A 285,327-nucleotide genomic window follows, 5' to 3' on the forward strand; every position below is an offset into this window, starting at 1 on the left:
CTGGGGGCCGGGGACCAGAATCGGGAACCGACTGTTGAGGGAGAGAAAAGTCATAGGACCCAGGATGGGCAAAGAGATGGGCTTTTGCAAAAGGGAGCAAAAGGGAAGCAGAGGGTAAGGATAAAAAAGGAGCACAAAGTTCAGAGAAGGGGTATCCAAGACCCATTCCCTGCCCAACTCCAGCCCTGAGCTCTCGGTAGGTCTGCTCTCTCTTCTACCAGCCCAGAGCTAGCTAGCTGAGCCCCGTCAACATCATCTTTATTTTATCAATAGAAGTTTCCAATTTGCCAAAGCCATGGAAAAGATGGAGGAGGCTGTACTACAGACAGAATGGCTCTGCCCAAGGCGTTTCATCCACTCTCCTGCCTGTGGGCAAGGCTGTGCCTCCCTCAAACCCATTAAACTGTGGCCTCTCATTCACAAAGGATCCAGGGAGGAAGTGGCCTCTTTTCCTGTTCCCCCATCTGAATTCACCCAGGTACAGAGATTCAATACCAAAGCCCCATAAACACAAATAACTAGTCCTTCACAAGTACCAGCCTCCCTAACTCTCCCCTCTCCACTACCAGCCCCGTCCGCTTTCTGGCCTCATCTTTAGTCACTGACTCTCTGACATCTTCCACTCCCCATCACGTCCCTCATCTCTTTAGCTCTACTCCTCCTTCCCTACAGATCCTGATCTCCTCCCCCCATGGGGAGGCTTTGAACAGCCTGGGTCTCCCCGTCCTGTACTGAGTGACTGGCTGCATCCCACCCTTTAGTTCTCAGACTCAATATCATTTGCTCTAAGAAGCCCTCTTGACTCCATTTAAAGTGGAGCCTTCCAGTTCATTCTCTATCTGATCCCTTTTGTGGTTCCCCTTAGCAGAGGGTAAACATGCCACGGGGGCAGGGACCGTATCTGACTTGTTGAAGCTGGGTTCCTGGCACCTCCGCAGGATCTGGCACATAATGGGCACTCAATAAATATTGAATGGATGGATGATAACTGAGAGAACAAAAACTATGTAGAACCTTCTAATTCTAAATAATCGTTCTATAAATAAAGCTCCATATGGCCAAAATGAAGTCTCTGCAAAGCTTCCATTTCAGCATTATTTGTAAAAATGGAAGATTGGAATCAGCCTAAATATCCACCGATACAAACTATGAAATTACATACAGACATAAAGGGAATACCATGCGGTCAGAAAAAAGAACGAAGACACTCACTGTCTCGATACGAAACAACCTGTAAGGTATGTTAACAGATGGGGGGAGAGCAAAGTGCTGCGAACTTCACCACTTGTATAAAAAGTGGATGCGGAAGACGGCACACAAACACTGCTGGAATGGGGACCAGGGTAAAGATCTGCCACCATATGCCCTTTGGGAACTTTTGAATATGCACCCACATGACTGTTACCCATTCAAAAAAATTGTTTTAAGTAAACTGAGGTGTGGAGATGCAGCTCAAAGGCCCTACCCTTCCTCCCCTTTGCTTGAATGGAGGGGGATGGCAGGGAAGAGACCAGAGGAAGCTGATCCAGGAGCCGCCTCACTGGGGCCCAATTTTCCTGCTTCCCCGATGATCCCTATGTTGAGAAGTCTCGGTTTTTAAAAAATACTTTCTAATCTCTACCATTAGCAATGTCTCTTCCCACCCATCTGCCCTAAGGAGAGGAGAGGACAAGCCAAACTACCCCAACATGAATCCCCTTTCCTCGGTGTGCAACTCCTCCAGCCCTGCATCAGCCCTGCTCCTGCCCCGGAACTGTTCCTTAGCCTGGGAAGCCAGATGCTAATCAATATGGAAAGAAATCCAATTCTTTGTGCCACTCTTTCCCACCTCATGCTGCCTTTGGGTCCTCTCTACCTGCCCAGATGCTATGTAACCATCTTTGGGTCCTCCCAGGCTCCAGCCATTGCCCATGTCAAGAGACTGCTGCCACCAGCTGTCCACCACAGAAACGTCAGTCACTCTTTACACCTCCCCCTTCCTTCACACATCTCCAAGTCCTGCTAGCTTTACCTCCTGAAGAGTTCTTGAATCCATCTACTCTTCTCCATTTCCTCCTCCACACCTACCACTCCTTTCATCTGGGCTCCCCACATCCACTCCAATCTGCAGCCCTAACAAGCTCATCAAAATGCATCTCAGACCGTGTTACTTTCCTGCTTAAAACTCTTCAGGGGCTTCCCTGAAGACACTGAAGAGTTTGCTCCTTAGGGCAAAGACCAATACCTCTGCCCAGAGCCTGGGAGGCTGCGGGAGATCTGTTCCTCACTTGCCTCAGCAGCCTCGTCCACGCTGAGCCCCTGGGTCCGTGCTCCAACCACACTCACCTCTCAGGTCTCCACCTCCGGCACCCACCTCTGCGTGGGGTAATCTTCCCACCGGCCCCACACATCTCGCCTACATATCCTTCGCATCTACCAGCCATCATTTCTTCAGAAAACCCTTCCTGCCAACCCAGCGGACCAGTCATCCATGGACCCTTCCTTTCAGCAATTCTCCATTGGAATTGTACAGTTATTTGTACAATTCTGATTTACTATTACGTGGCACTAAGGAAAACAAATGCTTCCAATTAAATCATGTTACTCCATGGATCTTAAGATGCATATTGACTTCAGAAATATTACATTGTGATCTAGAATCAATGAAACATCTGCCGCCTCCACTAGGCTGAAAACTGCAAGGGGTGAGACTTTGTCTTTGCTCACCCTGATACCCTATCCCCACTGAGCTTGCCTCACCACCTGGAACACACTGCAGGTGCTAACAAACAGTTGTTGACTTAATTCCTAAACAGTCTTGTCAAGTCCCACAACGCAAAGCCATTGGTAAGGCCTGGTAGTTGTTCAGGGAACACAGGATGTCGGAGATGGAGAGGGGATTCTGGCAATCACCCAAGGTAGCCCCCTCTTTTCAGATAAGAAAACTAAAGGGGAATGAGTCCAAGGTCCTACCGCTGCTTAGGGACACAGCCAGGACTGGACCCAATCTGCCTCCCAGCCCTACTCCCTTAAAAGCACAGTCCTTCCTATATGACCCTATTAACCAATGTCACCTCGATAAATAAAAAAAAAAAAAGGCCCTGGCCAGGTAGGTGGGTTGGAATGTCATCCCAATGTGCCAGGGCTGTGGGCCCGATGCCAGGTTGGGGCACATACAGGAATCAACCAGTGAATGCATGATTAAGTGGAACAACAAACTGATGTCTGTCTGCCTCTCCTTTCTTCCCTCTCTAGAATCAATAATTTAAAACCAAAAATAAAGGAAGAAAAAAAGCACAGCCCTGACCAGTGTGGCTCAAGTTGGCTGGGCATTGCTCTGCAAAGTAAAAGGTCACCAGTTTGATTCCCAGTCAGGGCACATGCCTCGCTTTTGGGAGCATGTGCAACAGGCAGCCCATCAATGTTTCTCTCACATCAATGTACCTCACCCTTTCTCCATGCCACCCCCTCTCAGTAAAAATAAATAAAATCTTTAGAAATAAAATTAGTTTTTAAAAAAGCACAGTCCTTGCCACAGGAAGCAGGTCAGTTTTCTTACTTCAGCATATCCCCTGCAATCCATGTACTGGTTAAATCAACACGGACCCAACATTTTCTTGCTTGATCATCAGCGCTGGCTCCCTGTGGCCCCCCCACAGACTCTCTATCTAACACTCAGTCTTTCACCAAGGCCCACGCCCCAACTCTTCTTGGCTTCTTCTGATTTGATGGCATGTTTCTTTTAGTCCACCTCATTTCTCACTTTGTTCGAGATGATCCAATATTCACCTTTCACACAGACACACCTACCTGTGCTACTTTGCACCAAGTGACGTGCTACTCTGTGGAGTTTGTCTGGCGTTTCACGTGGGACTGCCTGCCCCCCTACTTGGGTGGCAAGCCCAAGTACATTCTCTACATTCAGAGAAAAGAGTTTTCTCTTTCTAAGCCTCTCCCGAGTGTCTAGTCAGGGCCCCACACACAAAGTGACATGAGAAAACGCGGACTCATCCTTGACCTTATTACATGTGTGCATACCAGAATATCCTAAAAAAGGGAGGTGTTGTGTGCGTGCATGTGCCCAGTACTTCTGCCTAAATTCTCTGGGTAAAGGCTGTGATAAGACGGACAGGCAGGTTGGCAGAGATCTGTGTGGATGCGGAAAGGAAACTGGATCAAATACTGGCTTGGGAAAACCTCAATAATGAAAACTAAGTGTATATGACCATCTTTAACTTGGAATGGAGACCCCTGGCAAGGATCCAGACACTGGCCTGTTTTTGGACAGAGGACAGGGCAATGGAATGAACATAAGTTTCTATGGAACTTCCAAAGCCCTCCCTTTCCCAAGCCTCCCCTGTGTGATGTGTACTGTCGTCCTTTCCTGAAACACCCCTTCCCCCATCTCAGTTGCTGAAGTGCCCATACAACTTTCTACATCATTACATGTCCAGGTGAGAATCTGAAGAACTCACTCATGCGGGAAAGGGATATAGGAAAGGGGACTGAAAGAGAAGCAGATCCAGTGTCTTTCTTGTAACAAAAACACATTTGTGGGCTGGGGAGAGATGATGAAGTGACAACTGATCGTCTGATTATCATGTGTTCACCTGGACCAGCAGAAACACCCCCCAAGGTGCATGCAATCAATTCTTCTCAGCCTCCACTTCTAAGGGTCATCTCTGAACTAAAGACTCAGAAGAAAGAACAAAAGGAAAAAGGAACAAGAATGGAAAGGAACAAAAGGAACAAGAAAGCAGAATGGAAAGAGGGAATAATAGCTAACAGGTAATATTTATTGAGTGCGTATTTTGAACCAGATACCATGACAAACACTGAACCCTCCCAACCATTTTAGAGGTCATTATCCCCATTTACAGATAAAGAAACTGAGGTTCAAAGAGTTTAAGTGGCAGAGGCAGGTCTGGAATCTAAGCAGTTTGACCCCAGAGCCTGAGCTTTCGACTACTTCACGAAGCTTTCCCCCCAGCAAGGGCAATGGTGTCACAGGTATCTCTTACACTCAAATTCAGTTTTCTTTCCCAATCCTCAAATCCTCAGACAGCTAGGTGATCCCAAGGCTGACCTGGTCTGACTCACTCCCTGAAGAGATCTGTGTTGGTAAATGAAGCCTGAAAGGCACCTCTCTCAGAAAGAGGTAGTCATCACCAAAAAGAAAAGTATCATGGAGGCTGGGAGCCACTGATTATCCTGTGCTCTACGTGCATGCTGCCCCTCTTCAGTCTTCCCGCCCAGTTTCCAAGACCATCCTACATCCTAGTCCCCCCTCTCCTGAACCAGCCTCATTATTCCTCCTGCTTGCAAAGATACTGTTTTACTAGAAAATATCTTCACTGCTTCTCTCCAATCCTGCCATCTTAATCATTCTCCCTCTTAAGAATGCTACTTCTGGTCTTCATCTTTATTGGGTTAGGTCTCAACCTCTTCCTCCTCTACTTCCACCAGGATTCCAGAGGCCAGCCCCAGCCTTGCTGGCTTTGTGCCTACCATCCCTACCCCTACATCCCTAGGGATTTTCTGCAGCCCCAGCTGAAGGCCTACTTCCATCTTCATCCTTTCTTTTGCTTCCCCACATCCTAGAACCCATTATCCAGAAATCTCTTAAGAACCACTCCATTTTGGAGCTGGAAGAGATCTAGGCTATCATTCTTAGGCATTTCTCTATTTTTTTCATCGATGGGAAATCGGAGGCCCAAAGAAAGGTGATGACTTGCCCAAGGTCACACGGTATTTTTATAGTTTGTTGATGGCAGAGCCACGGTTGGGATCAAGGGTCCTCTGCTCTCCTATTTCTTGGACTATCCAGCACTGGGTGGGGGCTGGAAGCCTTCTTTCCTCAGGAGACAGTGCCCCCTCCTCACTTCGGGAAACAAGATGAGGAAATGAAAGAGGAGGTTTCCAAGAGGTCTTAAAGGGGTATACACGGCTTCCAAAGGGAACAAGCACCAAGTCTGGGGGAGGGGCATGGCGCAAACCAAATATCCCAGGAGAAACTGTGGCCCCCAGCTCTCCCCCCTGTCCGGCGGTTGCCACATCTCCTGCTCTCTCTCTTCTTTCTCGATCTTTCTCCACAAGCCCATCCTTCACTTTTCCCCTTTCTCCTCCTCACACAGTCACGCAACTCATTCCCTTCAACACCCCCCTCCCGCCATCCTCCATCATGGCCTCCCCCACCCCTTCTTCCCAAATCCCCGAACCCATCCCCTTTCCCGGGCTCCTCGCCCTAGCCCCTCTGGCCCCTCGCCCTCTCCCGGGGTCCTGTGCACCCCGGCGACCTCCCCGGCCCCAGCCCGGGCCGCGTGGGGCGCAATGGGACCGCCCCGGGCCCCACCACCCCCGCGCGAGGACGTTACCATGCCAGAGCCTCGGAGCAGCTGAGCCGGCTGGGCCCACCCGCCAGTAAAAGCCTCTCTGATTGGCCAGGCCACAGCCGGGAAGGCGGGGCCAGTGGGGGGTCGCACCCCTTGGTGGCCGGGGCTCCGGTCGCTCCCGTGGACTAGCCGGGCCCTACACCGGCCCGGGGCGCCCCAGATCGGCCCCGCCCCCCGGCGCGGAGAGCCAGGCCCCGCCCCCGCGCCGGGTCCAGGGCCCGCCCACCAGGGGCGGGGCGCACCTCCTCCTAGCTGACTGAGCACGGGAGTGCGGACTCCAGGCTGCTCCTAACGGCTGGAGCTTTGGATCCCAAGCCGACTCTGCGCACGCCGGCAATTCTTCCGTCTTCCCGCCCTTCCCACCAGCCACCTCCAGACCTTGGCCAGCCACTTCCCGGCCTTCGCCCCTCGGCCAGCGCGTCCGCTCCGCTTGGCGCTCGCTCAGAGCGACTGGACCCTGCGCGCTCGCTCCCAGGACCAGGGGCTGAACCGAAGTATTTATTCCGAGTATAGGGTATCTTTGCACTTCTCAAAGCGTGTTTTTATTCGGTGCGAAGTTATTTTTAGTACTTCTTAATTAATTTCACTTAACTATTTATTGAATACCTGTTATGTGCCAGGAACTGTTCCTGGCACTGGGCATACAGCAGTTGGAAATAAAGCAGATTTCCCCTGACCCACCCTCCCTCCCACCCCCGAAATCCCTGCGGTCTTGGGGCTTACACGTGCTTCTCACGTGACCCTCAAGTTCTTTTGAGATTTGGAGCAGGGACCCAATCTTTTATAGGAATTAAATATGTGAAATAAATACAACGTTGTGCTGATAAGGGAAATATAACCCAAAGCTATTTAATGAATATGCTGAAGATGTCAGGGCTAGTATAACTGACAGGGCTCAGGCACACTGGTGCCGAAAGGGCTCAAACACCTTCCCTCCAAAGCCTGGGTAAAGTGGCTTCCTTTTTCTTGTATCCATCAATACTTAGCTGAGCCTGCACTCCCCGTTTGGCACTGTGCTAGGTGCTGGAGATACAAAGAACTCTGAGCTGGGTCTCTGCTTGGAAAGAGCTCAGAGTCTAACAGGAGAGGTAGGAAAACAACCAACGCGAAGTAGGCGTCCTAAATTAAAGGCGACAGATGGGAGGGAAGAAAACTTCATTCTTGGGGGCCACTGTAGAGACAAATTCATTGTGGTTTTTCATGAGGAATCTAGTCCAGCGGTTTTAACCTCATTATTGAGACCTCTAGGCATAGCAGAAATGGTTCAGAGGTTCCATAAACTTTTATCAATCAGATTTTATTTTTAAAGGTTCTATTTTTTCTATGAGGTATTTCTTTTTCTTTTTTTTAAAAAAAGACTTTATTTATTTACTTTTAGAGAGAAGGGAAGGGAGGGAGAGAAACATCAGTGTGTGGTTGCCTCTCACATGCTCCCAACTGGGGACCTGGCCCCCAACCCAGGCATGTGCCCTGACTGGGAACCAAACCTGCAACTTTTCAGTTTGCAAGCCAGTGCTCTATGAGGTATTTTCTTAGAATACATAGACACCTGTTTCAGAGACTCGAAAACAATTGCAATAGATTTGTTAACAGAAGAGCCCTCTCTCCATTTTCAGCTATTTTAAGCTGTTTCTTTTTGGCAGTTACCTTCATACCTCTGACCCTCTTCTAGCTGCTTCCGTACCACAGAGAGAGGAGTCGCGGGTGGTGTGCCCATCCAGAGACCACTTTCTCCCTTTTATACCATATTCTGGATACCTAGGACCTTGGAATTCCCTGCTCAGTTTGCTTCATGGGCCTGTACCAGCTTCTTCCTTGGATCCCTCCCCATGGACACCTTGCTGATGGTGTGGGCATCCCTAGGCCCGAAGGGTAGCCAAGAACAGCTTTTTGCAGCAAGAGGTGTGAGTACAGCTGTGGTGTCCACAGGACCTTGTCGAAGCTTCTCTCGATGCAGAACAGAGGGAAAAACAGAAGAGAAGGGGGTCAGGCAAGAGCCTGGGACTGGGGGCTGCTATTTTCTAGTGTAGAACTCCGAGGAGTCCATAAATTCTAATTTAGAACCTGCTCTTCCAGGTCCTTATGAAGGTATATTTGTAAATGAGTTTAAAAGGTATATTATTCAACAACTTGTTACCTTAATTTATAGCATTAAAATATTTAGTATGTGAGTCTCCATTGTAGTATTGCCTTAGCCCCCACAAATAATAGGGGCAGATTTAAGGATTTTTCCCCCTTACTCTTTCACCACCACTTATATCTAATTCCCATCTCCCTGCTTCCAAATTTGGTAATTTTTGCTAGTTCAATTTCTCACACCATTGTGACTACACATGGCATTCAGAGTTGAGTCATGTAGAAAGCTTAGATTACTCTTCCTTTCCTGCACTAATTTTTTATTTTTCCTAGGATGAATAATTATCTTGGGTTTTTTTTCATTTCTTTAGTTGTCTGTGTATTTATCACAAAATCTGCCTTAATATCTTCTCTCAGTTGTGTGAGTCTCTTCTCAGAATATTTAGATACAGCAGATAATTCTGTTAAGTTCACTTTCTTGAAGACATAGCTCTCAGAGCTTCTGAGCCGCTCCAGTCTGAGGGTTTACCCACTGTCCTGGCTGCCCAGCTGGCAGCCTGGCATGTCCTTCTCATCCTCTTGGGCATTTTCTTTCCCTCTCTCCTTTGCTGGATCTTTTCTTTGCCATATTCCATGTCTTTCTCTTTCGTGACTTATTCCCTCTTTTTGGAGGAGACTGTCTTCCAGAAGCTTCCCGAGACCAGGGGTGGTATATTATTAGGAAACTTTGCATATTTGACAGTGCTATTATTCTACTCTGACACTGGATCGATCATTTAGCTGGGAATTGACTTTCTTGGGAATTACGAAGGCTTGGGACTTTACCTTCTGGCTTTCATCGTTGCTCTTGAGAAGCACTTTAATCCTTATCCTTTGTAAGTGACTTTTCCCCCTCTCTGAACCTCTTCTTGTCTCCAGTGCTCTGAAACAGCAGTCATAGGTCTTGGTGAGAGACCATTAGCTGTGCTGGACACTCAGTGCCCCTCACTTCTGGGAAATAATCTTGAATGGTCCCGTCGGTGATTTCTTCTCTTCCATTTTCTCTGTTCTTTCTTTTTGGAACTCCTATAATTCAGATGATCGATCTGCTGGACTGGTCCTTCGAGTTTCTTATTTTTCTCCTCCTTTCCATCTTTTTATTTTGTTTTCTTGGATAGTTCCTCAATTTTATCTTCCACCATTCTTCTTCTGAGAAATCTTCTGAGTTTTTCAATGTGTTAAAGATTTTTACTACTTTCACCTTATTTTTATTCTCTGAATATTCATTTTTATAGCATCTCATTTGGTTTCAGAGTTGCAATAGCTTATGTTATCTCTAAAGCTATTACAGTTTTAAGTTTTCTTCTTTCTACTTCTTTGTTTTCTCTAAAATTTTTAAAATTTTTAAAAATTTATTGATTTTAGAGAGAGAGATCGACTTGTTGTTCCACTTGTTTATGCATTCATTGGTTGATTTTTGTATGTGCCCTGCCCAGGGATCAAACCCGCAACCTTGGCATACTGGGTTGACACTCTAACCAACTGAGCTCCCCAGCCAGGGCATCTAAATTTCTTTTTCTGTTGTTTTGGTCTCTTTTGTGTTAGATTCTTTTCTTGGAGGTCTTATAATCCTTGTTTGTCTGTCCACATTAAAAAAAAACCCTATATTTATTTTTAGAGGGAGGGGAAGGAAAGGAAAGAGGGAAACATCAATGTGTGGTTGCCTCCCACAACCCCCAACTGGGACCTGGCCCAAAATCCAGGCATGTGCCCTAGACTGGGAATTGAACCCGTGACCCTTTGGTTTGCAGGCCCACACTCAATCCACTGAGCTCTACCAGCCAGGGCAGCTGTCTGTCCACATTTAAGGATGGGTTACCTAAAAGCTGATTGAAGTGTTTGTGCTCTGTGGGTTCAGGTACATGATGGGACTTGTTGGTCACAGCTTTACTGCAGGGAACCCCTGTTGCCAGCATCTTTAGGACTTCCCTCTCAGGGTGGTAAGCCATCTGGCACAACCAGTTCCATTTTGCCATGTGGTTGCCCCACTGCTGCCTTAAGATCCATCTTCTCTCGTCTAAGTCAGTAACCACTCACCCACATGCTTTCCAGCTTCTTAAAGGATTTGGTTTTTGTCTCCTGTCCTGTTTCCCTATCCTTGTGGATCTATACCTTAAAAATCCCTTTCCTCCTGGCTGGTGTAGCTCAGTGGGTTGAGCACGGGCTGCAAACCAAAGGGTTGCTGGTTTGACTCCCAGTTAGGGCACATGCCTGGGTTGGGGGCCAGGTCCCCAGTAGGGGGTGCATGAGAGGCAACCACACAATGATGTTTCTCTCCCTCTCTTTCTCCTTTCCCCTCTCTAAAAATAAATAAAAATTTTTTAAAAATCCCTTTGCTGTAGTTTTAGTGTTCTTTTAGTGGATCAAATTTAGATACATGTGCTCAATATACAATTTTTACTCAGAAACTTTAAATATATTTTAACTTTTTAAAACTAGTTTAAAAATAGTTTAAAAATATATACAAAAATGTCCTATATATCAAAATTTTGGGTTTTTTAAAAAAATGCTTATTGATACCCGGCTGGTGTGGCTCAGTGGACTGAGTGCTGGCTTGTGAACTAAAACGTCACCGGTTTGACTCCTAGTCAGGGCACGCGCCTGGGTCGAGGGCCAAGTCCCCAGTTGGGGGTGTGCAAGAGGCAGCCGATCAAAGAAGTATCTCACACATGGGTGTTTCTCTCCCTGTCTTCTTCTCTTCCCCTCTCTCTAAAAATAGATGTATAAAGTTTTTAAAAAAATGTCTTGTTGACATTGAATGATTTTATCACACAGAGATATCATGAAGTTGACCTTATATAAATGCCTTCTAATAAGACATTGCTTTTGTTACAGGTGGGCACAGTAACCAGGTTCTTGGTGATCGCAGACAAACTGTTTGGTTTATAGCAGAAAGAGAGAAAGCAGATTTTTTAAGCGATAGTACATTCCACGAACATGGGAGCAGGCCAACTCTGAGCAGAGATTGATCTCAGGGGCTGGAGGGATTCTGTTCTTATAGGGCGTATGTTTTCTGGATAGTGTTGCGGGCTTTTATTGCGTACATACAAGTAGTTGTATTACTTTAAAGCTACTGCGCATGTGTCTCCCATGATTTTCCTTGATTGGCCACTGGGGAAAGGGGTCGCACAATGTTAATTTATTATAATGCTATTATAGTGGATCAGGGGTCATGTAGCATCTTCTGTGCAGGTACATTCATGAGTCACCATGATTCAGTGCTTTTCCAGAAAGCAGGAACAACAGGTCTTAGAACAGGACCTCTGTCCAGTATCATTGTCCTTTATATTAGCCCTGGGGCTCCTCTGGAGTTTCCTTCTTTCTCACTGTCTCCTGCCTCACTTTTACCTGTTTTAGATAGTAACCATTCTACCAAAGGCTTTTCTTGGAAAAGGAGTTGGCTGCATTTTTAAAAAAATGTTTACAGCCCAGCTGGTGTGGCTCAGTGGACTGGGTGCTGGCCTGCAAACCAAAGGTTGCCACTTCGATTCCAGGTTGGGGCACATGCCTGGGTTGCAGGCCAGGTTCCCAGGTTTCTCTCACATGTTGATGTTTCTCTCCTAGTCTTTCTCCCTTCCTTCCACTCTCTCTGAAGTAAAATCTTTAAAAAACATGTTTACAAACATCTCTCCTGGGCAAGTGACCTCTCCTGGCCCTTGCATTGTGGTGAAGGTGTTGCTGTTGGCCACTAAACTGCATGGGAAAGGAGCTGGGAAGAAGGAGCATCCCAGCCCCAAGGGAAAGGGAGTGAAGTAAAGAAGACTTGCCACGGAGAAAAGAGGAAGGGTTATTTCCCTACACCCTCCAGTGTCCTCCTGACTAACTTCAGCCCCTTGCACTACAGTACTACCTGCCCACAATACTGCCACAGTCTTAGACATTATAAAATACCACATTTTAAAAAAATCAGCTTTATTGAGGTATTATTTACATATAATGAAATTCACCAGTTTTAAGTGTACAATACAGTCAATTTTCACAAATGTATATAGTCATGTAACTGTAATGGGGTACAGGGCAAGGGGCGCCCATGGGAAAATAGAAAACCACCACAAATCTCGGTTGGGGGATGGAGGAGAGCGGATGACAGGATTAAGACACTTTACATTACAATGACAACCTAGTTTAATAGCTAGTTTAATAGCTGTGCTGCTACCTAGGGGCAAGGTGGGTGTGACTTAGAGGGCTTATCCTGACTCCTGAGGAAGCCAGGAGAGGTGGTTCCCCCTGGATCACTGAGTCACTCCTGCCCTGAATGGGGATGGCAGCTGCATGAATGTAAACTATACCAAAAACTGGAAAATGCAGCTCATTGTGGGAGGAGTTGGAGATGAGGTGGTGGAGGGAGTTCCAGGTCAGGATTTAAACTAAAGGTGGGCAGCCATGAGGGACCCAACCATGCAGCTTGGGAGGGAGTAGAAGAGCCATGAGGGAGGAACGATGTAGCAGCTGTGTGGGAGGGAGAAGCAAGCAAGCTCTGTGTGTTTGTAGTCAGGACCCGGCCGTGAGGCCTGGTGTAGTTAGGATGGAGACACGTTGCTGCTCTGAACATGCCTCCTCTAGCTGACTCCGAAGCCTTCCTTGCAAGCTGTACCTACTGTCGTGCAAACCTGGACTTTATTGGGACTCTTGAGACTTACATTCTTCCTGAACTTGACTGTGATCCAGTGCACCACGGCACATGTATTCCTGGACTATTACATGGAGGCTGATGGCAACGCACCCAATATCCTGAAGGAGAGAGCTGCTGCGTGAGGATGGCAACTTTGGTACCTTCCAGAGAGACTGGAGACTGTGCAGCTGACTTCATATAAGAAATGGGGAACTCCTGGGCTTGGTTTTGGCTTATAGCCTTTTGGGGAACAAGGGAAGTACTGGGTCTCATGGGAAAAGAGGGCTCCAACCTTAGGAGTGCTCTGAACCACCCCAAGGTTGGAATATTATAAATAAAGATCTGTTCCTTCCCATGCTGATTGTTGGGTCATGTACCAAGGCGCTACATGAACAGGCCCTCCACCCCCCCCATCTGCCCAGTTACACAGCCACAGCCATAACTATGACATAAAACATTTCCTTCACTCGGAAGCTTCCTTTGTGCTCTGCTGTGGTCTCTTCCTCCTCTGGCTCCTGGCATTTACTGACCTGCTCTCTGCCACTATAGTTTTGCCTTGCCAGAATTTCAGATAAGTGGAGTCATAGAATTTGTAGTAGTGTGTGTCTGGCTTCTTTCACTTAGCATAATGCTTTTGAGATTGTCCACGTTGTTGCGTGTATTAGTTCACTCCTTTTTAATGTGAAGGTGTGTATTTCATTGCATGGACAAACTATAATTTGTTTTACCCGTTTGTCATTTTACGGACATTTAGGTTTGCAGTTTTGTGCTATAGGAAATAGAGCTGCTTATAAACGTTTGTGTGTATGTCTTTGGACATATGTTTTCATGACTCAGGAGTGGCGTTGCTGGTTGTTCAGTGATCTGTATTTAACTTTTTAAAAACCTGCCAAACCGTTTTCCAAAGTGGCTGTACCATTGTGCATTCTCACCAGTAATATACGAGGGTTTCACTTTCCCAACATCCTCCTCAACACTTGGTATTGTTACACTTTTTATTGTCTGGCTCATTCTTGTCAGACTTGGCATTTCATGGTTTTAACTTGCATTTCCCTAACAACTAATGATATTGAGTATCTTTTCATGTGCTTATTTACCATTTGTGTATCTCCTTCAGTGATGTGTCTATTCAAATCTTCTACCCATTTTAAAAACCAGATTATTCTTTTTCTAGTTATTGAGTTGTAATGGTGCTGTATACATTCCGGATACAAGTCCTTTATCAAACATGTTTTGCAAATAATTTTTTCTCAAGTCAGAGGCTTCCATTTCACTTCCTTTTATATCTATGTTTGTGAGGGATACTGGATTTTTTCCTTATAATATTTTTGTCTCCTTTGAGTAGCAAGGTAATGCTAACCTCATAAAATGATCTGAGAAGTGTTCACTACCATTCAGCTTTCTAGAAGGGATTTCCAGTATATAGAGCTATCTGTTTCCCTAAATGCTTGGCACAATTAAGCCATCTGTGGCTGGAGTTTTCTTAGAGGGAAAGGCTTTTAATTACAAATCCAATTTCTTTTCTGGTTTTCTTTTCTTTAGTGAGTTTTGATAGGTGGTGTCTTTCAAGGAATGTGTTCATTTCATCCAGTTTACCAACTTTATTGACCAAGTTCTTCCATGCTACTCCCTATTATTTCCACTGTAGAATCTGTATTTATGTCCCTTCTTTCATCACTGGTGTTGGTATTTTGTGTTTCTCTTTTTTCCCTGGTAAAATCAGGCTAGAATTTATCAATTTCATTAATTTTTCCCAAAGGAACAGTTTTTGATTGCATTGAATTTTTAGTTTTCTCAATTTTTGTTGTTTGCAATTTTATTGATTCCTATCCTTAGCCTTATTATTTCCTTCTGCTTACTTTGAGTTTCTCTGTGCTTCCTTTTCTAGTTTCTCTAAGCACTGCTTCAGCAGCATCTCACCAATTTTGATTTCATTTTCACTCAGTTCAGATTATTTCATAATCTTCCTTATTTCTTCTCTGACTTATGGATTATATAAACATATGTTTAATTTACAAATATTTTGGAACTTTCTAGATATCTCTCAATGATTGATTTATAGTTTAATTCCATTGTGGTCCAAGAACATACTTTGTATGATTCTAATCTTCTTAAGTATATTGATACTTGTTTTATGGCCCAGATTACTGTTTTGTATGTGTTTGGAAATAATATATGTCCTACTATTGTTGGGTGAAGTGTTCCATGAATGTCGGTTGAATTATGTTGGTTGATAATGTTTTTCAAAATCTCTATATCCTTATTCACTTTTTCTATTTCTACCCAATTCCTCTAAGAGAAGTATTAATATCTGTAACTGCAATTGTAGTTTTATCCATTTCTCCTTTGACTTCTGTAAGATTTTTTGCTTCATGTATTTTGAAGCTGTTACTAGGTGCATTCACACATAAGATTATGTCCTCTTTATTAACTGACACCTTTATTGATATGGAAGGTCCCTCCCTTTTGATCTTTGCTAGTATTTCTTGTTCCAAAATCTGATACTAATATAGCTACTCCAGCATTCTTTTTATGACAGTATTAGCATGGTTAGCTCTTTCCATCCTTTTACTTTTAACCTATATGGGCCTTTTTATTTAATGTGTGTTTCTTGTAGACAGCACATAGTTGAATCTTGGGTTTTAATTAAATCTTGCAATCTTTATTTTTTAATTGGATGTTTAGGTCATTTATATGTAATCTAATATCAGTATGTTAGGTTTAAAAGAAAGAAGAAAGGAAGGAAGAGGAGAAGAGGAAAAGGGACAGGACCCTAGATGGGAAGCTAGGAAACCAGGCTGAAGTCCTGACTCTGAACCTCCCAGCTCTGTAACTTCAGATAAATCTCCTAACTCCTCTGACTGAAACTGCCTCACATGTTGTAAGGATGAATAAATTATTTGTAAACTACGACATTCTCTGTAAGGGCTGTAAGGGTTAAAGGACCATCTAGTGCCAGATATATAGACAGGTGTCCATAAACCAGGGTTTGAGCACCTCAGAGACAGATCGCACTGAGTAGGTGAGTGAATGATAGTATGTGGAAGACAGGGGGGTGTCAGATGACAAGTTATTAAGTGGCTATGGCACTTTGAAGAACTGAACCTACTTTAATTCCTTATCTGCTAAATGGGAATACTTTTCAGTAGCACAGAAGAATAATTTGCATATATACGTATTTGTACTTACATATTCATTCACTCAACAAGTGTTTATTAAGTGCCTACTATGTGCCAGGCACAGTCCCGGGTCCTGGACATACGCCATTGTCCATTTTAGCCGTTTGTTTTAAAAAGGCCTCTTGCAGTGACGGTCACCTTCAAGAAGTAAAAGTGCTGATTAAGCCCTGGTCCCCAGTGCAAATGCAAACATGTTCCCATTAGTTATTGATTAGCTGTAATTTTTTTAAAGTTCTCTTTGGGAAAAAGAAGTTTTTCTAATTGTTTTTTTCTATTTTTAGCCATTAACACTTATTTCAGGAGCAAAACATTTATTGATTTTTTTTTAAAGAAGCAGGTCACGGTAATATATATTAGGTATCAGCCAGATAATCAAGCAGACAGACGACAGGGAGACATTCTTCCGATCAAACTGATGATGTCATTGGAGAAAAGGTCAGTTGGAACCTGATGTCTGGCAGTTACCAGGTGCTCTGGCTAGGCATAGGGCTCTCAGGAGCTGCCCCGGAGCCCTTAACTCCAAAGCAGCCAACATCACATGTCCAGGCTTGTATACTAGAGGCCCAGGGCATCTTTGTGACTGACAACGTGATCCAAAATGGAGGAGGATGAGCCCCCACAATTGGTGACCCCTGCATCCGTGAAAGCCATCATCTCGAGGATTGAGGCTGCCCAGCTAACTCGGGCTCAGGAGGTAACCCTGGAGATGAGGGAGTATCTTTTCTGCTGGGGTCTGATGTGGCAGTTGGGGACTGATCACATATTTGGGCAAGATTCAGGTCTGGGCCCTCAGGAGTCCTGGGATCCTTGGCAAGCTAGGTTTGCAGTACAAAATATCTACCTCCTAGACTTGGTCTCTCCAGGGCGGGCTAGAGTCAAGCCACCCCTCTGATGCAGGGCTGGGCCCAGGAAGGGAACAGCCCCTGGAAACTCCAGGATGACCCTGAGACAGAGGGGTGGGTCCTAGCAAGACAAGAGGAGGGGCCTAGAGTTCGTAACTGGAGTCGGTTCTTGGCGACCTCTCAGAATCCCCCAAGGTGAGCCCTAGAAGCTCACAGTGAAATGGCCAAAGGTTGGAATCATCCTGATTGAGAGCCTCTGGTAGTGCATTTTTTATGGAAGCCTCTGATCCTGAGAGTTTCTTTGAGCCTAATTTTTCCAGTCTTTTGCCTCTGGATCCTTGTGAGATGTCCAGACATCCCCAGCAAGTTCTGAAATTCTGGAGAAATGTTAGCTCTGGATTTTTAGTATTTTTTCCCTAACCTGGTCTTTGGTATTTCCCCCTCTCTCTCTTTTTATTTTCTAAATATTTTATTTATTTTTAGAGAGAGGGGAAGGGAGGGAGAGAGAGAGGGAGAGAAACATCAATGTGTGGTTGCCTCCTGTGGGCCCCCTCACTGGGGACCTGGCCTGCATGTGCCCCGACTGGGAATTGAACTGGCAACCTTCCGGTTCACAGGCCAGGGCTCAATCCACTGGGCCAAACCAGCCAGGACTCTCTTTCTTTTTAGATTTATTTTATTTTATTTTATTGATTGACTTGAGAGAGAGAGAGAGATTTGTTGTTCCACTTATTTATATATTCACTGGTTGATTCTTGTATGTGCCCTGACTGGGGATTGAATCTGCAACCTTATGTATGGGGACAACACTCTAATAAACCAAGCCATCTGACAAGGGCCCTGACCTTAATAATCAAAATGACAGTAATAAAAGCTACTTATTTTATGTGCCAGACACTGTCCTAAGTGCTTTACAAGTATTAGTTCATTTAATATTTACAAAAACCCCATGACATAGTTACTTTATTAATCCCTACTTTATAAACAAGAAAGCAGAGGCCCCCAGAGTTTAAATGACGTGTCTGAGGTCACACTACTAGAACACGGTATCTGGCTCCGCAGTTCAGACCTCTAAACGCCACAGTCTTCTGTCTTCCGTGCAGGACATCTCGTCCCAGCTCTCCGACATCTTGCACAATGTCAATTGTGTCATCACTCGCTTCCAGGAGGAACTAGGGTACGATTTAAGAGAAAAAGCAAAATCTTACCAGGTGGAGCAAAAGGGCAACAACAGATTCATCTTGTTGGAGAAAATTGCCTCCTTCTCCAAAGATGCTAAGACTAAAGAGAAGCACTTATATGAGATCCTCTACTGGCTGGGTGACTGGGGTGAGTTTGCAGGCCGGTGCAGCCCCGTGGGCAGTGCGTTCCAGCTTATTCAGTTTCTTCCCTCCGCCACCCTTGGTTAGCATTCTCTGGGAGGGGGTGTGGGGTGGCAGGTGCGGAGGGAGCAAAGATGGATCACAGTGTCCCTCCAGTGAAACGTTCTCCCGCTCACGCCGCAGCACGTTGCCTTCACTCCCCAGAGCGGCAAACGTGTCAGATATTAGCGGCCATATGTGATGAAGCCTAATTCATGGGTCTGTTATGATATCTCATTTTTTAACAAGATGGAAACAAAATTCAAACCCACCCTAGCTATTCTAATTTTTTTACCCATGATGACATTAAAAAAATATTTTATTTATTTATTTTTAGAGAGGGGAGGGGAGGGAGAGAAAGAGAGGGAGAGACCCATCAGTGTGTGGTTGCCTCTCTCGTGCCCCCCCCACCAGGGGGACCTGGCTGGCAACCCAGGCACGCACCCTGACTGGGAATCAAACCAGCGACCCTTTGGTTTGCAGGCTGGCATTCAATCCACTGAGCCACACTAGCCAGGGCCTGGCTATTTTACTTTAAATTTTACACCTTTATTGAGATGTAACTGACAAATAACATTGTGTAAATTTAAAGTGTACAATAGTATACCTCTGTGTTTTGAAATGATTATCACAATAAAGTTACTTAACACATCCATCATCTTACATAGTTACCCTTTTTTTATGTGGTGAGAACATTTAAGATGTACTCTATTAGCAAATTTTAAGTATACAATACAGTATTGTTAACAACAGTCAGCATGTTGTACATTAGGTCCCCAGACTTGATCTTATAAATGAAAGTTTGTGCCCTTGGACTAACATCTTCCCATTTACCCCCACTTCCCAGCCCCTGGAAACCACAAATCTGCTCACCGTTTCTGTGAGTTCAACTTGATAGATTCTATATGTAAGTGAGGTCAGACAGTATTGTCTTTTGCTGTCTGACTTACGTCACTTAGCCTAATGTCCTCAAGGTCCATCCATGTTATGGCAAATGACAGGATTTCTTTCTTTTTATAACTGAATAACATATCATTGCATATACCACATTTAAAATGTTTTTCTAATTTTTCAATTACAGTTGACACTCAATATTATGTTAGTTTCAGGTGCATAGCATAGTGGTTAGAGTTAGACATTTACATAGTTTACGAAATGATTCCCTCGATCAGTCTAGTGCCCACCTGACGCCATACTTAGTCACTACAGTATATTGACTATATTCCCTGTGCTGTACTTTATATCCCTGTGACTGTTTTGTAACTTCAACTTTGTACTTCTTAATCCCTTCAACTTTTCCGCCCAGTCCTCCAACCCTCCTAATATCTGGCAACCATGAGTTTACACTCTGTATCTATGAATTTGTTTCGGTTTTGTTTATTTTGTTTCTTAGACTCCACATGTAAGTGAAATCATCTGGTATTTGTCTTTGTCTGACTTATTTCACTTAGCATAACATCCTCTGGGTCCACCCATGTTGTTGCAAATGGTCAGATTTTGTTCTTTTTTATGGTTGAGTAATATTCCATTATACCACATTTTATTCATTCATTCATTGACTGACTGACACTTAGGTTATTTCCATGTCTTGGCTCTTATAAATAACAATTCAATGAACCTGGATATACAGATATGTCTTGGAGATAGTGATTTTATTTTTTGGGATATATACCCAGATGTGGGATTGCTGGATCATACAGTAGTTCTATTTTTAATTTTTTGAGGAACCTCTATACTATTTTCCAAAATGGTTGTACCAATGTACATTCTCACCAGCGATGCACAAGGGTTCCCTTTTCTCCACATCTCACCCATACTTATTCCTTCTTTTTTTTTTCATAATAGCCATTCTAACAGGTAAGAGGTAATATTTCACGGTGGTTTTGATTTGCATTTCCCTGATGATTAGTGATGTTGACCATATTTTCATGTACTTTTGGCCATTTGTATGTCTTCTTTAGAAAAATGTCTATTCATTTTTAAACTGGATTTTTTGGTTATCAAGTTGTATGAGTTCCTTATATATTTTAGATATTAACCCTTTATCAGACATAGGGTTTGCAAACATTTTTCCCATTCTGTAGATTGCCTTTTCATTTTGTTGATCATTTCTTTTACTGCAGAAACTTTTTAGTTTAATGTAATACCACTTATTTATTTTTTTTTTGTTCTTTGCTTTTGATGTCATATCCAAAAAAATAAAAATCATTGTCAAGACCAATATCAAGAAGCTGTTCCCTTATGTTTTCTTCTAAGAGTTTTATGGTTTCAGATCTTAGAGTTCAGCCTTTAAACCATTTGAAGTTAATATTTGTGACTCGTATAAGAGGAATCTAGGACTTCTGGTCAAGATGGAGGTGTAGGCAGGCATGCTTCCCCTCCTTGCACAACCATAAGAAGGATTACAATTAACCTCAAAACAAAAAACACCCAGAAATGCCAGAAAATCAAACTGTATGGAAGTCCGACAACCAAGGATTTAAAGAAGACATGTTCATCCAGACAGGTAGGAGTGACAGAGACCGTGAGATGGAGCAGAGAGGATGTGGTATGGTAGTGGCAAAGTGGCGGTGACCAGGTAGCGGTGGCAACAGCTGGTGGAATGGGTGGTCCCACCTTAGGGATACTGGGGGAGCAAGCCCCAGGCCAGACTGCACAGCCCAGAGTTCTAGCACCGGGAAAATAAAGTATCACAAATCCTGGCTGTAAAAACCAGTGGGGCTTGGGGCAGCAGAAGAAACTGCAGGTCTCTCAGGAGAGTCCATTGAAAGGACCTGCAGGGTCCTAGAATGTAGGCAAACCCACCCACTCTGGGAATCACCACCGGGTCAACTGATAAAGGGGCACCAGTCACATAAGTGACTGGAAGCAGGACAAGTGCCAAGCAAGCCTCTAGTAATCAGCAGCGACATTGCTCCCTTTCTGACCCCTCCCCAACATACAAAGCCACAAAGCACTGAAGCTGGCTGCCCCACCCTGGCAATTACCTAAGGCTCCATGCCATACAATGGAACAGGTACACTAAGACACGGAGTCAAAGCAGCTCTACCTAATACACAGAAACAAACACAGGGAGGCTGCCAAAATCAGGAGACAGAAATATAGCTCAAATGAAAGAACAGAACAAAACCCCAGTAAAAGAACTAGGCGAAACAGAGATAGCCAACCTATCAGATGCAGAGTTTAAAACACTGAGGGATCATTGAGTATGGCAAAAGCATAAGGGAAGGAATGAAGGCTGCACTAAGTGAAATAAAGAAAACTACACAGGGAAACAACAGTGAATGGAAAGAAGCCAGGGTTCAACTCAACAAACTGGAACACAAGGAAGAAATAAACGGTCAACCAGAACAGAATGAAGAAACAATTATTCAACAAAAATGAGGAGAGAATAAGACGACTCTGGGGCATCTCCAAATGAGCCAACATCCAAATCATAGGGATGCCAAAAGGAGAAGAGGAAGAGCAAGAAATTGAAAACTGATTTGAAAAAATAATGAAACAAAGTTTCCCTAATTTGGCAAAGGAAATAGACAAACAAGTCCAAGAAGCACAGAGTCCCAAATAAGCTGGACCCAAAGAGGACCACACCAAGACACATCATAATTAAAATGCCAAAGGTTAAAGATAAAGAGAAAATCTTAAAAGCAACAAGAGAAAATTAGAGAGTAACCTACAAAGGAGTTCCCATAAGACTATCAGCTGATTTCTCAAAAGAAACTTTGCAGGCAAAAAGGGACTGGAAAGAAGTATTCAAAGTGATGAAAAGCAAGGACCTACAACCTAGATTACTCTATCCAGCAAAGCTATCATTATTGAAGGACAGATAAAGTGCTTCCCAGACAGAGTAAAACTAAAGGAGTTCATCATCACCAAGCCCTTATTACATAAAATGTTAAAAGGACCTACTGAAGAAAAAGAAGATCAAAACTATGAACATTAAAATGATGATAAATTCACAACTATCGACAACTGAATCTAAAAAACAAAAACTAAGAAAACAACTAGAACAGGAACAGAATCATAGATACGGACATCATATGGAGGGTTATTAGCGGGGAGAGGGAAGGAGGAGAATGGGGGGAAACGTACAGGGATTAAGAAGCATAAATGGTAGGTACATAATAGACAGGGGGATGTTAAGAACAGTATATATTTCCTTCTCCAGTAGGAAATGGAGAAGCCAAAGAACTTACATGCATGACCCATGGACATGCACTATGAGGGGATTGCTGATGGAAAGGGGGTGCTGGGAAGAGGGGGGCAAAGGGGAAAAATTGGGACAACTATAATAGCATAATCAATAAAATATACTTTAAAAAAGGGGTCTAATTTCATTCTTTTGCATGTGCATGTCTAGGTTTACCAATACCACTTATTGAAGAGACTGTGTGTATTCTTGGCTCCCTTGTCAAATATTAATTAACTCTATACACATGGGATTATTTCTGGACTCTTGATTCTACTCCATTGCTCAATGTGTCTGTGTTTTATGCCAGCATTGTGCTGTTTCGATTACTGTAGCTTTGTAATATAGTTTGAAATCAGGTAGTGTGATGATTCAGCTTTGGGGGCTTTTATAGTTCTATATAAATTTTAGAATTTTTTTTTTTGTTTCTGCAGAAAGTGCCATTCATGTTGCATTGAATCTGTAGATGGGTTTGGGTAGTATGGGCATTTTAACAATATTAATTTTTCTAATCTGTGAACATGGGGTATCTTTCCATTTATATGTGTCTTCTTCAATTTCTTCCACTAATGTCTTATAGTCTTCAGTGTAGAGATCTTTCACCTCCCTGGTTAAATTTATTCCTAAGTACTTACTGTTTTGACGCCATTGTAAATTGTAGTTTCTAAAATTTCTTTTACAGGTAATTCATTGTCGTGTATAGAAATACAAATGATCTTTGCATGTTGATTTTGTATTCTGCAACTTTACTGGATTTGTTTATTAGTTCTAACAGTTTTTTGGTGGCACACACTAGTTATTTTATACAGGAATGCAAGGGTTTATTCATAGTACTAAAGGATTTTTACTGCATGGATGCTGGGTCAAACAGCACTGATGTCACAGTAAGAAACTAGTATAGCCATTTGGGTGTGGACCAGCTGCATGCAGCCCTGGAGCCAGATGCTACTCCCATTATCAGAGTTATCCCATCACGAGAGTCTGCTGTGAAGTGTGGTGGATGCTGCAGTACTGGAGGAAGGTGGCACAGGGATGTGCCCCACCCCCTCACACTGCCCTGCCCCCAAGGAGCTCTCAGTTCAGTGGTTCTTCAGCTGTCCCCAAGAACTAAGCTGGGCTGTTGAGTTCAGTTAATTCATTTGATTGTCCAGATATTGGACTAGGCAATATGGGGATAGAGCAATAACAAGGCAGACACCTCCTTGGCCTTATAGTACAACAATACTGTGTAATGTCTATTACACATTTACTACATGGCAGGCCTCATGTTGACCATTTTACATGTATTATCTCATTTAATCTCCACCTAATCCGTTCACGGGCAAGGATACTGAAGCTCAGGGGAATAAGGGACTTCCCCAACAACACACAGCTACTAAGAGGTGAAATCAATTTGACCTCAAAACCTGCTATTGTCCCCGCTGTGCAACAGGGCTGCTTGGGGCTCCCTAGAAGACAGAATTAGAGCTGTACCCTCTCACTCCCTCTCTAGGTGACAGCCTGACCTATGAGATCAGGAACAGGAAGAGTGAGGAGGAGGAGGAAAGCCTGGATGAATGGATCGAGGTGATGGAGAAGGTGTTACCTCTCTCTCTCATCACCACCAGAGGAGGCATCGAGTCTCTCATTTCCCTTTGCTCCACTCTCATTGAAGGACAAAAGAAAAGGGTACAAAGTAGGTTCCAGGAGTACCTGGGAGTGGCGCTGGGTGGAGCAGATGCCATCTCAGGGGAGAAGTCACTACCAGGGTCTGTGGGGGTCTTTCTGACTCAGATAAAACAGAAGCTTTATCTGAGATGGATGGGCAGTGGTTGAGGCATTGAACCTGAGCTGAGCACCAAGGAGTTCTGAGCGGTCCCTCAGGGCTGGAGGAAGGGGGATGTGGAGACAGGTTCCTATGGGTGCTCCCTGGAGCTGTGGCCTCACGCGACTCTGGGGAACAAAGCCAGAAAGGGTGGGGTTTGCTGCTAGAGCCTGAGGTACATCCTTTCCTTACTCCGAACCCAGCCGCAGGGCCAGAAGTCTGGTGAAACAAGGCCAAAGGTTCCCAAACCTTCTCAATTGTGGCTGCTCCAGAAGTGGTCCGCCCACAAGGTTCAACCTTAAAATTTCACTCCTGCCAGTGCTAGAAGGCACCTGAGACTATCCTACTCCTACACTTTGTAGGTGAGAACACTGACGCTCAAAGAAGAGGAAGGACCACAAAGAAAGCCTGTGGCAAAACCAGGCCCTACACTTAGGTTTTCTGGCTTCTTAATCTTACTCAAAAGCATGGGCTTCAGTCAGACAGAGCTGAGTGTGAATCCCATCTGCTAATTTTTGGATGTGTGACTGAGCTAGTTACTTCATTTTTCTGAACCTCATCTTCCTCATACACAAAATGAGGAGGACACTGCCCACTTGTGGGTTCCACTTGGTACAGACATCTGGCACTGTACTCAGGAACATGCTCGGGGCTTAATACACAATAGACGACGGAGCGTCTCACCGCTGGCTCGGGGCCAGGGTCCTTGTTGCCACGCAAGGTCCACAGTCAGAGGAGTGAGGGAGGGAAAGGTGGAGGAGACAGAGACAATCTCTTCTACAATCCTCTCCACATTATTTCTCTAAATATAGTTATTTATATACTTATTTCCTTGCTGGATTATAAACTAGAGGGTAAAGGTCGGGTCTTATTCACTTCTTTTTAGGAACTAGTTATTGAGTACTTATGAGGTACTTTGTTCTATGCTTGCCACTAAAGATGATTTAAATTAAGTACTATGAGTTAGATGTTATGATCATCCCCATTTTTCAGAAATGGAGGCCCTGAGAAGTTAAGAAACTTGCCCAAAGCAGGTGGTACGGATGGGATTCAAGCTCAAGTTATCTGATTCCACAATCCAAACCCTGAACCACTAGGCCATTTGGCCTCTCTGACAATATTAGCTTTATGCTAGCTTGACTTCAGTGTCATTTAATTTCCATATTTCCTTTAGCCCCCATCCAGAGTTAGCCAACCTTTTTTTCCAGTGATGTTCCCTGAATGAGCAAATGAATGGACGCTCCCAGATAATCACACACCCGGCAGCCCTACACGCAGCAGATCCAAGGGGACACAACTCGGACTGTGCCCCAGCCCTGAGGGGCTGTGTCTAGGAACAGGTTTAAACACAGAGTGCACAGCCTTTGTTTACATATATTTTGGGGGGAGAGAAGGTCCTCCGCTTTCATCAAAGTATCAAAGGAGTTTGTAACCCTTCAAATGGAAAAAGACATTAGTCATTAAAAAAAAAACCCAAAACACACGAACAGGCATAGGACCATATGATAAATTCTCTATAAACACAGTCCAGTGATAACAAGAAAGGGAAATAAGGTGTCCCAGGTGATCTGGTGTCTAAATGCCAGGTAGGCTTCCAGAGTTCGGAATGGTTGGGAAACACAGGTATTGAGGCTGGGAAGTAGCATGATTAGAAAATAACTTTACTCCAGGGAAATATGGAGGATCAGGAGTACTCTGAATTGAGTTAACTGGATTGAATAGTTCCAGGCTCCTCTGGGCCCTGCAGGTAAGTCCTGGGCAAGCTCTGAGCGGGGCAGAGATCTCTTCTGACAACTTCTCACCTGGTCTCACATGTAGCCCCGGCTCCTTTCTTGCCAAGCTCTAGGGGGAGTTGGATGGAAATTTGGCCAAGCAGCATCTGGAAAAGCAGTTATAATCCTTGGGACCCATGGGAGGTTGTTGCCTTTGTTCTCTTTGCTTCTTCTAGTGTCCAAACACACCTTCTGGCAAGGCTGGCAGGAACAAAGTCTGCAAAAATTTACATCCTACCCTCAGCCACTGAGCCCAGAGCAGATGCTCCAGGATACGAATACTGCCTGCACGAAGGTTTCTGAGGTGAGGTCCATGCTGCAGGAACTCCTGGACTCCACCATGTTCAACCAGGGGGAGGTCAAGGCCATCAGGTACATGTCTGCTGTGGTGGAGAACCTCAACAAGGCCTTGATCCTCCAGCACGATGAGAACAGGAGCCTGGAGACCAAATACAAGCAATTGAAAAAAGAGATGACCAAGGAACTCAGTAGCCAGAGGCTATACTTTCAGCAGTCCCTCCAAGTCCTCAAGAGTAAGAGGGATGCCCTAATAAGGCAGTTCGAAGTTTTAGGGGGAAAGTACCATGATCTTCTCCTGATAAAGCATGCCCTAGAGTTCCAGCTGAAAAAGGCTCAGACTGCTAGAGGTCAAGCAGAAGACCCAGTCAAGATCTTCACTGACTCCCCGGGCCCCCCTGAGAAAGAGACTATTCCAAAGAAAGAATCAGTCATGGAGGAAACCCAACAGGAACCCAGGAAGGAGGAGCAGTTGTTTTCACCATTTTCCCCAGGTCCCATGGCAGCAGCTGGGGACAGTGGTGCTAGGTCTTCAATGTGTCAGCCACTTTCCACCATGACCATGAATTTGAGGATCGCAGATGTATACAGCAGCCGGGACACTGAAAGTCTTCAGCTTGCGTTGCCATCCTCGGTGGATCACAGGTTTTCTCAGAAATGGGAAACACCAGTGGCAGAGAGCCCAGGCCACAGAATCAAAGACCAGGAGGACTTCTTCCAGGAAGCAGCCCAGGAGAAAGGACTCTACATTAAGTCTCACTGTAGGGACCAGCTGTCTTCAGACAGCTCCAGGACTGTGGCCTTGGATAGGGGGGTGGAGTCCTGGGAAGAGGAACTCAGCTGGGAGAGGCGGAGGCAGCAATGGCTGGAGGAGGAGGAGCTGTGGCTGCAGCGGCAGAAGGAGTGGGCCCTGCTGGAGCAGGAGCACCATGAGAAGCTGAGGCAGTGGGAGATGGAGAAGGTGGCAAAGGAGGAGCAGCAGAGATTGGTCCAGTCGGAAGAGGAGGAGGGGGGCCCATGGAGGGAGCTGAAGCAGCCAAAGGAAGACGAGGAGAGGATGATTTTCATGACCACCAGTCGATGGAGAGATTTAGAAAAGGCATCACAGTCACCTGCCCCAAGCCGGACCCAATCGGCTTGCCAAAGCAGAAGGCCACACTTGCCCAGGTCCCCTAATACCCAGAAGACCACCCTAGGAAATCAGAGGACCATGAGTTCAACCGAGTTTACCCAGAAACCACAGACCCACCAGGTTCCCACAAAGCCCAAGAAATCAGTTTCTGTTCCTATGGCAGGGGCATCTATCCGAAAGGTGACCCAGCCCCCTTTGCATATAACCTCAGTGACTCTGAAGAGGGAGGTATACCACCTGGACATGGAGGCCCAGAGGAAGAATCTGCAGCTCCTGAGCGAGGACACTGAGCAGGGACTGCCCCACCACCTGCGCAGCAAAGCACAGGAGCTCACCACCAGCGCCATGGAGCTGACTGTGCTCAGGCTGCAGAGCCTGTGCCATAAGTATATCCTCTACAGGCGCTTCCAGAGCCTCCGGTAGGTCCTTCCTGGCACCCATTCGGTACCCATCCACACCCACTGAGGTGTGTGGGCACAGCCAAAACCCAAGGGGAAAGGAGGATCATGGAGCAAAGGGGTTGGGGAGAATCACCCCAGGCCTGAAAAAGGTGCTCCTGAGGCCTTGGGCAACCCCAAAGGAGTGGGAGGTAGGGTACTTACACATTGTTCTCCCTGTACTGGGTTTTTTCCTCTAGGCTTGTTTCCTTATTTCTTCCTGTCTTCCTACGCCCCCATCCATAACCCACCTAATATGCTCCCTCATTTGCCTTACTTTCTTTCTATTTCCAGCCCAGCTCCAAGGCTCCTCACCTGACACTGCCTCCCACTTCTCTGCTCCCTGTCTTCCCAAGCTCTCACCAACCTCCACTTCTCTTCTTGTTCCCAGGAATTACAAATGCAGAGTCATCTCTGGTTAACAGACTTAGAGGGAAAAGAAGGTCTGTTCACCCACCAAATGACTTCCCTTTCTCTCCAGACAAGAAGTGATGAACCACATACAAGCCATGCGAGAAACTGGGGCTACCTACAAGGCCCAGAGTCTCTACAGCTCCCTGAAGAACATTGACCACCTGCAGGATCTTCGCCTGCAGGCCTGGACGGACAAGCAGAAGGACCTGGAAGAGAAGCGCCAAGTGTGCCTGAGCAGTATGGCAACCATGTTCCCCAAGGTGGGCCTCCTGCCTGGTGACCTTCTCCGGGGTCAGCACAGCCAGTAGGGAGGGGGCCAGGAGTGTGGGGTGTGACTGGGGGCATGCGGGGAGATGGTAAAGAGAACAGCTTAAGGCCTCTGACTAGGAAAAGGTGAAGGCAGGAGGTGCCTAAGTGTAAGGAAGGAAGGGCAGCTTTTCAATCTCCATACATGGGGAGAACAAAAGAGAGGGACTTTCAAAAAGAGCTTCAGAAGAAAGACTCCTCTGGAGGGGGAGTTAGCTGGACCTGCAGTCTCAGCTTTGCAGTGAGGCTCTCCCTCCCCGGTGGGTCTCTGCCCTGCTCCTGTTAGTTTTCCAGGCCTGGTCACAGCTGTCTTCTTCACCCTCATGCTAGGGACTTGCTTTGCTTCTCTTGGGGGTAGCTCTCCTGCTTTCTAGATGCCAGGTCTCCCTTGTTTTCATGGAGCACCTCCTCCAGTCACTTCCTGACAAAGGGTGCCGGGCAGATAAAAGCACTGAGACCCTGGTTGTCTGAAAACACCTTTACATAGTATCTACTCTCACTCTTAATTGATAAGACGGTTTGCATGGAAATGTGAAGTAGAGGTTAGAATTCATTTTCCCTCACAATTTTGAAGACACTGCTCATCTAGGTTTTGGTGTTGCTGAGAGTCCAAAGTCATCCTGAGGCCCAGTCCATTGGGTTTCCCCTATTTTTACTCTTTGAGGGCTGGCTTCAGTTTCTTCTTCTCCTCCCGCCGTCGTTACTGGGGTAGAGAAGCAGTGAGTGCTGATATGGTCCCCAGGGGGTTAGCCCACAGCTTGGAGGGACTGGAGAATCGCACAGCAGTGACTCAAAACCTGCTGGGATCTCCCCAAGGCTTGGGCCCCCAGAGTCCTGAGCAGCAGTGGCCGAGGTGTGGGGGAAGCAGTGTGCTAAGGGACCCTGTGTCAGTGCCAGCAGCAGGCAGTTGGAAGAGCCTTGGCAATGAAGGTATCTCCCTACTCAGTTGCCTAGCACCTTATTCGAGTCCTGATCATCTCCTGAAAATGTCTTGCTCAACTGGTTTTAAGGTTGAGACGGAAATGGACCATATGACTTCTCTGGGTGGCTATGAGGGTTCCCCCAGGTCCTTGCCCAGTACTTGGGTGGGGGCTGATGAAAGACACCCAAAGCAATCCAGGCACAACAGGGCCCCAGGTCACGAATGCTGCAAGTGCCTCAGGAATTCCAGCTGCTCTGGCTTCCTTTGTTTTTTTTCCTTGCTGTTTTATCCATTGTCCAGATTCGCCATAGCAGAGGGGATAACAGGAACTGATCTAGCAAAGAACTCAAGGAATATCTAGCAAATTTGATACCCTGGGGTCCCAGGGGCTTCTAACTGGAGGAATTTCCTGGGTCTTACCCTCTCTGCTCAACCTGAGTTAGGCAATGCCCCCTCCTGCACTAGACAGGGGATAACTTCCTGTCTCCCTGATGCCTCTCTGCTGGTTCCTCTAGCTCCAGCTGGAGTGGAACATTCACCTACACACCCCTGTGCTCACCTCCCCAAAGTCAAGGAAAAGCAAGCCGCCCCCATCCTTACTCCAGCGTGTCCACTCCAGCAGCCCCTTCAGCAAGCAGCCCCCAGAGCATCTTCCATCCAAGAACCGGAAATATGTGCCCCTGCGGATGGCCCGGTAGGTGCAGGGAAGCCAAGGGTACAGTCACATGAATGGATGGAGAGGCAGGGGGCAGGGGTGGCCACATTTGGGAGGCTGGCAGCTCCCGAAGGGCACAGACAGGCAAGGCTCACCCCATGAGTTGCAAGGCACCTGTCTTCTCAGCTGCCCTGCTCAGCTCTGGCCATTGGCTCAGATGGGGGGGTGGGGTGTGCAAGGGAGTGTGGGCTTTAGGGGGCCAGCCTAACCAAGTGTGTTTCAAACTGTGCAATGGAAGGATTCTGAGCACCCACAGTTGAGAACTTACAACCATTTCTACCCTGAACATTGGTCTAGCACCTACCATTGGTTCGTCCATATAAGTACACTTAATCCTTCCTGTTATGTGGCCCTGGGCTCAGAAAGAGGCACTGGGAGCCTCTGGGCAGCCCAAAGGACCCACAGCCACATTCACCCTTGCGTGGCGGGTTCAGGGCTTCAGCCCCAAGACATGTGCCTGGGGGAGGTTCCTCAACCAAAGGAGCCCCCGAGAAGTGAGACTTAGGGTTAACAGGGAGAGAGGTGACAAGGAGGGCAGTGACAACTATTGAGAAGGAAAGAAAACTGTGTCTTGAACCTCGTGGCCCTGGAGAGTTTTTCGCTTCTCAATCTCTTTTTCTCTGCATGTCTAACTCTGTCTCTTTTTCACACTTTCTATCCCTACCTTTCCACCCCCAGCCAACGGAGGAACCTGATGGAGGCTGTTTGGAAGACTGACGTGGCCTCCTCCAGTCACCCAATAGAAAAGAAGACCCCCACCAGCCTGTCTTGGGACCAGCTAGGGGGGTGCCCAGACATTCCCCGGCTGCTGGCATTGGATGTGCATTCCTCCTACTACAAGAGCTTGATGTCCCTCGAGGCCCGGAAAGGTGCACGGCTGGGCGGTTAATCCGGATTCAGGGAGACCTGCCCACCACGGGTGGGGGCCAGAGCACACACTGTCTCTGTCCAGGGACCCAAGAGGTCTCTTTCCAAACACTAATAATGACCTCATTTATTATGTCTCATCAGCCATCAGCTTGGGTCCCCACGCCAATTCCAGTCTAGTTTTCTCAAAGGACTTTCCATGGTATCTCAGAAGATCACTACAGAAGTCTTTCCTTCTCCTTGTTCCCTGGGCTGCCAATGAATTGCTCAGGAGTTGTATCCCGCCCTAGGTCTGGAGGTTGTTTTCAGAGAGCGAAGTGTAGGGTGACCAAGAATTGCATGATAAACCTGAGACATGGGCTTGGGCCTGCCTTTGGCATTGTCATTTCCTTCAGGCCTTCAAGAACTGTCCCTGGGAAGGGCAGCTAAGGGGAGGGAAGGAGGCCTCAGTGGACCAACTATCAGCTTTTCTGGTTAGGAAGGTTCTACTCTCCTCTGCCTCTCCTGGCTTGAAGCTGTCACTACTGAAGACTTAAGGCTCTTTTGAGCAGCCTTTCTAGATTGGTCTTTATAGATGACCAATCCCAGCTGCCTCCTGTGGCCCTGGCCCCGCCCCAATGAGAGATTTTTACAGGGAGAGGGTACTGACGCCTGCCAGTCTAGACCTAACCAGAACCAAGAGCTGTGAGATGCCGGTGCTGCGGCCACCCTTCAGACCGGGACTTCGGTACCCAGGGCAGCATGGCAGCATCCGAGAAGGCTGGTCTTTGGCTAGGCTTCCACTCTGAAGTGGGCCTGAGAGTCCCAGCTGCACATTAGCATTATAGCCTGCCTAGTACATGGATAGTTTCTGGAGAGTTCCCAAGGGGCACGTGCATGTGTATTACTGTTGTTGAGGATTGATTTGGATACAGCATACACAATTAATTGAGAACAACGAAAACACCACTGTGGCAGAATGAAGTGACCCAGGAGTCAAATGGGGCCCCAACCTGCTGAGATTTGGTGAAGCTTGGTCAAAGTGCCCCATGGTGGTATCTCTCCTGAGTTCCTTCTCTTCTCCCTCCAGATCCCTGTCCGTGTCGGGGCTCTTCCTGGCATCTGTTTGAATTGGAGTTTCCCAATCCCTTTGTTCTTCCCACACATGCAAATATGTACACATAAATGCCAAGGGTACATACTGCATTTGGCCCTGAGCACTTTGTGATGTTAGTAACTTTTGGGAAATGTAAGGGGGTAATGCAGAAAGGGATTCACAGTGAACAGCACCAAGCGGCAGCCTCTTTTCTCCCCCTCTCTTTGGTATAACATGCAGAATTCAAAAACTCCTTCCTGTCGCATGCAGAGCTGTTCCACCCACACCCAGGCCTCCCCTGGGATCTCAGCTTCAGGCTTAAGCACTTATCAAAATATTGTTCCCAGCAAAGACAGCTTCCCCCTTCCAGGGGAATTCAGGTGAATACAATTTTCTTTCCCCCTTTCCAATTCTGTGTAAGTTTACTCACTTTATCTCACTGCCAGGTGTAGAGGCAAAGCCCTGCTTCTTCTGTCTTCTTTTTCCATATCCCGGTTGGCAGGCTGGTCCTTAACATTTCAGTGTGGGGGCCCCCTGGGTTGTCTTGGGATCCTGTTATTGTGGCATGAGGACCTGCTGCTCTTTAACAAAAGGTCTCTGCCGCCGCCCAGGCTAGTGCTGTCTCCAGTGGGTAGGGGTGGACATGCTTTCTTTGTGAGTACTCTGAAGACGCACTCTGCTTCCACTCCCAAAAGTGCAGCTTCTCTCCGGCCGCCTGCCCCTGGCCCACCATGAATCCTCAAGTCCACCTGCAGCACGGTCCCAGGTCACTCACCTCTTTATGATCCCGCTGACCTCACCAGCGCCCCTGGCCGTGCTGTCCCGTTCACAGCCCCACCTGGTTTCATACCTAGGACCACCGACCTCACACTGACTGCCCGTTTTCCTGATCTGCCTGGCACTGACAGCCCTTCTCGTCTCAGGCTGGCTGAGGTGCTCTCTCAGCTTGTGGGGAAGGGCTATTCATCTTTCCTCTGTGGTTTGGGACACTGGGAGGACCATGTCCTTCAAAAACCAGCGGATCTCCTCCTTCAAGGTCTTTTTCTGCTTTGCCTCACAAGTGTCTTCCCTGGGCTCTCCATCTGACAGGTGAGATAGCTACGTGTCTGCACGCACCAAACGCTGTCTGCAGTTGGAGAAGGATCTTAACCTTCACTCCAACTGCCCTCTCTTGCTCAGGGCCTATTTCTGCACAGCCAAAGTTCTCAGCGGTTCGCAGGTATGCCCTGAGACGCAGCCAGTGCAAACTCACACAGGTGTGCGGCATGCTGCAAAGGAGAGGGCCTGTAACTTGGTTTCTGTGAAGGAGACTAGATGCCAATGGAGATGGGTAGGAAGAAGCAGGGAACAGTGAGAGGAAGGAAGTGGGAAGTATTCTGTGATGTGAGAAAAGGAGACTCACAAGAACAGAAGCAGAGCCCCCGGGACATGGCAGAGATATGTGCTAAGCAGTTCCATGTTCAGGCCAAGTCTGGGCCCAGCCCTGGACCAGTCTCCCAGAGAAGACCTGGGAAGCTCTTGGGTGGGTTGGGTGGGGGCACTCACATCCAGGGGGGCGTAGTCTCTGCTGCTCCCCCACCTGTAACCACATTAACTCTTTCAGTGTCTCCGCAACTCAAAGAAAGGAATGCCAGGATCCCTCAAGTGAGTCAGCCGAACTCGTTCACAGAAAGTCAAGCGAGCTGCCCCCTGGAACCCTAAAACCCAGGAGGATCAAGAACCACAGTCGCCACTCCATCCCTGAGCCAGTGATTCTCAAACTTTAAGGTGGCAAAAATGACATAGGAGCTTGTTCCAGATTCAGGTTCCCAGCTGGTGTTTTTCAACAAACCCCAGGGGTGTTGCTAAGTAGTCCTAGAACTTTGAGGAACTCTACTTTCCTCCACTCCCCAAACTGTATATTTTTAATTAATTAGAGATATGTTTATTTTTTAATTTTTCTGTCTCACTGCTGAAACCCACAGCCTCCCAGCTGAATTTTGGAACCAGGTCCATGACCACTGACCTCAACACCAATCAGAGAAGACTCCCCAAGTGCTGTCTCTGTCCTTTGGGAGCCAAGAAGCTGAGACAGCCATGAGTACTGCCTGCCACACAGTAGGGTCAGGAACACCTGAATTAATCAAAGGTGGGCACATAAGTAACTGAAATACTGATCATTAGCATGAACGCACAGAGGATAAAAACAAAAGGAAATACCACGTGTAAGTTAGAGCCAATTGTCACTGTGTGGGAGGCAAAGGCAAGTGAGTCAGTCCCCTAGGAGTGACGGCAGAAGTGGCAGGAATGCAGATATGGAGGTTCCAAATCCAGATGGTGTGGGCTAAGGAGGCCATCTCGGGCACCTGTCAGTCGGTTCAGTTAAAACACTACTTCCCTTGGTTCATCCAACTGAAGCGCGCTGTCCTGCCCTCCCTGTTCCTAGCACACAGCCTCCATCTGATCTCTCCCTGGGCCTCACCCTCCCCTTCTTCACTCACCCAGCCAGACCCAGCGGGACCAGACTAATAGGACATTAACTGGGAAATGATCCCGTCCTTAGAGGACCCGCAATCCCGTGATTGTTTCTTAGGAATGGTGCCCATCTTTGCTTCCAGCTTAAGGCTGAGCGTCTGGAAGGAGGAAAAGGATGTGGGATGTGAACAGCTGGCTCTTGGATGATGTCGGAGTAGGATGTGATTTCTGAGCCACAGCTTAACATATTGCAAGGAAAGCCTGGTGGGGGGAGGAAGGGGAGAGGCGTCCTGAGGCAGGTCTCACAGGACAGCTGTGGCAGCAAAGGGCCCTTTCTAGCCTTTCAGGTCCCAGGCTTATTCTTTGTTGGAGGCCTCACACCAATTGCATTCAACATTAAAATACCTTCATACTCAATGTATTGCTTTAAATAATTTGAAATGGTCTTTTTAAAATTACTTTGCTTTGGAAATTAACCAGCTATGAGTCAGTGTTTTTAACGTGTAGTTGACTGGGATTTTTCAGCCATCATCATGCAGGGAGATGAAATTTAACAAGCTTTGTAAATGTAGTGAGACTATTTTGAATATTAAATTTGACAGTGTAATGAAACTGGTAATATTATGTTTTACAAATATTTCATTTTATATACATATTTTTACATTTTTCTGTATTTTGAAACCACTAACATTTTGAAGTGTATCACATATTCTTGGAACTGTGTTTAGGAGCCTAGCGGCTAACCTTGCTCTGGTGATGGAAGATTCTGACTCTCTGCACGTCTTCTAACAATCCCTCTGTCAAGTAAGCGGAGTGTCTGATAGGCCTTCTCCTGCTCTGCCAACAGTTAATCTCTTTAAAGGCAAAGAAGGCCTGGATGGCCCCTGCTGTGAAGCCTAGAGGGTTGGAAACCGAGGAGATACATGGATATACATGATGCTTTTCCAGCAGCGAGGTTCTTTGGTCCTATACGCATGCCTCATTTATTTTTTCAGAGCAAGGCTGACATGTTTGGTCAAATAAGATATTACCTCCACCCTCAAAAAACAAACAAATAAACAACAACAACAAAGCTTCAGGGAGTTCAAGGCATGGAAAGGAATATTTCTTGGCACATTTCTTCAAGCCAGATTTGGGGCTGGCCAAAGCTCTGCTTGTCTGGGAGCCTCCAGGTCGAGGAACGGACACTAATGTGAGGACACGAGGGAAGGGTCTACTCGGCATTCACTGTGTTCTTCGAGGAGGCATTGGTGATGGAAGGAACCGAAACCTTTTGCAAAGCATCCTGCAGAAAGAGCCAGGGGGAGAAAAGCCACGTGGAGTCTGGTGTGCCCCATGTTCCGGGGAGGCCGGCTTGGGCAAAATCGGGAAGGGGTGAGCACGACTCCATGGGGGGGAGTCACCTCGTGAAGAAAACATGAGCATGACTGAGACGTAACTAGCAACGGGGGGCCTTGAGACGGCTGTGTTTAATACGCTAAAGGGCCTAGGCTAGCGGAGAAGGTGCGCAATATGTGAGCTAATGGGGAGTTGGAACGGAGAGTAGGAGATTGTAAAAGCAGAAATGGAAATGCTAAAAGTGAAAACCTTAATGTCAGAGATGAATTCCTTGAACAGCTTTATCAGCAAGCTGGACAAAAGCAGAGGAAAATAATCCATGAACTTTAAGCTAAGTCAACAGAAATCAAACTATAACATAAAGAGTAAAAGCAGACAAAGAATTGGGCAAACCCCAAACTAGGCAAGATGTGTGTGACAATGACAAGTGGTCTACCATACCTGTAACTGAGGTCCCAGAAGAAGGGAGAGAGAATGGGGTGGAAGAAATATCTAGGGATAACCACTGAGAATTTCCCAAATTCATGAAAGAAAACAAACACCAGTCCAAGAAGCTCAGAGAATCCAGAACGGAATAAACACAAGGGAAAACATACCTAAGCATATCGTAGTCAAAGTACTAAAACCAAAGGTAAGAGAACACCTTGAAAGCAGCCAGAAAGAAAAAATAGTTACATAGAAATAAGTAACAAAGCAGTCTTTTCATTGGAAACTGTGCCAGCCAAATGGTTGCTGAGACCCAGCTGTATCCCTGCCTTGTAAGTCCACAAAATAACCAGGAGCACTCCAGGACATCCCCTTGTTCGGGACTGCTATCAGCTTAGACTGGTTTCTCAAAACCTGCAAAGACAACCGGCCAGAACTGAGTGGTGTCCTCCAGGGCATGAGCTCTCTAGTTCCCCACGGTGCCTAGCGCTCCCTCTCAGGTCATACCCAGCACCCCCTCTCTTTACACATACCCAGCCCTGAGCTGGCTGCTGGCTGTGTCACCCTCAAAGGCTATTAATTGGCTGTGATTTGGGAGGAAACAGAGTAGGTGGGGCTAGACACTCTAGTCAACTGGCCTAAATGCTCCTCAGTGTAGGCCCTGGGATCCGACTGTTCTTTCCCCAAAGGTGACCAGCCCAGAACAACCAAAGCCCGAGTCCAGCTGGCACACCTGGCAGGGTCCTACTGAGAGATGGTAATCAGCAGTTGGCAGTAACTCAGTCACCATGGGGTCAAGAAGATTCAGCCGTCCTCTCCCATAGTCCCTGTTCTAACAGCCCCTGTGTAAACAGTCTGAGATAACTTTTTTAAGATTGTGATAAAATACACATCACATAAAATTTACCATCTTAAAAAAAAAGGAGTCCCTGTGTAGGTCTCTGTCACCTCACTGTCTGGAAGAGTTCCTTTACTGCAGGAGCCACATGGGGGCAGCAAAGTGCTCATTTAATGGACTGAGCTGGCCTGGAGAGGGAGGGGCTGAATGAGAAGTACGGGAATGACTGAAAGACGACATTACTGAAGAAGCTGCATCTGAGAAGCGGCTTGGCTGACCGTGGAGAGCAAGTGTGACAACAGGAGGGAAGGAGACATAGGATTCCCTGCCCACCTTTGGACATCTGGGTTTTGCAGGCAATTCTTGGTGGCTAGAGTTTTCTCTCCTTCAGCTTAGGGCCAGGTCCTCCTCACTTGACCACCCCCCCCCCCCCAGCAGGGTCCTCAGCTCTGCAGGTCATAGAGCTGTCCTTGCAAATGATTCTTCAGGCAACTGTTTTTTAGGAGCTCCACCAAGAGACCCTTCCTATAGACATTCTCAAGCATGTGTCATGTCCTCATTCATTCATTCAACAACTATCCTCTGGGCACCTAATACTAGGCACTGTTCTAGGTGTTGGGGATACAGTATTGATAAAATGTACATTCTATTGGGGAGAAAGACAATAAACAAAAAATTAGGAAAATATACAGTATGTCAGAAGGTAAAAGATGCCATGGAGGAACACAACTTTCAGAAGGGTAAGGTACCAGGATGTAGGGGTCACAATTAAAATAGATCATGACAGGCTTCAATGAGGTGACATCTGAGTGAAGACTTAAACGAGGTGAGAACCAAGCAAACCACGGAGGAAGAATACTCCAGACAGAGGGAGTGGCCTGAGGTGGGAGCATGTCTGACACATTCAAGGAACAGCGACCTTTCCAGCGATGCTGCTGCCTGGGGGTGAGCAGAAGAGAAGGAATGATGCAGGAGAACTGAGTGGGGGCGGATCACAGACTGCCCCCACACCCACACTCAGTGAATGGGAGCCCTTTGTACTCTGAATGAAATGGGAACCACTGCGGAGTTTTGAGCAGAGGATGTGACATAACCTGACCTGCACTGCAAGAGCAGGGCTCCGGCTACAGTGATAAGAGACTGAAGGCTAGGAGTAGGACGCAGAGACCAGCTGGAAGATACCACAATTCCCATCCCATTCAGGACAACTTAGTAAGTGGGCTCAGATGCTACCTCCCCCTACCCCAGAGCCTCTCCCAATCCTCCCTAAAACCCAAATTCCCCCGGGAGCGGGAGCGCTCTCCATCCTTAGTTCGTGCATCTCTTCCAGCACTGGTTCAATCTTGCCTTTGTTCTGGGATTACTGATAGATCTAGCCTCAGCCCCACCAGACTTCAAACCCTTTAAGAGCAGATGCCCAGTTATTTCCAGTTACTTGCCCAGCTGTAGCTGCCCCCAGCACAGAGGGCTGTGCACACAGTAGAAACCAAGTCCGATTTTTTCCTAGGGAACAAGTGATCCCATCCCTCTTTAGTTGAGGTGCCTTGCTCTTGCCTCTGAGGCTTCTTACAAGCTGCGTTTCTGCCCAGAGAGTCACACCTCTGAGTCAAACACTTACCCACCATGACAGCCCTAATTTGGTCTGTTTGTCGCACTTCCCAGTCCCTCGGTAGATCTATCTTTACACGACACAGCTTGTCACTGGCCTGCAAAGGCAGCCTGTCAGCGCTGGCAGGCAGCACACACAAAACATTGTTTGCCAAAGCTATCGGCCTCTCTGGAGGCTCCTGAGAGCAAATTAAATGAGTAATTATTTATTAAGTCCTTAAACATTTATAAGCATCTACTGTATTGCTATGCTCTTTACTAGGCAGCGAGGGTATAAAACAGAATAAAACAAACTTCCAAGAAGCTTACTGCCAGCATAGGGTTCAGACCATCCACAAAGCATTAGAGTGGTAACAAAATAATAGACCTAGGTCCTTGTATTCCCAGGACTTAGCATCCACCCACTCATCCACCACTCATTTAGTGGGTACTTACTGAGTGCCCTTTACTAAATACTGGAGTATAAAGGCGACAATTGAGATACAATCCCTTTTCACACTCCAGTGTGGAGATACGCAGTAAACAGTGAGCAGCGGGCATATGCAGCAAACACAGTACGGGGCAAGTGACGTCATACAGGGGCAAAGTAGACTGGAGAGCAGGGGAAGGTGTCCACGGAAGTGAGGGTCTGGAAGAACCTCTGGGGCCAAGTGGGATTTCCACAGAATTCTGAAGAACTACCACAGCTGGCAGGGAATGGGGGAACCTGGGAGAATACAAGGGAATAGAGCACTATAAGCAGAGACCATGTTTATGGACCAGAAAGTGGTCAGTGTGGATCAATGGGTGAGAGCCAGGCGTTATGGGAGCTAAGCTGGGCTTGGATTGGGTTTGGATGAGTTTGAAGGCCAAGTTGAGGATTTTCCTCTGTAGACAGTGGAGAGCCACGGCCAATTTTCAAGGAAAGCAGTGGTAATACCAGATTCGTGCTTTAGAGGCAGCTTTGGCAACGTGGAAGTGCTAGAGGGTGGCTGCAGGGAGACCAACGAGAGGAGCAACAGTGAAGATGTGAACTAAGGTGGCATAAAGAACCAGCCACGACAGGATTCGTGCCCTTCTTTGTTCACAGACACATGAGTACCTATTATGTGCAAGCCTTGTGTTGAATGAGGGCAGGGATGGCACACACAACAAAGAAAAATAAAACCCAGGTTATGTCAAGGATTTTGTAATCAAGTGCGAGACACAGACCACTAAAACGCTCTTCCCACATTCTTCCGTTGACTTCTGCGATACTCCGTACGTTCCCCATGTACTGCTCTGGCTCCTGTAGGAGCCCATTACCTTCTGCCCGGGTACTCTAGGGTCGCTCCAGTGCCTGGATTCCCTCCTCTCCTCTCCTCATGCCACAGAATATCCCAAAATGACTTCATTCTCCCTACTGCTTTGAACAGCAGCTATATGAGGATTCCCTAACTCCAATAGCTCCCTGGAGTCATAGTTATATATCAAAAACACAACTGAACATCCCAACCTGTTGCCCACTGGCGCCTCCAACTCAATTCATCCAAACAAAACTCATCTTTCCTTCTCACCCAAACCAGCTTCTCCACTTGTGCTTCCTATCGTAATGTATTAACCATCACTCTACATGTACAGCCACAGCTGGAAACTAGGGTGTCATCAGTGCCTCATCTCTTGCACCCCGACATCGAATCTATCACCCAGTCCTACCCAGTTTACATCTTGTGTGTCCTCTTTGGTGACTACCCTAATTTAGGCTACTAACTGATCACCCTGTCTCTAGTTTTACTCTTTCAGTCTATACTCCACACTAGGCCAACAAGATCTTCCTAAAATCCTGACCTCGTAACACACTCTGCTTAAGAAGTCTGTAGTGGTTCTTCAGGAGTTTAATTGTGGTCTATAAAGATTTTTGTGACAGTTCTTCAGCCTGGCTGTATGATATCCCATTGTCTGAAGGGGCTGCAATTTATTTAACCAGTCTTTTTTTTTTCTCACCCCTCCCCCTTAACTAGTCTTAATAATAGATGTTCGCATTGTTTGTGTACGTTTGCTACTATAAGCAATGCTACCGCTGATCTTTGTGTACAGTTTATTATGCGTGTGTACAAGTACATTGGATCAGAAATTATATGCATTTGTAATTTTGACAAGTATTGAAGATTTCCAGTTCTACCGGTAATATCTAAGAAAGCCTGTGACCCCACAACCGTGCCTGGAGTCTACTGTCAAACGTTTGGAATGTTTGCCAATCTATATGTGAAGAAACATGGTATCTAAATGTAGTTTCAATTTTTAACAGGCATGCACACATGGAGCAGACTGACAGCTGTCGGGGGGGGGGGAGGAGGGGACTGGATGAAAGAAGGGGAGGGGGCTAATCAAAGAACAAGTATGCATAACTCATACACACAGACAATAGTGTGGTGACGGCCAGAGGGAAGGGGGAGTCAGGGGAAGGGTGGAAGCAGGCAAAAGGAGGGGGGTGGGATAGGGGGACATCTGTATTAGTATCAACAATAAAAGTAAAGGGAAAAAAATAAATGTAGTTTCAATTTTCTTATGAGTGAGGTTGAGTATTTTTTCATATATCTAAGACCCATTTATCTTTCCTTTTATGTTAACCACCCCATTTTCTTATTGGATTTTTGTTCTTTTTTCATATTGATTTGAAGGGATTTTGTATACATGAAGCAAATTAGTCCCTTTGTCTATTATATGAATTGCAAATATTTCCCCCAGTTTGCCATTTGTCTTTGTTTATGGTGTTTTTTGCTTGGCAGAAATTATGGATTTTCATGTTGACAGATGTCTTTTTTTATGCTTTGGGAAATTTTATGCTATTCTGAAAATACTGTCTCCACTATGACCTTATAAATTTATGTTTTTACTCTTTGAAATTTATTTAAACACTATTGATTCATATGGATTTATGTTAGTGTAAGGACTAAAGTAGATACCACATTATTCTTTTTTTTCAGGTAGCTACACAATTGTCTCAATACCACTTATTGTGTAATTCATCTTTTCCCCACTGATAGACAATGCCACCTGTATCATATACCAACATTTTAAATGTCTCAGGTTTACTTCTGGACTCTCTCTTGTTCTCTTGATCACGTTGCCTACGCACGCACCAGTGTCCCCTGAATTTTCCTGTTTTAATTAGTGTAGCTTTTAATGGTTTCATATCTGGTAAAGCTTTCCCCTTTCATTAACCTTCTTTTTTCAGAATGTTCTTAGCTATGCCTGATGCAAAAATTTCTATATGAACTCTACATTCTGGTTCTGTAGTTAGTATGTTTATTAGATTATGTTAACTTTATAGACTAATTTATGGAGAGCTGACTTCTTTATGATAACAAGTCTCTCTACCCCAAATAGAGTTCCTTTCCATTTACTCAGCCTCCTGCTGTGTCCCACGATACCGCATTTTAGTTTTGGGTGCCCAAATCTAGCATATTTATTAAGATTTTCTTAGTTTACTCTGTTGTTGCTATTGTAAATGATACATTTTATTCCTCTATACTTTCTAATTGGCTGTTGTTCATTGGCTTTTTGAATACTAATTTGTGCCCACTTTGCTAAAATGCCTTATTTGTATTATTTTTCTTTCAGTTGATGTCCTTGGATTTTTCAGGTCGGCTCTCATATAAATGGTAATTTTACTTCTTCTTTTCCAGTCTTTGTAGAGCATTCCTTCCTCTTCTGTAATTAAGTAGAACCTCCAAAGCAATGTGAAATAAAAGTAGTCACAGGAGCCGTGCTTGTGCAATACCTAACTTTAATGAGAATAATTTAGGTTTCCACATTGAGTGTGATTCTGGCTTTTGGACTGAGATGTGTAAATTTGATCATGTTAATGAAATTGTGTATTTCATAAAGTCTGTCTGTGATTCTCTAACCTGGGTATTGAGATTTTCGGAGGGTTTCAGTCTGTGTACACAGCTTTCCCTTTGCGAATGATTTCTCCTCCCTTAGAGGAAAGGAACACAGGTATAGGTATCAAATAGGGTATTATGTTCACTTTAAATGCATTGTGAGCCCAAAGATAATTTTGTACTGGTCAACAGCTTTATTCAATTTGACTTCTATAGTTGAGTCAACAGCAGAGAGATTCTGGGTCCTCCGACCTCATGCCCGGAAGATAACAGCCTTAGGTGAGAGGGACTCTGGTCCTGCTCTAGGGGACAGGAGTGGGGAAAGGCCGAGATTCAAAGCCGGGTCCTTGACTCTGACCACTTGGCAGGAGATATTGAGACCCAAGCCCTAAGAACAGTGCCAACAGCTAATATTTTTTTTTTTGAAAACTTGCTATGTATACTACCCACTTGTATAAGCAGTGATTTACTCATTAGAACCATCCTATCAAGTAAATACTACTATTTCCCCACAGATGATGAAACTGAGGCAAAAAAAGGTAACTTACTCAAAGTCACAAGGTGGCAGGTGATATTGCTGAGGTTTAAAGCCAAGCAGTTTACTCCAGAGCCTGTCTTCTTAACCACCACGCTCAAACCCTCCGGAAAGAGCCTGGGGCCCTGAGCGGACAGGCAAAGAACCTGCAGAAACCGTGACCGAGGCCTCTACCATAAGCCACGTCTATCTCAGGCAGACGGTGCCAGACTGTAAAAGACGACTCTGGAACCAGGGACCATTAACTGGAGGCTGACAGCCGGTGCCATTGCTAGCTTTTCTTTTTATCCACAATCTTCCTTGTGTTCCTTTGCTGGTCCCTCTTCTTAGCATGCCCCAGGCATTGGTCTATCTCTGCTCTCTCCCCAGACATCCAGATCTCCGTGATAATGATTCCTTCATCATCTCCAGTCCAGTCCTCTCCCCTGACAGGACCAGGGTGTCCACCCTCTCTACTCAAGATACCTCCACAAGCATCTCAAACTTCACATGTCTACACAAAACTCTGTTTCTGCCCCATACAAACATGCTCCTCCCACAAACTTCTTCTCATAAGTTTACTTAACACACTTACTCAGCAAATATTTATTAAGCGCCTACTATAGCAGTGAATGAAACAGACAAAAACTCTGCCCTCATACAGCTTACATTCTACTGCTAAGGAACATACAATAAACAGGAAAAAAAATAAAATACATCAGACATTAAAGGATAATAGGGGCTAAGGAGAAAAACAAGGCAGGGAAAGGATGAAGACTGCAGGGGAGAGCGACTAAACTTTTAAGAAGGCAAATGAGAAGAGCAGGAGATGAGGCCAAAGAAGTCACAGGGACTAGACCACGAGTTTTTATTCCAAGGAAGATGAAGATTTTGAACAGAGGCTTGACATCAGTGGATTTCCACTTTGACAGGAATATCCTAACTGCTGTGAAGAACTGGACAGTGAAAGCTGGGAGACTGGTTAGGGAGATCTTGCAATAGTCCAGGTGAGAGATGATGGACCTAGGAGACTTGGATCAGCAGATGAGAAGATCGTGAACATACTTTAAAGGTCAGGGGGTGGGGGTAGCATCCACCCAGTTTCTCAGGCCAAAAAATCTAGGTCTCATCCTTCATCCTTCTTTGCTTTCTATCCCACAACCAATTAGTCAGTTCAGCCTCCAAAATATGCACCAGTTACTGTTTCAGTCCATCTTCACTGCTACCACAACTTAGCTAAACCACCTGGGTTTACCTCTCACTTGGACTGCTGCAATAGCTCTGTGCTTCCTCTTTTGACCCATACAATCCAATCTCCACAAGCAGCCAGAGGGCTCATTTTAAAAATTAAATATCACAGGATGGATGCCTTCGCTCACAATCCTTTCAGAGCTTTCCAATGCATTAAGCGTAAAGGCCAAAGTTCATTCTGTGAACTACAAGAGCTAATGTGACCTCCCCCGGATGACCCCTCTGCTCTCATTTCCTTCCCCCTTTTTCTCCATCATGTCGCTCTAGCCACACTGGGCTCCTTCCTGTTCCTCAAACTCTTTTCTGCTTTGGAGCTATGCTTTCCCCTCTGACTAAGTCATCTTATCCCAGCTCTCTGCATGACTGGTTCCTTCTCAACTGCAAAATCTCAGCTCAGTTGTCACCTGCTTAAAGACATCACTGATACCATATAACATAGATACTATACATAAATATTCCACCAGAACTTGTATCAGGAATCACAATCTTTCAGGGGAGGTAAAAATAAGTTAATACTTATTAAGCAAGATTAAAGGACAGTAAATGAAGTGGGGAACTTTTGAAGCAGAGGGCTATCATACACTGTCAGGGCTAGAAGGGCCCGCCCTCCATCTGACACTTGAATCCCCTAACAATGTCCAGGTGACATGTACTTGCAGTCCGCTGCAGGGACTGCCCCAGCTGGATAGCTTTGGAATTGGATCTTCCATTTTCTGAGCCGCAGCATGTTTCCTGAAGCTACTACACTTCTGTGCCCTCCGAGGAAAAAAAACCAGAAATCCTCTTTTGGAGGACAGTCTTTCTGGTTTTCCAGGGTAGCTCCAACGTTTCCTGTTGGCTTCTTTTCCCATGCCAATATTCCCTCCAGGGCACTCCCCTCTGAAGGTGCTTCCATTGGTCTCTCTTCCCTCCCGGGACCCACAATGTCTCCAGCAGTCCGGGTGCATTTGGGCTGACAGGACCAACGGAGCACCGCTCCTTCTCCCAGGGCCTCTACCTTCTAGGAACGCAGCCCATCCGTTCCACAGACATCAACCTCTCCCTGCCCCTTTACGCCACATCTCTCTGGCCACCTCTTCAACATCATCTCCCCGACACGTGCCTAGCAGAGGGCCTGACACTTGAATGCTTTCTCTAGAACCTCTCGTCGAATCTGAGAAACCATCGAAGACTCCTATCCTCCTGCGAATTCCGAAGCCGAAACCTAGTCCGCGGCCCGGTACCACCCCACCCCATCCAAGCAACGCCCCACCTCCCCCCCCCGATTGGTGTCGCCCCAAGTCTCGCCTGTCCCTTTAATCACTCCCCTTAACCGGGTAACCTCTCTGGCGCCTATAATCCCTGAAGTTTCCCTTTTGTGAAAGTCTTTGATTTCACCTGTTAGCAAAATAGTGGCACCTTCGCAACCATGGCCACACCCCCTTCAAACCGCTTCTCCGTGTGACCTGGAAGGGATTGCTCAGTCCCCAGCTCGTAGGCCCGGAAGTAGACGTACCTCAAGGAAGCTGGCTTCGGCCCTGCGGCTGCTGCCGTCGCCGCGGAGAAATTGTTCGAGCTGGCAGCCTAGGAATGGTGAGACCGTGCGGTTCGCCTCTGAGGGTTCTGAGCCGAGCAGGGGGTCAAGTGTAATTTCCCAGAGTGCCTCCAGGGACGACCCCCTCCTCAGGTTTGGGGCCCCGCCCCGGTAGCGCCCCGAAAATCTGCGCATGCGTACGCCAAACCAGGCCGTAAACTGGTCCGAGATGTTACGCATGCGCAAAGGTCGTTTGCCGAAGGTGGGGTGAGAATTGGCCCGCGGAATTGGTACCCTGTTTCCCCGCCACCAGCCCGTGGGGCTTAAGCGAAGGCTGCGAGACCATCGAGGTTCTCTCGATGCTTTGCTTTTGAGTTTCATCACCATTCTTACCCAGACCTGCTAAAACAGACCTGGACGACCCCCCAACTTGGTGTGCACTTCAGGGAGAATTACCCGAGTGCTGGGGAAGGAAGGAGACGCACACCTTTCCTCAGTGGGCCAGTAGAATCGGGGCGCTTCGCCCTCTCCCCAGGTGTCAAGATTCCCAGTCGTATTCTTTGGGGCGGTGCGACGAGCACACCCGGGGACAGGGCCGAAACGCTGCGAGGAGAGCAAGCAGCCCTGGGCAGAAGGAGCAGGATCTGCAAGCGGGGCGACCCGAGTCCCGGGCGCCTGAGTTCTGCGGAGTTGAGGAGCTCCTCACCCCCGGGGGGGGGGGTGGAGGGGGGCGGTTGATATTTGGGCAGTTTCCAAACCGTGTTTTTTAGTTTTACCGAGTTACCATCCACTAAATCTTCCGCTAAACATGCAAATGGGGGGTAGAAAAAGAGGGACTGGCTGGAATTCTGTACTTTTCCCTTCTTTGGCCTGGGAGGGAAAGGTGCTGCTGCTGAGCTGAGTGACCAGCTGATGAAAAGAAAAGAAAAAGTGAGCGAAGAATGCCTAGTTTCCTGCTAGTTTGTATCAAGGCCATTAACCTATGGGCTATGAGTAGAATTAGTGGGGTCCGTGAACCCCCTAATGGTATGTATGTGTACATTTTTCGGGAGTCCATAAGTTTTATCATATTCTCAAAATGTCAGTGGCCTTCAAAAGGCTACTGATTTATCAGGGTTATATTGGTAAAGTAGAGGCTTGTCTCTTCCTTGTGCCTTCCCTAGCTTATGGGACCTGGAGGGACCTGTTGCAGTATAAGGAGATGAGGCTGGCTAGTTGGAATCCTGAGCCTCAGGGAGACTTATTTTTCCTTTACAGAATCTCTCAGCATCTAAGCTTACCTGGTCAGAATCCTTGGATGAGCCTGTGGGACCCTTCTTCCTAGCCCTGTGGTTTGGAACCAGTGGCTTTGAGACTATAAGAGGATGGACAAAGGTAGTATGAGGCCGGGCCAGCTCCCCAAATGTTTGGGTATCTGCTGATTCCATCCTGTGCCCAGCACATGTGTCTTTCAGTCCTGACTGGGCATTGCCACCTCCCCCTGGGCCAGCACTACCCATGTACCTCTCGGCAGAGGCCACAATTGACTGATTTGCTGTTGAGCTGCCGCTCTTTGGCATGGCTGCATTTGGATGGTAGAGGGAACGGTTATGCCCAGAGCCCGGTGTGTCGGCATCAGCAGTCTGACCTGAGCACCATGTGCTGCACGACCTGACACATGGCTCCGGGAGAACCACCCAGCATGGAAGGTCTGGGCTAGGTCTGAGCCCAGATGGGGTCTGGATGGCCAAGGGATTCCCACTTAAAACCTCAAGTGTCAAGGAAGCAGGGGAGGGACTGAGAGGCTGTCAGAGGAAGGGAAGGACTGAGACGGAGACCTATGAGCAGAGGCTCAAGCCTTTGCTAGGCACTTAGGAGGCCTGAGTTCACTGCTTTTCTTTTCTAGATTCTCAGGGGCTGCTAGATTCATCTCTGATGGCATCAGGCACTGCCAGCCGCTCAGAGGATGAGGAGTCACTGGCAGGGCAGAAGCGGGCCTCCTCACAGGCTTTGGGCACCATCCCTAAACGGAGAAGCTCCTCCAGGTAATAAGGGTTTGGAGGGCCAGGAATCCAGCAGGGCACTAGGTGCTGCATGGCTTCTCCCCTGTTGGGAATGACTACCTGAGACCCTGAGGGGCCTAAGGGTTGGCAGAGCCGTGTGCTTTTCATATCCCTACTAAATCCCTGACTGAGGGCAAGGGAGGGAGATCTTACGTTTTTGACTTGGTGTCTTTGTGGTGCAGTACCCTTTTGTCTCGGAGGGGCGGGACATAGCACTTCCACGCCCCATCCACTGAGCTGGAGCTGTTAGCACCCTGCTGGGAACCTCTTCTGTTCTGGAGGCATGGTGTGTGTAAGTGGGTGCTGGAAAGGGGGCAAGGATCGCTCACTGAGACGGCTCTCCACAGGTTTATCAAGAGGAAGAAGTTTGATGATGAGCTGGTGGAGAGCAGCCTGGCTAAGTCCTCTACCCGGGCGAAGGGGGCCAGTGGGGTGGAACCAGGGCGCTGTTCTGGGAGTGAACCCTCCTCTAGTGAGAAGAAGAAGGTGAGGGATTGGGAGAAGGGGTGGGGGAGATGGGGAACAGGACCACTTTTTGTGTTTCCCTACAACCTGTCAGCTAGCGGGAGTTCTTTAGAGGATGCTATGATAGGACCAAACTGCCCCAGCCCCAACCTCAGATGCCTCCCTCCTGGGAGCCCATTTCTCCCTACTCCCTCTTTCTTGCTCCACTCCCCACCCTTCAGTGCATCCTGTATCACATTCTGTGTGGGAGGCATGGAGCATGCATCTATTCTGGGAGCAGACAGCCTGTTCCCAGCATTGCTGGGTGTAAAAATAACCCCCAGGTGGCATTGCTCTGGCCCAAGACACTGTACCAGTGAGAGTGTTTTCCTGGTATCCTCTCCACCCACCCTCCATTCTGGGGTTGGGGTGCCACCAGCAAAGAGAAGACCCCATATGGTCAAAGACTATGTAGAAGTGCTCTGGTGGGGGCAGGCATTAGAAAGCTGAGCCTCCCAGCCTGTGCTCCTTATTGTTGAGTGGGGCTGGAGCTGTCCCATAGTATGTGAAGCTCTGGGCCTGAAGACCCAGGTACCCTGATGCCAGCTTTTAACTCACTGTGTTCCTATCCTCTGTCCAGGTGTCCAAGGCCCCCAGCACTCCTGTGCCACCCAGCCCAGCCCCCACCCCCGGACTCACCAAGCGGGTGAAGAAAAGCAAACAGCCACTTCAGGTGACCAAGGATCTGGGCCGCTGGAAGCCTGCAGATGACCTTCTGCTCATCAATGCTGTGTTGCAGGTAGTACTTTCCACTGCAGCTTTTGTGTCTCATTCTTCCCTCCAGCTTCCAGTTGTCCCTTAGCTAGCTCAGCAGTGTCCTATGGGTGGCAGGGGAAGGGTTCTTTCCTGTGTGAAGGCTGAAGCAAACCCCTCTGGGCTCTTGCAGACCAATGACCTGACATCCGTCCACCTGGGTGTGAAGTTCAGCTGCCGTTTCACTCTTCGGGAGGTCCAGGAGCGCTGGTACGCCCTGCTCTACGATCCTGTCATCTCCAAGTGAGTGGGGCTGGCTCCAGCAGTGGAGAAGTACTGGAGATACAAGAATTTGACCCCTGGAACAATGGGACTTGAATAAGGTCCCAAGGAGGTGGCCTGGGAGGCAGGGCTCTTGGGTCCTTACATCATCTGGTGTAATACCAAGACCTGCCAGGTTTCAGAGGGAAGCTTCTTCGTGATGCCAACCCTGCTAGTTCTGGCTTCATACTAGAAGCAAGGGGATCTGGAAGCTAAGGAAGCAGCATAGGAGAAAAGACCCAGATGAGAGCCAGCAGCCGTAGTTCCACCACTCTGCACATTGTGGTTTGGGGCAAGTCACCTCCCAACCTTTCCAAACAGACTTCCCACAGTTCCTTCCAGCTCCAGCAGCCTGAGTTCTGTATAAACCCGTGCACACATGTACCATACGCTCTTCCTCCTCGGTTACTTCATTTAATGTCGTCCAGATTTGGTTGGATGCTTAACACCTGTCTTCTACTCCACAGCCTCTGGCACTGCTTCAGTTTTAGCCATGGCCCTGATACCCCAGGAAACAGGCAGCTCTCAGCATGGGAAAGAGGGGGATACTGGGAAATGGTTGGTGGATGGCAGCTTTGGCCAAGAAAGATAAAGGTCTTGGGGAGAGAGCCTCAGCTGAACTCAGGATCTCCCTCAGGACTGACCTCTAGGGGGCTGTGCCTTTGAATCTCTCCACGGGATTGAACACAGGGACTTGTTTCCTGAGTTGCCTGTTCATGCTTTGGACAAATCCATGAGGCCATCCATGCTATGCTAAGCCTTGGGCTCTACCTATCAAGGGCTTGGCCTCTCGTTCTGCATCTCAAAGACCTGCAGGCTTTTGGGGAAATAGGAACCTCGGGTTGCTTGACATCCTCCCCTCAACCCTGCCCTGACCTTGTCTCCTCTCTGCCCAGGCTGGCCTGCCAGGCCATGAGGCAGCTACACCCAGAGGCCATCGCCGCCATCCAGAGCAAGGCCCTGTTTAGCAAGGCTGAGGAACAGCTGCTGAGCAAAGTTGGATCGGTAAGGGTGAGGGCTAGTGAGGGTGGTGAAGGGGCTGTGCAGTGTGGGAGCTGGACCGCCTGGAAAACTGATGTGGGAGACCTCTCTGCCCAGAAACGTGCCTGTGCTGTCTGTGCAGATGCACACACCCTGTGGGCAGTACTTGAGAAGAGCCGGCCTGGCTTCCTGGGCAGCCGTAGCTGTCACTTCTCCCAGCTCCTGGTGGGAATGCACGGGGGGTGAGGGTGGGGTTGTTGGTAAGGCAGAGGCGGGAGTGCAGCAGCGTCTTCTTGTCCTCCAGACCAGCCAGCCCACCTTGGAGACCTTCCAGGACCTGCTGCACAGACACCCCGATGCCTTCTACCTGGCCCGTACTGCCAAGGCTCTGCAGGCCCACTGGCAGCTCATGAAGCAGTACTACCTGCTAGAGGACCAGACAGGTAACTGGCCCCAGGGGCTGGTGGCGTGGGTGTATGTGTGTGAGTGTGACATGCTCGGGGCACAGCTGCCCTTAAGCGTCCTGCAGTAAATCCCTGGTGGTTCCCAGTGTCTGCTTCACCTCTCTTTGCAGCAAAAACCACTTCCTTCTAGGGGGAGGGAAAGTAGCTGGAATGGCCTTCAGCTTCATGGTAAGGGTAGCCAAAGTTGCCTGGAATCCTGGGCAAAATGTCTAGATGGCAGAATTATCTATCACTTCTGGGTTTTTAATTTTTTTGACATTTTATATTTATGTAAATAATATGTTAATATGGTTCATGAGTGAAATGTGGACGTCTGCTCACCTTCCCTGTTTCTCTCCCAAGAGATGATGACTCTTCTAAGCCCTCCTGCCCTTCCCTCTCTTCATTCTCCTGTCACGCTGTCCTCTCGCCAGCAGCACTGTCAGGCTGCCTTCAGGCCGTTGAGCACCCACTGGAACTTCACGCCCCGTCCGTTTGTCCTCCTTCCCCAGGGCCCAGGTGCCCCCTGCTTCATCTCTTCCCGCAGCCCACCACACTCACTCTCCCAGCGACGGGTCGGGAAAGCAGTCTGATCAGACTGCGGGAAACGCCTAGTCAGATCTGGGGTTCAGGTCAGACTTTCATGGTGCAACACACGCCGCCCGTCCTAAACGTTGTTGCGCGTTGCCTTCCACGGCGTCGTTCACACTGCTGTGAAAAGGAAGCTCCTGCTGTGCCCTTCACTTTACTCTCCGGGCCCTGCAGCCCTGCCTGCTTAAAGATACTCCCTCAACAGGATTTCAGGAAATCTCTTTCCGGGGGAGGCCCGATCTTTCTTTCCTAAGTTGGCTTTCTGAATTCAGTGCCCGCAGACAGCCCACTGTGTTCCTGCAGCTTTCACCTCTCTGCCGCTTCCTCAGGCTCAACTGTCACTGAATTCCTATAGAATGGACACTGGATAAGGTTTATTTGTGCTGCTGTAGCTAACTCCATTGTCACAATTTGAAAAGTTACTTTGTGTAAACTTACTTGTCAACTTAAAAGTTTAATTTTTTTCTCCAGGAGCCTTCTTATGTGGGTATTTGATTTCTCCTTGCTATTTAGAGCTAGGAGTCCCTGGGAACAGGGGGTGTATGATGCTTAGTGGTTAAGTCCATTGAAAATTAGTTTAGTGGAATTTCAGGCAGCTGTGGTGGGGAGGGGCTTAGTGGGGACGACCACCCCAAACCCATCTTCCCACACAGTTGGACCTAAGGAGGCGGGTGTGGTGGTGGAGGGAACATTTGGCAGGCGGGAGGACATCTCGGTGTTGTCAAACTCCTCAGCCGACAGTTTCACAGCCACTAGCTAGTGGGAGCTGCTACTGAGCAGACATTTGCAATCGTGGGAGCAGCCAGCCTGAAGACAGAAGTTCTCAGATTTTGGAAGCTCCAGTCCCTTTTCCATTTTAACCAATGAAACCATTTTGACCAAAGGAAAACTGAAAAACTTTCATGAAACAATATTTATTCTGAACATATCTGTTGGACTCTGATATTAATTATCCTCTTTCTATCTCATTTTTGGAAAAAATTAAACTAATTTCGTGACCTGTTAACACGTTATTGCCCAGTTTGACAAAGCACTGGTTAAGGTGGGGTAGCCCCTGTTAGCACACCCTTTCTCGGTGGGCATGTGCCTCTTAGCCGCTCTGAGAGCACAGCAGAAAATATTCAGGAGCATGTGACACTTTCGGGTTTGGGATTTGGGATCAGGAAAGCAGGGCTTAAATCGTGGCTCCTGCCCTAAACTAGAGTCACACGGTTGGACCTTCCCTCTGACGCCCATTTCTCGTCGGTAGTAAAATGGAGCTAATAGCAATGCCTTCCCTACTTCATTCAAGGCTGTGTGAGGGCCCTTTGCCCACCAAAAAGTGAACACAAAAGTTCGATCTTAATTCCCTTCCCTTTGTAGAACCACCTCTGTGTGTCCCCCCACCTCGCCCCCTTAACCCCAGGCATGCTTTGTGCCAAATTAGCGCAGCCCAATCTGGCATGCACTCCGTTACCTGTATCGGACTCACTGCTGTTCATTTAGGCACGAAGCTGATCCCACAGGCTCCGTCTTTACTGCGTGTCCCCTTAGTTCAGAGGTCTGCTCAGCAGCTTGAAGTTGAGCGGGAGCATCAGTGCTGACCCTCCCTTTGTCCTTTGTTCAGTGCAGCCACTGCCCAAGGGGGACCAAGTGCTGAACTTCTCCGATGCAGAGGACCTGATTGACGACAGTAAGCTCAAGTGAGTGGTTGGGGCCACAGGTAGGGTGCAGAGAGCTGAGTGTCTCTTGAGGGTGAGGTGCCCAGTGTACTCGGCCCTGCCCCTCTTGCTTCAGACAACAGAGCCCAGCCCAGGTTTCAGCCTTAAATTCCAGTAGTAGCTATCATCTGGTCTTCCTGCTGAACCCCACTCCGCCTACTCCACGCCCCCTGAGTGCCTTACCCCACCCCCTCCCCTGGGAAGGAGGCTAGGCAGAGGCCGGAGAAGCAGCCTTGGGCCACTTGGCTTGGGAGCTGAGGGCAGTCCTGATGGCTGAGGAGCACCTGAGGGTGAGGGCAGGTGAGCTGGAAGTGGAACCTCATTCATCCTTCTCTTCTCCCCTTCCAGGGACATGCGAGATGAGGTCCTGGAACATGGTGAGTGTGTCCCGGTGGGGACAGTGAGGGGGTGGAAGCTCCTGCCAGAACAGAGAGGACCAGCACAAGAATCTGGTGACTTTGGAGTGTCCCTCCTCACCACCCCATCTCACCCCAGAGCTGACAGTGGCCGACCGGCGTCAGAAGCGGGAAATTCGGCAGCTGGAACAGGAACTGCATAAGTGGCAGGTGCTAGTAGATAGCATCACAGGTGAGGAGGCCAGCAGTCCAGGAGGGGCACACTTCAACTCCTCCCCACACCCTGGGCCCCTGGGGTTGCCTGGCTGGGTGCACCCTCCTTTCCCGGCCCCGGCTCCTTTCCCACAGCAGACCTTGCCCTGGCTCCCTGCCTTCCACCTCGTAGCCCTAAAGGGTGGACTCCCTCCCACTGAGCTGCTCCCCCTCAGGCATGAGCTCTCCGGACTTTGACAACCAGACGCTGGCGGTGCTGCGGGGCCGCATGGTGCGGTACCTGATGCGCTCAAGAGAGGTGAGGCAGGCCCAGCCTCGTCCCGTTCCTGTCCCCCTTCCTGCATTTCCCTCCTCCGTCAGTCTTCCCCTCACTGCCCTCTCTGTGTCCAGTCCCCGATTTCTCGTCTTTCCCTGGCCTGTGTGGACCCGTCCCCTAGTCCTCAGGTGCCAGCCCTCACCTGCCCCATTTCCTCAGATCACCCTGGGGAGGGCAACCAAGGATAACCAGATTGACGTGGACCTGTCTCTGGAGGGCCCGGCCTGGAAGATCTCCCGGAAGCAAGGTACCAGCAGGAAGCATGTCCCTCCTGGCTTCCCGCTGCCCTCTCCAGCCCTGGGGCTTGGTCTGTATGGGAACGCTCATGGATGAGCTGGCATTTCAAGATCTCTAACTGGGAGTCCTGGGTGCCTTCTGGCCTATCCCCAGGAAGCAGAGAGGGTACACGGGGATGTTGGGCTCTTGTCTGGCCTCCCCGTACCCCGTCATCCTCTTTTTCGTCTCTATCCCCACAGGGGTCATCAAGCTGAAAAACAACGGTGATTTCTTCATTGCCAACGAGGGTCGGCGGCCCATCTATATTGACGGACGGCCTGTGCTGTGTGGCTCCAAGTGGCGCCTCAGCAACAACTCAGTGGTGGAGGTGAGCTGGGAGGGGTAGGGGGGTTGTGGCAGGGCCTGCCTAGGGTGTGGTGGGCCAGTACGCAGGCGGGCCTGGCTCCCAGTCCCACCCCTGTCCTCAGCCCCACTTCTCTCCTGCCCAGATTGCCAGCCTGCGATTTGTCTTCCTCATCAACCAGGACCTCATTGCCCTTATCCGGGCTGAGGCCGCCAAGGTCACGCCACAGTGAGAGTGGTGGTGGGACCTGTGGGCTCTTTCTGGCTTCAGTTCCCTGCCATTCCACCTCCCTGGGGCTGGAGAGTTGGGCTCCCAGAAAAATCAGTGGGTGGCAGGAGACCCAACTGATGGCCCATTGATCTGAGCCTGTGCAGGGGCGGGGCTGGCCCTCAGGACGGCCCTAGAGGCCGGGGCCCCACGGCTTCCTGACAACCAGAGCCCCTCCCCTTCTCTCTGCAGACCACCATCCCCCTCTCCCCCAGATTCTTACCTTCATCCCTGTGTCTCCAGCTGATTAGCTTCAGACTTTTCCTTTATTATTTTTCTTTTGTAAATAAAAGGCACTGAGTTCCAAAGTAGCTTCTTTTATTATTACTTTTTAATATAAAAAATGTGGGGACAGGTGAGGCAGGGGCACATGCAGGGGATGGCAGAGCCCCTCCTTAGCCACAGGCCTCTGTCCCCCACCCTGCAGAGGGACACAAGATCAGAGAAGCAGGTTGAGGAGGGGACCCACAAAGAGGGACCACAGGATTACTAGCCCGGGGCCAGCCCCTGAGGCTCCAGCCCACCCTCCCTGAGAGCCAGGGTGAGGCCTTCCTTGGCTCTCAGGCTCCCTGCCCTGAGCCAGCAGGCAGCCCGGAGTCCCTGGGGGTGGCTACCACCCTTCCTGTGCCCCAAGGTCAGGCAGAGCAGCAGATGGCAGCGTGTCTGGCAACAGAGTTCCGGCGCTGGCTGTCAGACTCCCGTGCCTTCTTCCTGGGTCCATTGGACTGTTCCAGAGCCATGACAGCCAATAAGCACCATCTCCAGGCTATGGGGTTCCCAGGGCAAGGCCAGGCCCCCCGGCCCCGGTGGGGGCTCTCCAGTGCTGGCTGCCTCAGCCTGGTTCGCAGGCTCCAGGGGCCCAGTTCTGGCCCCTTGCTCAGGAGACGGCGAGCCAGGGGCGCCGGGCTCAGGACAGGGTTCTCCTAAGCCTGGTGGCTCTGAATCGGAGGTGGAGGTCCAGAAAGCTGTTGCCCGAGGCCAGGGGGAGCTCTGAGATGCTGGGGGACCCCAGGGCCAGGGTCCCACGCGGGGAGGGAGCCCTGGACGAGGGTGTGGCCAGGTCCCACTCAAGACAGAACCAACTGGGGGCTGCAGACAGTAGGAAGATGCGCCAGTGTCCACACACAGAGGCTGCAGGAGCCCGGAGGTGCCGGCCGGGCACAGCCCCTCTCCTGATGCCTGGGGACATGAGCCCTCCCCATGGGGCGTCAGGATGAGCTGCACGGCCTGGCGAAGGGACTGAAGTCCCTCCCGCATCTGCAGCACCTGTTCAGACAGCTCCATCACCTTTGGGGAAGGAGGAGGGTGAGGTCAGAGTGGAGTCAGGACCTCACACAACAGCAGGACCCCGCTCCCCGCCCGGCCCCCACTGTGCCCCTCACCCACCGCCTGCCGAAGCTTGTCCAGCACGTCTGTGTTACTCGCCTCACCAGGTCCGAGGGGCACAGTAAGCAGGCTGTTCTCTGTGGACCATGGGATGAGGTTACTGGGCAGGACTGGTGACAGGAGCACGGGGCCAGGCCTCGGCCCCAGTTAGCACAGACTATATTGACCTGGCAGAAAGGGCCACTTCCGGTCTTGCCCAAGTTGCCGAAAATTCTGCCCAAATTGCCAGGGGGCCTCGGGCACACTGCCCCATGCTTTTCCCTCAGGAAGTTGCCTTCTGTGCCTGTCTCCTGTTCTGTCCTCCAGGGACGTGGACACTCCTGGGAGCTCTACACCTGGGCCGTTCCCAGGGCTGCCGGGCCTGGCTGGGGGTCTGCTTCCCCAGTCCTCTGTCCTCCCAGGGAGCCAAACACTGTTCTGAGGGGCTTAGTGACATGATCTTATTTAACATGCACACCAGCTGTTCTACCGACTGGAAGCTGGGGTGAGAACCCAGGTCGCACTGCTGGAGAGCTGACAGCAGAGATGCAAACCCTGTTCCCAGCAACCCTCCAACACCACAGTGCTGGTTTAGCCACCAAACTCCCTGCCTATGCTATGCAGGTGGAGGGTGAGGGCAAGAGGGCTTCCAGGCAACGTATATATCCTGTCGGTTTCTCAGAGGTTCACAGGGCAAAGGGGCCCAAGAGCCTCCCCCCGCCAGGCACTGTGCCCCAGTACCTGGTCCAGGGGAGGGGCTGCTGCTACATTCCGGGACAGACTGCCCCGTGCGAAAAGAGAATTTGGGTTGGTCAGAGCCACAGCCATCCTCGATGCCATCTACTACCCTGTGGACACAGGCACCAGGACAATAAATCAACATGTAGCCACTGGGGTATTTCCTGGAATGAGATGTCCCGGTGTCATACAGAAGCTGCAGCTAGGAGAGGCAGCTTAGGACCGACCCCAAGAGAAAGATGACATGAGAGGCCCCTTCCCCTGGGAGATTGCAGTTCACTGGGGACCCAAGCTTGAGAGATGTGAAACAAAAAGAGTTCTAAGCTCAGTTCCAAATGGTGGGGTGGGGACAGCAGGATGGTAGAGAAGTCAAGGAAGGCTTCCTGGAGGAGGCTGGGAGAGGTCAGGATGAAAGGGTGGGCATCCAGGACAGGGGTGTGACTGGCCGGGACCCCAGCCTTATCATCACCATCTCTGCCAAAGTGTAGTGGCCAAGGGTCTGCTCACCTGGGGCTCAAATCTGGGGGCACATTCCATGGCACAGGGGGCAGCCGCAGCCCCTCTAAGCTCCGAGGGCGGGCAGAGGGGCCGGCCTCAGACTGCGAAGCTCCTGCCCTCCCTGGCCGCCCTTTGCCACCCAGACGGGACCGGGGTGCAGTTCGACGCGGGGACAACAGTTTGGCAGCTGAGGATGAGGAGGTGCAGCCTGGGGACAGCAGGGGGCTGGAGGGTTCATCAGCAGGGGCTGGTGAGGCAGCAGGGCCCTGCTCTCCATCTGTCTCCTTCTCCTCCAGAGTGGACATGAGGGTATTGTCACCGCTCAGGGAGCTGGTGTCCGCCTGGGGACAGTGGAAGACAGGAAACTGGCACAGATAAGCCCTTACTATGCTCCCTTCACCTCCCCCACCCCGGCCTCATCTCCTGAGCAGAGAGGAGCCGTTGTGTTAAGCAGGATGCCCACTATACCCCTCGCTGCTGAGGGAGAGGCTAAGCTGGGGGGAAGGGAAGGCTGCTTTTCTGCTGCTACCACAAGGCCACCAAGCCCTGGAGGCATTTGGTGCCCCTCAAAATCCTAGCCAAGTGAACTAGCCAAAGGAAAACAGTACTGAAAACTGGTTTGGAACTGGTGACAAAAGCCAGGAATATCCAAAAGTCCCTCAGGGCAATTCCTCTCCACTGAGAACAAGCAGGGCAGATACAGGACTTTCTTCAGAGGGGGCCTGGTGGGCTGGGATCTAAGGACAAAGTGTGGGTGTGAGGGGCAGGGAGAGTGCAGACCCCCTACCGTGTGTGTGGGGGGGGGGTTGTTCATCCAGGACATGTGCTCACACAGCACCTCCACCAACCCCAGCCTCTGCCCACCTCACCAGGCTCCCCCCAGCCTCCTCCACCTACATATCCAGCACCCTCACCTCTGCAGGGCCTCCACCAGCACCCAGGTTGTAGCTGAGCTCCCCTCGGAGGCCCCGGCTAAAGCGCGGGGCAAACTCGGGGTACAGTGCCAGGCTTTCGTGCAGCCCAGCCAGCTGCAGACACTGCAGGACGCAGTATGTCAGCCCTTTCACGTCAGCATTGGCCTTGACCACCTGCTCACGCCGGGGCAGTTCACAGCCGATCAGGTCACCCTTCCCTGGGGAGAGAAAGCAGAGGTGAGCGAGCCTGCCCCTCAGCCACCTCGGAGGGGAGTCACGTGGAGGCTGCTGAGCTTTCCTCATGGGCTGAAGGGCTCTCCAGCCGGATCCCAACTGTGGAGCCTGAGGGCCAGGCAGAGGGGCCTGGGCCCTGGCAGAGCACTGTGACTCAGGTGCTCCAGCGTATCGGGGATCAAAGCCACAGAGCTGACATATACCCAAATTGTACCTCTGAGACCACTGAGCAGTCACCAATTCTAGTCACTCCCAGCCTGTCTGAGGATCAGAATCTTCAGGAAAGTTAAACTAATCAGACCCTCAGGCCCCATCCCTACCTACAGAATCAGAGCATCTACAGGAGGCCCATGAGCCAATGGTTTACCAGCCTCACAGGTGATTCGGGTACAGCTCATACAGCAACAGCGTGTGGCACCGGCAGGTTAGTGCCCGTTGGCACAGTGCAAATGTCAGGCAGCCATGAACTTTGAGCCCTGGTGCCCCGTCTCCACAACAGACCCTGTAATGAACTGGGGCTGTGGCGAATTCTTGATCTTACCAGCAGGTGTCAATGAAGGGTTTCCCCACCACCCGGCTGAGACTGCCGCCTGGCTGACAGTAACTGTAAATCTACAAACCAATCTCAGAAATGTCAAATGGGGGGGGCGGGGCGTGTGTCTTAGAATCAATGACACACGGTGTGTCTGCTCAGGGACGTGGTCAGGATTAAGTGAGTTAGTGGTGATAGAGTGCCCGACACCTAGGCCGCCAATCAAAGTTCATTTCCTCCCTTCTGCCGACAAGCGTCCCCTGCAGATCCTTCCCACAGGAATGGGGCGCCGCCAGCGATGGGCAGAGCACTCGCCGCCCTCGCAAGCCAGCCCGATCCGCGGCCAGGCAGTTCACAAGATTTGAAAGCATTCCCTATCCTTAAGGAAGAAGGTGGATCACTGCCGCCCCCACTGTGGGCTGGCTGCCTCATGCTGCCAGCAGAACTCTAAATGTTCATGGACATTTGCTCAAATTTAAGAGTAGAATGCATCACTGTTACATTTCATTTTCTTGGTTTCAGGCCATCCTTCTGCTTCCTTCTGAGAGCTGTTTGGATCTCAGTGTGATCATCTGATGAATGAGCTCCCTTTCCGCGTGTGTGTCATCTGGAAACAGGATAGTGTGTATTGCTTGTCTTCATCCAGGAGGCGAGATAAAAACGAGAAACAGGGCAGGACCAAGGACAGAGTTCTGCGCCACTGGTCTCAGCGACCAGAGACCGCCCTCCCGGCTGGCGTCTCAGCCAGAGCCTCCAGCCCAGCTCATCAAGCCCCATCAAATATGCTCCCGGCACCATCGCCCAGCCCACCTCTCTTCGCCTTGCCTTCTTCCTCCCCCGCACTGAGTGTGCACACGCTTAGCTGTTAGTTCATACACAGAGGGAGGGCCCCGAATCGACACTGCTAGTGCACAGTGAGCCTTAGCTGCCAAGAGCAGGCAGGAGGCACTGGATGTTCAACTAAGGAAGCAGGTGGGAGTTGGAATGAAGGCAAAGCAGAAAACCAGGTCACAGGGAACCAGGCATTCTTGGGGCACCCAGAGCTGCCAAGTCAACAGGGGAGACAGTTCATTCAGAGCATATGGACAGGGACAGGATGGATCACAGGTGACATAAGCCCCAGTGCTGCGGACATTCTTGAGGCAAAGGTGTGCAGGCAGTGGCCATTCTTGAGGTTCCATCTTAATTCTGAACGTGGCTATTCTGGGACCCAGGGCCTGGTGTCTTTGAAGACACTTTCTCGCTGGACTCACGCCAGCTCCCAGCCACACTGCTTCCTCGCTCCAAGCTGAAGCTATCTGTTTAATAATCCACTCGACGATCTTGCTTTGAGGTGACCAGTCTACAATTGTCAAAACTTGCCTTTTCACCCTTCCAAATCTCTCCAGTTCCCCGTAGGTTCCCAAGGGCCAACAGACACACATGAGTGGCCATTAACTCTGTCTGCTCAGAGCCCTGGCGAAAACTGCATCCGTCCAGGAGGCCAAACTCATGAACCACACAAGGTGAAGGGTGCAGCAGCTCTCGCCTCTCTCATTCCAAGATCCCCCGATAGCATTTCCTTCTGTTTCCTGTCAGAACATGCTCCTCCTCAGGGCACAGAGGATGGACACACAGTAGCTGCTGGTCCCCCTGGTCCTCCAGATTGGCGACACACCTCAGTGGCTCCAGGCATCACCTGTCGCCACAGTGAGTCTACAAGTGCTTGGCTGCCTAGGGATTGGCTGTGGCCGCGGTGCTGCCTCCTTTTCGCCCCATCCTGCCCCGTGGGCACGGCCCCTGATTGCCCAAGCCGATCACAGTGCTCCTGCCCCCCACAGCCCAGGTGCCGTGCCACCTTGTGTTTCCTCAGCGCTCAAAGTGCTCACATCTAGGCATCTAAGCCCGTCCTTTGGCGCAGAGTCTCCACGGAGCAGCACGCCTGGGAGCAGCACAGCGTAGGAAGCCCGGGATTTAAAGTTGGGCAGACTGGCTCTAACCGCAGCCTGCCAATTCATTAATCTCTGGGAACTTCCACCTCCTCCTCTGTAGAACGGGAGTGACAGTAGTCCCTTGCCGCTGGGTTTTGAGGTTTGCTTGGGATGAAGGTGCAGGCTGCACAGGGCTGGCTCGCTGTGAGACCCAGAGCCAGAACTGTCACAATGCCAATTCCATACTGCACTCTCTTCTTCCTTGTCTAGGGAACGGATCCTCCATCTTCGCTCCTTTCTTTTGCCAAGAAAGGTATGTACCTGCTGAGCCTAAGCTCTGCTGTCACCCCCTTGAGGCCCTGGGCTTGCTCTGTCATCTTCCCTAGGACAGTAGCATATCCCCTTTTCACGGCCCAGTGGTGGTGGGGAGCCCCGCAAGACCAACGTCTACTCCTCCCTCTTCCAGCCCTGCCTGAACCCTCTCTCCAGCACTTATATCCTCAGCATCTGAAGTTCCTCCTTGACAGGAGTGCTGCTCCCCCGACCCCTCATAGACTAAAGACTGGTCCTCCACTCACTCTGGCCTCCAACATCCTCGAAATCGTTTCCACCTCCATATGTTGCCACCTCACGGTCACTATGTCCGCTCTGAGCTTGGCCCAGGGCTCCAGGGCTAATCCCGGCTCTCTCCTGGCTGTTTCTTTCCAGGTGGTCTTGCCTGGGTCCCCTCCCTGGCTTTTCTGCAGATGGGGCCATCTGCCTCCCACAAGCCCATGCCTTCCCTCCCACCCTCACAAACCTAGGATGGCAAGTACGGTGCCACCCTTGAGCACCTCCATGGAGCCGGAGCAGACAAAGTAGAGGGCCTGGAGAGCATCACCTTGGTGGATGAGGTACTCGCCCGGCGTGCAGAAGGCGGGCCGTAGGGCCAGGGACAGCGACCGCAGGCAGCCTCGGCTGGCCGCCTCGAACAGGGGCAGCTGCAGGACCTCCTTGTGCAGGTGCATGGCAATGTCTGCGCGAAGCTCGTCAGGGAGGCTCTGCAGCAGCTGCAGGTGGGGAGCAGGGGTGGGGGTTGGGTGGCAGGAAGGGAGGCAGCCTCCCAGCCGGCCCTGCAGGGCCTGATCAACAGGGGAATCTCTGCCTCCCTCTTACCCACTTTAGCCCCTCCATGAGCAGCCCAGCTTTCCTCCTCCAGACCTAACAAGGGTGGAGAGGAGCCTCCAACCTTCCTGGCTGTCGTCTGTCCCAGGCTGCAGGCCCCCCAGGAGGGGGCGGAGGCAGGGAGGCCAGAATTCCGTGTTCCTTGCCTCCCCGCCCACTCCTGAGACTTCTAGGCCAAGCGCATACCCCTTGAGGGAGCAAAGGCTGGAAGGGCCAGCCCTGGAGGCCTGCGCACCTCTGTGGTGTCGATACCGTTGTTCACGGCCCAGGTCGCCTGGAAGTACTCGAGCATGCGCTGCTTGAGGGGCTTGGGGATGCGGTGAATGCGGATGTAGTCGCGCAGGTCACGTGTGCGGCTGTGGTACAGAAAGCGGCGGGCGTACATGCGCTGGATGATGGCCGTCACGTTCCCAAACACCACCGCGTGCATCAGGGCTGGGGAGGGTGGCGAGAGGGGGTCATCTCCAGGACTGACCGGCCCAGCCTGACTGACACCATGCTGGACACATCTGTCCTATCCCCCCAACCCCTCCAGCCCCCACACACTCCTAAGGCAAGGCCCAAGCGCTGCTGTGTGGCGTGGAGTCCTGCAGCCAAGTGAGCCCTCCTGGCCCTGGCCTCAAGTTCCTTGGGCCCCTAAAGCAGAAGAACCTCTGGGAAGAACCTTGGGACCATGGGAGAGATGGAGAGGTCTGGGAGCGGCCCCAGAGAGTGGCAGGCCTCACCACCGATGAGCATGGTGCAGATGGAGAAGATCTTCTCCGTGTCCGTGTTGGCGGACACGTTGCCGAAACCCACGCTGGTGAGGCTGCTGAGTGCGAAGTACAGGGAGGTGATATAGGCGCTGCGCAGTGATGGGCCACCCAGAAGCTCCAGACCCGTCCTGTTGGACTCGCTGCTACAGTTGTCACTCTGGCCAGAGCTGTTCCCTGTAGCTGGGCTCTGGCCCACCAGGTAGTAGGGGGTCTCCAGTCGGCGGGCCAGCTCCTGCAGCCAGCCTGGGGAGGGGCAGGTGGGCCTGAGTCAGCAGGACAGCACCGCCAGGCAACCCAGCGGGAGGGGACATGCGGGTACAGATCTACCCCCATGGCTTCCTGCCACCTCCCTCTTCTGCTGGCCTAGTACTCCCCCCTCCATTCCCTCAGCCCTCAGCACGACAAGCACACGAGGGCGCAGCTGAGGCTGCCATCTCCCCAGGTGGTGTCTACTGGTGCTGAGGATGGAGCAAGGAGCACTGTACCCTATTCTCCGCAGCTGGCACTAATTCCAGACAATTGTCCCCAGGGCCAGATGAGTAAGGCCACCTACTCTGCCCTGTCCACCCAGCTCCTCTTGTCTTTTCTTTGAACTCGCCTGCTCCAGAAAGCTGCCTCCCACCCAGCCTCATCCCTCCCCACAGCACACACACCACTCAAACACACGCACACATTCTCAAGCACAGCGACGTGGACATGCACACGCACACCATCAGGGCTACATGCTCCACACAGTCAGGAGGACAAGGACACACACATGTGAGCATGTTCACAGATGTAGGCCATGCCACCCACACAGAAAAGGCCTGTGCACACTTGGAAGCCAGACAAGGCCACACAGATGCTTGCACACTGGTGTCCAGGTTGGGGACACCCTTGTATGGACACAGACACACAGGTGAGGACACTCCAGAGCCACAAGACAGACAGGCACCTCAGTACTTAGCACAATCTTTTGAAAATCCAGCCCATCTCTGCTGGGCTCATGGGAACCTGGGGCAGGAACTCTGTGTCCACACCATGGGCGGTGGATTAGGGGAACCAAGGTGCAGAGGCCACAGAAAGTGCCTCCTACAGACAGAGCTGGGCCGGCAGGGGTCCCACTCTCTCCCATGGACAGCCCGCCAGGGCTGGAAATTGGGAGGTCTGGGTGTGACTCCAACCCAGGTTGGGGGTGGTATCTTTGGAGAAAGAAGGACTTTCTCCAAAGTCCTGACCTGAAGGACTTGGAAACTCCCCAGATATAAACTAGTACCAGCCCTAAGGAGAACAAAAGCACTCTGGAACTAGGGTTCAAGGGAACAAGATTCATGTATCTGCAAAATAATTAGCCTCCCGCCCACACCCCCACGCTCTCCATGTGGGGCCCAGAGCCCTCTGGAAGCCAAAGGTGTTTCTAATGTCAGCTCTGCAGCCCCTGTGAAGTGGCTGGGACAAAGGAGCCACGTGGACTCAAGACCCAGGGTGTATGGGTCCTGTTTTGGGGTGGGGGGCTGACCCAGGAATTTGGGGTCAGGGTTTTGTGTCTGTTCACTGGGTCTGAGCCCAGAGCAGCCTCCACCACAGCCTCCCTCTGGGAAGGGCGGGAACCACGGAGCTGGCCCTGCCTGCAGCATCTGTGTGCTCAGCAACTAGAGCACCTGGGAAACACCCAGGTGAGTCCTCCTGACTGCATACTGGTCTCTGTGGGCTTGGCGAAGAAGAGAGAATTCTCCGGAGCCTCCTCATCCCTGGGAGGTGATCAGAGCGGGTTTCTGAGGCCAATCTGGGTCCCACCAAGGAGTGGACAGTCACGACAGGCCATCTGAGCACCAAGTCTCTTGCCCACCGAATGGAAACAGGTGCTAAAGGCCAGCTACTGGGAAGTTACCAGAGGGCTGGAGGTGGAAGGACACCGGTGTGTTGGGTTTTGGAGCTGCGAGTGTGGAGAGTTAGAAATGGCTGGAACAGAGTGGTTTGGTGTTAGGGAAAGGATGGAAGCTGAGATTCCACATAGTGGCCCTGGTGGAGTTGCAAGGGAGAGCAAGATGAGAGCATGGGAGCGGTCCCAGGAAAGCTCCAAACTGAGAGGGGCTAGAGCAGAGCAGGCCTGGCCCAGGACAGAGGGGCAGAACATTTCGGAAATGGGGCTGGCAGGGTCTAGGGCCGCAGGGACTTCATGGGGATGAGGGCTTGGCCCCAGAAAGTCACTGTGACCTGCTGGGTGACGTTTGGGATGAGAGGTAGAGATGGAAGCCCTCCTGGCAGGAGGTGAGATGTGAGTAGGAGGTAAGTAGAGGGAGGAGATATGACTGTGGAGGTGAAATGAAGGACAGCGAAGACACTGGTGGAATGCAGAAAAAGACCGCATTTTAGGCAGGAGAAGGGATGAGAAGCAGCCAAGAGAGATGTAGCCTGGAGGTGACAAGAGAAGGGAACAAGGCTTAGGAGCTGAGATAGTGGAGGATGAGCTTCAGAGAAGGTGGCAGGAAAGTGCCAGGCATCAGAGGAACCTTGGAGAGCTGGCTCCCTGCACACAGCCTTCTCCAGCTGGGCAGGGGCTTGAAGAATATAATAAAAGTTTCAGCACGACGAGATCATTATGGGTGAATATGACTCCTCCAGGCAGCCTACCAGGCTTTTCCCACAATGCCCAGCTGCTGGAGAATGGCCCTACTGTGAAGTGACAGCTCTGACACACATACACACAGCTTCCACACTCTTCTCAGAAACACAAGTCTACTTGCACACATGTTGCTGCAGCACACACACGCAGACTTGTACACATCTCTGACACCTCACACCCGCTCACAAACATGCCCTGACAGAGACACATGCTCTCACACTTCCCTGACACACGTACACTTAAGTAGGCACAGTCCTGGGCACCTATGCATGCACGCCTGATCGGCCCCCTCCCCACCGCAGCCTCCAGTACCGATCTCGGGCAGCTCAGATGCGCTGCTCTCGATCTCCTGCTGGCCGATGTAGAACCAGACGCAGGCCACCCAGTGAGCGAGCAGGGCGAACACGGCCATGAGCAGGGTCAGCACCACAGCGCTGTACTGTGAGTAGCGATCCAGCCGCGGGAGCAGGCGCAGCAGCCGCAGCAGCCGCACAGTCTTCAGCAAGTGGGCCCCGAAGTACTGGGGGGGGGTGTGGAGGGAGGTCACCCGGGCCAGCCCCCACTGTCCCGCCCCAAAGCCCACCCTGTCCAGCCACACTGACCACGTTGACCTTGAAGGCATGCAGCAGGTCAAAGGGCAGGGCTGCAATGACATCCAGCAGGAACCAGGTGGTCACGTAGTGGAGGCAAATGGACTTGGGGGCAAACACCACCTGGCCCGACTTGGACACAAATGTGGTCCGGAAATTCAGCACGATGTCTGTGGAATGCCCGAGCGGGAGTTGGGTCAGGGTGAAGAGGAGCCGCTGTTTACTGGGCACAGCACCACGGTGACGCTGTCCCAGGCCCCTGACCTGCCATCACTCTGCAAGGGGAGCATTGCTAGGCCTATTTGACGGAGAAAGCAACTGAGGCTTGGAAAGCTGACAACTGGCTCAGGGTCACACAGCCCATTAGTGGCAGAGACACAGTTGGAACCTATGTCTGATTTCAAAGCCCACAGGTCACAAACAGGAAGAGGGCAAGGGGGACACTTGTGGGGCAACAGAGCCATGAAGACTATCCCCGCCGAAGCCCAAGGGGCACCCAGCATGGCGTTGGGTGGGAGGCACCGAGGGCACCTACCAAGAATGAAGAGGACCTCCACTGCCAGGTCGCAGACACTGGGGGGGCTGCGGGCGGCGCTGGGCTCCCAGGCTGTGCTCACGCACACGCTGTAGGGCACGGTGACGGCCACGTAGAGGGTGGCGAGCAGGATGAAGCCATCCCAAGTGGCCCTGAGTGCCCCGCAGTGCAGCAGGATGAATGGTGACTTTCGAATAGCAGCTACTTTGTACTCAGGCAAGTTTGGCTTCTCCCCAAACACCCTCTGAGTGCAGCAGGGCCAGTCCAGACAGGAAGGACAGGAAATTGATACAAGCTGAGCTTGGACAGGGTCCAGGTCAGGGGCCTGCCTTCTTTCTCTCCCTGCATCCTCAAAGCAACCTCTGACACAGGCATTCGACTCCCCAAGTTATAGATCAGAAGACTGAGGATTAGGTGGGGCCCCGTGGTTTCGCTAAGATCACACAGCGGCTTATGGGGGGAGCCAGCACTGAGCCAAAGCCCATCTGACCCAGGGCCAAGACTCTCCTCTACACCTTTGATGGATCTGGCATATGACAGTCCCTCCCTCAGTCACAGCCCCAAAGAACTGGTGGGGCCCATGTGGCCCCTGGACCTTCTCTCTGGTGGGCTCAGTTCCGCCCTCCATCTCCTCAGCCCACCCCTACACTGCCCCGACCCCCAGACACACACCCTAGTGCTCAATCCACCTTATTGAGCTTGTGCTTGCCCTTGGGTTGCTTCTGCAGGTGCCCGGACAGGTGGTACAGCACAGCCCGGCTCCGCCGCCGGTTGGCATTGAAGCCTTTGGCCCCTCCCCGGCCGTATCGGCGCCGGCCACCACCTACAAAAGAAGAGGGGCACATGAGGATGACAGTGGAATGGTCTTGGGTGGAGGGTACTAGTTGCTGGTCCATGGACAGGTCTGGCTCATTGACTACTTAGTCTGTTTAGAGTTGGGGGCTCTGGCATTCCTCCTTTCCTAGGATCACTTGCACCCCCAGCAGTGGACAACCCTATGGGAGCTTACAGATACTACTCCCTGTGTCTGCTTGCAGGAGAGGGACGTTTGGACCAAGGCAAGGCAGGAGAGGACGTCCACAGGGAAAGGCTTGGGAACACAGGGGAGAGGTGGTCCCTAGGGGTTCAGGGAGTGTAGAGCAAGCAGAAGGCCATCAGGCAGAGCTGCAGAAGCTCAGAGAAGGAGCCCAGGGTCCGGGTGCAGGGGCCACCGAGGACTTTCATTGTGGAAAGGCTGACCCAGGGCTGGAGGTAGGGGACTGGGGAATGGAGAGGACCCAACACCCCCAAGTGGCAAAGAGGCCTTGGAGCAGGCTGGGGTGCCAGCTTGGTGAGCTAAGGGCTTTTACTGGCTCTGGGAGGATACAAGAGGGGCAAGACTCCAAGGACTTGAAAGAGGGCTTTGGCCAGGGCTCCCTGGTCAGGTTTGTGTGAGGAAAAGGCACAGGGATGGGGGGCCGTGCTCAGCCTCACTAGCTGGGTCAGGAAATGGGATTTCACAGGCTCTAGTGGAATTTGTTTGCCTTCAGCTTCTCAGTCAAGTTGACTCCAAAACCCCAGCTGTACAACCACCAGTCTATTGGAAACCCGCTTTCCCTACCTGGAGGTGCGGGGAGGAGAGTAGCCCAGGCCTATCTGCCGGCAGAGCAGGAGTCAACAAGTGCACATGGGTGGGCACCCACCAGCCCAGGCCTGACGTCCCCAACACCAGGCCACTGTGCTTAAGCCAATGGCCCCACAAGCACCTACCTGTCTCCTTCCATTTATCCGGGCCCCCTCGGGTCTTGGTGTCACTGATGTCCTTGTGAGAGACCAGGAAGAGGGCCACCTCCCCTTTCTCATTCTTGATGGGTATCACATCCAGCAGACACCAAAATGGGAGCCCTGGGCACAAAGACAGACTCAGCCCAGCTCCACTCTCCATCCTACCCAAGGTGACAGAGGCTCACTGATACCCGTTGATGGGACACACTGCGGCCGAGACACAAGCAGGATCCTGGGAGGGGAGTGGCAGCCCGCTCCACTTAGGACAGGTCTTGATGGAACAGGGCGATGGAATGCAAGGGAGAGCAGGGATGACTGTCAGACAGGTGTGTTCACAGATCTGTCCTACTGACACCGGAACACTTTCCTGCTGAGGTGGGGACCCCAAAATGAGAAACTGAATGGAGGCAAAGGCTGGGGTGGGGTGGAGGAAGAGGAGGTAGCTATGTGGGAAGCTGCGGTGAGATGGGGGGATGGAGAAGATGAGAATGCAAAGGGATGGCTGCCAGGCTTGGGGAAACTGAAGAGGTAAGGCGGGCTGGCCAGGTGGTCCCTCACCACTCTTCCGGTAAAGGATCAGCTCTGCCTTGAACTCCTTGTGCTCATCCAGGGCCTTGCGGATTTGCTGGCGGACGAGCTCACTGGTGTCTGGCCCATAGAGGAAGGAGCAGGCACAGCCCCGCTGCATGACTTCAGCCCGGGAGAAACCCGTGAGGTCACAGAAGCCATCAGAGCAGTAGACCACAGGGAAGAGCCCCGCCACCTGGGCATTGCCCAGCACAAAGTTACTGTCTGCAAGAGAGCATCTCTCAGAGGCAAGCAGGGGATAAAGAAGCCCAGTGTCCACCACCCCTTCTTTCCATCAAAAGTGGGCTTTACAAGACCTAGGAATCCTCTGTGTGTGTGTGTTAGGGGTGTGGACAGGGTTAGGGCAGGAGCTGTTGATAAACAAGAATGAGTGGGTCACCTGTGTCAGTGGCCCACTCCTAGCAGTATGTGTGAGTATTCGAGAAGCACATGGGTGAACACTGAAGTTGGTGAATGCAGCCCTGTGTGGGCACTGTGCCTTCTGGAGTGTGTACTGAGCAGCTTGGGGTAAGGGATGGGTTTGGGGGTGCCCAAAGGAGGACTGCACCACCCCTACCTCTGCCAGGCTCACTCACCAGCTAAGTACCCAACTTGGCTGTATGGCTCCTCCCACTGGGACCCACCTGGACTGAGGAACAATCCAGGCCACTGTCCATTCTGCACTGTTTGAGCCCCAGCTGGGTGGCCTGGCTCAGGAATTTAGTGAGTGTGATCAAGAAAGAGTGTGTAAGAATGGTAGATGAACACCGAGCCAGAAATGTATTGGGGAGTGGGGGGTGCTGAATCAGCAGGCTGCAGGAGCCAAGCACACAGCAGAGCAGATGGAGAAGGCTTGGGGTGGGGGGGTGGTGCTCAGTGATGGGCTCCCACGGGCTTCCTATCAGGAACTGGAGACTGTGGAGGGGGCTAGGCAGAGATGGGAAGCCCCACTGGGGGCATGCGTGAGGGAGGAGGGGGCTTTCGCGACTTTCCCTGTGCTCAGAGCTCTGGGAACCCACAAACCAGAAGCTCTGGTCGCCTTCTCCAAATTTCCCCAGTTTTGGTAGGAGTCCCCAAACCTACCTTTTTGGGACTAGGGGACTCCTTGGGTTTAGGCTGGTGTGTTTAGGCGGTCAGGTGAGCTTGGCCAAACAGTGCGCTCCCGAGTCTCGCCTTCTCTATCTCCGTTTGCAAACCTCTTTTCTAAATCTGTTCTTAAATCCTCCTTGGCTGTCCCTGAGCACTGCACCCCCGCCTCACACCCTACCCCAGCGGTGCCAAGGTTGTCGGTGGGACAGAGTCAGACTTACGGATGGGATGGATAAGATTGACTAGGTTGGGGTTTGTGCCCAAGCAAGAACAGACTGCACCCCAGGCCCCAAACCTGTAGACTTCTAGCCGTTTCTGGCCTGGGGGCGGGGGGGGGGCAGTGTTGACTCTAAACCTTTTGGGGAAATGACATCTGGAAGGACACTGTAGTCTCAGTTAAAAGTGGGTAGTAGGGGGGAAGGAGGAAAGGTGAGGGCAGGAGGGCGGCAGGCCGAGGTGTCGGATGCAGGACCCGCGGGATCCATGGCAAGAGACGGCTCGTTCAGGGGCGAGGGTCAGACTCACGCGTGCCGTCGAAGCGCGTGGCGATGGTGTCCAGAAAGGTGTTCTGCGGCGCCAGGAGTCCCCGCATGGCCGGCATCTTAGGCGGCCTTGGCAGCCCGCCCCATCCCTCCGGGGCGCTGGGACTCAGGGCCTGGGGAGGGCGCCCAGCTCGGCCGCCCCCCGCCGGGCCCCACGCCCCCTAGCGCAGCCGTCGGTCGACAATACCCACCCCGGGCTCGCAGGCCCCGCCGACCGCCCGCGCGAGAGGGGGCGTCCCTGCCGTCGGGGCCCGGAGCATGGCGCACAGCCCCTCGAGCTCTGGCCACCCACGAATCCGGTGCTCCAGGCTCAGCGCTTGCTGCGCTCAGTACCTTCCGTTCACCACAGCGGCGACAGTGGCTCCCGTTTCGGCTGCAGTTCGGCTCCCTACAGGCTCGGCTGGATGCCGGGTCCCCGCAGCTCCCTCCGTCTGTCGGGGAGAAGCGGCAGCCTCCCTCCCTCCCTCGGGCGCCCGCCGCCTGCACCGGGGTAACCATGGAGACCGGGCACACCCAGGCTGGGCGGCCTCCTTAAAGGGACAGGACACCCGCCGAGGCAGCACCCTCCCTTCGGGACCTCGGTGGAGGTAGGGGAGGTCGCTGCCCCACGCCGCAGAGTCGCCTCTCGGAGAACGGCAGGCGAGCCGGGTCTGGCTGGGGCTACTCAACCGCAGGGGAGAAGCGTCGGTCCCCACAGTAGGGACCTGAGGAGAGCGCAGAGCAGGGGGTGGGGGTGCGGTAGATGATGTCTTCCCCGAGGAAAATGTAATTGGAAAGGAAGCCGGCAGGAGGTGAAGGCCGGGTAGTTGGCGGAGGTTGGGGCCCCTAAAGGGGCTCCAGTTGTACAGGAGAAGCCTAAAAGGAGATTTGGGGAGAGGGGGGCCGGTCTGAACACAGCTTCTGGGCATGCAAGCCTTTGTCAGCCTCAACTTGTCTCCCGGAAAATGGATCGCGCCATCTCTAGCAGAAGCCGCTGCAGCCAGGAGCTGTCGGGAAATTGGAGGGTGGGTAGCCCTGGAAGGAAGGTTCAGATGCTCCCTGTGTGTGCCCCGGGAGTGGAAGGGGTCTATGTGTGCGGGGGTGGGGGGAGGCTATACCCTTTGTCTTGTCTCTATATTTCTATTATTTGTCACCTATTGCTCCCACGCTGCGCTAGAGGGTCAGGTTGCAGCCACTGGGGACTAGTAGACATCAGGCGCTGGGAAGAACTTCCCAACCTTTCGCGCGTGGGTCTTGGCAAGCGGGGAGTCAGAAGGACTCAGCCTCCACTCCCCGCCCCCCTACAGTCCTCGAGAACTCGGCTTTGAGCTGGAGGGTGAGCTGGCAGGGGTAGGGTGCAGTGGCTGCAGAGACCCCCCCCCCCCCCCCCGGCCCAGCTAGGGGGTGGGAGGGGCGGGGCTGGCGGAGCGGGGCCAGAGCGGCAGTCCCCGGCTCATCTCCCGCGCTGCGTCGGTGCCCCTAGCTTAGCGCTGCCAGCGCCGCTCCTCCTCCCTCCCACGGTTTGCCAGCGAGCGCGGCTGCCGCCCGCGCCCAGAGGAGCCGCCGGGGCTAAAACAGCAATTTGTTCCCAAACTGTGGGACCGGAATCTCAGCTCTCCCCAGCCCTCTAGGAGATACATTCATAGTCACCAATGTCGGAAAGAAGAGTCCACCGCTCTGCGCACCCCTCATCTGCAGGGAGGGCCAAAGGCCAGGCACCTGTATTAAAATGAATTGGTGCTTTGGGTGGAAAGGAGGGAAGCGTTCTCCTCCCCCAGTCCTCTGAATCCTGGAACCCTGCTCCCAGGAAGAAGGAGCCTAAGAGGAGTGTGCAGATGATGCTCCCCACCTCCACTCACACCTCCACCGGGTCCTGGGCGGGAGTTTGAAAAGTGAACACAACACTGGGAAGGCAGAGAGCACGGACTTCCTCCCCGTAATCTCCCCCTCACCCCAGCTCTTGACTCATTCAGCCACCCTGGGGTGTCACAGGCAGGGGCAGGTTGAGGGGGAGCCCTGTTCAGAGATAGCTGAAAGCCACTGTCAACAAGAAACTCGGGAGGCTGCGTTTTGAAGCTGCCGTGGGAGGCCTGTGGGAGTTATTATCTACAAAAGGAACAAGGAGAGAGAGAAGGGAGGAGCAAAGTAAGTGGGAAAAATATTCAAGACACAAAAGATGGAAAAAGCCCCCAACCCCCAGGCGCGGGTGGAGTCAGTCACCGTGTGCCGCGTGGGTGCAAACAGGTGGCTGTCGAGGAATAGAGCCCAAGGGCCCCTCCCTTCTCCTCCCCTCTTCCTACTCTCGACACCCTCCTTTCTGGAGATCCCAGGTCAGTCTCCCGGCCAGTGTGGCCATCCTCTGCTTCCAAGGCTGTTATGTGGTGGGAAAATCTCAGGCCTTCCAAGTTAGACTAGTCTGGATTCCATTCTAAGTCTACCACTGACCAGTCAGTGGCGTTGAGCAGGGATGGGGCAGGGTGGGTGGTAATCACACAGAGCATCAGTTCCTTCATGTGTGAAATGATCCTTTCTCAGAGGATTGTTGATCTTAAGAAAGCGGTAGCATTGTTAGAAGTTCCCCTGGGCACCTGCTTTGGCCTTGGGTGCTAGGACCACGGGAATGAGCTCAGAATGAAGCCTCACTGGAGGTTCCCCTTCCCCACCAAAATAAACAAGACACTTTGGAATACGTTGAGGCCTCCAGCACTTGGCCACCCTTTGGCTGTCTTATTTTAGGCCATTCCTTTTCTTTCTTGTGTTCAATGATGTTTACTGCAGCATTATTAAATTTCATTTTTCGATTAGTTTATATTCAGTAATATTTTGTATCAGTTCAGGTGTACAACATAGCAGTTAGATAATCACATACTTTACAAAGCCAGTTCTTTTTTTTAGTGGACGATCCTAGCTGGTGTGAGAAAACCACAATAAACTTTCAAACAAGGGAATCCTGGAAGGTACATGGTTTTACTAACAGATAGACTGTTCTCCGTCTCATGGCTAGTAGTAGAGGCACCGTGTCGGAACCCAGACTTGACTAAGTTGACAGTGTATCTCACTGTGCCACTCTGCTGGGGTGCTTTGTCCTGTTTTTTTTGGTAGACAGCCTATTAAAAAGGCGACAGTGTGGTCATTTCAATGTGTGGTCAGATAGTGACGTGTAGTGAGCGCCCACTGTAAACAGCGACCTGGACTTCCGTCTGGGCCTGGACCACAGGCTCTTCCAGCCAGAGGGCAGACTCCACAGTCCTGCCTGGAGCCAGCAAGGGAGTGAGTGAGAAATCTCAATCTCTGTGTTCTAGCAGCACCAGAAAATGGGTTTGTCTGAAATCAAGTTACAGAGAAAGCCTAACTGGGTTACACTGAAGAGTCATAAAAAGGAGACCTGACTTTTCCCTGAGGAATCGGAGTGGGTGGTATTTTGGTATTTGTTCCTGCTGTTTTGACGGCAGTGAAGGGGCGGGTGGGCGGGCTGAAGAACAGTTGTGCTGGTTGTGGGGATGGTGGGTGAATTTCCTCACCCAGAAAAATCTTCTTCAGACACTGTTTCCTCCTTAGTAAGGAGTAGCAACGTAGGTAATAAACCCCCCTCCGCACCTGTATGGAAATAACGTCCCCGTCTCTCCCTGGGAAACCCTGGCCCCTGCTTTACTCCGGCACTCCGCTGCTCTGGTGACTGTGCTGGCCCAGGTCAGTGCCGTCCACACCTGGCCTGCCCGTCCAGACCGCTCAGAGGCTGGGGGCGGGGGTGCGTTTCTCTAACAGCTATGGCAGACAGACAAGAGGGGATATGCACTTGGGGGGAAAAGCTGTGAAAGGAATAGGATGACTGAATTATTTTTTGGTTGATAAGGTCTGCATGGCTGGTGGTAGGGGAAGTCTTTCAACACTTTAAAAAAAGATTTATTTTTTAGAGAGGGGAAGGAAGGGAGAAAGGGATAAACAGTAATTGGTTGCCTCACACACACATGCCCCAACAGGGAACCAAACCTGCAACCTAGGCATGTGCTCTGACCAGGACTCGAACTGGCAACCCTTGGCAATGCAGGACAACGCCCAACCCACTGAGCCATACCAGTCAGGGCTGCCTTTCACTGCTTTCTAACAGGGCAGGAGACACAAAAAGCAGAAGAGTTGTTAAACTCATAGGTTAACTGAGACACCAGGGTCTTGTTCTACGACACCTGGCATAACAACGGAGTAGTGGCTGTCATCTCCTCTTTACAGTTCCCGAAGAGGTTCAGAGATGTTATTCGCCCAAGGTTGGCTGCTCACATGGCACGAAGTTGTGAAGTCAGATTTAAAACCAAGTGTGTGTCTCAAAAGTCCAGGGTCTTTCCACTCCACTCCACTGCCTAGCCAGGAGGCCTATCTTCCAAGAGTTCAAGGAAGAGCTAAGAGTTCTATTTCCTTCACCTGCATAATGGTTGCAGCATTAGTTTAGAACCATTCATCTCAGCTGCAGAACTCAGCACAGCGCCTGCCTAGCACACAGCAGGTGCCTCAGTGTTTGAAGGAAAGAACGTGCTTAGGTGGCTAAAGCAACCAGAAGTCAAGCTTAACTGATTTGACAGGTGTGGTCTGGCTACCAGCATTCTGGTCTGATACTCTGAACCGGTCAAAATAGGGACAAAGCAGCTTCCTTATATCAGCTGGTGACCTCCACATGTGTACTGTTTTGGACACCTGTTTCCTTTTTCTTAAAACACTTTAAAAAGATTTTATTTATTTATTTTTAGAGAAAGGGGAAGGGAGGGAGGAGAGGAACAAAAACACGTGTAAGAGAAACATGGATCGGGTGCCTCCTGCCAGCACCACCGCTGGGGACTGAACCCACAACCCAGGCTTGTGCCTTGGCTGGGGATCGAACCAGTGACATTTTGCTCTGTGGGATTACACCCAACCAACTGAGCCACATCAGTCAGGACCCGGACACCTGTTTCTTCCAGGAAGGGTGCTGCCTTGTGGATATACCCCTTACCAGGTGGGACAAACAGTCCAGAGTGGAATGGAGGCTTATTTTTTATCATGCTTTTGAACTGTTTAAAATTTTTAAACCATTTTTATACATTGATTTTTTGTAAAATGAAACAAAAACTTATTATAAACAGGACAAGTGAAAAAAAGCAAGTTTATAAAAGTATACATAGATTCCCATTTATATAAAAGAAAGAAAAACATATTTGTATGTTTGAATTTAGAAAACTGAATTTAGAAAATTTAGAAGATAAATAAGAAACTTATCAGAAGAAGACAGGGGAGGGCTTTTTACTTTCCATAATGTAGTCTTTTGTACCTTAAAAAAAATAGTCTATTGCTTTTTTAAAAAGTGAATTTTAAGAATGCCATAAGTGGCCTATGAAATATCTGATGTTCATAATGAAGTCATGCTAATTTAAATGTTCTCTCTCAAGTGGCACATAACTGCCAAAGCTAGGGAGCCCGAAGTTTCATGTCCTGTCTCTAAGGGGAAAAGCACAAAACATCAACCTCTAAGAGGAAATGGGAAGGGAAGGGAAAGTGATGATTAGGTAGGACCTCTCTGACCAGCCAGTGGAAGCCGCCCAGGGTTTGGAGACTCCCTTCTCTTGGGAAACCCAGAGCTGTTCTGGGGATCAAGGAATGGGCTGCACGATTCAAACTTAAGACAAGCCTAACTTACCTTCACTGAAGAAAGTCAAATTGGCAAATTTAGGAGAATATCTACAACAGAAGACCCAAAATGAACGATGGCTTAGACATAATTTAAAAAAAGAATCATAGAGCCCTGGCCAGGTGGCTTAGCAGGTTGTGGGTTTGATCCCTGGTCAGGGTACGTATAGGAGGCAACTGATGGATGTTTCTTTCTCACATCAGTGTTTCTCTCTCTCTCCCTTCTTCTCTCTCTAAAATCAGTGAACATATCCTTGTGTGAGGATTTATACATACATACACAACTAAATAAAATAATAAAAGAATTGTAGAACATATAGTATGATCCCTTTTTATAAACACAGAACAAAGAACCTATATATTTATGTGTATATACACACATGTGTGTTGAAAAAGGCCTGTAAGAGTATACACCAAATTATTAATAGTCATTACTAACCTTGAGAAATAGAATGAGAAGATGGAAGCTTTAACTTTATCCTTTTACATTTCTGTATTATTTGATATTTTAAATAGTACTTTTGTAAGTAAAAACAAAAATGTAGAAAAATCTTCATAATTTTCAAACTTTTTATAGTCACAGAAAAAACATCTTCAAATACTTTTCTATAAAGAGATTTTAATTTTGACTTGAAGACAGCTTTGACAAGCAGTGGCTTCCCGTCTGTCTGGGTGGTTAATACAGTTTTGCCTGGATATAGGGATAGATCTCATAATCCTTCAAGGTTGTTTCAATCTCTGGATTTCCTATAAAGTAAGGTTAAGTAATTAATCAGAAAAGCAAGGCTTTCTCCTGACACCCAGCAGGCTCATGGTGTTGTTGGACAAATTCTCCAAAATGAGGTGATCAGCCTTTTAGAAAATGGCTTCCCAGTACTCCTCCACTACTGTTTTCATTACTGAAAGACACACACACACTCTCTCTCTTCCTCTCTAAATCTGTTCAACCAACCTGAACCCTGGCAGCTCAGCTTCATCCAAAGAGCCAGGGGAAGCCCTGAGGCGGCTAAGTTCTGCACCACTGCCACTTACAGTCGGGGCTTCAGACTTGGGAGAACACATGCTGGAGAAATAAATAGCTCGGCTGTTATTAAATCAGAGAAGCTGGGGGTGGGGCAGGGTGGAAGGGTCTGGCACCAATGCCACCTGCTACATGCGGGAGCTCAATTATACTGTTACATTCACTACTCCCGTCAAGGGACAGGCAGGGCGGAGAGGGGTGCTGATACAACCTTTGGTTGCCTGGGAGAGCTGCTGGCAGCTGTGGTTTTGCTCAACTGGTAAGCTCTCCTTTGGAAAGGCACCGTTCCCTATCCTATGAATCTTTCCCACAGGAACAGCTGCATTCGCTCATCCCCGCTTTCACATTTTAATTTGGTTCTGAAGCTAAGCGGTGGACAGACAACTTAGGCATCAGACACCCTCATGTAAGCCCCAAACAAGCTGGCTGAGAGACTTCAACCCCATGAGGCCCAGAGAAAAACAGGTATTGAAATGAAATCGCTTGCTGCTGGGAAACAAACGTGGGACTATTTATGCAGTTGTTTTTATTTACTCAACTATAAAGACTGACTGCGGCAATTTTTTGATGGGTAACACCTTAGATGAACACTAATTACATTGCTATAAATTTGGTTCAGGATAAGGATACAATTCAGGAAAGAGAGAATAACAACAACAAAAATCTTCAAACATTAAAACAAAGAAATTTTTTCCCCTTCTTCTAACTTTAATTAAATGCTACTTTCCCAAAGACTGGCTTGCAGTCTAAGGTAAGAGAAGCAGCAGGTCAAGCTCCTGTGCCAAGCCAGCCACTGAAACCCTGGTCTGAGTGTCAGTCTCAGGCATACTCTGGGAGGACACGAAGATCACTTGGAATACTTCCGGGTGTTCCTTCCTTTTCACCAATTACACCTCCCCTTCTCTGCTGACTCAGTGTGGGGCACAAGCCCCTCAACGCCTCTCCTGGTGAAACCTGTTGCCAGGGGACCTGACAGGCACGTGTGGCTCTGCTCAGACTGGAGAGGCAGCAGGACTGGCTCTGATCCGTCTTCTCCGAGGGCCTGACCAGTAGGGGTTGCCGAGGAAGGCCTCTTCAGGCAACGGAAAGGCCTGGTGCCCTGGGAAGAACCCTGCTTTACCTTGGGAAACCTGGCAACGGTTGCCCATGATTCCTGGTAGAAAGGACCAATCAGAATTAATCCATATCATTGGAAAGGTCAAGGGAAAAAAACAGCTTCCCCTCCGAAAATGGTAAAGAGGAAATCAGGAAAGAAGAAACCAAAAATATTCAGAATGGCATAAAAAGTGATAGGTGAAAATTTCTTTTTGTTATTAAATCTAACTATCAGTTCCCCCAAGTCCAGTTACCAAGTTGAATTGTGTGGGATAGACAAGAGAGGCCAACTGGAGTTTCCCTCAAGAGTTCACAGCTTCAGGATGAGAGGTCCTGGGTTTGCGTTGGGGGGAGCCCCTTCTGAACGAGGCCTTGGGTTGGCTGGGTCCCACACTGGCTCCAGTGCCACTGGCCCCTATGGAGTGAGCCTGGCTGCGTCCACTAGCGTTTCCTGGAGCCCGGGACGGCGCGCTCTGATACCTGGAACCAGATGAATACCATGAGCTATTTCTGTAACGGCCCACACTGTCAGGTTGCCCTTGGTTTGTGGGGTCATGGAACTTTTGGCCTTGTGGCCTGTAGCCTTGTCCTCCTCGTCTGTTCGCCGGCAACACCTAAGGATAAAAGAATACGATGCTCAAAACACTGTGTATTGTGGTACTCCACTTATTCCAGTTTAGTTTACAGGAGTATTCTGATAGCACAATTATAGTGTTCCATGTTTGGGACTCAGTTGCCTATCAAAACTCACAGAATTCTGCCAGCCACTTCAGCCTAGCCACTACATCAGAAATAACAAATCTTTCACTGTTTTCCCCCTGCCTTTTACTCCTAGGCTCTTCCCCACTGAAGAGGAATTCACTTTTCTTTAGCTGGGCAGGAGCTAAAGAAGAACAAAGAACATCCTTTGGGTTGTTACAAGCACTCAGTTGGGCAGGTATCTTATCACATGTCTGAACTTTGCAGATAAAAAGCAATTTGTACAGATGATGAACACTTGTTATACAGTAAAATAAACATCATTATGATCTTCTTTGCTGTATGTCATGAGCCACAGATCCATGTCGTGCTGCTGTGACATGTAGTACATTTTTACATTACAGCCCAGAAAGCGTATGGCAGGGGATTTTATCCTTGCCTTCCAATTCCAATGTAACGCCAGTTCTGAAGAATCACTGCCAGCACTGCCTTGAACTGCGCTTGGGCATCTTTTTCAAATCAAGGAAAAGAAACTACGGATTATGCTCCAGCTTTCTGGTGCTCACTGACCACTGCACCAGGTTCACTCTCTCGCTCCCGGACACTCTCTGTGCTGCGCTTCTGGGGAGCTGCTGTTTCACTCTGCTGAGCCTGCAACCGTGGTACTCATCTTCCTCAAGATGGGTGCAGGACTCCCAGCATGACTGATTACCAGGCGATACTACCTATGACAGCTAGGATCACTGCCAACATCAGAAAGTCAGCAGTCTTGGCAACAGGAAATCTAAACTGGCTGGTGGCTTGGAACATACATACCAAATGCTTCCTCTGGAACTAACAGGGGCTGGAGGGATTCAAAATAGATGTGGAATGGGAATAGAGAGGAAGATAAAGTACTGAGAGCTGTCAGCATTTAAACTGTCACAATCTGGCAGCCTTCTTCCTAACCAGCTCAGTGTAGAGGCCAGGTTACCTCTCGATGAGGCGGACAGGGCCGGCTGCTGGAGTGTGTTATGCCCACAGGAGTCTCTCCTGGTGCTGAGTTTTTCTTGTCCGCACTCGTGAGGCTGTGAGCAGAGGCACAGGTGGAAGACGAAGCAGCAGAGGCATCACACAGACTACTCAAGGACACAGATGTAATTGAGCCACATCGGGACCGGGTCGAATAGCTGTTCTTTGGATGGGACACTGAAACAGAGATATAAGAAATATGTGGTCATCCAAAAGAACCTGTGCACCCCAATGTTCATAGCAGCACAATTTACAATAGCCAAGTACTGGAAGCAACCTAAGTGCCCATCAGCAAACGACTAGATCCAAAAACCATGGTATATTTACACAATGGAATTCTACGCAGCAGAGAGAAAGAAGGAGCTTATACCCTTTGCAATGGCATGGATGGAACTGGAGAGCATTATGTTAAGTGAAATAAGCCAGGCGGTGAGGGACAAATACCATGTGATCTCACCTTTAACTGGAACCTAATCAACAGAAGAAAAAAGCAAACAAAATATAACCAGAGACATTAAAGTTAAGAAGAATCTAACAATAGCTAGAGGGGAGTGGGAAGGGGACAGTGAGAAGAGGGGATTACAGGAACTACTATAAAGGACACATGGACAAAATCAAGGGGAGGGTGGAGGTGGGGGAGGGAGGTGGGTTCAGCTAGGGTGGGGTAGAGGGATGGGGAGAAAAGGCATACAACTGTAATTGAATAACAATAAAAATTAAAAAAAAGAAAGAAATATGTGGTCATATGATGAAAGAGTATGAAGGGTTAGGTTCCCTATTTGCCCATTTCGCAATGAACAATTTAAGATAAAGAACTGTCTGCTTGAGTAATTGTAAAAAAAACCTTATAAAATGGGTAACAAAAAGGAAAATCTCCCCTCTGCCTTCCCCCTCTGCCCCCTCCAAATCCCCAGTGCGCTGTAAAGGAACTCACAGAGATGGGATAGCAGTTTCAGAACAGAGTGGCCCACCCCCCCACCATCGAAGGACTTCTTGACACTTCCTACTACCTAAACTGGCTCTAGCTCTGGCAGTTGACTAAGCCTGGGAATACTAATATAAGCCATATGTTTAGTTTCCTATGTGAGGAACACTAAAGCAGCGGGCCTGACCTTTTCGGCTCCAGGGGCAGGTTTGGCAGAAGACAATTTTTCCAGGTGGTGGTGGGTTGGGGGAGCAGGCAGAGCTGAGACTCACCCTCTCACCCACACTCATGTCCTGCTTGGGGGGGGGGGGCGGGGAGGGGACACGGCAGAGACAGGAGGTGGAGCTCAGGTCAGCACCTGGTTCCTGACAGACTGCAGACACCTAAGGGTCCACGGCCCAGGGGGTTGGGGACCCCTGCTCTAAAGTACAGACTTTGCAAAGAAAGAGAAAGGGGAAGAGCTAAATCTTTTTTAAAAAATTTGAATGATGCACAATATAAAAAAAAATTAAGATTAGTTAATATGAACATTACTAGTTTACAACAAACATGTATCTTCCCAAGGTTCTTTCACAAAAATAATCTCAAATTCAAAATACCAATCAAGCTGAAAAATATTAACATTTCCAACTAGAATATTGTCCGAATTCAACGGTTTAATGCTGCCCACTAGATTTTTTCTTGGCACTAAGCCTGGACTGACGTTGAGTTCACAACCACTGCTCCGGATCCCACATTTCACTTTCATACTGAGACGGGAAGAACGAAGTTGCTGAGCTCAGGGTTGGTGTCACAGAAACTCTCAACTTAGAGGCACCACCCCCTCTGAAGGTATTACTTTAGTACCTATTATGTGCCAGGCAATGCAGGCACTGTTATCTCTATTTTGGAGAGGAGTAAAATGAGGTTCCCAAAGGTCAGTGTGGAGGCAGGACTCAAACTTGGTCTGTCTCCAGAGCTCCATGCTGTTTACACTATATTTCATATACCTCTCAGCGCAGCAGAGAATGCATGGCTGAAAAACATCTTATTGCACATTAAGGGAGCCCATCCTCAGGGCTCAAAGCAATTGCATCCACTGACTTCTTAAAGATCTCAGAGCTACTTTTCATAAAAACAAGCAAAGAAACAAAAATGTAAGAGGCACTAAAGAATCAGCGGAGAAGCCAACCCGCTCCAGAGTCTCTGATTAGTAGAGTGTGGTCTTCTCAGCGCCATCTCCAGTGCCCCGAATCTCTCACTCTCTCACCTTGTCCGAATGAATCGATGTTCTTCTTTAGGGTCTCTACGTCACAGGTGAAGCGGGCTACTCGTCCCAGATCCTCGTCATATTTACGTTCGCTAACAAAGTGCTGGAGAAAGGGCAAAGAATAGCCCCCAGGTGAGACAAACAGTATACATGGAATCCACAGCTTGCTAAGTAAGGATGAAACAATTACTTTCAACTGAATTCTTTTCACTGCTTCAAAGTTTGCTCAATGGCCACAACATTACCCATACTGAGTGACTGACAAAATTCAGTCACTTTCTTCAGGGCCCAAAGATATTTGGGAGCTTTATAAAAACACTCTGATGGTCAAAGCCAATTAAGTATAATCAAGAGAAACTGTAGAGAAAGGAGAAAGAATTTACAGTAGAAGGCCATCTTTCCACTGTTAGCTACTCTCTACATTGTTCCATTTTGTACAGAAGCAGAGGCAGCAGCAAAAACGCTGGTAAGTTACAACATTTAAATAGATGGAAACTTCCTTAGGAAACCCACCTCACCTCTTTATAAAGCAGGATTTTTTGGTCCTTGAAACAGAAACAACTTCTTGAGATGGAAAATCATTCATGTGAAAAGTCAACTTTAAAATAAGAAGTTTATGCTGTAAATAATTTAATCCTTTTAAGCAAACTGAGCTGAGAAGTAACCAACCCCTTAGGTCAAAAACTGTACTATAGAAATTGTGGGACTAAATACACGTTAGAAATAAAGTACTTTGGGGAATCTATTTCAAGAAACAATTTCTAAGGTAGCCTGGAATCTATGTTTTCAGATGAGGAGAGGAAAAGGAAAAGCTGTAACTCTCCTAGACATAATTCAGAAGAGGAGCTGACCCCCCAGAGCTGCCCTCTGACTGGCGGCGGTCTGACTCCACTTTGGGTCTTCAAGGGGCAGGAGTGAATGCGACAGAACCCTTGAGAAGCACCGAAAGGGAAAGAAGAAATAAAAATTACCTCTGGCCTGTGAAGCCTTAAAGTGTCAGAGGACACTGCGGCCTAGGAAAGCACTGAGCCTCTGTGGCAAAGCCTTTAGAAACACAATATCAGTCTGAGATTAAGTCTGAGGCAAATTCTAGAGTTTGTTGAGCCAAAAACATAACAGGAATGATGGAAATAAAATGATCTGGAAATAAGACATTTAAATTGCATAGCACCCACTTCAGTACAGTGCAAATGTGGAGAGAAACAGATCCTTAGTCAGCCTGCAGAAATATTTCTAGCAGCTTTTCAACCACGTGGGAAGGAGAACAGATGAAGCGTGTGAGAGCCAGAATTCCCATCTAATTCCAAAGGGGTTTCCAACTTCTCCCAGATAGTTGAATGAGGCTGACTTGCATCAATGTGAAGACTTTCTAAAAAATTTAGCAATATGGCGCCGAGCAGTGTGGCTCAGTTTGTTGAGTGTTGTCAGCAAAGCCAAAGGCTGCTGGTTTGATTCCCGGTTAGGGCACACGCCCAGGTTGTGGGCCCAGTCTCTGGCTAGGCACGTGTGAGAGGCAACCATCCTTGCTTCTCTCCATCTCTTTCTCCCTCCCTTCCCCTCTCTCTAAAATTAAATAAAATCTTTAAAAATGTTATGTAATAGTTCATCAGAAAATGGTAACTTAAAATTTGCATTGTTTGGCTATTTCACCCCAACAGAGTCGAAGGGAAGTAGGGAGACCACCACCATGACCGAGGGCTTGTATGAAGCACTGGGTCAGAACGACGACAAGGACACCTGTAAGCTTAGGTGATCTTCCAGCTATGTTTCCTTTTTACAAAGGCTGCCGTATCGTTTCTGCAGCAAGGACTCTTGTTAAATATGGCAATACATCTCAAGTATTCAGAAAGAATAGAAATTAGGGTGCAGGGGTAGGCAATGCCAACTCCCCTTGCTCCGACAGCTCATGGTTTATAAACAATTACTTAGAACACCAGTATCTACAACTACCCATGAATACCCCAACCTCTCTTGGGTTCCCATGCTTGGTCTCAGAAACACTGTTCTTTAGCTAAGAATTTGAAATGTGTGAGTATTAGAGAACCCTAAAGATTCCACACAAAAAAAAAAAACTACTAGAACTGATAAATGAATTCAGTAAAGTACCAGGTACAAAATAAATATTCTGAAATTAGTTGCAAAGGAAAACTAAGAAAACAATCCCACTTATAACTGCATAAAAAAATACCTAGGAACAAATTTAACCAAGGAGATAAAAAACCTGTACTTAGAAAATTATAAGACACTTTAGAAAGAAAATGAAAAAAATGCAAACGCAGGATGGGGCAAAAGTAGGTTTACAGTTGTTTGTATGGAAAATAATACAATAATAAATAAATAAGAATAAACTCTGTTTTGCCTATTTACAGCTGCAAACCTATTTTTGCCCCACCTTATAACTAGGAGCATACACCGTGTTCGTGGGTAAGAAGAATTAACATCATTAAAATGTCCATACTACCAAAGCAATCTACAGATTCAAAACAATCCCCATCAAAATATCAATGGCATTTTATAGAACTAAAACAAATAATTCAAAAATTTATATGGATCCACAACAGACCCCAAATAGCCACAGCAATCTTGAAAAAGAAAAACAAAGCTGGAGGTATCACACTACCTAGTATCAAACTATACTACAAGGCTATCTACAGTAATCAAAACAGCACGGTACTGGCATCAAATAAGACACAGAGGCCAATGGAACAGAAGAGAAAGCCAAGAGACAAACCCACACCTCTGTGGTCAATTAACATCTGACAAAGGAGGCAAGAACATACAATGGGATACGGCTAATCTTCAATAAATGGTGTTGGAAAAATTGGAATCGTACATGCAAATGAATGAAAGTAGACCACCTTCTTACATCATAAATAAGAATAAACCCAAATGGGTTAAAGACTTAAATGTAAGACTCAAAACCATACAAATCCTAGAAGAAAACATAGGCAGTCAACTTGCTGCCATTTCTTATAGCAGTATTTTTTGACATATCATCTTGGGCAAGGGAAACAAAAGAAAAATAAACAAATGGAACTACTTCAAACTAAAAAGGTTTTGCACAGCAAAGGAAACCATCAACAAAATGAAAAGACAACCCACTGAATGGGAAAATATTTTCTCCAATGATACATCTGATAAGGGGTTAATTTCCAAAACTTACAAAGAACTCAGACAACTAAATACCCAAAAACCAAACAATTCAATTAAAAAATGGGCAGAGGAACTGAAAAGGCACTTCTCCAAAAAGGACATACAGATGGCCAATAGACCTATGAAAAGATGCTCAATGTCATTAATTATCAGAGAATGTAAATTAAAACCACAGTGAGATATCACTTCATACCTGTCAGAATGGCTATCGTCAATAAATCAACAAACAACTGCTGGCCAAAGATGTGGAGAAAGGGAACCCTCGTGCAATGCTGGTAGGAATGGAGATTAGAGCAGCCACTACAGAAAAACAGTATGGGGGTTCCTCAAAAAATTAAAAATGGAACTGCCTTATGACCCAGCAATTCTACTTCTGGGTATATATCCAAAGTAACTCAAAACACTAATTTGAATAGATATCTGCATCCCCATGTTCACTGCAGCGTTATTTACAATAGCCAAGACGTGAAAGCAATCCATACGCCCATCAATAGACGACTGGATAAAGAAGTTGTGGTACATATATACAATGGAATATTACTTGGCCGTAAAAAGAATGAAATCTTGCCATTAGTGACAGCATGGATGGACCCAGAGGGTATTATATTAAGTGAAGTAAGTCAGACAGAGAAAGACAAACACCATATGACTTCATTTATGTGCAGAATCTAAAGAACAGAATAAATGAACGAACACAACAGAAAGACTCACAGACCCAGAGAACAAACTGATGGTTGTCAGAGGGGAGAGGGGTTGGGGGGCTCAGTGGAAAAGAAGGGAGTGAGAAGTATAAATTGGCAGTCACAAAATAGTCACGAGGATGTAAAGTGCAGTGTAGGGAGTATAGTCAATAACACTGTAGCGACTATGCATGGTGCTACGTGGGTGCTTGAAATATCGGGGAATCACTTTGCGAATTATATGACTGCCCACCACTACACTGTACACCTGAAATTAATGTAAAAAAATACTGAATGTCAACTATAACTGAAAAATAAAGTTAAAAAATAAAATAAAATGTGAGTGTTAAACACAAGGAACCATTATAAATAGATTAAAACCAACATCTCAAATTGTTCATTTTTCTCTGTAAAATCAGAATTGACCGGCCAACTTTTAAAATACTTACTGAATACCTATTATGTGCCAGGGTACTAAGCTAGGCACTGGAGAGACAGCAGTTCCTGCTATGAAAAGTTCACAATCGATTGGGAATGACAGGTTAATCAAATGCATATGGAATATAGCTGCACTATGAAGGCACAAAATAAGGGGTATGACAGGAAAATCAGGAAGGATGAGTAGGTCACGAGTGACTGTGTGCTGGGAGTGGCAGGGAGGGACGAGTATTTTGGATAGGTAGAACACGCTGGCAGCCCTCTAGCAGGAGGGAACAGGACGTGTCTGTGGAAAGGAAAAGTTAGCATGGCTGGAGCTGAGAACAAAGGGGGCGCGGTATGAAATGAGGATGGTGGCACAGCCAGACCATGCAGAGCCCTAGGCCCACGCTAAGGATTATAGTCTTTATTCTGAAAGCAGGGAGGGATGAGAGGGTGGGGCAGTGACAAGGAGGATGGCTGCAATCACTCAAGGGGCTATTAGAGAAGTCCACGCGAGAGAGAACAGTTACTGGATCAAGAACGTGATGATGGTGAAAAGGTCAAATGGGAGATTCAGAAGGAATTCAAGTGGACAAGGCCTGCTGATAGATTTCATGTAGGAGAGGGGACATTTCCTAAGGTTTCCAGCTTGGACAACTGGATAGACGATGGTACCACTTACAGGGAAAGGGAAGCTGGAGGAGGGCCAGGTTTTGAAAGGAAGATCAGGAGTTCAATATGTTAGCTATGGCTATGAATTATGGAGATATGCTACTTAGTCCCCAAGGACAAGAAGAAAGGCAGAAAGGAAGGGAAATTTTACCTTGATATCAGCTCTGAGCTCAACCAACTGCTCCTCTGACATTCGAACAGACACATCAGTCATCTTCTTTAGAAGTTCAGCTTTCTTTTGTCGGCTGAGCAGAATTTCCACTGTAGGGAAAAAGTAGTAAAACTCTTTGTGATCTGCTCAACAGAATAAAGAAGAACTGGAAGTACAGGCCTTACAGTATGTATGGGACAGCCAAAGGCTTAGCTGCCCAGCCACCCAGAAAATGGAAACACCAAAGGTCTGGCTTCTACCTTCCTGAGGGACTCTGAAGGCAGTTAGAGGTAAACACTTTATGAGACCATAAAGATGCATAAATCATTTGTCATTCCTCTTTTTCCTCTTCCTAGGCAAATAATTTTTTTAATCAAGAAGCACATAAATTAAAACAAAACATGCACAGTAGTAAAAAAATAATTACCTAGAATGAACATGAATTGAGTAAAAGTGCCCCTCCTACTTCTGACTTTGTGGTCCCCTCCCCAGAGGAAACCACTATTAATTTCTTAAGCATACTTCCAAATACATTCTATGCATACATAATATATACTTCTCTCCCTTCCCCTCTCCTCACACATGGGTGTGTATCATATGCATGGTCCCTCCTTTACTTTAGCGATTTTTACTTAATATATCTTGAAGTCCAATCCTTATTAATACATTGGCTCTCCCTCACTGTTTAACAGCCACTTAGTATTCTACTATATGGATATACCACAATTATTTACCAAGCTCCCTAATGATGAATATTTAGGTCGTTCACAGTCTGTTAAGAAGCATCTTCTGCCCTGGCTGGTGTGGCTCAGTGGATTGATGCTGGCCTGTGAACCAAAGGGTTGCTGGTGTAACTCCCAGTCAGGGCACATGCCTGGGTTGCAGCTCGGGTCCCCAGTGGACGGCATACAAGAGGCAACTGATAGATGTATCTCTCATACATCGATGTTTCTCTCCCTTTCTCCCTCCTTCTCCCCTCTGTCTAAAAATAAATAAAATCTTTTTTTAAAAAAGATTCTTTCTCTTTAACCTTTGGCATTTTAATTATGATGTATCTTGGAGTGGGCCTCTTTGCATCCATCTGGTTTGGGACTCTCTGTGCTTCCTGGACTTGCATGTCTATCTCCTTCACCAAATTAGGAAGTTTTCTTTCACTATTTTTTCAACTAGATTTCAAATATCTTGCTCTTTCTCTTTGCCTTCTGGCATCCTTATGATGCAAATGTTGGCCACCTCTTGAAGTTGTCCCAGAGGCTGCTTATACTACCCTCATTTTTTTTTTTAATTCCTTTTTTCTTCATGTTCTTCTGATTGGCTGCTTTTTGCTTCCTTATGTTCCAAATCATTCATTTGATTCTCAGTTTCATCCACTCTACTGTTGTTTCCCTGTAAATTGTTCTTCATTTCAATTAGTGTATCCTTCATTTCTGACTGGATCTTTTTTATGCTGTTGACGTCCTCACTAAGTTCCTTCAGCATCCTTATAACCAGTGTTTTGAACTGTGCATCTGCTAGATTGCTTATCTCCATCTCGTCTAGTTCTTTTTCTGGAGTTTTGATCTGTTCTTTCATTTGAGCCATGTTTCTTTGCCTCCTCATTTTGGCAGCCTCCCTGTGTTTGTTTCTGTGTATTAGGTAGAGCTGCTATGACTCAGTGTCCTGATGTAGTAGGTATCCTGTAGGGTCCAGTGGCACAGCCTCCCCTATCACCAAAGCTGGGTACTCGAGGTGCCCCTTTGTGTGGGCTGAGTATACCCTCCTGTTGTAGTTGAGCCTTGGTTGCTGCTGGCAGGTCAATGGGAGGGATTTACCCAGGCTAGTCAGCTGTAAGGACTGGCTGTGACGACTTACCACCAACCTCTGTCCTCCATGGTGGATCAGCTGTGCGAGGGCAGGGTGGGGGTGTTCTGATGTAGTTTTTAGCTGTCCACTGGGTGCACAGGCTCTGGGTTTTCCTGGGTGGTACAGGCCAAGGTCAGCCCCCACCTGTGTTTTGCCTGGGGCCACCGCATGTGAACTATACACCAAACTGAGATGGCTGCTACTTGTGCTGGGCTTGGAGTTTCCCAGGCAGAGCCAAGCTGTGAGTCTAGGATGGCTGCTGCTAGTGCTGGGCCTGGGGCTCACTGAAGCCAGCCATTGCTTGTTTCATAGGATTTAGAAGCCAGGGTCAGCCATTCAAATGGAAAAGCAGCTTGGGTGGACCCCTAAATTGGGTGGGGCAAAGTCTCCTGGGATCCTCCTTGGCAGTTCAAACAGTGTTAGCCAGGTTGATGGAGTCTCAGATGTGGCACCAGCCTGTGGGCTCCATGGCTTTGCAGGGGGAGGGCTCAGAAAAGGGACAATGGCCTCTGCTCAGCCCAATGCCTGACACTTCTGCCTCTCTCAGCATTCTACTGATGCCCTCAAGCTGCCACCCAGGTGCTACAGCTCAGGGAGTGAGTCTGAGTAGGCAGGTGAGTCCATGTGTGGGCTCTTTAAGAGGAACTGCTTGGGGCTCTAGCAGTTCCTTCTGCTGACTCAATCTCCACTGGTTTTTGCAGCCAGAAGTTGTGGGGACTTCTCTTCCTGGCACTGGAACCCTGGGCTGGGGGTCTTGGTGTGGGGCTGGGATTCCTAGCACTGTATCTGCACCCCTCCTACCAGTCTGGATTGATGTGGTTTCTTTAATTCCGTAGTTGTCAGACCTCCATTCAACTCGATTTCTGACAGTTCTGAGTGATGGTTACTCTATTTTAGTTGTAACTTTGATGTGGTTGTGTGAAGAGGTGAGCCATGTCTGACTACACTGCCATCTTGCTAAACAATAATAATTTTTAAAAAATTTAAAAGAAATGTCTCAGAGTGGACAGTAGGGGCCACAGAGGATGTGGGCAAAATCATCCCTCCTAGGAAGTAGAACTAGGGGCTGCCAGATGAACCAAGGAAATTTTTCTCACACCAGGGAAGAGACTCTGCTATTCCTGTCCAGTAAGATTTGATCACTGCTTTTGTTATTTTAAAGGTTTTGTGTGTGTGTGTGTGTGTGTGTATTTTAGATTTTATTTATTTTTAGACAGAGGGGAAGGGTGGGAGAAAGGGAGGGAAACATCAATGTGTGGTTGCCTCTCACACACCCCCTACTGGGGACCTGGTCCGCAACCGAGGCATGTGCCCTAGACTGGGAATCGAACCAGTGACCTTTTGGTTCGCAGGCTGGCACTCAATCCACTGAGCTATACCAGCTGGGGCTGATCATTGTTTTCCTGAGTGGGAATTTTTACTATGATTATTTCTTCTTTCTCTACCAGCATCATATAGGAAGAGGGAACATTTAACTTGTCTTTTAGTTTATGGGGCCCCCGACTGCAGTGTGCCTTATCCAGACCTGTTCAAAGGTGTGAAATTCCCCAGACGTCCTGGACTTTCAGCTGAATATACTGACTAGATGAGACTTTGGAGGTAAGGCCATTGAGGAGGAGGTGAGTGTATTCTCATTTTAGGAAAGAGCGATATTGGGGGATGGACTGTAGCAAAGACTGCTGGTGACTGCTTATCCATTCTCCTCTTTGTCCTACCAGAAGTTCCATGTTTTGGGGCACCAACCTGCTTAGGTGAAAATCCACAGTTCCTGACTTTGCTACAGCTAAGACAGTCACGTAACACAGTTTGGCCATTGAGATCCAAGCAGAACTCACAGGGTGAGGTCTACAGGAAAGTTCTTTAAAGGAGTCTTAGCCAGCATGTAACACTTTGCCCCTCCTTGACTGGAGCCTCTGACCATAAACACACCCTAAGCGTGGCTGGAGAAGGAGAGAGAAGCCTGGGTCCCTCATGTCATTTTGGAGACGCCCTTTAGCCCTGGATCACTTACCTCTGGACCTTTCATTTCATGAGAAAAATAAACTCACATTTATTTAGGCCACTCTGTTACATGTAATCAAACTCAATTCCTAACTGTTACACTACTGAGAAATTAGCCAAATTTACTTTATAAAAATTAGAATTTTCAAAGAGCTACATCAGGTATTCCAGAGAGCTGAACCTCATTAGTTAAGTTTTCTTAACCTGATTGCTACATATATGCCCCCCACTGGTTGCCCATACCCACGTCAGGTTAATCAGCGCCCTGTCCCAGTAAGTCAGGAACGTGCCTATATAAACACCAAGGCCCGGGAGCTACAAATGATCTATTGGTCTGCCTCCCAAGATAAAAACCTACTTGCTATTTGTATCAAATTCACTTTCTCTCAGCTCCAGCACTCTAGGATTCTAATATGGAGGAAATGTGTTCGGTAAAGATTTCTACATATATCAGATTAACTCAGAGAACCTAATTATATATGACTTTAGACAAGCCACACTTTTGTCTTCATTTATGAAATGGAAAAAAAAGAAACTCTCGGTACTTTATAAAGTTGATATAAAGATCATACATGAGTAAAAAAAGAACTCTGAATGGTGAAGCACTCTAAACACGTAAATTAATAAAACTATAATGTATACTTAAAAAGCAGCACCTTCTTGATAATATTGATAAATGAGTAATTATATTAGTGTCATTGAAAACCAGGATTTTTAGCATGGGAGACACAGATATATAAAATTGATGAAGTTAAGTAAAACTGTAGTTCTGAATTTGATAAAATAATATTGGCCATGAATTGATAATTGGTTGAAGCAGAGTGATGGGGGTTAATTATATTAGCCTCTCTATTTGAAATACGTTAAAAGTAAGAACTATGTCTTCTTACCAGATTTTTGTTATCTGAACCTTCATCTTCAAAAAGAATACAAAGAACACATAAGTATATGAATGGACTAAAACTGTCACATTTAAAAATTTCAGGATATACCAGTCAATTTAAATGAAATCTTACTTCTGAAAAAAAGTAGGTAACATCTCTATGTATTGAACTTTTCAGGTTAAAACGAATCAAAACTGAAGTCAGCTCAGTGCTTCAAAGTCGCCTCCTCTGGTCCATGACCATAGACACAAATGATTTAATTGTGAGTCATCATCTCGACCTATTTCCATTCTTACCATTTTAAGAGCAGGTTCAAAGAAACAACCTTCTTAATTACAGATCTGGCATTCAATGCACGAAAGCCAAACCTGCTGCTGAAAAGCCCCAAATTAATGCCACTATATAAGCTGCAGTTGACATTTCCTTCTTTTCATACAGCTGTGTGCACATCTTTGACCTATACTTATAGAAATTACCAAAAACAGGTATTTATTCTTCCATATAAAACCTCAAAAATTACCCAGGTTAGACTCTACTCCTCCAGAATCTACTTTAGTAAGCTTTCAAGGAACCCTAGTCAAGGTATCTTAACCCCTCAGCCCACTGACTCTTCCTCTACCTGATGCTAACGAACATTGAGTAAAGACTGTCCCACAAGCGAAGGAAACAGAGCTCTGGGACGGGTAATGACATGACTGTATACACCAAACTGAGGCGACCTGGTGAAGTCTCTTCTGACTGTGCCGAAGGAATTCTTTCATCAGTGGACAAATACATAGGTACATAAATAAGCCAAACAAAGGTGCCTGAAGGAGACTTTATTTTCCTAGGTTGATGCTGTGGTGGCAGACACCCAGACGCAGTCTCTTATACATGGAACTCTACATCCAAAATATTCAAATTTGGAAATATTTTAAAAGCAGGCTCTTGTAAAGCTGTTTTGCCTGAAAAAATTCATATACCAGTGCAGTACAATTGCTCAAGACTGTTTAACTAAATATATAAACTCTGGTTGTGGCATTTATATCGAACTTTTGTTATAGGGGTTGAGAGTACCTACTAAGAGGTAAGATCTTTGATTAAAGATGAGTCTTACTTGCTTCGGCTTTCACTTTGTCCATTTCAGCGAGCAATGCCACCTCTCGATCCATTAAACTAAGAAGGAATGACAAAGGAAAAAAAAGGTTTGATCAGAAACTTGAAACAGAGAAATAACACATAATAGTGTAGAAGGACTGAGGGAGTCTGCTCACTAAAAGCATACAACCAAGTAAACACTGTGTGGACCACAACGAAATTCTGTTTCCCTCAGTAAAGAACATTTTAAGGATTCTAATAAACAGGCCTAATACTTTTATTTCTGTATATTACAGAAGACCAGTAGATGGCAGTAGCAACTAGCAAACACATTTCTTGGTAAACTGTGCTTAAAGCAAAAGTCCTTATGGAAATTACCTATTCCCACATATGTACTCACATATTTTTTATTTTGTCCTATAAAGTTCGACAGCTTTGCTTCTAATGGATTTACCAGGCAGTACTCCAGCTGGAGCATGGTAAATTTATCCACAATTAAAATTTGTATACCTTCAACATTTTGCCACAGTTGCACTAAGTCTACCGGCACTTCCGTCTTTAGAAGGAAGGGTAGTCAAATTTGTTTTGGTTTTGGGTAAATATTTACTAGTAATCCAGAAAATACAGGATCAAAGTTTTCTGGTAGGCTTTTCACAGAAAGAGAACATTGAACTGACAATCAGCACCTTCTCCACGGCAAGTGTACACGGCACGTACAGCTTTTCCACGTCCTTAACAAAAGAGCCCAGGTGGTAGGCCGCCCTAGTGTTCACCCTCTGGATGCAAATAATTTTTCTCCATTTTCAGTTTTGCTTAGTGGTAGAAAAAACATCTAAAATTTTAATATCTATGCAACCATGAAATATTTTGCCATGAAACTTTTTTTCAAATTTGAAATTCATTCTGATATCTCCTTTTGAACGGGAATATAATTACAGGGTTAATAAAAATTCTACTCGTTTCTTGCTGTAAAACCAATCATACACACAATTCAGTTTAGCTCAACCTATAGTTATGTTAGCACAAAGTAGTTACTACAGAGACTACAGTGTAAGATACACAAAAAAGTAAAGGCAGGGATATTTCCTCAGGGAGTAAATCCTTTATAGTGAAGTGTCAGAGAACATAGGTTTGATAATCGTTATGTCTAATGTTAATAAATAGACTTGGGGACAAATTTGGTTGGCGTGTTAATCCAAAAGCACTAGACTGCAGAGAAGATACAACTTTTGTGGAGTAGCAATATTTTGTTAGGAATGCGTTTCCCAAACCTTGGCAAGATTTTGCTCCAAGAACTCTAGCGGCATTTGTAATACCTAAAAGGCAAAAACAAAAGCACAACTGAGACAGGAGCTGCTGGGCCCGGAGTGGATGTTACTTCTCTTCTGCTGCTAAGTCACCATAAGAGGCAGATGACAAATCTATCTCTGGTAAACTTGTAAACTACTTATTACAAAGCTTCAGCAAACAAGTAAGCTTTCTGTAGTTATGTTAATATTTGTAACAATCTGAATTATGAAAAGGAGACTGTCACATGACCTTACTTTTAGCAAGGAAAAATATAAATTTTGCACTGTCACAATCGGACTTTTTTGTGGCATTATGAGCTCTTACATTGTGACGGCACTTTTTTCCGAGAAAAAGCATCCATTTAAATAAACTTTGTTGCTTGATTGATTTCACAAGAAATCATGAGAAATTCTTAGGGCAGTGCATGGACAACCATACGACCACTCCATTAAAAAATTAGTTTGCATTTTTATGCCAAAAAATACTGAAAAGCAGTAAGCACTCTGTTTCATTTTCAGGTTGCCTTCTACTGGTGACATACACCGACAGGCCCTGCAGTGTCGGCCAAGCATTAGACACAGGCATCTACTGGTCAGCTAAAGCTGTGAGGGCATTTTCTCGGAGAAAAGCATGATGAATATTTGTAGTTTTGCCATTCAGTCTTTCACAGGCCTTTAATATACAAAAAATGAGTAAATGTTAAAACACATGTAGTATGTTTGACATTAAGCTTTTGATTGCTGAGATGTCCATTTTGAAGGCATCTATCTCTAAAAAAACACACTGCCAGCTACATGATGAGATGAAAAGCCAGGGAGCCCCCCACCACCCTACATGGAGTCCCCTTTCAGAAAGCCCTGGGTGACCTAGATAACTGACCACTGGAATGACCCTGCGTTCCCTTCTACACTTTAATTGCCCTCTTACGTTTTAAATTCACCAATAAAGAATGAACCTGTAAAACCCTAGGCACCCACACTTCAACCCAATAAAGGAAGAATCCCAGGCGTCCTTTCTCTCCCCCCTCCACAACCTTGCTGTGTGGCCCGGGGAGTGCCCCTACCCTCCAGAACCTGTGAATAATAAGTCTTGTGTTTTTGAAGTTTCTGGATGTTGTTGTGGAGGTGCACCTTGCAACTGTAAGAACCACAAGGGCCAGTCCAACCACACCGGCTCATGTGGGGGACTGCCACAGTGCCCCCAGGCATTGCTAGCTGATGGCATCACTATTAATAGGCTGAGACCAATACAAAACATACAGTAACTTTCTTATTAAAAGTACATCACATAATGTAATATTACAGTTGTATAGCAGAACAACCATATTTTTACATCATTCATACTTAGTATTTAAGGGTGACATGTCATGTCTCTAACTTCCAAATGCTTCCACCAAAACACACACAAACACACACACAGAAAATACACTGATCACTGTACTATCAGCTTTTCTATTTCTTGAAAGTTTTCATAACAAAAAGTTGGGGAACTATGTGCATTACAAAATAAATAGAGAAGGTGGAAAGAGTTCAAAAGTGGAAAGTAGGCTAAGCATAACAGTGAACAGCAGGGAGGGGATAATGGGGGGACAAGGGGGAAGGGCTTTCAGGAACATCTACAAAGGACACATGGACAAAACCAAGAGGGGGGGATCAGGTGTGGGAGGTGGAGATGGCTGTGGGGGAGAGGAGAGGAGGGGACGGAAATGGTGATAACTATACTTGGACAACAATAAAATAAGTTAAAAAAATTATAAAAAAATAAATAGCAGAGGCATTTTTATAATTAAAAACAATAATTTACTATAATACAATTAACAATGAAGAAAATTAAGCTAAAGTTTCCCACCTATACCTAAGCTAAACAATGGTCCCAGTGTGGAGCTGTGGCCAAGAGATTCAAAAGTACCTGTACCTTGAGGTAACAGGTTTTAGATGCCATAAATGCAAGCAATGGCTCCCCTCAGAATCAGACAGGGCCATTCAGACCGTCGTACTTTCTGCTTCCTTGCTCACTCCAATCTGTGAGGCTACTAAGCTTGCAACTGTTCCCTTAAGGCTTTCCTGGATAGAAAGATACCATAAGAAGCATCTGATATACTGGATTTTGAAACGGCTAATGTAATTCAGCTAAATATTGCTGGCACTCTGTTTAGAAAGGCCTTAGGTCTTACTAAGCCTAGGCCTTATAGAGTATAGAGAATTTCCACATCTTTTCTTCAATCATGAAAGGTGGTTTTAAGTCATTACTCACCATTACTAAGGAAAAGTACTGGTAAATATCTGAATGTTCTGTATTTCCTTCCCTCCTTACCAGAACTTTTTATCACCTTCACCATTTGCTAAATTTATTCTAAAGCTTTTGTGTCATTTAGCTGCTCAGAATAGGTGTTTCTGTATAATCATTCATATCTCTATGATATATTGTGTCTATCATTCGAAGCTAAGCCCTTTAATTATTACATTTAACATGCAGCTTACTGATGCTAGCTCTTGCCTTCAGTACCAAAAAACTGTTCACTATCATTTGTTTATGGTTGTTGCATTAGAAAACAATGTTTAATGGAAACACAATTCTGGCGATTCCACAGCCAAATGATTTCATAGGATAATACTCTAAGCCACTCAATAATGTTCTTAGAAAACATTTGCACTTTATTTTACTTGCTGAAAACCTAAAACCTATTTATTCTAATTCCATTGGCCAACCAAAGCAGAAATCCAAGCAAAGTCAATGCGAACACCTTCACTTCTTTGAAGACACTTCCCTCTTCACATAATAAAACAAGCAAACAAAGAGCATTGTCAGGGGTTTTTATTAGCAGAGAGTTAATGATGCTTCATGCGTTCTGTAAAATCCCACACTGCCCGCCCTGGCCTTACTCAAGCATGGCACACACACCTGGGCTCAAAATAAAAACAAAAAATGCCAGTTAGGTAGCCAGGTCATCATAGAGAGCTGAAAAACTGGGGTAAAATGAACTGAAAAAACTAACCTCTTAAAATCAAATTTGGATCTTATGAAAAGTTTGACGGGTTCCTCTTTGACAGGAGTCTTTCACAAAACGTGTGCGCATCTGATTTCATATTTCAAGAGTCTAAAGCAGCTTTTAAGAAGTTGAAGTATGAGCATAAGCTCTTCTTGTGGGACAGGCCCTCAATGAATAACCTTTCTTTCTGCTCTTTTCCAGTTGTCAAAAGCATCTTAATTCTGAAGTAATACTGGAGACCATATGACTCAATAACATTTTATGATACATTTAGGGGGAAAAAAACAGCAGCAATCTAGATTACCAAGGAGTTTATTATTTAACTTTCTAGTTGGTAAGAAAAACCGGTTAGAGGTAAGCCACATAATGAGTTCCTGATGACATCCTCATTTGAAGTTGTGATCTATTTTTTTTAATCCTCTCTCTGGGCAATTGGAAAATACAGGCAAATAGATACCTGATAAGACACAGAAAAAGGAAGCATGGTATAATAGAAAAGTGTCACTTAACACCAAATATGACTTTGGGCAACGTATTTTCTTCTCACCTATAAAATGGGTTGAATACTGCAAGTGATATTGTTATATACAGGAGAGATATTCTGCATGAAAGCTTCTGACATACATTAATAGCTCAAAAATGGCAGCAGAAATTATTCTAATTGTACTAATCTTGATCTCTCAGTTTCAGAATATCTATTTAGTAAAATGCCTTCATAATAACTCTGATAAATCATTATACAGCCCAGATCCATTGTCTAGAAATTCTTAAATAAGCACACGTGCACACACACACAATAACACAGTGTAGGCAGTTATACAGATGTGAATCTAAGACAACTTTAGGTGAAAAGAATGCATTACAAAATTTCAGTCTCAGCATGATTACAACTATTAAGATTATGTAAGCAGATAGCTAAGGGACCCAAGGGAACAGAGAAAATTATGTGTTAAGGTGGTAGAGTTGCATGCCTTTCATTTCTATTTTTAAAAAACTATTGTTCTAATTATGGGAAATATAGTAAAAATAAGAGAGAATATGGAACCTTTAAAAACAGAAAGACAGAATTCAGATTCTTTCATCAAATGCTCACATTCTACCTTGGTCTCTGCCTTTGTCCCTCACAACCTTCTAGTACATACTGCCCCTTAACTCTCGCTACACTGCAGTCCCTACAAGTCCCTTCTATCCCTTCGCTTGTATCATATTTCCTAAATGCAGTATTCTATCCCCATTCTTTCTGCCAGTGTAAACTCCTTGCTTCTTTCAAAGCTTGATAATGATTCATTTCCTCCAAGAAATCTTTTCTAATTGACTCCAACTGAACTTTCCCTTAATCTTCATACCTTTCCCATAACTAAAATCTGACCTGAAGAATATCTGAATCACAAGTCACTCCAAGTTGTGACTTAAGAAATGTAATATACGATCTTCTGAATTACAAATTTTTTTAAAAATGGAATATTTGGATGAAGTATTCCTTCTTATAGTGTTATTTTTGAACTAAAAAATTATTATAAAGGCTTCCACAGGCTCAGTCAAAACCCCAGTCCTCCCTGTTCAACTCTGTCCCATAATGACTAAATTCCTTAGTCCCTGAATTCTCCCACTGTGAGGTTTCTCTATTACATAGCTTTAAGCTGAGGAGGAAGTAACATATATGACATGTACCAACAATCCCCAGCCCTCTTCCCAAGCTTTAGTGGGGAAGCGAGCCATCAATGATGGATGGGAGGAAGATCATAAGGTTACTGGAAGTCAGAAATCATAGATTCGAATATTGAGTCTGCAACTTAAGATGCCATGTTAGGCAAATCACTTAATCTAAGACTCAAATCCCCACCCCCCCTTTTAAGATTTTACATATTTTTAGGGAGAGGGGAAGGGAGGGAGAAAATGAGGGAGAGAAACATCAACTGGTTGCCTCTCCCATACCCACAACCAGGGACCTGGCCCGCAACCCAGGCATGTGCCGTGAGTGGGAACTGAACCCGTGACCTTTGGTTTGCAGAACAATGCCCAACCCACTGAGCCACACCAGTCAGCACTCAAATCCCTTTTAATGGTAAAAGGCATTTGATAGTAAAGTAGAATTAAAAATTCCTACATATATAGATAATATGATTGAATATGTTTGGCAAAATGTAAACTAATTTTCATGTTACTAGTTATTTCCAGAAATGATTAAAAAGTTAAATTTTTATTTATTTATTTTAAACAGTTAAATTATTAAATCAAGTAACACCAAGACTCATGGAGCTAAGTACCAGTAGAAATAAGGTATTAATGTCCTAAACATAAAAAAATTGAAGAAGAATTTAAAACTATAGAATGAGATGTACTTTTTTTTATACTACATCAGCCCATTCCTTTATTTCTATGCTTTTTTGACATTTTTGAAAGCGCTCTTGTTCATAAAATGATCCCAGCACCTCTATATAAACTTTAAATGTAAGGGTCTGAAAGTCTTTGGTAAGACTACTGGTAGCTTAAAGTAAGAAGAAAAGAGAAGCTCAAGTAAAAGTATTTCTTCTAAAGTCAATGAGAAATCAGCTAGAAAAATCTTCAAAATCTTAAGTACAGACTTACATTGACTTTATGTGCTGTAAATCTCAAATTTCTTGACAGTCCTTTCTCTTACCCATTTTCTCCTTTTGTAAATACCTTTTGACTTTCAATAAAGTAGGTTTTTTTTTTAAAGGCAGGCTGAGTGTGTATCCTGTGTGTATTTTTCACCAACACATGCCCACCGTCCAGAGCAGTGCCTGTGTTCCAGCCTGCTGTTCCACTCCACGCCCCGCTCCTCAATAGCCTTACACCGAAGTCAACTAATAGCTCCACAATGTCAGACAAATTTTATTAGTAAGAAAAGTAAGCTTAGGTCCAGGGATGACTATTACTGAATCATCAATATGAACCGATTTTTAAGTGTTATATACTAGAAAGCTTCTGATTTTACCCTCCCCTAGGTATATGTCAGTTTTCATTTGGCCTCAAAGTGAAAGCAGTTATCAGTGTAATTCCCCTAGTGCCTTGTTCTTTTGGCTACAACCAACACAAAAAATGCTTCCTAAGTGACAGTAACTCCAAGCTCTGGCTTGGTGCCAAGCGGAATTAGCTCACCTGCCAATTATGTCTTGAACTAACAACTACAAGGGGCACTGAAATAAGGTAGTTTAAAAACCCAATCAGCCAGACAGCAGGGTTTTATACCAGCAGGAAAGGGCAAGTAATCTCTTTCCTCAAGTTAAATTGACCTGGTTGCCATGTCTGCTAATCAATCCTAAATACACAGTTCCCAGGCAGGAAACCATTGCATTTGTCATTTATTGAAGGAGGCTCCCCCTGGCTAGGTTCCAAGTCAACAGGAACTCACAAATCTCTCTCTCTCGGAACTGTGTTTCCTGCTCCAGGCTCGATCTGAATGAAATCAGATCCTGTGGCTAGGTAACGAGTAAGCTAAACAACCATGGAGACCAGAGGCTTATCAAGGCAACATTGTGATGACCTACTTTTAGCACTTTATTCTTTTCCAAAGGAGCCAACAATATCTGATATGATCATAATCCAGGGCAAAGGGCATAATGCTTCCTCACAGAGGTGCAAAAGAGAAGAAATCAGTTACCTAGAAAATTTTCCACAAGTTAGAACTTAATTTAAGGTAAGTTTGGAAAAATTAGTTGAAGTTAGGTAAGTACAGGGATATAGAAGAGCATATTAGGCTGGGGAAGTAGAAGAGGAAGTGTGAACATTAAGTTTTTGAGACAGTGGGTAATGTGACTAGAGCAAAAATGTTTATAAAAAAAATACTACAGATATGACATTACATTTTTAGCTATACAAGTGAAACCTGAAAGGGGAAACTTGGGATTCAGGACAAAGCATGGGTAGACTAGTACATGAATTATCTATCCTAAAACTACTTTTTGGTTATAATGGTTTAATGGACCATTCTACAATCTGCAAATGATACACACAGGGGTCAGTAACTTTTTGGAGGGTTTATTCTGCATCTTTGTTAATTCCCTCCTCTTCAATTCCAGAGAACATGAGGCCTGAGGCTACCCACACTCCTCTTGTCTGCTGTGGCATAAAGTAACCAGACTAAGTTTGGGAACAGAGACACAGTTGCATATGACCTACGAGAACGTGACAGGCAAGAAAACAGATGGTTGGGAGGGAGGGTGGTATGGGTTCTCTCTATTCACGAATACTTCCTCTCATTTTTCAGAGATCCAGGCAAGTTTTATAAATAAGCAGAGCAGACAGTCCTCTATCCCAAAAACATCAAATAGCCGCTTTTCTTCCCATCATTTTACTTAATTTGTTCCTTAAGTCTTTTCTGGTTTAAAATAAGCCCCTTATTAAAATGCAAATACATCCCAGAAAGGAGTTACATATGTTTAAACATCAATTAACACCTAATATCTAATAATCAAAACAGCTTTGGTATTTTAGAAAAACATTAGAATATATTTCTTCCCCCTATTCTATAATCAAGGACATTTGAGGAACATCATGTAGCTCCCTCTTGTAGATTCACAACGCACATTAACATTTTAAAGGCACTAGAAGTCCAGTAATAAAATTTTTGTTAAAAGTATTTTCAAGGAGAACCAAGATGGCGGCGTAGGTAGACACACTGCGCCTCCTTGCACAACCAGAACTGACAGAGAATCGAACAGCAAGGGGGACCAACACCAAGAAAATAGAAAATAAACATTCATCCAGACTGGTAGGAGGGGTGGAGACGGGCACCGGGGTGGAGAGGACTCGCGTGGCTGTGGCGGGACCGAGACTGGCGGAGTGTGGGACAAATGGCGCAGGCAGTCTGAGCATTAGCAGACCCTGCGGCCCCACATTCTCGCACAGATAAACCCAGAGGGCCGGACTCAGAGTGGCGGAGAGCGGGGCAGGCAGAGCAGCGGGTAGCACCCCACGGCCCCACATTCGCCCACAGATAAACTGGACAAACAGCGGGGAGCGAAGCAGACCACGCAACCCAGGGCTCCAGCTCGGGGAAATAAAGCCTCAAACCTCTGATTGAAAACGCCCGTGGGGGTTGGGGCAGCAGCAGGAGAGACTCCCAGCCTCACAGGAGAGGTTGTTGGAGAGACCCATAGGGGCCTAGAGTGTGCACAGGCCCACTTACTCGGGAACCAGCACCAGAGTGGCCCAGTTTGATTGTGGGTATCGGAGTGAAAGATTGAAATCCGGAGGAGAGTGAGGTGGGCGCCATTGCTCCCACTCGGCCCCTCCCCCACGTACAGCATCACAGCACAGCAACCAGCATTACCCCGCCCCGGTGAACACCTAAGGCTCCGCCCCTTAAAGTAACAGACGCACCAAGACAAAAAAAAAAAAAAAAAGGCCCAAATGACAGAACACTTCAAAGCTCCAGAAAAAATACAACTAAGCGACGAAGAGATAGCCAACCTATCGGATGCACAGTTCAAAGCACTGGTTATCAATATGCTCACAGACTTGGTTGAATCTATTCGAAAAACAGATGAAAAAATGAAGCCTATGCTAAGAGAAACAAAAGAAAATGTACAGGGAACCAATAGTGATGAGAAGGAAACTGGGACTCAAATCAATGGTGTGGACCAGAAGGAAGAAACAAACATCCAACCAGAAAAGAATGAAGAAACAAGAATTCGGAAAAATGAGGAGAGGCTTAGGAACCTTCCGGACGCCTTGAAACGTTCCAACATCCGAATTATAGGGGTGCCAGAAGGAGAAGAAGAAGAACAAAAAATTGAAAACTTATTTGAACAAATAATGAAGGAGAACTTCTCTAATCTGGCAAAGGAAATAGACTTCCAGGAAGTCCAGGAAGCTCAGAGAGTCCCAAAGAAGCTGGACCCAAGGAGGAACACGCCAAGGCACATCATAATTACATTACCCAAGATTAAATGCAAGGACCTACATCCAAGATTACTGTATCCAGCAAAGCTATCACTTAGAATGGAGGGGAAGATAAAATGCTTCTCAGATAAGGTCAAGTTAAAGAAGTTCATCATCACCAAGCCCTTATTATATGAAATGTTAAAGGGAGTTACCTAAGAAAAAGAAGATCAAAAATAGGAACAGTAAAAATGACAGCAAACTCACAGTTATTAACGGCCACACATAAAACAAAAACGAGAGCAAACTAGGCAAACAACTAGAACATGAGGGTTGTCAATAAGGGAGTGGGAGGGGGAGAGGGGGGTAAAGGTACAGAGAATAAGTAGCATAGATGATAGGTGGAAAATAGACAGGGGGAGGGTAAGAATAGTGTAGGAAATGTAGAAGCCAAAGAACTTATAAGTATGACCTATGGACATGAACTATAGGGGGGGAATGTGGGAGGGAGGGGGGTGGGCAGGATGGAGTGGAGTGGGGGGGGAAATGGGACAACTGTAATAGCATAATCAATAAATATATTAAAAAAATTTAAAAAAAAAAGTATTTTAAAATCTCTTTAACTACCAAACCATATTTCCCCTACGGAATATCTAGTCATATAATTTAAGATACAAGTATCTTTTGGTCGCAGTTTGAAAAACACAGAATTAAAACAACTGGCAATAAAGCACAAAGCGGCCACGAGGGTGGGTGCACTAGGAAGGATGAAAGAAGGTAGGAAAACAAAGACAGATCTTTTCTACTTTATAATTTTATTCAAAAAAATCATGTCGTTGATTATAGATCCCCTAAAGAAAGAATACATGATCCACTCTAAAATTATTTATCCCTTTCCAAACAGTAGTAACCTCAAGCCCATTTCTACAGCATTAGAAGTTCACTGTCCCACTCATTCCCACACTGTGGCCAAAAGCAGTAGAACAAAACAGAAAGCTGAATCTACTATAGGATTTTTCACTCTCCCACTATGTAGAGTAGTTAGCAGTCAGGAATTAAAGATCTTGGTGAACAGCTGCCCATCTTTATAAATGATCGTTTTTGTGCTACTGATATCAAATGCAACTTACCAGCTCTGCAATTCAGCAAAAGCTTGTTTCATTTTCTTAATGGAAGCATCCATCTCTTCTTTCACTATAACTCGATATCGTGCAAGAGACACTGTGCAGCGCTGGAGGTCTTTCACAGATTTTTCAATATTGGAACCTTGGAAGAAATCCCAAAGATTAGTTTTACAAAGCATAGGTAACTTGAAATATGGATCTGAACACCTAAGCATGTAAAGTAACAAATGTGTGGACTATGGATGTTTCCTAAAGGGCCACCTTCTTCAACAAACTAATGTTTTCATAGATTTAAAAATATAATAAGTACCCTGGCCAAGATGGCATAATAGGAATTTAATTCACCCTCCTGTCTTATACAACTAAACACACACACACAGTACCTGAAACAATGGTTTTCAGACAGTGGACAACAGGCAGTACTTTGTCCCTGAGAAAACAGAAATGAAAGAAGTGAAGTCTTTGATTGCCCCACGAGAGTTTCCAGGCTGCAATGCAAAGAGGAGAGTTCCTGAACTGAGCCAGGAAACCTCCCTGAACTGAGGGGATGGCATTGAGAATTCAGGGAGGCTAAGGTTAGAATTCTCAAGGCAGAGTACTGGAAAGGAGAGAGTTACGCGAAGATGAGAGAGTTGTACAAAGATCTACAGAGGATTCCAAATGCATGAGTGGGAGGAAACTACTCAAGGCAAGGAAAAGAACCGCTGCAAAGAGCAGGGGGAACAATCCCCAGAGTTCACCCAGGAACAGTTGTTTTGGTTTTTTTAGTCCTCACCTGAGAACACATCCGTTATTTTAGAGAGAGAGGAAGAAAGAAAGAGAGAGAGAGAAAGAGAGAGAGAGAGATCAAACGGCTGCCTTCTGTACTCACCCCAACCAGGGATTGAACCTACAACCCAGGCATGTGCTCTAACTGGGAATTGAACCTGCAACCCCATGTTGTACAGGACAACACTCCAACCAACTGAGCCACCCCGCCAAAGCCAGGCCAGAAATAATTCATTTTCATACCAGCCAGAGTGGGGCACTAGGTACAGCACTTGGAAACGCTCACTAATGAGTCAAAATTAGCTCTAGAATAAAAGCAAGTCTCCAACTGTTTCTAAATAACAATCCCAGAACAAATCACAAGAATATTTTTATAAATACAAAAATATCTAGCAATCAACAAAGCAAAACTTATGTCTGGCATCTGATAAAAAAATTACTAGACATATAAGAGGCAGAAAAATATAACCCATAATGAAAAGTCAATTAACAGAAACTGATGTAGAAATGACACAGATGCAGAATCAAGCAAACAGAACATCAAAACAGCTAATATAATCAGATACCATATGTTTAAGAAGGTAGAGGAAAGCATACACATGTTAAGGAGAGACATGGAAGATATTTTAATGACCCCAACTGAACCTCTAGAAATGCAAAAAATAAATGTCTGAGATGAAAAATACACTACGTAGAATTAACAGAAGGTTAGAAACTGTTAAGAAAAGGATTAATGAATTTGAAGACACTATATTTAGAAACAATCCCAAATGATTCCAGCCAAGATGGAGACATAGGTAGATATACTTCCCTTCCTTGCACAACCAAAAGAAGGATAACAACAAAGTTAAAAACAAAAAACAATCAGAAATGCTATAAAATCGAACTGTATGGAAGTCCAACAACCAAGGAGTTAAAGAAGAAACATCCATCCAGACCAGTAGGAGGGGCGGAGACAGGCAGCCGGGTAGAGGACACATAGCAAGGCGGCGGCTGGGGGACCAGGCAGTCACACATTCACATGCGGATAAGTGGGAACAACTGGGGAGTGAGACAGACCATGCAACCCAGGGTTCCAGCGCTGGGAAAGAAAGCCTCATAACCTCTGGTTGTAAAAACCTATGGGAGTTGCAGCAGCAGGAGAAACTCTCTGTCTCACAGGAGAGTTTGTTGGAGAGACCCATAGGGTCCTAGAACATACACAAGCCCACCCACCCAGGAATCAGCACCTGAAAGGGCACAGCGAGATAAGTGACTGAAAGTGGGGCAAGAGCCAAGCAAGTAGTATTGTTCCCTCTCTGACCCCACTCCCAAATACAGTGCCACAATGCAGCAAAGTGGATTGCCCCACCCTGGCAAATACCTGAGGCTCCTCCCCTTACGTTGTAACAGCTGTGCTGGGACAAAGAAATATGGTCCAAATGAAAGAACAGATAAAAACTCCAGGAAAAGAACTAAGCAATGAAGAGATAGCCAACTTCTCAGGTGCAGAGTTCAAAACACTGGTAATCAGGATGCTCACAGAAATGGCTGAGTATGGATGCAAAATAAAGGAAGAAGTGAAGGCTAACAAAATGAAATAAAGAAAAACATACAGGGATCCAACAGTGAAGGGAAGGAAACCGGGACTCAAATCAACGATTTGGAACAAGAGGAAGAAATAAATATTCAACCAGAATGGAATGAAGAGACAAGAATTTAAAAAAATGAGGAGAGGCTGAGGAACCTCTGAGACAACTTTAAATGTTCCAACATCCGAATCATAGGGATGCCAGAAGGAGAAGAGGAAGAGCAAGAAATTGAAACTTATTTGAAAAAATAATGAAGGAGAACTTCCCCAATCTGGACAAGGAAATAGACATGCAAGTCCAGGAAGCTCAGAGAGTCCAAAGAAGATGGACCCAAGGAAGCACACACCAAGGCACATCATAATTGCATTACCCAAGATTAAAGATAAGGAAAGAATCTTAAAAAGCTGCAAGAGAAAAGGAGATAGTTTCCTACAAAGGAGTTCCCATAAGACTATCAGCTGATTTCTCAAAAGAAACCTTGAAGGAGGAAGAGGCTGGAAAGAAGTATTTAAAGTCATAAAAGGCAAGGACCTACACCCAAGATTACTCTATCCAGCAAAGCTATCATTTAAAATGGAAGGGCAGATAAAAGTGTTTCCCAAATAAGTAAAGGAGTTTATCATCAACAAGCTCTTATTATATGAAATGTTAAAGGGACTTATCTAAGAAAAAGGATATCAAAACTATGAATAGTAAAATGACAACAAACTCACAACTATCAACAAATGAGCCTAAAAAAAAAAGAAAAACAATAAAAACAAAAACTAAGCAAACAACTAGAACAGGAACAGCATCAGAAAAATGGACATCACATGGAGGAATTCCAGTGGGGAGGGGGAAGGGAAAAGAGTGGGGAAAAGGTACAGGGAAGAAGAAGCATAATTGGTAGGCACAAAATACACAGGGGGAGGTTAAGAATAATACAGGAAATGGAGAAGCCATTACATACGACCCATGGACATGCACTAAGGGAGAGGCATGCTGGTGGGAGGGTGGGTGCAAAGCAAAGGGGGATAAAGTGGAGGAAAAAAATGGGACAACTATAATAGCATAATCAATAAAATATACTTTTAAAAAGAAGCTATCCAAAATGAAATTAAATACAGTAAAAAAAAAACCCCAAATAAAATCCTATTTGAATAGGTTTTAGAATATAATTCACCATGTAGACATTGCAATGTCACCAATGTCAAAAGTTAAATATACAATAGCTAGAAACATGAATCTTAGAAGTTTATAATGTATCCAGATACAGATTTTTAATTTTTTATTCAAATTCTTCTTCATATCAACTTGATTTCTTTAAAAATCTAACTAAAAGCTTTTAAGCCTTGTGCCTTTATTTTGTTTGAATATTGTCAGGCTTGCTTTTCTAAACCAAGCTGAGGTTTATGTTAGAAAGATGAAAAAGTAGAGCTTCACTAATTAATTTTAGCTCATGTGAAATAAATCAATAAAGAATTACAGGTTACAAGTGTCTTTCACATTTCTATGTTTCATTTGTTCAGTGGAGTCAACCACTACATTTAGATGTATGATACTCAACAGGGCTATTATCTCTGTTTAGTTATTGATTATTTCAATGACTATTATAGTCCTGGCTGGTGTGGCTGTGTGGATTGAGCACCGGCCTGCGAACCAAGGGGTCGCCGGTTTGCTTCCCAGTCAGGGCACGAATCTGGGTGGCAGGCCAGGTCCGTCCCCAGCGGAGGGCGTGCGACAGGTAACCACACATTTATCACAGTGATGATTTCTCCCTCTCTTTTTCCCTCCCTTCCCCTCTTTAAAAAATAAATAATTAACTAATTATTATAGTTAAAAAAAAAAAAAGCTACCACTAGTCAATGCAAGGTACTTAAAAAAAGACCTTGTTTAAAGCTAGAAACTGATAGAGTGTAGTAAGAGCATGAAGTTGTGAAGAGAAATGAAAATATTTTTCTCAAATGTCATGTCAGAGATGGCAGAGGTTTTTCCTGTGGTCAACCAGGAGATAAAAAAGAAAGAAACAGCAAAAAAATGTTTCAGTAAAGCAGATAAAAGAAACAGATTAATGGGAGCATAAATGTCATCCTGGCAGTAGAGTGTGACTTTCATTCACAAAAAGAATCCCCACTATTATAACAAGACTGAAGAGCATCTGAACTATTGTACTATTAGACTCCACCGTGTATACCGAGTCAGGTAAGAACTGCATAGTCACTGCCTGGAAAACTTGAAAAAGATTACCTATAGAACCATCTCAGATCTTATCTATGGGAGCAAAGAGGTAGTTTGCCCTCTGTAGCCAAAACCACAGATTTTTTGTTTTCTCTTGAGAGGTAGGCTAGGCCTCTGACTTACCGAGCTTTTTGTTGGTGGAGGCAAGTGGAACATCTTCCACGCCCAGATCTGAAAACTGAGGTCTTGTGAGAGATTTGCCCGTACTCCTACTTTGTGGAGCATTCTGAGCGGAGCGCACAGTCAAAGACTTGGCCTCAAAATCAGAGATACCATTTTCCAGTGTGGATCCTGTCAAAGAAACAGGAGAGTGTTTTAGCAAGGTTTAAGGGCAAATCAATCAAGCAGTCTTAAGTGTACACAAAGAAAAAGGTAAAAATATTTCAGGCAAAACTATGTTTATTTCTTTACGTTTTTTCTTCTTCTTCAAAACTATGCTTCTTAAATGGCTGAGAACAAATCAATTGGGCAGAATCAGCTGAACGAGGCTCTCTGACTTAGCCCTCAGCAGCGTCCTGAAGGAAGAAGTCTGTGGTAGCCCATCTCTAGATGGCTAGCTAGCTCCATCCTTGTACCTTGTTAGCTTCCTGGTAGCTCTGGGTACAAGGAAGTGAACAGAGTCAACATCACCAACTTCTGATAGTTTCCATAAGTTCTGCTGAGGAAAAAAACTGCTTTATACTGTCCTAGGGAATGAGGAGTTTTAAAAGCTTTAGGGAACAGAAAGGGCAAAGAATTAGAAAATAAGAGGAGAGCTAGCTTCCCCCAAAATTGAAGACTATATTTGGTTGGTTTGAGGTCAATTTAGGTGTTATATTTTTCTCTGTCTTTTTGTGTTTGTGCAAACTAATCAATGAAAGAACATATGAAGGTACAGCATAGTTCTTAAATTGCTGTTACATTTATAAAGCCAGTAGCAATACAACAAGGGAATCTAATGACAAACAAATAATTTTAAAAACTATTCTAAGAGATATTCCCAATATCTTCCCAGCACTCATCAAAATGGTTAATAAAACATAAGAAAACATACAAAATATTTAAATTTATAACTAACACTAATCTTAATTCTTTGTTAGAAAACAAATGTGAGACTACAAAAACCAAGTGTCTACTTCTCATAAAAGCCATGGGTTTAGGGTTATTATTACATATTTCTCACCATGTTGGTACCTAGAATAATAGTATCAACATCAACTCATTATGATAATTTTCTTTAAGAAGTTTGCAATTTTTTAAAAATCTTCATGTCACTTTCTGTAGTCTCTAAGTACTAAGGGACTATTAAATTATAAGATTTCCACAAGACTGCTTTAGACTAAAATTAAAATATGAGACAATGGAAAATAATTATATTTTCCTAGGCCTTTATTACAAAATATGACGCTTTCACATGAGAAGTAACAAAAAACTAAAAAGTAAGACTAACTAGATTTAATTTATTGATTGCTTTCTAAACCAGGAAGCCCCCGGTTGAGAATGCAACTTTTCAAAGACCTGTTAGTAAACTCACCTGTTCTGTCCAGCACGTCTGGCATGGCACACTCGGGATCCTCCAATTCTTTGGCATCTATTGAAAGTGTTTCCATACCTTCACTGAGGGAGTCCACAGACTCAGTATCATTGATGGCACCGTTAGCATGGTAACCGTTGATACCACCTTTTTCTGAAGAAGGTGCACACTGCTCCTCTTGAATGGAAACTGATTTACTGGAATCTGGGATACTGTTACTTGCTTCTGCTGCAGGTTTTGGTTTGCTTTTCTTCTTTTTGTTCTAATAGTTGTTAAAGATTTAAAAAAAAAGAAAAGAAAGAGAAGACCCTCCCACCCAGAGAGAAACTCTAGTTACCCAAAGGCAACCAATGTTACCAGTTTCTCAAATGCTTTTCCAGAAATTGAACACATTTTGTGTATACTGAATTGCTAACAAAAAAAAAAGTAAAATACTTTGGATAAACTCAAACGAATAAGTATAAGAAATTTATGCATGGCAAAATCCACCATATGCGAAATCAAAAGATAAATTACAAAGTGTGAAAAAACATGTGCAATTTATCTGCAAAGAGCTAACTATGTAGAGCTCTAACAAACAATGAAACAATAACCCAATAGGAAAAAAATGGTATAGGACATAGCGTATGGAATGAAATGCAACCTCAGTAATAAGAGGCATAAATTGAAAACGTACTGCAGAAAATTCTGGGAAGATGGCAGAGGAGGAAGCACTGGGAACTTGGTGCCCCACCTAGCCTACCTTATATGGGCTCAGAACATTTACATTAGCCTACAGCTGGGCAAACCATCTAACACAGTGAATACAATGTAGAGTATCTATCAGTTGTTCACCCTCATTATCAGGTGGCCAACTGGGAGCTGCAGCTGCCCAGCACCACAAGAAAGTATTGTACTACATATAGACAACCTGGAAAAAGATCAAAATTCAAAGTATGGTTTCTGCTGATTGCTATTGCTTTTGCACCATCCCAAAGTCAAAAAAAACCCATAAGTCAAACCATTTTAAGTTGGGGTCCATCTGTATAAAACATACCAAAACTTTTGTAACCATGTTATGGAGATTGATGTCAATTAGAGTTATTTAATTATTTTTAAAAAGATTTTATTTATTTATTTTTTATAGAGAGGGAAAGGGAAGGAGAAAGAGAGGGAGAGAAACATCAATGTGTGGTTGCCCCCCGTGGTCCCCCACCTGGGGACCTGGCCCACAACCCAGGCACATGCCCTAACTGGGAATTGAACTGGTGACCCCCTGGTTCACAAGCCCTCGCTCAATCCACTGAGCCACACCAGCCAGAGCAACTAGTTATTTCATAATACATACAAATATTAGATCATTATGTTATATACCTGAAATTAATATAATATTGTTATACATGTCAATTAGCCTCAATTTTTTAAAAAAGTAAAATATAAAGCCTTCATTGGCAAATTAGTTCAGATACCAGCTTAGAATAAAAGCCAAAGGGGGAAAAAGAGAGTTTTGGAGATGGATGGTAGCGATGGTTGTACATTATGAATGTATTTAATATCATTAAGCTATACACTTAAAAACAGCTAAAATGGTAAAACCATGTGTTTTCTACAGTAACAAACATTTGGAAAAAATTGCACTACAGTATCACTTTTTATTCACTAGATTAGCAAAGGTCAAAAAGTTTGATTACACTGTAGGGCTGACAAGGTTGAGGGTAACACTGCGGGGCTGACAGGGCTGAGGGTGACACTGCGGGGCTGACAGGGCTGAGGGTGTGGCGAAACAGGCATTCTCCTATATTACTTGTGGGAGTGCAAAGTAGTACTCTCTATGGCAGTCTGGTAATACTTATGAAAATTACAAATGTATAACATACCCTTTACCTAGCAATCCACATCTATTTAGGAATCTACCCTCGGCAATACTAACACATGTGCAAAATTAAATATATACAAGTCTATTCACTGAATTATTCATAATAATAGCAAAGGATTGGAAACAACCAAAATGTTGATCAACAAAAGGACTAGTTAAATTAGTTGCAGTACATTCAAACAGTAGGATGCCTACACATCCATAAAAAACAAGAAAGCTCTTTACATATGACATAAGTTTCAAGATATATTTTTTAAATATATTTTTTAAAGATTTTATTTATTTTTAGAGAGAGGGGAAGGGAGGGAGAAAGAGAGAGAAATATCAATGTGTGATTGCCTCTCATGTGGCCCCCACTGGGGACCTGGCCCGCAACCCAGGCATGTGCCCTGACTGGGAATCGAACTGGCAACCCTTTGGTTTGCAGCCTGCGCTCAATCCACTGAACTATGCCAGCCAGGGCCAAAATATATTATATATATGTTTTAAAAAAACAGCCCTAGCTGGTATGGATCAGTGGATTGAGCACTGGCCTGTGAACCAAGGGGTCGCCAGTTCGATTCCCAGTCGGGGCATATGCCTGGACTGCGGTCAGGGTCCCTAGTGGGGGGAGCATGAGAGGCAACCACACATTGATGTTTCTCTCTCTTTCTTCTTCCTTTCCCCCCTCTAAAAATAAATAAATAAAATCTTAAAGAAAAATAAAACAGGCAAAGAGGAGAATATATATTCATGTTTGCTCATATATGCTTAAAAATATTCCTAGAAGATAAATGAGAAATTGATGGTTCTGTCTGCCTCTGGGGTGGGGAACCAGAAGCCTGGGGAGCAGGGACAGGATAAAAAACATTTCAGCATATGAACTTTTGTAGCTTTGAATTTGGAGACATAGGAATACATTACCTAGGCAAAAAATAAAACAAACAAAAGTCCTTTACCTTTTATTCTGACAAACCGCAGCTCCAGAAGCAATACTTCATTCTACTCCTAAGGCTAGACTGCCACGACACTCAATTTCCCCTGCACCCTTCTGGGGACCCCATTTTACAGGAGCGCTGCTGGAACTCCAGATGTTGCCACTCTCTCCTCCCCACAGCTCTCGTCAGTATTTCTCTTAAATAATTTCTCCCACGTAAACTGGCTAAGTTTTCATATCGCTGTCCCATGGATGTGCTAACTGTCCCAGCAACTAACTGCTCATGGTCACACCCTATTGAGCTGATCCCAACAGTTAACCGGACTGGACTTGAGCATTTGGGACTACTAAACAAAGGCCATTTTTCCTCCTCGAAATTTTAAGAAATTTATGTGTGTCCAACACATGCTTTTCCAGCATATATTACATCATTAAATAACTTACTATCCTGGATCAATCAATTAAAAAACTGGTGTTTTCCAGAGCACACAGAGCTATTTATGTTAAGTGCAAACAATGGGAAGAAGTTACAGGAACTACTATAAAGGACACATGGACCAAATCAAGGGGGAGGGTGGAGGTTGGTGAGGGAGGGGGGTTCGGCTGGGGTGGGGTGGAGGGATGGGGAGAAAAGGCACACAACTGTAATTGAATAACAATAAAAATAAATAAATAAAAATAAAAATAAAATAAAAAAAACAATGGGAAGAAGTTAAGCAAATATACAAAGCTACAGGTTTGGAGAGCTCAGGGGAATCTATAATAATATTAGGTTCTCCTTGGAAAAAAACTCTCAAGGGTCATTGGGGCCAAGCATAATTTGGTCAAGACTTAACAGGTGAACTAACGAAGTGATTCAGAGTCATCAAGAAAGCAGTCCAGAACTCCAGCCCTAACCTGATAGAGGAAAAGAATTTTACAAAGAGATTTCATAGAGATACCTGATCAAAAGTCATACTTCAAACCCTGACTGGTGTGGCTCAGTTGGTTGGGGGTCGTCCTGAAAAGCGAAAGGTCGCTGGCTGGATTCCCAGTCAGGGCACATGCCTGGGTTGTGGGTTCAGTCCCCAGAAGGGGCACCATGAGAGGGACAGATCAATGTTTCTCACATCAATGTTTCTCTCCCTCCCTTTCTCTCTCTCTAAAAATAAATAAATAAAATCCTTTAAAAAAATCCATACTTCAAGTATTTCCTAAAGGAGCTAGATCTAGAGTACAGAGCTGTGGAAAGCATTTTGAGACCAGCTACTATCCTTTGAGGAAAGCATTTTGGTTTCAAGTGGATAAGGAGAAGGAAATGAGAACTAGTATGTCACAAATTCAGTACTAGTATTTGTTAGTATCATTTCCCTACTTGGGGGATGAGCAAACTAAGGCACACAAAGGTTAAACATACTTCCAGGTTGCAAAGCCAGTAAGTAGAAGAGGATATAAATCCCATTCTGAGCAACCTCACAGCCCAAGAGCCTTCTCATTCCCTAAACTGGAACATCAGACCCCTCTGTGTAGCTAATAGTAGCAAAGCCCCTGGCTGGGCTTTAAGTCTAAGTTCATTAATATCAGAGACTATAACAGTTATCTGACCTAAACATCTAAACTATTTTAACTAATCTATGATAAGAATGACGTTGAAAACCACGGACTACTACATCACTTTCTCTCGTGGAGCTCTGCTTTAACTGACACACTCTCCTGTTTCATTCCTGACTAATACTAATATACCCTCCTCACCTGCCTCGTGGCAGGGTCATTCTGTTTCCTGTACTAAGTCATAGAGAGGAGATTATAACGTACTCTATATATGCAACTGTGCTTCAACATCACAAAAGAGTTTGTTAAACCGGGTGAACTGGAGACGCATATGTAACCTTTTCTTTCAAATATTTTGCAGAGCCTAAGTATCTTGATAATATCAGTATCATGCTTTTAAATTTAATTCATTTTTACCTTTTTCTTGCCTGTTACTGTCCATTCTTTGAGTACTTCACTGGCACTACCTGTAACAGAAACCAATTACAGATTTTCTTTCTTAGCACATGCGTAGTCCACAAGGAATCAGTGTCCCTCCATTTTGTAACTGCTGGAGAATTGCTACAGTTCCTAACAGTAAAAGTTAAGGTTCAAGTCTCTGAGCAAATGTAATGAGATAATCACATCATTCTGATCTTTGTAACACCTACCCATTAGATTCCCCTGCTCCACGTAACTCCCTCAGTAAGGTCTTACAAGAGACTAATGTGCCCTGACCATTTTGAATTTTTTTCTTTTAAAGTATATTTTATTGAGTATGATATTACAGTTGTCCCATTTTTTTCCTCCCCTTTATTCCCCTCCGCCCTGCACCACCCCCCCTGACCGGCATTGCCCTGCCCCTTTAGTTCATGTCTATGGGTTGTACATATAAGTTCTTTGGCTTCTCCATTTCCTGTACTAATCTTAACCTCCCCCTGTCTATTTTGTACTTACCATTTATGCTTCTTATTCCCTGTACCTTTCCCCCTATTCTTCCTCCACCCTCTCCCCCACTGATAACCCTCCATGTGATCTCCATTTCTGTGATTCTCTTCCTGTTCTAGTAGTTTGCTTAGTTTGTTTTGGTTTTTCTAAGGTTCAGTTGTTGATAATTGTTTGTTGTCATTTTACTGTTCATAGTTTTGATCATCTCCTTTTTCTTAGATAAGTCTCTTTAATATTATTAAGTCCCTTATAATATGGAGTATAATAAGGGCTTGGTGATGATGAACTCCTTTAACTTGACCTTATCTGGGAAGCACTTTATCTGCCCTTCCATTTTAAATGATAGCTTTGCTGGATAGAGTAATCTTGGATATAGGTCCTTGCCTTTCATGACTTCGAATATTTCTTTCCAGCCCCTTTCTTGCCTGCAAGGTTTCTTTTGAGAAATCAGCTGATAGTCTTAGGGGAAATCCTTTGCAGGTAACTGTGTCCTTATCTCTTGCTGCTTTTAAGATTCTCTCCTTAATCTTGGGTAATGTAATTACGATGTGCTTGGTGTGTTCCTTCTTGGGTCCAACTTCTTTGGGACTTTCTGAGCTTCCTAGGCTTCTTGGAAGTCTATTTCCTTTGCCAGACTGGGAAGTTCTCCCTTCATTATGTTTTCAAATAAGTTTTCAATTTCTTGCTCTTTCTCCTCTCCTTCTGGTACCCCTATGATTCAGATGTTAGAACATTTAAAGTTGTTTCGGAGGTTGCTAAGCCTCTCATTTTTTTTGAATTCTTGTTTCTTCATTCTCTTCTAGTTAAATATTTATTTCTTCCTTCTGCTCAAATCGTTGATTTGAATCCCTGTTTCCTTCCCATCACTGTTGGTTCCCTGTACATTTTCCTTTATATCACTTTACATAGGCTTCACTCATTCTTCTGTTTTGCGACCATACTCAACCACTTCTGTGAGCATCCTGATTACCAGTGTTTTGAACTCTGCATCTGATAGGTTGGCTATCTCTTCATTGCTTAGTTGTATGTTTTCTGGAGCTTTGATCTGTTCTTTCATTTGGGCTGTATTTCTTTGTCTCAGCACACCTGTTACATTGTAAGGGGTGGAATCTTAGGTATTCGCCAGAGTGGGGCAACCCACGTCACTGCGTTGTGGTGGTGTGTGTGAGGGAGTCATTGGAGAGGGAATAATGCCACTTGCTCAGCTCTCCACTGGCTTTTAGTCACTTCCCCTGCTACCCACAAGCAAACTGGGCCCTTCTGGTGATTCCCTGGTAAGTCATCTTGTGTGCGTTCTAGGTCCCTGTGGGTCTCTCCAACAATTCTCCTGTGAGGCTGGGAGTTTTTCCCACTGCAGTAACTCCCACAGATTTTTATAGCCAGAGGTTTTGAAGCTTTATTTCCCTGCACTGGAACCTTGGGTTACCGGTCTGACTCGCTCCCCAGTTGTTCCTTCTGGTTTATCCACATGCAAATGTGGGACCGCCGGGTCCACCACCCGCTGCCTTGCCCACCCAGTCCTCCAGCCACTGCTATGCTGCATGTCCTCTCCACCCAGTTGCCTGTCTCTGCCCCTCCTACCAGTCTGAATGTTTCTTCTTTAACTCCTTAGTTGTCAGACTTCCACACAGTTTGATTTTTTTTTTTTTTAATTTGTTGTTGTCCTTCTTTTGGTTGTGCGAGGAGGCAAAGTCTATTTACCTACGCCTCCATCTGGCCAGAAGAGATTGAAATTCTTTTATTTTTATAGCTTAGACCGAATATAAAGATGAGTGCTTTCAGCCCAAGTATGCCATCCCATCTCCTCCTGAAGATTACATACCACCTTCGCTAGACTGTTTTAGAGACCTGTACACTGCCCTAGACCCAAATACTAACATTATAAAGAAAAGTGATGCCAATGAAGAGAAACCTTACAGTGTTTGAACCTGTTCATTTCTAGTGGCAGAAAAATAAGGAGACCTAATCTGATGTAGCTATTCAATGATGAGGTATCTTTTTAAAAATGGCATAGTATGTTATATTCTCATGGGGTCTACTATATCATCTATGAAACACCAGGTTGCTGAATGAGTGTTATAGAAGTCTGAAGCAACTTCTATTTGAACAAACACAAACTTATTAAGAAACTGAACTAGGATTACCTTCCATAAACGCTTGTACTGTTTTGTCCACGCAATTGTCAAAGTGCTGCAAGACCAGGATGATCTCATTGTTGCTCTTGTTGGGAACTATTGCACGCACTGCATTTATCTGGAAAAGATGACAGGGTCATTTAATTTCCACAACTGAAGCCTCTTACACAGTGACATTTCATTTTTAACAATATATATCACTCTTTAGCATCAGTGAGAGTACATACAACCATCTCACTGGGCATGATTATAGATGAGTGATAACAGCACATAAAAATTTATTTCAAAACTTAGAAAACCAGAACATTTCTAGAAATAGAAGGCATGTGCTAGATTTTATTTCAAGAAAGGGAGGTTTAATTTAGGTATCAGGTGTTAATTTTAGCACCAACATTTCCTCATTCTTAGCATATTGTACAGAAAGGTAGAAAGTTTAATGAACTTTTGCCCATAACAACTTAGATTTTTATATAGCATTTTTCAGAACATTCTATTTCATATCACTTAATTGTATAACACTATGAAAATAACTTTAATTACTATAAACTATCTCAGGCATACAAAACATAATGAGCATTCACTGCGTGACAGCCAGGTTTTTTTTTTAATCCTCACCCAAGGACATTTTTTCATTGCTTTTTAGAGAGAGAGGAAAGGAGAGAGAGAGAAACATCAATGCCAGACAGAAGCATAGACTGGTTGCCTCCTGTATGCACTCCAACTGGGGACTGTACTGCTCAGAATGGGCATTGTATGCGCTGGGACTGGGGATTATAAGCACCTGGGCCAGTGACCCAACCTGAAACCTAGGTATGTGCCCTGACTGGACATCAAACCCGCAACCTTTCAGTTAGTAGATGACACTCTAACCAGCTGAGACACACTGGCCAGGGCGAGACAATTTAATAAAATAAAATACAGGCAAACCTTGGTTCTTGAGCGATTCAGTTCTCGACCAAGTTATTCATGGGAACAATTTCTCAGCTGTTTAACAAAACTTAAGGTCTCAATTCTCTACCCAACAACCTTTTCGTGCTGATAACTGTATGATCACTCACACATCTCTCAGGTGACAAAGGAGATTCCGTTTTCAAACAGATCACTTCTCAGACGGTTTTCCATAACAAATTAATAAGTTCAAGGACCAAGGTTCCACTGTAGATGCAACTGAATCCCCCAGGACGTCCCTCATAAATCCCATCTCCCTTCTCTCCACTTTCAATTTGATGTTACTTCAATACATATTTTACATTTTAAAATGTATGTATGTATCCACAGGTAGTATTGAATATATACTATTGTTTCGCAGTATGTAAATATTATCATGTCATACATGTCTATATTCAATTTTTGCTTTATTCATGTACGCTGTTCAGTTTTGTTCATGTTGATAAGTGCATCTCTTATTTAACTGCTACACAGCATTTCCATTGTGTGAATATAGCCAATTTATTCATTCTCCTTTTGACAGACACTTAACATTGTTTCCAATGTTTAGCCAGTATGAAAAATGCTGAACATTCCTATGCTTATTTGCTGCTGAATACTCAGTGCCTAAAACAATATTTAGCATATTTCAACAAAAAAAAAATTGAGTTTTGCCCTGGCTGGTGTGGCTTAGTAGATTGAGCGCGGGCCTATAAACCAAAGGATTGCTACCTCGATTCCCAGTCAGGGCACATGCCTGGGTTTTGGGCCAGGTCCTCAGTTGGGGCACGTGAGAGGCAACCACACATTGATGTTTCTCTCCTTCTCTTTCTCCCTCCCATCCCCTCTTTAAAAATAAATAAAAATCTTAAAAAAAAATCAGGTCTTCTGCGGACAGTGAGAGAATGTCTCTTGTATATAACCACTAGTAGAACTCCTGAATAGTAGGGCATCTACAAATTTATTAGATAATTGCTCTTTCAAATAGGTATGTCAATTTTGTCAGATTTATTCCCAAGGTATTTTAATTTTTTTGAGATTAAAAATATATAATTTGTAATTATTGTATATTATTCTCATTTTTTAAAAAAGATTTTATCTATTTATTTTTAGAGAGGCAAAGGGAGGGAGAAAGAGAGGGAAAGAAACATCAGCGTGCGGTGGTCTCTCACTTGGCCACCACCGGGGACCGGCACCACAACCCAGGCATGTGACTTGAATGGGAATCGAACCAGGGTTCCTCTGGTTCGCAGCCCACACTCCATCCACTGAGCTACACCAGCCAGGGGTATTGTTTTCATTTTTACATATAAATTTTTATCCAGCAACCTTGATGAACTCTCAGTATTCCTAACAATTTGTTGCTCTCTTGGTTTTTCTATGTACATAAACTGTATTGCATATAAATAACGGCAGTTTTTTTTACTTCCTTTCTAATCCTTATAATTTTCATTTTTGTGTTACTGTACAATGTAAAATTAGTTATTTCTCAAAAAAATACCTGGTTCTTTTTGGTAGGAACTGGTAGTTAGAAGCCAAGATAGGAACTGGTAGTTAGAAGCCAAGACCTAGAGCTAGGTGTGTTTATTGCCAGATAGAGCTAGGAGATTTTGTTTTTTACAACATGAATTCATATGTAATATTCAAATATAATATTAAAAGGTTTTTTCTTATATGATTTTAAACATATATCTTTCTTCTAAACTAAAAGTTTTAGTTCCTAAAAGTGCTAATTTACTGACTTGCTTTAACTGTAATATTCACAAAATGTTACTAATAACACTATGATACATTACTACTAATGACAAAACATTGAATAAAATTTAAGATTTGCAATTTGTTTTGTCCTTTAAATATATCCCCCTAATCACAAACAGTAAGAATATTGTATTCAGTGGGAAGCTTTGTTCCAGTTCACCCTTTCCCTGAAGGTAAAATATTTTTAGGATCTCAATCTTATATAAGCTCTCAGCTCCAATTCCTAACCTAGGACAAGCCGGGAGCTTTATGACCCTGTGTAGTAAAGCCCATCTGCTATCGAGACTGACAAAACACACCCAAGTTACCTTGCTCAGGCTTACTACTGTGCTTTTTCATTCCCTCTATCATATACACTTAGTCTCTAAGGATTTCCCTTTGTCTGTTCAGCTATGCATTTAAAATGATGTGTTATTTTTCATTCTATATTTCTCAGTATTTTATATTATGAATGTTTTCAAGTTACCTAGTCAGCAATACTATTTGAAAAGGAAGTCCTTTTATAGATAAGAAGTATCTTGTCCAAGTAATAAGCAGAGTCTATATTAGTACAGTTGCTTTCACATCACTCTATGATTGTTTTTATTTCAGGCTGAATTAAACAATGATAAGGTTTAAAATCATACAAATGGGGAGGTATATAACCTATAATCCAAAGAGGGATAATTTGTAATTACACATTTTTGAATTGAGCAAAAAACAGCACTGATCACTAGAAAATGGATTTTAGGCAAAACTTACAGATCCGACAACAAAAGTAAGTTTCCGATAACTTAAAATGTGAAAGTTTATATTACTGAAACAATATATGTATCTATGACTCCATAATCAACAATATACTTTTTTAATAAGACAAAAAATTTTCAAAACACATAAAACTTTTGTTTTATATTTTTCTCAGTTATAACTCACTCAAGGGTTATTATTACTAAAAACATCTGGTTTTGCCCTGGCTGGTGTGGCTCACTGTATTGAGCTCTAGCCTGCAAATCAAAGGGTCACTGGTGCAATTCCCAATCAGGGCACTGCCTGGATTGCAGGCCAGGTCCCCAGTAGGGGGCGCATGTGAGGCAACCACACCTTGATGTTTCTCTCCTCTTTCTCTCTCCTTTCCCTTCTCTCTGAAAACAAAAATGAGTAAATCTTTACAAAAATAAAACTTAAAAAAAAAACCAAAACACCTGGTTTTCTTCCAAAAGAATGTTACTTAGAAGATCTATTTCTCATCTTGCTCTTAAGTCTCCCGAACTTCAGAATCCTCTTCAAGTGAATGGAAAGATCCTACTCAGTTTGTTCCTTTAAAAATGTTGTCAAATGAGATATGCACTTAGCCATATAAATATTGTTATAATATTAGTTAATATTAAGGTGTCTTCAAAAGAATTTAGAATGAGTATATAGAGATATGCAAAAAAAATCATGTTTCCACTTAATAGGCTCTGATTTCTTAAAACCTTCACATTAGTTACTCTTCGAGATACAGTAGCATTCTCTTTTGTTCCTGAAGTTTTACTTTCTTAACGAGTTTGTGTAGTCCTGACTGTATTTGTACCTAAATTTTACTATGACATTCAAGTTTACTATCTACAGCAGTGATTTTCAACTTCTTTCATCTCAAGACACATGTGAACTAATTATAAAAATTCTGCATGCAGCACACCAAAAGTGTATTTTTGTCAATATAACAAAAAAACAGTTATAATTTTGATTCATTCACACCAGACACAGTTATTGTTATGTTGGCTGTTATCATTTATTTTATTTGGAAATCTAAGGGAAAAGAGGTCAGTACCCCCAGTCAGGTATTGCATGTTTTAAAATTCTTGCAGCACGGCAGTTAAAAATTGCTGATCTACAGTAATTAATCTTACCTTTTCTTTCATATTCTCAAAAGCTCCTCCCTGGGCCAGTACAGTATTGGACTGCAAATCGAAAATGAATCCTGACGAATCTGAAAGAATGATAAGGAAAAATATATTTAACAAGATCCAAAACTGACATGTGGTCCATCCCCCAAATGGAAGGGCCAACAGAAACTGCTTTTCTGCCTTAAACAGCTAACTTTACTTAGTAAATTCCATTATACAGATCACTGATAACTACATTTGAGTTAAAATTATAAAATTTGATTTTATAGAAACTGTCACAGCTTGAGAAAAACACTAAATATATCAACTATATTAAACTGTCCAGTAATCCTTGGCATCTTTGTTAATTATCTCACCTTAATTTAAAAGGTCCTCTAGAAATGCTGAAAATAAATGGCTCCCCGAGGTAAAATTCAACACTAACAAATCTGAAAATGCGAGTGAGGATGGGAACTCCTACGGCAGTAACGATAACAATAACAACACGTGGAAGTAATTTCAACCTTCTTGGCTGTATCACACACGTTGTCTTTTTAGACTACGAACTCCACGAATACATTTGTGTTTGTGTTCCCAGTATCATGCCTGATGAAGCAATGTACCTGAGTTTACATCAGCAGCACGACATGCGAAAACCTAGTTTAATGTGACTGATTACAGAACGAGTTTGGCTTCCCTGTACTTACAAAGAAAAGGCTATCCACACATTCAATCAATTCCTTTACCCGAGACTACCATGAATTACCTCAGCTTTAAACACTTGAAAACTTTGTTTTAATCTAATGAGATGCAATCCAGGAAATGGTTAGAATGCTTCTCAGATTCTGATGTGTACACTTATCTAGGGAATCTCAGCTTAAAATGTAGGTTCTGATTCAGTAGTGTAGCCTGTGGCCTGGGATTTTTACTCCCTGGGGTATCAACATTGCTGATCCATGCACCATACTTGGGAGTAGCTTGGGGGTTAGAATTTCAACAAAGCAAGTAAAAGGGAAAGCTTTGAAAAAAGGGTTGCTATGTTCTGAATGTTTGTGTCCCCCGCTCCCCAAACTCTTATGTCGGATAGTGTTAGCAGCTGGGCCTCATGAGACGGGAGCCCTCCTGAGTGAGTGGCACTAGTGCTATCATAAAAGCGATGGCACAGAGCTCCCTAGCCCCTGCCACCAAGTGAAGACACAACGAGAAGTCTGCGAGCCAGACAAGGGCCCTCACGTGACCATGCTACCACTCTGATCTCGGACTTCTAGTCTCTAAAACTGTGAGAGATTAATTTCTGTTGTTTGTAAGGCATCCATGTTGTTATAGCAGCCCAAATGGACAGGGGTTTAAAAAATACAGCAATATTCTAGCATATTTTCCAAATTCTTTTTTTTTTGTAATTTATTTTTAGAGAGAGGAAGAGAGGGAGAGAAACAGTGATTACAGTGTAAGAGATAGATCGATAAGTTGCCTCTCACATTCCCCCGACTGGGGACCTGGCCAGCAACCCAGGCGTGTGCCCTGACTGGGAATTGAACGAGTGACCTTTTGGCTTGCAGGCCAGCCCTCAATCCACTGAGCCACACCAGCCAGGGCCCAAATTCTTTTGCTGTTATTACAGATGTGTTTTAATTAAAGCCTCTTTTACAGCTCAATCTTTATCCTATGTTTTCAAATACCTCCTACTTGCTATGGAAGACTAATAATTTATAAGTTAGAATGACAACACATTTTTGGTACTAAAAGTGGAAAAGAGGATATGAATACAACGTATGTCATTCCAAGAGAACCTGTGCATGCCGATTACCAATGAACCGTGAACTCATTCAGGTTTAACCTCTGTAATACTGGCAGATTTGAGAAAGTTAACAAATGAAAAATCAGGTTGCACTTACACAAACTCAGTATTTAAGCCTTAGTTTTCCAGGTGACTATATAATTTCTAATTATCTTTAATAATTGAAGATAGACAGTATATAAACATGAAAGTACTATACAGCCAAAATACTATCCAGCAACCTTCTCAGAACTGCTACCAGTTAACCAAATGATACAGCTTAAATATTGTAAGTATTCTCTCCCAAAGATATTAATGAGCAGTGAGAGGACAAGGGAATTCAATAATCTTATTAGAGAATCAAACCACCAATCTCTTTTATTGAAAAGAGAAAGCAGCAATTTGGTGTCCATATTTAAATGAACTATCAGTATTATTAGCTTCTTATACAATACATCATCTATCACTATTTTTTTTTAACAACACACTAGGTGAAACAAAGTAAAATGAAAAAAAGGGTAGTTCTGCAAGCACCTTCAGTTATTATCCCCCCAAATTAGTAGTAGTAGTATTAGGGTTCAGCTGGCATACAAATTAGGATAATAATTAAAAATACATAAAGCAGCTATTTCAGTCAGGATCCCAAATGCACACATGGGAAACAAATGCACACTTGGGAAATCTGAGAGTTTTTTAAAAGACTTTTAGAAGGTACTAGTAGGGAGTAAGGAAACCACAAGGGGTAGTGCGGTTACCCCTTGGCTAATGACAGCAATGTGCACTGCTACCCTGAGGTTTTCAACAGGTGCAAGGAGACAGCAATTACTGGAACCCAGGGACACAGGACTTTTTCACCTTTGTTTCATCTGGTGCGGTAAGGGCCACAGGACAGTAGCTATGACATTTGGTCAAAGGTCACAATAAGCTCACAGTGACCCCTCAGGGAAAGATTAGGGGTATAAACACCCTTACCTCATTCACCTCCTTGCCTTATCTCCTGCCCAAACTGCCCAAGGGCCAAACCTAGCCAGAAGCCAGAGGGTAAAGAGCCATTGAGGGAATATTTATCTTTTAAATCATGAGTTCAGCAAAAAGGGAAAGCATTATTTAACATCTTAACTTCTCTATTCACCAGCTAATATTGCCTCTTTTTAAAAATTTTTTAATTTAATTTATTTTTAAATATTGCCTCTTAAACCAACAATTCAAGCAGATATAAAACCAAGCATCAAAGAACTAGAGCTTAAATACCTGTCAGCATTACAGAGAAAGTTATTTTTAATTTCCATCAAAAATATTTAGTGATTTAACAATTCTCTTACTTTTACATGCAAAGAAAGCCCAAGATTTACTTAATTCCGTTAGTAGGAAATAAGGCAGTATCTCATTCTCTGGCAGAAGAGCATGTATACTCCATTAGAAATAAACTTTTGAAGAAAAAGTGCAGTTAAATACTATTATCAGGGAAGATTCATAAAGGAGATGAGGAATAACTGAGAATGAGTTTTCTTTATGTCATTTATTTCCCTCTATCAGGAACAATCTCAGAAATTTCTTGGAATTGCTTCAAATAGCACATACTTAGGAATATTTTGAAAAATTATGTTATTTACACTATCCCTGATATATTTGTAAATACTGCAGGTTTGTTATTGTTTTAGCTGGCTTCAAAGATCAGAGAAAAGTTATTTTAGGCATTGAGAAGACGCAGAAATGTCTGAGTTTAATTATCCCATATATCAAACCAACCTTGAACAATTTTTTAAAACTGAAGTATAGTTAACATTTATATAACATTATTTATATTCATTTCAGGTATATAACTTAAGGATTTGATATCTGTATATACTGTGAAATAATCACAATAAGTCTAGTTAAATCATTTACCATACATGGGCACAGAATTTTTTTCTTGTGATGAGATTTACTCTTTTGGCAACTACAAATATGCAATACAGTACAATAAACTGCAGTCACTATGCTGTACATCACATCCTCAGGGCTTAGGTAATAACTGGAATTTTGTAACTTCTGACTCTCTCTCCCCATTTCCAACTCCCCCCCACCCCCTGCCGTACCTTACCCCTGCCTCTGGTAACCACCAATCTATTCGCTGTATCTATGTGCTAGGTTTATTTATTTTTTTATTGATTTGAGGGAGGGAGGAGGGGGAGGAGGGAAGAAGGGAGAGAGGGAGGAGAGAGAGAGAGATTGATTTGTTGTTCCACTTATTTATGCATTCATTGGTTGCTTCTTATATGTGTATGTGCCAGAGATCCAACTCCCAATCTTGGCGTATCAGGACAACACTCTAACCACCTGAGCTACCCAGCCTGGGCTGGTATGTTTTTGTTCTGTTTTTAGATTCCACATATGATATTTGTCTTTCTCTCTCTGACTTGTTTCACTTAGCATAATGTCATCAAGATCCACCCATGTTGTCACAAACGACGAGATTTCCTTCTTTTCATGACTGAATTATAATCATACATATATGTCACATTTTCTTTATCCTTTCATCCATCGACGAATACTTAGGTTGTTTCCATACCTTAACTATTGCAAAGGATGTAGCAAGGGTGGTGCATGTATCTTTTTGAGTTAGTGTTTTTGTTTTCTTCAAATACCCAGAAGCAGAACTGCTGGATCATATGGTAGTTCAATTTTTAATTTTTTGAGGAAACTCCACACTGTTTTTTCTAGTAGCTGCACCGATTTACATTCCACCAACACAACACATGCTGGATAACACTTGTTATTTCATGTCTTTTTTATAATAGCCATTCTGACAGGTGTGAGAATTGTGGTTTTGATTTGCATTTCTCTGATGGTTAAGGATGTTGGGCACATTTTCGTGCACCTGTTGGCCACCTATGTCTTCTTTGGAATTGAACAAATATCATAACAAGTTCTGAACCATAGTTACTCACCAAATACACTGGTTCTCAAGGGCTATTATTGGGACAGCACCTTGGTATATTATTACCTTTCTTCTAAGGATCTCAGATTCTTGTTATTACTCACTGGTATTCCTTACACATACATAAAACCAGTTCAGTAACAAAATTATTCACATTTTACCCTGGCCAAGGAGAGGAGGCCACAGCGATGAGATCCAATTACATGCAGGTAAGCTCTGAGGTGAAGAAGCCTGTCCAAACAGATGATCTAACAAGTGTGATGGTCACTTGTCATGTTTTCTCAAACTGTACAAACTTCCCTCAAAAATTAAGTAACTCAAGAGCAGAGGATAAGTGCCAGTTCTTAGAGAAGTGGTATCTCACGAACAATTAAACAACCTGAAGTTCTCCTTTAGAGTGAACGCAGACAATACTCAACCACCAGTGCCTCCAAATAGTTTTTTCTCATGCCAATTTTGAGAATAATCCACACATAAGTCACCAATAAAAGGTCAAGTGGAGTTCAGTTTCTTCAAATGCACTAGTGGCAAATATGGGGAGGGGGTTATACTGTGCAAATGTGAGTGTGAGTGACCCATGGACATGGCCAGCGGTGTGGTGATGGCCTGAGGGGAGGAGGTGAGGAAAGGGGAAAAAAGTGTGGACAACTGGAATAGTATAAACAATAAAAAAAAAATAAAGAAAAAAAACATTACATACATGCAAAAATAAACAAATAAAAAAACAAACAACCCCCCCCCCCCCCGAATATGAGTGCAAGGAAAAGTTACTATCATAGACACCACTAGCTAAAGCCTAGAAGAGTGTATTTACAACTTCAAAACTGAATATGCCACCAAGTTCAACTTCCTAGGTCATAATACTCTCTTCTGGAATTTGTCACCGAAGCTTGGAAGAATTATGCCTGCTTTGGTACGAAATAAGATATTTACATATTTTTAAAGGGGAGAAGTGTGTAAATAATGGGAAATCAAGTTTGGAAGGGGAGCAAATTGGAGACGGGAAAGTTTGAAAGACAACTATGTCAAAGCACCATTTTGTAAGACTTCTGTAAGTCTGTTTTAGGTAATTCTACAGTAGTATTCTACTGTACTGTTCTGGCCTTCTGAAATGTTAATCCATTTTTATATTTAGATCTTTAAAAGTTATAAAGAAACCTCCATCTTGGCTGCCAATGGCCAAACACACGACTCCTCTCAGTAGAGGCTCATCGGCTGGTCTTCCGGGCCATCTCGGAGGACCACTGTGGCTTCAGGTTCCCAAGAAGCCACTCTTTAATGATCACTCTGCTATGTGGGTCTTTAATGACAAGAGCAGCCTTTTTTTTTTTTTAAGCAGCCTTTTATCTTCCTGTGAGCTCTGCTTTCATTTGTCATTTAGTGTTAACAGCTGATTAAATTTTTCTCTTTGTTCCTTTCAGTGCTTCTTCAACTACACTCTAAGACATTGGCCTCTTCTTATAAGACAAAGCACTTATACTGAGGAATTTCCAGACTTCTAGAACAAGTTCTGACTTTTTCAGGTAGAACTTGATGCGAGAGTCAGGATTTTTATTAAAGATACACACAAGCAATTAAATCCTACCTTACTCACACCGATAGATTTTCCCAGGTTTCCAGCAGGGACAATAGAATAAGCTTCTATTTTTTAACTTCTAAGAATTCTTGATGGTCTCACTGTTTAAAAGGTTTGCTAGTTCTAATAACAATTCTGTCAATTCTTCCACAAATGATGACTAGGTAGGAAACTCCATCCACCTTTCAAAAACTTTCTTATTAATATACTCTAGAGAATAGCCAGGAGGCAATAATATTGATTTTAATGCCCAAACTCTTCTAACTCAATGCCACTTCTCATTAGTCTGGAATCAGTTCTCCCACATATGAAATTAAAAAATGATTAAAAAAATTCTTTCCTACTCTTTACCATCCTTCAGATACGCAGGAATTCTACCAGCTGTTCCAGGAAAGAAACTCAATTTCATAAGTCAAAAAATTTAAAGCATTTAAGAACTGTGATTAAGAAAAAAAAAACCCCTCAAATTTTGCATTATCGCCCCGGCTGCCCTCGAGCCCTGGGCCACGTAACCCCGCGTGTGAGGCCTCCGGCAGCCCACCCCTCGGGAGCGGTGGGCCGCCCGGGGTGCTGGCGCTCCCTTTGGCCCGTTCTGCTGGTGCTATTGGAGAGAACCAAGATGGCGGCGTAGGTAGACATACTGCGCCTCCTCGCACAACCAGAACTGACAGAGAATCCAACGGCAAGGGGGTCCGACACCAAGGAAATAAAAAATAAACATTCATCTAGACCAATAGGAGGGGCGGAGACGGGCACCGGGGTGGAGAGGACTCGCTTAGCTGTTGCGGGACCGAGACTGGCCCCATGTGGGACGACCGGGGCAGGCAGTCCAAGCACTAGCAGACCCTGCGGCCACACATTCGCGCAGATAAACCAAGAGGGCCGGACTCAGAGTGACGGAGAGCCGGGCAGGCAGAGTGCGGGTAGCACACCGTAGCCCCACATTCGAACATAGATAAACCGGACAAACGGCGGGGAGCAAGGCAGACCATGCAACCCAGGGCTACAGCTTAGGAAAATAAAGCCTCAAACCTTTGATTGAAAACGGCCGTGGGGGTTGGGGCAGCAGCAGGAGAGACTCCCAGCCTCACAGGAGAGGTCGTTGGAGAGACCCACAGGGGCCTAGAGTGTGCACAAGCCCACCCACTCGGGAACCAGCACCAGAGGGGCCCAGTTTGATTGTGGGTAGCGGAGTGAAAGACTGAAATCCGGAGGAGAGTGGAGCGGGCACCATTGCTCCTTCTGGGCCCTTCCCCCACGTACAGCATCACAGCACAGCAACCAGCGTTACCCCACCCCAGTGAACACCTAAGGCTCCGCCCCTTAGAGTTAACAGACGCGCCAAGACAAACAAACAAAAAAAAATGGCCCAAATGACAGAACACTTCAAAGCTCCAGAAAAAATACAACTAAGCGACGAAGAGATAGCCAACCTATCGGATGCACAGTTCAAAGCACTGGTTATCAATATGCTCACAGAATTGGTTGAATCTGTTCGAAAAGTAGATGAAAAAATGAAGCCTATGCTGAGAGAAACAAAGGAAAATGTACAGGGAACCAATAGTGATGCGAAGGAAACTGGGACTCAAATCAATGGTGAGGACCAGAAGGAAGAAACAAACATGCAACCAGAAAAGAATGAAGAAACAAGAATTCGGAAAAATGAGGAGAGGCTTAGGAACCTCCAGGACATCTTGAAATGTTCCAACATCCGAATTATAGGGGTGCCAGGAGAAGAGGAAGAACAAAAAATTGAAAACTTATTTGAACAAATAATGAAGGAGAACTTCCCTAATCTGGCAAAGGAAACAGACTTCCAGGAAGTCCAGGAAGCTCAGAGAGTCCCAAAGAAGCTAGACCCAAGGAGGAACACACCAGGCACATCATAATTACATTACCCAAGATTAAACGCAAGGACCTACATCCAAGATTACTGTATCCAGCAAAGCTATCATTTAGAATGGAAGGGAAGATAAAGTGCTTCTCAGATAAGGTCAAGTTAAAGAAGTTCATCATCACCAAGCCCTTATTATATGAAATGTTAAAGGGAGTTACCTAAGAAAAAGAAGATAAAAAATAGGAACAGTAAAAATGACAGCAAACTCACAGTTATTAACGACCACACCTAAAACCAAAACAAAAGAAAACTAAGCAAACAACTAGAACAGAAACAGAACCACAGAAATGGAGATCACAAAAAGGGTTGTCAATAGGGGAGTGGGAGGGGAAGAGGGGGTAAAGGTACAGAGAATAAGTAGCATAAATGGTAGGTAGAAAATAGACAGGGGGAGGGTAAGAATAGTGTAGGAAATGTAGAAGCCAAAGAACTTATAATTATGACCCATGGACATGAACTATAGGGGGGAAATGTGGGAGGGACGGGGTGGGCAGGATGGAGTGGAGTTGGGGGCGGGGAATTGGACAACTGTAATAGCATAATCAATAAATGTATTTAAAAAAAATTTTGCATTATCAAGATCAGTATGTATTCTCTGCTGACTCTAGATCATCTCTCAGTTAGTTTTATTTTAAAAACTTTACATATATCCTTGGATGGTGTGGCTCAGTGGATTCAGTGCCAGCCTGCAAACCCAAGAGGTCGCTGGTTCTATTCCCAGTCAGGGCACATGCCTGGGTTGCAAGCCAGGTCCCCAGTGGAGGGCACATGAGAGGCAACCACACACTGATGCTTCTCTCCCTCTCTTTCTCCCTCCTTTCCCCTCTCTCTAAAAATAAATAAATCTTTTAAAAACAAATAAATAAAAAAAACTTTGCATATCGTTCCAGAGATTAGATGAATTCAAACAGTTACTTAGAAAATTCTGAAGCCACATGATGATTATTTTGATATCTGTTTACAGCAACATTCAGGCTTTTTAAAGGAAAGGTTCGCTAAAATAAAATTAAAATATTTACTCATATCTTTCTTTGTTTCCAAGTAGTGAGAAGGACTGATGTGAGTTTTATCTTTCTACTTGCTAATCTCACCCTTTCTTTTGGGAAAGGTAAAAATAAATTGTGATGTAGCTAAAAGATGGACAGCCAGTAAAAATAGAGGGAAAAAGAAATCATGAAACCTGGATAATCTAAAAGTCAGAAACATCAGTCTGCAAATAAATCATGTTTAATAAAATGCCCCTGTGTGTCTGGTCAGTTAAGTCTGAAGAAAAACATATTTTCAGCTACTACGGGCCTATTTTCAGTCTCTTTTACAAGTCAAACCCTCATTTTTAGTTTTCACTAACATTTCTCCATTTAAGAGGAGCTCCTATTTTATGGGATTATTACACTTGACTGTTAATGAAACACATGCCATACTTCGGGGCTTAGATGGATTAGGTGAGTTGAATGCACATCTTTTTTTAAAAAAAGAATTATTTCCTACTCCTCACTGTCCTTCAGACTCTCAAGAATTCTACCAGCTATTCCAGGAATCTCAATTACATAAGTAAAAAAAAAAAATTAAAACATTTAAGAACTGTGATGTTTAAAGTCAAACAAATCTGCCCTGGACAAGTAGTTCAGTTGGTTAGAGCATCATCCTGACACAGCAAGGTCATGGGTTTAATCTCCAGCCAGGGCATGTACAAGAAGCAACCTGTGAATACATAAATAAGTAAGACAACAAATTGATGTTTCTCTCCCCCATCCCCTTCCTCTCTCTCTAAAATAAATTTAAATTTTTTTTAAGTCAAATCTTCAATTACTAAGATCAGTACAGACTAGCTGGTAGAATTTTTGAGAACCTGAAGGAGAGTGAGTGGGGAATAGGAAATCATCTTTTTAAAACTTTATGTTAGGTGTGAGAGATATTCTCTTATCATTATAAAAGACTTTGCTTTTGATGCTCCTTCTAGCCCTGTCAAATAGTCAATGTCATCCCTCTCCACTGCATCCCATCTCCTTGTTTCAAAGTACAGAAATGAACAAGTCGATGCTAATCACATGCTTCTGTCTCCAACAAAACACCCTTCTTGTTAAAAAACCCACAGCACTGCAAGATCTGTCACTCTTCACTCATTAACCTCACGCATATGAAAATTAAATCTACTAGCTTCTTCTTTCTTAAACTGACTTACGGGTCAATAATCTATTTTAATTATAAATATTTCTGTTTCCAAATAGTTGTTATAATTATCACAAGGTGAACCCTAGCTTTTAAGTATTATACTTGTGAAGGTAGGAAACCTGCTACTTAAATAACATATTTGTTTAGCCCATTCTGTCCTGGAATTTATTGATTACATCAAGGTTGTAGGATACAAGAGTAACATACAGAAATCCATCACTTTCCCATATAACAGCAATGAACAAGTGGAATTTAAAATAAAAAAACATAATACCATCTACATTAGCACCCTGAACATACTTGGGTATAAATCTAACAAAGTATATATAAGGGCAGATCCCTCCCACCCCAAAATGGAATTATCTTCTGGAGGGCAGGCCCCTTGTCGTACAGGCTTCCCCCACTAGGTGACTGTTCTAAGAACCCATCTGCATCAGTGTGCCAGCAGGTGTTGTGAGAGGCTGCATTCAGCTTCAGTGAGATTTTTTTGATGACTCTTTTAACATATTTGCCCATCTCATGAGGGATGATTTATGAGTGCACCTGCCCACACTGTGCTGAGTGTTCATCAGTTTTTAACCAAAAATGACAAGACCTCTGTGCCCCACACTCCCCATTCATCCGATTTCACCCCAAGTGACTCTTTTTTTGTTTCTCCAGATGAAAAAAGTCCTCAAAGAGAAAAATTTTGCCAATGTGGAAAAAGTGAAAAAAAAATAGCAGAAGCACCAAAAGGCATCAAAATCAAGTTCAAAAATTTTTGAGTAGTGGGGAGAACATCTTGATAGGTATATTTCATTATGTGGACAGTACTTGGAAGGTTATTGAAGTTTAAACATGTAAGAATAGATACACAATTTTTAATAAATAAATTCCAGTTTTCTGGGGGTCCTCCCTCTCGTATAACACCTATATGGGGAAAACTACAAAACTCTGAGGAAAGAAGTAAAAAAACTAAATAAATGGAGAGACATTCTATGTTCATAGGTAGTAAGACTCAACATTGTCAAGATGTCAGTTCTTGCCACCTTGGTCTGTAGACTAAAAGCAGTCCCAATCAATATCCTGGCTACTGACTTTGTGGATATTGACAACCTGATTCTAAAGTAAATATAGAGGCACAAAAGACCCAGAAGAGCCAACACAACACTGAAGGAGAACAATGTTGAAGAACTGATGTTGCCTGACTTCAAAACTACCATAAAGCTACAGTAATCAAGACATTTTTATAGCTCTGGAAAAGCACAGACATGAAATAAACAGACTCTAGTTTTTAAAAGGTCAAAGCAATCTGCTGAAGTTAACATTTTTACAAAAAATTAAATGCTAAACTTTTTAGATGAAATTATTTTAAAGTCTGGAATCCTATTTTTACTATAGTTATTCTCATATGCAGAAAAACAAAAACTCAGCATTTTAAGCATAACTGGGAAAAAAGCAAACTGAATTATGATAAAATTAAAGTTTGAGGAAGAAACAAAAAGCTTATAAAAACTTTCCAGTTGATATATCTCATTTCATAAAACATTTCGGCTTCTTCAGTAATCTAACCATTCCTTAGAGGCCAGATTTTCTTTGTATGGAGAGCTCTGTTATATTATTTTCTTATAATGAGGTTTTTGAACTGCTAAGTGAAAATTAAGTTTAAAAGCATTTCTTTCATATTTAACATGTGAGATCTGTATCTACAGCCTTATTTTCAATTAAAGAACATTAAATTCAAAATTAAATTGAATGAGGGGGGGCAGGGAGGGAGCCAGAATAGCTCTTATCATTCTTTTTTTTAAAAAAAAATATATTATTTGAAGGGAGGGAGAGAAACATCAATTGGTTGACTCTTGCACACCCCCAAGTAGGGACCTGGCCCGCAACCCAGGCATGTACCCTGACTGGGAATCAAACCAGCAACCTTTTGATTCACAGGCCAGCACTCAATCCACTGACCCACACCAGCCAGGTCTCTCTTAACAAAAACATTCCAGTTGAGCCCTGGCTAGCTCAGCTGGCTGAGAATCATCCTGCAAAGACGAAGGCTGCCAATTCAATTCCTGGTCAGGGCACATGCCTGGGTTGCAAACCTGGTCCCTCATCTGGGCGCATGCAGGAGGCAACTGATTGATGTTTCTCTCTCTCTTTCTCCCTCCTTTCCCCTCTCTCGAAAATAAAATTTTTTAAAAAACCAAACATATTTCAGTTGTGTATAACAGTTGTGTGCTATTGCTAAATTTGTCCCTTATCATTTTTGCAGCTATTCAAGGAAATTAGGAAAGTAATTTTATACAGTCTTTGTTTCCTTCTCCTTATAACTATTCTTGGTACTTCTTGACTCTTTGCTCTTTATATTTTACTTTCGACAAGCAGCTAGAGCAATGATTCAGAAGGAAAGCTAAAGAAGGCATAAAAACCTAGAAGCATTTGCTCTTGCTTCATTTCCTGTCTCCAATGAAACTCACAGGCTACAGAATATCCTGCAGTAAATTATCTCCTACCACTTTCCCTAACGTATATTCTCTTTCCAAGAGTGCACTTTGAAGAGGCATTTGGCTTTCCTGGAAGTATATTCCAATTTATTAGGTTTGTAAGACTAGAAAAGCAACTGTTACATGAATTTATAAATTAGTAATACACAAAACTGTAATGTAATATCTACAGATACTCAACGAGATAACAGACTATTACGAATGTTCATACTCTTCTAAAATTAATTTCTTTTGCTGTGCCAAAACTTTTTACTTTGATGTAGTCCCATTTGTTTACTTTTTCTTTTGCTTCCCTCACCTGAGGATATACAACAGAAAAAATATTGCTACAAACAATGTGAGACTTTACTGCCTATGTTTTCTTCTAGGATTTTTATGATTTCGAGCCTAACATCTAAGTCTTTAAGCAATTTTGAATTTATTCTATTGGGTGGCGTAAGAAGGTGGTCTAGTTTCATTTTTCTGCACATATCCGTCCAGTTTCCCCAACACTATTTACTCAATAAATGGTGTTGGGGAAACTATCTTTAGCCCATTGTATATGCTGGCTTCTTCTGTCAAATATTGACTATAAAGGAGTAGGTTTATTTCTCGGCTCTCTATTCTTTTCCATTGACCTATGTGTCTGTTTTAATGCCAGTCCCATGCTTTTTTAATTAGTATGGCCTTGTAGTATAGTTTGCTATTAGGTAGCACGATTCCTCCAAACTTTGTTCTTCCTTCTCAAGATCACTGTTGCTATTCAGGGTCTTTTGAGATTCCATATAAATTTTTAAAATATTTGTTCTAGTTCTGTGAAATATATCATTGGTATCTTGATAGGAATTGTGTTGAACCTCTAGATTGCTTTGGGTAGTATGGGCATTTTAATGATGTTAATTCTTCCTATCCATGAGCACGGTATGTGCTTCTACTTATTCGTATCTTCTTCAATTATTTAACTCAGTGTCTCCACTTAAAAAATGGGCAAAAGACCTGAATAGGCACTTCTCCAAAGACGACATACAGATAGCCAATAGACATATGAAAAGATGCTCAATGTCACTAATTATCAGAGAAATGCAAATTAAAGCCACCATGAGATACCACCTCACACCTGTCAGGATGGCCATCATCAATAAATCAATAAACAACAAGTGCTGGTGAGGATGTGGAGAAAGAGGAACCCTTTTGTACTGTTGGTGGGAATGAAGATTGGTGCAGCCACTGTGGAAAACAGTATGGAGATATCTCAAAAAATTAAAAATGGAACTGCCTTATGACCCAGTAATTCCACTTCTGCAAATTTATCCTAAAAAACCTGAAACAATGGTTCAAAAGAACATTAGCACCCATGTTCACTGCAGCGTTATTTATAATAGACAAGATTTGGAAGCAGCCCAAGTGCCCATCAGTAGATGAGTGGATAAAATAGCTGTGGCACATTTACACGATGGAATACCACTTGGCTATAAAAAGGAAAATTTTACCCTTTGTGACAGCATAGACGGACCTGGAGAACATTATGCTAAGTGACATAAGCCAGTCAGAGAAAGACAAATACCACATGATTTCACTCATATATGGAATATAATGAACAAACTGAACTAATAAGCAAAACAGAGACAGACTCATAGACAGAGAGCAGGCTGACAGCTCTGGGAGGGTTGGTGTTTGCGGTCTGGTGGGATCGAGCAAAAAAGAAAAAGGACTCATGGACATTGACAACAGCGTGGTGATTATGGGGGGTGTATGGGCAGAGGTGGAAGAGGGTATAAGGGGATAAATGGTAATGGAAAAAATACAAAAATAAACTATTAAAACAATAAAATTAATTTGTCATGACAAAAAGTTGCAATTATCAGTAGTAAGAGAATGTTTTTTAAAAAATATAAATGGTATAGGAACTACTATAAAGGACACATGGACAAAACCAAGGGGGAGGGTGGAGGTGGGGGAGGGAGGTGGGTTCAGCTGGGGTGGGGTGGAGGGATGGGGAGAAAGGCATACAACTGTAACTGAGTAACAATAAAAATTTTTTAAAAAATAAATATAAATGGTGATCATTACTTCACAACTATGCTTTTAACAATTTATGCCCACATATAATCTTACCCTTCTGGTTTTGTTTCCTGGACATTGTAGCTTCTTTGATATGAAGATACAGAAGAAATGTATTCTTTTGCTTTGTCTGCGTTCTGATTGTAGTTATCTCTGATTTAAAGGTAGGCAAGAAAAGTCTATAGTTGGAGGTGATAAATACCAAATCCTGGTTATTTGAAATTCTTTTCTCTAACTGGTGATCTCCTTTCCTTATATTAACTTCTTGTCAGGAATTATCATTGCAGACATTCATGTCTCTGTTTCCAGGGAGATTCTGGAGGAAAAAAACAACACCACATATTTACTGTTATAGTAATAGCTATCTGTACAAAATTTCTAAGAGATATCCACAGGTTTTATTTTGTATTTTTTCTAAACAAACTAGTGATTACAAGAAAAGTACTCTAAATATATATATATATACACACACACACACGTACGTGTATGTGTGTATATATATCTGTAAATACAATGTTTTGCCCCTTCGGAAACTTTATCTTAGAATCAAACCATCTTCTTAGTTCAGAAAGCATGTCTTCTTAGTCACCTTACATTTTGTGTCTCCCTCAAATATCTTATCCACACCTCTGCTTCACAAACTAAAATATTACCTTTTATTACTCCTTAAGATCTTTCTTACTACCTGCTCTTCCTGTCCAAACCAAGGGTCTTTTCTCTTCCTCTAGAATTTCCTACTTCTAATCTCTCCTCAGGTTTCCCAGATCAAATACAGCTGCAAGAAACTTGGGAGCAGGGATGAATGGATATCATGCAAAGGAATTTTAGTAAGGAAAACTGAAACATCAAAATTCAGATTAGTTCATTCGGCATGAAGCTTCTATAAATTGTAAAGATACAAGTGCTATTTTTTCCACTTTGCTAAACATTTAAAAAATACATGTCCAAGATTTCTGGGTAAAGAAAGCATGATGAGGATTACAGAACTTATACCTACCACCTGACAGAAAAATATTTTGTAAAATGCAACCCAAGAAGGAAATGAAAGTAACCTTATATGAGATACTTCCCAATGTGGGAGGAAAATGAAGGGATGAATAAATAGCCCTGGGAAAGCTTTTTAAAATCCATCAAGAGTTAAGAGCCTCTATAAACCACTATGGGACCTGAGGAAAGGCAGCTGCAACTCTGGGGCTTACCATCTTCCATAGCACTGAACCAAACGGAGAATCGGCCAAAGCCTATGGAAATACATGGAATTTACTAGTGGATAGCGTGGGCCTGATAGAAAACACTTTATTAGATTTTAGAAGAATGAAATCCAGATCTTTAAGGCAAAAAATATTGCTAGAGAGAGAACTGTATCATTCTAAAGAAGTGTCATTATATCCCTTCTCCAAAGGGAGGATTCCCTCTGAGAATGAACACAGGGAACTTTCTGAGGGTAAAATGTTCTATATCGTGATCTGGGTGGTAGTTACATGGGCGCACACATGTATAAAAATTCACTGAGCTGAGACAACTGTACTTGAACAATAAAAAAAAATAGAAACTGAAAAAAATTCATTGAGCTGTATGTACTCTTAAGATTTGTGCATTTTACTATACATAAAATACAACTAAAAAACTAAAAATTCTTCTGTAAAATCTGAGAGAAAAAACCCAAAGGATACTCTTGACCAAGCCACTCATTTGTATATAAGAAACCATTCAGTCAAGCATTTTTTTCAAAATGTGAACATAATATATGCAATACCTAAAGTGTGGGGAAACGGGTAATCAATAATGGCTGGATATATTAAAAAGAAAATGGAAATGATTAAATCTGTATTAATTTGTTGCTGCTTATCAATAAACACATCCTCGAGTGAGGATTAAAAAAAAGAAGAAGAAGAAGAAGAAGTCCATGGTCACAGACCTCACCCCTAGTACCGGCTAGACAGACACGTGCTACTGGCTCCCAGGCACCCTGAACCTGGGGGGACTGCCCGGTGACTCTCAGGCGGGGAATGGGAAGAGGATGAATATACTGTTTCAAAACCTATTACTCTGATTTATCTTTGTTATATTTATTTTTCATTTCAAATCACAATAGAAAGCATAAGATATGCACACACGCACACGCACACATACACACCAGAATGGGCTGAGAGGGATGGGAAAAAAAGTATAAGACAAGGTATTGAAGTCAGGGGGAAGAAAACATTTGCAAATCATTTATCTGACAAGGGGTTACTATCCAGAATACATCGAGAACTCCTACAGCTTAACAACAACAACAAAAACCCCAATTTAAAAATTGGCAAAGGACTTGAATAGCTATTTCCAAAGAAGATACACAAATGACCAACAAGCATATGAAAAGATGATTAACACCACTCATTAGAGAAATAAAAATCAAAACCACAATGAGATATCATCTCATACCCATTAGGATAGCTGCTACAAAAAGAAAATGTGTTGGTAAAGATGTAGAGAAGTTGGAACCCTTGTACGCTGTTGGTGGGAATGTAAAATAGTTCAACCACTATGAAAAACATATATGGAGGTTCCTAAACATTCAAAATAGAATTTCCGTATGATCCAGCAATCCCACTTCTGAGTATACAGCCACAGAAGTTAAAGCAGCATATCAAGAGATATCTGCACACCCACGTCCACTGTAGCACCATTCATATTAGACAAGAGGTAGAATCAATCCCCAATGTCCAGGGAGGGACGATTAGATGAACAAAATGTAGTATATAAATACAATGGAATATTATTCAGCTTTTATTTTTTAAAGATTATTTATTTATTTTTAGACAGAGGGGAAGGAGGAGAGACGGAGAGAAACATCAATGTGTGGTTGCCTCTCACATGCCCCCCACTGGGGACCTGGCCTCAACCCAGGCATATGCCCTGACTGGGAATCGAACCAGTGACCCTTTGGTTCGCAGGCTGGCGCTCAATCCACTAAGCCACACCAGCCAGGGCATTATTCAGCTTTTAAAAAGGAAAAAAATCCTTTATGCAACAATATGGATGAATCTTGAGGACATTATGCTAAATGAAATGTCAGTTGCAAAAAAGACAACTATTGTGTGATTCCACTTGTATGAGGAACCTAAAGTAGTCAAATTCATAGAAACAAAAAGTAGAATGGTGGATGCAGGGGGCTGGAGGGAGCGGGAAATGGATATTGCTATTTAATAGATACAGAGTTTCAGTATTTCACCATGAAAAAGTTCTGCAGAGCTGTTACACAACTGTGTAAACATACTTAACACTACTGACCTGTAGAATTAAAAATTGTTAAGATGGTAAATTTTATATTATGTGGCTTTTTTTTTTTACCACAATTAATTTCTTAAAATTATTTTAAAAATCTTCGGGAATACATTGATTTGGAAAAATAGAAATGAGAAATGGTAAGCATAGATGGATTAGCACAAATCCATCACCACTAGTGGAAAACCAAACCAAAGCACACTGTCTGCTGAGGTTGAGTGTATCACTACCACACGCGTGGATGCAGTGCAGCAGAGGCTTTAGAGCCAGACTGCCTGGTTTCCATCCCAGCTCTACCACCTTCTAGCTGAATGACTTCAAGCAAGCTACTTACCTGCCTTGTGTCTCAGTTTCTCCATCTGTAAAATGCAAATAATGCAGCATCTTCCTCACAAGGTTGTTCTATGGTTTAAAGGAGTTCATACAGATGTAGCACTTAGAACAATGCTTGACACTCACTGACAACCACTCAATAAATAATGGCTGATAGTAACTGCAAGATGCGCCCTCTCAAACTAAAAGGTTCCAAGAATCATAGATTATATATGTTAATTAACAAACAAATGGGAACTTTACCAAGACTATGGGTTATCAGCAATAGGTCATAATTGCAGCTATTGATAGAGTTTAGAATGACAACGCCACCAAACTTAAATGATGTGCAATTAGGAAATCGAATGATCCAAAGCACTCTAAAGATAGAGAGAGTATAATTTCCCAGTCTTGGAGTATTGGCATGCATTATAAGGACCTGACACACTAACAAATAATTAATTGGGCTATACACAAAGGTGCTCGCAGTTATTTTAAATTTAAAATACAGACTGTTACAAAATCTACCTGTCATTAAAACCAGGGAAAAAGAGGGGACAGGTGAGGAGGGAAAAAAACTAAATCCTCATCTTCCATAATAGGATTATCCCTGAAAAGATTAGAAAGTCAGTCAGTATTGCCCTGTTAATCAGAAATACGGAGATTCATACTAGAAGAAATGTTTATGATTACCCATGGAAAGCTAGAATAGAGAATTGGGAGGAGGAAGAAAAGGACTGTTTTTTTTAAATAAATTACTATAAGCCTTATGATATTATTTGACTTCTTATACTGTGTATGTATATACTTAGACTAAAAAATACTTTAACCTATTTCATGCAAATTAAAACTACTAAGACACCATTTTTTACCCTCAGACTGGCAAATATCCAAAATGATCACACACTGGTAGAAAGGCTACCGAGAAACAGGCCCCCTCATATCTGAGAGTGTAAATTTGTACAATACCTATGGAAGACAAGTAGATACTAGTTATCAGTTAAAAATGCATATTCTGTTTGACACAACAAGACAATTTATAGGAATTTACCCTACAAACACATTTGCAAATGTATGAACTGATGTGTTCAAAGTTATCCAATACTATTTATAAGAGCAAAAGATTGGAAACAACCTAATTATAATCAAGAGGACAGTAATTTAAAAAATGAGGGTTCATCCATACAAGGAGATACTATGCAAATATTTTTGAGAAAAGAGAAAGTTTTTTGTATATAGTAAGATATATTTTTAGATGAATACGATGGGGAGAAGAATACAGTTATACTCACATACATACATATACATCCTGTATATCTGGAAGGATAAACAAGAAACCAGCAATAACAGTGATCTACTGAGGAATGAAAACTTAAAAATAGGAAACAAAGGTACTTGTTAATCTACTTTTTTTTTTTTGACACTAGAACTGTATAAACAGCTTATTTGTTCAAAAAGTTTTAATATGTTTTTTTAACAGACTCGTTCCCAGTAAATTAAATCAAAACTGAAAACCCTCCATTGAGTCCAAATAATACTTGTTTCCAACTTAGAAACCAATGTACAGGCCCTGGCCAGGTCGCTCAGTTGGTCAGAGTGTCAAACCAGTACACCAAGGCTGCAGGTTCCATTTCTGTCAGGGCACATACAAGAATCAACCAATGAACGCATAAATAAGTCGAACAACAAAATGAATGTTTCTCTCTCTCCCCTTCCCTCTCTCTCTTTCAAATCAATAAATGAAAATTTTTTAAACCAATCAACAAGTTCAAGTATGTCATTAAGACCTACAAGATGAGGCCCTGGCTGGTGTGGCTCAGTAGATTGAGTGCCAGCCTGAGAACCAAAGGGTCGACGGTTCGATTCCCAGTCAGGGGACATGCCTGGGTTGTGGGCCAGGCCCCTAGTCCGGGGCGTGCAAGAGGCAACCACACATTGATGTTTCCCTCTCTTTCTCCCTCCCTTCCCTTCTCTAAAAATACATAAAATCTTTTTTAAAAAATCTACAAAATGCCCTCTAACCAAAAACAAGAAAATGGGAAGTGCCAAATAAAAAGTTTTTTTCTGATTTTTAAAGAGTTTTAGTTGTAAGAGAGTAACCAAAATTCTTATTCTACAATATTATCAGTTAGCCAATAAATATCATTCTCATTAGTTTTACAAAGTAATATGAAAAAGGAGAGGGACCCAAATTAATGAACTGATATATTCTACAAAATAGTTAGGAACCAAAAAAAGTATTTCCTTAGGTCAAAAAGGGGAATGTGAGGCCTTTCCAAAGTCTGTTTCCTGAACAAATGTCTTTATTCATTGCCATTTTTTGATCCATATGCCACTCTAATCTAAAATATCTCCCATAATTATAAGGTCTGATCACCATAAACTTTATTTTGGAAAATAATATTTTCACTTAGAAAAACCAATGAAGTATGTTTTGTTAATAAAAACCTTGAATTCAAACAACACAGAGTCGGAAACTGGAACCAAAACGAATTCTGAATATCTAAAGTACACTTTAGGTGGAAAATCAGAAACTATGTGATATCACAACTCTTTACTACTATTAAAAGGCACAGGGCCCTCCAAACCGCTTCACACGAGTCATCAGTGGCAGCTGTAAGTGTGGGGGTGGAGGGCGCTCCTGAGGAGAGTATACATACGTTTGTCTCTTCCTATTTCACTGCTCACTGGGTGGTTAGAGTTGCTTGCGTCCTCCCCCTCATGCAGGTGGCTCTTTCCCAATCCCAATCGAGCCAAATTATCCTCAACTACATAAATTCTTCAGTAATTGTGTTCAACAATACTGATCGTTTCACCCTCATCCCCATTCACACACACATATAAACTCCATCCCTCCCATCTCCCCAAAGCACAGAGAGAGGCATAAGCAGCTCAAGGGAATGGAGACAGTAGGCAAAAACAAAACAAAGTAATTAAAAGCAACTTTACTCATGGATTCCAATCCATAAAGGGCAATTTCATGCACACGGAAAGTGATTTATGACACCCCTGCTAACTTAACAAACATTATTAACTGACCAACTAATAAGTATTTAACGTGAATCTATGTGTCAGTGTTTGTAATAAAAAATTCTGAGCCTTCCCGTCTGGCCGCAGCTATCAGGGAAGCAAAGGTGGGCACTTACAAGTACATCCAGGAGCTATGGAGGAAGAAGCACGGAATATACCACGCTTTCTTCTCAGGGTGCACTGCTGGCAATACTCGCCCTCACCCAGCCCCATACGGAGGGCGGGCTGGGATACAAGGCCAAGCAAGGTTATGTAATGTATCAGATTTGTGGGTGCTGTGGTAGCCACGAATGCCAAGCTCTGAAGGGTGCGACCCAAGGCAAGCCTGTCCCCCATGATGTTAACCAGCTACAGTTTGCTGAAAGCCTTGTCTGTTGTCAAGGAGCAAGCTGGCTGCCGCTGCGGGGCTCTGAGAGTCCTAAATTCTGACTGGGTTGGGGTAGACTCCACGTACAAATTCTTTGAGGCTATCCTCACTGATCCGTTCCGTAAGGGTATCAGGTCTGACACCCACTGCATCACCGAACAGTCCACAAGTGTGGGGAGATGCGAGAGATGACACCTGTGGGTCCCAAGAGCCGTGGCCTTGGAAGGGCCCCAAGATCCACCACACTATCGGTGGTTCTCGCTTGGAGAAGGCGCAATACTTTCCAGCTCCGCCATTACCACTAATATAAGTAATGTTTGTAAAATTCTTACCTAATAAACAATTTAGGACAGTCAAAAAATTATGAAAGATGGACTATTATTCAGCCTTAAAAAGGAAGAAAATTCTGAGACATGCTAAAATATGGGTAAACCTTGAGGACATGCCACGTGAAATGAGCCAGTCACAAAAAGACAATCACTGTATGGTTCCTCTTGTACGAGGTACTTAGAATTGTCAAAACCATACCAACAAAGTAGAACGGTAGTTGCCAGGGGATGTGGGGAGAGGAGAATGAGGAATTAAGTGTTTGATGGGTTTCAGTTTGGGAGGATTGAAAGGTTCTGCAGATGAAATCGGTGACAGTTGCCAACAATCTGCGTGTACTTAATGTAACTGAACTGTACACTTTAAAATAGTCAATTTCATGTTATATGTATTTGCCATAATTTTTAAAAATTTTAATGCAGTAAGATAAAAAATATAAAAGTTGATTTCCTGATCCAGCAAAAAATCTCTAGAAATACTGATCAAGGAGAATAAAATAAAGCATAAATACCAATACCAGGAATTTTTTTTTTTTTTAAAGAATCAGTAGAACCCTGACTGGTGTAGCTCAGTGGGTTGGGTATCGTCCCACAGACTGAAAAGTTGCTGATTCGATTCCCAGCCAGGGCATATCCCTGGGTTTCAGGCCAGGTCCCGGGTCAGGGGTGTATGAGAAGCAACCAATCCATGTTTCTCTCACACATCAGTGTTTCTCTCCCTCCTTCTCCCTCCCTTCTCCTCTCTTTAAAAGTAAATAAATAAATCTTTAAAAAAAAGAATCAGTATAGATTCTTAGACAAAAATATAATACAAAAATGTTACGTAAGTACATTTGAAAATTTGGAGAATAAATTTCTTGAAAAATACAAGTTACTAAACAGGCACACACAAAAATAGGAAATCTAAATAACTCTATGTCTCTAAAAGGAATTGAAGTTGTCATCTCAAATTCTTATAATGAAAATGATCTTGTCTTTGATCTGCTGCTGGTAGGAATGTAAACTGGTACAACCTCTTTGGAGTATAGGCGTAATTTTGTAAAGTAAAACATTTATCAATCCTATGACCCAGAAATTACATTAAGTACTAAGAGAAATTCTTAGGATGGTACATGCAAAAACACATGGAAATCATTCATAACAGTAAGAAATGGAAACAACCTAAATGCCTTGACAGAAAATGAATAAATTGTGATGTATTCACTAAATGATGTATTACACTCCAGAGAAAATGAGTCAACTACAACTGTATGTAACAGTATGGATAAATCTCACAACATAATGTTAAGCATAAAAAAAGAAAAGTCAATTTCCAGATTATATACAAATACAACTAATACTGGACAATATATTATTCAGACACATCTATCAGATAAAACTATTATTTGAAAAGGCAATGAAAAGAGTAAAAAATAAATTTAGAATAGCATTTACCATGAAAGCCAAGGGGACATTAGAGAGAAGAATATGTAAGATATTGTCAATATTCAGTATTAAACTTCTTAAGCTAGATGGTGGCTTCATGATATTCCATATAATATTTTTTAAAACCAAATGCACAACATAAACAAAATGACAAAAGAAGCACACAATACAGTTTTTTTTTTAAAGGGCCATCGGTGAATGTGGAGTAACTGGTTCTCACACGTTGCTAGTGGAACATAAGCATATCCTATGACCCAGATGTCCCACTCCAAAGTATATGCCCAACAAAAATGTATGTATATGTGCACCAAAAACATGTACAAGAATGCTTCTAGCAGCATTATTTGTAAGAGTCCAAAACTAGAAAAAAAAAAATCTAAACATCTATGAATGACAGAATGGATAAACAAACTGGGATATTCACAGAATAAACTATTGTACCACAGTGAAAGAGAAAGAGCTACCAATGAATGTGAATTTTGATGAATTTCAAAAACAATGCTCAGTGAAAAATGTCAGGTGTAAAAGAGCACATGCTATATGATTCCATTTATATGAAGGTCATAAACCAGCAAAACTAGTCTATGGTGACAGAGGTCAGACTTGTGGTGGGAGAGGAACTGGGTCAGGGAGGCTTCTAGGATCCTGGGAATGTCCTATTACCACGATCTGCGTAATGGTTACAACGCATGTGTTCACCGCATAAAAATTCATCAAATTGACCCTTACGGATTTTGCATTTCACTCTGTGTATATTACATACAAAAGCTGACCAAACGGGCTAGACATCCTTTTACTGCTTAATGTAACAGTTTACCTGATACTTTCCACTCCTCTTACCATGCACTACCTGTACCCCTGGCTGAACGCTGCTAGCTAACAGGCAACACTGACATGAGGCTTTTCTGTCCCCACTATTCCACACTGATGTAATGTATTAGTTCTCAAACCTACTCAATGCCAGTTGTGCCCACAATTGCAATTACATAATTATACTGAAATACTAAATAATAAACTATGAATGTAAAGTAGTTGCTATTTCTTTGAAAACTAAGTTGAAGGCTCTGGACGACTAAACACAAATCATTTGAAAAACTGTCCTCAGTTTAGGTGTGGTGAGACACATAAATAAGCTTGGGGAAAATTAAAAATCTAGGTGGAGTCCATACTCATTGCTTCAAGTAACTAAGAGTTCTCACTCCACTTAGGAAAGCTGTAATTGGAAGTTTCAAGCAATACATCACAGGGTGTAATTAATGCCAAAAAGATGAAGAACTCTAATCAGCAGACTCATACTTAATATATCATAAAGTTGGTGAATAAATGTATATTTGTTTTAAGCTGAAATAAAATGCTTATGGTATGTATGTATCATTTTTAGCTCCTGCTTTAACCAACTTTTTCAATTAACAGTGAACTATATAAGATAGAATAGTAATAGATAAGAAAACTTCTATAATCAAAGAAAACTTATAACTTTTAGCAAATTAATATTATACACTAGACAGCTAAAGCAAAAATATTAACTGCGAACAAGTCTACTTATTAAAATGACTAAAGAGAAATCCATTGACCAAAACTGGGACTGAAGTATTTAAAAGAACATGCCACCCTGGCTACTGTGGCTCAGTGGATTGAGTGTCAGCCTGCTAACCAAAAGGTCTCAGGTTCGATCCCCAGGGAAGGCACATGCCTGGGTTGTAGGCCAGGTCCCCAGTTAGGAGCATGCAAGAGGCAACCAATTGATGCTTCTCTCGTACATCAATGTTTTTCTCCCTCCCTTCTCTAAAAATAATTGAAATATTTTAAAAAATAAAAAATAAAAGAATATGCCTTTGGTGCCATATTAATTATCATTAACCAAAAGGGCAGCTCAGTTACCCTACTGTAGCATAATTAACAGGGGAACTTAAGAGTTAAATAATTTAGCTTCAGTCATAGTTGATAAGAGTGACTAATGCATGTGGAAAGCTGTTGCTCAGGAACTGGAATGCAGTGGCTCCAAGAGGTCAACAAGCAATGCCCCCAAGGAGTCTGTAAGCCATGGAGATGGTACCTGAGCCCGTGTTCCAGGGAGGGAACATCTGTGATGCAGATGAAGACTTGTTGACCAGTTGATAAAGAAATACTAAGAAAATCACAACCTGACTGCAACTCTTATCTGATTAACCTTTTTTCCAACCCCTTACCTACCCTTTCCTTCTCCTTAGAAAAAGGTCAGCTTCAGATGAGATGTTAAGACAGTTTTTAGGGTACATAACCTGCTGTCTTCTCAGACTGCCAGATTATGAATAAAGCACCCATAAAGATTCAATCCTTGTCTCTACTAATTAGTGACGGGCAGCACAAAGGCCACCTTTTCTGGTTTCATAAACTGGTTAATATTGAATATAATGGAGACCTTAGAAGAACATGGCTATTGAAAGGCCTACATGGGGTTCAAGAACCAAGGTCTGAGTATCACTGAAATGGAAAAACAATGATCTGATGATAAAATAGAAAGATGCTTTTGCTAATAAATTTTCCTTGAAAGTTAAACTTTCTGTAAAACACAGTATTTTTTTAAAAGATTTTATTTATTTATTTTTAGAGAGAGGGGAAGGGAAAGATAAAGAGAGGGAAAGAAACATCAATATGTGGTTGCCTCCCATGCCCCCTCTATCGGGGACTTGGCCCACAACTCAAGCATGTGCCCTGACTGGGAATCGAATGAGCGACGCTTTGTTTTGCAGGCCAGCACTCAATCCACTGAGCCACACCAGCCAGGGCTGTAAAACACAGTATTTAAAATTTCCTTCCAGAATCTGATAAACCATGGGTTTCTCAGGAAAACAACAAAATTCACATTATACATGAGCATCCAGTTAGACTGAACTTAGATATATTTTCTTATCAGATTTCTTTAAACCTGATTGAAAACATTAGATAGCTCTCAGTGATAGTATTTTAAAACTTCTATTTCATTCATTATTCAACTATATTCACTGAATGCTTACTACATTCTAAGTATTATGGGAACTTAAGTTGGGAGGGTGCTGCTGGTTCAGATTCAGGGGAGAATTATGGTATATCACAATGCAGGAGTTTAATATAAGAGCAGGTGATGAAAAAGTGGAGGCCAAACCCCTTAACTACTTCAATTAAGAAGTTTGGCAATAAAGAACGGGTGTCAAACTCATTTTCAACGGGGGCCACATCAGCCTTGCAGTTACCTTCAAAGGGCCAAATGTAATTTTAGGACTGTATAAATTTAACTACTCCTTAACTAGGGGCAAGGAGCTCGGCGCTGCCGCTGGATAGAAACAAGGTGCCGGGACGGATAAAACAAGGTGGAGGGCCGGATTCGGCCTGCAGGCCTTGTGTTTGCCACCTGTGCAATAAAGGAATGAAAGAAATAGGGTATTAGCCAGAGTTCTAGCAAGGCAAAATAGAAGGGTAAGTTTTACCCCCAAAATAGGGAATACTTTTTCAAAAGGAGACGGAAAGATCAAACATACTACAGAGAAGGACAATACTTGTAGAAAGAGAAAATAACCTAAAGGAAAAGCAATATAGAAGGCAATCAAAGACCAAATTAACCTTACATTCAGATTCAATTTTTTTTTAATTCTTTCCTTAAAAGATTTTATTAATTTATTTTTAGAGAGAGGCGAAGGAAGGGAGAGAAGGAGAGAAACATCTATGTTTGGTTGCTTCTTGCACACCCCATACAGGGAACCTGGCCTGAAACCCAGGCATATGCCCTGACTGGGAATCAAACTGGCGATCCTTTGATTCGAAGGCTGGCACTCAATCCACTGAGCCACACCAGCCAGGGCTTAATCTTTTGTTTTAATCCTCACCAAAAGGTATGTTTAGAGAGGAAAGGAGGCGGTGAGGGGGAAAAAAGGGGAGAGAGAGAACATGTACCCTAATGGAGGTCAAACCTGCAACCTAGGGATGTGTCCTGATCAGAAACTGAATTCACAAACATTCTAACCAACTGAGCTAGCCGGCCAGGACTCAAATTAATCTTTATTTAATACTTAATATGTGCCAGGAAATGTACTAAGCAATTTTATACACATTACCTTATTTTATCCTCACAACGATGCTGCAAGATAAAAGAAACATACTTCTGAAATAAGCAAAAGAGATAAGAAGAAATACAGAGATAGAAAAGGGAAAATAAGGGAGGCCATACCAAATGACTGAAATCCTTTTGATAATGAAAACAGGAAAGAAAGCAAGAAGGCTTGAGGGCATGAAGGAATATGTAAGAAAACTAACATTTACTGCCTAACATGTGCCAGGCACTATTACACCCTCTATAAACAAATTTCATATAATTTTGTTTGGTAATTATTATTCATTTAATTGAAGAACTTGGGATTGTAAGAATTTCCCAAGATCAAACAACTGGTTTTATGTGGTGGGGTGGTGATTCAAACCCAGGTCTATAAGACTACAAATTCTATTTCTTTCCTCTATACCACACTGGTGCTTCAAAATCAGGGATATGCAAGGGAAGCAATCTGAGGAAAATAAACATATTATGAAGCAGCAAAGGTTCAGTTAAAATAAGTACGAATTTGGAGCAGACAATGCCAATCCTATACCCTCTTCTCCCTAGTTTCAACTACCCAGGTAAAAAGTATTTTCATGGGGAAGATGATAAAATTGTAATAAATTAGTATGTACTGTTAAGGACTAAAATTGGGAAGGAGAGTTTCCCGTCCTTTCAAATTATTACTACTGTTCTTTACTAATTAACTATCTACAAAATAGTAGGTCATGGGTAGTGTTACAGAGCTTGCTACCTAACCATTTGTAGCTATAGTTTAAATATCTGTTTAAACTTAAAACAATAACCCGAGGAAGTGTTCTAATGCCAATTAAAATAACAGAAAACATCCACCTAAGAATAACTTAATTTTCTTTCATTTTGAAAACATTTTATTTACAACGAATACTAGTAAGGACCTAAGACTAACAGATATTGCACTTTTGGCCAAGATAGAGGTGTAGGTAGATAGACTTTGCCTCCTCGCACAACCAAAAGGACAACAACAAATTTAAAAACAAAAAAATAACCAGAACTGCCAGAAAATAGAACTGTATGGAAGTCCGACAACCAATGAGTTAAAGAAGAAACATTCATTCATACTGGTAGGAGGGGTGGAGATGGGCAGCCGGGGCAGAGAGGACGCACGGCAAGGAGGTGGCTGGAGTACCGGGGCGGACAAGGCAGCAGGTGGTGGGCCGGACGATCCCACATTTGCGTGCAGATAAAGCGTGAAGGGGAACAACTAGGGAGTGAGACAGACCACACAACCCAGGGTTCCGGCACGGAAAAAGAAAGCCTCAAAACCTCTGGCTGTAAAAACCTGTGGGGGGTTGCAGCAGTGGGAGAAACTCCTGCCTTACAGGAGAGTCCATCAGAGACACCCACAGGGTCCTAAAACGTACACAAACCACCCACCTGGGAATCTGCACCAGAGGGGCCCAATTTGCTTGTGGGTGGCAGGGGAAGTGAATGAAAGCCTGCCAAGAGTCCAAGCAGCATTGTTCCCTCTGCAACCCCTCCCCCATGTACAGCGCCATAACGCAGTGACATGGTTTGCCCCACCCTGGTGAATACCTAAGGCCCCGGACCTTACTACATTAACAGGTGAGCTGAGACAAAAAATATGGCCCAAATGAAAGAACAGATCAAAGCTCCAGAAAAAATACAACCAAGTGACAAAGAGATAGCCATCCTAACAGCTGCAGAGTTCAAAACAATGGTAATCAGGATGCTCACAGAAATGGTTGAGTATGTTTGCAAAATAGAAGAATGAGTGAAGGCTATGAAAAGTGAAATAAAGAAAGATACACAAGGGACCAACAGTTACGGGAAGGAAACTGAGACTCAAATCAATGATTTGGAGCAGAAGGAAGAAATAAACATTCGACCGGAACAGAGTGAAGAAACAAGAATTCAGATAAATGAGGAGAGGCTTAGGAACCTCTGGGACATCTTTAAATGTTCCAACATCCGAATCATAGGGGTGTCAGAAGGAGAAAAGGAAGAGCAAGAAATTGAAAACTTATTTGAAGCAGAGAACCAAGATGGCGGCGTAGGTAGACAAAATGCGCCTCCTCGCACGACCAGAACTGACAGAAAATCGAATGGCAAGGAAGTCCCACACCAAGGAAATAAAAAATAAACATTCATCCAGACCGGTAGGAGGGGCGGAGATGGGCACCAGGGCAGAGAGGACTCGAGTGGCCGTGGCGGGACCGAGACTGGCAGAGTGTGGGACAAACGGGGCAGGCAGTCTGACCACTAGCAGACCCTGCGGCCCCACATTCCTGCACAGATAAACCGGACAAACGGCGGGGAGCAAAGCAGACCTCGCAACCCAGGGCTCCAGCTCGGGGAAATAAAGCCTCAAACCTCTGATTGAAAACGCCCATGGGGGTTGGGGCAGCAGCAGGAGAGACTCCCAGCCTCACAGGAGAGGTCATTTGAGAGACCCACAGGGGCCTAGAGTGTGCACAAGCCCACCCACTCGGGAACCAGCACCAGAGGGGCCCAGTTTGATTGTGGGTAGCGGAGTGAAAGACTGAAATCCGGAGGAGAGTGAAGCAGGCGCCACTGCTCCCTCTCGGCTCCTCCCCCACATACAGCATCACAGGGCAGCGACCAGCGTTACCCCGCCCCGGAACACCTAAGGCTCCGCCCCTTTAAGTAACAGACCAAAAAAAAAAAAAAAAAAAAAAAAGGCCCAAATGACAGAACACTTCAAAGCTCCAGAAAAAATACAACTAAGCGACGAAGAGACAGCCAACCTATCGGATGCACAGTTCAAAAAATTGGTTATCAAGACGCTCACAGAATTGGTTGAATCTGTTCAAAAACCAGATGAAAAAATGAAGCCTATGCTAAGAGAAACAAAGGAAAATGTACAGGGAACCAATAGTGATGCGAAGTAAACTGGGACTCAAATCATTGGTGTGGACCAGAAGGAAGAAAGAAACATGCAACCAGAAAAGAATGAAGAAACAAGAATTCGGAAAAATGAGGAGAGGCTTAGGAACCTCCAGGACATCTTGAAACGTTCCAACATCCAAATTATAGGGGTGCCAGCAGGAGAAGAGGAAGAACAAAAAATTGAAAACTTATTTGAACAAATAATGAAGGAGAACTTCCCTAATCTGGCAAAGGAAATAGACTTCCGGGAAGTCCAGGAAGCTCAGAGAGTCCCAAAGAGGCTGGACCCAAGGAGGAACACACCAAGGCACATCATAATTTCCTTACCCAAGATTAAATGCAAGGACCTACATCCAAGATTACTGTATCCAGCAAAGCTATCATTTAGAATGGAAGGGAAGACAAAGTGCTTCTCAGATAAGGTCAAGTTAAAGAAGTTCATCATCACCAAGCCCTTATTATATGAAATGTTAAAGGGAGTTACCTAAGAAAAAGAAGATCAAAAATAGGAACAGTAAAAATGACAGCAAACTCACAGTTATTAACGACCACACCTAAAACAAAAACAAGAGCAAATAGGCAAACAACTAGAACAGGAACAGAACCATAGAGATGGAGATCACATGGAGGGTTGTCATCAGGGGAGTGGGAGGGGGAGAGGGGGGGAAAGGTACAGAGAATAAGTAGCATAGATGATAGGTGGAAAATAGACAGGGGGAGGGTAAGAATAGTGTAGGAAATGTAGAAGCCAAAGAACTTATAAGTATGACCCATGGACATGAACTATAGGGGGGGAATTTGGGAGGGAGGGGGTGGGCAGGATGGAGTGGAGTGACGGGGGGGAAATGGGACAACTGTAATAGCATAATCAATAAATGTATTTTTTTAAAAAAGAAAAGTTATTTGAAAGCATAATAGGGAAATTCCTCAATCTGGCAAAGGAAATAGACTTTCAGGAAGTACAAGAAGCTCAGAGAGTCCCAAAGAATTTGGGCCTGAGGAAGCACACACTAAGGCACATCATAATTACATTATCCAAGATCAAAGATAAGGAGAGAATTTTAAAAGCAAGAGAAAAGGAGACAGTTACCTACAAAGGTCTTCCCATAAGACTATCAGCTGATTTCTCAAAAGAAACCTTACAGGCAAGAAGGGGCTGGAAAGAAGTATTCCAAGTCATGAAAGGTAAGGATCTACATCCAAGATTGCTCTATCCAGCAAAGCTTTCATTTAGAATGGAAGGGCAGATAAAGTGCTTCCCAGATAAGGTCAAGTTAAAGGAGTTTATCATCACCAAGCTCTTATTATATGAAATGTTAAAGGGACTTACCCAAGAAAAAGAAGATCAAAACTAGGAACAGTAAAATGACAACAAACTCACAACTCAAATCAACAACTGAACCTAAAAACAAAACAAAAACAAACTAAGCAAACAACTAGAACAGGAACAGAATCACAGAAATGGAGATCACATGGAGGGTTTATCAGCAGGGAGGGGAAGTGGGGAGAATGGGGGAAAAGGTACAGAGAATTAGAAGCATAAACAATAGGTACAAAATAGACACAGGGAGGTTAAGAATAGTATAGGAAATGGAGAAACCAAAAAACTTAAATATATGACCCATGGACATGAACTAAAGGGGCAGGGGAATGCTGGTTGGGGGGTGGGGCGGAGGGGGATAAAAGGGAGAACAAAATGGGACAACTGTAATAGCATAATCAATAAAATATACTTAAAAAAAAGACTAACAGACATTGGCTTGTTGTCAAAAACCAGAATACAGACCCACTTATTTTGACCTTTTATGCTGGTGACAACTGTAAAAGACTTTGAAATGAACCAAAAAGATCACTGGGCATTTTTCCAATGAAAAAAAAAAAATGGCCTGTGTAACATGCACCCTTCCTAGTTATCTGATTCTACGGGGTTTGCATCCTTTGTGATGTTTGAGCTATTTTATATCTGTAAGTTGTAGATAACTGACTGAGAGCAATGCAAAGGATTCTTGTCTATACACAAGCAAATAGATCTGTCCAGTGAAGGGAGGAATGTCAAGTGGAAAAAGCCAGTTTTATGTCAATCTGCAAATACATTTCAGCATTCTTGATCCTATATATGCATGGTGCTTTGAATTTTCCTTTGAATTACTTTTAATATCTTATTGATTCTTTCAATAATTAATGAGTTCAATAATATCTTTTACCTGTGTTTATTTCATGTTTGTATGAAAATCATAATTTTGCCTATTTTTTAAATAATCCTTTAATAATGAATTTCACACATGTAGTAAATACCATGGAAAATGAAAATTTTAATGTAAAAGCTCAAGGGAAGGAAACATCCTTTTCCTTTCATGTATATATTTAAGGAAGGCCAGACGAAACTTTGATTTGTCTCTTCCAAGCTCCAAAATTTTTAAGACTCTAAGAGCATTCATTGCTGAAGCTGGTAGCTCTTGGAAGAGCCCATAACTCACAAAAGAATTCTTTCAAATGATGTTTCCAGATGCTTTTTTCCTGATGCATAGTGTAAAAAAAGCACTGTCTTAAGAAGAGAAGCTTCACTATTTCAGAAATGCTTAGAATCTTTTATTTGAACTATTTTTATTAATTACACTCACCAATAAAACTGATGGCACATTTTCATACTGAACTAAAAATCTACATTTGACAAACTCTTTTTCTGATCCAAAAGATTTTTTTGCCAGTTACATCTATACAATCATAAAAACAACAGTACATCTGTTACTATCAAAATAATTGTCTTTTCAAAATAATATTTTCAAAATATTGTATGTCAGTTTAAAGGGCATAATTTGATTTAATATATATATATATAGCTTAAAGAAGCCCAAACCAGAAGTCCACACACAAACTGAACACTGAATGAACAACATATTTTAAATTCATTAATACATGCAGAAAGAGCATATCAATGCTCAGATCTTCTGGTTTTTCTAAGCCCCTAATTTAAAATGTCTCTAATACCACTAGTCTCTATGGAATAGCAAAGTAGCTTTTTTCTTCTCCTCTCGTAAGATCAAACTAATCCGCCAACACTCCAAGGAAAGAAAGAATAAAATCAAGTAGCACTAAAAATCTTTACACTCGGCATTCATTCAGATCCTCCCAAACCACTTTCATGGCTTATAACATGCCAGAAAACTATTGCTCTAGCAAGTAATTACTGTCCAAAAATGAACAGAGTGAGTTTAGACTGGAAATAATCTGCTATCCATGTCATTCATAAATCAATGCTACTATAATTCTTAAAATGAATACATAATGCATGTAGCATATCATGCATTGAATATTCTAAAAGATAAGTTTTCATCTAGTTGAAATTAGTTAAGTAATACTAGCAGATCTGAAAGCATGAAAAGTTAACTCTTCCTTCTCCCTACCTACTCCCTCCAAACCAAACGTGTCAACTGGAAGGAAAGAGAAAAGGGAATGCAGATAAACAACTGAAAAGGTACAGAATGCTAATTCCAAAAGGAGGTGTTAGCTCTTCCAAGTTGCAACTGAGGTTAAAGAACTGTAGTGAGAAGTCTTCCCCATTTTCAGTAGTTCAAGATGGGTATATCTCGTCCTTCTCCTTGGGAATGTAACTTACTCCAAAACTGTCTTTTCTGATTCTTCTGGAGGTTCCATACCATTACAAATTATTAACATGTGTTTGTAGGAGTCTATCAAACCTCTGTAAAATCACCTTTCAAATATCATATAGAAAAATAAATAACTGAGCCCTGGCCTGCTCAGTTGGTTAGGGCCTCATCCTGATAGGCTAAGGTTGAGGGTTTAATCCCCACTCAAGGCACATACAAGAAGCAACCAATGAGTGCATAAATAAGTGGAACAGTGTGTGTGTGTGTGTGTTTCTCTCCCCCTTCCTCTCTCTGGCTAAAGTCAATTTAGAAAAAAAGTGAATTGGTCAAGCCACGTCCTATTCAGCACCATAGCTGCCCTCAGATCCCTCATGAAACCCAAGGTTGTCAAAAGGAGGATGGAGCAGTTCATCTGGCACCTGAAAGCAATATGTCAAAATTAAGCATAACTGGTGGAAACCCAGAGGAAATAGAGTGTGCAGAAGATTCAAGGGCCAGATATTGATGCCCAGCATTGGTTATGGGAGCAACCAGAAAACAAAGCACATGCTGCCAAGTGGCTTTTGGAAGTTCCTGATCAACGATGCCAAGGCACTTGAAGTGCTGCTGGTGTACAACAAATCGTACTGTGCTGAGACCGTTCACAGTGTCTCCTCAAAGAGCCGCAAAGCCACAGTGGAAGGAGCAGCCCAGCTGGCCAGCAGACTCACCGGTCCCAATGCCAGGCTGCGCAGAGAAGCAAAGGAACAGAGAGCTTATGTGCACATTGTATTTGTGTTTATAAAACCATAAAATTCTGCCATCTGGCACTTCAAAAATAAAATAAAATAACTAAATAATTTAAAAGAAAAGTTAATAGGCTTTTTTCTCTACTCCCGATTCAACAATGTATAGATCTGGATACCAAGAAAATAAAACAGGTAAATAATTAAATACAGGCATTTCTTCTTTCTAGAAGTGGGAAGAGTTACGGCAGGCAGTTATTTCTATTACAACTTCTTATTCACTATAAGCTATCTTCTTTTTTCAGATCATCAGAGAGTTAGTTTGGTGTACAAAACCAGAAAGAAGGGTACAGAAAGGAGCAAAATGGGAACAACATAAAAATGCAATATTCACATTGCCTATCTGACCATAAACAAATAACGCAAAACATATTCACTGCCACCTTCTTCTAGCTACAGCACTGATTTTCAACCCGTGTGCCGCTAGAATTTTTACAACATGTGATACCCAACCAACTATTTAATCAGGGGCACTGACCTCTTTTCCCTTAGACTGTCATATAAAAAATGACAACAGTCAACACAATAGCCATTCAGTGTGCATGAATCAAAATTATATCTATTTTTTATCAGATTGGCAAAAAAATGTATTTTTTGCTGTGCTGCAGAATTTTAGTCATTAGTTTGTGTCATAAGATGAAAAAGGTTGAAAATTACTGATCTAGAGGGAAAAGAAAAACAATAACACAATGGCCTCTCCAAAGCACATGTCATAAAATACCAATTATTTTACTTCCAGATCCAGATCACTACATACGGTGAACGCAGGCTTTCCAGATGGGGCCATGCAGTAACGCAGTTCTAGACACCACCCCCTAATGCTATTCAGAGTCTCTTCTAACCTGCTCTACCACCTGCTCTAGAGTCCCCAGATTCTAAATTATTTCTATCACCTACTTACTCCCTTGGAAGTATTGCTGCAGGCATTAAGAAAGCTAGCTAAACTAGCCCTGGCTGGTGTGGCTCAGTGGATTGAGCACTGGCCTGAGAACCAAAGGGTGGCTGATTCAATTCCCAGTCAGGGCACATGCCTGGGTTGTAGGCCAGGTCGCCAGTGTGGGGTGCGTGAGAAGCAACCACACACATTGATGTTTCTCTCCCTGTCCTTCTCCCTCCCTTCCCCTCTCTAAAAAATAAATAAAATCTTGAAAAGATAAAAACAATAATAAAACAAAAACCTTTAAAAAAAAGAAAGCTAAACTAATTCAGTGAGGACAAGCAGGCACACATACTCTTTAGCCCTCACAAAAATGTTCAACTCAAACAAATCTGTAAGTGGTAGAACTTTTAATAGTCTGTGAGATTCTGTTTGCTGATTTCTCTTCTCGATTGGAAGCACCATTGTGCCTATTTTTATACAAAAGGAAAAAGAATGTCAAGTCCAAAGCTCCCAGGTCCTATCTCTACTGAAGACAAGAGGCATTTGTTACTGTGGAGTCTCCTTCCACAGCTCTTGACATCTAGACAAATCCATTCTTGAACATTAAATGAAGGGAGGTGATCTCCTACCTGCACCCCCACGAACAGGGAAGAGAGAAAGCCCACCCTAACAAAGCAAGACCCAACTACATTCCAGCTTCCAAAACTTTTTGATATGTGGGGGCAGGAGGGCATTTTGTCTTTTAGAACATGTTTGCAGGTTCTTCAATCCTACTCCCACCAAAAGGCAGAGTCTAATTCCCCTTCCCATAAAGAGAATGAAGCAGAAATGACACTGAGCAACTTCAGAAGTCAGGCCGTAGAAGCTGATAAAACTTCTTCCTGGTGCTCTCCCAGGTCAGGCAACTTTGAAGCCTGAATCACCAGGTAAGATATCCAGCTTCCCTAAAGCCCTCCTGCTGGAGAGACTGTGACCAGACCTCAGAGAGCTAGATGCTTGAGGAGTGCCAGCTGTCTGAGTCTTCCCAGCCCAGCCTTCAGACATGTGAATGAGAAATCACCTCCAGGCTGCCTCCAACTGCATTAAGAGACTTTGGTGAGGAAGTCTTTTAAATGATTCCATTCCCAGCTATTACCTGACTGCAACCTCATGCGAAACCCTGAGAAACAACTGCCTAGCAAAGTTTAAACACCAGAACCATAAAATATAAAAAGGAGTGTTGTTTTTACACCACTCAATTTGGTGTGGTGTGTTACACAGCAATAGATAAATAAAACAGATTTTGGTGTAGGGAGTGGGTGGTTCCTATAACAAAAAATTAAATTGTTTGGCTTCGGGACTGGGTGGCAGGAGAAGGAAAAAAGGGCCTTAAAAGCCCTGGCTGGGTAGCTCAATTGGTTAGAGCGCCATCCTGATACACCAAGGCTGCAGGTTAAACCTCCCATCAGGGCACATACAAGAATCAATCAATGAACGCATAAATAAGTGGAACAACAAATTGATGTGTGTATGTCTCTCAAATGAATAAATTTTTTAAGAAGGAAGAAGAAGGGCCTTGAAAGTGTTAGTGAACGCCTGAAGGGTCTTAAGGACACCATTAGGAAAAGCTTCAAGGAAGATGTCAATAAAAATTTTAAAACCACCAACTACACTCTACTGGTGAAATTCAACCTGCTGCCTTTTTTTGGTTTTGGTTTTTCTGATGCCTGTTTTTATGAATAAAGTTTTACTGGAACACGGCCACCCCCATTTACATATTGTCTGGGGCTGCTTTCTCTTGTAACAGCAGAGCTGAGCAGGTATGCCAGAGATCATGTGGCTCCAAAAGTCTAAAATATTAATTATTGCCCTTGACAGAAAAAGGTTGCTGATCCTTGGTTTAAAAGCAAGTGGTACTGGAAGCTGAAGGAAAGAAGAAGCTTACTAGATAATAGTGTAAAGTTCAGCAACACTGTCACCTGCAGTAATGTGGAAAACAGAAAGTATAACTAATGAAATGATGAATCTGGGTAAGATTTCCAGGCAGAACGTCAAAAGTGTCAATCAGTTGGGGTTTTCGTTGTTGTCGTTGTTTAGTTATATATAATAAAATATAGGTAGAGATGAGAAAAAGAAGGAATTATATAATTTTCAAGCAGACTATAGAGGGAATACAAAACAAAGTACTTGTTAGAGCCGGAAAAAAACCTATTTCTTATTCCCAGCTTCTCCATATAGCAAAATATTTCTTAAATTAAGAAATGCCTTCTGGCCAAAGATCAAATCCAAGACAGGGAAACATGGCCTAAAAATTAAACTTTTGGCCTTGGCCAGGTAGTTTAATTGGTGAGACCATCGTCCCGATATGCCAAAGTTGCAGGTTCAATCCCTAGTCAAGGCACATACAAAGAATCAACCAATGAATACACAAACAAATGAAATGCCAAATCCATGTTTCTTTCCCTCTCTCTTCTTCCTTCTCTCTTCCTTCTTCTCTCTAAAATTAATAAATTTTTTTTAATTAAACATTTTTAAGACTAAGGATCATATAAAAATAATATTTTAAGCTTTGAGGGCCACATACAGTCTCTAGTGAACATATTTTTTGCAACTCTTTAAACACAAATGCAGAAACCAACGCTAGCTCACAAATGCAAAAACCAACGCTAGCTCATTGGTCACAGTTTATCTACCCTTAGTTTAGACTCCAAAAAGATTTAAAGTGGTGCCTCAGAAAGCCTTTCAAAATAAAAGGCCTTCTAAGTATCTTAAAGGGAGCTCACTGGGCTCAGTACATGCCACCCCAACGTATGGCACCTTGGCATACTGAATATTTCAAGCTGAAGGAACTTGAGCAAATAACAGAAACTGGAAGGTCACCCTGACCTTCCCTGGCCCTTCTCCCCTGAAGCAAGTAATAAAATCCTCGTGTGAAAGGTGCCCTACCTAAAGCCAGAGGAACATCCCCATCTACAAAGACAAAGGCACACAGAGAAGATTCATAACAGACAGACCCTGCCAAATTTCTCCAGTTTATACACTTAATTCATACTCGTGAGCCCATCCTACTCCTTCACGACTGTCCACTCTTCATCAAACACAGCATGAAAGTACTCAGGTTTAACATTTCTTAGTGTCTTCAGTTACTTATGAAGGCTCTAAGTCATATAAAACATATAAATTTGTCTGCTTTCTCCTCTTAATCTGTCTTTTGTCAGTTTAATTTTCAGACTCCATCCTTGGACCTCAGAGGTTCAAAGAAAACTTTTTTCTCCTCTACAGAGCCTAAGGTAGAAAAGGGCCTATCCCAATGTACAAGAAGTGTGGCTTTTGTCTAATAGAGTGAAGCTGTCAGTAAGATTCAGAGAATTTCACGTTCAGAAACATTGTCATCTTAGACTAAAAAGGACAGAGATGATACAAAATGAAAAGAGGCTTTTGGAGGACTCCTGATCCCCCACACATATACACACTCAAACCTCTATAGCCAGAAAATAGGCTGAGAAAATTACTCAGCTGCAAACACTGGACACATTTTATGGATAAGAATAATTCAGGGGCAAAAATGAGAGCTGGGGAGAACGGTTCCCAGGCAGTGGGGCTGAACAGAGAACTAGCAGTATGTGCCTGGTTGGATTTCAGAATTGCTATGAGCTAGTGACTACTATGCTCCTTACATATTTTTTTTTAATTTTTTGAACAGGAGTATCTACAGTGGTTATCTTATGCCTCCCCACTGTTGCATAGTGGGTGGGCTGGGTATAAGGGGAGATAATGTAGCTCTGTAGTTTTCAGTTCTTTAAAGTGAAAGCAATAGTACTCAAGGAGCTATACGCAACGAACCATACCCAAATAGCCTTATCTCCCCCTGGACCTGATTTACATGGCAAGCCCGAGCCTGAGGCTGCACCAGATAAAGACCTTGGGGGCCTTGAGAAGGGGAAAGTGTGTTTTGAATGTAGGAGGTATATAAATAATTTGTGGCCAGAGGGAAGACAAAAGTGATCTTGAAACATGTCTGAATATTATTCATGCTTCTCCCAGAAAGAGGTGGAGTCTAGTTCTCTTCCCTTGGAATATGGGTTGGACTTAGTGATTCGTTTCTAATGAACAAAATGCAGTGGAAATGACACTTATTCTGAATTTAGGCCATAAAAACAATACAACTCTCTCTGCCTCTCTTACCCAGAACAAGTGCTTTTGGAGCCCTCAGCCTCCATGTAAGAAGTCTGGCTACCACAAAGCCCCCATGCTGGAGAGACTACAGAGAAATAGAGAGAAATAAAGATGTTCAAGGAGCTCCAGCTATCTCAACTCTTAGCTACCTGGACTTCCCTGCTCAAGTGTAAGTCTGGAAGGAAGCCTTTGGGATAACTCCAGGCCCATGTGACCACAAGCGCATGATAGAATTCGCGCAAGAATAACTTAGCAGAGCCCACCAACATCTGGAACCGTAAGAGTTTTGTGTTGAGTTTGGAGTGGTTTTGTTCCTTAGCAGGAGTAAACCGTGACAACATGCCTGCAGACCCTGGCCTGAAATGTGAGGAGGTCAAACTTGGCCTGCCTTTCTATAGTACCAACCAAATAACATCAAACAGTATCACTATGCTCACCCAGTTCCTCCTTTTTCCCCCCACCTAAAATACGTGACGTGACTATAGTAAAAAGATATTTTTATGAATGATTTAACATATATACAATTATAATGTGACAATTATTGGGTTTCAAAGTGTATACCAGTCTGTGTGTCATTTGAATCACCTGTTTATAAATACACACAATGATTTGCTGCTTGCTAGCATGATTTCAGTTACAAATATTTTTTAAATGACTGAATAATTTGAGACTGACAGTCATAGTGCATCTTCTGTAACAAAACAGTAATCTGCAGTGTTTTTAACTGTGTATATATCTGCAGCAGAACCAGAATCATCATCACTAGTAGGTTATAAGCTAAGGTCTCTTTGTTTCTAAAATCTCTTTATTTTTATTTTTTAGAAAATCTTTTTGAAAGATTTTTTTAAATCCTCACTTGAGGATATGTTTATTGATTTGAGAGAGTGAGAGAGAGAGAGAGAGAGAGAGAGAGAAACATCGACTGGTTTACCTTCCATACATGGCCCAACCTGGGAGTGAACCTGCAACCTTTTGATTTCTGGGATGATGTTCCAAGCAACTAAGCCACCTGGCCAGGCAGGTCTCTTCATTTTCAAATGTCATGATCTAAGTTCAGAGAAAATAAATCTTTTGCATCTGAAGATAACAGAATTCTATGTGTTTTAGATCACTGGCAAGGAATTTAATGTTCTAGCACACAGAAGAAAAAAAGGAATTTGATGTTCACAGATTATAAACATAGTTAAGCTCAACTTCTGTAGAGAAGTTGAAATACCTGAGCTAAGAACTAATTGGCCCCAGGAGAATGGCGGAATGTATGCTGGAATAGGAAGAGTAAGGAAGCCTGAGGTCAACGTAACTTACTCTGAAAATGTGTACTTTCTCTTTTGTGTAAGTAGTTCCAAGCAGACATTTTAAGGAAAAAAGCCTTAATCCTCTATGTCACAAAATAACTAAAACATCCTACATTATTTAGCAGCAATTTAATTAAACTTTTTTTTCACTCTTTCCTAGACTGCCAAATTTTTCTTATTCTTTTTCTTCTTCTTTATTAACCAGCAAGCACTGAGAAGAAATCAAAAATATTTCTTCTCAGTCTGAGAAGAAATTTTAAAGAATAAAATATGTGCCCTGCTTCGAACACTGAGTAATACATATAACTCAGACTTGGGTAACTAAAAGAAAAGGTCAGTGTGCAAAAGTCTATTTAACCCATGACATGGCTGACTTGAAATACCGGCCTGGGTGCTGGGTCCTGACAGCAGCGAACTGTCCAATACAAAGGGAGAAAAAGGTTTTCTCCAGTTTAGAGGATAAAGTTTCATACTACACAAAGTATGAAATAAGTCAAGGCCACTTTCCCAGAGAATCCACATTTACCTAATTCTTCCTCATTCAAAAATCGCACTCCTACAATAAAACTGACTTCAGGTGGCTGCTGAACATGTAACTCTCCCCCCTATTTATTCTCTTTGCCTGGCTAACTCCAGCTCATATTTCAGGTGTCTGTTCAAATGTCACTAACTCCAGAATTTACACTCTTCCCCTCCCTACCCCTATCTGAGGCTAATCCAATGCTTTTACTACACTGCAGGGGTGTCAAACTAATTTTCACCGGGGGCCACATCAGCCTCGCAGTTACCTTCAAAGGGCCAAATGTAATTTCACTCCTTAACAGTTAAGGAGTAGTTACATTTATACAGTCCTGAAATTATTTCGGCCCTTTGAAGGCAACAGCAAGGCTGCCGTGGCACCCAGTGAAAATGAGTTTGACACCCCTGTAACTATAGGCTTCGGAAGAACCCTTACTACCTCCAACATAGCACTCACATTAAACTATAACTTCTTGTTTAATTGTCTTTCCTGCTAGACTGTAAATCCATGTAAGTACGCACCTATAAAGTTGCTCAACATGATATCCCAAGCATCTCGCCCAGTGCCTGGCACATAGTAGGTACTAGTAAATATCCCTTGAAATGAATGAATCTCCCAATAGTAGTCTCCCCTTCAGCAATGGCTCTTTCGGGAACCTACCAGGAAACAGGTCCTCCGGCAGGTTCCCTCCTCCCAAACAGTACTTTACTCTCTCTTCCAGGACACAGGTCACACTCTTTCCCTCTAACTCCTCTGTTTCCTTGGCCATATTTAAGGAACATTCCAAAACTACTCGACTCTGCAAACTATGTGTAGAAACACATATAACTTTGAAGAAAATTAACCCTAAATAAAAGGGAAAAAACTAAATAATCTTTGAGGAAAACAAAGAAGAGAGAAAAATGTATGTGAACATGGGAAAAATCTAGAATAGCTTTGCAAAGGCTGGAGACAAACATACTGAGACAGCCTAAGATACAAAAAAACGAAAGCATCAGGTTGTTTTAATTGAAATGGCAAGGAACAGACCTTCCCAATCGAGCTCCACGTTACCTAACGTACATCTCCACCCTGCTATTCCACAGGAAACTCCCATCTAGTAACAGAACCACTTAACTCAAATAATTTTCTAAAAAATAAGGAGGTGGGTGGGTTTTCTATATTGACATATACAGGATTCAGTTTCCTATGTTAAAAGATTAACATTTCAATGAAATTCACCCACTCCCAAACCTACCCTTCTTCTTACCATACTGTAAGTAGGAGGTATTAGTCTCTCAGACAAGAAACTCAGGAAGTGCTGTTAGACTCTTCCCAGTACTTACTCCCCCATTTTAATCCAATCAGATCTATTGTTTCTGAATTACTTTGAGTTAATCTCCTCCATTCCAACTACCTTATATCAGGACTTAATCTCATCCTTGGATTACAACAATAGCTTTGTAATGTTCCAACCATCCTCCCTGTAATTCCTAAAGAGACCCTTCTACAGGGTCTGGCACAAATAACGCCCCCCCCCCCCTTTTTTTATTACAAAATTTTTTACTAAAAAAACCATAAGCATGTAATTCTATAACATAGCAATATCACACTCAAGCACACCATTTAATATTTTAGGCAAAAAGTTCAAATTAAAACTATAAATTATTACATGATTATTACCCTGCCAACCACACTCAAGCAGGCGTTACTTCTCTGGACCTTGTAGATTGAATGTAAGCCTGTTCATGTCACTCTCCTGCTTAAAACCCCTCAATGTCTCAACTTTAAGGTCCTCAGCATGCAAATAAAACTATAAAGTAACCCTAATCTAGCTTCCATCCTTATTTAAAACCTTATCTCTTTCATTCAGTCAGTCACCAAATTATTTATTGAGCACCTATAACATGCCAGATTCTGTACAAGGCCCTGGGAAACACTCTAGTGAACAAACTACAATGTCCTACCCTCTCAGAGTTTAGAATCTAATGCAGAAAATTGCTCAGATGAATATATTCATCTACTTAAATATTTCTTGAGTATCTACTTGTACAAGCACTCTTCTCAATGTTAGAAATAACAGTGCTGAACAAAACAAAAGTCCCTGCCCCCAGTTCATATTCTAGTGAGAAACTGTGATAAATGCCATGCAAATAAAACTAAGGATGCCATGAGACACACAGGGACAGGGAAACCTACACCAATCTGAGGGGTCGAGAACGACTTCCCTCAGGTAGCAACAACTGAGATAATATCCCAAACATGAGCAAGCAATGATAAGGGAAGGGGGAGTGGTGGTGAAGAACATTCCAGACAGCGGGAATTACAAGTATAAAGGCCCTGAGGTGAGTGAGAGGTCAGGGCATTAAGGAAAATTAAAAGCCAAGGTAACTAAATAGCAGAAAGGATGCCAGAGGAAGCTGACAACAGAGGCACTAAAATCTAAAACAAATAAATGATGACTGTGTTGGGAATGAATTAGGGGTATAAGAGTGGAATTTGGGGAGCCGATTTAAAAGGCTAATACAGAGTCTAAATGATAAACAGGAATATCTAAACCAGACAGATGCCTTAATGCCTACGAGATGCAAAGGAGTCTAGGCATAGGCCCTGTGCCAAGCACACAAGTTAGAACTGGGTATAAACTCAAGAAACACAAAGGACTACTCCATACTTGAAACAGGACATAGAAACAAACACTCAGCTCACTAACTGAGAAAGAGCAAGCACTGTACTTGGGCCTAGTGATGGAAAGAATTACCTGACAGAAAATGGAACCCAAGGCCTGCACCATTCACAGAGGTGGGGTCTAAATTCACCCTACACATGTGGTACAGGGACCCTAAGGTGGCACTTCATTATAAATAAGGTTCCGAAGTAATAGGACCACAGCAGAAACAAAGGAGCGACTACAGTGTAGAGATGCTTCCACAATCTGAGACACACAGGACCTAAGTTCAGGGTTTAAAGAAAAAAAAAAAAAACACACAAAGAAGCCATCCTCCCATGAGGCAATCAGCTGATGCATCAATCAGAAGCTGCGCCCAAGAATAAGAAGTACTGTAACATTGTGAAAAAGACATTTTAAAAGAAGGTTTAAAAACAAGATGTGGTACCCCTAAGGTCAGAAATGAGACAAGGATATCTACTCTAACTACTTCTCTTCAACATTGCACAAGAAGTTCCAGCCAGCATAATCAAGCAAGAAAAAGAAATAAAAGGCATCCAGTTTGGAAAAAAAAGAAGTAAAACTGTCTTTATTCATAGATGACATGATTACATGTGTAAAAAATGTGATGAAATCTACAAAAACCCAGAATAACTTAGGGAAGTTATAGAGTGTAAGATCAACATCCACATTCTGTTCCAGATGGCGGCACAGGTAAACACGGCTCCCCTCCTCAAAACCACATCAACTAAAATATAGAGCAACCATCACTCAGAACTGTCAGAAATCGAGCTGAATGGAGGTCAGACAACTACGGAATTAAAGACACCACATCCTTCCAGACTGGTAGGAGGGGTGCAGACCCAGAATAGGCTGGTCCCACACTCACACATGGTGGATAAAAATTCGGGAGGGATATTTTGGGAGCTAGGAGTCCCAGCCCCACACCAAGACCCCCAGCCCAGGGTTCCAGTGCCAGGAAGAGAAGTCCCCACAACTTCTGGCTGCAAAAACCAGTGGAGATTGAGTTAGCAGAAGGAACTGCTAGAGCCCCAAGCAGTTCCTCTTAAAGAGCCCACACATGGACTCACCTGCCTACTCAGACTCACTCCCTGAGCTGTAGCACCTGGGTGGCAGCTTGAGGGCATCAGTAGAATGCTGAGAGAGGCAGAAGTGTCAGGCATTGGGCTGAGCAGAGGCCATTGTCCCTTTTCTGAGCCCTCCCCCTGCAAAGCCATGGAGCCCACAGGCTGGTGCCACATCTGAGACTCCATCAACCTGGCTAACACTGTTTGAACTGCCAAGGAGGATCCCAGGAGACTTTGCCCCACCCAATTTAGGGGTCCACCCAAGCTGCTTTTCCATTTGAATGGCTGACCCTGGCTTCTAAATCCTATGAAACAAGCAATGGCTGGCTTCAGTGAGCCCCAGGCCCAGCACTAGCAGCAGCCATCCTAGACTCACAGCTTGGCTCTGCCTGGGAAACTCCAAGCCCAGCACAAGTAGCAGCCATCTCAGTTTGGTGTATAGTTCACATGCGGTGGCCCCAGGCAAAACACAGGTGGGGGCTGACCTTGGCCTGTACCACCCAGGAAAACCCAGAGCCTGTGCACCCAGTGGACAGCTAAAAACTACATCAGAACACCCCCACCCTGCCCTCGCACAGCTGATCCACCATGGAGGACAGAGGTTGGTGGTAAGTCGTCACAGCCAGTCCTTACAGCTGACTAGCCTGGGTAAATCCCTCCCATTGACCTGCCAGCAGCAACCAAGGCTCAACTACAACAGGAGGGTATACTCAGCCCACACAAAGGGGCACCTCGAGTACCCAGCTTTGGTGATAGGGGAGGCTGTGCCACTGGACCCTACAGGATACCTACTACATCAGGACACTGAGTCATAGCAGCTCTACCTAATACACAGAAACAAACACAGGGAGGCTGCCAAAATGAGGAGGCAAAGAAACATGGCTCAAATGAAAGAACAGATCAAAACTCCAGAAAAAGAACTAAACGAGATAGAGATAAGCAATCTAGCAGAAGCACAGTTCAAAACACTGGTTATAAGGATGCTCAAGGAACTTAGTGAGCACCTCAACAACATAAAAAAGATCCAGTCAGAAATAAAGGATACACTAATTGAAATGAAGAACAATTTACAGGGAAACAACAGTAGAGTGGATGAAACTGAGAATCAAATCAATGATTTGGAACATAAGGAAGCAAAAAAACCCCAAATCAGAACAAGAAGAAAAAACAATCTGAAAAAATGAGGTTAGTATAAGCAGCCTCTGGGACTACATCAAGACATCCAACATTCACATCATAGGGGTGCCAGAAGGAAAAAAAGTAATAAATTGGAAATTTATTTGAAAAAATAATGAAATAAAACTTCCCTAATTTGGTGAAGGAAATAGACATGCAAGTCCAGGAAGCACAGAGAATCTCAAACCAGATGGATGCAAAGAGGCCCAGTCCAAGACACATCATAATTAAAATGCCAAAGGTTAAAGATAAGGAAAGAATCTTAAAAGCAGCAAGAAAAAGCAGTTAGTTACTTACAGGGGAGTTCCCATAAGAATGTCAGCTGAGACTTCTAGTCAAGACGGAAGTATAGGTAAACACGCTTTGCCTCCTTGCACAACCAGACAGAATTACAACTAGACCTCAAAGCAAGTAACACCCAGAACCGTTAGAAAATCGAGCTATATGACGTCCGACAACCAAGGATTTAAAGAAGCCACATTCATTCAGACAGGTAGGAGGGGCAGAGATGCAGAGACAGGCTGGGAGGCACAGAGAGGTGATATGGCACAGAGAAATGGCAGCAGAGGAATGGACAGTCCCACATTCACATGTGGTAGGTAAAAATCAGGAAGGATACCTTGGGAGTGTGCAATCCCAGCCCCAGGTCAGACCACCTGGCCCAGCGTTCTAGCACCAGGAAGATAAATCCCCGTAACTTCTGGCTGTAAAACCAGTGGGTTGGGGCGGCAGAAGAAATGCCGGATTTTCAGGAGACTCCGCTTAATGGGCCCACACGGACTTAATACATTTGCAGGCCCACCCCCTCTTGGATTCAGCTCCAGGGCAGAAGCTGGAAGGGCACCAGTTGCACAGGGCGAGTGCCGGGAAAACCTCCAGAAGCCAGGAAGCGTCAATGTACCCTTTCCGAGCCCTCCCCCCACAAGGAGCCACAAGGCAATGAAGCGTGTTGCCCCGCCCTGGTGATTACCCAAGGCTCCACCCATACAATTTACAGATTCCTTTTTTACAATAGGCCACGCTACTAAGACAGGGAGTCAAAGCAGCTCTACCTAATACACAGGAAAAGAAAAACCAAAAAAACACACAGGGAGGCTGCCAAATTGAGGAGACAAAGAAACATGGCCCAAATGAAAGAAAAGAACAAAAAAACCCAGAAAAAGAAATAAATGAAATGGAGATAACCAACCTATCAGATGCAGAGTTTAATACACTGGTGATAAGGATGCTCAAAGAATTTACTGAGTACAGCAATAAAATTTAAAAACCCACTAAGTAATGAAGGTTACACTAAGTGAAATAAAGAAAAATTTACAGGGAACCAACAGTGGAGGGGATGAAGCTGGGATTCAAATCAACAATTTGGAACATAAGAAAGAAATAAGCATTCAACCAGAACAGCAAGAAGAAAAAGAATTTAAAAAAACGAAGATAGTATAAGGTGCCTCTGGGACATCTCCTAACAAATCAACATCTGAATCATACAGATGCCAGAAGGAGAAGAGGAAGAGCAAGAAACTGAAAACTTATTTGAAAAAAAAAGAAAGAAAACTTCCCTAATTTGGTGAAAGAAATAGACATACAAGTCCAGGAAGCACAGAGAGTTCCAAACAAGTTGGACCCAAAGAGGACCACACCAAGACACATCATAATTAAAATGTCAAAGGTTAAAGATAAAGAGAGAATCCTAGAAGCAGCAAGAGAAAAGAAGAGAGTTATCTACAAAGGAGTTCCCATAAGACTGTCAGCTGATTTCTCAAAAGAAACTTTGCAGGCAAGAAGGACTGGCAACAAGTATTCAAAGTGATGAAAAGCAAAGACCTACAACCTAGATTCCTCTATCCTGCAAAGCTATCACTTAGAATGGAAGGGCAGACAAAGTGCTTCCCAGACAAGGTCAAGTTAAAGGAGTTCACCATCACCAAGTCATTATAACATGAAATGTTAAAGGAACTTATTTAAGAAAAAGAGGAAGATAAAAACAGTGAACATTAAAATGATAAGAAACTCATGACTATTTGCAACTGAATCTAAAAAACAAACTACACAAACAACCAGAACAAGAATCAAAGAAATGGAGATCATTTGGAGAGTTATCAGCTGGGAGGGGGAAGGGAGAGAATGAGGGAAAAGGTGCAAGGATTAAGAAGCATAATTGGTAGGTACAGAATAGACAGGAGGATGTTATAAATAGTATAGGAAATGGAGAAGCCAAAGAACTTATTATATGTATGACCCATGGACATGAACTACGTGGGGGGGAATGCTGGAGAGAATGGGGGTACTGGGCAAGGGGTGCAAAGGGGGAAAAATTGGGACAACTGTAATAGCATAATCAATAAAATATATTTAAATTAAAAAGCATGCCAGCTGATTTCTCAAAAGAAACTTTACAGGCTACAAAGGATGGGCAATAAGTATTCAAAGTCATGAAAAACAGGGACCTACACCCAAGATTACTCTATCCAGCAAAGCTATCATTTAGAATTGAAGGGAGATAAAGAGCTTCCCAGACAAGAAAAAACTAAAGGAGTTCATCATCACCAAACCATTATTATATGAAATGTTAAAGGGACTTATTTAAGAAAAAAGATCAAGACTATGAACAATAAAATGGCAAAAAACACAAATCTATCAACAATTGAATCTAAAAAACAAACAAGAACAGAGACAGAGTCATGGATACAGAGAGTATTTTGATGGTTGCCAGATAGGAGAGGTGTGGGGGAATGGGTGAAGAGGTAAGGGGATTAAGAAATACAAACAGGTAGTTATAGAATAGCCATGGGGATGTACAGTACAGTATAGGAAATGAAGTAGCTGAAGAATTTCTATACATGACTCATGGACATGAACAATGGTGTGGCAACTGCCTAAGAGAGTGGGGGGGTGTGGGTGGAGGTGGACAAAGGGGGAAAAATTGGGACAACTGTAATAACATAATCAATAAAATATAATTTTTAAAAGAGATCAATGTCCAAAAATCAATTGTACTTCTATATACTACCAATAAACAGATATTGAAACTAAAACCACAAAAGAATCAAAAAATATATAAATTCTTAAGAATAAATCAGATAAAATATGTGAAAGATCTGTATATTAAAAAGTAAACACACTGTGAAGAGAAATTTAAAGAGCTAAACATGGAGAGATACATATCCGTTCATGGGTTAGAAGACTTCATGTTGTTTGGATGTCAATTCTCCCCAAACTGACTTAACAGATTTAATGCAATCTCAACCAAAATTCCACCAGACTTTTTTTTTTTGTAGAAACCAACAAACTAGTTCTAAAATCCATATGAAGATGCAAAGGTCCAATAGCCACAACAACTTTGAAAAAGATGTTTGAGGCCTAGAACTACCTGATTTCAAATGTGTCATAAAGCTACAGTAATCAAGACAATGTGGTATTAGGACAAAGATCAATGGAGCAGAAAGAGGGTCCAGAAATAGACCTTCACATATACAGACAATTGATTTTCAACAGTGACAAAAGAAGGCAATTAAGTCTTTCAACAAATGATACTAAACCATTGGATATACATATGCAAAGAATGAACTCTCATCTCATTAAAATGGATCACAGATTTAAAAGTAAAACCTAGAATGATTAAGTTTTCTAGAAGAAAAAAGAGGAACACCTTTATGACCTTATGTAAGCAAATATATTTGTTAGATTTGACACCAAAACCATAAAATTTTTGTTCTTTTAAAGAAATTAAGAGAAAAAACAAGGCACAGACGAAGAAAATATCTATAAATCATGTATTGGTGAAGAACTTATATCCGTAATTTATAAAGAATTCTCAAAACAATAATAAAGACACAAACAACTCAATTTAAAAAATGGGCAAATAGACCACTTCACCAAAGATGCAAATAAGCACATGAAAAATTGCTCAACTTCCTTAAAATACATAACAAATCACTAGTTACCACGATGCACCTGTTAGAATGGATAAAGGTTTGTTTTTTTGTAACCATCACCCAAGGACATGCTTATTGGTTTTAGAGAGAGAGAGAAACACTGATGTTAGAAACGTCAACTTTGCTTCTCCCATGCACTTCAACCAGGGATGGAATCCACAAGCCAGGCATGTTACTTGACCAGGAATCGAACCGGAGACCTTTTGGTTACCAGACAGTGATCCAACCAAAGTCACGCTGGCCAGGGCAGAATGGATAAAGCTTTTAAAAATGAAAAAGACTGACAATATCAAGTTTTGGCAAGAATGTGAAGCAACTGGAACTTTCATATACTGATAGGGATGTAAAAATGCTACAACCACTTTAGAAAGCACTTCAACAGTTTTTTAAAAAGTGGAACATATACCTACCATACAGTCCAGCCATGCTACTCCTAGGTATTTACCCAACAGAAAATAAACATATGTGCATACAAAGCCATACACACAAATCAATGTTAGCAGCTTTATTTAGTGAAAAACTGCTAACGATCCAAAAGTCTATCAGCCATTTTGAATGCAAAAAGAAATTGTGATAAATCCTCACAATAGAATACTGCTTAGCAATAAAAATGAATGAAATATAGATATACACTATCCATAAAAGTGGATTAATCTTAAATAATGATGCTGAAAGAAGCCAGACCCCTACAAAAAAAAAGTAAATATATATAGTATGAGTCCATCTATATAAAACAGAAAATACAAACTAATCTAGTGACAGAAGGTAAATTAGGTTGGTTGCTTTGGGGGGCAAGGGAAGTGGAAGAGGAGAGGGCATGACAAAGGGCTGGTCCTGGGGCTCACTGAGGCAAGCTGTTGCTTATTTGACAGGATTTAAGAAGTTGTGAAGCATGAGCCAAGACCGGCCATACATACAAGCAGCTTGGGTGGGCCCATAAATTGGATGGGGTGGAGTCTCTGGGGATTTCCAGGGTAGTCAAACAGTGTTAGCCAGGTTGATGGAGTCCCAGATATGGCACCAGCTTCCAGGCTCTGTGGGCGGAGGGTTTAGAAAAGGGACACTTTGATGCCAGACACTTCAGCTTCTCCCTGTATACCACTAGTACCTTTCAAGCTGCTACCCCAGTGCTGGGGCTCAGAGGGAGTGAATCTGAGTGTGGGTTCTTTAATGGGCACTGCTTGGGGCTCCAGAAGTTTCTTCCACTGACTCAATCCCTGCTGGTTTTTGCAGCCAGAAGTTGTGGGGGACTTATCTTCCCGGCACTGGAATCCTGGACTGGAGGGCCTGGTGTGGGGCTGGGACTCCTCGCTCCTGAGATATCCCTCCTGAATTTTTATCCATTACATGTGGGTGAAGGACCAGCCCATTCCACATCTGTGCCCCTCCTACCAGTCTGGATGGATGTGCTTTCTTTAATTCCGTAGTGGTCAGACTTGCATTCAACTCGATTTCTGACAGTTCTGAGGGATGGCTGTTCTATATTTTAGTTGTAATTTTGATGTGGTTGTGCAAAGAGTAGAGCCATGTCTACCTGCGCCGCTATCATGTCTGGAAGTCTCTATCCTCTATTCCTCGACCCTCATGTGTTTTGTTTTACTATCTTGTAAAACCTCTCTGGTTAAATTCACTCCAAACATATACCAATGCAGCTGAATGAGGCTGGAGGTAAAAACCATACTGACTAATCTCACTTTAAACGCATGACCACAAACCTCAAGGGGCCCTTAATGCCACCTGGCAATCACACAATATTGCCCTGCTTCAGTCATTCTCCCACACTCCTAAACACCTTCCTTCACACCTGTACCCTCTCCACAAACCTCCATTTCCTCCTGCTCCCCACCCTCATTCTCAGTTGAACACCTTCATTCCTAACTCACTGAGAATAGTAAAACAATCAGGTGAAAACTTTTACGAAGTACTACTGTCAAATTAATCCACTACTTGGTGGGTAGGTTTTAGATGTATTTTGAAGATAAAATCAACAATTGGAGATGGATCTGATGTGGGGCATGAGGAAGAGAAATGAATCAACAATGACTTTTAAGTCTATGCTCAAATATTACTTTCTCAACAAGCACCCCCCAACTCCCCCTCTTTCTCTCTCTGGCATGCATGCACACAGTCACAGGCTAACAGAGCATCTCTATCACCTTTCCTGATTTTGTTTTGGGTTTTATTTTTCAATACCAGTTATCACCAACTGAAACACTAAACATTTTACTCCTTTGCTTAATATCCATCTTTCCCTACTAGACTATGAGCTGCATACAGGCAAGGATTTTTATGCTTACTTTACTTCTGTGTTTTAGAAAGATAGTAGGCACCCCAAAAAACTGTTTAAAAAATGCTTTTGGCACTAGCAAATGGATGGATGGTGGTGTCATTTACACAGGAAAAGAATACCTTTATAGCAGAAAGCATCACAGTCTCTATACAAAGGAGATTATAGCCCAGTGAAAGACACTGAAACATACATTTACAACACATTAGCTTTCTATGATTTGTTAACTCTATCATAAAAACAAAACTAAAGAACTACTATTCTATGATCCCATTACTATAAAAATGTATGCTTTTATACACACACACACACACACACACTAGTATGTGCACGCAACACCTACATATATTTCTGCACCTATATAGAAAGAGTTCTGGGAGAAAAATGACGAACTGCTCGCCTGTGGTATAAGAAGATACTATGCACAGGGAATGAGACTGAAGAGAGCATGAGGAACTTTTCACTTCATACATGATTTACGGTAAGCATATTACTTTTGTAATTTAAAAAACAGAGAAGGAAAACAGTTTTTCCCAAAAGGAAAAAAATTTATATTTAATGGAGGATTAATATTCAGAGTGTAAAACTTCTATGAAACAAAAAACCCAATTTAAAAATGGGCAAAGTATGTAAAAAATGATTCACAAAGAAATATAGTCAATAACCATATAAAACATTCACCTCATGTTTCATCAGGAAAAATAAAACAGTGTCTTAATTCATCAGATAATAGCCAATGTTGTAAGTGTGTAAGTTTGTTATCTGTAACTACTGGTAGGAGTGTAAATTGTTGCAGGTTTTTTCAAAGTAATTTGATAAGCAACAAAGTAAATAATGTTATGATCCAAAGAATAAAGTCCATGAGTCCATAGTATGTAAATAAGTTGTTAAATAAATAAATGGGGGACAAAGTACAAGCCTACTTACAGAAAATTTCTAATTAATAAATGTAGAGCGATGAGAGAAATGAAAAACGGCCATTAGAATACCACAGAGATAACTGCTGCAGGCAAGATCAACTGATGAATGTTAAAATTAACAGGTGGAACTTTTAAAGAGAAACAGTGTATTTGCATAGCCTCCTAAAATAGTTTTATTACTGCAGCAGTAGAAACATATGCCCAAACTCACCCTAACCTGTGTGGCTGTTGGTTGGGCGTCGTCCTGCAAAGTGAGGGGTTCCGGCACGTGTGTGGGTTGCGGGGCTGGTCCCTGGTCAGGGTGTGTGCGAGAGGCAATCCATCAATGTTTCTCTTATTGTTTTTCTCCATCCCTTCCACTAAGAATAAATAAAATCTTTTTTAAAAATGTCCAAATTCTTTGATACTTCTCCCTCCAGGAGGTGGAACTTAAGTGTGACCTGGACTTAGTGACTCACAGAGTATCAAATGGGAAAAGCAGAAATTTTACAGTGAAGAAACCTGGCAGACACCACCTTAATCAAGTCACAAAGGTCAATATCGCCAGTAATAAGACATGTTGATATCATCTACCCCAATACGATGCAATGAGATGGGCACGCACCTCTGTGGTATTCTCCCCCAAAATCCATAACATCTGATCACGAGAAACATTACACAAACCTATTATTAAGAAATGTCCTACGAAATTCCTGACCAGTACTGTTAAAAAGTGTCAAGGCAGTGAAAAAGACAAGGGAAAACAGAGAAACTGTCACAGACAGGAGGGAGGACACTGCAGAGACATGATGGCTAACTGCAATGTGACATTCTGAATCGGGTCCTACAACTTTTTAGGACACCAGTGGAAAAACCAGGAAAATCTGAATAAAATCTGGAGTTTAATACTGTCATACCAATGTTAATGTCTTAGTTTGATACCAGGTACTATGATTATGAGAGATGTTAACATTACGGGAAGCTGGTGGAAGAATATATGGGAACGCTCTGTACCATCTTTACTCTTCTACAAATATAAAATTATTTCAAAATAAAAAGGTTTTATTTTATTGATATATTTATTTAGAGGGGAAGGGAGGGAGAAAGGGAGAGAAGCATCAATGTGAGAGAGAAACATCAATCAGTTGCCTCTAGCTTAGACCAGGGACCCAACCCCCAACCTAGGCCTGTGCCCTGACTGAATTTCCAACTGGCCACTCTCCTCACTTTGTAGGAGGACACCCAACCTAAGCCACACAGCTTAGGGCAAAAAGTTTTTTTAAAAAAAGCAATTTGGCCCTGGCTGGTGTGGCTCAGTGGACTGAGTGCTGGCCTGTGAACCAAAGGGTCAAGGGCTCTATTCTCAGTCAGGGCACACGCTTGGGTTGTGAGCCAGGTCCCCAGTAGGGGGCGCTCAAGAGGTAACCACACATTGACGTTTTCCTCTCCCTCCCTCCCCCTCTCTCTAAAAATAAATAAAATCTCTAAAAAAATAATTCAAAAAACAAAAGCAATCTGGCAGTATTCAACAAAAATTTTAGAATACACCCTTTCACCCAGAAATTCCCTTCTAGCAACCTAGAGAAACACTCACATATGTCCAACAAGAAGCACAGAAAAAAGCGTTCATTGAAACATTGTTAGAAACTACAATGGATATGTAGAGGAAGTTACAGAATATATAAAAATCATAAAAACAGCAATACATGCAAAAATATTTTATATACATATGTAAATGTAAGTGGAACAAGCTGAAAGGGCTTAAAACAGGACTGCCTCTGAAGAGAGGAATGTTGTTGAGAAGGACAGTTATATGAGGACAAGAATTAAGGATCAAGGGAAATGGGACCTTTCACTTTTCACTCTATATATTTCTATAATGCTTGAATTTTTTCCTTTGTAAAAGAAATCAGAAGAAAAATAAGCATTTCATATACTATAAAAATTCTTGTATCAGTTCTCAATAACTGTGGAAGGATACAGAAGAGAAAGCCCCATCAGTGACTGCCTCTGGGGAAGAAAACCAGGAAAACTGTTTTCACCATTTACTTCTATACCATTCAGTTTTATTTACCATGCGCATGTGCCTCTTTAAAACATGTAATACACATTTTTAAAAGCACTCTATGATAAATACTGTTATGAAAGTATGTAACAGAACTAAAAGCCCAAAAGGAGTGTTTGGTCGGCCTGAGAGACTTCAGAAAGGCAGGTCACCGTGAGATTTAGAAGACACTGCAGGCAGTTTAGGGAATGGGCAAAGGCACAGAGGGTAACAAAAGAAAGGAGGGTTCAGAATCGAGGAACCAAGATGGCGGCGTAGGTAGACACACTGCGCCTCCTCGCACAACCAGAACTGACAGAGAATTGAACAGCAAGGGGGACCGACACCAAGGAAATAGAAAATAAACACTCATCCAGACTGGTAGGAGGGGTGGAGACGGGCACCGGGGTGGAGAGGACTCGCGTGGCTGTTGCGGGACTGAGACTGGCGGAGTGTGGGACAAATGGCGCAGGCAGTCCGAGCACTAGCAGACCCTGCGGCCCCACATTCGCACAGATAAACCCAGAGGGCCGGACTCAGAGTGGTGGAGAGTGGGGCAGGCAGAGTGGCGGGTAGCACCCTGCAGCACCACATTCGCCCACAGATAAACCGGACGAACTGCGGGCAGCGAAGCAGACTGTGCAACCCAGGGCTCCAGCTCGGGGAAATAAAGCCTCAAACCTCTGATTGAAAGCGCCCCTGGGGGTTGGGGCGGCAGCAGGAGAGACTCCCAGCCTCACAGGAGAGGTCGTTGGAGAGACCCACAGGGGCCTAGAGTGTGCACAGGCCCACTTACTCGGGAACCAGCACCAGAGTGGCCCAGTTTGATTGTGGGTATCGGAGTGAAAGATTGAAATCCGGAGGAGAGTGAGGTGGGCGCCATTGCTCCCACTCAGCCCCTCCCCCACATACAGCGTCACTGCGCAGCGACCAGGTGAACACCTAAGGCTCCGCCCCTTAAAGTAACAGACGGGCCAAGACAAACAAAAAAAAAAATGGCCCAAATGACAGAACACTTCAAAGCTCCAGAAAAAAATACAACTAAGCGACGAAGAGATAGCCAACCTATCGGATGCACAGTTCAAAACATTGGTTATCAATATGCTCACAGACTTGGTTGAATCTGTTCGAAAAACAGATGAAAAAATGAAGCCTATGCTAAGAGAAACAAAGGAAAATGTACAGGGAACCAATAGTGATGCGAAGGAAACTGGGACTCAAATCAATGGTATGGACCAGAAGGAAGAAACAAACATCCAACCAGAAAAGAATGAAGAAACAAGAACTTGGAAAAATGAGGAGAGGCTTAGGAACCTCCAGGACATCTTGAAACTTTCCAACATCCGAATTATAGGGGTGCCAGAAGGAGAAGAGGAAGAACAAAAAATTGAAAACTTATTTGAACAAATAATGGAGAACTTCCCCGATCTGGCAAAGGAAATAGACTTCCGGGAAGTCCAGGAAGCTCAGAGAGTCCCAAAGAAGCTGGACCCAAGGAGGAACACAACAAGGCACATCATAATTACATTACCCAAGATTAAACGCAAGGACCTACATCCAAGATTACTGTATCCAGCAAATATCATTTAGAATGGAAGGGAAGATAAAGTGCTTCTCAGATAAGGTCAAGTTAAAGAAGCTCATCATCACCAAGCCCTTATTATATGAAATGTTAAAGGGAGTTACCTAAGAAAAAGAAGATCAAAAATAGGAACAGTAAAAATGACAGCAAACTCACAGCTATTAACGACCACACATAAAACAAAAACGAGAGCAAACTAGGCAAACAACTAGAACATGAGGGTTGTCAATAAGGGAGTGGGAGGGGGAGAGGGGGGTAAAGGTACAGAGAATAAGTAGCATAGATGATAGGTGGAAAATAGACAGGGGGAGGGTAAGAATAGTGTAGGAAATGTAGAAGCCAAAGAACTTATAAGTATGACCCATGGACATGAACTATGGGGGGGGGGGGAATGTGGGAGGGAGGGGGGTGGGCAGGATGGAGTGGAGTGGGGGGGGTAATGGGACAACTGTAATAGCATAATCAATAAATATATTTAAAAAAAAAAAAGAAAGGAGGGTTCAGAGCTGAGGCATATAAAGCCTGGAAGCAAGGTCAGGGAGGAGCGATAGGCAGGCTTCAGGAGGGACTGGAATAATCCCCAGTTCCTGAAAGCATACATTGCCCCTCTTTGCTGCCTTTTCCAAGTAAATAACCAAAGTTTAGACTTGCATATAGTTTTCTGCATGTTCTGATTAAAGCTACCACCTCACTCCAAATCATGATATAATGAGTTTGTCTACCTATAAACCTAGCAAAATATATTCATCAGTTCAAGATGGTACAATCCTGACTAGAGAGTAAGGTCCTGAATTAATAATTACTCTGATCTCCGAGTCTCACCCGTGTTCTTTTGACCAGCCCATATAGCCAAGTTGCAACAACCATAAAAACTTGACAATACATAAACTGCATACCAGTAAACATAAAAAGCAGGCTTGCCTGACCCAGTTAGCAAACAAATTTTCATTGTAGTATTTATAACAAATATCTCATAGGGTAAAATAAAAATAATCTAAATTTCAGCTATAACTAGATGGCACTACAGCAGGTCCTCGAATAACACCATTTAGTTCAACATCGTTCTGTTATAACGTTGATGAGATGCCATAGGAACTTAACTCTGGTTTATATCAATTAGCCTTTGGTAAAACTGGTTCTGTTATACGACATTTCACTTAAAGTCACAGAACTTTATTAACAACGTTAAGTGAGGTCTTACAGTACTGATTTCTGCCAAAGATAAACTACTATTTGCTTGTGTAAGGCTAATTTCTTGACTTGGGGGCATCAGTTAAAAGCAAAGTACCAACACTGACACAGTCAAACCTTTACTCACAACAAATAAGTTTTGTTGTCTCTCCACTCCTATGCAGAACAGCCAGACAAAGTTTTTTCAGCCTTCCAGTTCAGACCACATGTAGCAAAAATAATTCTAACTATATTATTAGTTAGTCTTTATTGAGTACATACTATGTGTATGTACTCACTGAGCTAAATGTTTGATAGCCATTAAAATTCAATAGTCATAACTCAACGAAAAGACAATCTAATTTTTAAAAAGGACAAAGGTCTTAGGCATCTCTCCAAAGAAGATACACAAATGACCAATAAGTTCATGAAAAGATGCTCAACGTCACTAGTTACTAAGAAAATGCAAATCAAATTCATAGTAAGGTACCACGTCACACCTTCTAAGATGGCCACAATCAAATAAAAGGAAAATAACAAGTGTTGGCAAGGATGTGGAGAAACTGGAACCCTCGAACATTGCTGGTGGGAATGTAAAATGGTGCAGCCTCTGTGGAAAACAGCATGATGGTCCCTCAAAAGTTAAACATAGAAATACTACATGGCCCAGCAATTCCGTTCTCAGATATAGACCCCAAAGAACTGAAAACAGGTATTCAAACAAGTACTGCTACACTATTCACAACAGGCAGAGGTGGAAATGACACAACTGTCCATCAATAGGTAAATGGACAAACAACAGGTGATATAGTCATACAATGGAACAGCATTCAGCCACAGAGAGATGAAGTACTGACACGTGCTACAACAAGGGTGCACCTCAAAAACATCACTGAGAGAAAGGAGCCAGACACGAAGGTCACTTACTGTGATTCTGTGTATTTGAAATATCCAGAATTTGTCTGTAGGGACAGAAAGCAGACTGGTAGTTACCGAGAGAGGGGCAGGGCAGAATGAGGAGTGACTGCTTAATGGGAACCGCATCTCCCCTGGGGCTGATGCAAAAGTTCTGGACTAGACAGAGTGACGGTTGTACAACACTGTGAATGTAGGAAGTACCACCGTGCTGTACACTTTAAAAGGGGTTTTATGTAATGTGAATTTCACCTCAAAAAAAAAAATCAACTGTCAGGACAACTCTGTGGTAGGAATTACTCCTACACCAATTTTGTGGACTCAGAAACACAGGCTCCGAGAAATTAAATGACGTGACCAAGTCACCAGAGGGAGGAGGTAGAGAAGCAGAAGTTCAAAGCCAGATCTGTGCACGATATCTGTACTCTTTTTTCAGTTGTTATTGTTGATAGCATGTAGGACCGTCATAACCCCTCTCCCCCAAAATTAATTTTGTGCCCAGCTACGTATAATCCTACTTATTAGCAACTCCTATGTGATACAGCTAACAGGTCTGTGCTCTTAACATGACATACAGCTTCCCTATTTCAATAAGCAATTAGAAGAAAAATATTACAATATGGGAATATGATAAATATACTCTTAGTATTAGCCTGATCATAACTAACACCACTCAGTAAATCCACATTTCAGGCCTCAAAAAGTTCATCTGCTAAGAAGTTAAATAAAATACTTGGGATTACTTCACAATGAAAATGATTAGCCAGCAGAGTGTGAAAGGATGGTGTGTTCTCAGCTTTACTGCTCAATCAAAAATGTAATCATGTAAAAATTGAATATAATTCTACTTAATCTTACTTAAATGTTAAGATTTTAAGTACCAAGTAATCAGGATGAAGGTATCAAATATCCCTCCTCTTTCAGGAGCTTTTCCTGTGTCATCAAATTAGATGCCCAGACACAGATTCAGTCATCGTTGTCGCTGCATAGTTTCCTCCGCTCCCGAATTACATGGCCTCACACATCAATACCTTGTAGACTAACTTACAGGATCATCGTAACATCACAGACAGGCGGACTAGTGACAAATGTCAAATACAACCTGTAAAAGATCGACATAAAGTATGTACAACCTTTGAGTAGTGACATGGGAGAAAAAGATTACCCAAGCAAGCCTTGTTTAAAGCACCGTCCACTTAACAAGGAATCAGATAAACCATCTCAAGAAACCTACTGGGTACTGACTAATAAAATATAATAAAACATCAAGTTTGTATCTAAGCTAAATGGCTGATTCAGTCTAGGGTGGTTCTGTACCACCTACCATCCAGGTACAATACATGAGCTTCCTGTCAGTCCATCTTACAGACAAGTTTCCTCATTTTCTTCAAATGTGTGGAGGCGGCTTATGATAAGATCCTTGTATTGAGAGCTTGTGCAGGACATGCAGGTAAGCTACGAAGGCAATTTACTATAAAGATGTACGAGGATAACCAAACAAAGTAGGCTGAAGAGTCCCTTCCATCACACACTAACACATATTTGGAGTCAATGTAATAGTAGAAGATAACCAGGAAGAGCCAGCATGAGCTGACCACACCGGCAGGCTATAATCAGAGACCAAGAGGCTAATTTAAAGAAAAGTATTGCTCTACTACCAGCTTTAGCCTTAAAACAATAACAAATCATTTCCTACTGGACAGCTCATATGTGCTCAAGAAAGGGAGGACTACAGGTTTTTCAAAGTGAGCTTTTCAGTCCTAAACAGGCCAATAGGAACTAACATCCCTGGCAGCATCTTCAAATCCAAGACATCTTCTTGTATCTATAATGATTCACCTACAATCACATAATTGCCTCAAATACCTCCTTCTTCTTCTCCTCAGCCCCAACACTCTTTAGCCAATTCTAAAGAACACACATAAACACCCTCCACAACAAGTAATCATGTCATTTTGCTAATTAAGTAATGTAAAAATCATCCTTACCAGCAATCCAAGGTTATTATTTAGGGTTTAAACTAGTAAGAATTCCTCGCTAACCCCTAACCACAAATTAGTCATAGAACAATGACTACAGAAGTTGCCTCTAGCTAATGGCTACCTCCTCAGACCATGCAGAATGTTTTATGGGCGTGGAGCTGCTCAGAATCCCTGTTAAAGATGATGTATATAGTCCAGGAACCCACCCTTAAAGGCTGCATGGTAGATTGGAACATGGATACTAAATGCTGGCCTCTGTCCAACCCTTAATGCCCAGGAACCTAAAGAAAAGGTGTTCATAAACTTAAAACCTTCACAAATATTTTAGAATCAACATAGCACCTCCATGGGAAGCATGGGCTTACTAAGTTTCCTATGAGGTTCCCAGAAAATGGCACACAAGCCTGAAGTCCCTCTGGAACTTCAATAATCTCAAGAAGCAAGATGCAGGGATAATTAACCTCCTGGTAGCACTTAGAAAAAATGACATGGGGCAGGGGGGTCAGACTCACCCTAAGAGACAGTTCACTGTCAGTCTGCAGCTACTTCAGCTGTTGTAGTGGTGCTATGTGTCAACTTTCCCTCACACACGAAGGGAGGGGAAAAATGCAATCAAACAAATGACTTCAGCCAATTTTACTTCCTGTATTACGGCTACCTTCCTGAAATATAGCTGACACTAAAACTTTATTCAATGAATGAGGAAGGAATACCAGAAATAAGCACTAATCAGTAGCCCATACATGTAAAACATTTTAAAATGAAAAAAGCACCTTACATTTCAATCAAAGGCAGCAAAGTAAACCGAACGCTACAGCACTGACACATTTTTCACGTACAGACAGATGATGTTCCTGAGCTGATTACCCACATTTACAGGTACGACTGAAACCTAACAAATGGTTTCTTCCACATCGGACACATTTCACACCATGGAACAGAAACTCCACATTTCACACCATGGAACAGAAACTCCCATGGTATTCATCAGCTGAAATGTCTAAAAGATTTTCAAAAGTACTTTTATTGCGAAGTTGAAATGTATTTTAATGTGCTTGCCAGATGTCACGATAAATATAAAAAGGCAGAAGCTTAGAGAAAGCCATGAAAATGGGGTAAATCATTTCCTTTTCAATCATTTCCAGTATGAGTGTCCTCCGAACAGTACAGAAAACATCAGTAAAGGAGACATCATCCCTCAGACATAAGGCGAAGCACCCTCTTCAGGGTGCATAATAAAACCAGCATTTACAAGTCACTAAGCTTCCTCAAAAAATTAAACACAGAATTACCATATGACCCAGAAATCCCCAAAAGATTGTTCTTCTAGGTCTATACCCAAAAGAACTGAAAGCGAGAATTCAATCAGATATTTGTATACCAATGCTCGCAGCAGAATTATTTGCAATAGCCCAAAGGTAGAAACAATCCCAGTATCCACTGATGAATGGATCAGCGGCATGGGATACACATACAGTGGATATCATGCAGTCCTAAAAGGGAGCGAAATTCTGACACAGGCTAAAACATGAAGAACCCTGAGGACACCGTGCTCAGTAAGCCAGACATGAATGGACAAATACTATGATCCCATTTATATGAGGTATCCAGAGTCATGATATTCACAGAAACAGAAGGTAGAATGGCGGTTGCCAGGGGCTGGAAGAAGAAAAGAATAGGGAATTATTGTTCAGTAGTACAGAATGTCTGTTTGGGAAGATAAAAAGCATTCTGGAGATGAACGGTGGTGATGGTCGCATAGCAATGTGATTACACTTAATGCCACTGAACTGTACATTTAAAAATTGTTTACATGGTCCATTTTATTATGTATGTTTTACCACAATTTGTTCAAAGTAACCAAGCAAGAACGATCATCAAACTTTTGGGGCAAAAGTACACCGAGAGAAGTGGTCAAAGTCTGTAACAGGCATGCTTCTCTGTCATCCTTCAGAGCCCAGACGACTTACCTGAAAGTCGAGGTCTCAGAAAAGTGCTGGCGGGGGGCTCAGTGGGTTGGAGCATGGTCCCCTCCCACACGACAAAAGGTCCCGGTCAAGAGGCGCACAGGAGACAATCAATCCATGTTTCTCTCTCACACTGATGTGTCCCCACCCCCCTTCCTCTCTATATAAAATCAATAAACATATCCTTGGGCGAGGATAATTTTTAAAGAAGTATTCCCAGTTTGCCAAGAATAATAAAAGATTAGATGCTTAAGGGTTTTTTTTTTTTAAATCTCAGAATACAGAAGGGACGGACATGCCATTTTCATGTTGCTACAGATATATACCAATCACGTGAAGAAGCTGAATTATATTCTACAAGAGGTTATTTTTGTTAAATAAAATGAATGGGCACCCCTTCTCATTAAAAAAAAAAAAACATAACAAAAAGAACCTTTTTCTTCCAGTTTCCAATGGAAGCGGTAAGATTGAAATAACCCGTTTTACTTCTAACAAAGCAGCACAGTGCATTCTAAAAATTGATGTTTAAGTTCCTGATTTTAATATGGTCGTTCTACAGTGGGAAACTGCAAGCAGCAATTTAAAATAACAACAATAATAATAATGTACAAACTTCCTTCACTGCTATTAACTGACTTTGTACAAGTTATTTAACCTTTCTAGGCCTCATCTGAAAAATGGGGATAAAGCTTACACCTACCTCCCTTTAAGAACTGTCTGAAGATCTTTTAAGGTAACAGATATAAAAAACACACTGAGTTCAATGCCCAGAATACATAAATGCTCCACAAATAATTGCCTCCCCTCCTGCCTTTTACTAGCATCTGCCCTTCGTTACTCCCGGATCAGCCTCCGGGGGCTATGCTGATGTTTTGGCCAGTAATCTACGGCTCCTCCCTCAGGTCCCAGCTGTTTCTCTCAGTTCTAGTTGTTTCACTTGGGGTTTCTAAGAGGATGCTATCTATATTTAGAGATAGTTCTAGTACCAACTGTGGACTCAACAGGTGCTTGGAGGGCACTTGAACACTCAGCAGTTTTCGATTGTTTCCATTGTGAACTGGTTTTGGTTCCACAACTGGCTGTCTTGACTTCTACGAGGAAGAGTGCCACGCATGCCCAGTGCTTCCAAAGTACACTAAACAGAAAATTAACTGTGCTCACAGGACAAACCCTTAGCAAGATGTTTTAGCCCTATTCTCAGGACCCCAGATTTGTTAAATTGCAGGAGCAGACATTGGATTAGCTCTACAGGTGTAGCCCATTAACCCAATCTTCAACTAAATCACAGGTGTGATTATCATATCAGATCCAAGTTGCAACCAATTCATGCTGCTTGTATACTACAACCAAGATTGGAGGAGGGAGAAAGCTGGAAGACCCACCAGGCAGTGAAGATTTAAAGGCATCCAACAGAGCTGGGTCTGAATTTAGCTTTACTCACTAGCTCTGTGACCTCAGTAAGTTCTTTCATCTCTTAATTTATAAAATAGGAAATAATTGTGAGGATTAAATTAAATGAGATAGCCCCAACTGGCGTGGCTCAGTTGGTCGGGCATTGTCCCGCAAAGCCAAAATTCGCTGGTTAGATTCCAGGTCAGGGGACATGCCTGAGTTGCGGGTTCAGTCCCTGTTTGGGGCAGGTTGGGGTGCATATAAGAGGCAACCAACCAATTGATGTTTCTCTCCCTCTCTTTCTCCCCCATCCCCCTCTCTCTAAAAATAAATAAAATCTTTTTTAAAAAATTAAATGAGATAATGCATCTAAAACAACCTTAGCACCTTGCCTAGCCCACTAAAGAGGTCAAGAAGGAGCCACATTATCACTATTGAGAACGCTGTACTTACTCCTTGCTTTGTTCAGTTTTTATAACATTTAAGAAAAGTGACAATTTAGATCATTAGTTTTGGACCTTTACAAAGTGGTCTAATGCTACTATCCAAGACCTAGCTATGAAATAAATATAAACTCATGAATTCCCAGAAATCTTAGATGAGTCAGCAAAACTTAATGCCCAACAAATACAAAGCTTAAGTGGACTATTTATGAACACACAAAGGTAACTACAATTTCAAAATCAACAATCTTGTTATCTAATACCATTCAAAATGTAGTCTGGAAATCCAAGTATCGAGGAAATGCAAAGATCATAACTCCAGAAATACTTTCCCACAATATTTTTAAATAAGGTGATTTTCAAGTCACATTCATTCAAACTGGAAGGTATAAAGCAGCCTGACAATTTGAAATCGTCATCAAGAATTTCCTGAGGCAGCACACAAACTCTCTCCCATGAACTTAAAACCAGTAGCAGACAATATGTGAATATTCTCAGTGAGAGACTGCAGTTCTAACAAAGTACAGATAACTCTTGACTTTATCAAGGCTATGCAACACCTTTTGGTCTTGGTTCTCCCCCAAATACCCTGAACACTGCATTATCACTGACCTGACTTAAAAGCAAGATGCCTGTTTTTTGGTTATCTGTTCTCTTCTGCTTCATTAACCACAGGTAAATTACATACATAACCTGATGAACAGAGGAGAAATTACTATTACAGGCATGCTTTATCAATGAAATGGACTACAAATGAAAACCAAATTATTAAAACAGTTTATACTCCTTAGCAGAGAAGCCTGAGAAAGATCCACCGTCTAAAAGAACACCATCATCCTGGATGACCTAGGAGAAAAAAGCCACTCTAGTCCACCTACCCCACACTCTCCAACTAACTGTACCCTTCTGCTTTAATTCAAGCCCAAGCCCAAACCACATTTACTTTATTCCTCTGCCCCACTTTGCATTATTTTTCGTTCCTGTCCTCCTCTCAACTCAAAGAATGTTCTTCTCTTATTTTCAAATCCCACTTGGTCCCCAAATCTTTTCCCTTTTTTTAACTGACTTACAGAAGAGATTGGTTCATTCTTGTATGTGCCCTGACCGGGCATCGAACCTCCAGCCTTGGCTTATAAGCAGGGCGCTCTAACCAACTGAGCTACGTGGCCAGGGCCTCCACTTTGCCCCCAAATCTTAAGGGCCTCCGGCACCCACTCAGATGACCTTACGCATCCCAACTGTATTCCCAACTTATTGTACTTCTCCTAAAATAACCCATTCTTTCACTATTTTCCATCTCTCGTTGTTTCTTAAAATCCAATACCCCCCACACGGTCACATCAGAGAACCCCCTCACTCCATTGTTTCCCCGGCCTATGACTCTGGAAACACCCCAACTCAGACCCGTGTGCTTCGGTTCGCCCCAGACCCCAAAAACCTTTCACCATCTGGGGCACTCCAAGTCCCAAGGGCTCGCGTCGCCTCCTCTCCGTACCCAACCCCCAACAACTACCCCTTCCCCCGAGCTCTCCCTCAAGCCCGCTCTCTGCACCTCTGTGCCCCCTTTATCCCCCACCAATCTCCTCCACCCAGCACGCTCAGCTTCACCTACGCCGGGCCCCCGCAGTCGCCGCGTCCCCCCAGTTCCGGGCTCTGCGTCCCGGACGCTCCGGGGTCTGAGAAGAGGAAAAGAGCTCCGCCGCCTCTTCGCCTCTTTTAGAGCCGGAGACGTCGACGCCGCGCTGCTCCCTCGGCTCTCCCAGAGTCGGACGCCGCCCCGCCTCCGCCCGCCCCTTTCCCTGCTTCCCTCCTCTGCCGGCGGGCGGACTGGGAATCGCAGCCGCGACTAGGGGCCGGAGCGCCAGCGGACCCACACCGACCTCGCCGAAGCTCGAGCTATTCGCCCCGCCCCGGAGCGCGCTCGGGCGCGTGCGCGCCAGCCAGCCAGCCAGCGCACAGGGCGCGTGCTCGCGCCGGCGCGAACCCGGCGTGCGAGAGGAAAGGCGCGGGGAGGGAGGTGGTCTCTTGGTCTGTCGGGTTACCGTTCTTCTCGCGACTAAGTCCTTCGCGCCTGAGTTGAGGGAATTTGGGCGTCGCCGAAGATTGAGATAACCAGGAAGGGGAAGGATTGGAGGAATGGGTCGGAAACAAACTAATAGATGGAAGCGGCGATGGGTGGGACGCGAACTCGCGTCCACGTGCAGAGTTGCCATTGCCCAGAGAAAGCGAGCGGCGTGCGGGTGGGGGATAGCGAGCTGGGAGTGCTGCACCCCAGCTGGAACTGCCGGAAAGAGCCGAAACTCTCTCGGAGGTGGCCGAAGGCGGGTGCCTCCAGGGGAAGCGTGCGAGGGGATTTTCTTTCTTCGTCCTGGCTGGGATCTGGTCTGTCAGGTCGCCCTCCCTTTTGCCGCTTACGTCTCCGCCCCGTGAATTTTTCCACCGCTTTCCCCTTTCCAAACCCAAGTTTGACAACAAAAGGCCATTTCAGAGCCATCCGCTGAGAGGAAACTCTGGGACGTCCGGATTTGGCGGCCGCTCGGCCTCCTGGGAGGCTTGGAGGCCGATGAGGGGTGGGGCAGGGAGGAAGCATCGCCCAGGCCTGGCTCACTGCGACGTCTGGACGAATCGGGGGTTCTCTACCCCGGCCACGTACCCCCGACACACCGCCCAAGTCCATTGCTGAGTCGGTTTTCTGATCTCAGCTGTCTGCATGCATCTCTGCAGTTGTGGTCAGTCTCACCACCCGTCGAATCTTTCTGTTAAATATTCCCCTGTCTTTGTGGTCAGATTCTCAACCTCCTCAAGGCAGGAACTACTTTTTAAAAAGATTTTACTTATTTTTAGAGAATGGGGAAGGGAGGAAGAGAGGGAGAGAAGCACCGATGTGAGAGAAATAGAGATGTGTTGCCTCTCTTACGCCCCCAAGCGTGACGGGACAAACGCAACCCAGGCTCGTGGCCTGAGCTGAATGGAATCTGCGACCTTCGGGGACCACCACGCCCAACGAACTGAGCCACACTGGTCAAGGATACAACCCCTAATACCTATGTACTTTCTTAGCCAATGTCCTGTGTATGTGAAGGACTCACCTTACTGGTCGGCCGCCTATTAGGAGCGGCTACAAGCTGAGAATTTAGGTAATTAGCATTTAAAAAAATTAATCAGAGCCCTGGCTGGTGTGGCGAACCGAAAGGCCACCTGTTTGATTCCCAGTCAGGGCACATGCCTGGGTTGCAGGCCAGGTCCCCAGTTGGGGGCACAGAAGAGGCAACCACTCATTGATGTTTATCTCCCTCTCTCCCTCTCTCAAAAAACAAGTAAATAAAATCTTTTTAAAATACAATAAAATAAAATTAATAAGGCTCTGTCATCCTATTATCATCTTTTGAGGCCAAAGCATAAGGGGATCTGGACAAACCCAAGAGGGTATACGAATGCAAATAGTCACAGGCACAATGCAGTATTAATTTCCACGTATTATTGCAGTTGCAATAAACGTTACGGAGTAGTATAGTAAATCTCTAGAGTCATCGGTGCTTTGATTTTTAATTTTGCATGGCGTGAGGTGTCAAAAATACCTTGGAGCCCACTAATCCCTGGTTAATAATGCTTAATCTAATCTAACCATATTATTTGCAGATCTAAAGAAACAGAAGAGTAAGTTGGTCATCCAGCTAGTTAGGGCACTACACCATGTGCTGCTTCCTATTGAATTCTTTCAGAGATTCCATTAGAAGCAGGTCATCCAAGTATCATTCACTAAATTAATATAAATACCCAATGAGTGGTAGGCATTGCTCTAGGTAGGGGGTCACTCACAAAGAAGAATAAAACAATTATCATTATCAGCAAGGAGAGTGAGTACTTATTATACAGGAGGGTACAAGCTATTAAATAATTAATTATAATAACATTTGGTAAATGCTGAAATGGAAAAGTGCAAAGTGGTATGAATGACAAATTCTTTCACAATTCCCCTCCCTCCCATACAGAATGGGAACAGGACAATAAGTCCTAGTTAATAGGAAACTTCATAAAGAATGGGACCTGAACCAATAGGATCCAAGATCTTATTCCATAATGACTGATTTCACCTACCAAAAGTCACTCCCAAAATGCCTTTATTACAGGGCCTGTTGCTGCAAAACCAATATAGTTTCTTTGGGAGGAAAAAAAAAAAGGCCTCACTCTTGGAAACCTTATGGTCTGTTTAGGAAAGACATTGATGCCTCTCCTAAGAGAGTCCCTGATCTAACAAGAAAAGTTTTTTTCTGTGTGGGTATCCCACCCAAAGAGAAGAGAGGTGGACTAAAGAGCACACGTAAGCCCAATCTAGGACAGCTGTCAAACATCTTTGGAAATTTTATGAGATGAAGAATATCGTATTTAACAGAACTCCTCCAAGGGAGAATTCTGAGTGTGGTTGAGAGGAACATTTTGTTAAATCCCTGGGGTGGGAGTGAGGGTAGGCTCCTCCCAAGGATTTTACTCAAAAAATAGGCCTCCAAGGAGGGCAGATGACATAGGGCATATGTCTCGCTGACTGGGGTTTGCAAGTACCCCTACTGCAGCTCACAGCCCATCTTTGCCTTTGCTCCATGCAGCACTCAACCTCTCTAAGAGGACATTGAACAGATGTTTGAAAACTACCTTTTGTCCCTGACTGATGTGGCTCAGAGGGTTGGGCATCATTCCTGAAACCTAAAAGGTACAATTCCTGGTGAGGACACGTGCCTGGGTTATAGGCCAGGTTCCCACTTGGGGGCCTGGAAGAGACAACTTATCCATGGATGTTTTTCTCGAACTTTGATGTTCTCTCCTTTATTTTTCTCCCTCCCTTCTCCTCTCTCTAAAATAAATAAATAAAATCTTAATTTAAAAAAGTACCTTTTGACCCTGGCTGTTGTGGCTCAGTGGATTGAGTGCTGGCCTGTGAACCAAAGGGTCGCCGGTATGATTCCCAGTCAGGGCACATGCCTGGGTTGTGGGCCAGGTCCCCAGTTGGGGGTACACGAGAGGCAACCACACATTGACAATTCTCTCCCTCTCTTTCTCTAAAAATAAATAAATAAAAATCTTCAAAAAAAACCCTTTTGGAAGTAAGTTACAAAGATTAATTTTATCATTGTCCTTTATACTACCTATACATTTTTAGTTTTGTAAGCTATACTTGACAATAAAACAAAGTGATTGTTGCCTGCTTTGAAATAATTGCAAATTGTTTAAAGTCTGTCTATAAATTATACTGGAGGAAAATAAACGCTGTAATAAATTCAACATATAATTCTTGTGACCTACTCTGAAGAAAACAAACCAAAAATAATTTCTGAAATTAATAGAATAACTGCTAAGGATTACAAAAGAAGATCATTTTGAAATAACAACCATATGTCTCGGTTCAGCCTTAAGGGAATTAATTTATCCCAGGTTACCTAATGATCCAGTGGAAAGACTAGAGCCAGAAATAAATCATGACATAATCTTCACCTGGCAGATATATTCTGCAGATATTAACCTGACCTAATTTTATATCTTTCAAATAGATGCTGGAGATGAGAACTTTTCTTGTGCTTTTACTTTGAGTTGATATTTTGTATCATTGTCAGATTTCATGTTTTTATGAGGAATAAAAAGAGGCTAAAGTTAATAATCTGAGAGACTTAGAAATTTTACTAATTATCTTGGAGACTTGATAATCAATGACTAACTGAGGAACATGATTTTTCAAAGTCTCTGTTGAATAAAGATAAAGCTACAAGCCACGGCAGGCATGAAGACAGCAGAGAACATCTCATAAGGGTGTACTTTGCCCTTTGCTTGGACTACTTCTAATACCAAAGCCTATTCATGTTGGCAGTCCAAACTATGTGCCTTAGAAAATTAGTTTCATGGGATGCTAAATAGACGTTATCTGAAAAAAACTATTCCTGCCCTGGCGGGTAACTAAGTTGCTTAGAACATCACCATTCCTATATGCCAAGGTTGCGGGTTCAATCTCTGGGCCGGGCACATACAAGAATCAACCAATGAGTGCATAAATAAGTGGAACAACAAGTCCCTCTATCTCTCTGTCTCCCTCCCCAATCCATCTCTCCCTTTCTCTTTCTCTCTCAAATCAATATTTTTTAAAAATGAAAAAACTATTCCAGATCCAAATAAGTTTAGGAGACACTTAAATAAGTTTAGACACTGGCTAAAATCAAGTTAAACTGGTTGCTTTACTTTTCAGAGCATTTGGTATGGTAATGTGCTTTGCTAATATTTAAAGGGATACACTATAGAGTATGCAGCTTTCTCCCAAGGAAACATTTTTTCTCCCAAGAGACTTCTGTCCAAGGTTAATTAATGTTTCTTTGAACATCAATTCTATAAAGTTCTATTAAAGGGTTTCAATTAGATCTGCATTCCCATTTTATAGATTACAAAACTGAGGTCCAAAAGACATAGGTAACATATCCAAACTCAATTGTGTATCAGATGTTTAGAGCTGGAAAAGTCCTTAAATCATGAAAGGTTAACTTATTACATCACGAAATTAGTGGCAATGTCAGAACCAAAACTCAGATTTTAAACACTCAATTCAGTGAGAATGCCTTGCAGTTTCATTAAAAACTTGAATTTGACCTTTAGTGAATTTGTTTCTATGTGTAAGATATATAACTAATACTGCTTTTCTCTGAGTTCATTCATGTAATTTCAGCATACTCTTTCATTTATATAGCCTGTCACCATTTTTTAGAAATTGGTAATGCCTATCCTCTGTATATTTTTTGGTTTGTAAACCACTCTCAATACATTGTTTCATTTTACTGTCTGAACATCCCTGTGAGGCAGACATCATTATCCCCATGTAATAAATAAGGAAACTGAGGCTTTAAATTGTTAAATAGTAAATGTCCTGTGAGTTAAATTGGGAGAAGACGGTCCCTTCCTTCAAGGGGCTTTGTCATAGTCAAGGAGATAAGACTTATAAACATGAGACAGTATGTAAGAGAATGCTAAATAGAATGGTACAAACTAGACAAGAATGCTGAAGGAATTCAAAGGCGAAAGATTACTGCAGATGGAATTAATCAGTGAAGTCATCATGTAGGGATAAACCTTAAGCTGCATCATAAAAGAATTATAAAGATTTCAATTAGCAGAAAGGGAAAATAATCGAAAAGAAGAGTGACATCAGCAAAGGCATTGACATGAGAACAAGAAATAACATTAGAATTAGAATTAGAATTAGAGTTTGGAGGGAGATGGGTCTGAAAGGACCAGTCCCTTGGCTGTGAAAGAAAAGCCAGCTGCTAAGAGACAATGAGTTCCCAGTCAATGAATATAAAATAATATGGCACTGCTCACCCAGAATGAGCAGTTATTTGCTTTCCAACCCAAATTACACAGAAAAGCAGTAAATGTACACTCCGCTGTGGACCCCAGGAACGAAAAGGAGAAAGAAAACAGAGAAGGCAAGTCCAAACTGGTGGTTATGGGTATGGAAGAACAGGTGAGGGAGTAACACGAGCCTCACAAGCCCTTGATCTGTTAATAGGAAACACGAATAGAAGACATTTATATGCTCCTCATACCCCTCCCCTTCCTTTCTTGATACTATTTCATCTGAAAGGTGCTTGACCTATTGATGGTAGGGAAAAAATGCCCTTTGAGGTGGTTCTTGCAAAGGCAGGCGCACATGCTAACTCAGTCACCACCCAGCAGAGGGTGTTCTCTACAACCCTTCTCAGCCCAGAAATGAGACTAAGGGCTGGCACAGAATGAGTTAAAATGAGTCCCTTCCAACTTTCCCACACAAGGTACTGCTTTGTTCTGTTTAAACTTGTCAAGTCTAAATCCAGGAAATTCAAGGTCTTGCTTAAATTTATAATTTTCAAATAGGCCATCGGCCTGCGAACCGAAAGGTCGCTGGTTCGATTCCTGGTCAGGGCACGTGCCTGGGTTGTGGGCCAAGTCAAAGTCCCAAGTCAGGGGTGTGTAAGAAGCAACTGGTCAGTATTTCTCTTCCCCTCTCTCCCACCCCTCCCCTCTCACTAAAGATAAATAAAATCTTCAAGAAAAATTTTTAAAAAGAAGTATGAGAGCCTAAGTAGGAAATAAAAAAAGAGAGAAACCTCTAACATGAAATACACTGCCCCAGAGTCCCCTAAGAGATCAAATGACAACGAGAAAACATGCTTCAGTTGGAGCTTCCCCTGAATAACATGCAAATCCAACTTCACAGTTGCTGTCTCCTTCCCCAGAAAAGGGGAGGACTGAACTCTAGTAATGAACCTGCCCTGGAGATGCCACTACCAGATCCTGAAAATGGGAAGACACGTATTTTACCCTTGTGACAGCCTTAAGGCGCCATCTGCAGTTCCCAGCTAAGACTGCAATAACCCACACCTGCCAGCTTGTTAGGATCAACCACCGTTAAAATAGAAAACAAAGAAACACTAAATTCAAGTCAGAGAGTCCTCAAAAGACCTTGGGTCATAGAGCAAATGCAAACATAGCTTTAAGACACAGTGCCTAGGGAAAGATCTAAGGGCCTTATTGGCTATATATTCAATGAGCAACAACAACAAAAGCTAATAAATTTGTAGGCTGCTTGATTTAAAGAATGATATACTGTCCAGACCTTGAGAACTTAATAACCCCACAGTACCCTGCTCTATCTGAACACATCTGAGACTCGCATTTCGTTCTAAGCACCACGATTTAAGAGCAATATTGACAAGAGCCATAAAAATGTTCATACCTTTTGACCCAGTAATCCCACCCATGGGAATTTATTCTGAAATAATTCAAGAGAACAGATGAATTAGATGAATGAAGATATAGATGCAGCAGTCTTTATAACACAAATATATATTAATAGCCTAAATGTCTCCCCCAAAAGGGAATATTATACAGCATTAAAATATAATAATGTATTATTTGAAAAAATGTGCTAATGCACATTACAATATGGATGCATCTTGAAAACATTGTAAGAGAAAAAAGCCAGACACAAAAGAAAATATTGTACGATTCCATTTATATAAAATGTCCAGAAGAAGCAACTCTATAGAGACAGAAAGTATATCGGCAGTTGCCGGGAGCTGAGAGAAGAAAATAGAGACTGACTGCCAACGGCAATGAGGTTTCTTTCGGGGGTGGTAAAAACATTCTGAAGTTAGTGTTGATGTTTGCACAACCTTATGAACATACTAAACCCTGCTAAGTTGTATACTTTAAGAGTGAATTTTATGGCACGTGAATTAAATCTCAATAAAGTGTATCTATGAATTCTTCATAGTAATATATATAAATGCTCATGATTCTGTGAGGGGGAGAAAAACAGTATAAATTTATATCCCTGATATGACTCAATCATGTAGCGGGAATTATGTGTATTTAGGGATGAGGACAAAGAGATCATGAATAAATGAAAACAGTGTGACAGAGGTGGGTTTTTTATTGGGGGGCGATGGTGACCATTATATTGTTCTTCAAGCCATTACCTATTTTCTTTTCTTCACAAGACAGTGTCCACAAAAGGGCACACAGAAGATGACAAACCATTTAACAGGGCTAAACAGAACCCAGAATCCAGTGTTGAGAGCAATCTGAGAGGTCCTCCAAGTCCCACTTCCTCACGCTGCAAGGAAAACCCTGAGGCCCAGGGTGGTGAAGGGACTCATCCAAAGTCAGCCCTCTGGTCGCCAAAGGCAGAAGTAGAATCCCATCTCCTCACTTCTCCATCTGTGGTCTTTCTAAGAACTGCAGTGCTTCCTTAAACAAGGTGATGTTTAATCTGGAAAAGGGAAGATTTAGAGGGATATGAGATGAAGGGCGGGTTCTCACCATGGCAGGGCTTCTTGTTGGCTTTTGTTCTTTGTAGCATAAGATGGCCAACCTAGAAAGAAATTACAGTAAAGCTAATTTCAGTTCAATAAAATAGTTCTTAACTATTACAGATATTCAAAAGGTGGAAAAGGTAGGAAATTTCCTATTCAACAAAAGCCAAAATGGTCATCTCTGAAGCAAGCTATCCTCAAGATTCTGCACTAGACAGGTACTTGGGGTAGAGGCCTACTCAGTTCCCTTCCAACTCTTTTTGAAGGGTCTATGGCCCTGGCTGGTGTGGCTCAGTGGATCGAGTGCTGGCCTGCGAACCAAAAGACAGTTTGATTCCCAGTCAGGGAACATGCCTGGGTTGCCAGGTCCCCAGTTAGGGGTATGTGAGAGGTAACTGATCTATGTTTCTCTCCCTCTCTTCCTCCCTTCCCCTCTCTCAAAAAATAAATAAATAAAATCTTTTAAAATGTTTTAAAAAGAGGTCCTATGAATTTTTTATTTGTGGCAGTGGGACAATAAAAATTCACTGGATTTCATTGAATCAATTCAGGTAGAGACTAAGGAAGACTTCTTACTTACTAGTTAGTTGTTTTTTAAAAAAAATTTATTTTAACCCTAGTTAGGTAGCTCATTTGGTTAGAACACTGTCCCAATATGCCAAGGTTCTGGGTTTGGTCCCTGCTCAGGGCACATACAAGAATCAACCAAAGAATGCATCAATAAGTGGAACAACAAATCAATGGTTTCTCTCTCTCTCTCTCTCTTCCCCCTTCCTTTCTTTATCTAAAATCAATCAATCAAAATTTTTTTCAATCAATCAATTTTTTAAAAGACAATATATATTTAAAATTATCTTAGTGAACTTCTGCTTTCAGCTGATTTCCATTATGTCAGATCCTTTGGGAAGCACATCATGAGCAAAATCAATGACTATGTCCCAGGGTTGGCATCAAAGTAGAGTTCCCTACCAGAAGTTCTAAATTTATATGGGTTTACATCATTTCTTTCATTTTTTTTTTAAAAGGCTGTTTGCAACAACATGGGTAGACTGGACCTTGAGGGTATTATGCTAAGTCAAATAAGCCAGACAGAAACATAAATACCATATGATCTCATATGTGGAATCTAAAAACAAAAATAAAAAACAAGGTTACAGATACAGAGAACAGATTGGTGGCTGCCAGAGTCAGGGGCTGGGGGTGAAGGTGGTCAAAGGCGCAAACTTCCAGTTACAGTAAGTAAGTCCTGGGGATGTGATGTACACTATGGTGACTACATTTAATTACACTGTGTTGCATATCTGAAAGGTGCTTTGAGAGTAAACCTTAAAAGTTCTCATCACAAGAAAAAACTCTGTAACCATGTATGGTGATGGATGCTAACTAGCATGATTGTGGAGATCATTTCACAATATACACAAATATTGAATCACTATGCTATACACCTGAAACTAATATTATGTACTATAGTTATACCTCAACTTTTAAAAATAGCAATGGAAATAGAATGTCATGGCTAACAGCATAAATTTACGTCACAATGATCAGAGTTTAAACCCCAGCTTAGCCACTTAAAAGTCATTGGGAAAATTAATCTCCCTACGACTGTGTGCTAATCTATACAGTGGAAATAACAATAACCTTCTCTGAGGAGTTGATGGAATTGCTTGATTGACATCATTATAGGTATTGTGTTTATAAAGTTGCTTAGATTCTAAATAGTTTTTTTTAAATATTTTATTTATTTATTTTTAGAGAGAGAGGAAGGGAGGAAGAGAGGGAGAGAAACATCAATGTGTGTTTGCCTCTTGCATGCCCCCCACTAGGGACCTGGGCCGCAACCCAGGCATTTGCCCTGACTGGGAATTGAACGGTCAACCCCCTGGTTTGCAGGCTCATGCTCAATCCACTGAGCTATACCAGCCAGGGCAATTCTAGAAATAGTTTAACAAAATGTTACTGTTATCCTTAAAAAAGAAAGGCTGGACTATACCATTGGCTGTTAGATACATGAACAGATGTCCTCTGAGGGTGGGTGGGTAGTCTACTCCTAGCAAGGACTCAGTTTCAGTATCTGCGCACAGACAGGACAAGAAGGAATCCAAACGTGAGTTGATCAGACAGTCTTTTCTACTAAGAGGTAATAAACATTCAACCTCTTTCTCACTTCTCACCTAGTGCCCCAGCCATAACCCACCTCCCCCCAAAAAACTATCTCCTGCGGAATGCTTAGTATCAAACCACACTAAAGTAACCAATAGGCGTAAAAGTTGGGTGTCAGACCACCCAAACTATAGTACCTGAAAAATATAAATACCTCTGCTTTTCTGCATAAAAGGATTGAAAACTACTGATATCAGGGAATAGCCTCCCTAACTGAAATGAATCTGCCAAAGGAATGACAAGAGAGTTGTGCAAGGACAATGTGCAGGTGAAAAGGGGTATCTTGCCCTGATGAGGTAGCTCAGTTGGTTGGTACTCAGAGGTACTGTGTGGTCCTGATACGCCAAGGTTGCAGGTTTGATCCCCAGTCAGGGCACATACAGGAATAAACCAATGATCCTGACTGGTGTGGCTCGGTGGATTGAGTGCCAGCTTGTGAACCAAAGGGTTGTGGGTTCAATTCCTAGTCAGGGCAAGTGCCTGGGTTGGGGGCCAAGTCCCCAGTTGGGGGTATGGGAGAGTTAACCACACAGTGATGTTTCTCTCCCTTTCTCCCTCCCTTCCCCTCTCTCTAAAAATAAATGAAACATTTTAAAAATAAGATACCACCTTACTTTAAAATATATATACACTCATATTTTTGTAACAAAAACAGAATTTGAGGACAGTAAAATGATTTTCTAAATCAAGTAAAGCCCCTAATTACTCTTTTGCCTCTTTTTACCTTATAAATTATTATTTTTTATTTTTTTAAATATATTTATTGATTATGCTATCACAGTTGTCCCATTTCCCGCCCCCCTCACTCCACTCCATCCTGCCCACCCCCTCCCTCCCACATTCCCCCCCTATAGTTCATGTCCATGGGTCATACTTATAAGTTCTTTGGCTTCTACATTTCCTACACTATTCTTACCCTCCCCCTATCTATTTTCCACCTATCATCTATGCTACTTATTCTCTGTACCTTCCCCCCCACCCCACTCCCCTATTGACAACCCTTTTTGTGATCTCCATCTCTATGGTTCTGTTCCTGTTCTAGTTGTTTGCCTAGTTTGCTCTTGTTTTTGTTTTAGGTGTGGTCGTTAATAACTGTGAGTTTGCTGTCATTTTTACTGTTCCTGTTTTTTATCTTCTTTTTCTTAGGTAACTCCCTTTAACATTTCATATAATAAGGGCTTGGTGATGATGAACTTCTTTAACTTGACCTTATCTGAGAAGCACTTTATCTTCCCTTCCATTCTAAATGATAGCTTTGCTGGATACAGTAATCTTGGATGTAGGTCCTTGCCTTTCATGACTTGGAATACTTCTTGCCAGTCCCTTCTTGCCTGTAAGGTCTCTTTGGAGAAATCAGCTGACAGTCTTATGGGAAGACCTTTGTAGGTAACTGTCTCCTTTTCTCTTGCTGCTTCTAAGATTCTCTCCTGTGTAATCTTGGGGAATGTAATGATGATGTGCCTTGGTGTGTTCCTCCTTGGGTCCAGCTTCTTTGGGACTCTCTGAGCTTCCTGGACTTCCTGGAAGTCTATTTCCTTTGCCAGACTGGGGAAGTTCTCATTCATTATTTGTTCAAATAAGTTTTCAATTTTTTGTTCTTCCTCTTCTCCTGCTGGCACCCCTATAATTTGGATGTTGGAACGTTTCAAGATGTCCTGGAGGTTCCTAAGCCTCTCCTCATTTTTCCGAATTCTTGTTTCTTCATTCTTTTCTGGTTGCATGTTTCTTTCTTCCTTCTTGTCCACACCATTGATTTGAGTCCCAGTTTCCTTCGCATCACTATTGGTTCCCTGTACATTTTCCTTTGTTTCTCTTAGCATAGGCTTCATTTTTTCATCTGGTTTTCGAACAAATTCAACCAATTCTGTGAGCGTCTTGATAACCAGTGTTTTGAACTGTGCATCCGATAGGTTGGCTATCTCTTCCTCGCTTAGTTGTATTTTTTCTGGAGCTTTGAAGTGTTCTGTCATTTGGGCCTTTTTTTTTTTTTTTTTTTGTCTTGGTGCATCTGTTACTTTAAGGGGCGGAGCCTTAGGTGTTCCCGGGGCAGGGTAATGCTGTTCACTGCACTGTGACGCTATAGTGGGGAGGGGCCGAGAGGGAGCAATGGCGCCTGCTCCACTCTCCACCGGGCCTCAATCTTTCACTCCGCTACCCACAATCAAACTGGGCCCCTCTGGTGCTGGTTCCCGAGTGGGCGGACTTGTGCACACTCTAGGCCCCTGTGAGTCTCTCCAACCACCTCTCCTGTGAGGCTGGGAGTCTCTCCTGCTGCCGCCCCAACCCCCACGGGCGTTTTCAATCAGAGGTTTGAGGCTTTATTTCCCTGAGCTGGAGCCCTGGGTTACGTGGTCTGCTTCGCTCCCCGCCATTTGTCCTGATTATCTGTGCGCGAATGTGGGGCCGTGGGGTGCTACCTGCCGCTTTGCCTGCCCCGTTCTCCACCACTCTGAGTCCGGCCCTCTCAGTTTATCTGTGCGAGAATGTGGGGCCGCAGGGTCTGCTAGTGGTCAGACTGCCTGCCCCGTTCGTCCCACACTCTGCCAGTCTCGGTCCGCCAGAGCCACTCGAGTCCTCTCCACCCCGGTACCCGTCTCCGCCCCTCCTACCGGTCTGGATGAATGTTTATTTTTTATTTCCTTGGTGTCAGATTTCCTTGCCATTCAATTTTCCGTCAGTTCTGGTTGTGCGAGGAGGCGCAGTGTGTCTACCTACGCTGCCATCTTGGTTCTCCATAAATTATTTTTAATATTTACATTTTGCAGATGTAGTACAACATGTCCTAAGTTAGTAAGTTACTAATTAATAGTCTATGAAAATGTCTCATTAAAATTCCATGTAATAATTTGACAAATTGTGTTTTTCAGAGGAAATGTATGTCATTTTGCGCAACTTTAAAAAGTTGCTAAAACTTTTGGTCTTGAAATCATGGTATATAAATTCTGTGGCAAAAAGCCCTGGCTGGTGTAGCTCAGTGGACTGAGCACCAGCCTGCAAACCAAAGGGTCACCGGTTCGATTCCCAGTCAGGGCACATGCCTGGGTTGCAGGCGTGGTCCTCAGTGGGGAATGAGTGAGAGGCAACCACACATTGATGTTTCTCTCCTTCTCTTTTTCTCTCCCTTCCTTTCTCTCTAAAAATGAATAAATAATCTTTAAAAAAATTCATTGGCAAAAAAAAGGTTTTTTTATATATGAATGCAAAGAAAGTCTACAAATTGCACTCCTCTCAATTGATTGAAACTTTTTTTTAATCTGTAGAAAATACTAGCCAAAATAGTATGAGAGATACACACACATAAAAAGGAAGAGCAGCCCTGGCTGGTGCAGCTCAGTGAGTTAAGTGCCAGCCTGAGAAGCAAGGGGTCACTGGTTTGATTCCCAGTCAGGGTACATGCCTGGCTTGCAGGCCAGGTGCCTAGTGGGGGGAGCGCAAGAGGCAACCACACATTGATGTTTCTCTCCCTTACTTTCTCCAAAAATAAATAAATAAAATCTTTAAAAAAAATTAGCAAGAAAGCTGGAGTTAAGGCATATAATTTTAACATCCTGTGCCTGGTCTCTAGTCTTCCTCTGCATCCTGGACTGTTTCTTCTACACTTGGCTAGGAACCGGGAATTAAGTAAGGTTCCCTTGAGATACTCAAGCTGCTGTTTCCCTAGGGTTTCCCTAAATCCCCATAAAGGCATATGAGATATAAAATCATGAATTCTTCCATGAGTCCCCATAAAACAATGGCATCTGTCCCTTCTCCAATATCCCAATGCACTCTTTTTACACCTCTTATAACACACAGCTCAAAAACTGAACAAGGCTGACTTTGATATCTGTGTATCCGTGTAAGCTCCCAGGGAGCGAGGTGTTGCAGCTTCAGAGTCAGATCCTAAGTTTGGAGAAGACCTGAGGAGTCAGCCAGTCCAACCACCCATGTAAAGTTTGAGGACTCCCCACAAGCAGAAGAGTCTGCAAGGGGAGACTCACTACCCACTACTCCCCAACACCTTATTCCTTCTTGGAAAAAGTGTAGCTCTTGGAAAGTTCTCCTACAAATGGAATTAAAATATTTTTCTGAAATTTTGAAGTTTAACATCAGCCTTACCTCTTAGTAAGCCACAAAATAGATCAAATCCCTTTTGTCACAGGGTAATTTGTAAAATATTAGAACCTTCACATTTTTTCTTCAACCTCCTAATCCAGTGCTTTACACATTTAAAAAAATGTTAAATAAGCTTCCTCCCTCACTCATTAATGTACTAGGGGTGGGATAAAGTGGTCTATTCTCTAAAAGACGTTTTATTGGATTTATAATGTCTTTCATTTCACTTTCTGGTTTTAAGAAAAAAAAATAGGAATACAACAGCCAAGAACTCAGAAATTCAATACATAAATACATTCCTCTACCACAATAGCTTCCTCACCCCTTTAAGGTTTTCCCATCTCCACTATAAGCAGTTTCTTTAGTGCTGTTGGGTGCCCCCTGTGAGCAGAGCTGGGCTGGGACAAGCTGCCCAGCTCTGCCAGGAAGAGTCCATCCTCAAATTTCTTCTCACCTCTAGAATCCCCTCGGCTTCCTGGGCTGACTGAGGACTTCATATGCAGCCTGGATCTCCAGGAAGTGCCTCTGAGCCTCTTCTGTCTGGTGCCGGTTGTGGTCAGGGTGCCAGATCTTCACTAGCTCCCGGTATCTCTGATGTATTTCTTCCTTTGTTGCCCCTTCTAAGAGACCCAAAACCTTAGGGAAGCAGAAACTGACAAATTAGAATCCCATAAATTGCAGGGCACCTGGGCCTTTCTCTGTTCCCTTGTTAAATCAGGCTGTGATATCTCTGGGAGGCGCTCCTGCTTGACCATAGAAAAGGCCTAGAGCCTGACATTAGAATTCCAGCCTTTTGCAACACGGACAAGCTCTGGATCTCATGGCAAGAACCAGAATTTGCCTTTAATCATAGCTGCCCATTTTCCAATCTGGAACTTCACATCCCTGACAAGACTTCCTCCTTGCGAGAGAAATTAACATGTATGCCCACCAAAGACATGTACAAGAACATTCATAGCATCCTCATTCAGGATAGTCCCATACCGGAACCCAAATGTATCAAAAGTGGACAAATAAATTCTGGCATACTTCCCATACAATTCCCTTACAATGGGAAACTGTACAACAATGAAAACAAGCAATTTACAATTGTGTACAACAGTATGAATAAATCTCACAGACATGAGGTTGAATGAAAGCAGACACAAAAGAGTAAATACTGAATGATTCCACTTATATGAAGTTCAAGACTGGACAAAACCAATCTGTGGTAACAGAAGTCAGACAGCGGTTACCTCCGAGGAAAGGAGTATAAGCTGGGAAGGGGCGCAAGGGGCTCTTTTTAGGGGTGGAAATATTCCATATCTTGATCTGAGTGGTGGTTACATAGGTCTGTCCATGAAATTAGTATACTTTGTATAAGTTATACCTCAATAAAAAGTAAATAAAATACACATATTTTTCCCACTATTAGAGTCTCTGCACCTTCCCCCATTACACAGAGAAACCCAAAGAAGCCAGCAGACATGAAAACGAGACTTCCACATCAGGGCACCAGCTCCAATAAGGCTTAGTCGAACTCCCAGACAGGAACGAGCGGGAAGAAAGCCTTACCTGGTAAGCCAGCTGACGCTTCTCATCCTGAAAACTGTGAACAAACTCATAGAGCTTCTCCCACTCCTGGAAGTAGCCGCTGCTGAAGCCAAGATTCCCAACCAGCAGCCTCCAGACCCGGTAAGGCAGGAGGAGGACGGACTCCATGAGACGGCCAAGGAGAGGGAAGAAGCTGAACCAATTCAAGAAGGAGCCAAGGGTCTCCGCCACATAGCTGAGGGTGGCAGCTGTGTTGCAGAGGGTGCTGTATGCTAGCGGGCCCGTGAAAGCAAGGTAAGCTAAGCCCAGGCGGTAGAGCCGCACACTGAGTGTCTCTGACCCAACTGAAGCTTTGTAGCGGCGATGCTTCTGGGCTGTGATGCTGGCCGCCAAGCTGATGGGCAGGATAGCTATGGGGCGGCCATAGAAGACAGGGGAAGTAAGAAATGCCACCCCTAGTGTGTTCTTAAAGTCTGAGGTCTGGTTGCCAACAGCAGCCACCAGCAAGACTCCTAAGCCAACTGCCAGTGGGAGGCCCACAACATAGAAGCTGGCCATGAAGGAAAGGCTAACGAGAGCCACAAGGCCAAAATAGATGCCTACTAGCATCTGGGCGGCAAAGCGAATGGGACTCAGAGGGGGTGTCCCCCCTCCTGAACTCTGCCTCTGTCCCTGGGCTCTGTTGGCCTGAGCTACAAAGCTTGGGAGCTTCCAGAACTCCCAGAGCCAGCCCAGCCCAGCACCCCCCAGGGTAAGCATCCAGAGCAGTGCATGGCTGTCCCTGCCCAGGTATAGGTGGTGCAGCCCAGCAGGGCCCCCGATAGCCCAGAGGACATAGGTCACCAGGAGCCCCTTGGCCATCCTTTAGGGAAAAGGTCTCAGGACAAGTCTGGTGGCATCTGACATTGCTCAGAGTGCAGAAATCTGGGGTCCTCTGGGAGAATCACGGCCATCATGGCCCCAGAGTTATCCTTAGACCCTAGGAGATGGAAAAAATCAGCCGTGAGACTATATCCAGGTCACAACACAGTAACCGTATCTCCTTCCAGGGAGGGTCGGAGTCCAGATCTTCCTGAGTGTCCCTGGAATGCTGCTTCACCTGGACCATTTGGACTAACTCCTCGTGTCCATTTTTGACAACCACAGCGACTCCAAATTTAGGACAAGAATGTTTCAAATGCTTTCACTTGAATAACTGAGAACTCAACACAGGGACAAAAAAAATCAGAAGCTTACATTTTCGACTTCCCCTCAGACGACTGGCCCGGGGAATGACTCGGTGGGGAGTGGACTGAACTGGACGCCCTTCTCAAGTCCCTACCCATTTCGAAAGTTCCTGCCCAACTCCGACTATGGCGGACTCAAGACACTTGGCCAAGGTTTTAGCCCTTCTCCAGCCTTCCCAGCTCCCCAGGCCATGAAATCTTCCCACGTGTCAAACTTGCAAAAGGTCCTGAATTCGCTCCACTTAAACAGCTCTGGAAAACTACGTTTTGGCCTAGAACCTGGCACCCCAAAACTCAACCACCTCCCGTCAGGGCAGACCTGGAAAGCCTCTCCAAAGCAGCCATGAATCCCCAGAATACCAAACCGGATGCCAAAGCGTGCCTGCCAGTCTCCCCTCCTCGTGAGCGGGCCTCATGACCACCAGCCAGGCCCCACCAGCCCCAGGGTGAGCGGCGGTACCTGCGTGCCCCGCTCCCAGGCCCGTCAGACCAGTCACTTCCTCGGGCCGCAGAGTCAAAATGGCCCCTCTCACTCGGCTCCCACCTCCATCCAAATGGACTTTGTCTTTCTGTGTTTGCACTGTCACGGAAGTCAGAACGCTGGGGCCGGGCCCCTCCCTAAGGCCCTCCCGGGGCCCCTCGCGATCACCTGTCGGCCTCCCGGCTCCCGGGCCCGCCCTCTCCGACCAAAAGGTTCAGGTTTTCTGGGCGTGCCCGGCCTCCCCACACTCCAAGGGGCGGGGCACGTGCCCAACTCGCGGCTGAGCGCTCCTGCACTGCGGCGCCGCCGCCGCCAGGTGGCGCTGCTGCTCACACAAGCGCCCGGCGGGTCCCCTGACTCACCTTGTCCATTTTCCCGGGCAAAGTCGCAGTCCCCTATAAAGGCAAAAATAGTCCCTTGATCGCCCTTTTCCACTCCCACAAATGGGAGGGTGACTCCCCCTCACCTCAAGAAGCACTCTCCTCTCTCCCTACTTGACCTTAAAGGCTGCCTTGGATGGTTCCACGTCCAATTCCTCTACACCCAAAGATCGGCTGCAGAGAGACTCCCCCCACCCCCGCGCACATACCCCCCCCCCCGAGTTTGCCTCACCGCCCCGTTCCAGCAGTGCCAGCCAGGGGGCACTACATCTAGACCTGGGCCTGAGACCTCAGGAGCCTCTCGATCCAGCAGGAACCTCAAGTCGGCTGTATTCCGCCGGCTATGGCGAAAGGGAGAACCAGGAGCAAAAGGGGGAGGGGGTGATGGGAGTCCCACCAGGAGAGCAAGGCCGCCGTCTGCCTTCCTCTTGCCTCAATGCTGGGGTGGAGTTAGGCTGAAAGATGCCTTCATTTTAGTATCCTGGGCTCCAATCCTGGTTCTGCTACGTGACCTTGGCCAAGTCACGCCGCTTTTGGGGACTGTTTCCTCCTCTGTACAGGAAAGGCTTGGCTCTCCAAGGTCTTCTAGCCTTGACTTGGGGGTGGGCTGGGCCTGGTGAGCCTCGCCCATGTCGCCTCCCAGCAGTTGGCAATTTCTGTTCCCTCCACAATCCCAGGCCCCTCAGTCCTTCTCCCAGCCCGGGGAAGGAAGACGGCGCTCCCTACTGCCTGTTAGAGCGCTTTGTGGGGCCAGGGCTGAGGGGCCCCTGAGAGACGCGGGAGCAGCCCGCTGCGGGTGCGCGCGGACCCGGGCGCTGAATAATGAATGAGACTTAATTGGGCCCGCACTGCGAAGCGGCGCGCTAAGCTCAGCAAACAGTTCTGGCGGCGGCCTCCGCCGCTGCACAAACAAACTCTCTCCAGGCGCAGGGATAGGGGCGGAGGAGGCAGCGGCGGGAGTGGGGAGGAAGGGCAGGTCGCCCAGGCCCCTGGGCCACGGATGAACCCAGGTGTGCGGGCCTGCGCTTTCCTCCCAGAAACGAGGCTCGAGGCTCAGGAAGCGAGGACTGGGCAGGGAGAGAAGCGGACTGTGCGCAGGGAACCAGGGGCCCCAGGGCGACCTGAGCGCGAGGGAAAGATGGAGAAACGCGTGGAGGGCGGAGGAGAGAGGGAGAAGTGAGAGAGGAAAAGGCGCACCGGGGGAGGGGCTGCCGCGGGGCGGAGGCGGGAGAAGAGCTGTTACCGAGAGGAAAGGGAAGAGCGATGGAGGAACAAGCGAAGGGAGGCGCCAGGGGCCTGGTGAAGAAGAATTGGAGAAGAGTCAGGGAGAGGGATGGGAGGTGACCAGAATGAGAACTAGAAGGCGGCGGGGCGGGCGGAAGGCGCCCCTGCCTCCGCCTGGGCCCGCCGCGCTCCCGCCCTAGCGCTCTCTCCAGTCGCCCGCACTCACTTTGTCACAATTACGGGGCCGTCACTCGGCCCGGATTGTTTTCCCCAAATTGTTGTTCTATCAGCTGGCGCGGGGTGGGGAGTTGGGGGATCCGGCCAGCCGAAGTGGGAGCGAGGGTCCGAGCTGCGCTGGGGGCGTGGTGGTGCATTTACCAAGAAGCCGGCCTGGGGCAGGCGGGTGAATTCAGAGGCCCTCGCGGGAATTCCGGCTGCCTCCCCAGCCTCGTCGCTGATCCTGCTTTTAACTTTCCTTGTTCTTTTCGGCCGCGCTGCCTCGGTTTCCCCAACAGAGAACTTCAAGAATTGCAGGGCAGGGGCGCTGGAGGCGATTGTAGGTTGGGACCTAAAACTCCCCGCTTAATCCATTCTTTTTTGTTCTTCACTATCCCCGTCGCAGGGGTGGGGGGTCTACCCCAGTTCAGCCCCCCTGAGTGGCTGGACTCCCACCCCTTTCCCGGCCCCGCCCTCCAGCCCCGGGCTCCGCGCCGCTAGGTGCCCCGCGCCACTTCGCTGTCCCTCAATTCCGCAAACATCTGTTGCGCTCCCACTGTGAGTCAGAGTCGCGCCAGCCAACCCCTCCCCCCGCCCCCTCGCCCCAACAACTGTCCCCCGACACCCGCCCCTTCCCGGCCCCGCCGGCCTGTAGGCTTCTTGACAGCCGCCGCCGAAGCCCAGGCCCCGCGGGAGCGGCCGCAGAGGAGCCGCCGCATGGCTGGCTCCAGCACCGGCCTCCCCCGCGGCTCCAGGGGCAACGGAGGGTAGCAGCCACTGAAGCGAGACCGGAGCTGGCCCGCAGAGTTGGCAGAGCCGAGCAGGGGAGGAGGGGACCGCTGGGCGGGCTCGTGTCCCGATCTCTAAGGCCTGTCATTCCACTGCCCTGGGGTTCGCGCGGGCAGGGGCCCTGCCTGGCTCCACGTGCCTGGGGCGTGGAGACCCCTCCCCCACTCCTCGTGATTTACACCCGGCTCCGCGCGGCGGCCGCTTCCCAATCAGGAATATCGACCCCGGGCGGGGCCCCGGGGCCGCATCGATCCCTCAAAGACTCGGGATTTAAAAATGTCAAATTTGCCTTTTCCAGGAAGGCGGAGGGGGCGAGGGCCTGGAGAAGGGCGTCTTGGAGTGGGGCGGACAGCGGGCCATCGACCAGGCGCCTGTGCCCTGAATGAGAAGCAACCTGGCCGTGGCCGGGCCCTGACATTGACTGGCCATCCCTCGGTTGCAGTCGCCGCTGGATGGGAGCAGGAAGGGAGCGCTCCTCCTTCTCTTCATTCCAATGGGCCTCACTGTTGCCCTGGGGTATTCCCAGAGGGAGAAGCTTCAGAGGAGCACAGAGAGACCCGCAAATATAGGGAGACGAATTTGGAAAATATCCCTAAATGCGGAGACGTGCAGACACAAGGAGGAGGGCTGCAGGAACAAAGATACAGAGGCTCCAAGACATACCTTCACTACAAGGAATAGCGAGGCAAAAAGAAGATGGCTGAAAGACACTGAACAAAACGGGACCAGAGATCCAGAATCACCCTAAAGCTCTGCCCTGTAGACCTGGGGGATGCAGCGCTGGGGAAAAGGATCCACCCTCTGGTGTGTCTGAGAGTGGGGAGGAGAGTGGAAACAATGTCAGGTAATGAGAGTTATACGGAGAGGAATTAGAATATGATTATCATTATCCTCCCAAGGTGTCAACTAGTAACTGGACCTGAGATGCAAAAAGTAGGAATCCCAGGAGCCATTAGCCCAGGCCCCAAAGAGGTGGGCAGTCTTGGAGGTCTGATGGAGGCCTCTTCCCTTCCTGAAATCTGCCTCCTCCTCGCTGATCACCACCAGCCTGGGAAAGCCAGGTGGGCTGAGCTCAGATCCAATATTAGAGACTGTATATGTGATAGAGACTGTGTGTGGACTATAGAAAACTGGGAGTAACCACTTCCTCCCCCAGGACTCAGCAGCTGGGTCTCCAGACTTTGAGGGGGAAAATACCCACTACTTTCAGGGAGCTTGGGAAACGGATGATGTTTGGGGTGGAAGTGGGGAGAGGGAGCAGTCCTCCAGACCAACATTCTCACAGGTAACACGTATCTCCCTACCCCAGCAGCTCACTGTGCTCGCTGCCATTTCCTACAGACCTGAAAACAGGGCTGACAGCCGCGGTGAGGGGGGGGGGGCACAGACAGGCAGGGAGAGGCAGCCTCTTCCTCATCCTCAGACACTCGCAGCTCACACCTCCACTGACAAAATCAGGCTGACACATCCCTAACGCTGACACACACAGGCACTGCCCCTTCTGCGAGATCCACACCCATCAATCCCTGTCACACGCCATCTCTGTGTGTGCAGACACGCACAATTTCTCCCAGGTCAGGCAGAAGCTCCTAGTCCTAAGGCTTGTCTACACCCTTTCTTGGCATCTCAGACCTTAAATCGCCTAACCTGAGGAGAGGGCTCAGGTCCCCGTCTCTGCTCCCCAAATTCTGCAACCAGTGCCAGCCCCAGCAGCTGAAAGGCCAAGATCAAGAACTACCAGGATCGAGGCCAAGATCGGGGAGCCGATCAGGCAGTGGGGATGTTAAACACCTCCCTTACGCTTTCTCTCCTGCCACAGGCCTCTTCCCGGCACGTCCACTCGCGGCCCGCCCGGCCGGCCGCCTGCCTGTCAGTCCAGTAATGAATGCGCGCTCGGGGCCCCGGCCCCCCCACCCCCCGAGTCGTTCATCACTGCCAGCACCGCCCACCTCTGTGCCGCTCGCTGGGAGGGTTAAGTGGTCCAGGCGGCGAGAACCCCTCTCCCCCCACCTCGACCACTAATTGTCAGATTGAGATGTCGATTTGTCAGCTGGAAGCTAGCGCCAAAGATCCGCAGCAAAACCCCGGACTCCTTGAACTTCCTCTAGGCCCCACTCGGGCTCATTCAGCCTTGGAGTTTTTCCGGATTTGATGTAGGTGGGTTGGATTTTACTTAAGAGATGGGGGATAGAAGCGTAGTATCATTCTGTTCTGATAGAGGCGCAGCAGGCTACAGACTCTCAGTTTCCCTAAAGGGGCTCGCTCGTCCTGGGCGCAGTTCCACTTGTACAGACCAGAGACTCTGGGCCTTCGGTCCCCCAGCCTCCTAGCAGTGGGCGCCTGGGCCAACAGCGTGTCCTCTCCAGGAGCTACAGGGCCCGCTTCCTCAACGGAAGCCCCCCGGCACCCGTCCCCCAGCCCGCCTTCGGGAAACCCTCCCGGCCAATTCCTGCCCTCTCTCCAGGTGCCTCCGGTTCCCCGCAGCCCCTCGTTCTCCGGCAGGAGGCGCTCTGTTGCAGGTCCGCCCTCGCTCTGCCCGGAGCGCCTAGGCCGCCGTGCCAGCCCCGCCCCTCCCCAGCCCGGGCCCTGGAGCTCCCCGGGCCGCCGGCTGAGTGACGGGCGGCCGGTGATTATGCAGAGCCGGGAGCGGGGTGCGCCGCGGGCGGCAGCGCTGACCCTTCACATTTCCGATCCGCCGGGACCCTCATCCATCCGAAGCTGCTCTTTGTCTGGCCGCCTAATTGCCGGCGGACAGGATGGATGGTGGGACCGACAGCCGCGGAATCCCTAATAAAGGCCGCGGCCGCCGGGGAGGGAGCGCGGGAAGGAGGGGGAGCAAGAACGAAGGGATGGAAGGAGGTGGGAGGAAGCACCCGGCCGCGGCCACAGAATCAGGGACACTACGCGCGGTACACAAGCGAGCCAGGCGGGCCTAGGGTGCAGGGCCAGGAGTCTCGGGTCCACCCGGCTCTGGACGCGGTGGGGGGGGCGGGGGGGGCTCTTGTTAAGTCTCCTGCTTGTTGGACCAGAGGAAAAAGCTAGGGACCCTGGGCACAAAGAGCGTCCTAAGGCCGACGTCGCTTAGCGGAGCCCTCGGGGCTTTGGGCTGGGCACTGCCTCCTGGGCTCGGAGCCCTCACCAGCCTGCACCCCTCCCTCGGCTCCCGGCCCCACTCCTTTGCTCACCTGTCGGCCTCTCAGCGCGGGATCCAATATCCCGGCGGAGAAATGAGGGGTCTGACAGCTGTCTGTGCAGCCGCTCACCACATTTCATTAACTGGAGGCTGGAGCGGGAGGACGGCGGGGACAAGGGGCTCACGAAAGGAGGTGAGGAGGAATGGTAGGGCGAGGAGGTGCACCTGACCAAGGGTCGAGGGCTGCAGAAACAAGTCAGCAGCGTGCTGTGGCCTGACAGACACTTTGGAAGCGATCTCTAACCGCTCCCTGTGGAGCCAGGAGCCGGTCCTCTGCCCTGTGGGCACTGGCGCAGTCCTTTGAACCCCAGGCTGCACTGAACTGCGCTGCCGCGGGCTCCGGCAACAGATGAGTGGAAGCCTTAGGCTGGGCGGCGCACGCGCCTTCTCGCCCGGGGCCTGAGATCTGTGGACCCTCTGTGCAAGGGGGCGAACGGAGTGCAGGCTCTGGGGTCATGACTGTTTTCTCAGCTGGTGGTGGGAGGAGGAGAGCAGTCCTCAGTCCTCCGGGCCAGCTCTCCTCCCTTCTGCCTTCTGAGCATATTTCCTTTTGGTTCACTTCGTTTCCTTCTCTCTCCCTCTTTGCTCTTCCGTCTGAACACCGCTTCTCTGCAGCCACCATCCACCGACATCTGCTAGCTAGCAATTGAGCACCCACTGGGTGGCAGTCTCTGTAGTGCCGATGTTAGAGATGGAGGTCACACCGAACCAAGTACTCGCCCTGTTGGCTTCACACGCAGGTCTCCCCGCAACAGGCATTCAGATCCTGCTCCCCACTCCTGTCCTGCTTCTCTCACCCTTCCACTGCCTCCGGTGCCTCTTCTCCAGGGCACTGAGAAGGAAGCTAGGAGATTGGAACTCTAGTTTTACAGCTGCCACTTACTGGGTGATATAGGACAAGCCATTTTTTCTTTCAAGGCCCCAGTTTCCTCATGGAGACAATATATCCACCTCTCCGGGTGGTGCGAGGATGCGATGAGAGCTTGCATGTAAAAGCCCTGACACGCAGTAAGCATTCAATAACGCTTTTTCCATTTCCATGCTATGAGGTGGGCAAAGTTCCTTTCTCTTCATATCGGGTCTGGTACCAGGAAACCCAGGCTGCTTCCAATAGGTGTGGGAGCTGAAAGCTAGAATGTGTGTATGGGGTGGGAGGGAGGAGGACCACCTCATGAATGACCCTAAAAGATGAGGAAGGAAAGAAAGAAACGTGGAGAAGAAGCGCTTCCTTAGATTTTAATGTAACATCAGCCAGCTGGTTCCTCTCTCCTTACAGATAAGGAAACTGAGGTTTGTGGAGGTTACACTGCAAATGACAAGGGCGGATCACACTGCCAGGGTCTTCCCTCCCATGAGCCCTTTATTGCTCATCTCCTCACCTCCTTTTTCCCCTTGAGAGCATTTCAGTCCGTGATAAGGAGTGTGGGAGAAGAAACAAAAAGAGAGAATCCTCAAAAAGCCAGGGCCTTTCTGCTAGACTTCATGAAATTTTAACATGAAAACTCCCACAAAGTAGAAGGCTCACGTTACATTCAAATCATATGCTAATCACATGCTAATCAAAAGCCTGATCCTCAGAACTCTGAGGCACACCTGACTGTAAGCCCTAGGGAAAATTCTTGGGAGAACCCTGGGTTCCAGGACAGGGTGGATTCCATTTAGAGTGAGGTTATGGAATTAGGGTTCAATATGAGGATTGGAGAGGAGTCAAGTGTATAGTTTAAAATTAGGATCAGGGTTAGTGCAGAGTCAAGGGTGGAGGTAAAGGCAGGATTCAGTCTAGGCTGTGCTTTCATATAGGGGAGCCTAGGGGACTCCTTGAAGGCTTCCTCTCCCCTCTCCTCCCTCATCAGCCTCGTCCTCACCTCCACTGCTCTTTCTGTGTCCTGTAGCACAACCTTCTCTGTCTACCTCCCTTCCCAACCATATCTGGAGACCTCCCTGGGGTCTCGCAGGTTGGCTGCCTGAGGAGCTCTGGGTAAATCATCCCAAATCCCAGCCTGGGCCCCAGAATTTCCTCTTGAGCCCAGACACTTGGCTTCTGACCTCAGGAGCATGGACTGGTCTTGACCCTACCCAGATCCCTCCTTGTGACAGCTGCAGGGGAAGCAATAAGGACCTGGTGAGCTGGCAGCTTCATTCCAGAGTGTGGGGAAAGAGCAACAGAACATGAATAAATTCATGGAGCTGGCCCTTCAGCTCCCTGTGAGCCAAGCCTGCTCCCCCCACCACACACACCCTTTGCCGCCTGCAGCCCTGCTGGTCACCGCAGCTTGTAGCCTGGGCGGCTAGGGGATAGGAGGAGAAGGGAAGCTCCAGAGAGAAGAGGGCTGGGACCTGAAAGGGACTGAAGTCAGGGGCTCAAAAAGAGGGACTTGGTGAGTAGGAGAGTGGGATGGGGAGCGCGACTGAGCAAAGATTGCCCCCGCGAGGCAGGAAGAAGAGGGGTGGCAGGACCCGGGGTCAGTGGGGCTTGAGGATTGGGCAGGGGAGGCTGATGCGAGCCCTGGCCTGCTCTCTTCTCTCTGATCCATCCATCATCCAGCCTGGGGGAGCAGATCCAGAATTAAACATGCACTGGGCGACATGGCCCTCAGCCCCCCACCCCCACCCCAGGAAGACAAATGGCGACAAAGACCTTGAATAAAATTTGTATTTATGGTTGGAGGAGGAGGCCCCTCCCCCACTGGCTGCCAATTCTTTCTCTCCCAACCATTTCAAACATGTAGGAGCTTCCCTCCACACAGGCCCAGCCTCAGCAACCTCTTTCTCCCTGCACCAGTATGGACTGGGAGAGGCAAGAAAGGGGTACAGGAAACAAGAAATGAGGAAATCACCTTTACCCAATAATCATGCTGCAGAGTGCCTCGTGCCCTCCGTTTTACACAACATATCCCCATACATCACAGTCCTGGCTTATCTGGTCTCTACGAGGCCCTTTGCAGCTGTCCACCTTCAGGGTCTTCAAACATCCCCCCTTTGCCTGCCCTGGAGCCCCTTCTCCAAGCCTCTGGCCCTGTAAGCAAGCATTTTCCCTCAGAGAGGCCAGACCCTAAGGAAGAATGCAGCCACTAGCTTTTTCTCTGGACTCTGACCCCTCACAGAGAGGGATCTATCACAGTTTGAGTTCCCTCTTGGTCACTCTGAATGGCAGACACAGTCACCTCTCACTGGAGGGAGGCTGCCTGGCACTTAATCTGTATTTTGGTTATGGTAATTTGCATAACCAGCTTAAAACTCCTGCTTCAAATAGTTATTATGTGGGGTCCAACTTCTCTGGGTTTCTATGTAACCATAGACGTAGGAGGAAGGGGGAAGGAAGGTGGTTGAAATCCTAGGGCTGGACAAAATCTGGGACCAGGGCAGGGCTAGAGCTAGGCTGGGCTGGGCAGAACAAGGGACAAGAGCTGCCTTCTGATTGTTTCCCCCAATGTACTCTCTGCCCAGTCCTGAGATGGCATTCACAGGGTCCCACATTTAAGGACTACAAGAAAGACAAATATAAAACCTCCCTTCAAATAGCCCTCACACACACACACACACTCACAAAGACGACACAATCCACAATCTCACTCACCCAGGGACACACAAGTCCAGAGTCCCATGGCCATGTCCACACCTGCCAGCACACTGTCACAACGCACAGGCCCAGAGCCTACCACTCTGCTGAAGGACTGCCCCGCCCCCTTGTCTTCCCCACAGTTGATATGTCACATTGGAGTCCGAACACGGACCTGGGTGTCTCTCTGCAGCGCGCCATTTACATTTCTCTCTCGATCTGTCAACCTGTCTCGGCTCCTGTCTCTCTCTCTCTGTCTCTGTCTCCCCCTCTCCCCCTCTGGGGCTGTCAGTTAGTCTCTTTTCCAAGCTTTGTCTCTGTCTCTCCGTCTCTATCTGGCTTTCCGTCTCTTTGATTGCTGTCGTTCCATTTCCTGCGTTCCTGCCGGTTTCCTGCTCGCTTCCACAGGCGAGTCGGTTTTCTTACTCTTACTCTCCCTCACTCTCTCGGCTGCTCTGCGCTCCCTAGCACCGAGGGTCGAGGGTAAGGGTGGCTGGAGATTTGCCTTTTCCAGTTCGAGCCATCATGTTCCATTGAATCTTTTACCATATGATTGATATTCCCATCATGGGCACGGAGAGGTGTGGGGTGGTGAATTTCTTTTTACTCGCCCTTCTTGTTCGTTTGTTTGTTGGATTTTCTTTTCCTTTTCCTTTTTTGGGGGGGTGCGTCGGGGAGCTCTTTTTAGCTCAGGAATTCACCTCTGTCTTTTCTGTGTGTGTATCTCAACCCCTTTTATTAATCCCATGGCTATTTCTGGTTTCCTCTGGGCTCTAGGACTACCCAAGTCAGGATAGAGGCTGAAAGTAAGGCTAGGCGGGAACAGTGAACCCTGCAGAATCCGCTCAGAGCCAGGCATCAACCAAGAGGCGGGGGGCCGCGGGTCGGGGGCCGCTGCCTGCCCCGCCCCCACGCTTCCCGCTCTGGGCGCCAGGGGTCGCTCCGCAGCGGGTCGCTTATAGCGGCTCCCGGCGCGCGGCTGCTCACACCACCAGCACAGCCACCCTGGGAGGGAGGAAAGGAAGGTTAGGGACGCAGAGAGGGAATGCGCTAGCAGGAGAGACACGCAGGGCCCTGACTCTAGCAGAGGCTGGGGCCGCGGCTGGGGTAGAAAGGCGCATCAGTGCTCACCCAGGGCCAGAGAGCAAACCTATGAGGGGATCGCCTCCGGTGGTTGCCACCCTCAGCACAGAGTCCGGGACGTCCAGAGAGCGGAGAGTAGTCCCAGCTCCGGCCAGGAGAGATCCGTCTGGGTAGCTGGGGACCTAGGCTCCGCGCCATCCTTGAGAAAGAAGCTGTCCAGAGAGCAAGCATCCTAGATCTGTAAGAAATCAGCCGCCCAAGAAGCCGCAGATGTCAGATGCCCGGGGACGTTAGGCTGAACAGGAGGGTAACAGAGGACCACGGGATCTGAACCGTCGGGAGCTGCTCCCGCCTAGCCCAGGCGGAACCTCTGCCTTGACGGAAGGTTTGGGGAACTGCACCCCAGAGGCGAGAGCCTGCAGGGGAGTGGGGGGCTAGGCGCAGCCGTCGGGGTGATCCCGACCGAGACACGAGCCCGGCCTCCACCTCCGGGGCCCACAGAGAGCCCCGCGCCTCCGCCACCATTGCGCCCAAGAGTGAGGAGGATCTGCTGGCCCTGGCCGCGTCGCGTCTGAGCCGCCGCAAGCGGGTGGCGGGTGCGGCCGTCGGGGTGGCCATGGTGCTGCTGCTGCTGGTGGCTATTCCGCTGCTGGTGCACAGCTCCCGCGGGCCAGCGCATTATGAGATGCTGGGTCGTTGTCGCATGGTGTGCGACCCGCATGGGCCTCGAGGCCCAGGACCCGACGGCGCGCCTGTCTCCGTGCCCCCCTTTCCTCCAGGCTCCAAGGGAGAGGTGGGCCGGCGCGGGAAGGCAGGTCTTCGAGGGCCCCCGGGACCACCAGGTCCCAGAGGGCCTCCAGGAGAGCCGGGAAGGCCAGGTCCTCCTGGGCCTCCTGGCCCAGGCCCTGGCGGGGTGGCGCCCCCTGCCGGCTATGTGCCTCGAATTGCCTTCTACGCTGGCCTGCGGCGGCCACACGAGGGTTATGAGGTGCTGCGCTTCGACGACGTGGTGACTAACGTGGGCAACGCTTACGAAGCGGCCAGCGGCAAGTTCACCTGCCCCATGCCGGGTGTCTACTTCTTCGCTTACCATGTGCTCATGCGCGGCGGAGACGGCACCAGCATGTGGGCTGACCTGATGAAGAATGGACAGGTGAGATGCCCCTCTCCACCCGGCCCCAGATTTGCCAGGTAGCTTTCTAAATCTCCCTGTACTCATTGCACAACCCGGTCCCCTTCCCCAGACAACATCACTGAATCCAGGAATGCCGGGCTGCCACGTCCCAGGCAGTTCTCAGTCGGCAGGCATTCCAGTGTGAGGGCATTCAGCTTGGATTTTTTAAGGAAAAGGTGAAAAGCAAGAAAACACTGGCTCATTTACCATCAGCTGTCTTGCTAGTCCCAGGGCTTGGGGCCAATTCTAAAGCGGCCTTACACTGGGCTGATACTGAGTCTGTAGGCATAGATGGGATATGGTATGGTAACTCAAGGCACCAGCCAGGTAGCCCGAAGGCACGGATTTGGAGAAGGAAAGTGGCAGAGGACAAGCTTGGAGGAGGAAAGGCAAGGCAGAGAATGTGGGGCCTACCGGACCAGGCCCCACATCTTCACTGGCAGCCTCTGGCCTTCAGGTTCTGCTGCTCCCTGCCCCTGTGGTCAGAGTCACTGCCACCTTGGCCTGGGAGAAGAGCCCCCAAGGACTTAGCTTGAGGACACGGGACACACACAGGGGGAGTGAAAGGCCTCAGGCATGAGGGCTGGTTTAGGTGCCTGGGCTGCCAAGCAGCAGGGGGTAAGGTTGGGACATAGTGGTGACCTCTGAAGCCCCTGCTGGGCTGGCTGGTGTCGGCTGTGCCTTGCTGCGTCAGGCCTGCTCATCCTGGCTGTGGGAACCTGGGTGCTGCTTCGCGGCTACAGCACTCTACTGCTTCACGACCCGCAGGCACTGCATTGGGGTGGCCTTCCAGCAGGGCCCCTCAGGAACCCAGGGAAAAGATGTGTGTGTGTGTGTGTGTGTAGGAGTGAGATAGAGTATGTGTGCAAGGGAGTGTGTGTGTGTTGCAAGTGTGTCTGTTGTTGCAAGGGTGTGAAGGTGTGAAAAATGAAGCGTTTCTTGTTTCTACCTGCAGGTAGCAATGAGTAGGCGTGTGGTCCATGAGGGGTATCTGTGAGTGGGTGGAGGGGACAGTGTGTATCTAGAGCCTGTCGGTTTCCGAGGGGGCAGGGGCCCAGCTGCTCCTACTCAGTATTGCAGGAGCTGCGGGCCCTGAGGACAGTAAATAGTGATTAGAATAATGATGAATAATTAATGAGTTAATAACCAGCCCCCGCAGGACAGGAAGACGGGGGTTGTGGGCAGGGCTGGCGGCGGGAGGTGGGAGGCAACCAGCAGCAGCGAGCCAGAGGGGAGGAGGGACTACCTGTTGGGGCAGAAGGCGACCCGCACGTGGGGGTGCCAGAGGGAGCTGGGAGAGAAATGGGCGTCATTGCAGTACCTTCCCCTTTAAGGCCTGCACCCTCTCATTCGCATATGCGCATCTTGCCCTATCACTTGGGAACGCAAGTTTAGGAGGCCAGAGGGGGTTCAGAATCTTAGAAATTATCCTACATCTTCATTTTATTTTTGAATGATAATAGCAAAGCCCTAGCGTTTTCTATGTGTCAAGCGCTGTGTAACACACTTGACGTGCAGTACTCACTTAATCCTAACATTAGAAGGCAGGCTCTGTGATTACCTCCTGCCTTATAGCTCAAATGAAGGACCAGAGAAGGCGTGAAACTTGCCGGAGTCGCACAGCTAGTGAACGCTGGTGCCCGAGCAGCTCAGCGGCCTCCTGCCCTCTCCTCGTCCTCCCCAGCCCCTGCAGCCAGCTACCCCTGCGTGGCCTCTCCCAGGCCCGGCTGCGTCTACTCGGCCGGACCCATCTCACTGCCCCAGCTCCGCACAGGGCGTGTTTCTGTTCTCCCTCGGTAGGTCCGGGCCAGCGCCATTGCCCAGGACGCAGACCAGAACTACGACTATGCCAGCAACAGTGTCATCCTGCACCTGGACGTGGGGGATGAAGTCTTCATCAAGCTGGACGGCGGGAAGGTGCACGGCGGGAACACCAACAAGTACAGCACTTTCTCTGGCTTCATCATCTACCCAGACTGAGCGGGGCCCCAATCCAAACATCCCTCACTTGCCCTTCGTCTCCGCTCCCCTCCTCATTCACTTTCAGTCGGCCTCACCCAAGGGGCCATCCCATCCTTTGAGAGCTGGGCAGTGGGGCGGACCCGCCTGCTCCCGAAGGCGGCCTTAGTGCTCGGGGGTATCAGTGGCTGGGGAGCAGAGGCCGCGCTGGAGGAACAGAGCTGCTTGGGAAGGGACAGATCGCATCCCTGTGCAGCGGGGGCGGGGGGAGGGGTGTGTGTGGGGTGGGCGGGCTATGAAAGCCGGTCTGAGGCGCGCCGAGGTCCTGGCCCTCTCTTCTGCTGGGAGCTCGGGAACAGCCTCACTAGCCAGACCAGGCACTTTGGGAGGCAGAGAACTGAAACAGAAGGAGCCCATCTGGGTGAAAGACCACGTTAGGACCGGTGTAGGTGCTGGTCCACCGTCAGAACAACTTTCTCTTGTCATCCCGTCCTCCCTTTTTCAGGCTCCATTTTTCAGGCTCCAGGCTCCAGCCTTGGCAGCCTTCCTGCAGACTGGAGGAACCAGTGAAATCCTTCCTAGTATTTAAAACTCATTCTGCACAGTCCCCATTTTACCCGGTTCTGGGCTAAGCCCTGGGGCTACAGCTGCTGTTGCCTCTTCCAATAAAGTGACATTAGAGAATGTGTGTGTGCCTTAACTGGTGCAGAGTGGGGACAGGGGGCTGACCTTTACCCATACTCCCCTCAAGGGCTCTCACCCACCCTGCCAGAGACAAAAGTTTAGTCCTTCGCAGCAAGGCCTGCCTCTGGAGGAGAGGAGTAGCCCAGTGCTTCTGCCGTGATGTGGGAAGGGTGAGCAGGGCGGCATCAGCTTCTGCAGAGCTTCCAGCCTTACACCGTGCAAAGGTGTCCAACCCACGGCCCGGGACGGCTATGAATGCAGCCCAACACAACTCCGTAAATTGTGCACTGACCTTTTTCTTTTGCTCATCAGTTTTCGTTAGTGTTTGTGTATTTAATGCGAGGCCCAGAGATGCCAAAAGGTTGGACACCTCTGCAGGGAGACAGCAACCAGAGTGATAGGGAGGGTTCCAAGATTATGGGTCAGGTGTTCAGCTTTCTGCCAGATGTAGGGAGAGTTCTAAGAGAGTTCTAGGGGATAAGGGAGTTGCTGGTGGCTCTTGGAAGTGCCACCGGTCTCAAGAGCCAAGTGGAAGAGCAGGTCTCCAAAGGGAACTGACTATGGGTGTCATCCCCCAACACACTCACAGAGTTTGCTGAGGTGAACCAGAGTCAGATGACTTCCTCCCTTCACCACAGACCCAAGATGCAGAACCCAGGATCTGAGAGCCCAGGGCCAGCTCTAAGGTGGAGGACACTGCCACCAAGTGGACAACTGGAGAGCAACAGCAGTAGCTGGCCTAGGTCAGACCAGAGGGAAATACATTCAGAAACTTTAGAAACTTTATTGAAGGACAAAAGGGTGTCGGCTCCCAATCCCATGGGGTGCACCGACAATAAATAAAAGGCTAAAGGAAGGAGCAAGGAAGGGCAGGAGCAGGAGCAGGTGGAGGTGGGTGCCTCATGATGGAGAGTCCTGAGGGGCAGCAGTACCAATTGGAATAAAACACTGGAGAGAGAGGAGACCTTGTCACGGCCCAGTCATCCTTGGCCTGAACCAACCCTTCCCCAGTAAGATCTGTAAAGGAGCCGAGGATGGCCCCTGTCCCTTCCTACTTCCCACAGGCTTGCTGTGGGCGGGGAAGCTCACCAGGGCGTCTTGCCATTCCAACAACTTGGCCACAGGATTGGTGCAGACCCGAGAGGGGCCTGAGGGAGGCGCTCGGCTGGTGTAGAAGGCACACTCATCATCTAGGCGCGCCTCGTGGAAGCAGTGGATGGCAGTCAGACATGCTTTGAGGCGCTGCCTCAGGGCAAGGGTTCGAGGAGCCAGACTACTGGGGCCTGAGTGTCCAAGGACCAGAGTTCAGGATGGGTTCTGGAATCATATACTCTCACCTTATACTGACCTTTCTCAACCCCCCACCAAGGGCCAAGCTTGTTAGAAGCATAGGACTGGAGGTCAGCTCCTCCCATCTTCCTGAAGGAGAGTCAGGCTGGGCAAATTAGGTAAAAGAAAGCAAGCCTGGGAACACCTGGTACAGGGCAGGGGTCCTGCTCCCAGCAAGATGAGGACCTCCTTTGTTCATAACTCCTTCCAACCAACTACTTACCTGCCTGGCCTGCTGGGGGCCTCGGAGACTGGAGTGAGCAGATAGGGTGGCTGGCACAAAGTGGGTGCTGGGAGGAGAAAGTCACACTGGCGGTTGCTGGAGCCCACTGACAGCAGCAGGGCTGCAGGCTGCACTCTGTACTCCTAGGTTCCAGGGAGCCTGCCTCTGATGCCCCAGGCTCTACCCCAGGGGAGCAGGCCGGAAGGGGTCCAGGCTCTACTGGAGGGCAGGCCTCAGACACCGCAGGCTGTTCCTGGGTGGCAGGCTCTGGGGTCTCGGGCCCCCTCCAATGGCAGGACTCTGGCGGCCCCGGCTCTGCTGGAGGGCAGGCCTGAGCTACCGCAGGCTCTGCTCCAGGGCAGAGCTGTGCTTCCCCACACTCCTCTGGAGGGCAGGGCTTTGGCAGTCCAGAGTGTTGTAACAGTCCAGGAAGGTGGGAAACCCCAGGATTATGCTGTGGGGCATTCAGAGTTCTAGGAATCTCTGCCAGCAGGGGCTGAAGTTCAACCATATCCAGAGAGGAGCCTCCATTAAGGGGGGCACGCTTGCTCCCTGACAGCCCCTCTACCTCCTGCTGCAAAAGCTGCTGCAGGATACTGATGCGCTGTGGGTTGGAGAGAACACACCAGTGTGACGTCAATATGTGGGTCCAAGTCTCTACCCACACTGTCCTATTCCCACACCCACTCTCCTCCCATTTCTCCCTTCCCCAGCCCTGTCACTGCCCATCAGGCATCAAAGCTGTTGCCCACTCAGACCCACCTGCATCTTCAGCTCCTGGAAGTTGGGGGTTCTACTGGGGTGGGGTCCATGAGGAGTTGCCACAGGTGGTTTCCCAGGCCCCGCCTGCCCCCTTTTACAATTCTCCTGGTCAAATAACCGGACTGCAATCTGCTCCTGCCACATGGGAAGAGAGATGTGAGGAAGCCTGGCTGGGGCAGGAAGACCAGTCTGGGTCCCACCCTCTCAGGAAGGGGCCAGGTGCCTAATTGCGGGTCCTAGACTGAGATTAAGAGAGACAGAAGGGAAGCAGGGAGAGTTGCAGAGTTAGGCAGCTTTTCTAAAGAGCCCACCGGGCCTCAAACTGCTGGGCCTCAGGCCAACAGGAGAGAGTGAGGGATTTCAGCAATGGAAGCCCTTGGGCACTTACCCAGGACAGGGCAGGCTCTTCAGGGCAAGACTGAGGAGAGAGGCCACTCAAACATTGGACCTGGGACAGAAGCGAGATGTCATAACCCTTCCTGCACCCATTCATTCCCTTCCTATGCCAGCTACCTCCCCTGCCCTCTTACCTGCTGAGCTCTGGGGGCCAATGGGATGGGTGTGAATTGGGTTTTGGGGCGAATGGCAAGACGCCGCAACACTGAATGTGAGGTCTGTGGAGAGATAGGGTTGGCTGAGTAGTGATAAAACCTAGACCTAGCAGGGATCCCAACCAGGCTGCTCTGCCACTGCCCAACCCCTATGGATACAAACCAGAGCTGAGGGGCCAGGGGAGGGAACACGCTGAGCCAATCCAAAGGGGGACGGATGGGTGATGGATGGTAACAGCACATGGCCAGGAGAAGGCATCGGGTGGCAGTCCTGGCTGTCCTGTGGAGAGCAACAAGGTGGAAGATCGATCCCTCCCGTTTGCCTTCCTAGATCCTGTTCTCACTACAGCAGCCAGTGTGACCCTCCTAATCATATCACGTCACTCCCCTGTGCGTTCCTTCTCCCCGTGGCTTTCCACTTATTCCAAGTAAAACCCAAGGTCTCACACTGGTTTGTAAATCCTTGCCCAGTCGAATCCTGTCATCACTCTAACCTCACTTCCTGTCATTCCCCTTCTTCCAGTCTTGCTGCCATCTCATTTTGGCTGATCCTTAAACAGGGTAGGCACATTCCCTCCTCAGGGCCTTTGCACCTGCGGTTCTCCTAGCATGTTCTTCCCCCAGATACCAGGGGGCTTACTCCCTCAGCCCCTCTGGTCTTCACTTGGACATCACCTTCTCAGTAAGATCCCCCTGACGAATCTATTTGAAATTACAATACCACCTCCCCACTTCCACTGACATGCCATATATTTTATGTGTTTACTTTTTGCCTCCCTCTTCTGGAATGTGAACTTATTTGCTGCTCTATATCCAGAACCCAGAACTGTGCTTGACAAACAGTAGCTGATCAATAAATACCCATGGAGTGAGTGAAGGAAAGCTTTGTGACATGTGCTAGGTGTGTCGGCACTGACCTGACAGGGATACAAGCACACATCAGACTGTGACCCCTTGCCTCCAGAGCCCAGGTGCCTGGCAGAGAGGCCAGTCCTACTCTGGAGAGGGCTTGGGCCCGTGGGGGACCAGCCCAGATCTGATCAATATCGGAGGCCTGGGACTACCTGGCTCCACCCACAATCCTCAGTGCTGGCTGCTGCTGGAGACCTTCCCCAAGCATCTCTCCTCCCCACCTCCCCTATCCCAGGAGGGTCCCATCTCACCTTGGTGTGGGTTATCTCTTGGGTTTCTCTTAATGGAACCCACTGGGTCAGACCGAGAGGGCCCTTTTCTTCTTCATCTGAGTGAGTGCCAACTTCATGTTCTCCTTCTGGGACAGAAGAAGCTAGGAGGAGACAGGAAATGTGCCATAGTATCTGGAACACCCACCAAGTTTGGCATAGGGCTTTGTAACCTCTACAGAAGGTACATCAGTTTGACAGCCCCTATGGTCCCATCAGGGGTGGGGAGCCATCCAGCATCCCCTTGGAGCCCAGAACTGTTCAGTGATCACTTGTTAATCTGAATACCCTGAGTATTTACGGGTGTGCTAATGGCTCTTAGGGGCTGAGGGGAAGGCAATTCTTGTTGGAAATGGCAGGGAGAGGGTAGGAATGGGGACCACCTCCTTTCAAGCAAGTGCAACTGGGCCAACCTCTGGCCTATCAAGAAGGTCTCTTCCTTTCCAGCTCCTTCTGATCTGGCCTCCTCCTTGCCACCCCCACCCCCCAGCCTGTTGAGCTTTTTCCTCTTGATACCCACTGCAGACAGCCCGTCGGCCGCTGTTCTCTCTCCATGGCCAGACACACTCACCGGGCTGGACTGGGGTCTCCAGGAGCAATCCTGAGGCCTGGCTGGCTGAAGTCCTGACGACAACAAGGGCAGCAGCTAGCGGTCACTGAATATCAAGTAGGAGCTGGGCACTGTGCTAACCGCTTTACAAACATCATCTCATTTAATTTTCACAACCACCTCCATGATGACACAAACATTATCCTCATTTGACAGATTAAAGAAATTGAAGCAGGGAGGTTAAGGCAAGCTTACATGACTAGTAAGTTTGCTGAGGGTCAGGAATCAAACCCAGATTCCACAGTCTGTGATCAGCCACTAAACAAAAGAGGCAGGACCTCTCATTGTTGTACCCTTCCTCCCCCAATACCTGAAGAAGCTGACGTCCTACTGAGGCCTGGCTTGTAAACCCTGAATCCTATTCCAAAGGCTTGTCTGGGTAGTCACGGGTTCCTCCCTTCCCTTCGTGGGCTGGTGGAAAGTCCTAAAGCTACTGGCAGGCCCCAATTCTGAGGGACCCTGTATGGGACATTGGATCATTCTTTTCCAAATGGCCCTCTCCTCACCTGCTGCTGCCACCTGTTTCTCTTTTTAGCCTCCGAAAGCTGGGGCGAGCAGAGGAGTGAAAGGAAGGTCCTGAAGGTGGAATCTGACCCATAAAAACAAAAGAAAAAAGCAGAGTCAGAGGTGGGCTCCAAACCTTCAGGCCTCACCACCAACTCCATTTGCCTCCATAGAACCCCTTTGGCTCATCATGAGGTAACTCTCAAGGACCAGCTTTGTCCCTGGAAGGAGCTCCCAGAAGCACTGAGTATCCTCAACCGCCCTGCAAGCCCTTTACTCACCACCGCCTCTAGCCTCTGGGCACACAAGGTCCGGCTTCGGGGTCCTGGTCCCTCCAGTCTTGAGAAGCAGGAAGCCCTGGCAGGGTCCAGTTGATTTTGGGGGGTTCTGGGAGCCAAATATGCAGAGGCCCGGGTACCCTGGGACACCCAAAAGAGGCTATCAGCTCAGGATTCCCTCTTCAGTCCACACCAGCCTGATCTCCTCATATCCTGTCTCATTACCTGGACCCTCCGGATGGTGCCTCCCTGGCTCCCTCGAACCAGTACTCTCTGAGCTAGACTGGGCTGGCGCCCCAGGCGACAGCTCTTCACCCCCTCACCTGACAGAATGGTAGCCAGGGCCTCAGGGTCAGCCACAAACTCTGTGACCCCTGGAACCTCTGCAAAGGAAGAGAAGGAAAGGTGAGATGGAACAGGAAGAGGGAAAGTTGAGGGGCCAGGTACCCTAGTGTAGTAACCTTGAGGTACAACAGTGAGCCAGAGAGATGCATATAATAGGGCTCAACAACACCAAATGTTCACAGAACATTACTTAAGGCACTATTCTAGGCCCTGGGGCACAGAGATAAATAAGACAAAGTCCCCATCCTCAATAAGCTATCATCAAACTATAGAGAGGTAACAGACTCAAGCCAAAGTCTGGACATGTTATTATAAAAGACTGTAGCAAAGTATTAAAAGACAGAGCAATTGATTGTGATTGGAGAGCTGGAAAAGGCTTTAGAAGAGATGACATTTTGCTGAAGGAAGGAGAGGGCTTTTAAGAGCAAAGAGCTTTCCAGGAGCAAGGACCAAGAACTGACTCTTATAGCCAGCAGGAGGCTGGAGGTGTGCAAAGCCCCCAAACTGCACTACCCCCACCCCACTCTACCAACCAGCCAAGGAGACTGTGTTCTAGGCCTCCAACAAGTACCTGTCTGGGGAGGGGGCCCAGGCCCCACATTTTGTCCCCTAGGGCTAGGCCTGAGCTCCTCCAAAGGGTTCCGAAGGAGAGTGCTCCCCACCAATCTCTCTGATTTCTCTGCTTGATGGGTGGCTTTTGGCCTGGGGCATGCTGAGTCAACAAGGGGACGTTGAATACTGGTCTTCTGCTCCAATCTCTGGGGGACAGGAAAACAAAACAATTCAGCATTGGGGTACATTGGTGAGGTGTGCTGCCTTCTTGTGGCTTCTGTCTTCACCACCACGCCTCTCTTACCTTTGGATCTTGGTTCTCCTGGCCCACGGCATACGACTTGACAGTGGGGAGAGGTGGGCGTCTCTTTGAAGGTACAGGGATCTTGCTAGGGGTGGGCGACACACCCCGGAGGAGAGGATCCTTCTTGGCTTGGAGGGTGGTCATGACGGCTATAACCGAAATGGGGAAGAAGGCAGGATCAGGGATCAAAGGTCAGCCAGTTGGGGCACTGGTGCTGTCCTCACCTCCCTGATACCTCCACCTTCGCTCAAATCATGCGCCCAGAAGACCAGGCGCCTGCAAGGCCCGCTATTATGGGTGCCACTTCCGGACACCCTGAGCTTACTCTTTCACCCAGGACCCCGAGCTGCCTCTCCTTATGAACCTCCACAGCCCTCATTCTCTCCAAGATCCCCATGCCGCACCTTCCCCGGAACCTCTCAGGGTCGCCCCCCCACTATTTCGCTTTTCCCCTGACTCGGCTTCTGCTGCAGCTACTTCCCCAGTTTGTAAAATACGCCAAGCCCCTGATTGGCTCCTCCGCGCTCCAAGGCACGTGACCCCTGACTCAGCCGTCCAATCCGTAGGCTCCGGGGGCTGGGCCAAAATAGGACTGATTGCAGAACCACTTCCTAGCCAGGAAAAAACTGACAGAACTCAATTAGCCTATCCGAGAGCTGAGCGCGGGGATGGAAGGCGAGGAAAGAAGAGAAGGTGGTCGGTCTGAAGCCGGGAAGGCGTGGCGCCCCAGGTCTGGGCAATAACCGGTGCCGTCGTACTCTCGCGAGGTCCCGGGACTGGCGAGGGAAAGACCATTCGGGCTGTGTCTTGGGAAGGGCTGGTCGTCCTGATCGGGCCAACTTCTGTCAGTGGCTGGTTGGAGAGACCCCGAGCCGACTCTAATCGGAGTGTGGCGTCAAGCTTTGGGGACGCCATTTCAGGCACTTAAAGAAAATGTTTTCTGAGAGGCCTTCCTTGAGCCCCTCTACTCGTAACCCACCCTAATCTAAAAAGATTCCTTGGTTAAGTGCTCTCAAAGAACAGTGTGCGTTTCCTCTAAGCATGTCATCTCAGCTGGTAATTGTGTATTCCTTAAAATGAACGTAATAAATTATGTTTGTGAAACTCGATCTCCCCCGCTAAGCCTCCTGGAAGATGGTGATGCTTTATGCTTGGCTTACTATCACATTTTCAATGCCTTGCATTGTGCCCAGGTTGTAAAGATGCTCAATATTCATCAAATGAATGCATGGAGAGACCAGGGAGAAGTACTATTTGAACTTTCTCTTTAAAAAGAGAACATTATTCTAGTCACTGGGAACAGTACTAGAGGCAAGAGGACATGAAAGAATGTGGAGTGTTCAGAGAATACCTAGTCCTCGGGGGTAGATACAGGAAATAAAACTAGAAAGATGGGCTGAGTGGAGAGAAAGCGAGGGTCACCTTGTTCTACTAACAGGTACTGTGAACGTGCCAAATCCTAACGACTAGGCCAGCAGGGATGGTTACTAACAAGCACCGTGTACCTACTCTGTGTAAGGCCCTTTGCTAGGCATTTGGGATAACAGGAAGAATGAGGCTTAAGTTGGAAGGATGAGGAGGCGCCGGGATGGAGGTTGACTGTACCGTGGTTGTACATGATTTTAAGGTAGTCAGCACAGTGCAGGTTCGCCCTTATCTTCACAAACTTGGAAACTTGAATTTGTCAGCCTACCCATGGTAGATCTTGGACTGATTCACACTAACAAAATTTGTAAGAGGAATTGAGTGATTTATCATGAGTGGTATACCTTTCAATAACCCAAATATTTATGCCTATTCCTCAGGGCACAAGCTTCACAGAATCAAGGTACAAAGGCGACTGATATATCAGAAAAGTCTTTACAGGGGCCAATGCCGGTGAGAGCATTCAACCTGTTTTCTTTTTAAGATTGTATTTATTTTTAGAGCGAGTGGAAGGGAGGGAGAAAGAGAGGGAGAGAAACATCAACATGTGGTTGCCTCTCATGAGCCCCACACTGGGGACCTGGCCTGCAACCCAGTCATGTGCCCTGAGTGGGAATCGAACCAGAGACCCTTTGGTTTGCAGGCTGGCACTCAGTCCACTGAGCCACACCAGCCAGGGCTAAAGGTTCTTTATGAATCTTCTGTTTCTTTCCTTTTTTTAAAAAAGAGATTTTATTTATTTATTTTAGAGAGAGGGGGAAGGAAAGAGAAAGAGAGGGAGAGAAACATGTGTGAGAGAAACAGAGATCAGTTGCCTCTCTCTCCCCCAAATGGGGACCTGGTTTGCAACCCAGGCATGTGCCCTAACTGGGAATCAAACCAGCGACCTTTCAGTCTGCAGGCCGGCACTCAGTCCACTGAGCCACACCAGCCGGGTGTGTTTCTTAATAAACAGCTTAAAATCAACATCCCAAAAAGTCAGCTTCAGGGTGGCAACACTTTGGTTCCCTTCAACTGTGTCCTTTTAGCATTTTTAGTTTTCTTTCTGGCATAGCAACATGTTTCAGGCTCCATTTGTACTTTCCTTGCCTCAGCTCTGGAATCAACCATTTCTCCAAGGAGCTCTGGTTCCTTTTAATAGCAAATGTTATTTGAAACAAAGAGCTAGACAGTAGCTCTGCTCATTGATGTTAGGATATCGCTGCTCTAGGCTCTCTCAGTGGACAGAGTGAAGAGATACAGTCTGCACTCATGCATGCGCGCGCACACATCCACACACACCACATTTACATTTGTGTCGATGTCTGTATCTAAATGTATTGAAAACCAAGAGTGCAAGACTAGGCTTTAAAAATCATGTTATCTGCTTTAAAATACTTCAATGGTTTTCTATTGTCCTTATAAATATCTTACTTAGGAACTTGCTAAAGTAAGGTAGGCTCTCTTCTCTTTGCTCCAATTAAGGAATTGAGAGAAAAAAAAATCACAATAAAAGAGGTAGAGGTCAGCCCAAAAAAGGGTTTTTCTATAGTTGTTATGTTTTAAAGTTAATATACCCAAATGTCAGGTAGGCATCAGACATAACTTGCAGTGGTTTCTTAGCCCTCTGCTGGTGAGGTTTATTTTCTTTCATTTCAAATATTTGAGGCTCTTTTGTCTTAAAAGGGGTAGCAAAGACCTGCTCACATATGGCCAAGTTCTGTAGATGAGGCCTGGTGTTCTCTAGAAGAAGGGTGTCAGTGTCCCCCTGTTGTAATCTTACTAGTGCAGAGGCTTTAAGGAGCCGGAACTTTCCATTCTGGAACAGAAATCTGTAAAAGTAGTGAGCATACCGGTCTGGGCAAAGAGTGATAAGAATTTTGCTGTATGTTGTAAAATGTATAAATTATCTCTTAAACTAGACAGACCTTAATCCAGTATTATAACACAGGAGCTCCAGACCAGGGAGCTGTACTTGTGTGTGTGATATTCTGGAAAAATCCACCAGAGGACCAGGAGATGTGGACATGCTGTGGACATGCTGTTCACTACTCACATTCCAGGGGAGTGCCCCGATGGCAGCTCATCCATCGTCATGATTTATATGTGTATATAACATATGTATAATTTTTTGCATATTATAATGTTTTGACATCTTAAACACCCTTTCAATCTGGGGAGAGATTGCCTCTGCAGACCTAATTCTTCTGTAGCAAAGGACTCAGCCAGGAGCATTCCTTTGGTATGCAAATTACCAGAGCCAATCTCCTCTGGCTGGTCCGTGCACCCCAGGAAACAATATTTCTCTGCCTTAATCATCCCAGGACCAGGTATCAGGCCACTAGGGATCACCCCTATAGTTTAGAGTCTATACCATACTTTAGAGCCGAAATTATTCATTCTAGCCATCCAAACGTGTTCACCCTGCCCTGCCTTTCCCTGGGAAACCCCAATAAACACGGCGGCCTAAGCTCTTGTCTCCCTCCTGTCTTCTGCCCCTGAACCGAACAAATCCACAGCTTGCCCTGTGACCCTGTGCGGCATGTGGTGACCCCCTCTCTAGGACCTATGAATACAATAACCTTTGTTTTCCTGTGCCTTTCCTGTGTCTCCTCTTGGAGCTGAACCTGACTGACCACCACATAAACAACACAAAAGCTGAATTTTACATTTCAGCAATTATAGTTTTTGTTTCCAAGGTCTCTAATTGTTCTTTTTTTTTGTAACTATTTTTGGGGAGATTAGATTATTCCTTATCTCTCTCACAATGTTAATTATATGCATTTGAAATATTGGCTGTTAGATGTAAGACTAGGGTTTTTTTAATTCAGTAAAATTCACATAACATAAAATCACACATTTAAAAGTGAGCATCAGTGATATTCAGTACACTCACAGTGTTGTACAATCACCACCTCTATCTAGTTCTAAAACATTTTCATCACTTCAAAAGGAAACCTCATATCCATAAATCAGTCACTCCTCATTTTCCCCTCCCCCTAAGCCCTGGAAACCTCCAATCTGCTTTGTTGTCTCCTTATCCCAAATATTTCACATAAATGGAATCATACACGTGTGGCCCCTTATATCTGTCTTCTTCCACCCAGCATAATGTTTTCAAGGATCATCCGCGTTGTAGCACATATGAGTATTTCATTCCTTTTCATGGCTCAGTAGTATTTTACTGTATGTACCTACCGCATCTTGTTTATCCGTTCACCCTTTAATGGACATTTGGGTTGTTTCCATGCATGTAAAGCATTTGTCTGAGTGCTTGTTTTAGTTCTTCTGGTGTGTCCAGGAGTGCAGCTGCTGGGTCATAAGGTAACTCTATGGTTGACTTTAGGGGGAACTGCCAAACTGTTTTCCACAGCGACTGAATGATTTCATGTTTCCACCAGCAATGTATGGGACTCCCAATTTCTCTACGTTCTCTCTGGCACTTGTTATTTTCTGTTTTTTTTTTCTTTAATAGCGTTCTATTAAAGAAAAAAAGTAGATGTGAAATGCTTTTCATTTCTTTAATAACTAATGATGTGGGGCATCTTTACCTGTACTTGTTGGTCATTTGTATATCTTCTTTGTAAAAACATCTACTAATTTTTTTGCCCATTTTGTAATTGGTGTGATTAAGTTAAGGATTTTGAGACGGGGGAGATTATCCTGGATTACCTGCAGCACCCGAAGTAATAACAATGATCTTTGTAGGAGGGAAGCAGCAGAATCAGGCTCATAGAAGATGTGGTAACTGAAGCCCAGATCAGAGTGACGTGATTGCTGGCTTTGCAGATGGACAGCGCCACAGGCCGAGGAATGAGGGCGGAAGCCGGAGACGAGTCCCCTGAAGCCTCCAGCGGGAACATGGATCGGTCGTCCCATCTGAGACTCTTGACCTCTAGCACAGTAATAAATCTGTTGTTGTAAGCCACCAAGTTTGTGATAATTTGTTACAGCAGCTATAGGAAATTTATACAGCATGGAAAAAAGCTACAGCACACACTCAAGCTTTTCCCTTGAAACAGAAAACCCGTCTGATGCTTACTTACACTGTTAAAGAATAACTGGAACTGTGATCCTCGGTTTGGAACTTATAAGGCCCCTTTTTAACCTGCTGAGGGGGGCAGTGTAGGGGCCGTATGACCTCATTCTCCTGCCTACAGGATGGCCAAGTCCACTCAACTCTCATTTAACCTTCATAACACTCCTATGAAATAACTGCTATTGTTGTTTCCATTTTGCAGATGAGGAAACTGAGGCAGAGAGGTGAAAGCACCTTGGGAAAGCACCTTTCCCAAAGTCTAGTAAGTAGATCCCAAGATTTAAATGCCGATTTTAACCACTATGCCATGTGTTAAGGATTGTACTTTTCACACTCTTCATTAGTTTAAAAATATTTGCTTGAACTATGAGATTTTTATAACAAGTGTCAAAAACAGTTTTAGGACCAAATACAGCCAACACAAGCTGTGCATTTAACAACATTTGTTAACTGACGGGAGATGAAGCAGCCTATTGGCCCCAACAAGAGCCCAGAGCTTTGGGTGTCTGTTGACATGTCTCAAAGATGGAATGGAGAGTGTCAGCTAATCTGGCAAGGCTCGTAAAGTGGGCGTCTTCTGTGATAGGAAGTGAGAGCAGCACCAAAGAAAGCCCTAGAAGTTGGTATTCAGTTGCTATCAGGCATGGAAGTCAAAAGACAATTGAAGCTATAACTAAGAAGAAACTACGAGTAAGCAAAACCAGGGGAGGGCATGAGCTCACTTGCTCACTGCGACAGGAGCAATAGGAGCAGCAGGTCCCTGGTCTGGGAGCAGTGTGCGTGCTCCTGCTGCTGTTGGCCCCTGTCCTCTGTGAGCCTCTGTGAGGCCGGACCGAGCTGCAGAGCCCTTCCTCCCGTGACGCCAGGTTACACAGGTGTTTCCAAGTTCCTTGAAGCAACGCCCACTCCACCCCAGGCAGCTGCAGTTCTTGTCCCCCTTCCTTCTGCGTAACCTCACCATGAACTCTCCCTTGCCTGAGAGAGTGATTAGTCTCTGGTCTTTGCAACCCAGGTAACTGAACTCCTTCCATCTACGGTAGGTGGCCCCTGAAGAATGACCCCTCATCCTGGCTGCTGTGGCTCAGTGGACTGAGCACTGGCCTGCAAACCAAAGGGTCACTGGTTCGACTGCCAGTCAGGGCACGTGCCTGGGTTGCAGGCCAGGTCCCAGGTGGGGGACACTCAAGAGACAACCACACATTGATGTTTTTCTCCCTCTCTTTCTCCCTCCATCCCCTTCTCTCTAAAAATAAATAAAATCTTTAAAAAAAAAAAAAAAGAACTACCCCTGCTGCAACAGTGGGCCCCTCCCTGGGGTCCAGGATACAGGTGCCTGCCGCAATCTGGTCTCGGTAGCAATGACCTTCTTATGGATGCCCTGAAAACTGTCTCCTTTCTTCTAGCAAGCAGAGTACAATAAAATCGATGTGGTATAAGCTTCCTTAATGACAGGCAAATCCCCGCCTTGTCTTCTCGACATTAACATCAGGTCCTCCTCATGAGAACCAGATTGTGAGCTTCCAACACAGCCTCTTCAATCACGGCCAAGTCTGTCATTTTTGTAGATGGCTGGGCCCGTTTGTGACACCTCAATTCTTTCTAATTTTTCCCAGCATTTAAACATGTTCAAGTCTGGTCATTTTCATTCATTCTTTTTTTAAAAACCAAAATCTAAGATAAAAAATGAATTTTCTATGGCAACCCAGTACACATGTATGTAAATACATTGAAAATAAGTTTTACCACACTCTAAAGTTTTCTACTCATTTTTCTTTAAAAATGTTGATCTTGACACAATAATTTTTTTAAAAGATTTTATTTATTTATTTTTAGAGAGAGTGGAAAGGGGGGGAAAGAGGGAGAGAAGCATCAATAGTTGCCTCTTGCACACCCCCAACTGGGGACCTGGCCTGCAACCCAGGCATGTGCCCCGACTGGAAATTGAACCAGCGACCCTTTGGTCTGCAGGTCAGCACTCAAGCCACTGAGCCACACCAGCCAGGGTGACACAATAATTTTTATAACAATGTTTCATGACTCACAGTTTGAAAATTATTGGTCTAGTTTTTCTTCGAAGTTTCACTTCTCAAACACAGGTGTTTCTTTGCTCTGGTTCTTTCTCTTACAATCAAACATCTCGAAAGAGGGGTCTGCTCTCCCCCGCATCTCTTACTCACCCCTCAGCTGAGCAGGTTTGTCTCTAACCCTACCCTGGCTGGAAGCTGCCCCCACTGAGAGGTCTAACTCCTTCCTTGTTGACAACCCCCCCGATTTTCCCACTGGTATCTGACTTGGGCTTCCAGCCGCTTCCTGAGAGCTTTCTCCTAAAGGGGTTTCGTGAGGCCACACTCTTGTAAATTCTCCTCCTACATCTCTGCTGGTTAATTCTCAAGATTATATTCTGCCGCTTCCCAAGGCCCTTCTCTTTCCTCATTTTCTACACCGTTCTTAGGCAGTTTCATTTCTTCTGTGGAACCCTGAGAGGCCCCATGCCCTTCCCTTCGGTTCAACCCCTTCGTTGTCTCCGGGGTGTGCTGAGACCTGTCAAGGCCGGGCGGGTCCATGGTATTCGCGCAGATGGAGTAATATTCATGGAGCCGTTGGGATATGTGGCATGCCTTTATTCACAGGTGGGCGAGGCATGCACGCTGCAAACTGTGGGTCTATCTGCATGTCTCATGTCGTGGTCCTTGCTCCCCAGCGCGGCACCCATCGTGGCCCCTGTCCCCTTGGGTGTTTCTCATTATCGCCCCCAGCAGGGAGTCCCTACCTGTTTAAGTACTGGAGGGGAACATAGCCGGAAAACTGCCAGAACATTACATAATGTAACATAGTTCTGCACATGCAAGCCCGCTGCATGTTATGGGAACAGTTTATCGGACCCAGTCTCAAGGCTACCGGAACACTGGTTGTCAGGCCCTTCCAAGGCTGTGGGAACACTGCTCCCCTTGGCTACCCAGACACCTGGGCGAGGAAGCCAGACTGCCTCCACTTACCCTCCACAGTACAAATCACAGACTGTGCACTCTGATAGGAAAGTTTCTCGACTTGAAGTTTTGTTCACTTGAAAACCTAAACATTTGAAATACAAAAGTTTTTGTCTGCTTTTATGTAGTGATATTTCTCCTCAGGTAGTAACTGCCACTGAATGAAAGGGAGAGAAGGCAAGTGATATAAAGGGTGTGAGTCCTCAGCCATAAAAATGATGAGATGCTGCCATTTGCCACAACATGGATGGATCTTGAGAGTATCATGCTAAGTGAAATCAGTCAGATGGAAATGACAGGAACCATGTGATTTTAGTCATAAGTTGCATATGAAACAAAAAGTAACAGATGAGCAAACAAAACAAAGAAGCAAACAGACTCATAGACAGAGTCGACCGTGTGGAGGTTATAGAGGGTGGGGGGGCAAGGAGGAAGAAGGTAAAGGGGTCAACTTATGGTGACGGAAGGAGACTGAACTTTGGGTGGGGAGCACACAATGGGATATGCAGGTGACATATTGTAAAGCTGTAGACCTGAACCTTATATCATGTTATTAATCAATTTACCCCAGTAAATTTTGGGGGGATTGTTTTATTTTATTATTATTTTAATAATTTTTTTTGTATTTTTTCATTAGCATTTATCCCCCTTATACCCTCTTTCATCTCCACCCTTTGCCCCTCCCCCCACAATCACCACCCTGTTGTCCATGTCCATGAGTCATATTTCTTTTTTGCTCCATCCCTCCCCCCACCAACCTTGCCACTCCCCCTCCCCCAGAGCTGTCAGACTGCTCTCTATCTATGGCTCTGTCTCTATTTTGCTTGTTAGTTCAGTTTTTCATTAGATCCCACATATGAGTGAAATCATATGGTATTTGTCTTTCTCTGACTGGCTTTTTTCACTTAGCATAATGTTCTCCCGGTCCGTCCATGCTGTCACAAAGGGTAAGGTTTTCCTCTTTTTTATGGCCAAGTAATATTCCACTGTGTAAATGTGTTACCGGGGAGACCTGAGTCAGGGGCTTCCCTTCATCAGTTCTTGCCTTGCTTGCAAGAGAAGAATTCAGATGAGGGACAAACACTAGTGGAAATGAGATAACAAGTTTATTTATGAAATACACTTGAGCATAAAGCTGCAAGCAGGCACCCGGCTAATCTGAGCTGAATGCCCCATGAATAGGGAAAATAACGTCAGTAAATTTGCTACTAAGTTTGTTTGAGCACCTTGGCTACCAGTGGGCACTCAGCTAAGCTGTGTCTCGTGTATACTGGACAATGAAACTGCAAGTTTATCTGTATACCTGAGCAAAAGCTGTAAGTGGGTGCCCAGCCAATCCAAGTGCCCATGTATAGAAGAAATAAAGTTGTTAGTTAAGTTTGTTATTTACACTTGAGCACCTGGCTCCCAGTGGGCACTCAGCTAATCTGAGTGCGCCGACTATTGGCCTTCAGGGGTTATGTACTTTAGTCAGTTTCTAGGTTCCCCCTCACCTTCTCCCTTTCAGACCTTGGGACAGTTGTGAAGGCTTTCTTTCCCGCTAGTGAAGATGATACACACAGAATCTCAAGGGTTGCCCTCCTCCTGCACTATTATAGCTTTGCTTGTGCTATTTGGAACACCTGGCAATGTTATTGGACTGGGCGTAGGACTGCTGGGTCACCAGGTGAAACATGTCTCCCTTTTGCTTCTAGCCTCCTGTGTTAGCTTCTTCGTTAGAGTGTAATGGCAGGGGCCCTGCGTTATTCCCGCTCTGGCCGCTCATTCCTAGCTGCTACCTAACAAACGTAGCATGGTTGTTTCACCTACTCATCTGCTGATGAGCACTTTGCTTCCGAATCTTGGCAATTGTGAATAACACTGCAATGAACACAGAGGTGCACATATTCTTTTGAGTGTTTCATTTTTCTTTTCAGATAAATTCCCAGAGATGGAATTGCTGGGTCATAATACAGTTCATTTTTTTATTTTTTGAGGTAATCCCATACTGCTTTTCACAGTGGCTGCACCAGTCTGCATTCCCACCAACAGTGCAAAAGGGTTCCTCTTTCTCCACATCCTCGCCAGCATTCGTTATTTGCTGATTTATTGATGACAGCCTTTCTGACTGGTGTGAGCTGATATCTCACGGTGGTTTAATACCTCCATAAATTTAATTAAACAAAAAATGAAGAATGTGAGTGTATGTGTGCCTGTGTGTGGTGGGGATCCCGAGCAGTATTTGCAATGGACGTTGCGGTTGGTTCCTGTTGTCTGTTCCCTAACAGACAATTAGCTCAAGACAGTTGGGGCCTTTCTCCTGGTAACTGTGAGTGCTCCAGGAGTGGCCACTCCAATGACCTTGGCCAGACAGCTCAAAGGAAAGGGCTTATATCTCATACCTGGGAGGAGGTGTTTCTCGTTCCTCCACTGGGTGTGAAGGCAGAAGCACCACCCCGAGGCTTCTGGTAGCCATTGAGACGGTGAGGAGAACCATCCAAGGACAAAGCTCCCCTCCAAGGAGGAAGGCTGAGGGGAACCATGGCTACAGCCTGGGCCCTTGATGACATCATTGAGCTGCCGAGTCAACCCACCTCTGTCTGTCTACCTCTAGCTCTTGTTACATGAGATATTTCTTTACCCTCTTTTTTTCTTTTTCTTAAATGGGGGTTATATGCTACTTGTAGTAGAAAACATCAAAGCAGAAAGATACTGATTAGATTCAGTATCTCAAAATATCCCATCACACCTGGACCCCAGACCTGTGGATCCAACTGCCTGCCTGCGCTTTCTCTTGATTGTTTCATAGTGTCTCACACTCATTGAGTCTAGAACTGCCTTTGTTACAGCCCTGGGCCCCTCCTCCCCTTACTCTAACCTTCCCTGTTTCTGTGGAAGGTCCACCATTTGCCTGGTTGTGCAACTCAAAACCCTGGGTCATCTCTGCTCTTTCCCTTTCCTTCACCTGCTAACCTACCCTCTGAATATTTCTCAAATCCATCCACTTCTTTTTTTTTTTAATTAAAACTTTTTGTTTCATTTTAGAGAAAGGGAAAGGGAGAAAGAGAAACATCGATTGGTTGGATTCTGTGCATGCCCTGATGGGGGACTGAACCTGCAACCTGGGCATGTGCCCTGACTGGGAATCGAACAGATGACATTTTGGTCTGCAGGATGACACCCAACCCACTGAGCCACACTGGCTGGGGCTCAGATCCACCCACTTCTTTGCCCACCACCATCTTTTGAGTGTTTCACCGCAACAACCTTGAACTCTCCTCCATCTCCTAGTTTTTTCTGCACACTACACCTAAACTGATCTTTCTAAAATGCAAATCTATTTATCCTCCTGATTCAATCCTTTTCTTTCCCTTTTCCTTAGTGAACACCTAAATATGGCACATAAGCCTCTCCACAAGGGGCCCCCACTTCATCTTTCCAACCTCAACACCATTTCCTCCTTTCTACCCTTCATTCCAGTATTATAGAACTATTTTTAATTTCCAGACTTGCTCCCTTACTTCTTATCTGACTCATCTACCTAGAAAGTCTGCCTCCTCTCCCTGCTTCACCCGAATAACTCCTGTTTGTTCTTCAGTGTGATGGCACCTCCTCTGGGAAGCCATCCTTACCCCAAGGCTGGGTTAGGTGCTCCTCTTCACGGCCCCACAATGCCACCTCCTTATCCCAGTCACAGCACTCATCACCGGGTTGGTATTGTGTTTCACTGTCTCTCCCCCTACCCCAGACTGTGAGCTTTTTGAGAGGGGACTCTGGTTTATTTCCTGCACCTAGCACCGTAATTGAGTGAAGATCATTTAAAATCCAGAAGTGGATTTCGACTTGAAGACAAGTGTAAGATGGAATGGAGTTGGAGGACAGAGTGGAAGTGGACGTTTCCAAGTAGGCGGAGAGGTGGTGGCAGCAGAGTCTGACTGGCTGGTGAAGTGTTGATTAGGTTTCGGGGGGTGGCAGGACCAGGGCAGAGGAAAGAAACCACTGAGGCAGATGGTGTAACCCAGACAAGAGATGATGGTGGCCCGGACTAGGGTGGTGGCAGCGGAGAGGGGAGAACCAGACAGGCTTGAACGAGTTAAGAAGTAAAATTAACAAAATTGCCTGGGGTGGGGAGGTGAAGAAAAGAAAGGGGTGTAAGATGAATTGAGTTCTAATTTGGGCAAGAGAGGCCCCAGTGGTACCCTCTTCTAATGGGGGGAATCCAGCAGAAAGGGCATGATTACAAATGGTGGTGAGGGAGATGAGGAACTCGGGGACATGCTGAATTTGAGGGGCCTATGAGACACCAGAGGTGCCTGGATATTCAGGGCTGCAGAGGGGAACAGAAGTTGAGAATGGACAGAAAGAGGTAGAAGAAAAGCCATAAGGGTAGATAGGAGTTATAGATGCCCAGATAGTGGGATGCAGAAAAGAAGTGACTAGAGCCCTGGCTGGTGTGGCTAAGGTGGTTGGGCATTGTCCTGCAAACCGTAAGGTTGCCAGTTCGATTCCCAGTCAGGGCACATGCCTGGCTTGCAGGTTCTGTCCCCAGATGGGGCGTGTACGGAAGGCAGCCAGTCAATGTTTCTCTCCCTCTCTATCTCTCTTCCCTCCCCCTCTCTAAAATTATATATATAATTATATATAAAATATTATATATTTAAATTAAAAATATAAATATATTTATATTTATACAATTATGTTATATAAAATTATATATTATATATAATTATATATTGTATATTTTTTAAAAAAGAAAAAGAAATTACTAGAGACAAAGAGAAAGTACTGCTGATCCTCCTTTTCCTCACAGGTACCACCACTTCCACAGACAGAAATGCACTGGAGAGGTCTCTCTTCACAGCAGTTTTATTTGATTCAAAAGTTAAACTCAGACTTTGGCCCACCCCACTGATTACGGGTCCATGGCAGTAGAGTTGACTTGGGGATCAGAAAAGAGGAACATACGGGTCATACCTATACCTCAGGGCAGAGAGAGGCCCAGCTACTACTGGCCAGGTAGGGCTTGGCTACAGGCCGGGAGAGGGATGACTGGTACCATCCCCTAGACACATGCAGATGGAAAGGGGACTAATTCAGGACTGGTGTTAGGGTGTGGGCTTAGAGTAGGCCTAGGGCAGGGTCAGGGAGTTCTGGACCAACAGGTCAATAGCTGTGAATAGAGGACTTGTCCATCTCACTGCGCTGCTCCTTCTGGGACTCCGTCACCACCTGCTGGGGGCAGGGCATGTGATGGGCACAAGCCATTCAGCACCATCCTCCTTCGAGCTCCTTTGGGTCATGATGTCTCACCTCTGGCATAACCAGCTGAAGCTCCAATCTATTCATCCACCTTCTCTATCTCCTTGTCTCCCTCCAACCCCAAGAACCACTAATACCCACAATACCCTAAGATCAGCTGCAGCCAAGCTGGGGCTCAGAAATAATATTGGAAACGATAGGGTCCTGGTTTTAAGTGTCCCATCTCACCTCCCCATCCCGGGTCTCAATGGTCTTGATCAAAACCATCTTCCGGCTGTGGCTGTCCTGGGGAGGCTCCACCTCAGGCACTGGAAAAAGCAGGTGAGGGGTGCAAGAGAGGAGGTTTGGCCTTTATCTCCTTTTAAGCCCTCATACCACCTGTGAGGGGAGGGGTAGGTAGGGGCAGGGCTTAAAGAGAGGGGAGAGAGTAGACCAGCAGTCTATAGTTCACAGAGCGAACCAATCCCTGAGCAGAGCCATAACAAGAGTCCGGTCAGGGCAGAAGAAGACAAGAAGACAGACAAGTTGGATATGGGACTCACCAGTCGTCTTTATACTTAAAGATGCAAAGGAATGGACAGGCACGGAGATCCTGCGGGATGAAACAAGTGGTTAGCTACTCTGCCCAGGCTGTGCCCCTTGCCTGAGCAGCCCTGACCACCATTCTCCAGCAGCCCTGCCCACACCGGTTCTCCTCGCCCTCCAGCAGCTTCCGGTAGGTGGCGATCTCGATGTCTAGGGCCATCTTGACATTGAGGAGCTCCTGGTACTCCCGCAAGTGCCGCGCCATCTCCTCCTTTAGCTGCCGCAGCTCTTCCTCGAGGCGCGCAGTGCCTGCCTGGTACCCACCGGCCTCCAGGGCAAACTGCTCCTCCAGTTCCCGCAGCTGTCTGAGCAGCGCCTCGTTCTGGGGTCAGGGGCGGGAAGCATGGTTCAGAGAGGGAACGGCCTTCACTGTCCACTCCTCACCGGTGGCGCAGCCTGGTACTCACCGTGCCTCTCAGTCCGTCCACCTCGCAGGTCAGGCTCTGGATCTGGCGTCGGGACTCGTTCATCTCCTGCTTGGCCTGGCGCAGGGCCTCGTGGTTCCGGTTGGCGGCATCGGACAGATCCGCGTACTGCGGGATGGAGGGCAACCTAGAGATGCACCTTCGCCCAAGCGCCCTGCCCTCTCAGGCCGTCCCAAACCCTTCCGAGCTGTCACACCTTGGACTTGTACCACTCCTCCGCCTCTTGCAGGTTCTTTGCTGCGATGCTCTCGTACTGCGCGCGGATGTCCCTCAGCGCTGCTGTCAGCTCGGGCTTCACGGTCGCCTCCACTTCGATCTGCTGCACCTGCTGGTTGTCCACGGTCACCTGCAGGTCTCTCAACTCCTGCCCCCAGAACAACAAGAAGTCGAGTTCGCCGCGCAGATCCCAGGCGGGTTGTGCAGTTTGCGCACAGAAAAAAAAAGCAGAAACACTTGAGTAAACAAAAGGGGGCGCCAGGGAGTGCAGAGCGCACAGGGCTGCGTGGCCTGCGCCTGGCCAGCACTGAGACCGCGGTTAGGTTACAGGGCGCAGCTCTGCTGCTCGCCACCAGGTGGCGCAGGGGCGGGAGGCAAACCACCTGTAGCCCGAAGTTGAGCTGGCAGCTGCTCTCCAGACTCTCACTTCGCTTCCCCAAGGCTATTCCTCCGCTCCACCTGCCCATCTTCTTCAGAGCTTGTCTCCCAACTCCAAAGAGACCACCCCCAACTTCCCAAGCCTCCCTTGAAACCCGCCTCCACCCACCTCCTCATGCAGCTTCTTGAGGAACTCAATCTCATCCATCAGAGATTCAATCTTGCGTTCCAGCTCCAGGCGAGCCAGGGTAGCATCGTCCACGTCCTTCACAGAGTGGCAGAGGTGGTTCAAGAGCAGGGAGGGGCTGATCGGCACGAGGAAGAGCCAGGCCCTCCCTGCCAGCCTCTGAAGGCTTCTGGTGGCCTCCCCACACCCACAGATGCCATCCTGGACACGCGGGCCAGGGGGAGGGGGAGGGAGACGGAAACCCGCGCGGGGCCCGGACTCACCTTGCGAAAGAGCACGAGGTTGTGCTCAGCATCCTCCCGCTTGCGTGTTTCGTCTTCCAGCCTGCAGGGAAGAGTTGGCAGAGGCTGAGCTGCGGGGTCACCGTCCTCCCCACCCCCCAGGATCTGGGGTACTGCCCAGGATTCGCAGGGGGGGGTCTTCAGGCTGCCTGATGCAAGTGCCCCATTTTCTATCCAATGGGCTGGGAGCTGAGCTGGGGCCCCTTTACACACAAAGAAACACAGTCACTTCGCCTTCCCAGAGACTCAGGTAGAGGGAGGTCAAGGACCCGCACATGCCCTCCAGGGTTGAGCGAGGAAGCAACTCCCTCGGATGGCTGGTGGAGAGGGAAGGGGAGCAAGAAGCAGCCACCTCGACGGCCGCCGCCCCGCCCTGCCCCCTGACCTCTGCTTGAGTGCCGCCAGGTCCTCCGCCAGCCCGTCGCGCTCCACCTGCACCCGGTCGCGCTCGCGGCCCAGCAGCTCCAGCTCCCTGCGCAGCTCGCGCAGCTCCTGCTGGCACAGCTGGTCGGCGCGCGCCGGCTCCTGGCCTCGGGCCTGGCTCAGCTCCCCGCGCAAGGCGGCATTCTGCTGCTCCAGGAAGCGCACCTTCTCAATGAAGTTGGCGAAGCGGTCGTTTAGCTCCTGCAGCTCCTGCTTCTCATTGCTACGCGTGGCCAGAAACTCCTGGTTGAGGGCCTCGGCCATGGAGAAGTCGAGGCGCTCAGAGGGCAGGCGCAGGAGGGCGCCCGCCCGGGGGCCGCGGAAGCTACCCAGACGCATCGAGGAGCTGGAGGATGCCGAGCCCAACAGGCGGCTGCCCGAGAAACGGGAGCTGGACGAGTAGGAGAAGGCCCCAGGCGACAGTGAAGGCGGTGGCCCGAAGGTGCGGCGGTAGGAGGTAGAACTGACGGTGGTCCGGAGGCCCGACGGGTGGCTCATGGCGGCTGAGGATGGGCAGTCACTGCTGGCAGAGCTGGTCCGGGAGCCGCAGACCGCTGCAAGGCGTCTTTATAATCCAGCGGGCTCAACAGGGGCGGGACAGCTCCTCCCACTGGCCTGACTGGGCGGCTAAGTGGGGAGGGGGGCGCCCCACCCTGCTGAGCAGCAGGAGCGCTGCACCCTCCTTCCCTGGTTGTTGGCACCGGGCCTACTTGGTTCCCCGCCCCCCCCCACCCGTTGCCGGTGGGGGAGCAGGCAGGGATGGCGACTACAGACCACAGACAGGCGGGTTGGAGGTCAGCGCCTTTCAGTAAGCATCCAGAGCTAGAGCCTAGAGTGGGAGGGCCTGATTTGAGCTGGGGTCCCTGCCTGAAAGAGCTGGTAGAACTGGGGGATAGGAGGACTGGAGGTTAAAGGACAGTCTTCTGGCTCCTGAATCGGAAGGAAGTGGCTCAGGTAGATGGAGAGCTGGCCCGGTTTAGGCCCCAGAGTCTGTGCCTCCACTTTTCCCCTTGAGGCTACACTCTGCTTTTACCTGCTGTCAGTTACTGCCTTTATCACCACATCCAGGGAGGTATGGGGACAGGAGGGCAAAAGAGGCTGAGGGAGCTGGGGAGGGGCTGCCTCTCTGTAATCCCCAGGGCCCTGTGAAGGGTTGCTGCCTGGCGCCAGCTCTGCAGCTAATGGACTGGCTACTTCTCCTCCCCCTCCCCTGGACACTTGGCCAGGCGGGTATCTGCTGATGTCTCAGCTTTAAAGACACAGGTCCCAAACCTGGACCTACCCCATATCCCAAGAGGGTGGGCACATAAGGCAGGGCTGAGGGTGACAGGGCCCAGCTCGGGGTCCCATTAGGCAGGGTCCGTGCCTTGTCAGAAGCTGAGCTGAGTGAGCCAGTGGATGCTGCATGGTTTTTCTGGATTCTCCCTTCCCCCATCCAACTGCTGCTCAGTCACGGCCTTACGGGAACCAGGGCTATTCCTGAGGTAGGAAAGGGAGGGGACTGCGTGTGGTAGCTGCTGCCAAGGCTGAGAGATGGATGGACTGGCAGGAACCGGTTTCCAGTATTAGGGAGTTGCAGGTGCCCTAGAATAGATGAGGCTGGATGCGGAAAGATGGAGAAAGAGAAGGCATCCATGCCCAACAGTTCAGAGACTGAAAGAGGAGAAGGAAGGCCCCAGAACAGAGCCATAAGCCGCTGCACGCAAACAGATGCATGTGTATAACTGCACCGTATGCCTACATGCGCACAGCAGACACAGCACACACCCTGTCCTGCCCTCCCCACCCTGGAGTTGGCCCTGGATTTCTGGCCTTTGCATGGCAAATGGCTTCCAGAATGCAGGCACAGGATGCCCAGGTATGCACAGAGGCAGCCTGGATGGTCTGCAGGACCCAGGGTGCTGAGAATTAAGTCTGTGCTAAACCACCCAAGAAGGAAGAGTAACCACTTAGGCCACGGCACTCCCTCAGCTGTAACACCTTCTCTGAAGGAATCAGCGGCCTCCTGCCCTTGGATGTCTGCAAAAGGTAACAATCACCAGCAGTGAAACTGGGCCCGGGAAAGCAGGACCAGGCCCCAAGGTAGGAGCCCAGGGAGGTAAGAGGAGGGTCTGCGGCCAGGGCTCGGGCATTCCCAGGGGGTCTCTCAGGGCCCAGGCGCCCTCTATCGCCTAGAGACTACCGACAACGTCCCTTGACCCCCAAATGACAACTGCTTTCTGCCATAAGCTGCCCTCTGCCTCCATGGGGCTCAGACCCCTGGGGTTGGGGTGCGAGCAACTGGCCTAGGTGGCGGCAAACCCGCAGACCCCTCCGTCCTGTCCCCCCACTGTGAAGATCCCCCTGTGCTTCCATCTGAGAGGGGGACCCCACTTCCGGATGGAAGAACAGGGGGGAGGCCCCCAGGAGATGGCTTTTGTCCGAGCCACGGCTGGCTGGTTTCCGGCCAAGACGCTGGGCCGGGCAGGCGCAGGGATGGCCCCCCCACCACAAGCCTCCCTGGGGCAATGTGCCCCACCCTTGAGATATCAGGCCAGGATCAAAGGGTCCCTGGGCTCATGTCCGGGGACACGGAAGCCCTCCCTGCCCCCTAGAGGACCGCACGTTTTCCCGTGGACCACACTTCCCAGCAGGTCTCCCATACCCCCAGAAGCAGAGTGCCCAGGGAAGTCCTGGGGACCTGGGGCCAGGGCGGGGGGCCCGGCCACGGTTCCGCGCCAGGTGGAGCGGGCCGGTCTCACGGGACCCATGCCCACGGACAGGTTCTCTTGTCCAGACTCAGGCCTGGGCCCCGCCCAGGCAGCTAAGAGTCTTGCTTTGGCTCAAACTGCCCCATCCCGCCCCGAGGCAGCAAACTTCAACCCAGCGGCTTCAACTCTCTAAAGTATGGGCTAAACTACACGAGAAGGGACTGTCACCACTGCGACCTCGGTCCCCCAGAGCTCAAACCCCCCTCTCCATGAAGGCATCAGAAGCCTCCTGTCCTTGGTGTCCGCTAAAGGCATTCACCTGCTCTGAACCTCACCCGACTGAGCAAGACCAGGCCCCGTGGCAGGAGCCTAGGGAGGCCACAGGAGCCACTGGGGCCAGAGCTCGGATATTCCCGGGGGCTCTTTTGTGGCCCAGGCACCCTCTCTCGCCCGGGGCGTTCCCACACTGTCCCTTGAACCTGGCAGTACACCTGCATCCCAATATAAGCGGCTGTTGGCCTCCATGTGGCTCGGACACAGGGGGCCGGGGTGCGAGAAACTGACCTAGGTGGTGGCAAACCCGCAGACCCCTCCGTCCCATCGCCACCATTGCGAAGATCCCCTTGTTCTTCCATCTGTAAAGGGGACCCCCGTTACAGGTGGAAGAACAGGGGGGAGGTCCCCAGGAGATGGCTTCTGTCCAAGTCGCGGCTGGCTGGTTTCGGGCCAAGACCTGGGGTGGGCAGGCGCAGGGACGGCCCCCCCCAACCACAAGCCTCCCTGGGGCAACGTGCCCCACCCTTGAGATATCAGGCCAGGTTCACAGGGTCCCTGGGCTCGGGTGGGGGGAACTGGAAGTCCTCCCTGCCACCCAGAGGACCGAGCGTTTTCCTGTGGACGCCACTTCACAGGAGGTCTCCCACCGACGCAGAGGCAGAGTGCCCAGGGAAGACCTGGGGACTTGGGGCCGGGGTGGGGGGCCGGCCAAGCTCCCATGCCAGGTGGAGCAAGCCAGGAGGCGCGGGACCAACGCCAATGGATGGGTTCTCCCGTGGGGACACCTTCTGCGCCCCTCCTGTGCGGCTAAGAGTATTGCTTTCGCTCAAACTGCCCCACCCTGCCGCGAGGCGGCAAACCTGGACCCAGCACCTTCAACTCGCTAAAGTCTGGGCTAAACTATGTGAGAAGGGACTGTGAGGGCTGCGACCTTGGTCCCTCAGAGCAAGAAACCCCTCCTCGTGAAGGCATCGACAGCCTCCTGTCCTTGGTGTCCGCTAAAGGAATTCACCTGTGCCGAACCTGGGCCCGGGTGAGCACGTAGAGTCCCCATGCAGGAGCCTGTAGTGGTCACTGGAGCCACTGGGGCCAGGGCTGGGTATTTTCCCGGGGGCTCTTATGGGGCCCAGGGGCCCTCTCATCAGGGGAGTGCCCACGCCGTCCCTTGACTCCCACAGGACACCTGCATCCAGCGATAAGCGGCCCTCTGACTCCATGGGGCTCGGACACATGGGGCCGGGGTGCGAGCAACTGGCCTAAGTGGCGGCAAACCCGCAGACCCCTCCGTCCCGTCCCCCCCACTGCGAAGATCCCCCTGTTCTTCCATCCGTAAAGGGGGTCCTTTACGGATGGAAGAACAGTGGGGAGGCCCCCAGGAGATGGCTTTTGTCCGAGCGGCTGGCTGGTTTTGGGCCAGGACGCAGGGCCGGGCAGGCGCTGGGCAGGCCCCCCGCCATGAGCCTTCCTCAGGGCACGTGACCCACCCTTGAGCTATCAGGCCAAATACACGGGGTCCCTGGGCTCGTGTCGGGGAACTGGAAGCCCTCCCTACCACCCGGAGGACCGTGCGTTTTCCCGAGGACCACACTTCCCTGTAGGACTCCCACCCCGGCAGAGGCAGAGTGCGCAGGGAAGACCTCGGGACCTGTGACGGGGGCGGGGGGGGACCCACAACAGTTCCGGGCCAGGTCGAGCGGGCCGGGGCAGGCACGACGCATTCGAACAGACCCGATCTCCCGTGGGCACTCAGACCTTCGCCCCACCTAGGCGGCTAAGATTCTTGCTTTGGCTCAAACTGCCCCACCTGGCCCAGAGGCAGCAAAGCTGGACCCAGGGGCTTCCACTTTCTAAAGTATGGGTTAAACTACACAACAAGGGACTGTGACCACTGCGACCTCGGTCCCCCAGAGCTCGAACCCCCATCCCCGTGAAGGCATCCGCGGCCTCCTGTCCTAGGTGTCCACAAAAGGCATTCACCTGCAGCAAACCTGGGCCCGGGAGAGCGGACCAGGCCCCATGGCAAGAGCCTGGGGAGGCCACTGGAGCCACCGGGGCCAGGGCTGGGGATTTCCCTGGGGACTCTCTCGGGGCTCAGGCACCCTATCTCGCCCGGGGAGTGCCCACACCGTCCCTTGACCCCGCAGGACACCTGCATCCCGTGATAAGCGGCCCTCTGCCTCCACGGGGCTCAGACACATGGGGCCGGGGTGCAAGCAACTGGCCTACGTGGCGGCAAACCCGCAGACCCCTCCGTCCCGTCCCCACCACTGCGAAGATCCCCCTGTTCTTCCATCCGTAAAGGGGTCCCCCTTTACGGATGGAAGAACAGGGGGGAGGCCCGCAGGAGATGGCTTTTGTCCAAGCTGCGGCTGGCTGGTTAAGGGCCAAGACTCGGGGCCCTGCAGGCGCAGGCAGGGCCCCACACCACAAGCCTCCCTTGGGGATAATGCACCACCCTTGAGATATCAGGCCAGGTTCACAGGGTCCCTGGGCTCGTGTCCGGGGACATGGAAGCCCTCCCTGCCACCCAGAGGACCCTGCGTTTTCCCGTGGACCACACTTCCCAGCAAGGCAGGGCCCACTCCACCCACAGTTCCGCGCCAGGTGGAGTGGGCCCTGGCGGGCGGACCCAATGCCCACGGACGGGTTCTCCCGTGGAGACTCAGGTGTGCGCCCTGCCTGGGCAGCTAAGAGTCTTCCTTTGGCTCAAACTGCCCCACCCGACCCAGAGGCAGCAAATTTGGACCCAACAGGTTCAACTCTCTAAAGTCTTGCCTTACTACGTGAGAAGGGATTGTGACCACTGGGCCCACGGTCCCACAGAGCTCGAACCCCCTTCCCTGTGAACGCATCGGCGGCCTCTTGTCCTTGGTGTCCACAAAAGGCACTCACCTCTGGCAAACCTGGGCCCGGCTGAGCAGGACCAGGCCACATGGCAGGAGCCTGGGAAGGCCACAGAAGCCACTGGGGCCAGGGCCGGGGATTTTCCAGGGGGCTCTCTCGAGGCCCAGGCTCCCTCTCTCGCCCGGGCAGTGCCCACACCATCCATGGAACCCCGCAGGACACTTGCATCCCTCCATAAGCGGCCCTCCGCCTCCATGAGGCTCGGACCCGTGGAGCCGGGGTGCGAGCTACTGGCCTACGTGGCGGCAAACCCGAAGACCCGTCCGTCCCATCCCCACTACTGCGAAGATCCCCCTGTTCTTCCATGCGTAAAGGGGACCCCCCTTTACGGATGGAAGAACAGGGGGGAGGCCCGTAGGAGATGGCTTTTGTCCGAACCGCGGCTGGCTGGTTAAGGGCCGAAAGGCGGGGCCGCGCAGGTGCAGGCAGGCTCCAACACGACGAGCCTCCCTCGGGGATAATGCACCACCCTTGAGATATCAGGCCAGGTTCACAGGGACACTGGCCTGTGTCCAGGGACATGGAAGCCCTCCCTGCCACCCAGAGGACCTTGCGTTTTCCCGTGGACCACACTTCCCAGCAGGTCTCCCACACCCGCAGACGGAGAGTGCCCAGGGAAGACCTGGGGACCTGGGGCCGGGGCGGGGGACCGGCCACGGTTCCGCGCCCGGTGGAGTGGGCCCAGGTGGTCGGGACCGACGCCCACGGACGGGTTCTCTGGTTGGGACTCAGGTGCGCGCCCCGCCTGGCCGCTAAGAGCCTTGCTTTGGCTCAAACTGCCCCACCCTGCCCCGAGGCGGCAAACTTCAACAGGGCGGCTTCCACTCTCTAAAGTCCGGGCTGAACTACGCAAGAAGGGACTGTGACCGCTGCGCCCTCGGTCCCCCCAAGCTCGAACCCCCTTCTCTGTGAACGCATCGGCGGCCTCCGGTCCTTGATGTCCGCAAAAGGCATTCACCTGCGCGAACCTGGGCCGGGGTGAGCAGGACCAGGCCCCATGGCGGGAGCCTGGGGAGGACACTGGAGTCACCGGGGCCAGGGCTGGGGATTTCCCCGGGGACTCTCTCGGGGCCCAGGCACCCTATCTCGCCCGGGGAGTGCCCACACCGTCCCTTGACCCCGCAGGACACCTGCATCCCGTGATAAGAGGCCCTCCGCCTCCATGGGGCTTGGACCCGTGGAGCCGTGGTGCGAGCTACTGGCCTACGTGGCGGCAAACCCGAAGACCCGTCTGTCCGGTCCCCACCACTGCGAAGATCCCCCTGTTCTTCCATCCGTAAAGGGTCCCCCTTTACGGATGGAAGAACAGGGGGGAGGCCCCTAGGAGATGGCTTTTGTCAGGGGCACGGCTTGCTGGTTACACACCGAGTTGCAGGGCTGTGCCGGGGCAGGGCAACCCCCCCCACCCCTCACTGGAATCCTCCCTCAGAGCTACTTTCCCCACCCATCCGCTATCAGGCCAGGTTTCTCGGGTCCCTGGTGTCCTGTCCGTGGAACTGGATGCTCACTCTGCCACCCAGAGGACCCTCCGTTTTTCCATGGACCACACTTCCCAGCAGGTCTCCCACCCCCGTAGAGGTAGAGTGCCCAGGGAAGAAATAGGCACATGGGGCCTGGACGGGGGGCCAACCACGGTTCCACGCAGTGTGGAGCGGGCCAGTGCGTGCGGGACCCATGCCCATGGACGGGTTCTCCAGTGGGAGGTCAGGCCTGTGCTCGGTCTAGGCAGCCAAAGACCTCGCTTTGGCTGAAACTCCCCCCCTTGCCCCAAGGCTGCAAACTGTGACTGAGGGGCTTCATCTCTCTAAAGTGTGTGCTAAACCACCCAAGAAGGGATTGTGACCACTTCCACCTCAGTCCCCCAGAGCTTGCGCCCCCTTCTCCATGAAGGAATTGGCAGCCTCCTGTCCTTGGTGTCCCCAAACGGCATTCATCTGCGGTGAACCTGGGCCCGGGTTATCAGGACCTGTTCCTATTGCAGTAGCCTGGGGAGGCAACAGCAACCTCTGTGGCCAGGGCTGTGGCTTTCCCTGGGGGCTCTCTAGGGGCCCTGGCCCTCTCTGTCAGGTGGAGAGTGGGCACGCCATCCCTTGATCCCCCGCAGGAGGCCTGTAGACCTGGGGGAGTGGTCCTCTGCCTCCCCTGAGCTCAGATCCCAGGGGCAGGGATGCTCGTCACTTGCCTAACTTACAGGACATGGTTGGGCTCCTCCTCCAGTCCTGGCCTCTCCATTGCGAAGATCTCCCTGTCGTTCCATCCGTTAGGGGGTCCCCTTATGGATGGAGACACAGAGGAGTGTCCCAGGAGATGGCTTATTCAGAGACTTGGCTAGCTCATTTCAGGGCAGGCCTAGGGCCAGGCACGTGCAGGGACCCTAGTTCCAAAATCCTCTGCAGATACAATGCCTCCCTTCTCCGGGGCAATGCCCCCCACTCCTGAGTCAGCATCCCAGGTTCACAGGGTCACTGTGACTGTGTTCATAGAATTGTGTGGGGGGGAGCTCTGCTCGCAGATCTCCTAGTCTGCCGGGGATGAAAATAAGTCTACCAAGACATGATCTGCTGGGGGAGGAAAAGTGGTTTATCTGTCAAAGGGGAAGGGGAAGGGGAAGGGGAAGAGCCTTTTGCTCAATGGGCTTTTATTGGGTTCAATTTGCACAGGAATACAGGTAAGGCTCATCAGTCATGGTCAGGCAGTAAGGATCAAACAATAGATAACATTCAGAGAACTCTGAGGGCTTATTCTGAGTCAGGGTCAGTCAGCTAAAGGGCTATGAAACTTTGGGAAACAAACTCATTTCATGCTTGGACCCTTAGGAGAAAACTGAGTGCATTCTGAGCAAAGCAGGTGTCACAGGGTTTTGTGTATTCTGTCTTAGGCCTGATCACCCCCAGGGAACCGCCCTTTCCAGCACAGGACTGCACTGCCCTCTGTCATTGTTTCAGGCTTAAGTCAGGCAGGGGAAGTAAGGCAGTCAAGAGATTAGGTGACTTCTTGCAGATAGAATGAGGACTCAAGTCTATGTCAAAGCTGAGGGGTGAGGGTCCATCCCCCCTTTTTCTCTAGCCCCCCAAGTCCTTCCCTGAGGGCCTCTTCCTGACCATGCCTGTCTTAGGTCAACCCTCCCTTGAGGAACCTTACCCATCATTGGCTAACTGGCCAGGCTCAGGGCCAACCAGGGTAAAGTAAAGTGGGCTGGGGCAGTGCCCCTGCCAGGGAGATAAGCTTTGTCTCCTTAATGGCTTATGGTCCCAATGTCTTTCACTCAGGCTTAGCCATGGGGGGTTACAGCTTCTGAAACAGGGCAGGGCACTTCCCAACAACTGCATGCTTCCCCTACTGTCCAGAGGACCACACATTTTTCTGGAGACCACATTTCCAAGCATGTCTCCCACCCACATAAAGACAGAGTGCAAAAGGGTAGAAGCAAGGACTGCCGGCCAAGATGGAGTATAGGGAACTGTTCCACATGGGGGAAATGTAGCCCAGATCCCATTCGCAAAAGCCAGTGGGAACGAAGTCCGGCAGGCAGGACCCACACCCACGGACAGCTACTTCTGTGGGAAATCAGGCTTGCCCTGTACCTAGGTTGCCCTGAGACTTGCTTTCCCTGAAGCTCCCTCACCCTGGATTGAGGCAGCAAATGTTGACTGAGTATCTTTAACTTCCTAAAGTCTGAGCTAAACCACCCACGTATGGAGTGTAACCAGTTCAACCACTTCCCCCTTGGAGGTGTAACATCCTTCTCTTTGATGTAATTAGCAGCATTCTGTCCTTGGTTGTGTGTAAAAGGTGATCACCTACAGTTAACATGGGCACAGTAAATGTGGACCATCCTCTATGTAAACTGCCCAGAAAAGCAGTAAAAGCCTGTCCAGGCAGGGATCGGGCTTTCTCAGGGGCTCTCTCTGGCCCTCACGCCCTCTCTCACTTAGAGAGTGGCCATGCCATCCCTTTTTCCCCACAGGATTTTTGTAGTCCGTGTGAATTTGTCTATTGCTGCCACAGCACACAGATCCCGCAGGCCGGGATCTGCATCAAGTTCACAGACACCTGATGCCAAAACATACATAGGCCCTGGAGTCTAGAACCTGGACCCTGGAGTAGAGCCAGAACCAATAGCTGAATGCCAGACCTCCGCCCCAATGCTAAAACTGTCCCCACGACCCAGGACAGACCATGTACACTGAATGCCAGTCACTGGACACCAGAGACTGACAGAGAACCCTGGACACCAGATTCCATCCATCAGACCCTAGAGCCAGAGCTACATGTGGATCCCACACACCAATCCAGCATGCAAAGCCACACCTAAAGAGACTCCACATCCCAGACAGCCCCAGGCCACAGACCCTGGAGACAGAACCTAGATCTATAACCAAGACCCCACAGCCACACTCCAGAGTTGGAGTGGGATAATGGAGCCCAGTTGCCAGATGCCAGATGCGGGAGCAGAACTGAGTCCTCCCAATGTAAACAGAACCCAGCGGTCAATGAGGAACATTCCTAAGTCCGAGCAACTGGCCTCACAAATACTTTTCATGCCAGTGTAAACGCACGAGAGAAGAAAGTGACTCCCAGCACTACTAAATTATACCAAGCCCCGCAGAAATAGACCATAAAGGCTGACAGAGCAAAATATAATATTAATGCTTACTTTTGCCAGGAGGTGCCCATGATCTGTGAGAGGCTGCACTTTCCAGAAGTTAGTGTCCCGGCCATGCTTGTTACATGGCCAGCTCACCAACACTGTGGGGTTTAAAACATTATTTTTGCCATACCTTCTAAGTTCTAAGAGCTGGGATAACAATCAAATTAACATAATCTAATTAACAGGAGTTATTCAATGTCAAACACATGAGCAAGAATACCAAATGAATACCAAACATAATGAGGTGATGTTGGGTATATAGGATATATTGGAAAATGGAAGAACAGAGTCTTAGAGTTCAAAGGTGAAATGGGGGACATGCAGGTAATTTAGAAAAACGGGCAGCATACCTGGCAGGTTAATTTCTGTTGGGCAACTCCCAAAACTTTGGGACATGAGAAGACTGTAAGAGGGTCAATAAGCTCTTGCTAGGAGTGTCACTGTCTGAAGCTGAGGTGATTGTCCTCAAGCTCTCTTCCTAAACCAAACTGTGGCAACTAAACCTCTTAGGAAGAGATGAGATGGCAATCCTACGTAATTTCTCAGTCTCCCTTTCTAACAGCCAGTTTAAAATCAACATGCCAAGTGCAGAATGTTGGCCATCTTCATTGCCACCTTTGAAACTTCAAATAGAAGTTGTATATCCACAAGCTACATTAGTACATTGTTCCACATTTCACTGATATAATCATTCAGTTTTGAGAATGTTATTTTAAATTGTTAAATCTTCCTTAAGTAAATGGTAACATACATGTACTCCCCAAATTCACCTCATATTAAACACCTGACTGCTTGCTTACGTGGTGGGGAAACAACCTTTCCTATAACCTCAGGAATCTTTGGGCTGGCCTGATAATCCAACAGGTAGGACACAGATTAGCAAATGAAAATGGCCAAATGTAAGACATGCATAGGCGGGAGAACCTCACTCACGGGAGAGAGTCAGAAACCCCCCACGCAGAAGAGCATAAATGAGGCAGCGATGATGTGAGGGGCCGTGGTTATTTTCTATGATAAAAATATGTCCTTACATATGTGGGAAAATATTTGTGATAAATAAAAGGTGTTGGAACAACTGAATGGGAAAAATATTGGGCCCCCTACATGACATCCTCCACCCAAATCAATTCTTTAATTGATTTTAATAGCCACTCATAACTAACATAAAACACTGAGAGCTATCTAAAACATACCGAGAGATCTAAAGTGAAAGAATGGGAAAAATATACTAAACGAACATTGACCAAATGAAAATTATATAACATATAGTAGACTTGAAGGCAAAAAGAAAAAAAACACTACTAAAAATAAAGAGGAGTACTTCATATCAGTAAGTTCAATTTACCAGTTAGTTCCAAATTTTTATTCATTTAATAACATAAACTCAAAATTAAATAGAACAGAGCTACATGGAAAAATACACAAATTAATAATCATAATAGGAGATTTAATAAACCTCTATCATTCAGGTTCTGTTTCAGAACCAATACAGCCCACAAAAATTGGTAAAAATATAAAAAATAACATTAGAAGCAAATTGCATTCAATGTGCATAAGTACTTCACTACACCCCAAAACTGCAAATACGCCCCAGATGCTTTCCAAGCACCCTGGGAACTTTTTTTAAAATTGACCATATAGTGATATAAAGCAAGTTCCAACAAACTTCAAAGGACTGACATTTATTTAGAATTATATATATTTCTTGCTATCACTGCCATTAATCAAGAAATCAGTAACAACAGATAGCTAGAAAGTACTTATATTTACAAATTATGAAATACATTTCTAAATAACCGCCACCAAATAAATCACAATTGGAGTCAGAAAATAATTTGCGTGCAATGATACTAAAAACACTTCTTACCAAGGCCAGATCACTCAGGTTCCAAAGATGATCACAGCTTCAAGATCAGTGGTTTTCACCTAAGGTTGACTTTTCCCCCAAGGGGACATTTGGCACATTGTGTGGACACCTTTCAGACTGTCCTTAAGGTGGGGTTAAGGTGGGAGTTACTGGCATGCACTGAACAGAGGTAAGGATTGCTAATAAGCACCTACAATCAGAGAAAAATCTCCCAACAGAAAGAATTATCCATAGCCATGAGAAACCCTCCTCTGTATGGAGCAGGATGAAGAGTCAATTAGAATACAAACAGCATGTGGCTTTGCACCCTGGACCTGAAATCACATCTCCTTCTCTACAGGCAGCCTGGGGGCTGAGAGCTAAAGAACAACAAAAATAACAGTGCCAGCCATCTTGCAAAGACTGGGGACAAAGCCTGGGAAAGTTCACAAGCCAGGGAAGATGTCACACCTTAAGAGACTGCACCACATGTGATAAACCACAGCACTGAGGCTCACTGTCTCTTTTCACTGCCCATAAATAACTCTTCAGTAATTGTTTCTTAAAATAACTTAGAACCTATAATCTTACTCTTTTATTTTCCAGAATTCACCATCAAACGTTCTCTTCTTTGAAAATGTGGACATTTGCCATATTGCCAGTTCCTCAGATAACCTACAGGGGGCACAATTTTACTTACAAAATACTTCTGATTTCTAGAACACCATTGCTCCAGGCCCTGAACTCATTTATAATGCTAAGATTAATGTCACTATATTATTTAATTACTAATGAACTTATAACTAACACATTTTACCTGTTCATGTCTTCATGTTTTAGTCAAGCTTTAACTATTTTTTCATATTTTATACAATTGAGGTAATGTAATTTTATTTTTGCATGATATCTTATTTACCTTGACAACTCGTCAATATCAACTTAAAGTTATTATAAATAATACAACTTAGTAAATTGTGTGATAAATAACATGCAGAAATAAGTATCTTTTATACATACAAAGACTAATTTAAAGATATAATCAAAGAAAAGAACCCATGGGACACCCCCAAATCCGGTGTCTGGTCCAGATGATGTGCTCGTACAAAGTGGTCCCAAGGAACTGGTGAGTAACATTGGGACCTGAGACTTGTACCTCAAAACAGTCCACAAAAAAAAAAAATCAACAGTCACTGATACTCCACTATAATCAACCACTTTTCCTGCTGACCTGCACTACGATGTTATTTCAACAATTCCCACCAGATGGCAGTGGACATACACACTTGGGACATGTATTAGCAGCTTGGACAAATGGTTCGTATGATTTTTATGTATAAAATGATAGCAGTTTTATTTTTTTAACCTCTCCGGTTAAAATTTATTTTAAATAGATTTTACTTTCTTCATTGTTTAAGGAAGCTGCAACAAACAAAGCAAATTCCCAATGATTTCCAAGCACACTTGGAACTTCTAAAAACCTGACTCTATTACACTATACAGCAAGTTCCAACAAATGGCACATAGAACACGTTTATTGCTTCATCTTCACTAATCTGGAAACCAGTCACAAGGTAACTGGGCAGTCCTTACATGTACACATTTTAAAATACACTTCTAAACACCATTGCCATCAACAGTCATTGATATTCCACTAGCATCAACCACTTTTCTTGTTGACAGGCACTAAGGTGTTATTCCCAAAACGAACAAGAGATGGCAGCAGGGAACCACGCTTGGAACTTCTTTTCTTTCTTTCTTTTTTTTTTTCATTGACCGTAATGTACTATGGAGCAAGTTTAAAAAAAAAAAATCAGATTATTTGAGGTTCTGACCAAGATGGGGGTGTAGGTAGAAACCCTTCACTTCCTCACACAACCAAAAGGAGGATAACAACCAATCTAAAATCAATAAACAACCAGAAGTGTCACAAAATCAACCTGCATGGAACTCTGACCAACCAAGGAATTAAAGAAACAGTCAGCCAGACCAACCAGACTGGTGCACGGAGACGAAGAAATATGGCCCAAATGAAAGAACAGATCAAAGCTCCAGAAAGAGAGCTAAGTGATGAGGAGACAGCCAACCTATCTGACAGAGAGTTCAAAGCCCTGGTAATCAAAATGCTCACAGAACTGAGTGAGCTTGGTCGCAAAATGAAAGGACAAATGAATACTACCCAAAGTGAAATAAAGTAAAATATTCAGGGAACCAACAGTGACAGGAAGGAAACCAGGACTCAAATCAATGATTTGGAACAAAAGGAAGAAATAAACATGCAACTGAAACAAAATGAAGAAAGAATTTAAAAAATGAAGAGAAGCTTAGGAACCTCTGGGACAACTTTAAATGTTCTAATACCCAAATCATAGGGGTGCTAGAAGGAGAACAACAAGAGCAAGAGATTGAAAACTTATTTCAACAAAAAATGAAGAAAAACTTCCCCAATCTGGAGAAGGAAATAGACTTCCAGGAAGTCCAGGAAGCCCAGAGAGTCCCAAAGAAAGTGGACCCAAAGAGGAACACACCAAGAGGTACATCATCATTGTTACCCAAAATTAATGATAAAGAGATAATATTAAAAGCAGCAAGAGAAAAGGAGACAGTTAACTACAAAGGAGTTCCCATAAGGCTATTAGCTGATTTCTCAAAAGAAACCTTACAGGCAAGAAGGGGCTGGCAAGAAGTATTCCAAGTCATGAAAGGCAAGGACCTACATCCAAGATTACTGTATCCAGCAAAGCTATCTATCATTCAGAATGGAAGGGCAGATAAAGTGCTTCCCAGATAAGGTCGAGTTAAAGGAGTTCACATCACTAGGCCCTTATTATATGAAATGTTAAAGGGACTTATAAAGAAATTGAAGAAGATCCAAAACTATGAACAGTGAAATGACAACAAACTCACAACTATCAACAACTGAACCAAAAAGAAAAGAAAAAAAAGGAAAACCAAAACTAAGCAAACAACTAGAACAGGAACAGAATCAGAGAAATGGACTTCACAAGGAGGGATTTCAGTGGGGAGGGGGAAGGGAGGAATAGGAGGGCAAAGGTACAGGGAAAAAGAAGCATAATTAGTAGGCATAAAATAGACAGGGAGGGATAAAAATGGTATAGGAAACAGAGAACTCAAAGAACTTATATGTAGAACCCATGGACATGAACTAAGTGGGGGAAGAATGATGGAGGGTAAGGGGTGCAGGGAGAAGGGACGATAAAGGGGGGAAAATTGGGAAAACTGTAATAGCATAATCAATAAAAGCTTTTAAAAATATAGTAAGTAAATAAATAAATAAATAAAACCCCAAAATAACTGGACATGCTCTGTATGAAAGCTTAAGAAAGAAATCCTTACCCTTCAATGCACAGGTTAGAAACAGAAGCTGGAAATGCATAAGTTCTGCAACTGTACGAGGAACCTAAAATAGTAAACGAAGTCCAGGCAAAGTGGAGGAAACAAGCCCATAGTTATGTCCTGAGGAGCACGTACATAAAATGAGAGCTCTTGTATATTACTTTACTTTTTTTACCTCTCAGTAAACAATTTCAAATAAATTTGACCTCCATGTTATTTAAAGAATCTGCAATGAAAAAGCAAATTACAAGCGATTTTCAAGCACACTCGGCACTTGTAAAAACCTGCCTCTATTACGCTACAAAGCCAGTTCCAAGAAACATCACAGACAATACACTTATTGCTCCCTTGGCCAATATCTGGAGACCAGTCGCAAAGTAACTGCACAGTCCTGACATTTGGACATCTTCAACTGAGCTTCTAAATTACACTACTATCAAAAGTCAAAGATATTCCTACTGGAATCAACCGCTTTTCCTGCTGACCTGCACTAAGGTGTCATCCCCCAAAATGGCCACGAGATGGCAGCAGAGACTGACACAGGCAACGCACATCGCAGTAAAGCCTTGGCTGAAAGGTTCCTTAGCTTTTTCTGGTAAGATGCAATGACCCGCACACTTTTCGTTTCCCCCCCCAAATTATAACTGCACAACGTCATCGCTATTCAGTTCCACTGGCCTCTGCTATCTTTCAGGCAATTTCCCATTCCATCGTTCCACAGCACTGATACCTTTAGCAGCAAAGAGCTCTTCCAGGTGCCTTCTGCAGTCTTCCAGGGAAGGGAAATTTCTCTCCCCTGAGAAATTCGGAATACCGAACTAAACGGCCATGCAAAGGTGCAATTTCTGGTGAATTCTGCTGATGAATCACGACTGCACGGCCAGGCTAGAACCATTTATCCCTGGTCACCAAAGAGTAACATACTCTCCCACCTCATCCTGAAGCTTTCCCATCTTCTACTTCGACTCTTTCGACAGGCAGTACTTACAATTCGTCTGATGGGGTAGCATGTGTTGCAAATATCCCACTGGTTTTCCCCAAGGAGCACCTCCTACAGGACTCCCTCCCATATCACCACATAGGCAACATCACCTCCTCTGGATGAAGACCACCCTGTGGAGGGGCTGTTGGTGGTGGTTCCATTTGCACACCATCTCTCCTGTTCCACATTATTCTCAAAGTTTAACAGTTCATACATCCTTCGCAATTTGCTTGCAAGCAGAACGGTTCCCTTATGTTTCCATAGAGAAATGCATGTGGGAATGAGGTCAAGAAAGTCCCACCCCCTCATCCCTTTAACTTCTGTGGAACCCAAACATCAAAGCGATTCACATAATCATGCAGGTGCAAATGATTTTCAATGCTCAGTTTGGATACTTTGAGTATGTCACCTGTCTCCCACATGGCATAACGTGGTCTGTCCTCAGTTAAGGTCTGGACTCGATGGCCGTGAACTGCTAATGGTCTGCCAGACCCGTGGGGCACCTTTGTGTGAGAAATCTTGGGCACGACACTTCACAAACCACTTCTGACACATTTTGTCACCTAACAGCGCCTTCTCCATACACACTACAGATCTTTATTTTGGCATTCCAGATGTGCTTTCACCTTTCTTGAAATGACAAAGCCTAATGTTCCAAAGGTGTTCCTTATGTTCATCCATCTTCAGTATGAAAATGGCCACAACATCACTCAACGGTTTTGATGAGGTGTTTCTTGAAATGCATGCTGGCATGACATCTGTCATGATACACTCTAACAGAACAGTTTCACATGAAGTTAAAGACAAGTACGCAAGCCAGAGTCACATGAAGGGGCAGGATGGCAAAAGGGTGGTGGGTGGCCGTACTGACTTTTGGGCCAACCGGGTATAAAGAAAGCTTCAACCAGAATCGCACCATTGAAATCAATTACAGTATGTGTTTTGCTCTCGCAGCACTAAAGCTAGAGTTCACTGAAAATGGGTAACTGGAAAGTTCTCCTGCTTGGTACTTCTGAAATAGACTCCTACAGAACCTCCAAAACGAACCACCATGTGAGTTACAAAATGGTTTGAACTGAATGATGCTAAACATACTACATACCTAAACTTGAGAACAAAATCTGCACCCTTAAACACACGTGTTAGGCAAAACCCCTCAAATTGTACAATAGTAACACTCATTTGAGGAACCAAAAAGAGTAAATGAAGCCAAGACACGCTACAGGAAACAGGCCTCTAGACATGTCTGGAAGGACACGTACATAAAATGATAGCGATTTGATTTGATTTTACCTCTGAGTGGAGAATTTTGAATACATTTTATTTTCCCCTTGTTTAAAGAAGCTGCAACACACAAGGCAAATTACAAAAAATTTTCAAACATACTTAGACCTTGTAAAAACCTGACTCTATCGTGCTAAAAGCCAGTTCCAACAAATGTCACATAACACACGTTTAGTGCTCCCTTTGCCCTTAATCTAGAAGCCAAACAGAAAGTGACCTGACAATCCTTACATTTAAATGTCTTGAAATGCACTTGTAATTAATTCTGCTGTTAAAAGTCATTGATATTCCACTGGAATCAACCAATTCTCCTGGGGACCTGCACTAAGATGTCATTCCCCAAAATGACCACGAGAAGGCAGCAGAGATACACATTTGGAACACGGGTACTTGGATCTTTGCCAAAGGGTTCCTTTGGTTTTTACCAGGAGTTGCAATAACAGGCACATTTTTCATTTTCCCCCAACAACGTGACTGAACAACGGTTTCACCGTTTTCTTCAACCGCCCTCTGCCATCTTTCAGGCAATTTCACCATTCTGTCTTCCCAAAATACTGTTATCTGTTGGAACAGAGAACTCTTCCCGGTGCCTTCTGCAGTCTTCCAGGGAATGGAAACTTCTCTCCATTAAGAGAAATTCAGAAACACTGAACTAAACAGCCATGCAAAGTTGAGAGGTCTGCTGAGTACTGTGGACAAATCACGACTGTACAGCCAGCCTGGGAACACTTTGGCCTGGTCACCAAAGGGAAACATACACTCTCACCTTATCCAGAAGCTTCTGTGTCTTCTGCTGACAAACTGCGGTGGTGCTTTCAGTTGGTCTAGTCGGGAGCCATACCTGTTGCAAGTAACCCACTGGTTTTCCACAAGCATATTCTACTAAACACACTACCACATTCTTTGGATGAAGATGCTCCTTTTCTTTTTTTAAATATCCTCTTTTTATTTTTTTAAGATTGTATTTATTTGTTTTTACAGGGAGGGGTAGGGAGGGAGAGAGAGAGAAACATCAATGTGTCATTGCCTCTTGTGCACCCCCTACTGGGGACCTGGCCTGAATTGAACCTGACTGGGATGTGTCCTGACTGGGAATCGAACCTGTAACCCTGTGGCTTGCAGGAGGGCACTCAATCCACTGAGCCACACCAGCCAAGGCTGAAGATCCCCCTTTGGAGGGGCTGGTGGTGGTTCCCTTCATATGCCCATGATCTCTCCCATTCCACATTATTGTAAAATATCAGCAGTTCTTCCTCCTCCTCACTATTTGTCTTGGAAATGAAACATTTTCCTTGTGTTTCCTTAGAGAATCTCATGTGGAAATGTGGTCAAGAAGGCTTTAATCCCACCTCCACCCACCCCACTTAACTTCTGTGAAACCCAGACTTAAACAGACTAATGTAACTGTGCTGGTACAAATGATTTTCCATGCATGATTCGGATACTTTGAGCACGTCACTTGTCTTCCATGTGCCATAACCTGGTCTGCCCTCAGTTCACGTATGCCCTGGATGGCTCTCCACCCACTCGAGCAGCCACTGCACCCGAGAAACCCCCAGCACCAAACATCCCAGTCCACTTCAGACATGTCCCATCAGTCACAGCATCTTCTCCATAAATCTTTTCTTGCTTTACACTCGTGCTTGTACCTTTCTTGAAATGACCAGCCTAAGTGGCCAAAGATGTTGCTTCTGTTCACCCGTGTTCACTGTGAAAAGGGCCACACACACATTCACCTGTTGTGATGAGTTTTATCACACGCTGATATAATAGCTGTCACAATACAGTCTAATAAAATGGTTTTGAATGATGTTAAGGGCAATATGGGTGACCAGAGACAGGTGATGGGGTGGGGGTGTGGGAGTGGGGTTGCAGGCTGAACTGACTTGTGGCTGGGCTGACTTTTTAGCCAAACAGACTTATTGGCCAAATGGACTTTTTCGCCAATAGGCTTTTTGGCCGAACAGATGTTTTGGCCAATCCGATCTAAGGCAAGGTTCGACCAGCATTGCAGCCTCAAAATCGTATACAGTACATTTTTTTGCTCCCATAGCATTTAACCTAGTATTCACAGAGAATAGATGAATAGACAGTTCTGTTGTTCGGGACTTCCGAAAAAGACTCCTACAGAAACTCCAAAATGAACCACCATATGAATTACATGATAATTTGACCCGAATGATGCTAAAGATGCTAGTTACCGATTCTTGATAAAGAATTCTTCACCCCTCAATGCACAGGTCAGAAGCAGAAGCTGGAAATGTACAAGGTTTGCACATGTAGGAGGAACCGAAAATGGAAAAGGAAGTCCAGGCAAAGTTGAGGAAACAAGAGTACATACACCGATAGCGCTGATATTTTACTTTGCTTCTTTTTTGCACCTCTTGATGCAGAATTATGTGTAAATTTTACCTCCGCGTTGTTTAAGGAAGCTGCAACAGAGCACAGACAAACGAATTTCGAGCACACCTTCAACGTGTCAAAGACTGACGCTACTGCGCTACAGAGCCGGTCGTGAGAAACGTCACAACTGAGTCCGCAGGGTAATGTCTGCGCTCGCGAGGGGTTAGACAGGCTTAAAAGGGTCTTCATGTTTCTACCATTGTTTTACTCAATGTTTCTATGACCTATCTCCTAAGGCTTTTATATCAGTTAAAACGCTTTGGGCAGGAAGCAATAGAAGACCCAACTCAAAACATCTGAAACAGTAAAGGGATGTATAATCTCACATAATGGAAAACCCAGAGGCAGAGGACTTTCGGGGCGGATCAGTTCAGGGGCTCACCCTCCTATCAAGGACCCAGTTCTTTACATCTCTCTGCTGTGTCACGCTCAGAGTGTTAGCTTTCATCCTCCTGTTTGCCCCCCTCCCCCCAGCACCCAACCAGCAGACATTACCTCACTGCTCATTTCCATAATTGCATCACAACCAATCCCTGGCCGGGAATGACCTTGATCAGCTTAGACTACAATTCATCCTGGGGGTGTCGGGGCCCAGCCTCCCCTGATGCACAAAGTCGAGACACCTGAACACAACCGGGTTGTGCTGGCAGATAAAACAACCAGCAGATGGTTCGATTCCCAGTCAGGGCACATGCCTGGGTTTCGGGCCAGGTCCCCAGTAGGGGGGCGCATGAGGGGCAACCACACATTGATGTTTCTTTCCTCTCTTTCTCCCTCCCTTCCCCTCTGTCTAAAAATAAATAAAATCTAAACAAACAAACAGTGGAGATGGCTTTGGGGCAGACAGGCAATAGTGGCTGCCATGTGTGACCGCCTCTCCTGACCGGTGGCATGTACTGCCTGGAATTAGGGTTGTGCCTCTATGATCTGTCTCTATAGTCCGAGGGGGACAAAGAAACTGAATACATTCCCTGTAGTACCTGGCACAGTGACTCGCACCAAATAATGAATGAATGAAACTTAAACACTAAAATGTTTGTCTGATAGTATAATTGGACATGATTACTTTTGCCAAGGGCATTTCAGTGTTGGTTTACTGTCAGGCTAGACACCTATGAGCCAAATGAAATTTGATAAAACGGAGTGTGGGGAGTGAGGGGTGACACAGCAGTGGGACTGAACTGACATCTACCCCAACGAATCAAATTAATTTGTGAATGTGGACAAAACTCTTGTGTAATTAGGAAAGCTTGATACTTTGTTCTTATGTTTTATGTTATTATTTTTAAAAGATGTTACTTATTTATTTTTAGACAGAGGGGATGGGAGGGGAGGGAGAAAGAGAGGGAGAGAAACATCGATGTGTGGTTGCCTCTCACGCGCCCCCCAGCTAGAGACCTGGCCCACAACCCAGGCATGTGCCCCAATGGGGAATTGAACTGGTGACCCTTTGGTTTGCAGGCCAGTACTTAACTCACTGAGCCACACCAGCTGGGGCTATTCACATGTTTTAAAAAGAGAAAAATAAGTCTTCTAGTGGTAAGGCATGTGTTTTAAGAACATTTTCTATTTTAGGACTAAAGAAGACACGTCCCTAGTTCCCACAGGTTTGTTGCTGCTGAGTGTTCCCCTCCTGCTGCAGCGTCCGAGGAGCACTGGAGGAGGAGAGAGCCATTTCCCCAGAACCTGCTCTCAGGACTAACAGACTCGGAGACAGAGGCTCTTGGAATGAACGGGGCAGGGACAGGTTAATGAGACCTCAGCACAGGGGCACCTTTCCCACGGGGCTGAAGGTGGGGACCTTCCCTCCCTGACACACTGGGGCTGTTTTCCTCACCTTTTGCTGCCCTGGGTCTCCTGGACAGCCACCCTGCCATTGGACTTCAGGAGCCATCTGCTGGGTCATCTCTGCCAGCTTCTCCTTGTGGCCTTGGCTGACAGGAGGTGACCGTTGTGGCCACTGCGCTTAGGGTGGCGATGCTCCCGGCGCGAGTGGTCCTGTCTGCTCCGAGGCTGTGGTCTGGTCAGCAGGAGGCCAGGAAGGTGCTAACAGCCACCCTACATGGACACTGGCATCTCCATCACCTGAAAATTGATTCACCGAGTTCAGAGCGAGGCCCAGACCAAAAGCCCCCTCATTAGGAAGTCTACAGTCTGGCTGGGGGGACTGCCTGGCTCTGCTCCTCTGGACTAGTGTGCTGTCGCCTGGCCCTGGAATGGGGCTCCTGGCAGGTGGTCTAATGAGACCTCCCTTCTGCGGCTGTGACTCCATCTGCACCAGGCACGAGGGCTGGCCTCATGGGCCTCCTGTCTGACTCGCCCAAGGGTGTGGCCCGTCTCACCCAGGACTGGAAAGGCCACAAGGCACTGTGACCGCTTTCCTTGGTCCTGCTTGGAGGCTGCCGGGCAGAGTACTGGGGTCAATTTCAGTTCTTCCACTTGCTCTGAGACCTGAGGGTAAATGCTTGCTCTCTCCGAACCCTGACCCAGCTGTGGGAACAGGTCTGACGTCCCCGCACCGGGCGTTGTGAAGGGCGTGGAACCCTTCCACCCCGACAGAGTCTCTCCCCTTCCTCCCACAAGCCCCCTCAGGACTGCCACACACCTTCTGGAAGTCTGAGGCCTGGAGACAGGCTCTCTCAAAGTTCAAGCCCCCAGCTCCCTCTGCCCTGACAGTGGGTAGTTTAACAAATTCCACCGGAGCAGAAGCACTTGCCAGCTGCTTCCTAAACACTGAGGATGACAGGGAGACAGGCCAGCACACTGGCCCTGCACAGCCGTTCTCTCCTCCTCGCCCCAGCTCAAAGCAGCTATGCCTGGGCCCACTGGGCCCTCAGTGGCCAGCAGCCTCCGTGGGATGGAAGCGGATTGCCTCTCTGGTCAGGTCAGGTGAGGGCAGCCTATGCCCTGTGTCCGCACAGCCAGAATCTGGGGCCGCAGCCAGCCTCGGAGCCTGCACCTTCTTAGGCTTTCTCCATTATCCCCATCGAGCCTTGGAGGCATCCCCAAAGGCTGCAGCTCTGAGCCCCGACTTTCCATTTGTGCTCAAGGGCGAATCAGTTGATTGTCAGCCACAAAGCAGTGGCCTAGACCTTGGGGTCTATTCGTTCTTGCTGCAGGCTAACTTCTATTCATTCTCACAACGCAGGAGGGAAAACCGTCACTGCAAGGAGAAACCCCTCCCCCGCCGCCAGCACTTTGCTCTTCCCCGGGGCTCTGTTCTGCTGGAATATTTCCTCTCAACTGAATTCTTCACCTTCTTTTATCCTGACACCACGGCAACTGCTTTAAAGTTTCCAACCTTTCCACACTGGGCACATGTAGAAAATAATTTACCTGTAAGGTACATTTACTGGGGTAATTAGAGGAGCTGCTCCTGGCCAGGGGTGATTAGCCCAGGTAGCCCCCGAGCCCCACTCTCAGGGCACCATGCTTGGGAAATGCTGGCTCAGAGAAGGGACCTCCCAGGTATCGCGGGATGTCACACTCAGCCGAAGCCGCATGTCTCCTCCAGGGCTCACACTGTGACACTTGGCAGATTGCCTAGGTTGGGAAGGTCTCCGGGTACCCCTCTGGTGGCTCGGCTGGCGGCTGGCCTGTCCAAGGTTCATTTTTTTCATCCCAGACCCCTGCCCCCCGCCTTCTACACCCCCCCCCCCCCAAGCTCAGGCTGCGAGGCGGAATGGGGCCATCTGAGATGCAGAAATAGCTGGTTTTGTACTCAACGACAGGCGGGCTGGGTCTGTCCTGAAGGGCCCAAGACCAGGGTCGCTCTCCCGATGATGCTGTTAGACCTTCCCTGAGCACAAAGTCGAAGCCCCTCGGCCGGAAGCAGTGCTCTCTGTGCCCCAAGATAGGACAGGACATTTTCAGGTGCCCTGCTCTAGGAGTAAGGGGGCGGAGGTGAGCGAGGGGTGAGGGTGAAAACACCCGTGGGGAAAGAAAGATGGTAACTGAGCACCTTCCGAGTGGGGTCAGTCAGGGAGCAGAGGGGAACACAGCTCCTCTCCCTACCTGGCCTCATCTCCTGCCACATGTGTGGCACTTCCACTCAGGCCAGCACCCACACACCCAAACTGTTCCTCCCTTCCGCACGAGGCCTGGCCCTTTGGTCATCTTTGTCCTTCTTCATTGCTCAGCTAGACCTTATAGGCCACACCACTGGTACCAGAGTACCAGTCACCAAGCCCTCCAGCCACGCATATTGAAGCCCTCCTTTCCCTGCCCTTACACTAGGGCTGCCTCCCGCCCCGCCCCAGAACTATGCTTCCATCGGGCGGGTGCTTGGAAGAGGATCCAGATTAGGGAGCTCTCCCCTCCCCAAGTTCTCCTACATACACACCATTCTTCAATTTGCCTTATTATTCCCCTCCTTCAAATATCCCTACCATCCATTGGGTCAACTACCAATACTACAACCACACATGACTTGTAACTTTGTGTCTTAGCCAACTTCACTTTCTCCAAGCAGTAATTTCTTTAAAAGTACAACCTTATTTGCTGTTGTAGGTTTTGGCTAAGTATGGAATATATGAGCACAGTTCCAAAGCCCCTCCCACGTAGTTACCAGAAAGTGGACCAGGCTGGAGCGGGTCTGCCTCAGGCCGGCCTGTAGGGTGGGGGTTCTTGACTTTGTGTAGGAAGATTCCACAGCACGAGTGCAGGTGATTATGGGAGTAAGTTTATTAAAGCTGGGACAGTGGAACAAGGAAGGACTTAGCACAGAAGCAACAGGAGAGCCTAGGCAAGGCTGTCTTAGCTCACTGGGGAGTCAGAGAAAAGGGGCCTTGGGGGCAGGTTCAGGGGTGAGCCCCGGACAAGCTGCTGGTGCCTACTGTTACCCTGGTTGCAGGTCTCCAGGGGTCCCTCGGAGTTTAGGAGAGGATCTCAATAGGACAGCCACCAGCTTTCCCAGGGGTGCCCTTTCAGGGTTGTGGTCTCTGCCGAGTGCTCAGTGCCAGGGCACAGGGTCATTAGGCACTGCAGCTGGTGCCGGCGTCGCCCACCTGGGTTTGCTGCTTTTCTGGGCCTGGGGCTGAAATGCAGCTGAGGCCCCATGTTACCTCCAGGGAGGACGGCATGACCGGTGATGGGCCAGGGGAGGGAAGGCCACGCCAGCAGGGAGGCCTGGCGTGCCTTCTGCCCGTGAGGCACCAGGCGCTTTCCACCCTGGCGACCCTCTGCACCTGGCTGCAAATTGCTCGGCCAGTTTATCCAGCTCAGTTCCCCCATTCCACTCACCGAGAAATTTCCCTAGCTCACTCTCCTGCCTCAGTGTGACTATTGTTTTACTAAATACTGACAGTAGTCATGTCGGGACGACTGATTGCTGGAAGTTTGGCTCCACCCTTCACTACCTGGCTCACCCACCCCCTTACTATTCCACATGTGGTCAGTGGACCACGAGGACCAGCTGGAAGCTCTACCTCAGACGACAGATTCGGATCTGTTTTAACAGGACACATCCCCGCCGTAGTCTGAGAAACAGGCCCAGGCAACCTGAGCCTGTTGCCTTGCCCGATTATCGCCATTCACCAATTTGGGCCCAAGTGAGACAAACCGCTCAGCACCACATTTAAGGGCCCAGAAGCCACTTGAAATGTTGATCCAATGATGTGGGTCATCTGCCAGCCTCCACCCCCCAACTGGCCTTGAGTAAGTGGGGTGAATATTTAATGTGATGATACAGAAGCCAGTTTCACATTAAAATATAAACATCACCTTTATTGGTAGGTTTGGGACACGGAGGACTCACAGGACAGAAATAAGACAGCACTGACACACTGGAGTGTAACAGTGACGCAGACAGGCTAATAGTCTTCACCCTCGTCCTCTCCCTCAGCACTATCTGCTCCGACCTCCTCGTAATCCTTCTCCAGGGCAGCCATGTCCTCACGGGCCTCAGAAAACTCTCCTTCCTCCATGCCCTCACCCACATACCAGTGGACAAAGGCACGCTTGGCGTACATCAGGTCAAACTTGTGGTCCAGGCGAGCCCAGGCCTCAGCAATAGCTGTGGTGTTGCTCAGCATGCACACAGCTCGCTGTACTTTGGCCAGGTCTCCACCAGGCACCACCGTGGGAGGCTGGTAATTAATACCAACTTTGAAGCCAGTGGGGCACCAGTCCACAAACTGGATGCTGCGCTTGGTCTTGATGGTGGCAATGGCAGCATTGACATCTTTGGGAACCACGTCACCACGGTACAACAGGCAGCAGGCCATGTATTTACCGTGGCGAGGGTCACATTTCACCATCTGGTTTGCTGGCTCAAAGCACGCATTGGTGATCTCTGCTACTGTAAGCTGTTCATGGTAGGCTTTCTCAGCAGAGATGACAGGGGCGTATGTGGCCAGAGGGAAGTGGATGCGGGGATAGGGCACCAGGTTGGTCTGGAATTCGGTCAGATCGACATTCAGGGCTCCATCAAACCTGAGGGAAGCAGTGATGGAGGACACAATCTGGCTGATAAGGCGGTTAAGGTTAGTGTAGGTTGGGCGCTCAATATCGAGGTTTCTACGACAGATGTCATAGATGGCCTCGTTGTCAACCATGAAGGCACAATCAGAGTGCTCCAGGGTGGTGTGGGTGGTGAGGATGGAGTTGTAGGGCTCCACCACAGCTGTGGAAACCTGGGGGGCTGGGTAAATGGAGAACTCCAGCTTGGACTTCTTGCCATAATCGACAGAGAGGCGCTCCATCAGCAGGGAGGTGAACCCGGAACCAGTTCCCCCACCAAAGCTGTGGAAAACCAAGAAGCCCTGAAGGCCCGTGCACTGGTCAGCCTGAAAAAGAAAAGTTCTAATTTAAGCCTTGATGAAAGCTACAATGACTTCTTTGAATCCATAATTACTACATTGATTTTTAAAGTCTTTTGAATATTTGCTAAGAAAGCTGTCATAAAAAGGTTCTAAAGTGCTAAGCGAAACTTTTCACAACTCCTGGGGTGGGGGGATCTGCTAAAAGGCTATTTAAAAGTGAACCATTTTCATCACTGAAGGCGGAGGACTCAGGAGGTGGACACAGGGCCCAAGTTTTAGTGACTGGGAGAGCGACCTCTGGTGCCCTTGCTGCGACCACAGAACAAGGGCACCTTCTTATCAGCTGGAGAGCTACCAAGGGCAGGCCTGGACCACCAGCTCCGTACAATGGATGTCTTACAGAGAGATTTGGCAGCTGCGTTCTGAGCTGAAATACAACAGAAGAGCCAAGTTGAATGCCCTGGTATTGGAGTCAGGTTGGGTCATCTGGCTCTACCAGTCCCTTGCTGCGTGACCAAATTCATTTCTCAATCTCAGTTTTCTCATTTAGTAAATGAGAACAGTAATCTACCCCAGGTGGCTGAGAATTAAACGAGTACTTGGAACAGTGCTTGGCACAGTAAGTACTACCTACCCAAAAGCCTGGTCATCCCGGGAAAGGTGACTTACTGTCACAACTCCCTAAGACCTTCAGGGCTTTCCGCCGCTCAACCGGGCTATTCTGGTTAGCAGACTGCAACTCTATAAAAAGATGATTTCGACCTTGCAAGCAAAGTATTCTGTTAACCCTCACTTCTCAAAGGTGTGCACAGCTTTGTGGACACTCTCTAACCTCCCCTCACAGTCCGTGTCTCCAGTGGGGTCTACAATGAGATCAGTGAACAGGGCAGACCCTAGCCTACCAGTTACATCCGCTAAACCTCATACAGACACAGTAGTAACACCAAGGGCAAATGCGGTTGTTTTGGTAGTCAATGAACTTCACTCCTAAACTCTCAATGGCTTTTACTAGACTTATTTGCTCCTAAACTCAGGTCCTCATTTGCCAAGTCAGTGCTTACAGCTGAAGCTTGACTTGCAAATGTAGGAACCACTAACCCAAGTTTTGCCTGGGACACTGATAAACATCTTAAAAAGTATGAAGCCATGAATGATGCAAAGGCCATTCTTTGCAGAATAGACCAGCTGTGGCTGGGCTCAGCACTGGGGTGGCCGAAGTGTCTGTTACGTTTTTTTTTTAGTGCAATGGCTCTAGTAGTGCCTAGTGGTCTTTAACTTCATTCCAAACAATTTTGTTGGACTATATAGTGACAGCTGTCCTATCAGCATGCAGTTAAAAAAAACTTGTCAAAATTGGTATATTTTTGTGCAGCCATTTTAATATTGAAGATGGAAGATATGCAACATTTTTGGCATATTATGCTTTATTTCAAGAAAGATAAAAATGCAAAAAAGATTTGTGCAGTGTACGGAGAAGGTGCTGTGACTGATCGAGCACATCAGAAGTGATTTGCCAAGTTTCTGGGTACTATTGACCTTTTGACCAAGTAACTCTGTGCTGTGGGGCTGTCTCATGCATCGGAAGGTGCTGAGCAGCACCCCCGGCCTCTGCCCACTAGAAGCCAATAGTGGGAGACAGCCGACATGCTCAAAACATCCAAATTAATGAAGTTATTGGTGAAAACAAAAACTGTGTCTTTTATTTTACAGAGAATACTAAACAGACTTTCTGGCCAACCAATACGATGTGACTTTCCTAACAAGCTACTCTACCCAAGCACTCGTTCTTGATTTTGGGTTAATGACTTATAAGCCGCCCATATGTCTAAAGAATAAAGAGTCAGCTGACTGCCAGACTCTTAATTAAGAGTGACCCAAACAGAACACTTGCGAACTTCACTGATGTACATACAGTTGCCTAAGATTCTTCTTCCACAGGGCCACCCCGAACTGCCCTGAGCTCTAGCAGAAAAGTAAGCCAAGCCTTGTGTGTTTCTACCTCGAAGCCTTCCAAGTGTCAGTGATCCATACTCGCTTCTGTAATAAGGGAGCTGCCCTGCCTCCACTTTCAACGTTGAACATTTCCAGTGTTGGCCATTTCTAATTGGTGTTATACTGGCTTCCTGAGCTCTGAACTTTTTGTACTAACAAGGCAACAGGCCAGGTTTTTCTTTTTAACAATTTGATCAATTAGTTACATGTCAAATCCAGCCACCTACTCACTGTGACTAAGATAACCTAAAAAGGGATGTCTCTGCTTGAAGCAGGGAAGCTGACTCATTAACATGAACAAGGACGTTTAATGATCTAGTATGTCAGGGAAACTGGTAAGGCCCCCTGGTTCTCTCCTTGACTCTTGGTAAACTTGGGCTCACTGAATGAGCAATTGTCCAATGGCTCAAATCTGCTTTGTAAGACAAAGAAATAGGCAAAAGAGCGCATATCCCTACCCCAAACAGTTGTCCCATCAACCAGGACTGTCTGGTTTCGAAGTCCAGTTATATTTAGTGAGCAGTCTACAGCCTGTGCAAAGAATGACTCCTGTAGTTTGGTCTCTCTTAAAACAAAAAACTCTCACTCCACCCTAAGTATTGTGTTTACCAGTTTCCGAATCCGGTCCAGGACGAGGTCAATGATCTCCTTGCCAATGGTGTAGTGTCCACGGGCATAGTTATTGGCAGCATCTTCCTTGCCTGTGATCAGCTGCTCAGGGTGGAAGAGCTGGCGGTAGGTACCAGTGCGAACTTCGTCTGGAGGAGGGAAACAAAGCGGCCACCCGTCACTAACAATCCTCACAAGCCCAGGCATCAACAGAGGCCCCAGGACACACCTCCTGTCCCAGACCCCTGGGATCTCACTTGGGTTATTGAGGGCAACTCACCAATGACTGTGGGTTCCAGGTCTACAAACACTGCCCTGGGCACGTGCTTGCCAGCACCCGTCTCACTGAAGAAGGTGTTGAAGGAGTCATCTCCCCCGCCAATGGTCTTGTCACTTGGCATCTGGCCATCGGGCTGGATGCCATGTTCCAGGCAGTAGAGCTCCCAGCAGGCATTGCCGATCTGGACACCAGCCTGGCCCACGTGGATGGAGATGCACTCGCGCTGTGGAAGGAAGAAAGGAGAATGTCAGAATATAACAAACTGGTTGGGACATTTAGGAATGATTCACACCCACATGACTAATTGATCTTCAGGAGAGATAATCACCTTCCGGAAGGCCACTCCTGCTCAGACTGTTGCACAAGCAACAAGTCTTTGCCGAAGACTAATTCAGAGAAAATGCTTGGGAAAACCAAAGATATGTCAATGAACTACTAGACAGACTAGAGACCAGACCTTTCCTTTGTAGCCACATTAGATATTCAAGGTTGGGTTCCTGCCACTTCAGAAAGACCAAGCTGTTCCATAGCAATACATTTTCTCCCAGCTCCTGGAGAATGTTTGCTGAGTCTTTACAGGCATGCAAAATTCTGCCTTTCAGCTGTGATTCACTCTGTGTGATTGTGTAACTATTGAGCTCATTCTGGTCCCTCTTTAATCCTATTCTTTAAATGACAAGAGCTTCTCCCTTTAAAACCAGCTTAAACCAGAAAACTGCAGCCTATGACTCATGGAGAAAACGCCAGATAAGCAGCAGTTAGCTGTATTTTAAAAACTGGCCAGAGGCAGCCTTTTAACACTGCGGAAGAATTTAATCTTAAGGAAGAACATTTTCCTTCACTATCAACACGCTTGGGTGATGGGAGGGTGGGAGTGGAGGCACAGGGCAATGAAAGCTAGAATTGTCCCCAAGACTTTGGCAGTTTCCTAGTAAAATGTAGACATATTTTTGGTACTGTGGAGAAAGTCCACAGTTAAGAATTTAATGATGCTATTGAGAAAAGGTTTGTTTTCCTTCATTCGCTGAACAAAATAATGTTACCAAACTAATTCCCGTTTAGTAAAAGAAGGCAAGCCCTGGCCAGTGTGTCTCAGTGAATTGGAGTGAGAGGTCGCAGGTTCGATTCCCGGCTGGGGCACTTGCCTGGGTTGCAGGTTCAGTCCCAAGTCGGACACGTGTGAGAGGCAACCACTGATGTTTCTCTCCCTCCCTTCCCCTCCCTCTTAAAAAAATACAAACAACAACAACAATGAGCACATCCTCTGGTAAGGATTAATAAAATAGTAAAAGGCAATGAACCTCTACACCTGCAGACTTAAAAGGGAAACAAAAAAAAAGATGTTTATCATATTTCATCATAAGTCAAATTAACTACTTTGGAGGCTTGCAGAGGACTTCTCAAAAGTGGACGCCAACTATCTCCCACTTCCCTCAAGTAAGGTTTCATGTTTTTTTTAATAGCCACTAATAGGAAACTAGTTAAAGAAAATTCAACACCAGCTGAGATCTGAAAGAGCCTGGTTTCATAACGTGAGATCACAAAACCCTAATCGCTCACCTTTCACTGCGGTCCCGCCCCTTCCCACCTACACTGCCCACGAAACACGCATGGCCTCACGACCACATCACAAGCCCAGGATGGCCCGCACCCACTAGCCCAGCTGTAGGCCTGTGGGAGAAAAGGGGTTGTTTGGGCCCGTGGACCCATGACCATTCAGCCATTGCATCATGTTTGCCTTTAACTGGACTTTGAAATTCCGGAGCTCAAGAAAGTTGGAGAGACCCAGACCCATGGAGATAAAGTAGCTGAGAAAGTACTCTCTAATGAGGCGCTTCTCCCGTCAAAGCCTTCCGAGCCCTGGCTCAGTGGATTGAGCGCTGACCTGCGAACCAAAGGGTCGCTGGTTGGACCCCCAGTCAGGGCACATGCCTGGGTTGCCGGCCAGGTCCGTAGTTGGGAGGGCGTGTGATCAATGTTTCTCTCCCTTTCTTTCTCCCACCCTTCTCTCTCTAAAAAATAAAATCTTTAAAATTAAAAAAAAAAAAAGCCTTTTGAGCCCCAAGATTTCCTTGCACTGTCCAACAATCTAACCCAATTCCTCTGTAGATTGTGCCCTCTGCTCCCCCCTGGCTGCTGGGGAGACGGAGCAACAACAGGTGATGGAGTCCATTAGTTCAGCTTTAACTGGCCGCGCAGTCACTGTCTCTCCTAATCTAACCTGTGGTTGCTGGCATAGGTCTGCTGCTGCTGCTGCTGCTGCTCTCCCTGCCTTCAGACCAGCGATGTGCAACCTTTTTCATCTCATGGCACACACAAATTACTAAAATTCCGTGGCATACTAATACTAAAAGTACAAATTTTTGCTGACCTGGACAAGATAAAAAGTCGGTATAACTTTGATTCGCACCAGACAGCTAGTTCCATTAGACGACCTAAGGGAAAGGAGGTCAGTCTCTGACTAAACAGTCAAGCATGGCATGTTTTAAAAATTCTCGCAGCACACGGGTTGAAAATTGCTTCTTTAAACCATCACACCACTTTCCAAATTTTTTTTTTAACCAGTATTTTTGGTTTTGCTTAGAGAAAAGCACTCGGGCAAGGTGGTACAATAAGACACACTTTTAGTAACTGCGGTAGTCTCTGAAGATTGTAACTTGCTACTGTTCACTGTGTTCCTGGTTTAAAACAAGAGATACTATTTTGAAACACGAATACCGGTTCTAAAACATGGCTTATTTTACTTAGGTAAACCAACAGAGGCTCTTAGCTGTTTCAGTACCTCTGGAAGTTATGTCGAAAATACTCAAGTTGTGTGTGCCTGCACGTTTCTACGAAACGAAGAACACATTGTCAGAACTGGTTTACCCCGTGGGCTTACAAGAAAATATCCTTCCATGGACTTGCCTTTTTTTTTTTTTTTTAAACCTGGCTGAAGTAGAAAGCTTCAGCTACAAACAACCCTCTCAATGAACACCAGAAATGCAGGATTAGACGACAGGAGGAATCTGCCTACCGCCTTCAGGTGGATCCGTACAATGGAAACCTCTCTCTAGAGCCTGGCCACAGGTGAGTCAGCAGCGAGTCACCGGGCGCTGGGGAGGGCGAGCCAGTAAGTGCTTGCGCCTTCCGTGCGGAAGCGCATCAAGTGCTCCAGGTACTTCCAATTCGTAAGGGACGATGAGGTCATTTGGGGAAATGGGAGGGAAGAAATTTTCAGTTCCCACGAGCCCTTGGAAGTCAATGTGAAGACTTCCCGGCCTTCCTAAGGCGGTGGCTGGCCCTAGGACGACAGTCTCTCGGCAGGATCTTTAGAAAGTTTTCCACTTCCACTGAGGGCAGTGCTCGAGCTGCGTCTCTTTAACTCAAGGAGGGTGCCGGGTGAACTCAGCTTTCCCAGCCTGGTCACTAGAAGCCAGTTTGCCTGGAGGCGTCCCGGACACGGTCCCACGTGCAACCCGAGTCGCGCGCCCAGGAGGACTGCTCACTCCCCCCGCCCGGGGACAGGGACGGGAACCGGGACGGGGAGACAACCCCCAACCCCGGTAACTTACCATAACTGAAACGTAGGGCTCACGGGACTGGAGAGGGCGAAGGTAAGGTGAGAAAAATCTCCCACTAACAGATTTCCAAGGAATCCGGGGGAGAAATGGTCCTGCCGCCTGCGCGCTGGGCCCTATATACCCCCCGGCTGCAGGGAGGGCGGGCACTGAACCCCGCCCGGGCCCACCCCCAACCCCGCCTCCAGCTGCGTGGCCCTCGGCCCGGCGCCCTGCTCGACTCAGCCCGTAGAGGGAGGATGAGTACGTGGCGCTGATTGGTGGGTTCAAAAGTTCAAACCAAACTGTTTGGAAGGAGCCAGAAGAACCGGGAAGGGGAGGGGACCTGCTGGGGGCCAGTGAGCGGGCCGCTGGGGTGGGAAAGAAGAGGGAGACCGCATCTCAGAGGAGCGGGATGGCGCAGCGTGCGCCCAGTCCTCTGCGGGTGGGTGGGGGGCGTCAGGTGGGCCAAGCCTAACCCAGGCGAGGCGCGCAGTGAGTGGGGCGGCAGCCGCAGCCCCGAAGCGCGGACCCTCCCGCCGCGCGCCGCGCCCTGTGCCGGGCCCCCGAGGCCACCGCACGTGGCCCCCAGCCAGTCGCAGCCGCACTGGTCTCTGCAGAGGCCGGGCCTGCGAGCCGCCCTGCCGCGTCTGTCTTGCCCAGGCTCGCGGGCCCCTGGTTGCTCTTTCCAGGTCACGGTTACCACCCGCCGTCCTGAAGCCTCACTTTTTTGGTTGCTTTTCCTTGCTAGTTTTCCTGCTTCCTTTAAAACAGGAAACTTTTGGTTCCTAACAACAATCTCTTTTCACTTAGCACAAAAGCTTTTTTTTTTTTTTTAGTTCATTTATTGACTGCTTACTATGCAGAAGAGCTGGTTTTTTACACTGTATTAATCACATTACATCCGCAACAAACCCTGTGAGTTATCCCCATTTTACAGATGAGAAAACTAGGACTCAGAGGAATTAAACTAGTCGACGGTCACCCAGCTGGTCTGGCGGTGGAGCACCCTCAGTCCTCGCCACCTTGTACCCTCCGGCCGCTGCTTCCCTTACTAGGTGCTCTAAATATACCCTTTATTTCTCAGGTGCGTGGCGTCGGGACGGGGGTATTACTCATACTGTGCACCCTGGCATGCAGATTATTTTGAGCTGAAAAGAATTAAAGTCCAAAAAACTCAAGAGGTTTTTTTTTTTTTTTACCTACCCCTTCCCTTCCTTAAAGAGATTCAGATAGAAAAACCTGCTTTTGAAAGGGAACCTTGGAATATTCACCTTAGCACAACGACATACATACCTAACTTTGCCTCTCTGTCTTTGGAATTTTCATGCTTCTCGAGCACACATATTAATATTCGATTTTCTCCTGTTAATCTATTGTATGCCATTTGAATTATTCCACCAGGCATAAGAACTAACGGGGTCAGCGGAAAGCTTCCCCTGCCCTGACTTTAGTGTCCTTTATCTTAGTTGTTTTTTTCTCTCTGCAACTTCGTTATGTTAGCTCTTAAATTCCTGAACCAGCTCTGGGTGGTAGAGTTTATGGAAATATGCAGAGAACAATAGTGACTGCTATCCAGAATGTAAGTCACAGGGCTTTTTCCAGAAGTAGGAAAAGGCAAAATGAAAGCAGAAATGGGTTTTGGATACTGAATAGGCAGAACATGAGGTGCACTCAACTCTCACGCACAGAATGGACGCTGTGAGCATACGCAGACTGCTTTTCACGCTACAGCACGCAGTTCATTCATCCAGCGCTTATTGAGTTCCCATGGTGTGGCAAAGTGTTCCGCAATCTAGAGTAACAGCATTTTAGTCTGTTGTTAAATACTTTAGTCTTAATTAGTAGAGTTTTACACTTTTTTGGATTCATTCCACAAATACATTTAGCACAGTTTCTAGGTGCTTAGGGATGAGGCAGGACAGTAAGAAGCTAGGAAAATTCCTTGGTAAGTAGAATGGGGGAACTGAGACAGCTGAATAAACTGGCTGAGCAGTTTACAGCCAGGTGCAGAGGGTGGCCAGGGTGGAAAGCGCCTGGGTGCCTGGCAATGGGCAAAACTGGCGCCGGACCTTACCCCCTTTCCTCCCCTGGCCCATCACTGGTCATGCCGTCCTCCCTGGAAGTAACATTGAGGCCTCAGCTGCATTTCAGCCCCAGGCCCAGAGAAGCAGCAAACCCAGGTGGGCGATGCCAGCACCAGCTGCAGTGCCTAATGACCCTGTGCCCTGGCACTGACCACTCCCTGAAAGGGCACACCTGGGAAAACTGGTGACTATCCTATTGAGATCCTCTCCTAAGACCTCCCCTAAATCCCAGCCATTGAAAACCCTGAAAACAAAGGATCCAGTGCATGCCCAGGCCGCTCTCTCCCTCCCCCACAGGCACACATCTGAACTCTAAGGAACCCCACTGAGACTTCACTCAGGGGAGCAGTGGGCATCAGCAGCTCCTCTTAGGAGAACCCCATGAACCTGTCTCTAAGGCCCCTTTTCTCTGACTTCCCAGTGAGCCAAAGCAGCCCTGCCTGGGCTCATTTCTTTCCTATAACTTTTCTACAGAACCAAAGCAGCTGACAACTGGAACAACACTGACAGATCTCTGCCTCATGAAGCTAATGTTCTGGGGTGGGGGTGAGGGGGTAGGGAAGAAAGACAATGAGCATAATAAAACATAAATTAAGTTATGCTATATCAAGAAGCTCCTAGATAGACTCTTGGTCAGGGGCACACAGGAGAAGGGTAAATGAGGCTGCCCGATGGACCGATCTCTGGGGGTGAAGCCAGCCCTCCCACTGAGAGGGGTGAGAGGGTGCAGGAGCTGGCCTAACGTCTCCTTTGGTAATTTTGGCAGTTGCCACGTTGGCAACTAGCAAACTAGGCCCAAGTTCTGGAAAGCTGCTACTGTCATCAGCTGAGGTGGCAAAACTCTGCAGCGTTTGACTAACTCCTGGTTGGCTGGAACTGGGTGAAGACCAGCTGTAAAAACAAACTTCAGCTGGTTTAAGCTGAAGCCCTTCAGGATTTTTCTTTTCAGGCTGACCTCATCTTGCCTCCTCTTAGTCATTCTCTCCATTTCCAGCCATTACCCCGTAGCCACCGAGACTCAAGGAATGGGGAATAAACTAAATTCTACTTCAATGTATGGGTTGTTGAGCAGGGAACATTTAGAAGGCTGCTTCCCCTGCAGGCTGTAGCCTCTATTGTGAAGGATTTTAATTAAAAAGAACCTCAATAAAGTTATAACTGCCCTGTCAAAAAATGTTAAGTAACTTGGATAATTTATTAGAAGGCGTAGAGTGCTGTAGGGATATACAGAGCAAAGTAAAGTGGAGTGGGGTGGGGGGGATGGGGAGGAAGGTTCTGTCCTGAGAGGGAATTCCACCTTCTACACGGTATGAGTTCTTGCAGCTGAGCTAGTAAGGAATTTCAGTACAATGTAAGCTGGGGCAGTAAGCTAGTAAAGTTAACAGGGGTTTGATTATAAAGACTCAGTCTGGATTCTCACATCTGGCAAAAAGGCTGTCTCTTTGTTAGCCTGATTGCTCCTTAGCCCATCTACAGCAGGGAAGGTACTTTTCACATGGAGATTTATTTCCTGCACTTAGAGAGTCTGAGAGCTCCTCCCGCTCCTGCTGCTTCTAAAGTGATTTTAATCCAAAATAGTAAATATACCATTGTGGGATATTTTGGAGCGACCTACCTTGGGCCCTAACAGTTGCGACATAAACAAAATGGTCAGGGTCAGCCTTAATGGGAAGTGAGGTCTGAACAAAGATTCGAGGTCATGAGGGGTCAGCCGAGTCGCTGGCTGGGAGAGGAGTGGTCCCAGGACAGTGAGCAGCTGGAGCAAAGGCAAGAGTGTTCTTAGAAGGAAGAGCAGGGAGGCCAGTTTGGCTGGAAAAGATGAAGAGCAGATGAGAGAGCCAGATCTAGTAGCTTCTTGTAAGGCACTGCGGGTCCTGTGGCTTTTACTCTGACATGAAGAGCCAATGTAGGGCTCAAAACATAGAAGTGACTTGACCTGATTACCTTTTTTAAAAAATCATGCTGGTTGTTGTGTTGTGAATAGGTAATTGGAGGGCACAGGTAGAAACAGGAATCCATCTTGAGATGGTAACTCATGCAGCAATCCTTCTGAGAGATGATGAAGACTCAGACTAGGGTGGGAGCAGAGGAGGTGGTGAAAAGTTTAGAGTTGGCTACATTCTGAAGATGGGACCAAAATGATTTCCCAAAGGCTCACATGTGAGGGAAAGACAAGCCAAGGATTACTCCAGAGTTTTTTGCCTGAATGATTGAGAGGTGGATTTGCCATCAACAGATGCGAAAGGCTATGGATGGTGCAGGCTTGGAGGGGGGCGATGTCAAGGATTTGTTCTCAGTCGAGAAGTTGATGTTCATGTGGAAGTGGCCATGCCCAATACCCAGCAGGACATGAGAGTGTGAATTTCAAGGAAGAGAGATCAGGGTGGAGATATACATCTAGATGCCACCCTAAAGTTGTGACATTGGCTGAGATCACTGAGGCAGTGGATGTAGAAATAGCAGAGGACCAAGGACTGGCTCTGGGAGAACCGGTTAAAGGACAGCAAGAGGGAACAGCCAGCGTGTGTTAGAAAACCAGAGTGTGAGGCCCTGGAAACCAAGGAGGGAGTGATCGACAGGGGGAAATGCTGCCAACAGGTGAAGGAAGAGGAGAACTCAGAAATGACCACCGCATTTAGCCCAGTAGATGTCACTAGGAACCTTGATAAGAACAGCTTGGTGTGGCAATTTAAAAATAATAGGTGTTTTATTTTTAGATTCTGCTTTTCTTATGATTCATTAACAAAATACCTTTATTTTTCTTGTCACTGCCTGCTACCTCACATTCAGACAGATGCTCTTGAACAACCACAGCATGTTTAAGGGTTTGCACTCCTGATCACCTTGGTTTGCATTCTGGCTTTTTTGTTTTCTAGCTGTGGGTCCTTGGGCACCTTTCTTTCTTTCTTTCTTTCTTTCTTTTTTAAATCCTCATCTGAGGATGTTTACTGATTTTAGAGAGACAAGAGGGAGAGAGAAACATCAACCAACTGCTTCCCATATGTGCCAGACCGGGCAGCAAACTTGCAACCTAGGTAGTGCCCTGACTGGGAATCGAACACACAACCTTTTGGTGTATGGGACAACACTCCAACCAACTGAGCTACCAGGCCAGGGTGAGCACATTTCTTAATCTCTTTAAATTTCCTCTATAAAATGGTATAGTATGTAACTGATAGGTGGATACATTGTTATGAGGATTGAGATAAATAATGGGGTAAAACAGCACACACACGTAAGGCAGTAAGTAAAATTAGTAGCTGCTACTGTTGGAGGTGGACAGAATTAGAGGAGAGAAGCTTCCTCTGGCATTTACAATCATTTCGAGCATTGGCATCCATGTTTAAGTTTGCTGCCCTCTGCTGGATTTTTTTTTTTTTTTTTTTAGGAGGTGGGGAATCTCCTGGGCAGGCAGTTAAAAATTTAACCTTTATTAAAGTGAACAGGTATTTATGGGTCTAAAAATCACTGAATGTGTGGAGATGTGGAAACTGATCTTACTTTCCAGAAATTGAAATTTTCCAGAAGTCACCACAAACATGTTAGTTATTAACAGAACCAGTGCTCTGCCATTTTTGGTGATACAACTTTGAACAGGCGCTTTCTCCTCTTTGGGGCCCAGGTTTTCATGCATAATATGAGGGGATTGGACAGGATTATCTCTAAGGCCTTGTCCAGCCCTAATATTTTGCGATGCTGTGACTTGAAGCTGCTACTGTACATGAGAGCTGTACAAAAATGAGCAAAGTTAAAAATGTGTTTCATTCAGTCAGCATCTTCCAGGAATCACAAGTATATCAGATAAATACTTACAGATGGGGCTTTTGCTGGAGTCTTACAATGCTTTAGGGAGAGAAGTGTTGCATACCTACTCTGGCTTGAGAAAGTTTGGACTTTAAATTGGACCTATAGCCTGCCCACAAAACATTAGTAAAGAGAAAATAATTCACATAAAACTGAACCTTTTGTGTTTTCAGTCTAACTCCTGTTTTCTATGCAAGGATACCAGTAATACTGAAAATTTTATTTGTGTTCAGTTACAAATTACATGTTACAAATAATAATGGTATAAGGATATTTTGTGCTCATATAGCAATTTATAACAAAATGTTTTCTACTCCAATAGTGCCTGGAGGAGTTTTCAAAAATGTTTTTAACAAAGGTATTTATTATGGAACTGTGGGAAATAAGGTCCTGAGACTTGAAATAATTAACCTAACCCACAAGAGGTAAAACCCAGAATTAATGCCTAAAATGACAGTTGCCTCTTTTACTTCTAGGCCTTTCCCTGGAAGCAGCACTAGTTCACTGGGAATGGAAGTGCCAGAAAAGTCATTTACTGAATTTGTTGTCTTATGGCAAGGCTACTAATTTAACAAGAAAAAAGACAATTGTCCAACTTTCAAGACCTCCAAAGGGCAGCTAGGACTCCTTGCAGTTAAGTTCAACCGCCTTCTTTACGATAAGCATCTAAAAAAATCTATGTATTTTCAGGCAGTTGGTTTTTCCTTCTCTTTAGACCTTATAAATACAGAACAGCAGGGCATCATCTTCTACATAATGTGTTATTTTCTTCTTGGGGAAAAATAACCCGCAGATCCTTTAACTTCCACTCGCTGCTCTCTTCAGCCTGCAAACATTTGCAGGCTGTACAACTTTCTCACACCTTGCTTCAGAGTTCGCCTCCCCGGTGGCAGGATAGGAGCGGTGATTGGGACTGCTTCCCTCTCCTCAGGCCTCTGTGTGTGCAATGCCATAGCTCCATTTGGGGAGCGTCCCAAAGAGGATCGGCTTTCATCTCTGAAATTTCCCATTTGATTCCCACTGAGATATCACTCGACTTGTTCTAATCTGTTTTATGTTCCTTAAAAATATACTGCTTTGAGTCGCTTCCTCACGGTGACTGACTGAAACACTGAGCAGGTTGCGTTTCTCTCATATTATATATATTTCCCCTCTACAGACTGCAGCCAGCCGTCCCAGCCAAGCTCTTTCCCATCTCTTCTGTAAGCAATTCCCTCCCCTACCCCTTTAAGATAAACAGGTAAAATTCTCTTGCAGAAAATTAAAAGGAACTGTTCATATTCTTCAATTATCGACATTCAGTAATGGACCATATCCTGGAGTCTTGAAGTCTTTTCTATTTATGGCAAAAACAATTTTATTTTTTTATATATCTAAAAAGCCCCCAGGCAGCCCACAGCAGACCCTGGGGGTCTTCTTTCCTGTGACTCTA

The 285,327-nt window shown here is 46.1% G+C and overlaps 10 protein-coding genes across 45 annotated transcripts in view; 3 read left to right on the top strand and 7 right to left on the bottom strand.

Moving 5' to 3' along the window:
- PRPF40B (pre-mRNA processing factor 40 homolog B) overlaps nt 1-6,514 on the bottom strand; it is a 20,227-nt gene extending 13,713 nt beyond the window's left edge. For 4 of the 17 annotated variants that reach the window (XM_053921520.1, XM_053921518.1, XM_053921517.1 and 1 more), the window contains exons 1-2: nt 6,354-6,514; nt 1-31 (exon numbers count right to left, since the gene is read on the bottom strand). The exon at nt 1-31 is cut by the window's left edge and continues 50 nt beyond it. In XM_053921520.1, the coding sequence (XP_053777495.1) occupies nt 1-31; nt 6,354-6,356 (34 nt within the window). In that variant the 5' untranslated portion in view covers nt 6,357-6,514. Of the gene's footprint in view, nt 1,539-6,353 lie in introns of those variants that run through there. The other 13 variants (XM_053921521.1, XM_053921519.1, XM_053921516.1 and 10 more) reach the window with 10 other exon arrangements.
- Nucleotides 6,515-16,875: 10,361 nt separating this feature from the next.
- Nucleotides 16,876-34,176, top strand: FAM186B (family with sequence similarity 186 member B). The gene is made up of 8 exons (XM_024575815.2): nt 16,876-16,971; nt 18,223-18,448; nt 24,162-24,344; nt 26,422-28,093; nt 28,593-28,785; nt 30,269-30,447; nt 31,147-31,344; nt 34,014-34,176. Exons 1-8 carry the CDS (start codon nt 16,876-16,878, stop codon nt 34,174-34,176), a joined length of 2,910 nt encoding a protein of 969 aa, XP_024431583.2.
- Nucleotides 34,177-46,135: 11,959 nt separating this feature from the next.
- MCRS1 (microspherule protein 1) lies at nt 46,136-55,512 on the top strand. Of its 8 annotated transcripts, none has more exons than XM_053921529.1 (16): nt 46,136-46,256; nt 47,455-47,571; nt 47,711-47,885; nt 48,083-48,221; nt 48,587-48,725; nt 49,324-49,482; nt 49,630-49,739; nt 50,654-50,762; nt 51,043-51,181; nt 53,379-53,454; nt 53,821-53,849; nt 53,968-54,060; nt 54,257-54,339; nt 54,517-54,604; nt 54,834-54,961; nt 55,083-55,512. In XM_053921529.1, exons 3-16 carry the CDS (start codon nt 47,855-47,857, stop codon nt 55,167-55,169), a joined length of 1,410 nt encoding a protein of 469 aa, XP_053777504.1. In that variant the 5' UTR covers nt 46,136-46,256; nt 47,455-47,571; nt 47,711-47,854; the 3' UTR covers nt 55,170-55,512. The 8 variants fall into 8 exon arrangements, with proteins under 8 accessions (XP_053777504.1, XP_071077146.1, XP_024431558.1 ...); XM_071221045.1 differs by having other exon boundaries at nt 49,630-49,706; XM_053921530.1 differs by lacking the exon at nt 46,136-46,256 and adding an exon at nt 46,441-46,459.
- Nucleotides 55,513-55,555: 43 nt separating this feature from the next.
- KCNH3 (potassium voltage-gated channel subfamily H member 3) lies at nt 55,556-71,800 on the bottom strand. Of its 3 annotated transcripts, none has more exons than XM_053921524.2 (15): nt 71,340-71,800; nt 69,367-69,600; nt 68,794-68,928; nt 67,734-67,867; nt 67,045-67,288; nt 66,522-66,679; nt 66,232-66,439; nt 63,285-63,557; nt 62,795-62,994; nt 62,195-62,444; nt 58,720-58,937; nt 57,815-58,146; nt 57,311-57,417; nt 56,591-56,667; nt 55,556-56,491 (listed from the first exon to the last, which is right to left on the bottom strand). In XM_053921524.2, exons 2-15 carry the CDS (start codon nt 69,494-69,496, stop codon nt 55,895-55,897), a joined length of 3,063 nt encoding a protein of 1,020 aa, XP_053777499.1. In that variant the 5' UTR covers nt 69,497-69,600; nt 71,340-71,800; the 3' UTR covers nt 55,556-55,894. The 3 variants fall into 3 exon arrangements, with proteins under 3 accessions (XP_053777499.1, XP_053777498.1, XP_053777500.1); XM_053921523.2 differs by having other exon boundaries at nt 70,990-71,800; XM_053921525.1 differs by lacking the exon at nt 71,340-71,800 and adding an exon at nt 70,990-71,077 and having other exon boundaries at nt 69,367-69,596.
- A 6,364-nt stretch (nt 71,801-78,164) lies between these two features.
- On the bottom strand, nt 78,165-189,946 carry SPATS2 (spermatogenesis associated serine rich 2). Of its 6 annotated transcripts, none has more exons than XM_045184378.2 (14): nt 189,658-189,919; nt 188,658-188,738; nt 137,648-137,909; nt 122,756-122,835; nt 118,209-118,317; nt 115,555-115,604; nt 110,837-111,098; nt 109,447-109,614; nt 104,774-104,909; nt 93,537-93,595; nt 87,714-87,823; nt 82,638-82,740; nt 80,426-80,640; nt 78,165-79,367 (listed from the first exon to the last, which is right to left on the bottom strand). In XM_045184378.2, the coding sequence occupies exons 3-14, from the start codon at nt 137,670-137,672 to the stop codon at nt 79,056-79,058; spliced, it is 1,629 nt and encodes a 542-aa protein (XP_045040313.1). In that variant the 5' UTR covers nt 137,673-137,909; nt 188,658-188,738; nt 189,658-189,919; the 3' UTR covers nt 78,165-79,055. The 6 variants fall into 6 exon arrangements, with proteins under 6 accessions (XP_045040313.1, XP_045040314.1, XP_053777502.1 ...); XM_045184379.2 differs by having other exon boundaries at nt 189,654-189,919; XM_053921527.1 differs by lacking the exons at nt 188,658-188,738; nt 189,658-189,919 and adding an exon at nt 189,926-189,946.
- A 7,511-nt stretch (nt 189,947-197,457) lies between these two features.
- Nucleotides 197,458-207,622, bottom strand: DNAJC22 (DnaJ heat shock protein family (Hsp40) member C22). 4 transcript variants are annotated; one of them, XM_024575631.4, is made up of 4 exons: nt 207,350-207,602; nt 205,685-206,642; nt 204,585-204,766; nt 197,458-197,931 (listed from the first exon to the last, which is right to left on the bottom strand). In XM_024575631.4, exons 2-3 carry the CDS (start codon nt 206,522-206,524, stop codon nt 204,587-204,589), a joined length of 1,020 nt encoding a protein of 339 aa, XP_024431399.1. In that variant the 5' UTR covers nt 206,525-206,642; nt 207,350-207,602; the 3' UTR covers nt 197,458-197,931; nt 204,585-204,586. The 4 variants fall into 4 exon arrangements, with proteins under 4 accessions (XP_024431399.1, XP_024431397.1, XP_053777509.1 ...); XM_024575629.4 differs by having other exon boundaries at nt 197,458-197,829; nt 207,350-207,593; XM_053921534.1 differs by lacking the exon at nt 207,350-207,602 and adding an exon at nt 207,209-207,342 and having other exon boundaries at nt 197,458-197,829.
- A 10,808-nt stretch (nt 207,623-218,430) lies between these two features.
- Nucleotides 218,431-220,968, top strand: C1QL4 (complement C1q like 4). Its single transcript, XM_024575347.1, has 2 exons — nt 218,431-218,967; nt 220,789-220,968. Exons 1-2 carry the CDS (start codon nt 218,431-218,433, stop codon nt 220,966-220,968), a joined length of 717 nt encoding a protein of 238 aa, XP_024431115.1.
- Nucleotides 220,969-222,409: 1,441 nt separating this feature from the next.
- On the bottom strand, nt 222,410-228,785 carry TROAP (trophinin associated protein). 2 transcript variants are annotated; one of them, XM_024575892.3, is made up of 15 exons: nt 228,675-228,785; nt 228,271-228,419; nt 227,986-228,172; nt 227,295-227,452; nt 227,073-227,210; nt 226,794-226,876; nt 226,249-226,301; nt 225,660-225,781; nt 224,660-224,776; nt 224,476-224,559; nt 224,334-224,393; nt 223,946-224,080; nt 223,184-223,787; nt 222,721-222,914; nt 222,410-222,579 (listed from the first exon to the last, which is right to left on the bottom strand). In XM_024575892.3, the coding sequence occupies exons 2-15, from the start codon at nt 228,412-228,414 to the stop codon at nt 222,532-222,534; spliced, it is 2,127 nt and encodes a 708-aa protein (XP_024431660.2). In that variant the 5' UTR covers nt 228,415-228,419; nt 228,675-228,785; the 3' UTR covers nt 222,410-222,531. The 2 variants fall into 2 exon arrangements, with proteins under 2 accessions (XP_024431660.2, XP_045040146.2); XM_045184211.2 differs by having other exon boundaries at nt 226,198-226,301.
- Nucleotides 228,786-241,533: 12,748 nt separating this feature from the next.
- On the bottom strand, nt 241,534-244,985 carry PRPH (peripherin). 2 transcript variants are annotated; one of them, XM_024575611.4, is made up of 9 exons: nt 244,396-244,985; nt 243,993-244,053; nt 243,712-243,807; nt 243,145-243,312; nt 242,931-243,056; nt 242,625-242,845; nt 242,481-242,530; nt 242,167-242,246; nt 241,534-241,908 (listed from the first exon to the last, which is right to left on the bottom strand). In XM_024575611.4, exons 1-9 carry the CDS (start codon nt 244,929-244,931, stop codon nt 241,843-241,845), a joined length of 1,404 nt encoding a protein of 467 aa, XP_024431379.2. In that variant the 5' UTR covers nt 244,932-244,985; the 3' UTR covers nt 241,534-241,842. The 2 variants fall into 2 exon arrangements, with proteins under 2 accessions (XP_024431379.2, XP_024431378.2); XM_024575610.4 differs by having other exon boundaries at nt 241,534-241,911.
- Nucleotides 244,986-270,519: 25,534 nt separating this feature from the next.
- Nucleotides 270,520-278,167, bottom strand: LOC112318375 (tubulin alpha-1C chain). Its single transcript, XM_024575612.3, has 4 exons — nt 278,020-278,167; nt 274,466-274,688; nt 274,186-274,334; nt 270,520-271,608 (listed from the first exon to the last, which is right to left on the bottom strand). The coding sequence occupies exons 1-4, from the start codon at nt 278,020-278,022 to the stop codon at nt 270,634-270,636; spliced, it is 1,350 nt and encodes a 449-aa protein (XP_024431380.1). The 5' UTR covers nt 278,023-278,167; the 3' UTR covers nt 270,520-270,633.
- Nucleotides 278,168-285,327: the final 7,160 nt, after the last annotated feature.

The sequence above is a fragment of the Desmodus rotundus genome, chromosome 3 (genome assembly GCF_022682495.2).
Source record: "Desmodus rotundus isolate HL8 chromosome 3, HLdesRot8A.1, whole genome shotgun sequence".
Taxonomy (NCBI): Eukaryota; Metazoa; Chordata; class Mammalia; order Chiroptera; family Phyllostomidae; genus Desmodus; species Desmodus rotundus.

Coding starts and splice junctions, on each gene's coding strand:
- FAM186B (XM_024575815.2), top strand. CDS start 16,876: ATGGAGGAGGATGAGCCCCCACAATTGGTGACCCCTGCATCCGTGAAA. Junction 18,449..24,161: donor CTACTGGCTGGGTGACTGGG/GTGAGTTTGCAG, acceptor CTCCCTCTCTAG/GTGACAGCCTGACCTATGAG. Junction 28,094..28,592: donor AGGCGCTTCCAGAGCCTCCG/GTAGGTCCTTCC, acceptor CTTTCTCTCCAG/ACAAGAAGTGATGAACCACA.
- MCRS1 (XM_053921529.1), top strand. CDS start 47,855: ATGGCTCCGGGAGAACCACCCAGCATGGAAG. Junction 50,763..51,042: donor TGCTGAGCAAAGTTGGATCG/GTAAGGGTGAGG, acceptor CTTGTCCTCCAG/ACCAGCCAGCCCACCTTGGA. Junction 53,850..53,967: donor AGATGAGGTCCTGGAACATG/GTGAGTGTGTCC, acceptor ATCTCACCCCAG/AGCTGACAGTGGCCGACCGG.
- KCNH3 (XM_053921523.2), bottom strand. CDS start 71,065: ATGCCGGCCATGCGGGGACTCCTGGCGCCGCAGAACACCTTTCTGGAC. Junction 66,440..66,521: donor ATGCCTTCAAGGTCAACGTG/GTCAGTGTGGCT, acceptor ACCCCCCCCCAG/TACTTCGGGGCCCACTTGCT. Junction 56,668..57,310: donor CAGCCCCTCCCCTGGACCAG/GTACTGGGGCAC, acceptor CATGGTCCACAG/AGAACAGCCTGCTTACTGTG.
- SPATS2 (XM_053921527.1), bottom strand. CDS start 137,672: ATGTCCAGGAAACAAAACCAGAAGG. Junction 122,836..137,647: donor CAGGAAACAAAACCAGAAGG/GTAAGATTATAT, acceptor TCATTCTTTCAG/ATTCGTCAGGATTCATTTTC. Junction 104,910..109,446: donor CTCCACCAACAAAAAGCTCG/GTAAGTCAGAGG, acceptor ATTTCTTCCAAG/GTTCCAATATTGAAAAATCT.
- DNAJC22 (XM_024575631.4), bottom strand. CDS start 206,524: ATGGCCAAGGGGCTCCTGGTGACCTATGTCCTCTGGGCTATCGGGGGC. Junction 204,767..205,684: donor AGCGTCAGCTGGCTTACCAG/GTAAGGCTTTCT, acceptor TGCTTCCCTAAG/GTTTTGGGTCTCTTAGAAGG.
- C1QL4 (XM_024575347.1), top strand. CDS start 218,431: ATGGTGCTGCTGCTGCTGGTGGCTATTCCGCTGCTGGTGCACAGCTCC. Junction 218,968..220,788: donor ACCTGATGAAGAATGGACAG/GTGAGATGCCCC, acceptor CTCCCTCGGTAG/GTCCGGGCCAGCGCCATTGC.
- TROAP (XM_045184211.2), bottom strand. CDS start 228,414: ATGACCACCCTCCAAGCCAAGAAGGATCCTCTCCTCCGGGGTGTGTCG. Junction 227,211..227,294: donor GCACCATCCGGAGGGTCCAG/GTAATGAGACAG, acceptor TGGGTGTCCCAG/GGTACCCGGGCCTCTGCATA. Junction 226,302..226,793: donor GAAACAGGTGGCAGCAGCAG/GTGAGGAGAGGG, acceptor TGTTGTCGTCAG/GACTTCAGCCAGCCAGGCCT.
- PRPH (XM_024575610.4), bottom strand. CDS start 244,931: ATGAGCCACCCGTCGGGCCTCCGGACCACCGTCAGTTCTACCTCCTAC. Junction 243,313..243,711: donor TCAAGAAGCTGCATGAGGAG/GTGGGTGGAGGC, acceptor TTCTGGGGGCAG/GAGTTGAGAGACCTGCAGGT. Junction 242,531..242,624: donor CTGGAGGGCGAGGAGAACCG/GTGTGGGCAGGG, acceptor TTCATCCCGCAG/GATCTCCGTGCCTGTCCATT.
- LOC112318375 (XM_024575612.3), bottom strand. Junction 274,335..274,465: donor CCTGGAACCCACAGTCATTG/GTGAGTTGCCCT, acceptor TCCCTCCTCCAG/ACGAAGTTCGCACTGGTACC. Junction 271,609..274,185: donor TGGACCGGATTCGGAAACTG/GTAAACACAATA, acceptor TTTCTTTTTCAG/GCTGACCAGTGCACGGGCCT.